Consider the following 288358-nt stretch of genomic DNA (forward strand, 5'->3'; position numbering starts at 1 on the left):
TTAATGACAGTTGTCATAAACATGCATACAACTTCCTTCATATGCATAACATGTGTCATGTCATGATTATGAAGGTGTCATGTTAGTCTTATGCACACCCCTTCAAGTAAAGTGTCACCAGTGTGTTAATTCTACAATATATGGTGTAAAAACGTCTGAGTGCTGCCCTCTTCAGGTTGAACTACTGCAGTAGAATGTTCCTATTGGAAGTTGTGGTGCCCTGTGACGTAAGCAGGCACAAGCTAACCACACCCTTGCCTACAGAGAGACCTGTCTCAATTTTTATTTCAGGCTCTTCGAAAAATTGGCTTTGGCGACTCCTTTTGCAGGATGGTCCAAATGCTTTACATAAACGGAAACAGCTCAATTAAGCTGAGTAATGGTACTTCACCTGGATTCTTTTTAAAACGAGGAGTTAGGCAAGGATGTCCAGTTTCCCCTTACCTATTCCTAATTGCAACACAATTCCTTAGCATACATATCAATGGTAGTTATTTAAAGGGTATCACAATGGTAACACCAAAATAAAAACCAATTAGCAGATGATACAGCTTTATTCTTGAATGATTCTTCACATGTTCCAGTGGCTTTGGGTATTCTTCAGTCCTTTTCTGAAGCCTCTGGATTAAATCTAAATATTAATACATGTGAATTGCTTCCCATTAAAAATTGCTCTCTTACCTCTATTGAGAATATTACTGTTAAAAATAGGGTAACATATTTAGGTATACAAATGACTAAAGATGAATGTAGGTGCTCAGCAAACTTCAAACCTATTATTACCAAGACTCAAAAAAGATGCAATTGCTGGTTACAAAGGGATCTGTCCTTAAAAGGCAGAACACTGCTCACTAAGGCAGAGGGTCTGTCCCGTTTGGCCTATGCAGCTCAGTCTCTTTTTGTGGATAAGCCCACTTCTAAATTAATGAATGAGGTTTTAATAAAATTCTTATGGAAAAATAAGCCTCATTATATGAGAAAATCAGTCACATTAAACTCTTATAATAATGGTGGTCTGAATTTTATTGATTTTGATTCCCTCAACAATACATTTCAAATGAATTGGCTGAATCAGTACCTACCAAACCATCTTCTATTTGGAATGTTTTTCCTCAACTTGTTTTTTCACAACTTGGTGGCATTCATTTTCTCTTAATGTGTAATTATGATATTTCCAAACTTCCTATCAAACTGTCCAACTTTCATCGTCAGGTTCTCTTAGCATGGGCTCTAATTTATAAACACAACTTTTCACCACAGAGATGTTATATTTGGAACAATAAGAACATCTTATTCAAGAATAAATCTCCATTTTTATGATAATTGGTTCAGTAATGGTTTATTTTTAGTGGAGCAGTTGTTTGATAAGCAAGGTTTTTTGTTCAGATATTCAGAATTTCTTTCCGAATACCAAATACCAATAACCCCAAAAGAATTTGCTACAGTAATGGGAGCTATTCCCTCTGGTTTATGTATGCTTTTTAAAAACTGTAATTACTCCTCCGCAGTATCTACTCCATCCTTTCCTAAACCTTGTGATACTTCTGTTGGTCAAATCTGTTTCTCTGAGTCGAAAGCTAAAAACTATAAAATAATAGGTTTATTTCTTAAGGATTTGATTTCTGTTCCACCTGTTATTTCCTTTTGGAATAATTTGTTTGTTAACCTTAATTGGAAAAAAATCTGGTCTTTACAGCAGAAATTCTTTCTCACAAATAAAGTGAAAGAAATGTCCTTCAAGCTCATACACAGGTTCTATTCAAAGATTTAAATCTGACATTGAGCTCACATGCTCTTTTTGTTTGAATTCTGAAGAAACAGTGGTTCACTTATTTTGGTCGTGTCATTACACTCAGAAGCTTTGGAATGATATTGATGTATTTATCAAGTGTAAAATTTGGCCAGGCTTTTCAATACATATGAGAAATATTATATTTGGGTATTTTGACCCGGACCCCACAAATGTAAATGTCTGCTTTATTGTTAATTTAATTATTTTCCTAAGCAAATTTTACATTCACAAATGCAAATTCTCAAACTGTAAACTTGTCTTCTTAAAAGAGATAGAACATTATTTAAATGTGATTTCAGTATCTACTAATATGAAAGCCATAAGGACTGTTAGAATCTGCACTGCCTTTGATCTCTTCATGTGAAAATGTTTTTATGTGATGTAATGGCCCTACCTTTCTTTTTCTTTTCTTTTTTTCGCTATTGTCTCCTTTATTGTTTTGGTTGATATTATGTGATGTAGGTATGCTTTCTCTTTTGTATGTTCCCGTTCTCAGCATTAATAATAAATAAATAATAATAAATAAATAAATAATATAATAGTGTTGATCTGGATCTGGTGAACCCATAACCAAGGGTCTAATCATTGTCTGTCTGTCTGTGTGTGTGTCTGTCTGTACGTCTGTCTGTCTGTTCATCGAATATCTCTCAAACCGTTAGTCCGATGGATTTCAAACTTGACAAGTGTCTTGCTACCGGCACGAATAAGTGCAGTGCCGAGTTTGACGTTGTTTGGATTAGAAATGATATAGTTAAATATATCGGTAAAAGAAGCACACATTGAAGTTGTGGTTTAAAAATAAACATTCTGTCAGCTAAACATTAAGTCAGCTACACTGTTTACTTCTGAATGTTGTAGTTATTCAGACGTAGTTAGTTGTAGTTATGTAGTTCAATTTTCCATATTTATTGTATGTCATTATGTCAGTATCAGTATTTGCTTTCAACCATGCACAAATAAAAATGTCACTGACCTTTATTGTGTACTGTAACTGTAATTGTAACAATAAGCACTCAAACACACCAAACCAACAATTACAAAAAACACACAAAAACTGATTTTGAACGGGCATATCTGTTATTCGCATATCTCTCAAACCGTTAGTCTGATGGATTTCAAACTTGACAGGTGTCTTGCTACGGGCACGATTAAGTGCAGTGTCGAGTTTGACGTTGTTTGGATTAGAAATGCAAAAGATATCATAAAATATATCGGTAAAAGAAGCATACATTTGGCTTTTGCCGCTCTAGCCACTGGCCACTCTGGCTCACACTCCACACTGAGTGGCCACTCCCCCTCTCACACTGCACACTGAGTGGCCACTCCCCCTCCACACTGCACACTGAGTGGCCACTCCCCCTCTCACACTGCACACTGAGTGGCCACTCCCCCACTCACACTGCACCCTGAGTGGCCACTCCCCTTCTCACACTGCACACTGAGTGGCCACTCCCCCTCCACACTGCACACTGAGTGGCCACTCCCCCTCTCACACTCCACACTGAGTGGCCACTCCCCCTCTCACACTGCACCCTGAGTGGCCACTCCCCTTCTCACACTGCACACTGAGTGGCCACTCCCCCTCTCACACTGCACCCTGAGTGGCCACTCCCCCTCTCACACTGCACCCTGAGTGGCCACTCCCCCTCTCACACTGCACCCTGAGTGGCCACTCCCCCTCCACACTGCACACTGAGTGGCCACTCCCCCTCTCTCACTGCACCCTGAGTGGCCACTCCCCTTCTCACACTGCACCCTGAGTGGCCACTCCCCCTCCACACTGCACACTGAGTGGCCACTCCCCCTCTCTCACTGCACCCTGAGTGGCCACTCCCCTTCTCACACTACACACTGAGTGGCCGAGTTCACTGTGTAGCTCCAGCCAAGGTCTGAACCTCCCCTTATTCATTTGTGGATGTTAACTGAATCTGTAAGTCAGCTACACGGTTTAATTCTGAATATTAAATTTTATTCTGGTGCGCTTAACGTTATCGTTTTCTCAGAGTTTAGGCTCCTGTGTAATAGTAGCCTAGGCTATTCAGCAACTCAAACAGACCAAACCAACAATTACTAAAAATACACAAAAACAGATTTTGCACGGGCATTGCACTAGTGGTTTATAATAACTGATCTAATGTAGGTTCATTTTTTTTTTTTTCTTAAAGGGGTCATATAATGCCATTTCTGTACAAGCTAGTATGATTCTTTAGGGTCTAAATTAAAAGTTTGTAATATACTTTAATTAAAAATTCTCATTAGTATTGTAAGAAAACACTTATTTTACTTGGTCAAAAACAGCTCTGTTTTCAGCACGCCGTTTCAGTGCATATGACTTTAAATGATCATGAGCTTTGCTCACCCCGCCTCTCTGTTCTGTGCGTACACCGTTTGTAACACAATAACCATAATGCGTTGTTCAGTATAAACGTGGGATTATTAATTATATTGAGAACATCATACATAGAAAACATGCCGTAATGTACCCTGAGTGTAAACCTTAGACGCATTCATTGTGAAGCGTGGAGCTAGCGATTTGCAAAGATTAATATAAATATTAATATAAAGTTTAATAAAACGTTACACTCACTTCAGTTGTTCTAGAGGTTCAGCAGGAACAGGAATAGCTGGTACCGATCCTTTTTTCATGAGCAGCTTCTTAGCAAATCCAGCTTTATACTGACCCTCGTTTATAAAGCAGTCTGCTGAGAAATGATTCGCGCAAACATGAAAGCATTGACGTTGCTCGTGGGGAATATTCCCTTCGAAAACAAACTCAGCCACTGCGTCTTCAGCGGTTCGGATTTAGGATCATTAAAATGACTGCTGTGTTCGTTATTACACCCAAGAACAGAACACCACAATCGCTCAGACGCCATTCTGCTCATAGACAGTGCTCCAGCATATCAACAATGACCGCGCCGCGCAGACTATGATTGACAGCTCCCTCATGAGCGAGGGCGGGTCTGTGTTGAAACGCTGCTGTCAATCAACAATCGTGGGAGGGGCTTCCGAGCGTGTGACGTCACACGGTCGAACGGCTCGATTTGAGGCAGGGGAAAACATATAAGGAGATTAAAACAAAAACACTGGATGGATTTTTATCATTTTATGATGGTTGTGTACAGACACTGCCAACACACATTTCAGTACAATCAACTTGTAAAAGTGCATGTACCATTATATGACCCCTTTAATAGGCTGCTTCCACCACCTTTAATTATTTTAGCCAGTAGCCTATGGTCTGGCACCAGTAGTAGACAACACACCACTACTACAACTTCAATCAAAATATGCAGTTTTATTAACAGAGGGGACAACAAGGACAGGCTAAACACAATCTGGAAAGCCGTAGAACTACACATAGCACTATGTGAATTCACTCATTTCATGGTGACAAACCCCAGAATCAATTACATATAGTGGCACTTTAAACTTTTTAAAACCTCAACCTCATGCATGTGCAACATGGTTGGTAGGCCTACCTACTATGGCTGTTCCCTAAACCCTCCCAGTTTCAGTTCCTCCCAGCCTTACTATGCACCCTCTATTATAGGCTAAGTACAACTTTATTTAACATATCAGTTTAAATTAAAAACTGAAACAATCTTTTAAAAAAACCACTTAACTCGCCCACGGCAATGTTGCAAAAAAATAGTGAATCATTTTGCGCAGCAATTGGTTCAATTTCGAAAAGCTTCGTTCCTCCCATTTCATCATCACTACTAAAAACATGTAGGCTACTGATATAAACTCAAACCGGAGTTCCAAACGGAGTGGATATTTTAACAGTTTAATTATCAAGTCTGCTTTCCTTACAGAGTTCTGCTTTTCCCTGGTTACTAACCTGCTAGTACTGTGGAAGTGCAGATGTGGCATTGTGGTTATGGGTCACTTCTGGTAACCAGAAAGTTGCTGGTTTGATCCCTGTAAGAAGCATCACCATTGTGCCCTTAATCAAGGCACATAACTTGATGTTCTTCCAAAAGGTATTTTCCTGTGTTTATGTCCATGGTTCCATTCTGAGGCAACATCACAAGAAAGTAACAATACATATAACATTTTGTACACAATAAAAGGAACTTCATATAAGACAACGTTTAGAAGTTTGAATACTTTTATTTGACAGGTTTCATATACTGTACTCACTGTGAGCATTCAGATTAAACATTTACATCACTATATGAAATACTGGAAAATGTCATCCTCTCATATTTACCGTCTGAATGAATTAAAATAAATGTTTACTGCGGGTTCTGAAATGATACATCTCTTTTTTAGTCTCACAGCAGTAAAAATATAATAAAGCAAATTGCCCACTTGTGATGGCCAATCTTCACAAATGTACATCATTTTATTTCAGAAAAAAAACATGAATGTGGAAATATTGTTAAATCTTTCCCTATTGTTAAATGTACAATCAATTTAATGTATGTCTTTCATCAAGAGGATGAAATGAATAAATCCACTTACAGACACATAATGAAATGTAACACGAATAGAAGAAAATGTATTCTCAGGGCTACCAATGAGAGACTGAAAGGCTAAATGGTCATAGTGGTTATGTTTCAACCAATCTCTCTGAGAGACTGGGTAACTCAAAATTACTCTATTTATCACCTCCAATGCACACAGTAAATTAGATATTTTAAAATTAAAAATGACATTATGAGTATAAAACATATTATACACATTTTTGGTGCGAATTATTGAGGATGAAAACTTATACCTTAAGGTATTAATCATCCTCATCATTTATGTTTGAGGAATTTCGGAATGTTCTCATCAATAAAATAATAGAAGAATCATTGAGCACACTAGGGAACTAGATGAATTTAGATCAGCTGCATGCGATCTAGTAAAAGAAGAACATATTTTTTTAACTTCAGTGCAATTCATGTAAGATATTTATGGGGTTAGACCAATCATTTCAAGTGACAACCATGAGGCACAATCTTACTTGGTTATGTAGATTGCAAAGTGCTGGTTTGTCCGTTATTGCCGAATGGTGAACAAGAAGATCTGGTTAACATTATTGTCAAGAAAGCACCAATATAGACTACTGAAGCCAAAACATATCATCCATACAATGCAGTAGAACCGGTTAATGAAAAGACTGCATCGTTTTTATCGTTGCATGGCTTCATCTGAAAAATAAAGGGTGTATTATTCCGTGCCATCCACTGGGAGTCTGGGATGCACTCTCTGAGGTAGCCGTGAATATGACTAAAAACTTAAGGAAAAGGCTTTAACACAAAAATACAACATCATATTTTCAACATAGCACCACTGTTGATAATAAACAGATAAAGAGTACAAATCTCTTCCTCCACTTCTTTTCATTCCAACCCCGATATTCTCCAAATTGACCAAGGCCACACCTCAGCCCTTCATATTACCACTGTCAAGGGCATGAAATCAAATCAGTCAGTTGACGTTTGTTTCCTTTATCTTCTTCTACTCATCTCATCTCTTCTGCCATTCTTTTAGTTAAAGTCTCCTGCCATGCATCTACACAAGCTACAAGATCTTCATGCAGACTTGACAGCGACTGATGCGTGAGCGGTACAGATCTCCCTTCAGCGTCTCCTGGGCAGGACCCTGGACGAACTGTTCGCCCCGCTCTACCGTGGTCAACCAGAAACTGTACTTGTTGACAAAGTAGTGGCAGGTTCCGCTGGCACCATTGCACTCGATGAAGGGAGTGGCGCGGAAATCCTCAAGACAAGAACCGGGAGACACCAATGACTGACCGCCTCCTCCTGCACCTGCGGCTGTGTGCTGAAGGACAGACACAAAAATGATTAAGTTATATGTAGGTAGTTTGACATTGTAAAAAACGTTGTTCATTGAGGAGGATCTTTGAGTAAGACCTTGATCAAAAATAATTGAGATAAATATTCACTACTGTTCAAACGTTTTGAGTTTTTTTTGTTGAGTCTTTTAAGTCCGAAATTTTCATATGCGTTTTTTCGTATCCGTCATTCGGTGGCTCTGAATTGTCAAAACACCTCTCAAAACGCTTGCTACAGATGCGAAAAACGCAGAAAATTTAACCCGATCCGAATTTTTGTATGATGGACGAAAGTTTCGGAGGCAGTGCTTATGTAAACGTGATTGACACAACGTGAGGTCATATTTATTTTTTAACATGCGAAAATTTCGGACTCAGTGTGCAAGGACCTTTATGCTCACCAAGGCTGCATTTATTTGATAAAATATAAAGTAAAAACAATAATATTATAAAATATTAATAATAACATTTTAAATAACTAATGTATACATTTGAATATATTTTAAAATGTAATTTATTCCTGTGATCCTTCAGAAATCATTCTAAAATGCTGATTTGATGCTCAAGAAACTATTTATTATTATCAATATTGAAAAAAGGGTTTTTTCATATTAAACTGTTATTCCCTTTAAGGGTTAGTTCACCCAAAAATGAAAATTATGTCATTAATGACTCACCCTCATGTCGTTCCAAGACCGTAAGACCTCCGTTCATCTTCGGAACACAGTTTAAGATATTTTAGATTTAGTCCGAGATCTTTCTGTCCCTCCATTGAAAATGTGTGTACGGTATACTGTTCTTGTCCAGAAAGGAAATAGAGACATCATCAAAGTAGTCCATGTGACATCAGTGGGTTAGTTAGAATGTTTTGAAGCATCGAAAATACATTTTGGTCCAAAAATTACAAAAACTACGACTTTATTCAGCATTGTATTGTCTTCCGGTTCTGTTGTCAATCCGCGTTGAGTGACGCTGCTGACGTGTAAAGGCCAATTTATACTTCTGCGTCGAGTGTACGCCGTAGTGTACGACGTAGGCTACGCACGTAGGCGACGGCGTGATGAGCATTTATACTTCTGCGTTTAGGTCTGCGTTGCTGTGCAGTACAGCGCCGAAACGCTAGTTGGCGGCGGAGGGTTTTAATGTTCCACTGTGTTTAGATTCCTCGCGGCAAGAAGAAGAAGATTCCTCGCGGCTGTTTTGAGTTTAGGTTACTACAAGCAATGGCGACTGAAAGAGAGCAGATCATGTTGGAGTTGGAGCTTATCGAGGTGGAAAAGGTAAATTTTTAGTTTTTTTTTAACAGTTTCGCTGTACTTAGAATTTAAAAATGGCGGGCGGTGCAGAAGAACACGCCGGAAATGCATAGGAGGAAACGCGATGCTACCAAGCCGACCAATCACAGATCTTGCGGTCCGCGTCGTCGCGACGTGTAGTTACATTTTTGAGGAGGTGCGCGTCAGGTTACGGCGAAGGGTACGGCGTATGGTACGCGTCTGTGCGTATGCTACGCCGTACCTACTGCGCGCACCCGACGCAGAAGTATAAATTGGCCTTAAAGCCTTGTTTATACTCGACGCGTCCGCAAGAGCGCGAAGTGCGCGCGGCAAAAATGACGTCATTGCGGTGTGGGCGGTCGTGCGCGTTGGGTGCGCAAGACCCCATTTCGCCTGGCGGTGTGCACGGCACTTTTTGTAACATCGCGCGCGGCGCCGCATCCGAAGATGAACGACTTCGAGCCGAATCTGGCCGAACTGGTGCGTCTGTATCAGCATGTTTATGATCCTTCTATACACAGAGACATTTGCATTGATGGGCGACCATAAAAGCCTCTCATTTTTTGAATAGGAACACATTTACATTAAGCACCCAGTTTGCACTCTAAAGTAACTGCTTATATTTACAAAATAAGCCTACAATAGCAGAAGTAAGCCCTGCTGATGAAATTAAGGTTTAAACACTCTTCAATAAGGCTTCAGTTGTTTACTAGTTTACATGCAGTGAAAGTACAATAAACCTACTGCATTTATTACTCTTTTTATATGAATCAGAAATTAATAAACTACTAATAAATGGCAAACTACTTCTTCACTGCTGATTCCTGGTGGTTTAGAGGAGAATTACTCCGAGTCGCCCCCTGTCGTTTCACAGAATAGCACAACGGCGAGCGCGTCAAGTATAAACGCCTCGTCCATATGGAGAGGTCCGCGCGCAGTCAGCGGAGACTCGCGCTCGTGCGGACGCGTCGAGTATAAACAAGGCTTTATCTGGTGCGAAAGAGCTTCGTTCACAGTCTGGGGGAGACGTAGCCTGGTTCTACCAGACTCTCGTACATTTCATTTGTACAGAGAGTCTGGCCTCGCTCCATTGAGAAACGTTTACTTCCTTGTAGGCGGGTTCTCTGTTAAAGTTCAAAACTATTGGATCTGCCCAGAGTCACTCAGGATCTGCCATAGCCAATCACTAACGTGTGGTCGTGACGTATGTCATGCGCCGAAACCGGCTGGAAACAAGTCCGAATTCCATATTCATAAATCTAAATATCTAAATGCTAAACCTCTCTTTCTTATATTTGTGAAAGAATTGTAAAAATACCTCTTTTCAATTAAGTTGTCTGAGAACAAAAAAAGCCTTAAAAACATTATCTGTTTGTAATTATTTTCCTTTTTTCAGTGTCATGTAATTCTCTTAAAGGTATTGTAGGTAGAAATTTTATAAAAAAACTTTTTTTCCAAATTTGTTTAAACTTTCTATATATATCAATGCATAATTAAAATGTAAGTACTCTGATAAAAAGAGTATAAAAATCGAATGTCTGTAGACCTCTCACGACTGTTTTAAAGACAGCTCATTATTTCCATTCACTCTATGAGAAATTTTATAAAAAACTTTTTTCCAAATTTGTTTAAACTTTCTATATATATCAATGCATAATTAAAATGTAAGTACTCTGATAAAAAGAGTATAAAAATCGAATGTCTGTAGACCTCTCACGACTGTTTTAAAGACAGCTCATTATTTCCATTCACTCTATGAGAAATTTTATAAAAAACTTCTTTCCAAATTTGTTTAAACTTTCTATATATATCAATGCATAATTAAAATGTAAGTACTCTGATAAAAAGAGTATAAAAATCGAGTGACTCTAGACCAGGGGTCTCCAACCTTTTTTCATTTGAGAGCTACTTTTTAAAAATGAAAGTGGCCGAGAGCTACTCATGTAATACAATACTTAAATCTAATTACTCATATTAACAGCTATCCAAACTGTTTTAGACCTAAAAGGCCTAAAAATGTCACCCTTAAATGTCAGAGAAAAGAACAGAATCAGAGATTAATTTTTTTATAGAAAATTGTACTTTGCATATTATTATATTATATTATTATACTGTAATAGTTGATTTTATAGTGCATCATAACTAGAGATGAAATGGCATGAAAATGTCATTTCATACGACTAAATAAAATCAATTCACCAAGTTATATGTCGAAAACCAGCAAATAACAAAAAATAGCATCAATATGCACTTTTTGTTTAAATAAACATTAAAATAATAACATTAAAAATGATGGCCAGATTTTAAAGGAGTGTCTTGCAACATGTTATCTACTAACATGTACAAGTTCAAATAAAGTTTTGACAAATAAGGTTTTATAAAAAGATAAACCTCACGTATTTCAGCCTTTAAATCATTTTAATAAAAAGAATGAGTCAAAAAAGATAAATTACGGACACTTACAATGCACATTGGCTTATCTTTTATAAAATTCGGTCCGATTTTCCCGTGCCGTCTGTCGTTGCTATGCAACCATATGCTCTCCACAACAACAAAGAAGTTTTAGTAGCTAATGGATTTCCTCTACCGAAAACGCTTGCTGTAGCTCTGCTACAAGATTTATTTACGGAGAAGAGAAAAACAGCCGTAGTGTTTGGGTGCACCCCCATCCTTCATGTTGACTGAGCTTTCAATGTTGTTACGGAAAGGGTGAAGCTGATGGTTGGTTCTTGTCACATGACCTGCGGTGCGCTCGCTGCATTCTGAAAAGTTGAGGCGTTTTCATCTCGCTGCGCCTGGGAAAAATGAGCACGTTGCTTCAATTATGAGCGCGCTTGCCCAAGCGCCTACATTTGAAATAACGAATTTGACCGGGCAAAAGACACGTTATGTGAACGGCCCCTTGGAGAGCTACCTCCAATCAGGCCACGAGCTACTGGTAGCTCGCGAGCGACGTGTTGGAGACCCCTGCTCTAGACCGTTTAATCTGCACTAAACACAGCTCATTATTTCCTTCCGGGACGAAACAAAGGATTTGCTTAGGCGACTGTCACTCTCTCGCAACCATGGCAACCACCCTTTTGCTACACAGGACCTGCCCACTTGCGCGTACCCGCTTGATTTGAGGAATTCAAGAGGCACGGAACCTAGGAATAGCAAAACAATGGCAGAGAAAGACCAATCAAAATTCACATATGCAGTTCGCGAAGGCAAACCAGCCAAAAAAGGAAGACAGTAACGTTACTAGAAAAGGTAATGAACAAAAAGTCTTTGGATAAACAACGAGCTGACGATGCGGTAGGCTAACTTACTTGTCTCTGGAGAGTGATTATCAGATAGTCCTCATCGGAGTCAACAATGCTTTCATTATGGAAACTCTTACATGCAGAACACCATATATGTTATGAATGTTACACGAAATTCATCTTCATCACAGTGTAAATGATGGCAATGGAAAAACGTGTATCATGCAACCTGTTTTTAGCTTTGCCTTATAGATAACTAACTCGTTAGCGAATCAATAAATATATTGTAACGTGTTCAAAATGCTGTTCTGTTACTGTAACGTATGGACAGAGGCGGTCGGATCCAAGTGCAGCACTTTATTATAACTTGAACATAAACGAGGCACACAAATAAACAAGGGCAATCCCATAACTCGTGGTGTAAACAGGCATAGGTCGAGGCAGGCCGCACAGGTTCGCAAACAGTCCAGGATACAGGCAGAGGTCGAGAGTCCAGGGAAACACGGAGAAACAGAACAGGGAATAACGCTCAGAAATGCACGCTTACAGTGTAACAAGACTTCGCAAAGGACACAGGCAAAACTCAGGCTTAAATCAGGAACTCAATAACCAATAATGAAACACAGCTGAACATAATCAAACATAATGAGTCCATGAGGAAAACATAACACAATGAGAGAGTGCCCTCCAGTGGCTCTTGAGGGCACTACAGCTGCCGATCGTCACAGTTACAAAATAAGGATGCATTTAATATAATGTTTTACTTTATTCGTTTTATGTGATTCGATTGATTCGTTGTCAAGTTGAATATGGAAAGAGGCTCCACCCCTTGTGAGAGTGATGGGGAAATCTGGGGAGGAGGAGGGGAGAAGAGCGAGTCGCTGGTTCAAGTGCGGTTCTCTTATAAGTCGGGTGTGTATGGCGTGGGGTGTGGCCGACAACAGCCTCTAATAAACACCCTTTGTTATCAAAACCGTCTCGTCCTTGCCTGAGAACGTTACAATATATTTTAAACTTTACCGATATCAATATGCTAGCTTGATAGTGAGTACAAAAATACATCTTATTTGTTTATCTTCATAATGATAAAGTTAGATTTTTTTTCTATTATTTACATGTGATTCTGACATGATGTCACTACATGCACTGCGCTCCTTCCTCTCCGCTCGTCTCAGGTAAATAATGTAAATAATGCGTCTTCAGCTCAGCGGTCGGAGTCGCGAGTTCATGTGTTTTTGGGGCGTGACTTTGGAAGGAGCCCAGAAGGGAGGGGGTGGAGTGAATGGAAATAATGAGCTGTCTTTAAAACAGTCGTGAGAGGTCTACAGACATTCGATTTTTAAACTCTTTTTATCAGAGTACTTACATTTTAATTATGCATTGATATATATAGAAAGTTTAAACAAATTTGGAAAAAAGGTTTTTATAAAATTTCTACCTACAATACCTTTAACTTGTTAATGTTTATTTTATATTATCCCCCTATTGTTTTATTTTTGTTTTGTTTTTTTATTATTTTTTGTATTATGTTTTCTGTTATTACTTGTGTTTTGTTTTAAGCAATAAAAAAAAACAAGTCCGAATGATCAGAGGATTATGTTTAGAATAAGATGTCTGTCAACGAGAGCTGCATGTTTTGTTCATCGAATTTAAGAGTTCAAGGAACAATTCTAAATTCTAAATGTATATTTGACACTAAGAACAGTGATGTATTCAGTCAACTGTCGAAGCTGGGTGTAATCATTAACAATACGCCGCTGCGGTCGTTTCGGATCTGCCGCAAATGCTGTACAGTGATCATCGTGCACGCCGAGCTGCCCAGCACGAACTCCTTACCTTTCTGCCTCCCTAACTTGGTCCTCCATTAGTGCAACAAGAAGAGACGACAACAACTATAGGCTTTGCATCCCTATCGTTCGCCTTAGCTAACTCATTCACCACTAGCGGAGTGAGCTGGAAAATTAAACTTTTCCCGAACCCCGTGGGGAGGAGGGCCACAACATCATGGCCACCAACAACACTTAGCAAACATTGATCTTGCTCCGGCTTTAACTTCTGTATATTCGGAAGTTTTGCAACAACGGACCGAATAGATTTTCTCACGTCTTTCTCCGCTGCCGTTACTGAACTCCAACTCAAACTGACGCGCTACATCAACGTCATCGTTCTCAGCCACTCCCTCTATTCGCTGATTGGTCCTACAAAAAATTGATTTCTGGAAACCTAAGAATACACAGCAGTCCCAGACGTAGTACTGAAGGAAAATGAAATTGAGCGGAAGTGCGTAGGAGGGCGGAGCCAGGCTAGGGGAGACACACACTGTAAACAAAACAATCTTCGCAAACATGTCTAAGGATTTCGACACAGAGGAAGACTTGCATTTTTTTGCCCAGCCATATTTATTTGAACCCGAATACACGGACGCACCAGATACACGTCAGCAGCGTCTTACGTCAGCAGCGTCACTGCGGACTCGTGAAGGCGGATTGACAACAGAACCGGAAGACAATACAATGCTGAATAAAGTCATAGTTTTTGTAATTTTTGGACCAAAATGTATTTTCGATGCTTCAAAACATTCTAACCAACCCACTGATGTCACATGGACTGCTTTGATGATGTCACTATTTCCTTTCTGGACAAGGACAGTATACCGTACATACATTTTCAATGGAGGGACAGAAATCTCTTGGACTAAATCTAAAATATCTTAAACTGTGTTCCGAAGATGAACGGAGGTCTTACGGTCTTGGAACGACATGAGGGTGAGTCATTAATGACATAATTTTCATTTTTGGGTGAACTAACCCTTTAACTAAGACGAGTTGATACATACCTCTCTCGTCTCAGTGCGTTCACTAAATCGCTCTGTCTTGCGGCGAAACTTTGTTAGCACTTAGCTTAGCCCAGTTCATTCATTAGGATCCAAGCAGAGAAGCGACCAAACACCTCCACGTTTTCCCTATTTAAATACAGTTACACAAGTAGTGTAACTCGACCAAGAATGGTGACACAAAATAAAACGCTGCGCTTTTCGAAGCGTGTAAAGTGGATAACTATAATGTATGGCGGAATACCATAGCAAGTGCTTGGGAGCACTTCGACTGCGCTGCGCAGCCTTAAAGCAAGAACCACAAGACTAACGTGCAGCTTCTTTCCAGAGGCTGTGAGGCTTATGAACTCCTTGGTTTAGAGCTCCTCCTGCCCTCTGTTCGCTCATTGCTGCTACTGCACAAGGCACTTTAATGATGTCTATGGGTTAATTGTGGTTTTATGGTTTTTGATTTGTTTATTATGGTTAAGACTATTTAAATGTTTTATATAGGTTTATGTTTTATATGTTTTATATAGGGTCTATCTTAGAATTGTAATTGTTATTTATTCTGTATTTACGCTGCTGGACCTGGGAAACGAATTTCGTTCCTTCATGTTTAACATGTTTGAATGAGAACTGAACTGAACTGAACTGAATTGTACACAAGCACATTTAATAAAGTCATATTTTTGGATAGACGATCACTAGTGTTTATCACAACATTAAGGAAAATTTCGTCATTCCAAATTTATGAACATTTAAAAATAAAGTATTACATTTATTTACAGTAAACAGCTTATATGAAAACATTATTAAGTGTAACATGTATTAACTGTCAACATGTCTTATTTTGTTGACTGTAAAGTGTTTAAACACTATCTCACACATATATGTGTATTAGGGATGCACGATATAGGATTTTGGCCGATATTCGATATGGCGATATTTTCAAACAAATTTTGCCCGATGCCGATACCGATATCGATATATTTGTATTTTTTTTTAAGTGCAAAAAAAGCTTATTAAAGCTTCTATTAATGTTCTCAGTCAAGAGCAGTGAGTGATTTCCTCTGTGTTTTGTTGTTTCATTAACATTAACGGGATAGTTCTCCCAAAAATTTAAATTGTCATCATTTACTCTCTCAAGTTTCTTTCTTCTGTTGAAATTATAAAAGTTATTTGGAAGAATGTGGCTAACCAAACAGTTGCTGTACTCCAGTGACTTCCATGGTATATTTAAGCACAAGAAAGAAATGAATCCAGGTTTGAAACAACATTAGATAGACCGAATTTTTATTTCTGGGTGCAGTATCTCTTTAAAGACAAGCGGCAGAATATTATTACTGTCTCTTTAAGAACTGCACGCGAGTAACGCGACGCGTCTAATATACACGCATTTGACAAGCAGATTTTCTCTGTTTGCTTTCACTTTAGACATAACCAACTTTGTTTATGTAAACCTTGTGTGTATTTGACAGTATCAGCGCAATAAGACTCGAAAGATTAGTCCAGTATGCAGGCGCTGTGACAGGCTTTTAGTTCCTGTGAGCGTTGCGTGTACGCGCTCAGAAAAGCGGATGTTAGAACAGCGCATCAGCACGTGAATGACATGTTTAACTAGCAAGACTTTGACGCACATGCAAACAATGAACTTTTGTGAATTGCAGTGTCCCGTGAGTGTAACTCTACCTCTGCGTTTACATGTGATGTGAATGTACGTCGCGTTGTACAGTATGTTGAGATGAAGGCGCCAGAATTGAACTGATAGAATGCACAATACTATGATTTTTCTTCAAAAGCAGATCGTGGAGACATTTTAATCGTCCACCATCAAAAACCGTGAGACGCACGGCACACCCCTAGTTGGAAGTTTAAGTTGCTGGCGCTCATGCTTCGTTCACGGTCGTCACGTGCGCATAGGAAACACGCCACCCTATCGGCAAGACTCATCGGCAGAAATATTCATATCGGCCGATGCCGATGATGGTCATTTTAAGCTTTTATCGGACGATACCGATGTTGTCCCGATATCATCGTGCATCCCTAATGTGTATGTGTACTACACTGTAAGTTCTGTTTATTTGAATATGCAGTGATGTGTGATTGTGCATGTGGGCTGAGGTATAACTGAATTTTACCATAAGGAAGGAGTAACCAATCCACAGACTTCTCCAGCCCTGAGGGCAGGTCGGTATGCTGAGATCTTGGCTGTGGACAGCGATTGCTTGAGATGGAGCCTCACACACTGAGCAGCGGCTAATGTACTGAGATATCTGCTGATCTGCCACAGGCATCATGGGAATGGGCGCAGAGGTGGACAGCCAATAGGATTTGTCATTCCGGCTAGCGTAGTGGCAGATTTCATTGACTGTGCAGTACAGGAAGGGGATGGTGCTGAAATGTGGCAGACATGAGCCGGGCAATCCTGTGAGGAAGAGAAAATTTGAATTCAATGATCTTTCAGAGCGTCAGGCAAATCAACTCATCAGTTCATACATGTAAAATTGTCTATATTACACAGTGCACAATAAACTTATCTACAACAATATAATTCCAAACATTCTATTCCAAAACAGAATTTTCAAAATGGTATGATCCTTTTAAACAATTGAAAGCCCTTATAATAGCAACCCTAGTGTCTCACCCAGGTCCTGGTTGTGTGCTTTCTCCTGCCCCTCCACATACAGCAAACTGTATCCCTCCCATAGCTTGGTCATGCCTTGAGGACACATGGGCATCTGGATGGATTGACTGTGTTTCACCAAAGTATAACCAATACCACTACTGCGCACCAGTGGAGCAGGAAGACCTGGCAACCCTGGCTTGCCAGGGGGTCCTGTGGAGTGAGCGAATTTGGCAGACAATTACAGAAGGGAGGAGAAGAAATGTGTGAACGCTATAGTGAAATCTACTGTTGCCCTACACACTTGAAACTGTCGTTAATGAAATTTATACCTTAAAAATATGCAGAAATTTATACCTTAAAAATATGCAGTTACTGAAATGTCTACCTGAACTGACCGTTAAAACTTTTTTTTTCTTTTTTTCTATGATTGAGTCATTAAATAACATGACTTGATTGGAATAAAACAAATTATTATAGATTTGACCACATAAAGAACATTTTAGGTTACCTGACAAAAAGTATTTTTCAGTGCAGAGTAAACAGGCAAAAGAAATACACTGGATCAGTGGTTCTCATCTGGTTTTGCACCAGAATCCAAATTTTACACACAAGGCCAAAATTGTCTATTGCACAAAACTGTTTATTGCTAAGAAATATCTAAATATAAATGCAGTACACTACCGTTCAAAGGATTAGGCTCTGTAAGATTTTTTCATATTTTTGAAATAAGTCTCTTATAGGTCTCCAAGGCTGCATTTATTTGATAAAAAATACAGTAAAAACAAATATTATTAAATATTATTACAATTTAAAATATGTTTTATATTTTAATATATTATAAAATGTAATGTATTCCTGTGATGGCGAAGCTGAATTCTCAGCATCATTTCTCCAGTCTTCAGTGTCACATGATTCTTCAGAAATCATTTTTTGCTGCTCAAGAAACATTTACTATTTTTATCAATGTTGAAAATAGTTGTGTTGCTTAATATTTTTTCTGGAAACCATCATGGATTATTTTCAGGATTTTTTGATTAATAGAATGTTCAAATAAAATAATTTATTTTAAATAATATATAAATAATTTATTATTTATTTTAAATTTATTTAAAATGGAAAACTTTTGTAACATTGTAAATGTCTTTAGGGATGTAAATTTTCACAAATTCCCATGATCGATCGGCGTTTAAATTAACGATCAATTAATCGATTAATCGTTAGCCTTAATACTGCAATATGCGTCTGCTGCAGTGCATATGGCCAACAGCATGACAGCGTCTGCAAATGCTGCTCAAACCGCTATGTTCCTCACCAAATTAATGAGAATGGTTTTAATCTAAATAAAGGGCTAGTAGGATTGTAAAATGTTTCGATGTGATTGATAATTAAATTACAGGGCTCGAATTTCGGCGCGGGATTGCGGTATTGCGCATAATTCTAATAATTCCCACAGGTCTCCCATTTATAATGCAGGAAATTCCCGCAATCGTAATCCACACAGATTATAAAATCAAATAATTCTTTTAACAACTATCTGCCAGGCGCAATTTCACAAACAGCGTGGGTGTTCAGCGGTGCCGCGTCTTCTATCTCTTCTCTCAAAATGTGTTGTGCAAGGCAAGCATCCAACGCTGCGGCGACACACTCGCGTTTAGGAGTCGGGACATGACGGAATATTCACTTGCACAATCGGGCCAGCAGTGCATCGTGACTGAAGTTTACCATTTGCACGTCTTTTTAAGTCTTACCAGTTTAAACATTCAAGCGATTTTAAACTAATCAGTGCTTGTGCGCTCTCTGAGATGATTTTCTATGCGCACATTCATAGAGAATCCGCCTCAAAAACAGCTGGCCAGTAACAAAAGTTATTTTTCGCGGATTATATTGCTTTAACACGCAAAATTGTGTCAATTTCGGTCTTCGTGAGTATACTCTAAACATTGTCGGTTTTGTCTTTTAATAAGCATAAAACGCATGCCATAATGAAGACAGGATCCGTGCACTAGCTCATTAATTTAGTTGTCAAAACAACAAAATATAGCTTTAAGTTAAAGGAATCAGGATTAATAGCCTATATTTAATTTATTCAGGACTAAAATACTACCCAGTGTTATTTTCCATTTGATTACTTTATTCAGTTTCTGTAGGCCTATATGAAGTTAGACCCATTGAAAAACTTTTCTCTTTATTTGTATCTTTATTCTATTGTATTTATTTGTGCTACTTTTTTCAATTTAATTAAACAATTTAAATCAAACTTCCTTGTGTTGTGTAAACTCTTAACAACAATATTACCCCATTGTAAAAATGCAATGAGTGCAAACATTTCGGCAAGATAAATGTAATTTTTGTTTGGAAAAAATGCCCCCCGCCCTTCTCCCCCTCAAACCCCCCCCCCCCCCCCCCCATGAGAATCATCTAAGGGGGGATTTCCCCCCCATTTTCCAAAACGAAATTCAGGCCCTGAATTAAATTAAATATTTAATAATCAAATATAACGACTAATACAACGTGTCACCAACGCCGCCTCAGATGCGCTTGTTAGAATGTGTGACTTGTGGACGCGTGCTCTTCCTGGAACAACGCACTTAAAACGGCAACTAAACCCAATGAATTCACACCGATTTAATAAAATAGTGTTCTCATGTTATGTAATATGACAGTCCCAAATTAATCCTCGTTATTAGTCGTGCATTCTGCTTGAGCGGCGCGCGCTGAATGAATAACTTAACCGTTGAGCACTTTGCTAGCACGTTATTTAACTCAAAGAAACGCATCCTATGAGATTAATCAGATATATACAAAATAAACATAATATTACAAATTATATCTGCACAAAATGACGTGAATGCAAAAGTGAACTTGAACTAAGTTACGTGCCATTCAGAATGACTCATGTTGTGGACGCGCTCTTCCTGGAACAACGCGACACGGCAACTAAACCCAAATAATTCCCAATGTTTTATTACAATATTGTTCTCTTTATAATGTTATATAATATGAATGACAGTCCCAATAGTCGTTATTAGTCGTGCATTGCCATTTGAGCTGCGCGCGCTAAAGATCACGCTGCGTCAATTCTTAACCAAATGCATCCAATATGAGATAAATCAGATATAGATAGGCGCACACAAAATAAACTATTACAACTTACATTTGCACAAAACAAAAGGCAGCGAATGCACACGCAAACTTATAGTCATGATGAAGGTGTAAAATAGTCCCAAACATAACTCCGGCGCGCTCGCTTACATGTTTCGCGGTTGAGCAGCACGCACGCGCATGAACCTGCTTAATCGATGATCGATAAGGTTTATCGATTAAACGTGTTATCGACAATTAATCGATCGTCGATTAATCAATATTGATCAATTTAATGCAATAACATGGATAAAAGAATAATCTTAATAAAGTGTGAACAGACAAACAACCTTTTCTATATGGTTAGTTATATTTTATTATTGTAATTGTGATCTGTTTTTGTTATTTTCCCTTTTGTCCATGATAAAAATAAAACCTGTGACCTGTGAACCACCATGTGAAAACCACTGTTCCAAAATGTATATAAAACATGTAAAGGACATTCTTTGTACCTTGGTTTCCTGTGGGTCCTTGGGTTCCTGGAGTTCCAGGGTCACCTAAAGTTCCTGGAGATCCAGCTGGACCAACTGGACCGGGTCTACCCAATGGCCCTCTGAGTCCCTTGGGACCTAAATGAATTTCAGAGGAATTGAAGTTAAAAGGTATAATTGATCAGACTTTCAGTTTAATATTTTTTTCTTATCTTATGTTAAGACAGGAAAAAAGCACTCACCTGGGAACCCTGGAGTGCCTGGCAGGCCTGGTATTCCCGCCTGACCAAAAAACCCATCAAGACCTGGTGGGCCTGGATCCCCAAATGGTATTCTTTGGTTTGTATTAGGTGGGAACAAAACAGGACCTGGAGCTCCCTTAGGACCAGAATCGCCTGAGAGGACGATAAGAAAATGTTTCAAGAATGCTTATGATTTACATTATTACTGTTGTGCAAAACGATTTTCAAGATATATAAAATGCACTGTAATCTACTGACCATTTAATCCTTTGGGTCCATTCCTGCCATTATCTCCTGGTTCTCCCGGGAACCCTGGTCGTCCACGTACACCACTAAAGCCAGGGTCACCTCTTTGCCCTTGTAAATCCAGATGAAAAAGAGAGCACAAAAATGAATGAATTCCCAAAGCCTAGGGAGGGCACTGCACGAGAGGCAGGCCCGGTTCTACGGGGTGCTAAGTACCCTTAAACGAAAGCAAGAGCACCCTCAGTTGATACTGTAATAATATCATATTGGCGAAACTGAACCAGTATGTATTTGTGTTTGTGCTCAAAGGGTTTCTATTTACGTGTTTTTGCAGCGTTGAGCAATAAAGCCAATCACATACATGCCTGTTGATTTCTTGAACGCAGTGGCCAATCAGAGTTGTTTAATTTAGCCACAATACACTTACCGCTCAAAAACACCAGAGTTCTTCTTCAGTGCTGACTCATAAGTTCTGCACGCTTGTGAATCCTCTCATTATAACAAACGAAGTGTAGACATGATGCAAGTAAGAGTTTCATTGTGCAGTGTAGACAGCTTCATTGATTATAACAAAACTTTGTCAGATTGCAATGAACTGAGATGATTGACAGCTTTTTATTGATTTTAAATGGAGCGCTCTCTGCACGCGTTTAGATTACAATAAGTTTACAATAACAAAGTTGACATCAATGAATAGTTGACAACATGTTATGTTGGATTAATTTAAACACTGCCTGCATCATGGCATGATTATAATACATCACCATAAAGCGTTAATTAGCACAGCTACCATAGGTATTCATTTTGCCATTAGCATTCTCCACTTAATCTATGCTTTGGAAAAAAAAATAGAAATGTCTTCATGACATTGATGTTTGTGTACTATTCTGAAATAGTTTTTTTAAAACCTCTTTACTGGCAACACTAACTCTGTAGGCCTATTTCTCAGACTGATCTCATGAAATGGCGTATGTATGACATGCCAATTCGTATTTCCTTTTTTGGCGTGCTATTAACATGCATAATCGCTTTTCAGCGTGTTTATCAACGCCTTTGACTAAACGTTATATTACTGTATTATGTATATATAAATATATGACCTACCCCAACCCCGTCCCTAAACCTACCCGTCTGGGGTTAATACCATTTATGAGTCTTCTCCTACCATCCTAGGAAAAGAAATATCGCTCCACAGATGTAGATATAGATTTTGCTTCGTTTCGCTCGGACATTTAACGGCGTACACATACACGCGGAATCACTCGGACATTTAATGGCGTAGACATACACGCAAAAGATTTTGGCGTGGACATACACGCGGATAGCTCAAAATGCGTATAGATAACACGCCACTTGAATTGAAAGTGGCGTGTATGTTTACGCAAAGTCATGATGTCATGTTGCTATTTCTATATAACACACTGTATATTTCAGTTACATTGCTTCTTGTTTTTACTTGACCAAAAAACTCCTTAGCGTCTTCTTTTAAAAGAATTTATGAACTTTAGTCTAAAGTATTCATGAATTGCAATCATTTAAGTTTAAAGGGGTCATATAATGGTACATGCACTTTTAAAAGTTGATTGTACTGAAATGTGTGTTGGCAGTGTCTGTACACAACCATCATATAATGATAAAAATCCATCCAGTGGTTTTGTTTTAATCTCCTTATATGTTTTCCCCTGCCTCAAATCGAGCCGTTCGAGTCTGTGACGTCACAAGCTCGCACGCCCCTCCCACGATTGTTGATTGACAGGAGCGTTTCAACACAGACCCGCCCTCGCTCATGAGGGAGCTGTCAATCATAGTCTGCGCGGCGCGGACCGGCGCGGTCATTGTTGATATGCTCGAGCACTGTCTATGAGCATAATGGCGTCTGAGCGATTGTGGTGTTCTGTTCTTGGGTGTAATAACGAACACAGCAGTCATTTTAATGTTTTTAAATCCGAACCGCCGAAGACGCAGTGGCTGAGTTTGTTTTCGAAGGGAATATTCCCCACGAGCAACGTCAATGCTTTCATGTTTGCGCGAATCATTTCTCACACCAGACTGCTTTATAAACGAGGATCAGTATAAAGCTGGATTTGCTAAGAAGCTGCTCATGAAAAAAGGATCGGCACCAGATATTTGTGTTCCTGCTGAACCTCTAGAACAACTGAAGTGAGTGTAACGTTTTATTAAACTTTATATTAATATATTAATCTTTGCAAATCGCTAGCTGCACGCTTCACAATGAATGCGTCTAAGGTTTACACTCAGGGTACTTTACGGCATGTTTTCTATGTATGATGTTCTCAATATAATTCATAATCCCACGTTTATACTGAACAATGCGTTATGGTTATTGTGTTATTGAGTTACAAACGGTGTACACACAGAACAGAGAGGCGGGGTGAGCAAAGCTCATGATCATTTAAAGTCATATGCACTGAAACGGCGTGCTGAAAACAGAGCTGTTTTTGACCAGGTAAAATAAGTGTTTTCTTACAATACTAATGAGAATTTTTAATTAAAGTATATTACAAACTTTTAATTTAGACCCTAAAGAATCATATTAGCTTGTACAAAAATGGCATTATATGACCCCTTTAAGTATGTCATTTTCCAGTGAATTATCAAACATTGGGATGACAGGTAAGAGGCTAATTTATTGCACTTTTTGCCCATTTGTAATTTGTTAAATTCTTGTGTGCTTCTTTTTTATCTTCCAGATTTGTTAGTTGTTGTTTATCACCACCATTTATTTACTTCATATTTATTTTAATGTTTATCACTATTCATGTTATACTATAGGAAATTGCAGTTCATATGAAAGATGAGCACTAACAGGGCCGGCCCTGTGAATTCCTATAAATAAAATACAACAACAGAGTATGAGGCTGGAAATTTTTTTAGAAACTTCACATCAAAATAATAACAAAAGAATACCTTTAAAACCAGGGTTGCCTGGTAATCCAGGGGCTCCAAAAGCACCAGGGTCTCCACGTGCTCCTGGTATTCCTGGTAGCCCTGGAAATCCAGGATTTCCTCTGTCTCCTTGGACTGTTCCAGGGCCTGGTGGTCCAGGCAGGCCAGGAGGGCCAAAGGGACCTACAAATGATCCAGTTCAACTGATTTCACAGTATCACAAACACTATGGGCAACCGCCATTACAAAAGGTGAGTTAACGGTCAAAGAGAAACAGATCAAAGTGGATATAACTGTTAGCCCTCTAGATCAAATATATTTTAGTTTTAGATATATACAGCCTAAGGTTCAGCTTAATCTTAGAGAAGCAACAAAAAGTAATCAGAAAAAAGAAAACAGAGATGTCCTGTACCTTCTCGTCCATCTAATCCTGGAAGTCCAGGGTCTCCAGGAGGACCTGGGATATTAGAAGGACTAGGTGGCCCAGGGGGGCCAGGGTTACCAGGGTAGCCTCTAAAACCAGAAGGACCTGAAAGCCAAAATTTCACAATCATCAAATACATATGAAAATAAAACAGCAAAATAATGACCCCATGATTGCCCCTTTTCTTGTTAGAACACACCTCAGTGGCCTTGTGGAAAGTGTGATTCCCAATCCAATCTTCAAAGAAATGGCTAAATGTCTCAAATTGTCTTTATATTTATATTTTATAATAGTTGTTTGTATTTATGGAATGTTTTTTGTATACTCCTAATTTTGCTGGTGGACAATAGAGATTCTTGAGTATTGTTGAGTACGGACTGTCTCTTTCTCTCTCACACATACTATGTCGCCCATGTAAGTATTTTCAGCTTTAGTTTCTTATCTGTTGTATTCATACATCTACTGTTAAAGTGCAGAACTGCCACTGACACATGAGTGGCAGGTAGACTCCACTATATAGACAGGTAAAATGCTTCTACAAAAACTATATGCATTAACCAATTTCATCTACAAAATCAATAGGATAGTGCTGTGAATTTTCTGAAGCTACACTGAAGTCTATACAGGTAATTTTTGACCTGAACATAACGGGTTTATTTTTTATTTAAACAGTCCATTAGGTACATTCATTTTTACATCATTTTTAATTTATTTTATTTTAGTTCAGTTATTCAGACTTTCCTTTTCATTCAAATTACTAATTTTCTTTCCTTTATTTTCCTTTTATACAAGATATTCAGAAATGTTTGGTCGTCCATCCACATGATGAGTCTCACCAGTGTCTCCTTTGATTCCTTTCTCTCCAGGGCGACCAGGTCCACCGGGTTGTGATGAGCCTCTCTCTCCCTTCCGGCCATTCACACCAGGAGCTCCAGGCCGACCACCTTCAATCACACCTGAGGATATATGGTAAATAAATAAGCAGTCACCAGGGTGTTTGTTCAGTTTTACAGCTTAATGTAGAATTTTATAATCAAAGGATCGTCCAATTAATTTACCTGGAACTCCACGTGGCCCCTTGGATCCTGGAAGACCATTGAGTCCGTCTAAACCAGGTGAGCCTGGAAAACCTAAAGTAACATTTGCGGTAGAGTATTTCAGAAATGGATTCATTTTGCTTTCTTTTAGTTTGTAGAGAGATGAAAAACTACAACTGAAAAAAAAAAAAATACATTTGGTTTTGGCAATATCTAACAATAAAATGGTACTAGTTCTTCATTAACCTTTCTCTCCTGGTAAGCCTGGAGTTCCAGGACGGGCTGCATCTCCATCACGCCCATTCTGTCCTGGATAACCAGGAAGCCCCCTAATGCCTGGGAGGCCTGGTGAGCCTATGAATAAATACAACAATAAAAACCAATGACATTAGGGGAAAAAACAGCTTTTGAAGTAAAAACTGGAATCATTACTCCAGAATTATAAGGGTGGCAGCAAATGTCCACATACCAGCAAATCCTGGTGCTCCTGGCTCTCCAGGAAATCCTTTCTGGCCTTGAAATCCTACGACTCCTGGGTAACCTGAATCACCTGGTTCACCAGGAAAGCCTGGACCACCTGAAGGTAAAATAGAAAAATCTATTTATAAAACCAGACTGGAGTATAAAATACCAAATTAAATACAAAAAATATATAAGAGCTGATAAATAAATATTTGATATCCATAGCCTGAAAAAAGTGTCTTTCTCACCTGGGAATCCAGGATTTCCAATCGCACCCTTTGGTCCAGGGGGTCCAGATGATGCATATGAGTCACCTTTCTCACCTTAAACATATCATTTTTAGGGATATCAGTGATGGCTGCCTTTAGCCTACTATTCAACTACCTGCATTTGCAATATGTAGTGCAGGTCGGAAATAAAGATCTTAAATGATTATTCTAAAAAAAGGCACTGACAGAATTACACAGATCTCACCTTTGCCACCAGGTTGTCCTGCAGTGCCCGGGAACCCTTGAACCCCAGGTACACCATCATCACCCTGCAGTGGAGAACACCACATATTGTAAAACACAACTTCCTCGGTTAATCTCAGTCTGAGAAGAACTCGTCCAGGTCATTTGACCAGGAAAAAAATTGTAATAAAGAAAAACAAAAAGAAATAATTTTTAAAGAAAAATTAAGACAGATTTTTTTGCATTTGCATTGCGTTGAAAAGATTTCACTTTTTAAATTGTGCCACAATAGGTCTACACATAACACATTTTAGCAAATGCTGATACCAATATAAGTTTTGGTGGATCCCTAAGTCAACTGTAACATATTTAGACCTGTGCCTGATTACAGAATGCTTACCCTCAGGCCTGTTGTGCCAGGGAAGCCCATAACTCCAGGAGAACCTTTAGACCCAGGGAAGCCTGGGGAGCCAGGAATACCTGGGTTTCCAGGCTGGCCAGTAAAACCTTTTACTTGGCTTGTAACACCAGGTGATCCAGGAAAGCCTTCACGTCCAGGTCGCCCTGAAAAACCCTTATCACCTGTTGAAAAGAGAAACACGATTCTTTTTACTGAAATTCTAATGGCTGAATGACATTGAGTCATCCACCCAAAACATTTATCACAAACTGAAAAGATACCTTTGCTTGTGATGTTAAGATGTTATGAAGAGTCATTTAATTAAGTTGTGGTATAATAAATGACAAGTCCATGAACATGTCAATGCCACTAAATATCATGTATTGACTATTATAAACAAAGGAAATGAGGCCTAACTGGATGGTCTGTCCACTTTTTGTACCTCTTGGTCCTGGGAAACCAGGCAGTCCATCAGCTCCTGGGTCACCCATTTCACCATTTTCCAGCCCCTCTAGCGTAAACAGAGGAGGAGAGGGACCTGGAAGACCAGGATCTCCACGATCCCCTTTAACACACAAATATATGCAATTACTACAAACAATTTCATATCTGGCTTCTTTCTGAAGTATTGATTCTTTATTGAGTGCCTTCTATGGTTTCACTTAACCAGAAAAAAAATGATATAACAAGATGTCCTGCAAATGACATCAATATACCTTTGAGTCCTGTTGATCCAGTGTCCCCAGGAAAGCCATCCTGCCCAGTGAAACCAGGTAAACCTTTAACACCTGGCCCACCTGGGACTCCAGAAGAACCAGGTAATCCTTGGAACCCCGACACCCCAAAAGACCCCTTCACTCCTTGGGCACAGACAAAAAATATCTACATTATGGTAAAAAAACACATGATAACGGCACAATAAAGTAGTAGAAGTAAAATTGGCACATTTTCAATAGAATCACACATGGGGCATTTGAAACAATCTCAGATTCGTGTTGTCTTTCTAATAATGCACAGCATAACAAATTCCTATAGTGTGTTTTTAGGGACAGTAGAAGCAAGTTAAAAATGAATTAAGAAGTGAATCTCGAGTAGCTTCAAACAACAATAAAACTCAAATAAATTTAGAACAAGTTCTTTCTGCAATCTTCATACCCTTGATTCCTGGTCTTCCTGGTATGCCTGGACGTGTTCCAATGCCAGGTGGTCCAGGAGGTCCCCTAAATCCCTGTTGCCCTGGGATACCAGGAAATCCTGGTATACCCTTTATTCCACCAGGCCCTGGAAGCCCCGGATCTCCTCTCACACCCTTCAACCCAGGGAAACCTGTGGAGGAAAAATTAGTTAAAACATAATATTGAAATATTTTATATATATATATATTGGAAAGATCCTCGAAATTTATAATAAATAATTTCAGGGTTTTTTTAATATAATTTTTTATATGGGATAGTAAATGAACTTTACAGACAGTATACTTTAAACAACATGTAATTACCCAAAACAAGCAAATGCTAATGGATGCAATGTTGTAGAATAACGCATTTAGTAAAAGATGCAATAAATGTTAACAAAAAAACATTTATTTATACAGTGGGGGAAATAATGATTTGATCCCCAGCTGATTTTGGAGGTTCGCCCACTTACAAAGAAATGGTCTATAATTTTTTTTATGGTAGGTTTATTTTAACGGATAGAGAGAGAATATCAACCAAAAAAATCCAGAAAAAAACACATTGTATAAAGGTTATAAATTGATCTGCATTTCAGTGAGTGAAATAAGTATTTCATCCCCAAGCAAAACATGCCTTAGTACTTGGTAGAGAAACCTTTGTTAGCAAGCACAGAGGTAAGACGTTTCTTGTAGTTGGTCACCAGGTTTGCACATCTCAAGAGGGATTTTGGTCCACTCCTCTTTTTACAGATACTCTCTAAAACCTTAAGGTTTCTTGGCTGTCGCTTGGCAATTCGAAGTTCCCTCCACAGATTTTCAGTAGGATTAAGGTCTGGAGACTGGCTAGGCCACTCCATGACCTTAATGGTCTTGTTCTTGAGCCAATCCTTTGTTGCCTGGGCGGTATGTTTTGGGTCATTGTCATGCTGGAAGACCCATCCACGACCCATCTTAAGTGTTGTGGCTGAAGGAGGGAGGTTCTCGTCCAAGATTTGACAGTACATGGCCCCGTCCATTGGCCCCTCAATACAGTGAAGTCGTCCTGTACCCTTAGCAGAGAAACAGCCCAAAACCATAATGTTTCCACCTGTTCTTGACTGTAGGGATGGTGTTATTGGGGTCATAGTCAGCATTTCTCTGACCTCAGTCACATCTGACCACAGCACTTTCTCCCAAGACATCTCTAAATCATTAGATGTTCATTGGCAAACTTTAGACGGGCATGTACATGTGCCTTCTTGAGCAGGGGGACCTTGCGGGCGCTGCAGGATTTCAATCCATTGCGGCATAGTGTGTTACCAATGGTTTGCTTGGTGACTGTGGTCCCAACTGCCTTGAGATCATTAACAAGCTCCTCCCGTGTAGTTCTGGGCTGATCCCTCACCTTTCTCATGATCATCCGTACCCCATGAGGCCAGATCTTGAATGGAGCTCCAGACCGAGGGCAATTGATGCTTATTTTGTATTTCTTCTATTTCCTAATAATGGCACCAACAGTTGTCTCCTTCTCACCAAGCTTCTTGCTGATGGTGTTGTAGCCCATTCCAGCCTTGTGCAGGTCTACAATCTGGTGCCTGATGTCCTTTGACAGCTCTCTGGTCTTGTTCATGGTGGATGAGAGGTTGGAATGGAAGATACAGATTCTGTGGACATGTTTCTTTTATACACATTATGAATTGACATTAGGAGTACTTTCTTAAAGTGACAGGACTAATCTGTTTTCCACATGGGCACATAACCAATCTGTGGGAGGCAAAATTCTTGCTGGTTAGTAGGGGATCAAATACTTATTTCATTAGTTCAAATGGTAATCAATTTACAACCTTTATATAATGTGTTTTTCTGTTTTTTTGTTGTTGATATTATGTTTCTATCCATTGAAATAAACCTACCATAAAAATGATAGACCCTTCATTTCTGTGTAAGTGGGCGAACTTTCAAAATCAGCAGGGGATCAAATAATTATTTCCCCCACTGTATTTGTTGTACTGGTTGAACATAATATATTTCACAGTTTTGGAAATGTCAGTTCAAAGTAAAGGCTAATTCTAGACAGTACTACCAGCTGAAACATGAAACATTACTTTCATGACTAACTAAAGATGCTGTTGTTATATCAGAAGGTGTGTTTGTGGTTAAAGGCACACAAGCACATCAGAGTTATAGCAGCGTAACAAGTTCTGAGGCTAGATTGTTAGGTGGTGTTGCTCAAATTCAGTGAACCTGAAGATTAGTACTTAAACACACAAGTTTAAGGCCATCTTTTAAGTGTGAGCGTACTATGTGATGCCAGCTGGTACACAAACACACAAAAAGATGTACAAGTGCAGTTTAAAACATTCCATTGATAAAAGACCATGGATAAACTTTCTTGTTCAATCTAAGAAATTAGAAAATGAATTCTACATTATTACTATAAACAAACAAATCTCTTAGCTTGACATAGAGGCTTAAAGATCTGTAACCCTAAAGGGATAGATAGTTCACCCCAAAACTCTGTCATATACTCAAGATTCATTAGTTTGAATCATCTTCAAACACAAATGTAGATATTTTCAATGGAACCTGAGAGATTTCAGTCCCTCTATTGAAAGTCTATTAACTTTGAATCAAGAAGTTTAATCCAAGACTTCTGAAGAGACAAGATCACTTTATATGATGAACAGATTTAAATTAGACTTTTATTCGCATATAAACAATGATCAACGCACATACATAGAGCACATCCAATAAACGGAAGCTCGACCATACTTTTTTGATGTGCGATAACAAACGTCATTGATCAACGTTATTATCTGAATAAAAGTCTAAATTAAATCATAAAGTGATCATGTCTCTTCAAAGTTTTAGTGTCTTGGACTTGGAGAGACATGGAGAAATCTCTCAGGTTCGATTAAAAATTTCTTAATTTGTCTTTCGAAGATGAATATAATCCTTATGGGTTTGGAACGAAATGAGGAAGAGTGAATAATGATAGAATTTTATTTTTTGGCTGAAAAAAAAAGTTAATGCATGCTCCCCTGCACTCATTGCCTTAATTGGGAGGACTGAAAACACAAGGAAAGACAAGTGCGTTATAAGGTAGCAAGGCAAGAGTGCGAATTGTGTGTTAGATAAACATCAACACTATATTACAGGGCATCAGGGAGGACAATATTTCTCACCTTGGCAGCCTAGTGAGGTGACCCAACACCAATAATAGAAGAGGGTGACACCACAAATGGAAGGACGGGAGGGTGGAAATGATGGTGACGGAAAAAGAGAAAGAGTGGAGGATGACCATAAAGAAAAGAATAATGAAAACAGATATTTTTGAGAAGAAGATCAGTAAACACAGGCTGACGTAGACTGATAAGAAAAGAACGAGCCAACAGTGAAATATTTTACCACAACTGAAATCTCCAGTAGTTCACACAATGCTCCCAAGAAAACAAGTTATCCAAACCATAACTTCCCAAGTTATTAGTGGTGTATAATATAGATTGTAGAAGAGATTCCTCAGGATTAAGTCTGGGTAGAACTTCCAAAAATGTAAATGTGAAAGGTCCTAGTGACATAATCGCTTATTATGGAGCTCAAGGTAGAGTTTACGCTAGGATCTGAGCAGCTCTTGTTGAACAAATACTCACTCATATTATTAGACAAAACACCAAAATGTATGTTTCATGACAATTAATTTTCTTACCTGGAGGTCCATTAAATCCTTTAGCTCCAGCTGGCCCTCTGGGACCAGGGATACCCCCGGGAGGTATTTCTCCTGGTGGACCTATGGGACCTACTGGACCAGGTTTTCCATCCACACCTCGCTCACCCTTTACGCCAAGAATACCACTGCGTCCATCATTACCTAAGGAGGAATGTATTAGTACTAATGCTTGATATCCATATGACTGGTGATAATGATGTTGAGAGTAGCTTTGTGAAAACTACCTAAAAACATCTCATCAAACTTACCAGGCCTCCCAGGTAAACCAGGTGTCCCAGGTGGACCCTTGTCTCCTGGCTCTCCTGGTCTCCCTGGAGAACCTGGACCTCCAGGGGTGGCCCCAAGCACCACACCGGGTTCTCCCTTAGCTCCTGGCACACCTGGAAAACCATTTCTTCCTGGAGATCCTGGTAAGCCAGCATTTGTTGTTCCTGGTAAACCTGTATCTCCTCTGATTCCGGTGAAACCTAACCATAAGTTAGAGTTAGACAACTATAATGCAATTATACCTTGAAATGTATGGCTAAGCAAGTTGACTAATTATGATGTGTAAGATTTGTGGTTAAATGAAGCACCCATTCACATTTAAGGGTGTAATCTTACCCTGAGGTCCTGGTTGACCTCCAGAACCTGGTTCTCCTCTATCACCTTTAGACCCATCAAACCCTGGGCGCCCACTTCCTCCTGGGGAACCAGGCTGACCCTTTGGCCCTTACATATACATGAGCACAGACGTGCAAAAGAACATGTTAAAACATGTTCGAACAATGTGAAATAACTCTTTATAATTAAAATACTACCATTTTTTAACTTTCATATACTTTTAGAAATTCAATTACCTGGCACCCCGGGACGTCCAGAGAATCCTGGATCTCCTTGTTCACCAGGAATCCTACAGGGCAGTGGTGTTCCTGTTGACATCCATTTCATTGTCAAAATCATATAAAACTGTCAATGATGACCCATTCCACACATACACACACGCCGCCTTACATCTAACCCTGACAAACTGTATAAAGGTATTCTGCTCTAAAAAGCCAGTATTAAAGGTGAGTGTTTGTGTTAATTGTTAGTTTAAAAAAATGTCTCTGAATATCTAAGATCATTGAATGTTGGCAGACAAGAAAAAGGACAGGAGGGAATGTATTTTAACTATGCAATTACATTACAATCCAGCATTACAATTTTATGAACTGTACAGACAATGAGATCAAAAACATGTATAACTGACTGACAAATAGGAGCACACTTTAATATTGTGGAGGGCATTTCAATTTACTTGCAGGTTTGGAGAAAATGATTTCAATTTTAAAAACAGAAATTTTCTTGTTAAAACGCTTATATTAATTCTTCTGTAAAAACTAAATGTTATTTTAGCTGTTAAGTTATCCAAATCATGATTACCAACATAATACCTGTTGGTGGATGTGTCTCTTTGTGTGTAGGATGTAAAAGTGTTTATTGGCTTTACATGGTCATAACAGGAAATCTTGTAAATAACTTTACACGGTAAGTGACAAGGTTTTATTTAATTTTATTCCTCAAGGGTCCTATCAGTTAACAGTGTGTATTTTAGTGTTCCAATGCATTGCTGCATAGACTTTTATTGTTTTATATAAGTGGATGTACAGTAAAGGCAATTTTTTATTGTTTTTTTTTTTTACAAACTGAGGGATAAGTCAAAAATCTTTTAATAGTAATTGATAGTATGTCATGGGTGTCTTTGATAAAGGTGAACTAGTATCTGGACTAATGTCACTACAGTGAGTATGCAATGTGAATTTGAGTAATACGCCTTTGATGGTGTATCAGGCTCTTCGAAATATAAGAAATGTTTATTATCATAACTAAAAAAATAAATAACCCCACCCTCCCCACAGTATAGCCAGCATATTAGGGCTAATAACATGCACAAAGACTGTTAAATGACTGGCAAAAGAGGGCTGTTATATGGCAACTACTACTTTTCCAGAATGGCAAGCGTCTAACTGAATTAGACACCTCAAGCTATAGGAAAGTCATAATGAAAGTATGGTCAGATTTGGTGGACACTACAGTTAAGCTGTCTGATACAGTCAGGCCATTGGAAAATGATTTATTTTATACTGGCTGCAGCTCTGGGCTTCGCATCTCACCTCCCTCTTCCAAAGAGGCATCATTAAGCCCCGCCTGCCCACAGCTGTCACCTAGTCAGACAACATGCAAGGGCAAGAGAGATTGCAAGAGAAGCTGTCAATCAATCGATTGATGAATGAGTTCATTCGGGAAGCATCAACAAGAAATCAAATGCACAAGCATGAAAATTATTGTACCTTTAGTAGAGAAATATAAAGCTCATTCAAATATTCCAGCACATTCGGTTAAAGCAGTGCAAATAAAGAAATCAAAAGGGAACATGTGCATGGCTGTGTCAAAGCCATTCCATTGGTAAGAGAGAGAGAGATGGAGAGCATGCAAAGAGGTGAAAGGATTTGGGGATTCAGACATGGATGTTAAGACTTATGATTTAATTGCATCTACTCAATTTCTCTCCGAATGGAATGGCTTGCAAAGAGGTCAAAAGTTCTGTTAGGCACAGGCAAAATGTCAAGATTTATTTGCACACCCATTCACACTCGCGCACATCCAATGCTTGACAAGATGAATGCTTGTCAAGATGAAATGTAGCAACCTCTAAACTGAAGCTCTTTCAACCTAGCTCATCGTATACTGTTCAATTATGCAATTCAGGATACCTACAGGAAAAAAAACACTGAATATTTCTCAATCAACTGAAATGAGGAAAGATCATGGCAATCTAACTAAATTAACTGTAAGACTGTTCTCTGGGTTAAAAATGAGCAAATGTGCCGTTTTAAACCACTGTACTGAATAAACTAAGCAACGTAAACCCACAAAACAAGCTAAATATGCCAAATTTATTTTAAAAGTGATAAAAACGAGGAGGTCTTATAGAATCTTGGGATGCATTTCTATTGTATTGCTAATACATACTCAATATGAAACAGTATTTCTGCATCATCAATAACTACATAGGTTTAATTAGCCTATTTATATATATATATTTAAAAAAAATTGTATGTGAAGTCGTAACACTCTTTTATGCCTGTATTCAATATATAACTGTTTATATTAAAGGAGAACTCCGGCGCAAAATGAACCTTTGGTCTAATTAGTCAACCGTTATCTGAGATTTGTTTTCATGATTATCGAATGTAAATAGTTTTATCTTTAAAAACAGTTTAGCCTATAAAGCTAGTATAACGCTAGTATATTGGGCATAGTGTAATGACAAATAAAAATCGCTTGTTAATACCACTAACAAGGCTCAAAATAGCCCCACACTAGCACAGTAGCATAATGAGGGTCCCTACCTTCAAACCGAAGCATTGAGAACTTTGTCAGTGTCCAGACAGTTTAATAAGAAGATATTGTATACATACAGTCAACTTCGCGTATACAGGCAGAAGCCATCTTTGAAAAACAGTCTCTACCAGTTGATCTACGAACGCCGATCCAAGCCTACTGTTCGCGCTCACCTTATCACAACTTATAGCTCGTTCACAAACGAGCCATAAGTTGTGATAAGGTGAGCGCGAACAGTAGGCTTGGATCGGCGTTCGTAGATCGACTGGTAGAGACTGTTTTTCAAAGATGGCTTCTGCCTGTATACGCGAAGTTGACTGTATGTATACAATATCTTCTTATTAAACTGTCTGGACACTGACAAAGTTCTCAATGCTTCGGTTTGAAGGTAGGGACCCTCATTATGCTACTGTGCTAGTGTGGGGCTATTTTGAGCCTTGTTAGTGGTATTAACAAGCGATTTTTATTTGTCATTACACTATGCCCAATATACTAGCGTTATACTAGCTTTATAGGCTAAACTGTTTTTAGAGATAAAACTATTTACATTCGATAATCATGAAAACAAATCTCAGATAACGGTTGACTAGGTAACAATGTGTAATTAGACCAAAGGTTCATTTTGCGTCTGAGTTCTCCTTTAACTGCTTATATTGACAATTTGTGTGTATCCAATTCACTATATGTGAATATTTAAGCTATAAAGTACATACTTTAATAAATGTATCACATACATTTTATGTGATCTTATTATTCAACAATAATAATAATAATGACATAAAAATGTAGAAATAATGTCATGTAAGCTGAATAATTTATTTTGTATATAACAAAATATTTCATGCTGTGTAGTTATTGTAAAGTGTTACTAAATTGTTTTTTCTACTTACCTGGAGAACCTGGAAGTCCAGGTGTTCCAGGAAGACCATTGAATCCAGGATCACCTTGTGACCCTTTGAACCCAGCTACACCAGGATAGCCAATACCAGGATCGCCACTGGAACCGGGCCGACCTTTGGACCCTGGGATACCAGGAAAACCTTTATCTCCAGTCACCCCAAAACCAGAGTCCCCCTGTAGAGAAAGAACTTAGAAATTTAGATATGTTTAAAAATGTAGATGTCAATGGTTAAATGTTGTACTAGAAGCATAATTACAATAAGCAATCATTTTATAAGCAGTTGCTGGTGTTGAGTAGGGCCACAAATCTTCTTTGACAGTAACAACAGAGCTGATTAAAATAAATGATAGAAAGGAAAAGGAAAATTTGCCTATCTACTCACAGGTGGACCTGGTTTTCCAGGGAAGCCAGGAGATCCATCCCTTCCGGGGTTGCCGCTTGCTCCAGGTGGCCCAGAAAGACCCTGTTGACCCAAATCACCTTTTTGTCCTCTACCTTGGGGGAAGAAAGAATTACCTTTCTCTCCTTTACGCCCATAAAAGCCTCTCTCACCCGCACGACCCTAAAACAAAGCAAGACTCAATTAAAATTAAGCAATATTTTGGATGTTTCCTGATAACCCTAATTTTACTCACAGGGATCAATAAGACAGTAAAAACCTCAAAGCAGTCTCTCCTGTTTTTTTGCGATTCCATGATCGATGAATACAGAGCAAACTCAAGAAAATGTCACTTTTTTTTGTTTAGCAAAATTTTTTTTTTTTTTTTTTTTATCAGTCTCTTACATCAAGACCCTGTGGTCCACGGGATCCGGAGAAACCTTGGTCACCAATTTCTCCCTTCACACCATTAGCTCCAGAGAAACCTGAGGGCCCTGGAGGCCCTTGACGTCCCTGTGCACCCGTCGTTCCTCCACCCAAACAGTTGCAGTCACCATTTTCTCCTGCAGGGGCACAGGGTCAAGTAGGGAAGAAGTCCATGTGTGCCATTATTATTATTATTTTCTAATTTAAACTCAATACTTATCATTTCAGTTCTACAACAGAGTTCCTTACCTTTAAACCCTCCATAGCCTCTTTCTCCAGCAGGTCCTCTTGGACCAGGCTGACCCGGAAAACCAGCTAGTGCAGCAGAGAACGTGTTTACTAGAAAAAAATAAATAAGAAGCAACCATTAGCTTATCTCATGATCAACATCTATCAAGTTCTGTTACTATAAAAAAAAAGTGGTAACCTGCAACTGCTAACTCAAGGGAAGTGTTTCTAGATCTACTTGATCTAAACAACACAAATGACTTTTGCTGGTGTGATCTAATTTGTCAAATCTTGATTTCATTTTCACTTGAATGAAACCAGTAAAGTTAGATGTTACGAACCGAAGCATATTTTTAGGCTACTTGCAATTAAAAAGATGATGACCATCATATGCAAAAGCTTACATGAACTTCCCGGTGGTCCAGGGAGACCAGGAACTCCAGGAAGGCCCTGATTTCCGGGACGACCTTCAGGACCATAAGAATCCCGACCTGGGTTTCCCCTCTGTCCTTTGGGTCCACGACTACCAGGGAACCCAGGGATGCCAGGACGACCTGAATAGACAACACAGATTAACAGTTAAAATAATATTAACATACAGTAAATTCTGCAAAACTCACTGCCATGACATAAGAGTGTTGTGGATGGTTGCCAGGGTATTGCTATGTGGTTGCTAGTGAATGATTGTTAGCATGCTGCTATGAAGTCAATACGGTAGGGTTATTTTTTAATGAATTGAGACCATACAGTATGATTAGTGTAGTAAAACTGATTCCTGAACAAATGACTCTCATGAGTCAGCTCTGAAAAAAGCCATTAAAAAGTCTGCCTAAACACCTTAAGTATTGATTTAAATTTATTATCGAATTTGTCATTATTTTACAGTGTAATTGCATTTATTTTCCCCCCAAATATTTCTTCCTCAAAAATACTAAAATAATTGTTACATTTCTCTTAATTCCCATCCCTTGTGATTGAACGGGTGTTCAGATAATATGGTAATTGGATATGACTCGGATCCCTCCTGTACTGTAATTCTTTGAGATTGTTTTTGTCCATTTTTTGTCCTAAAGACAAAAAATTTAGGTCTGATCACTTAGAAAAGTCATAGCACATTCTCCTCAACAAGCTGCATGATTGCAGTCATAAAGCATTACAATGAATGTCAATAGTACCTGTGTTAAAAGCAGGTGCTCCAGGAGGACCTGGCTGACCAGGAAAACCTGGAAAACCTGTATCTCCAGTTAGCCCCGGATAACCAGGAAAGCCGGGATCCCCTCGAGGACCTAGGTACAAGCAAATTAAATAATCACTGAAGACAGTACATCAGCACACATAGGAGTGTGTGTGTGTGTGTGTGTGTGCATGAGAGATTACAAGATGCAAGTACAGTACCTCACACAAGATCATGAAAGTGAAACATATTTCCTGATACCTTTAATTCCATCTGCTGGTCCAAAAATCGGTCCAGGTGGACCTGGGTCTCCTCTGTCACCCTAAAAATAAATTACAAATATGCTGTTGTGAAACATATTTCTGTTTGTGACATATTTGTTGTATTTTTCTGGTTTTGCGTTCTTACTTTTGGGCCAGTAAAGCCTTGTTGGCCTGTAAAACCTGAATCCCCATTGAAGCCCTACAGAAGAAACAGGAGATGGTTGGTATATAATAATCATATATATATATATATATATATAAAATCGGAAATTGTTTAGATTGAAGAATTTCATATCTTACTTTTCTTCCTGGGAGCCCAGGAGGACCATTCAGACCAGGTGCACCCTGCCATAAATAAATAACACAGAAGAAGAAATTCAGGTAGATTCAAAACAAAAACAGGATTTTACATTTGATGTAAATATAAATGAACACATAACACAAAAATACAACTATGAGATGTAGTGTAAAATGACAAAGAGCCATCTAAAATATTGTACCCAATGGTGAATCACAAAATGTAGCAGTAACGGGACCTACCCTCGAGCCTGGCAAGCCCAGGATTCCCTTTTCGCCAGTCTCACCTCTAAAACCAACTGGGCCCTGCATATGCACAAAAAATTACGGAATTTGTGAGCCAGTTTCTAATAACAACATATAAAGCTGTCTTTGATTACTCACTGGTGGTCCTGGTATCCCAGGAAGACCTGGATTACCGGCATAGCCTTTCTCACCCTGAGATAGAGAGAGAGAGAAAGAGAAGAAAGAAGACTGAGCATTCGCAATGTCACTTTGTGCCTTTTAAAAAAAATGTATATCATATTTATGTACCATGTGACTGGGCTGGGCATTAAGTAGCTGTTTTTTTCTCTCCAGGTATTTTAGTGAGAAAATACCATAATTTTTTTTTAATGAATATGATAAAATATGTACTGTGAATGTAAAAAAGTTAACAAGAGCAGACTGCCTGTTAATGGAACATCAGTGATACTGATATTTAAAATGAGGGTTGCATTTCTTATTATTCTTATTATCATCAATGTTGTGCTGCTTAATATTTTTGGAGGAAACATTTATAAAAAAAAATCTGGATTTTTTTTGATGAAAAGAAAGTTCAAAAGAAAAACATTTATTTTGAAATACAAATCTGTTGAAACAGTATAAATGTTTTTACCGTCACTTTTGATCAATTTAATTCATTCTGGCAGAATAAAATCATCAATTTGTTAAAAAAATAAATAAATATATATATATATATATATATAAATAAATACTGTATATATATATATATATAGAGAGAGAGTGTTCAAAGCTGTAAGTTCAAAAGCTTAAGCAGAATTGTTGCCTGCCACGCTGCTTTATCAGGCAATCACTTAGCAGGCAGCAGACTTTGCGCACGAAGGTACCTCACAGAAGTGATTTCAGACAGACTTCTGAGGCAGCATAACGGTTAGGGTTGGGTATCGTTTGAATTTTAACGATTCCGATTTTGATTCTGCTTATCGATTCCGATTCTTAACGATTCCTAATTTCGATTCCAATAAGGCACAAAAAAAAAACCTTAGATATCATTCACATTCATATAATTTAGTCTTATTGCAAAACATTTAATTGTAGCTGAATATCATGAACAAAAATCAACAGGGTAAAGAACACTTTTACACAAGGAACGTTTGCCTGTGGTTTAAAAATACCACAGAAAAACAACTAGCCTTACTAATATAAATGTAAAGCATTATTAAAGGCAATAAACACTCAGTAATAAAAAAAAGAACAAATAAAAAATTAGCAATCGCAACAAATAGATACAACTGAACAAAGATACGACTGAAATAAATAGTGTTTTAAGATTTTCAGGTATTCAAGTACAGAAACTGTAATCAAATGTAAAATAACACTGCACTTTATAAATAAAATATACATTACAAATATAGTTACAAAAGTTATTCAGTCAAGAACATGTGAATTTTCTCTTTGTCTTTTGTTGTTTGATTAGTGTTAGTATAGAGAATGCAGCTGCTGTCACTTTAAGAGTTGCCCAATATAGTTACATCCATAGTCACACAAGCCTGCAGCACAGAAAACAGCGCACGAGTCCTCTCGCGCTTGCAAAGTCATATTGAAATGCTCACAAAGGAATCGATAAGAGGAATCGAAATATAGATTTTATAACTAGTATCCGATTTCGATTCCCAACCCTATTAACGGTTTAATGATCTACAACTAAATAGAGAGATCTTTAGTTTATAACTAAGCGAATATATAATTAATAAATATGAATTTATTGCTAGAAATAACAGCAAAAGTGGAAAATGTTGGTCAGGCGCCATTTTTATTTTTAGCTCAACTGTCACTGAACATACTGTAGCAGCCTATAGGATTGTGAGATATCAAAGGCAGCGAAGGAAATATCTCTGCTGCTTTCAAAAACCACTCAGATGACAGTATCTCAGGAGACGAGAAGTAAAGCCAATATTGGATTTGGATGTGTCTTGATGCCTTCCTACCTTGGAATGCATCCTCCGAAGGCAGCATTTTTAAGCTTTCGTACACAGGCAATGTTTCAGAAATCTAATTTGAAACTTGAGCCACACTTCAAATGATTTTCATTGTTCGGACCATTATCTTCATTAGATAATGATATTCATACATTTGTGTGGCTGAAGTGTCCTCTTTATGGCCACTGCAAATATGCACACGTAATTTAAGAAAGAACCTTTGGAAATATTAGACTTAAAATCATTTGTCACATGTGACTGAAATCACCACCAAATATGAAGAATTTACAAACACCACCCTCAAAGTTCACCACAGGGTGAAGCATGAGATTTATACAGTAAGCACGAGGTGGACGTCACCCTCCTGGATAGCAGGCCTGAGGTACAGAGTAGGCCTAAGTGGACAAAAAACTGTAGAAAAGAAGTTGACGAGGACGGCGTCGATTGACGGCATCCTAGTTCTAGATCCTCGCAGCTGCATTTTCCTCACAAACCTTAGTTCCTTTGTCTCCTTTTGGAAAGCCAACAAGTTCCACCACTCCATTGACCAGTGGGAGGCCTGGGTCACCGGGCTGGCCCACATCTCCCTGGATACGGTAACCAAGGAAGAGAGATTTTTTTTTTATATGGGCAAGATGAGGTGTGATGGGGAGGCTGTTTGGAGACGGTAGCGGCGGAGCATTTTGAAGAGGTGGCATGTGGTGAGAAGTTTTTTGGGGTTTTGAAGAAGGACGTTAAGTGGACTGTGACCACTGCCGGAGCAGCGGGGAGATCAGGGTGAGAAGGAGATGAATGGACACAGGAAGAATGAAGGAGCTTTGGTAATGAACCACACATTCAACACAATGAATGTGTCTGTATCTCTCCCCATTCAATCATTATGCAACTAACCATCCCCCCTTTGTACTGTCAAGGTCTCTATGATGTGTATTCTTTGTGAAAACATTTTAATAATTGGTGTTGGTGTGGGGGGGTGTTACAAATGTCAACTGCGTAATTGTGTGAATCTTCCAGACCAATTTCCTTGGAGCAATTTCCCCGGATGTGGTTCAGTGCCCTCCAACGCTCCTCTCTCCCCCACCATTCATTTCTCTCACCCTAGATCTGCCTCTCCCTAGGTTGGCATCACCGCTCCCCTGTGTGTTACCTTTTCTCCTTTGTTGATAGTGCTTATTGCTGGTGCGTTAAACTGAACAGCCGGATTGCCCCTGAGTCCCGGTAGACCAACTTCCCCCTGAGATCCACAACACAGACATTTGACACATTAGAGCCCAGGACTTTATCAGAGAGAGAGAGAGAGAGAGTGTGTATGTGTGGGTGTGTGTGTGTGTGTGTGAGAGAGAGATAAGGAGTCAAGGTCAGTTAAAGAAAGAGCATAAAAGTCTCAAGAAAGTTGAGAAAGCAAAGGGTATTGAAAGAGTGTGAGAACAACAAATTCTTTTTTTTCCCAGTAAAAATGTCTCAACATCCTTAAAACAATATATATCCTAAGGTCATATTTCTCACCCCATTAGCACATTTTGTTTAGTTTTAGTTTTAACATATTTAATGTTAATACCCCCATTTATTTCAAAACTATTGTGATAAAGAAATTAAATATAGTTCTCTTACGAGAGGTTCTCTCGTATTGCGTAAGCTAGCTTACGCTACGGGAAAGATTAATCTTTTCTGAAATATTGAAGCCAAAAAATTATCCTTGATTTTGTATCCATTGTCAACGCAGTGCAGCAGCTGCAGACCTTGAGCGGGCTAGCTAGTGAGCTCATTGGTTGCTCTGCGGCAACTGCTGCAGCCTATAGATGAACTGAATGAACTCGCGTCCAATGAGAGGCGCTCGTGCCTTCATCGCGTCACAGCCCGCCAAACTGGGCGTGGCTAGAGTGTATATAAGCGAGGTTCTTAGGCTGCTTCCCTGATTTTCATCTCTTCAGCGAAGCTCTTCGCATCTGATCCACAGAAGCCGGGTCGCCGTCTGAGGGGCATTTTAGCGAGCTTGGACAGCGCTTGAAGAAGCCGGCCGTCTTCGCCACCTTCAGCCATCCGGCAAGCTACGCCATCCGGTGACGTATCCTTTTTAGAGCTAAGCTAGTTCCTCAGCGAACTTCACAAAAGAGCACGAGCATCTTTGTAAAGATGCCTCGCACCACCTGCGGCTCATGCCGCGCCCCTCTCAGCGCCGGAGACCACCACCTCATCTGCGCTCTCTGCCTGGGACTGGAGCATGCAGAGCTCGCTCTCGCTGACGGCGGATGCGACCTCTGCGAGGAGCTTCCGATGTCGACCCTGCGGGCTCGACTCGAAGCGTTCAAAGCCGAAGCCGCCGCGCCGCCTTTTGTCTCGCCGCGCAAGAAGCGCCGCTCCCAAAGGCCGCCGGAACCGGTGCTGGAAGCGACTGTCTCGCCGGAGCCTCTCCCTCGAGCCTCGCTTTCATCCCCCCCCGCCCTCCCCGGACGCGCAGTTGCCGCCGAGCGGCCGCACTGCGGCCATCTCGGATGACGAGGTGGAGGTAAAGGACTGCTGTTCCGTCATGGCTTCGGACAGCGAGGAGTGGTCAGGCTCCCTCGCCTCCTCCTCGGCCCACGAATCCAGCAGGACCCGCGGCGGAGTCGAAGAGGAATTAATGCGCCTCCTCACACAGGCCGTCGACCGCCTCGGGCTCGAGTGGTCACCGCCCCCTGAGCAGGCCCCCAACAGACTCGACGGCTGCTTTCTCCAGAGCCGTTGCCGCGCGACGCCCGCGGCCCGGGCCGCCCCCTTCCTGCCGGAACTCCACGCTGAGCTCACTAAGTCGTGGAGCGCGCCTCTCTCGGCCAGGATCCGCTCCCATGCCTCCACCTCTCTCTCTTCGGTGGATGGCGCCGCCGAGAAGGGCTATTCTTCCATCTCCCCGGTCGAGGATTCGGTTGCAGCGCACCTTTGCCCGCCCTCTGCGAGATGGTGGTCTAAGCCCACGCTCCCGTCTAAGGCCTGCAGAACTACTTCCGCTTGTGTTGGCCGCGCCTATGCCGCCGCCGGCCAAGCCGCATCCGCTCTGCATTCCATGGCCGTCTTGCAGATCCTCCAAGCGGACCTTCTTCGGGAGTGGGATGAGAAAAACAGGCACCCAGAGGCTGTGTCAGACCTAAGGAGCGCGACGGATCTCTCCCTTCGTGCCACAAAATCTGCAGCTCAAGACCTGGGAAAGTGCATGGCCTCGCTGACTGTGACCGAGAGACATCTGTGGCTAACGCTTGCCGACATGGGAGAAACTGAACGCGCCACGTTCCTCAATGTGCCGCTCTCTCATTCCGGTCTCTTTGGTTCCGCGGTGAGTGGCATTATTGACCGCTTCTCGGAAGTCCAGAAAGCCACCCAAGCCATGAACCTTTTCCTGCCTCGTCGCGCTAGCTCCTCTGCAGGCCGCCCTTGTGACCAGCCTCCTGCACGAGCCCCTTCACAGCGCCCAGCTCAGCACAGCCAGACTTCTTAGCGTCAACAGGGCGGCCGCCCTAGATCGCGCTCAGACAGCCGCCGCAGACCGCCGCCCCCCCCGCGGGCCTCGGCCTCGGATCGCGCTGAAACCTGAGAAACCGAAGTCCTCCTAGCTACGTTGAGAAAACGACGGCTCAGTCCCGCCGCGGCCGGACCACCGTCAAAGCTTCGCCCCCTGTCAGTCCCCTTCTCTCAGGCTACTGCAGTGGTGTATACAGCAGCCAACAAGCCGGTGATACTACCCGCTTGCCTGCACCCAAACACCGTTTTTACGGCGACCCAGAGCTCTGTCACACGGCCAGCCATCACCTCTCTGTATGTAAGTCCCGTGCCCGTGACTATGCTCGCGCATCACATTAACAGATGTGACTCTTTCCCCATTCACCTCAATCGGGAAGTCACTCACAGAACAGCCTGTTCCTGCTGTTTGCGAGCCGTCATGCATAAGCACAGTAAGCGCGCTCACACATTCTGTTCAGCTCGCTGTGTGCGGCAATCAGGGCGATTTGGCCATTCACCCCCTGGCGCTACGCTTCAAAGCGTGGGAAGCTATCCCAGGAATATACAAATGGGTGTTAAGCACGATAAAACAAGGTTATTTGCTACAGTTCGATCACCGCCCTCCCCGCTTCCGAGCGCGGCTCGAAACGACTGTGAACACGGCAGCAGCCTGCATGCTTCGTTCAGAAATAGCAAACCTTCTGTGCAAAAGGGCCATAGAGAGAGTGCCGCCTTCTCTGAGCGAGTCGGGGTTTTACAGCCGTTATTTTCTTGTTCCCAAGAAAGACGGCGGCCTCAGACCGATTTTGGATCTCAGATTTTTGAACAAGGTGCTTGCGAAAAGACCGTTCAAAATGCTTACAGTCAGGAAACTCCTCGCGCACGTGCGCCAGGGGGACTGGTTTATTTCTCTCGATCTGAAAGATGCCTACTTTGAGATTCAGATAAATCCCTGTCACAGGCCATTCTTGAGATTCGCCTTCGACGGTCAGGTTTATCAATACACCGGTTTATCAATACACCGTCCTTCTGTTCGGCCTGTCCCTAGCACCCCGTACTTTCACGAAGTGCATGGATGCGGCCCTCGCACCCCTGCGGAGCCAGGGCTTGCGAATATTGAACTATTTCAGGAAAAGCTCCTTCACATAAATTGTCTGGAAATGATAGCAGTCGAGTACGCGGTCGAGTACGCGCTCGTGCGCTTCCTCCCAATCATTCAGGGTCACCACGTCCTGGTCCGCTCGGACAACAGATCTGTGGTATCCTATCTAAACCGTCAAGGCGGTGTCAGATCCAGGAACCTCTTCCATCTGACAGAACGCATACTGAGTTGGTCCCGGTGCCACCTGCGCTCGCTGAGAGCGACGCATGTGCCAGGCCACCTGAACGACGGCCCAGACAGACTGTCCAGAGACAATATTCCCCCAGGGGAATGGTCCCTGCACGCTCTAACAGTCCAGATGTTATGGCGCCTATTCGGCAGAGCAGAGATAGACCTCTTTGCGTCAGAGGAGAACTCTCACTGCCCAGTATTTTTCTCGAAAAGTGAGGACGCGCTGGCCCAGGACTGGCCCAACCGCCCGCTTTACGCCTTCCCTCCCGTCTTGCTATTGCCACAGGTAATGCAGAGGATCAGGGAAACACGCTGCTCGGTGCTCCTCATAGCCCCGCGCTGGGAGAATCAGACATGGTTTCCGGAGCTTACCCAGCTGTCACTGACAGCCCCGTGGCCCATTCCAGTGAGAACAGATCTCCTCTCTCAAGCTCGCGGCACGATCTGGCATCCCCACCCAGAGCGCTGGGTGCTGCACGCGTGGGTGATCAACGACTACCCGTCGCTTTGCCAGAGGAAGTAATAAACACTATCATACACGCTAGAGCTCCTTCCACAAGAAGACTCTACACGTCCAAATGGTGCATTTTTAAAATGGTGCACCGACAGAGATCTGGACCCACGGACATGTGGGGTTTCGTCGCTGCTCGTGTTTTTACAAGAGCTGTTGGATAAGGGCAGGTCCCCATCCATTCTCAAAGTATACGTGGCGGCCGTCGCGGCATTCGATGAATCCGTGCACAGCCAGTCACTGGGAAAAAACGAGCTGGTCATCCGCTTCCTCAGGGGAGCTAGAAGGATGAACCCCCCGCGCCCCCCATTGGTTCCTATCTGGGATCTTTCTATAGTTCTCGAAGCTATGAAAGCCCCTCCTTTCGAACCGCTTCAATCCGTGGATGTGAAATACCTTTCACTCAAAACCGTTTTTCTGACTGCCTTGTCATCAGTTAAACGTGTGGGAGACCTTCATGCGCTGTCTGTCAGCGCCGCGTGTCTTGAGTTTGGACCAAATGACTCCAAGGTCATTTTAAAGCCTAGACACGGCTATGTCCCCAACGTGATCGGTACCCCGTTCAGAGCGCAGATCATTTCCCTATCGGCTCTGCCAACATCCGATATGAATGTGACGCCAATCTCCTCTGCCCTGTGAGAGCACTGAGATTGTATACTGCGCGCTCTGCCTCTTTCAGACGCTCTGAGCAGCTTTTCGTTTCGTTCGGAGGGCGCACCAAGGGTCTCGCCGCCTCGAAAACAACACTGTCTAGATGGATAGTGGACGCTATTGCTGCTGCGTACGCGTCAAAAGACCTGCCATGCCTGTTAGGCATTAGGGCTCACTCCACTAGAGGCATGGCCTCCTCGTGGGCGTGGTCCAGCGGGATTTCCATTCACGACATATGTGTGGCAGCGGGCTGGGGTTCCCCCTCCACCTTTGTCAGATTTTACAATCTGGAAGTGCCCGCCCCGCAGGCAAAATTACTAGCGGTCTAATACGCTACAGCTCTCCTGGTGAGCTGCACTGATGGGAAACTTTCCACAGACCGGCACCGCCGCTCTGTCTTCCTTCCCACTACGTGCTTATGTATTACATACACTGGCCCGCACTCTTGCTGGCCAAAATGCTTTTCCCCACTCATAGGGCTCCCCGGGGTTCTCCCCCTGGGCTCATGCTGTGGATGGTTGGCGCGCACGGCGTTGACAATGGGTTCCCGTAGCGTAAGCTAGCTTACGCAATACTAGAGAACCTCTCGTAAGAGAATGAATCGGTTACCTAACGTAACCTCGGTTCTCTCTAGATGAGGGAACGAGTACTGTGTAGCCGGCCGTGCTCGCGCCATGAGCGTTTTTCGCTTCATTCTATGAAAACCAGGGAAGCAGCCTACGAACCTCGCTAATATACACTCTAGGCACGCCCAGTTTGGCGGGCTGTGACGCGATTAAGGCGCGAGCGCCTCTCATTGGACGCGAGTTCATTCAGTTCGTCTATAGTCTGCAGCAGTTGCCGCAGAGCAACCAATGAGCTCGCTAGCTAGCCCGCTCAAGGTCTGCAGCTGCTGCACTGCGTTGACAATGGATACAAAATTAAAGATAATTTTTTGGCTTCAATATTTCAGAAAAGATGATGAATCTTTCCCGTAGCGTAAGCTAGCTTATGCAATACTCGTTCCCTCATCTAGAGAGAACCGAGGTTACGTTAGGTAACCGATTCGTTATCTTTGAAAAATCTTCATCTGATGCAATTTTGCTTCCTAAGTAAATTGATCTTGTTTGAAAGACCCCATTTCAATCATTGATGAACATAGTTTTCTGTTTTTCTGTATTGGTGTTTTCCTATTAAAACAAGAAGTCTGTGATATTGAAGTGTTTAAAAAACAGGCTTCAGTTACATAAAAACAATGAATCATAATTTGCTATTTGCTGGTCAGTAGTCAGTTAAACAAATTCTTCAAGAATTTAAGCATTTAAAGGGATAGTCCACCCAAAAATGAACATTGGGTCATCATCTACTCACCCTCATGTCATTCCAAACCTGTATGACTGACTTTCTTCTGCAGAACACATATTTTGAAGAATGTTGGAAATTTTACAGTACCAGTTCCCTTTGACTAAAAAATACAATGGAAGTCAAAGGGAACCAAAACTGGTTTATCAACATTCTTCAAAATATCTTCTTCATACAGCTTTGGAACGACATGAGGGTGAGTAAATGATGACAGAATGTTCATGTTTGGGTGGACTATAGCTTCAAGTTGACAACACTTTTTTTTCTTTTCTTTTTTTGTAGTGCAGAATAAGGTCATTTTTGTTAATTTTTCCCTAAAAGAGTAAGACTGTAAATATGTAGTGTATATTTGCTAGATGTGAACTTTATTTTTCCTTTTAATGATTAGCGTAATCTAGCATAGAGGGTGCCAAAGCTAACACACATAAACTAAAATTAACAAAACTATAATTTAATTTTTGCATTTACATTTTTACTGGAAAACCAGTTAAAGAAAGAGAATGATAAGAAAAAGATTTTTTTTACAGAGAATAAACAGGAAAGCAAGATAATGAAGTGATGACAGAAATGAAAAGTGAGAGAAGCAGGACTAAGGGCTCCTTTTATTATAGTTACTGCTACAAACGCATGCATATTATTGGTGAACTCCTATATTTATTTATTTATTTATTTTATAGATCTATCTGACAATTTCAATTGATTGCATATAAAACTAACTGGTCCTTGTTTTCTCGTGTTCTGTGGGTTAAGTGTCCCAACCAAAGGAAACAAAGGCACACAGAAGATTGGAGCAGGTGATTCCAGCACCAGAACAGATCACTCAAAAACAGCTATTTGAATAGCAGCTCAGAGATTTCAAGTAATATATGACAATACTCTTACATTGACTTTACAAGTTATGAAGAAACTGCTGGTACTGTTCTTTAACCTATGCAATCTGTGAACTGCCATTCAAAAATAAAGGAAATTACATTCCAAACTTTGTAGTGTTACCATGGTTATTAGTAAGATTCAACTGTGTTTTCCGCATTGAACATACCATAGGGATATATTCCTTTATATTGCAGGAAAAGGCTTTTACTATGTGTAGTGAGTGTTGAGATGAGTGAAAACATACTGAAGTTGGGTTAAAACATAAATGAAACAAGATAGGCATGCTGGCAGTACAGAACTATTTGGAAAAGAGGGAAGACAAGAAAATCTAGAGGGAGATGATACGAATGAAAGAGTGATGCAGAGTTATTGTGCAAAAGACAAAAGCAGTATAATCTTTTAATGTCCAATCCAAAAGGCAGAAAGAACTTCTTAGCTAGCTTGTTATTAACCAGTTCCCGAGCGGACTAAAATAATATTTGAACTGAATGTTACACTATAAACATTCTCTGAGTGTGCCAGTCTAGTTACAGAGAGTGGTGTCTTAATGTACAGATATGTGGAAAAACGTTTAGTACTTGAATGTAAGGATTGTAAGACCCCATGAAATCAAAATGATAGTTTTGGGGGTTTTAGTCCGTGTCTGTTAGCTTTCAGGGCATCTACAGTCGTGCTCAAAAGTTTACATACCCCTTGCAGAATCTGTGAAAATGTTAATAATTTTAACAAAAATAAGAGGGATCATACAAAATGCATGTTATTTTTTATTTAGTACTGTCCTGAATAATATATTTTACATAAAAGATGTTTACATGTAGTCCACAAGACAAAAAAAATAGCTGAATTAAAAACATTTACCCCCTTCTGGAGCATCAGTGTAAAAAGATGGATCTCAAAATCATACAGTCACTGCTGGAAAGGGTTCAAATATGCAAAAGATGCTGGAAAACTGAAGAATTTGCAGGACCTGCAGGATTTTTCTGAAGAACATTGGGCAGTTTAACTGCTCAGGAGGACAAACAAGGGACTCAAGAACAACCATCACAAAACAACAAAACAGTCGTGGATCATCCAGATAATGACACACAGTATTAAGAATCAAGGGTATGTAAACTTTTGAATTCATTTTTGATAAATTCAGCTATTTCTTTTGTCTTGTGGACTATATGTAAACATATTTTATGTAAAATTTCACATTCAGGACAGTACTAAATAAAAAAATAACATGCATTTTGTATGATGATATTTTGCAGATTCTGCAAGGAGTATGAATGTAAACTTTTGAGCACGACTGTATATGCTAGTGTACTACTAAATGTTGACGAATTTTCACATTTAAAAAAATATAAGCATTTAGATTTACAGTCTAAGAAAGAGAGCTAAGATATTGATGAATTATCTTGCACTACACAGACTCTCTGCTGCAACCAACCAGCAAGTACAACATTAAGGTTCTTGACTGTGAAATAATTAAACCCAAATTACCATTTAAATAACAAGGCTGCGAGCCATTCGATATGATCTGTTTCTACTAGTAATATGTCATCACAAGACAGAAAACTGTGGTCATAAAGCAATTTTTGGGGGGTCTTTAATGTCAGAGACACTCAGAGAAGTGTTTGTTTATGGTGTTGTTAGGCCAATTAACCACCAACAAATCATATCAGCATAAAAGCATTCAAACAAACATTAACAAACACACAGGACTCAGCTAGAGATCTAAATCTAAAATGCATCTTAAGTGTTTATGGAACAAATATGTTGACACTATTGGTTGAAATTAGCACAACACCTGAACCTAATGATGCTAATGGGGAAAACTACAAGCAATTGTGTGTGGACAACTGCTTAGTTGTTGGCAAGTTGATGAAACCCATACCTTTTCTCCTGGCTCCCCTTTGTATCCTTGACCTCGACTTCCCTGTAGAATAAGCAGAGACATTCAGCAAAATTTATGTACGGTTATTTTAGCCATTCTGGAGTCAGAGGTCACTTTCACTAAATAAAATGTGTTGATACTTACAATTTAAATCAAACAACTATAAAGCTATGTAATGATTGCATTGTTTACTTTAATTCCAAGGCAAGCTCTCAAAAGTACATAAATGTTTGCACACTGCCCCCTGTCTGACAGGAGGATAAAGTGTTAAAGATGATAGGATCATGTAACATAAAACATGCAATTTCAAAATTGTCCCTTAGACATCTGAACTTACTGCAGGTCCAGGAGGACCAGGCGGACCAGGTAGACCCTGTGGAGGGAGGCAACGGTGAAATTACAGTCTTTATACAGTAGGTAGATAGTGCAAGATAGATAGATGGATAGATAGATAGATGTAATACATACAGGATAGCCATCTGGACCTTGGGGCCCCATTGGACCTGCAAATCCTGCTGGACCTGGAGGGCCGTCGGTGAAAAATTGCTAAGGATTTTACAAAAATTTGTAGTTACAAAAAGGCAACATTTGGTTTTTAGTCAAAATCAGCTGTACTCAAAGTTTTCTGAAGCCATGTGATATCTTTGTGTGACAAACAGTCATAAGGCTATTCACAGATAATCTTCACCTCTAGTATGCCATATTACAACCAGATCAATGATTCAGTTGAACTTGAGAAGCGGATTGGTCTGAATCATTAATGAATCATTCAAACAGCTTTGTGAACTGGATCAACTGATTCATTGAAAATATTCAATCGCTCATGAATTGGACATAGCTTCTTTTCTCATAAACACATCATAAAGAGCTACAACGGATGTCAAGATTTTCAGTAAAAAATTACATTTTAAAATGACTATAATCTCAGCTATAAATCTGCTCTACAGAAGACGGTACTGTCATTATTCACCTCAAATCAGTTCAATGGTGATTCTATTAAGCTCGATAACAGTGTAAATGTAGCAAAGGTTATTAATTATGATCAAATTATAATCAGTTTCAGCTATAAGGCAGTTCTACTTAAGGTGATGGTGTCATTATTCAGCTCAATTCAGATTGAATGTTGATTCAGGTTAGTTCAATAACTGTCAATGTTGCAAAGTTCATAAATTTTAAAAACGACTTTAAAAAGTTTTTGTTTTCTCATCCAATATATTGTTAATATAATAATATTTTCTGAACATTAATAGACCCTTTTAACTCATGTGTAAAGAGACTATTTAATGATAGTTTTATGGGGGGGTTTGTTGTTATTTTGAAGCTAGAAAACTCCAGTCCTCATTCATTAAAGGTACACTATGTAACTTTTTTTTTTTAAATTAACACAATTAGTCAATGCATAATCAATACTTCTTCCAAAACATGTTTTTGTCTTAACCTGATTCACTATGCTTATTATAAGTGTTTATATTTTAAACCTGACAGGGTGGTTTTCACAGGAAATTGAAAGTGGGTATCTCAACATATCTGTACATAGAGAAAAGAGCAGGACAGAGCTCCTAATAAAACGAGAATTAACATTGGCTTGGCTTTTTAGAGATGGCGAGAATATTTGAAATGATGTAAAAGCAACACAGAGATGGTGGTTTTATTACTCAACAGGTGAGTAAGTACAACCCCAATTTCCAGAAAAGTTGGGACATTTTGTAAAATGCAATAAAATTCACAATCTGTGATTTATTAATTCTCTTGAACCCTTTTTTAACTGTCAAAAGTACAAAGAAAAGTTTTCCACTGTTTTCACGGACCAACATAATTGTATTTTGAAAAATATAAACACATTTTGATATTGATGGCTGCAACACACTAGGGGTGGAACGGTACATGTATTCGTATCGAACCGAAACGGTACGGGCGTCACGGTTCGGTGCACGAATTTGCACGGAGAATACACGGTACAAAAAAACCCTCTTAAATAGCGATAAATTTCGCTTTATTCGCTTTTGGTGTGACTGTGAACGCAGCAATGAACAGGCTGCGATCAAGATTGCAATGCTGGAGTGTGTGTGTGTGTATGTGTGTGTGTGCGAGAGAGAGAGAGAGAGAGAGAGAGAGAGAGAGAGAGAGAGAGAGAGAGAGAGAGAGAGAGAGAGAGAGAGAGAGAGCGCAATAAACAGTATGTGTGTGTGTGTGTGTGTGTGTGTGTGTGTGTGTGTGCGAGAGAGAGAGAGGCGCGGGCGCGAATCGCGCGATCGAACAGTGTGTGTGTGTGTGTGTGTGTGTGTGTGCGCGCGCGTGCGAGAGAGAGAATGATCTCTCCTGCGCGATCGAACAGTGGAAACATAAAAACATACTCCGTCATTTTTTTTATACAGGACATCATTAAAACTGCAAATTGTTACTTATTTTTGTGTACACTCGCAATAAAACACTACATTGTGCTTTTGTCAGACTCTAAACTCTTGTCGAACTGTAACCTACAACTGTTAACAAAAGTTTTGAATGCTAGTATTATTTTATACGGAAATCAACTATTTATAATTCAGATGAGAATAAAGTTAGGGTTAACTAAAATGAAGGAAAACAAATATATTGATCTGAAATAGCAAATTAATTTTAAATTCATTCAGGTACAATTACCAAACATATCTCAAAGTCTTTTCATCTTTTTAATAATTTAATTAATAAACTAATTATATAAAACTATTGTCAGTGCACTACAAATAAACTGGTTCTATGCCTTTATTAATAAAACTTATTTAAAAAATACAAGGCTTAAGACATTTATAAAAATGCCTTCTGCATTTTTGTTTTGCTTTTCACTCCATTGTACCGAAATCATACCGAACCGTGATGTCTGAACCGAGGTATGAACCGAACCGTAACTTCTGTGTACCGTTCCACCCCTACAACACACTACAAAAAAGTTGGGACAGAGGCAAAATAAAAGTGAAACGATTATAAAGGTTAGATTATCCAACTCTTTTGAAACAGTCCACAATGAGTAGGTGAATTGGTAATAGGTGAGGGTATCATGTTTGGGTGAAAAATGAGCTTCTCAGTCTTTGCGAGCAAAGATGGGTCAGTCTGTGTTGGGCATAGCAGGAGACCACTGTTGAATGTGCGTGACCTTTGAGCCCTCAGACGGCATTGCATGAGAAACCATCATGCTATGCTACTCTGTTAAATACAGCCACGTGTGCTCAGGAGTACTTTATAAAACCATTTTCACTTAACACAGTCTGACGCTGCATCAAGAAATGCCACTTGAATCTCTGTTACGCAAGGAGAAAGCAATACATCAGTTCTATGTGGAGATGCCGGCGAGTTCCACTGACATGGAGGCATATTATACTTGGATTGTACACAGACATATAATGACATCAAGATGACATCTTTCCTGGGAAGCAAGACAATGTCAGGCCTCATTCTGCACGTGCAACAACTGAGTGGTTTCTAGACACTACACCATAGAAGGGATGTGCCTGCCTGCAGACCAGATCTATCTTTTATTGAAAATGTATGACCCATCATGAAAAGGAGAATCAGGCAACGATGACCACAGACTGTTGAGCAGCTGTCTTGTATCAGACGAGATTGGGGAAATATTCCACTTGCAAAACTGCAACAATTAGTATCCTCAATTCCCAAATGATTAAAAAGTGTAATTAAAAGGAAAGGTGATGTTAAACAGTGGTAAACATGCCTCTGTCCCAACTTTTGTAAAGTGTGTTGGAGCCATCAAAATCAAAACTTGTTTATATTTACAAAATAAAATTAAGTTGGTCAGTGAAAACATTGGAAATATTTTCTTTGTACATTTGTCAGTTAAATAAAGGTTCAAGAGAATTAACAAATCACAAATTCTTGATTTTATTGCATTTTACAAAATGTCCCAACTATTCTGGAAATGGGGTTGTATTTTATTGAACAGATAAACTGCCATATGCAGCTCTCTTAAAGAGTTCATTGTAAAAAAATATCTAATGTAAAGGGTCATACATTCACAAAGGCTCACACAGAGCTGAAGCACAACCAAAACAATATTCTTCCACAAAATGCATGCAGTTTAACCACTAGAGGGCCACAAGTTACATAGTGTACCTTTAAACATGTTGGTGAGTAAATAATGATTTAGATTATTCGGATAACTACACCTCTTTAACACAGCTCTCAAATATTAGTGATCAATGCCCATATCAGCCCCTCTTTTTAATAAAACAGCAGAAAAAGGTGTTAACCTTCTTACATGCGCTACACACACCTGAGAAGATTTAAAACCCTCAGGTAATATAAAAGATGCATGAGGTGTTGAAAATGACGGAGGGATTTTCCCAGACAGATCTGCATTCCACACCCAGATTTACAGCGAACTCACAACACATTATTAACAGGGTTGTCAGTAAATGCCACATGTGGATGTGTATATGAGTGTGTACATATAAAATGTTGGCATGTGTGATTTGCTTGGGTTTCATAAAGAATGATTGTAACTTACTGGTCTTGGAATACTTATATAATACGGTTCTCCTTTTTGACCTTTTTGACCATTGTATCCCTATAATCAAGTTAAAAAAAACAATTAAAAAAAACATGTGAATATGAAAACTATAGATATATATTTTTATATTATTAAAAATACAGATATATATTGTTATAAACAAACAATCAGTAATGACATAATTTTCACAGCTATTAAATAGACTAAAAAGCAAGTATTACACTAATAGGCAACAGAGCATGCAACTTGAGTAAAAAAATTGTTATAGACACTGCAGTTAGCACTTGATAAGATGATTTCTTCATTTAGTAAGTGAAACTGCTGTATATATTTAAAACTTCTTGAAATGCACATAAAGCCCTTAAACTTACAGGAACTCCAGGATTACCAGGAAATCCATCACGGGCTCTGTCACCTGGGTCACCTCGTGTACCATTACAGCCGTCGAGACCTGGGGGTCCCTGGGGCCCCACTTGACCAGGGTGTCCCTGTACAACATGGTAAAAACAGCTTAGTCAACCATTTTCAGAGAAAGGTGAAATTATGGTAGACAAGAAGTGTATACTCACAGGAACACCATCATTTCCAGAAAACCCAGGAACACCCATTGGGCCCTGTCAAAAGATAAATAAAAGGCACAAAAATGGCATTTTGAGACCTGCACTCCCTCGGCACCCGATTTGCAGCGTGGGACAAGATTTGATGGGTTAGTGCGGGTTACGGGAGAATAAAATGATTTGCAGGACTCCCGCAAAATAGAAATATCTAAAGATAAAATATCTAAAAACAAATAAATTGTTATTCATCTATTGCACAAAAGCAACAAAGTTTTAGATGTGTAAGCTTGCCTGCCCCTGTCTGCTGCAGCTTCTGATTGCTTTTAGAAGGAAAAGCTGCCCGTAACTACTGGTCTAGGATCAGTTTTGTCTGTAATAATGACACATTGGCGAAACATTTGGCAAGCGATCCAGTGCGTATCTGTGTTTGCACTCTGGAGAGCGTCAAAGGTTTCTGTTTACAACGTGTTTTTGCAGCGTTGAGCAACTTAGCCAATCAAAAACATATCTTGATTTCTTGAACACAATGGCCAATCAGAGTAAAGTTAGAAGATCTCTATTTTGTACCACCATGTGCGCTACACATTGATAATTAAAGGGTTAGTTCACCCAAAAATGAAAATTCTGTCAGTAATTAATTACTCACCCTCAGGTTGTTCCAACCCTGTAACCCTGAACACAAATTAAGATATTTTTGATTAAATCTGAGAGCTGGATCACTCCTCCATAGGCTTTCAACTATTCATTTCCTTCTCTGTGGGCCTCGAGATTTCACGTAGTGAAACTACGCAAAGCTTCTGTGTTGCACGTCATACGTAGGCTCACTACTGGCCGACGCTGGTCATGTGTGTGATGCGTGTGACGTACAACCTAGAAGCTTTGCGTAGTTTCACAACGTGAAATCTCGAGGCCCACATACAGGGAAGGAAATGAATAGTTGAATAAAGTCGTTATTTTTGTTTGTTTTTTTGCGCACAAAAAGTATTCTCGTCACTTGATAAACTTAAGATTGAGCCACTGTAGTCACTCAGACTATTTTAACAATGTCTTTCTTAACTTTTGGGCCGGCCAGTTTCGATCCCTTAAAAAAGCCTATGGAGTGAGACAGCTCTCAGATTTAATCAAAAATATCTTAATTTGTGTTCCGAAGATGAACGAAAGTCTTATGGGGTTGGAACAACATGAGGGAGAGTAATTATTAGAATTTTAATTTTTGGGTGAACTAACCCTTTAATATCCAGTACGTATTTTAGTAAAGCAGAAACGGATATTTGTTATAAATTATAATCCCCCTACATAAACCATATGGAGATCTGACCTTATCTCCATTTAGTCCAGAGGGCCCTTTGCGTCCTACATGGCCCTTTTCTCCTTTGGGCCCAACTGGCCCCGGGCCCCCAATGAAACCCTCAGGACCACTGATGCCCAGGTTCCCATGTTCCCCCGGTCGCCCCTAAATGGAGACAAAAATGGATGTAGCAGTTACAAATACAGATACCTCCTTAAAATTAATTGCTATGTTGTATTCATCATTTGTAAGTCGCTTTGGATAAAAGTGTCTGCTAGAAGAATACATGAAAATGTAGCATTATGTTTGTGCATAAGGGAATACACAAACAAAAAATCTACAATTGTATCAAGTTGTTACTTTAACCATGCACTTTTTATGGCAGAAAAAAGTTCTAAATAATCAGTAGTATTTCATTATTGTGTGTCTTAGTAGAACACATTTTAAATGTCAAGATATAATAAAAATGACTTGTAATTACCACTAGTAATACTCACTGCTGACCAAATGGTGGCGACACAATCCAGCATTTTAACTCAATGCAGCTGGTCTCACTACATAGAGTACATAATATTTATTGATAGAAGTATTTAGGGAATTGCTTATAAAAGGGCAAGTAAGAAATGAGTAAGTCGAAAAGGAGTAAGTTTATCTGATATCAGCCCCTTAAATGCAGCACAGAAGAGCCCAGCTGTGACTGCAGGTAGTAGAATAAAATATATTTATATCTAAAGAGTTAAAAATGATCATTAGAGCTGTGGCACAGTGGTTAGTTCACATGATATGAAGAGTCTGCAGGATTGTCCCGATTCTGGTCCTCACTACCTCCTTTAACTTCCTGTCTCATCTACACTGTCCAGTCCCGTAAAGGCAAAAAATAAATAAATAAATAAATAAAAATTATTCCTGCTCTATAATGGTGACCCATTAGGTGATTGAACAGCTGAGCATAAGCCCTTTAATTGATGTTTCCAGATTTTACTCCTTTAGTTAAACTATAGTTATTTCATAGCATGAAGGAAGATGAGGACAAAGGAGAGCTCACTTACTGTATGCATCAATCCTCTAAATTTTCTTGTATCTGTCTCTTAATATTCTACAATGCATGATTCATTTAGTGCAATGTTAGATCTGTGAAGAATGTTGAGTGTAAATGTTTCTGTGTAAAATACATTATACTGTAGCAATAAATTTGTGAAGCGTGTTGTCAAATGGCCACGGGAAATTGCATGTCTTGAAAGCAAACACTTCAAACAAACCTTAAATTCAAAACACAATGTCTAAATATAATGCAACTGCTGGTGTGAGAAGCAGTTTTTTTATGTTGCTGGAACTAGAGTATCAAGATTTTGCTCACCACATGGTACAATATTACAAACAAACAAAAAAACAAGTTCTGAGATATGCCATCTTAACAGGATAACAGCCACAAAAATCCCATAATCCTTTAGGGGTGTATGCATGCATGTGCCATTATAGGGTGTGTGTTTTTTTCAATGAACTTCTGCCATAGGAAAGAATTATAGTAGCCTGGTTAAAACCAGACCATTCTCAGTTGTAACTGAGTTATGGTCTAGCAAAGCGTCATAGACAAATCATTTCCAGAGGGGCATCACCAATGGACGTCGCAGATAGACCTAAAACCAATCAGAGCGATGAAGGAGATGACGTATGCAGAGCGGAGGAGAAACATCTCCAAGTGTTGTTCTTTGCTCGGTTTATAACAAAAAGGAAACGTTCAAATCGCTTAAAACAGACGCGATAGCTGATTCGAACGAGTGATGTTCGACGGCGGCATCCATCTTTGTAATGTAGGCTACAAAATCTGCTTCAAAATCCCAGCGCTGTCGTCATCGTGTAAAGCCCGCCATCAGAGGTGGGTAGAGTATCCAAAAACTGTACTCAAGTAAAAGTACAAGTACTTATAGAAATATTTACTCAAAGTAAAAGTAAAAGTAATAATCTTAAAAGTTACTTGAGTAAGAGTAAAAAAGTATCCAATGAAAAAACTACTCAAGTAGTTAGTTACTAGTTACTTTGTATCACATAGGCCTATATATATATATACTGTATATATAACATGATATTATTTAGATATTTTTTTCATTTAAATTATTATCATAATTAGATAAGCTATATTTGCAACAAAAACAGAAGAGACAAACATTATTTCTGTATATTATATCTGTAGCCTGAAAACCATTGCCTGTCCTTTGGTTTGTATAATAGTATAGTAACTTATACAACTACATTTGGATTATTAGACAATGTCGGAATAAAGTGACTCTATGGAGTTTTGCATTCATATGTAAAGGGGTGGGAACCATTGACACAGATTAGAAAGTGTTAAAACTCTTCACATGTGCTCGCAGTCATGTCATGCCCAACACAAACAACGATCATCAAATACACGATCTTCTTCTGTCTGTTCTCCAAAATGTATTTAATTGTAGGCTATATTTATGAAAGCATCTTTAAACTGGTTAACTGAGTCTAATAAGGCAGGCAAAGGCATTCGCTTTCAAGTCGAGTTCGCACGCCACTGCGCAATACACATTGTGTGTGTACAAACATTCATAAACTGCACGATGATAGCTTATTTATTGTATAACTATAAAGTAATGTATATGTCCAAAAAAAGGGTAATGTCATACTTTGTAGTAGTAATAATCTGTTTGGTTGTAAAATGTATTACCCGAATGAAATCGAATGTATCGTCGTGTGGAATAATTCATTCACAGACAGCTTACGAAGTAACATACGAAGATGTTCAACTAATAAAGATCTTCATCGCTGGCAAAAAATATGATGCATTTGCAGATTTACTTTCTAGACTGTGTAGCCTACTGTAGACTGTGGACCGCCACTTCATACAACGCTCTTGATGTTCTTAAATCTTCCTGTTACGACTCCGAGACGATTCAGTGCCTGCAGGAAACTGAACAGATCATTCAAACTGATTCGCGAACCGATTTAGACAGATCTGCCCAACTTGTTTGATGAAGTCTTTGAACAGAATCGACTCAAAAGAGTGATTCATTTGTGAATTGAGCATCGCTCATGCCCAGAAAAAAGAGAGAGTGCGCGCTTAGAATAACGCTTTTAACAACATATTGCATTAAAATAAAGTAACGAGAGGAACGTCGCCCAACGTAACGAAGTAAAAGTACAGTTTTTTCATTAGAAATGTACTTGAGTTAAAGTAAAAGTACCCACAATTAAATCTACTATTAAAAGTAAAAAATTTCCAAAAAAATACTCAAGTAAATGTAACGAAGTAAATGTACTTCGTTACTACCCACCTCTGCCCGCCATAACGTTTCTGATTGGTGCCTCGATTTCGGCGGATTGGAAATGAGCTTGAATGAGCTCTTTGCCATATACTAACTTTCAGAGCAAATCTAAATTTGCCAGAAGTTGTCTGTGTTTTCCCAGGCTAGAATTATAGAGCATTAGTGTGGAAAAATACAGAACAAGATAATAGAAAGTGTAATGTTTAAAAGCAACTAGGTTTGTAGAAAGTCTCTTTTTAAACACTTTAATGTGGTTTCATTTTATCCTTCAAGCTATTCCTCTAAACAGTGATGGAGGGGGAAGGAAGGAATGTGTCACTTCTTGCCCACAAAAGCCATCAGAGGCTTAACATTTTATCTGAGGCTAAACCAGACCACCAGTCTTGGTTTGAGACAACCTAGAATTAAACAAAATCTGTGTGCAGTTGAGCAATATAATAGAGTCTCTCGTCAAACATTGAATGCTATCCGTCTGGTGAAAAGAGTTTATGTAAAGGCCACGTATTTTCAGCCGAAGACTGAAAAATATGTTTAAATATAGAGCAATGTTTCTTAACTAGGGAGCTGGGCCCGCAGCAAAGTTCTGAGGGTAGTGCAGGATGACTTCAAATAATATAAATTGATTAATTATTAATATATATAAAAAAAAAATCAAACTCTAATCTAAATTAAAATGCCAAAAAGAACATAAAATAAAGATAAACTCAAATCATATCAATAACCCCCAATATCTGTTGTTTTTATTCAAAACCATACCGTTTTTAAAACTTTTGGAATCACAAAATGAATCTTGGTTAATCTGCCCTTTTGGTTGCATTGAGCTACCACCCAAAACACTCTAGCACGTTAGCAATTGCCTATTAATGTGCTAATAACCATTCAGTACACCTTTGCAACTATGCAGTAATACCCTGGTAACCATCCACAACAACACCCTAGCACATGTGTGTCCAATCATTCTCCTTGGAGGTGTTTAGCTCTCGAATTAAAGGGATAGTTCACCCAAAAATGATCCCATTATTTGCTGACCCTCAAGTCATTCTAGGTATATATGACATTCTGCTTTCAGACGAATACAATCAGATATTTAAAAACCGGAAGCTAGTTATTTTACTTTATAAAGTTTTAAATATGGATATTTTTCTTACAAAAACTCATCGCTTCACTTCAGAAGGCCCTTAATAACCCCCCGGAGCCGTGTGGAGTTCGTATATGATGGATAGATTCACTTTTATGGACTTCAAAACAAAAACAGCAATTCAATGCCATTATAAAGCTTGGAAGAGCCAGGACAAGAATGTCATATACACCTAGGATGACTTGAGGGTACGTAAATCATGGGCTAATTTTCATTTTTGGGTGAACTATCCCTTTAAGCTGCAGTCGTGCTAAACTTTGAGCACACAAATGTATCGCATACCTATGAATGAAAGTCAATGGAATGAAAAGTGTAGCGTCACTGTCCCTTTAGAAATTGCTTGTAATCCCGAAGACCTTTATTAGCTGGTACAGGTGTGTTTAATAGAGTGCTGCAGGGATGATGTATTTTAGTAGGGTAAAACCCGGAAATGAATTAGCATTTTAGCACTTCCATCGTCCTGAAGTCAATGAGGTTTTTAATAGGTTTTGGATAGATATTTTCACGTTTTATCCGACGTCATTAAATACATCCCTCTTTATGATTTTTTTTGTTGTTGTTGTAGTGTTTACTTGTCTTGAAAAAGGTGGTTGCTCACAACTAGCTAAATGGGAATACACATTAAATATGATCACACCGAACAGGAAAACTCATCTACACACTATAGTCTGCTTTCACAGCCTCATTGTGTCTATATTCATGCTCTTGCAAACTATTATAACTTGATCTTTCACGGAAAATGTTTTGTAAATAAAGATTGAAAGAGTTGTCAGTCTTGTTTATAGCCTAAGGCTAAACTTTTTATGGCTGCCAATTGCATTTAGGCTTAAAAATTCTTAAAAGTTGTGTTAATTTGTGAAGATCATGATGATGAATAAAAAGTGTAAAAATCATAAACTTTTGTTAGTCACAGAGCTTATTTTCTGCAATAATCCAGAAGCCAATGGAAAAATCCTATTGGGTTTTTGTCGAGAGAACCAGGGTGAACCAGTGTTCCGGGCTGGCCTACAAAAATACATAATCACTTTAGCACTCTATTAGCTCTGAGGCAAGGAAGAAAACCAGCCCTCAAGGAACAGAAATGGACACAGAAAACATACAAATCTAGTTGTTTCATTTAAGGTAAGTGGTGCGACCACTGCCGACCAGTGAGTCGACTGTTCTGATGATGATTTGAACTGCATTCCAACACCAAAGGAAATGCACTGGACAAGTGGAACGTCTTAAAAACCACTATACCACTTTATTACCACAAGCCATTACAAGACCGTGATCTGCTCTCATCTGTCTCCTTCACACTCTGCTTCATATTCCAACTTGTAAACACCGATATTAACAACACGAAGATGGAAAAAGTGACTTCCAACCACATTAGCGCGCACTAGACTGCTTCGTTTGTGGCACAAATCTGCCTCCTCACAATGGACACAATAGAACTCATTCTGCCTTTTTAAGCCAACCAGTCTTACTCGCCAGGCTAGTGAGCAAGCACCTCACTTCCTGTCGGAACGTCCAACAGAATCCATGAGCCAACAGATTCCCCCGGCTCAGTCCTGTTGGCTCTGAGGATTTGGTAGGAACTATTGTTCGTGGGCAGCGAGGCTCAGGCCTGATTTTACCTGTCGCGCCATGTGTTCATCGGGAGCAGTGATGGAAGCAGCATTAGGAAACACATCAGAAAGGGGTAGGGTGCGGACTGAGTGATTCAGCCTTGATAACCAAATTTCTCGGAGTGCACCACCCCGCATGTAGAAGCGAAAGAAGCAGCAGTGCCAGGCAGACACCAGAGAAAACACACGCACTGACTCAGCAGTCTTTCTGTGTTCAAAACTTAACCCTGCAGGCATGCTAATGTGATATATGAATGAGTCACAGTGTGTTTAAGTGTGCATGCAAAATGTACAAACTGCTTGGCATTTAACAATTTAATGATTTTGTGTGAGACCTTCATCATTAAAAATCTACTTAAAGCTTTCATAAATTTATTGGAACATTTACCTGGTTTGCTTCTCTATCAACTAATTTTGCAGCATACTGTAAACAAGACTGTGCCTGATTGGATGAGATTGTTTATGTCTGTATAAACATACTGTATACTGTATGTATATAACAGGGAACGTCCCCATAACTTCCACTTAAGTTCTTTAAAAGTTTTGTAAATGTTAGGACAAATGTACATAAAATAAGGTTTATGGAACGTTCTTATAATGTTAATATACGTTATCGTAATATTGAGAGAAAACATTCTCAGAATAACATCCTCAGAACGTCCTTGTAATGTTAGTTTATCTGCTGAATGTTTTTATGTTATTATAAAATGTTCTCGTAATGAAGAGAGAAAATGTTGTGAGAACAACATACATGGAACGTCCTTACAATGTCATTTTTACTTGAAGAACATTCTCATTACATTGAGAGAAAACGTTCTTAGAGCAACATTCTCAGAATGCCTTTATGATGTTATTCATTTTTGCATTTTATTCTTTTGAGTTTGCTGTAGTCTAGTTCCAGTGTTTTTGCTCTAGGTTTCTCAAGCATTATTTTTTGTTTCTATTTTGATTGTTTTTTTTTTCTCTGTTTGTTGGTCGTTATTTATTCCTAATATTTTCCTTTTTGTTATTCTCTATCTGCAGTTAAATTTGCTTATTTCTTTTCTCTAGTTGCTGTGCTGAGTCAGTTTATTTCTGTTTGGCTTTTTTTTTTTTTTTGCTCTCCATCCGGCTGCTGCTCCCTAGACCAGGCAGATCTGGTGCTACTCCATCTCCTCGGTTCTCCTGCCCAGCTTTGCCCGGGTCGGATCTCATCCGTCTTCCCTTTCTCCTGTTGACTGTCCTACTGTTTGGATCATCCTCACTCCTAACCATCCCTATTGTGCCTTGTCTTGTCAATAAAATTCAATCCCTTGGTCATTCTGCATCTGGGTCCTCTGTCCCCATAAGACTGCCGTGACAAAGCCTGACACTAACATCCCATTAAGTTATGAAAACTTTATTTCTGATTTTTTTTTAAACCTTCAAAACGTCCATTTTTTTATGTACTAAGAATATTTTTTCTTGGTTTATGTGAATGTTAGAGGCACTTATATTTCTGAATGTTTCCTGAAAGTTCAAAACATCCATTTTTTTAAATAATGTTTTCATAACTTAATACAAAACATTCTAAGAGCATATTTTTGTTAGCTGGATATAACCATGGAGAAGTTTGCCGTAGAGCTAAAAGACCATGGAACTTATATTTCAAATTTAATCTGTTACTGTGAAAAAATAATCTATAAAAACAGGGCACCTTAAAATGATTTGAAAAAATACATAAAATGACAGATATGACAATGGCTATTTAGAGGACACACTTTTTACATTTAACATTTTGGCTAATAAATTGTTATTAGAATCAGAAATTATTAAATAAAGCTGCACACAAGAAAACCAAACATGATAAGGCTGTCAGCAAAAGCCTATCACAATTTTCAACCACATCAAACATTTTTGGCAATACATTTTCCATACAAAATAGATCCATGACAAAGACATTTAAACATAAAAACTCCATAATCTATGTGTACGCAATAACAATGTGTAAAAAGAATAAAATTGATTTAAAAGATAGTTGGATAGAGAGAGCGCTACGCATAGACTGAACAGTGTTTTGCAATCTACCAGCATATAGGTCATAAAAATTACATTGCTGTAACCTCATATCATACAGATTATACTGGTAATGGCAGCCATCATTGTGTCTTATGTACAGATATATGTATAATCATATTACATTTATGCTGGCATGGATATCTCTGTGATGCGTTCAACCGTGTAAGTGTTTTATAAACATACATTTTTGCTCTGGTACTTACATATGATCCCCAGTAGGGGACAGTCTTATTTCCAAAGACACAACTGAAGTTTCATGCAAAGAAAGTGTGGTTAACAACCAAGACATTTTCTAACAACTTTAACCTGTTAGGTCAAGACATCACTCCAGGGGTCAAAAGTTACAAGAGCCAAAAGTCATGTTGGGGTCTTTGTGAAAATGACCTCTCACCTCCTTTAATCTCATTATGACTGATTTTTTTTTTTTTTTGCCTTAGAATAACAGCATAGACAAGGATACAGAACGCAAACATATAGGAAGTCTAAATAATTTACATCTAAATGTGACATTATCAGTCTTGTTACAGTCTTGAGTACACTTGGTTAATCTAAACAAGTAAGGATTGTTTACACTTCTGGATCAACACGACACCTGGCTGTTCATAGTAAGTGCGTTTACATACACTTTAAATGTTAGATTTCAGTCAGACTAAAACAATAATTCATCATGAAAATGATTTCACAGAAAACGAAAATATGTCCTAAGAAAGTTCTGCAAACGTTCCCATTTAGATATGGAATTATATGGAAATGTTATCTGAATCTCTCTCTCTCTCTCTTTTTTTAATATATAATTTTGGGAAAGTTACATTTGGGAACATTATGGAAATGTTACATTTGAATCATGTTCTCTGAACATTCTGAAACAAGTAGTAACATTTAAAAAAATGTCCAACTAAAAATGTTTCGAAACAAACGTACCATAATAATGTTGAGAACATTATTAAAGACCAGATAACTCTTAATGATCATTTTATTAACGTCACTGGAGAAACGTTTATTCATAACTTTGAGAGAGCCTTGCCAGAATGTTAGCCAAAGTTCTGAGTCCATTCCCTGGGTTTCATTCATTAAGCATGCGTACGCACAAATTTTAAGAACAAATCACCATTCACCAAACATTTCGTAATAAAATATAGGAACAACTAAAACACACACGTAAAAAAAGCACTTACGGTACTCTGTACGGCCTTATAATCACATTAAGAAGTTATATTTCATCCTAACTCGACTATAAATATACTGAAGTATGTTGCATTAATTGTATTATATAATCCATATATAAAATTATATAATAAAATTACTAAATAATACAATTTAATCTTAAATACATTACATCATCTATAGTTAAAGAGTAAGAAAAGCTGCATTATTGTATTCTGGATCTGTATAAAATGTGTTTATTGTGAGAACTGGTGAGAATGGCACACTTGGCATTGCTCGAGGATTTGGCGAGAAATTCATGTGCTTACGAACGTGTTGTGAATTAGGCGGATATTTTTTGTGAGAAGTTCTCCTGTGTGTAAAAATCCTCGCAATTATTAGTGAATGAGACTGTTAGCTGAGTTAGTCCAACTGAAATCATACAAGTCCATACTAGTTTTGTCCACCACGTGTTATTTAGACTCCAATTGGCCTCTGCATTGTGTGCAAGACAAGAGGTGACATACGACTATGTGAAAAACCTTTGCAGTATGATTATAACTGCATGGCTGCACATGTAATTCCAATAACTGACCAAGCAAGCAATAGCCGTCATTTCACCGTCTAGGTTAACTAGACCCGATATAGTCCGGCAATGAGTAACCCGCTTCTAGCCAAAATAACCTTAAATTTGGTTACATGTATGTTTGTGTCAAAATAACTTGCGAGATGTATGATATTCTATCATTTAAGCAAAGACAACAGTGATTACAAGGTGTTGGGTTTCATTTCTTTGACATGTTCTATGAGTGGCCTGTGTGTCTATTCTTGGGCTATGGTAAGACGTCTATTAAATTTTCACAGACTGCACAAATTTTGCCTGGTTTTAGCCTAGACGTCAGGGCTGTGTATGGACGGCTATTAAATGTCTTTTAAATGCAAAATTGCTTGCTGGGGATGCAAAGCAGCTATAGATTTTTTTTCCCCTCAAGCATGTCTCTCTCTAGTCAAGATGTTTGGTTACATCATCTGTAGCCGAAACACATGACTCACGTTTGTTTGGATTGTGTTTGTGTTTGAGGCAGACCCCTCTAAAAAAAAGAGCGATCGGTTACACAGGGATGAGGGGGATAAAACAGCACGTCTGAGTGTTTTACGTGATTTTTTCCCCCCTATATGCTGTAAAAACTTGTACAGCTGTGGACTTTCGCCCATAAATGAAAATTATTGGTTTGGAATGACATGAGGCGGGTTGGTAAATTATGACATAAGACTTTCACTCATCTTTAAAATGCAAACTTTCTACCCATTCCACCAAAACTTTGATGCTTCTAAAAGTTAGAAAGAGATTATAAAAGTAATTCATATAAATTGAGTTATTTAAACTGTGTCTTTTGAAGAGAAACACTCTTGTTTTGGTGGAGATTTGGGTAAATGACCTTTCAATGGGACAGAAATCTCTCAGGTTTCATTATCTTCTTTTATGTTTCAAAGATAGATGAAACAACATGAGGGTGAGTAAATGAGGACAGAATTTTGGCTGAACTATCCCTTTAAGGAACATAATCTTACCCTTTTTCTAGAAAACTACACACGGTCCAACAAAAGTTCTAAACATCACCATATGAAAATCAAAGAGAAAGAAACATCAGCATAAACAGACACACAAACACTTGCAATTCTATTTATCTGATTCACTTTGAGAATTTGTGTATGTTGGATATTTATTGTCTACTGTGACATCTGGGATAAGTGACTTGTGATAAGACTAGACTAGATAAGATATTGTGCATTACATTACATACTCATTATTCACCACCACTGTATTCAGACAACGTGTCTTTTTATAAACCTAACCGAGCGTAAATCAAGGCCGGGGATGTTCTAAGAGTGGACAGACTGAGTAAGGATGGCTAAAGTGGTCACACATGCTCTACACACATGAAAGCCAGTGTTGCTTTTCTTTGGCTGCCCTTAACTTAACCATTATGTCAGCATCCTACAACCTCTGACCTGTCTGGAAGCGGATGTTATTGGTCCAAATGAGACCAGTATGGGCGCCTGTTTTTGTTGGGTGGCTGACCAAAGAAGAACGCTCTAAGATGGCTCATCATGGCTGATGTTTGTCTTTAAGGAGGGTTCTGAGACAGCTGGAAACAGATGCTTGAGGAATGGCCTCATGCAGGCAGGTGTATTCCTTTGACGTATTTGTCTGAGAACTATGGAGGTAACACTTTTTATGAAGCCTCACTGATTCTTGAGACACGAGAAAAAACATGTTATGTAGTTTTTAAATCAGCAACATTTCCACTAGAATGTTCTAAACAACAATGTACAATTTCATTTCATTTGATTTTCTTTTCTTTTTAAAAAAAAATCAAATTTACGACACTACATTAGTGTCCACAGATCACAACTCAATACTTCATACAGAATAATATACACACTACCATTCAAAAGTTTGGTAGTTGTAAGATTGTTTCTTTTTAAAAATAATGCATTAAATTGATCAAAAGTGACAGAAAAGACTTCTGTTCTAGTTCATTGTTACAAAAAAAATCTATTTCAAATAAATGCTGGTCTTTGAACGGTCTATTCATCAAAGAATCCTGAATCTTTTTTCTTTTTTTACAATTTTTTTTACCACAAAAGCACAACTGTTTTCAACATTGATAATAATAAGAAATGTTTCTTGAGCAGCAAATCATCATATTAGACTGATTTCTGAAGGATCATGTGACACTGACGACTGGAGTAATGATGCTGAAAATTCAGCTTTGCCATCACAGGAATAAATTACATTTTAAAATATATTTAAACAAAACAGTTCATTTAAATTTTGGAATACCATTTTACAAAATTTACTGTTTTGATCAAATAAATGCAAACTTTTAAAAGGTTTATTTATATAATTTACAGTCCCATTTAACCATTTATATCATGTGCACAGTATATACTGTGTGTGTGTGTGTGTGTGTATATATACACACTGTATATATAATCATCTGTAGTGGCTTAGAAAACAAAACTAAACTAAGCAAAACATTTAATACATGTGACATGATATATGGTTACATGCAGCAATGTGGTTGGCTTTTTCTTATGGTTCTTTCACATACCTTGCCGCTAGGTTTGCATAGGGTTTCACCTTGCAGGTATGGTAGTTTCTATGTATTAAATTTCAGATTCTTTGCAAAATATAAAGAATAAGTCCTTATGTATGTGTATTTAAGGCAAGTCAAGTAAAGGCGGTGCTATTTCTTTGTCCCTTAATCCCTTCAACTCTGAATGCTATATCTTATTGATGATTTAAACTAAAGCGTAACATTATTTTGCATGTTTTTCCCCTTAATGATGGTGCAAATAAATATATGGTTAACTGGTAAACTTTCCCTTTCCCTCTGTGTTTTTATTTTATCTTCCTCTGAAGCAGACATTCCCAGTACGGCTGACTGCACTTTTCAGAGCTCACTCACTTTGCATTGCATCACATTGGCTCCTGTTTATTTTGGGGGCCAGAGCTCTATTGGTGGTGGTGAAGTCAGGCTCAAAGATGGTTTAACCACTCTGGCCATGTCTTTTGTGTCAATGGATTACTGGAATCAAAGGTAATGGCAGCTAAACAACCACATCTATTTTTTTTCTGCGCTGGACACCGACTGCAGCTCAATTCAAACTTGACACTGTGCCCACTTTGAGTCAGGGTTGGGTGCATTGAGTTGCAAGGGTTCGGACATAGACAGAGCAAAGCCTGGGTCACGAGGTCTCTGTCACGGGTAGACTGATGTTAAACAACGTGTGTTGCCCTGAGTGTATTGCTAAATGATGACTCAAGTTCAGAACAAAGAGAGCTATGAGTCTGTTCTTCCAATAACCACAGTATCTTCCTCCACACTTGACACCGAAACTAAACTAGCAGACTTAAGCGAGTTGAAACATCCTGTTCTTTCTATTATGGTTATTTTTTTGCTACTCATGCCTGTGGAAAACCCTGCATCACTTATATGCAAATAAATCATGTTGTATGCACATGTCCATGTTTATGTCAGGAAAGGAAGTAGTAACTTTTGCCTTTGTTTATCCTCCTGTTTGTTTCATTAGAGTTTGTGGTTCCAAACAGCAAAACAACCACTGATTTGAAATATAATGTCTTATCACTGTCATGCAATAGTACATGGAAAACATGCAGGTGGCACTGACTGGCATGTGTGAGCTTGTGCTCATAAAATACATCTCTCATCTTGTAGGTGTGAATGGAACACAAATAACAATAAACCTGACCCTGAGAGAGCACTTCTGTCCCGCATGCCAAAATCTTGGCATACATCAGGGAAGATGGAACGGATGCGGTATGAACCACGAGCATTCTCTGTGTGTCTTTGTGTGAGAACTGTTTACTCTGAACATGCAAATATGACCATTTTGGCAAATATGGCCACTTTCTTACTGTCACCTGCATTAAGCAAAACAGCTTCATCGCATGTGAGTTTACCATTAATTTCATTAGGTGAAAAAAAAATGTTTAGTACAAAAAAAAAGGAAAGTAAAAAGTGCTTATGATGCACTTTCTTTGCCCAAACATTCCTGCAATTGGCAATCACCACACATCTTATGATAACAATTCATGTTCATCACAACATCAAAATATACCTATACCTGCACTACTGTTCAAAACTTTGGAGTCAGTATGATTTTCTTAAAAGAAGTATTTTATGCTCACCAAGGTTAGATTTATTATTTGATCAAAATTACAGTAATCTGTGATGATAAAGCTGAATTTACAGCATCATTACTCCAGTCTTCAGTGAGACATGATCCTTCAGAAATCATTCTGATATGCTGATTTGCCGCTCAAGAAATATTTCTTATTATTATCAATGTTATTATCATCAACAGCTGTGCTGTTGTACTTTTGTAGAAACTGTGATGCATTTTTTCAGGATCCTTGATGAATTGAAAGTTCAAAAGAACAGCATTTATTTGACACATAAATGTTTTCTAACAATGTAAAAGTCGTAACGATCTTTTCACTGATCAATGCAATGCTTCCTTGCTGAATAAAAGTATTCGACTATTTAAAAAAAATCTTGCTCACCCCAAACTTTTAAATATGTGTATTTTCTCAGAATTAATTTCTATTTCTAGCATCCAATGAAATGTAATTGTCTTTTTAGAAATGTTTCCATTCAGCATTTCTAGAAAGTGACAGTTCTATGATTATACAGGGCTCCAGACTGAGACCAAATTGTCTCATTTTGCAACAATTTTTCCTGCCGATGCAACCAAAATGAAAGCGGAACGAAAATGAGCTACTCATTTGTGCTTCACAGACCGTTTATCAGTTCGGGCCAAAAATAGGTCAGCGCAGCACGAGCTACTCGCTGGTTGATCTCGATCACGCGACACCGTAACTGCACAGCACTTGAAGATCCGGTGAAGAAAGCCATTGAATTTACCACTGAATTAATAACATTGCTGCGAGATCTAATGGGAAGCATTCAAATTCGGTGAAGAGTTTTCCCAGAGATATCAGATCAAGCAGCACTGACGTGGAAACCAGGAGAAACAAGAAGGCTTTCAGCTACATTTACCACAGATTTAATGTATTAACACTAACTGTAACCATAGTATTGTGGCAGAAATAGTCAAATGCTTTCAAGTACTTCACACATTGTTTTCCAGCACTTCAAACTCTAATATTATCATATTTAAATGTTATTTTTAATGTGATGACCAAAGCATTATTTGTTCATCCTTGAAATACTGTCCCCATTTATAAAAGTAAAAGTTTCAAGATGTAGAAAAACCTACACTTGTTTAAAAAAAAAAAAAAAAACATTAAATTACCATTGTAATCAGTAGGTGACTCCAGAGAAGAGCTTATTGGCTTATTAGCTATTCCCACTCCCTAATATATATTTTTTTCCAGTCGTTTTGCTTTTGAATGAATATTTAGACATTATGAATGATAAAAATTAAAGTTTATTGGCTTATTAGCTATTCCCACTCCCTAATATATATATTTTCCCACTCGTTTTGCTTTTGAATGAATATTTAGACATTATGAATGATAAAAATTAATGTTAATTTTATCTACATTTCAACTCAAGCTCAGTGATTTATTGTCAGCCCAGCCCAGCCCAGCCCCCTCCCCTCCCCTCCTCTCCTCCGGTGCTGCTGCCCTCAAATGTTAGCCTGGAGCCCTGTTATGTGAAATTCATAATGTATGCTTTTGAAAGACCTTGCAGTAAACATATCAGTAAAATCAGCTATCAGTCATGGCACACTGACTGGGTGTGAGGGATCAAAACTCAACAGTGGCTTGGATCAACTCCAAAGTCATACCAGTTCTGGAGACACGTCGTCTTCTTGGCAAACACCCATCTCCCTCACTCATGCACACTGCCTCACATCTCTGTGATTGGCAACCTTAAATGGCCTTGAAATCTATATCTACGGGGTATAAATATTTCTATCCCTGCTCTTGATTCTAGCATTGTAAAGACTTGTACTTTGCCAAATAACTTATCTTGCACTGTGTAACTTCTTACCAGCATGTCTCTAAGGTGGGGATAATTAATCAAGATTCTAAATGAATTATTTTCCTTATTTGTGTTTTTTTTTAGCATAAATAGTGAAAATGACAAAGCATTAAATTCTGATTTGTTTTTTCAAGTCAAAATTTTAAACCCTACTGTCCACAAAGTTATTTTCCACACACTAAAATATGATATGTTTGTTCAGTCAGTGTGATATCTGGTTTAAGCATTAGTTGCTATAGCAATAATGTAGGTGTTAGCAAAATGCCAAGTGACTTTCTTCAGCAACAAATGAGAGTGACAAGCTATGAGTATGAAAAGAGCAGTGAAACTACTACTAACACAGCGATAAAGTGAACAGAAGTCATTCATTTCACATGAGTGATGTGGATATGTCCAGCGATCCGAAGTTGAAAAGTTTAACTTTAAACTTATTTCTTGTCAAAATTGTATTTCTAACTGCAACACATCTAATTTATGATCAGATTGTTTACATGCTGTTACCAACAGTACAGTGACTTTGTGACTTTCATAATTATGTGTGAACAAGGCATCTGAGGGGCAATTTACATGACACAGTTTTTAACTAAAAACGTTTAAAACAATTATGCATTTTGGCCACTCATTTACACTGAAAACACAAACTTTTGAAAACGTGTTTCAAAGTGCACGTTTTTGAAAATGATATTGTTATTGTTTGTTTGTAAACAACAAAAACGTGAATTTGAGAAAACTGTGACGTCATGCACATGCATATTACGTGTTTAGTCAATAGGCACGTAGTGTTTCTTTACAGTGACATCGCCAACTACTGGCCTGGCATGCATAATACAGTGTTTTTAGTCATTTTCATCCATCCTTGTGAACGGGGATTGTTTTGACAATGGTGTCGTCTGTACACGAAAAATGTAAAAGGAGAAACTTTTCAGTTTTTAGTACATTGTTGTCGAGTAAACGTGGCCTAAAACTGTCTGTTATCAGTTAGTTTTGGATGAAAAAACTCTTGACTGTGTGACTGGCTCTATGTTTGCTCTTGAACTCTGTTTCCATATCTAGTGTGTAAATGAGATTGCAATAATAATCAAATAGAATAACGTTTGCATTGCAATTCGTGAATAAAAAAGAAAGAAAGATAAAGATATGAATGTCTAAGACACAGGTTCTCAACTCTGTCCCTGAGGGTACGTTTACACGACAACGATATGCTTAAAACAGAAAAGTTTTTCCTTTGAGTTTTCCATGTACAGACACATTTCCATTGTCAAAATGATCCCCATTCACACGGATCCGCAAAAACGACTATAAACCCTGTATTCTGCTGCCAGGCCATTAGATGACGATGAAACACTATAGACTAACCCCATAATATGCATGTGCATGACGTAATTGTCTTCAGAGATTCGCGTTTTTGTTGTTTACAATGAGACCGTTTTCAAAAAATTGCACTTTGAAACCCGTTTCCGGGCACCCAAAACGCATAAAAAGTTTTATGTTTTTAGTTGAAAACGGTGTCGTATAAACAGCCCCTCAAGGTCCACTTTCCGGTAGAGCTTTGCTCCAACCCTAATCAAACACACCTGAACAAACTAATCAAGGTCTTCAGGATTGCTAGAAAGTTATAGGCAGATGAGTTTGATCAAGGTTAGCGCAAAAGCTAAAAGGACAGTGGACCTCGAAGGCCAAAGATTAAAACCCCTAGTCTAAGGGCCTGTTCACGCAGAACGCATCTTTTTGTCTCAGAAATGGTTAAAAAATGTGCAGCGCAGAATCTGAGAGTCTTAAAACGCGCATTTGAGATGTGGTGCAATAACAGAAATACTTGCCAACTTGCTACAAGCTCACAACGCTTGCCCCGCCTCCAGAGTCTTTTGATTAGTCCACTGTTTTGGAACTGACATTGATGAGCAGCCATATCACCCTGTAGCCCAAGACTGGTTGCCCACTGAAGCCAAGCAGGGCTGAGCCTGGTTAGTACCTGGATGGGAGACCTCCTGAGAAAACCAGGTTGCTGCTGGAAGAGGTATTAGTGAGGCCAGTAGGGGGCGCTCACCCTGTGGTCTGTGTGGGTCCTAACGCCCCAGTAAAGTGACGGGGACACTATACTGTCAAAGAGCACCTTCGGATGAGACGTTAAACTGAGGCCCTGACTCTCTGTGGTCATTAAAAATCCCAGGATGTCCTTTGAAAAAGAGTAGGGGTGTAACCCCGGCATCCTGGCCAAATTTGCCCCTTGGCCTCTGTCCATCATGGCCTCCTAATAATCCCCATATACTGATTGGCTTCATCACTGTCTCCTCTCCACCAGTAAGCTGTTGGGCGTTCTGGCGCAATATGGCTGCCGTCGCATCATCCAGGTGGATGCTGCACATTGGTGGCAGGGCTGCCAACTCTCACGCATTCACCGTGAGACTCACGCAATTGAGCCAATTCTCACGCTCTCACGCCACACCCCCGATTTCTCACGCTGAAGTGTCAACCCGGTCGGTCAAATGCCTGAAAGATAAGTTTATCTATAGATCTACCAGTTGAGCCATTCGTGATCGACTAGTTTCACCGCAAATTAGTTAAAATATCCTGTAATCTATAGCGAGCGAGCGAGCGTGCATGCGAGACAGATGTGTTGAGCTCTTAACGGCGCGCTCCTAACCGCGCACGCGCACGACGGCAGAGAGGTGATTAAGCGAGCTTGCGTGTCTTTCGCAACACAACCCAGTGGACAGTTACACTGTATTGAGACAGTTGAGAAATAATAATATTTTTACAGTTTTCAACAATAATTGTCATTGTTGAACCCTTGCTCTTATTATATTTCTGATTTCTCAGTTTTGTCATTATTTTAGCAAATCATTTATTTTATATGTTTTGAGACGGTTTGTTTTAAGAAGTTTTAAAGAGTTAGTAAAAGAGTAAAGTAAAAGTTAAAACTTTTTTATTTAAGTAGGCATCTATTTTTTATTAAGTAGGCCTATTTATTTTGTATTAATACATAACCTTACTGTATTCATTCATAATGTATCATTATTGTGTGACATTTGTGTCAATAATCGTCAAGCACAGGGGACTTTGCGTAGTGGGAGGGGCCCCCAAATCAAATTCTGCTTAGGGCCCCCAAAAGGCTCGGACCGGCTCTGGAGACCAGACAGACAGTGTGAGTTTTTTGTGACAATTGTGAGGGAAATACACAATTTATTCCCATAAACTGTGTAGTCAGCCGTTCTCCCTCCCATCTGCACCGTGTGAATTGTGAACGCAGGCAGGTGAGTGAGTTACAGGGCGCTCCTTGTCTCCATCCAGTTTAGGCTGGTAATAGGCCTGTTATATAGTTTATATAGAATTAAGTTAGCAATAGCAGAGTTGTTTGTTTTGCAGCACTGAGCAGTTATTTTACATAACTTTATCATAAAAACAGTACAAAAGCATTTCCAGATGACAAATATGGACATGCCTAGTAGTTAATGTTAATTATTGTTTTCTAAGAACAGAATGTCAATTAAAATGTTAAATGTAAAATTAAATGTAATGTAAATCTCCCAAGAAATTCTGTACAGATACCAAATACTTTGACAATCAATATATATTTAATACACTTCTGCTAATGCAAGGATTTTGTGTTTGTATTTTTCCCCACAACAAGCCACGCCCCTCAATAAGCCCCTCCCCCATAACCCAAGCCCCGCCCCCCAAAATCTCACTCTAAGCTGAACTCAAAAGTTGGCAGCCCTGTGGTGGTGGTTGAGGAGATTCCCCCTTCCATATAAAGCGCTTTGAGTACCCAGAAAAGAGCTATATAAATGTAACGAATTATTATTATTATGAGCGCCGCTGCGTGTAAAAGCGTCTTAAAAACACGGTGCTCGTGCGAGGCGCTGCAAAAGGTGCAAGCGCAACGGTCATATACGTGTTTACATAGAAAAACAATTGAAAATAAATAGCGCATTGGAATGGAAAAACACGTTCTGTGTAATCTAAGAGATAGGTTTCTCAGTTAATGTTCATTCATGTGGCTGCCTGACACGTGAGAGATCTGTTTGTGTGCGTATGAGTGACACTGCACGTGCAGGTGTTTGCAGCTCTGAAGGTAAATTTGCAGTTAGCAGTGATGTATGATGTATTGAATGGGGTCAGGAGAGTGGAATGAACAGTCTCAACATTAGCAAACAGTTTCTCATCACTCACCCTGCTACCCTTTAAGGGCAAACACGGACACGCTCCTCTGCAGTCCCGGCCCGCACACGGCTCCTGCAGATTTGACCCCTGAACACAAACAAAGATAGAGGGACAAGATTAAATCCTGTACAACTGTCAGAGTCATACGTCAATAAAATACCACAGCCATATAATTAATTATAAGCACCTATTACTTTTCATTATGTGTCTGAATGTGTGTAACACAGCAATAAGTTGTAGCGTAGTTTGTGGAAGAGACTGTTACACTAGGATTGATCTGTTTGTTTCCCTGCAGGGCAGTGAAGATCACCTGGACAGCAGAAAGTGGTACAGTATGTGATCCCACAGAGGAACAAAAGACAAATCCCTCTCTGGATTTTAGCCTCTGGTACAGAATACCAAAAAAAAAAAAAAAGAAGAAGGAAGACAGGGACTAGAGTCTATTGTGTTCATACTGGCCAAGACGATTAGTTACCCTATACATTCTAACCATTAAACCGAACCCCTATAGAGCGCTCGCACACACACAACCACACAAAGATACATATTAGCTCTATTGTCCCCTCATCTCATGCTGAGATCACATTCCAAAGTGTGCTTGTCCCACCCTTCCCAATCATTTATCTCTTTTCAGTGCTGTTTTTTTCTCTGAAAAAAAAAAAAAAAAAAAAAAAAACCTCATTCACACACAGTTTTTAAACAGACTCTTAACATTTCAAATGTATGCAACTGTTCAAATGTTTAGGGCTCTTACACTGCAAGGCTGCATTTATTTGATTAAAAATGCATTAATATTGTGAAATATTATTACAATTTAAAATAACATTTCTATTTGAATATATATTTAAAATGTAATTTATTCCATGCTACATTTTCAGAAGCCATTGCTCTAAAAGAACAGCTTTTATTTGAGATAGAAATCTTTTGTTTTAGATTGCTTTAGATCAATTTAAATGCATCCTTACTGATTTAAAAAAAAAATCGAATCGACATCATTGCACACAAAGCATTTATATTTACACATAGTATTACGTTAGTATTACTATCCAGTGTACTGGCTTGCTGGTCAGTAGTTATGGCTCAGGATTATGATTTTTGCTCATGTTTTCATCTGCCACAAGAGAAAAGCATTATATGCACACATAAATGTCAGGATCTACATAACAACATGCCCTTTCTTAACCTGTAGGACAAGCTCTGTGAAATCCAATCCCCTTCATTGAGCAGACATGTGAATAATGTGATTAATGAAAGCTGCACATACATATAAGGGTCCTTTAAGCGGCATGCCCCTGCTGGAGTTCAAAGGTCATTGGATAGCATTTCACTTTGATTAAAGGATGAAAAGGTGCAGACAAGAGGGGATAAGGGCCCCATGAGGTTTTGGACAGTGGGTACTTGGCCAAAGGGTCAGGGGTGTTCGGACAGCCATCTAGAAAAAAACCTCAAAGGTCTTAAACTGATAACCAAGCCCTTATTTACCAATCACAAAGGATATGTGTGTGTACAGCGTCTGTCTGTGTGAGTGTAGCTGATGTTAGGCCCCCTGTGGAACCTGTCTCCATATATAGAACGTCACATGACTCCACAAAGCCTGCAACTTTTCCAACTTGTGACTGCATTTTTCTGTGACATAGAGGTTTTGGCTTAGGCAAATAATGAAGCGATATAAAGAGAGTGAAAGCAAGGGTAAGAGAATTAGTACGGATTTAAAAAGAAAACCCTGGGATACAAGACAGGGAACCAGTAAAAAGTAGGTTAGAAAGCTGGGACTGCCCTGTACAGGCCTCAGCTCCCTTCTAGTGATCTCTTGTTTACCACTAATTGTTCTGACAGAAACAGGCCAGGAACTCTACAGAGGGATTCACATAGAAGTAGAGACTGACAGAGAGAGAAAAATATATCACTCAAATCCTGACTGTTGAAAAAAAATCTTATAAACCAAAGAATGAAAGACTTTGTAAAGACTGTACAAAACATGAAAGCCACATAAAAGCCAAAAAATACAACAATTAGTTTAACATTAACAATTAGTTAATGATTTACAAATTCCACAGAGACAATCTAAAAATTGTCCTCTAACTGGAGAAGTATCATTATAACCTCAAAGTCTGGTATACAGACCGCTAAATGACACAAAAGCAGGCGATCTGTGCAGATTTATGGGTCTTAAGTGGCACATATATGGCTCACAGTTAAGTGCCATATAATTATTCTGAACTAGCTGGCAGATTAAAGGGGACAGCAGGTGGCAACACAGAAAGGACAGAGGGTAATCCAACACCCCTCTCTCTGTCCCTACGGAAATCAGCCACCTTTGTCACCCTCTTTTCAGGTTGCTTAACCCACCTGGTGGAGAAGTGAAAACATAAGCCATATATGCATTTAGGTCCCTCTCCTGTAAGTTAAGCAAACATTCGCTACAAGGAGCAACAAGCCCCTCTCAATAGCACACCTTGACATTCCTCTGCAGCTTGTTCAGTGGAAGTGAATCAAGCTATTTGGAGCAGGACAAAGAGTGCAACTTAAGGAGAAATCTTTGAGCACACATTTCCAGACGCACACACACTCACACTGAAGGCAAAAGGACAGGATCCATTTACACACTTTTCACAAGAAACCAATGGTCTTGCCTTCCTCCTGACTGTTTTCCTCCAAAGCAACCTTTGCAAGCCTGACACACCTGATGTTTCTTTGTGCATGTTATTTTGTGTTTGTCTCAGCTTTAGCCCACTGTTTTATGCAAAACATCGCCCATAAACTCACAGCAAATTATATTAATTGTTTCATTTTCATTACATTTTAAAAGATTAATTTTTTTTATGTTTTATGCCTTGATTTGATTACCACCACTTTTGATAATAAATGTGTATTAAAGCATAAATCAACACAGAATTCCTGTAAAATATTAAATATAGGGCCCTATTATTGTAAAAAAAAAAAAAAAAAAAAAAAAGTCAAACTTTTATGATTTCAATTGATTAGACAATTTATTTTTGAATATTACAATTTTATTAAACCATTATAATGGAATCTGGAAAAATTCAAACAGAAAGCAGAATTTGGAATCAAATAAAACGTATATTTCATAGGGTAACTAACTTTTAATAGTTTCTATAGTTTTAATTTATGTAATAGTTTAAATAAATCTAAATAATTTAACCATTAAATCAGAGTCCAGCTGAAAAAATGGAATTTAAAAAAACAAAACAAAAATAAAAAACATTACATAGGGACCTAAAAAGCATCTTGACTGTCTCTGGCTTGTGAAATTGGGACTACTATGGTTGATGTTTGGTCATCCTTGAGTAACAACTTCATGCACAAAGACCTCAAAAGATCAAGATTAAGATTTACCGGGATATGCATACATGTACACTTGAGAAACACACACCTAGACACAGACCACACACAGACTCTCCGAGAGAGGTTAACCTCCAGTTTCCCCTCACGATTTAGAGATGTTAGCTCACATTCCCTCCATCGTCTGCTGTCATCAATCAATCCACCCATATCAGAGCATGACAGAACAGAAAACAAGACCCAAAAACACGGTAGAAAAAGGGAAAGGATGAAAGTGGGACGCACTTCTCACTTCGCACAGCATGGAGAATAGAACAAACAAAAAACAGTGGGACATGAAGTTGATGTACAAATGCTTCACCTATCTGTCCTCATCTGCCTTTACAAAAATACTAATTATTAGCATTTTGTTCCTGTTACACTTACAAATTCCAATGCATTGAATGTTTTTTTTTCTCCCTATAATAATATTCAAGATAAATCTTCAACCTATATATAAATTTCATTAAGTCATTTAAGGGTGTTCACAAAAGTGATTTTATCAGGGTTAACGGGTGATTTTAAACGCCACAAAACTGGGTTTATCCAATCAGATAACCAGAAATATGTTTTATAATGAAAAACATTGAATTATCTTGATTATTTCTTCTACATTTAAATAACATTTATTCTTTTGATATACAGTATATGAGTAATTTTTCAATTCTACTCTTTCAATATCATGTACACTGTCTGCCACACAAATATTTTGGGGTAAAATTAATTAATATATAATACTTTTATTTAGCAAAGATGACCAAAAGTGACAGCAAAGACTAACAGTGTTAGAAAAAATATATATTTCAACAAACGCTGTTCTTTTGATCTTTCTGTTCATCAAAGAATCGTGAAAAAAATCAATCACGGTTTCTACAAAAATATTAAGCAGCATAACAGCTTTAACACTGATAATAATAATAAGAAATGTTTCTTGAGCACGAAATCATCATATTAGAATGATTTCTGAAGCATCATGTGACACTTGAGTAATGGCTGATGAAAAAGTACTTTTGTCATCACAGGAATAAATTATATGAGAGAGACTTCTAAAACTTTTTTTTTAAATCTTGTGGACACCAAACTTTTGAACAGTAGTGCATATGTAATGAAAAGCGTTAAGATAACTTATATAGATAGATTTATAATAATAAATGAATGTAATAAAGAAGTACAAACTTAATTACAAACTGCAACAGGTCAGGAATTCACACAGACCACGAATGCAGTAAAACAAAAGGAGTGATCCAGGTTTATATTTGGTAGCAGATGAGGTGCTTGTGAAAGAGTGCGTAAACTGGAACTTTGTTTGGCAATTGTGGACATTTTAAACATACTGTTTGTGTACAAACGTCTAATCAAAATCTTAAAAGACCAGATTCACATCAGTAAAATATTAAACTACAAATGTCAACATCACAAATCCAGCTGCAAAATGTCGTCCTAACATCCGACAGGAAATGTCTCGCTTACAAAGTTTTGCAGTTCCCCAGATGAACATCAAGACAGTGTACAGACATCCTGGCACGCATAAGCTTTTGAGTTCCTTTATTTTATCCTTCACCTTTTATCTTTGTTTCCACAGTTTTCAAACAGACCCCCTACAAAACGGTTTCCAAACAGGCTGCGCTCCTACACTCCTTTATTAGGGTCTGCTGGTCATATGTGTCCATTCTCACAGCTGTGTTTAAACTCTCAGTACTTCACAGTTTACCACAGGCCAAACAACCCCATGTTCCTTTACTAACAAACTGCATATGCATTTGGTTTTAATGGTCTCTTAAAACCCAGGGCCCCCCACTGACACACCCTGACCTACACATGTCTGATATCATACAAGTACAACAAAAATCTGAACGCACACAATATGCTTCAAACTGCATAATGACCTGGATGACAACACAGAAAAAAACTGAAACCTACTCATAAATGCTTGTCTATGCTTGTTAATGGCTTCCTGACACCTGGAAAATATATGATTCAATGTAAGGGAGAACTCACTATTTAACTCTCTACCATATATATATCATTGTATAATTAGGCTGGTTTCAGGTGTAAAAAAAAAAAAATAGATATCCCAATTAATGAATTAAAATATGTCACTAATAAACTACAACAATTGTTACAAAAAAATCGTAAAATAGCACGTATGCTGCACAGCCCCATTTAAGGTGAGGTTATTTTCACATACTGTTCTTCATACATGTCACGTGTATCAGTTAATTAATTTTATTATTAACTGAGGTTGTAGTAGATATTAAAGGGCCGTTCGGTAACTCTAGCCACTTATTCGCTGATTTTCACTTTTCTTGTCGCATGTTTTCTCAACGAGCTCCCCCTACAGCTGTGGTGCGAATATTTCACAACACTGACGTAAATTCACTTGCGGCGCCCTACTCCCCTTTCTACCGTAGATGCGCTCATGTGCTTTTGTTATTGTCGGATCCGGTGTGTTGAACAAATGAGTCCCAGACACTCCAACTTTATTGTGTGGAGCTATGTCTACCGTGGTGGGTAATACATCAAACACAGTATAATTTAACAGTGACATGTACATTTTGTATTCTGCTATCAACCATAATCCGTAACAGGGGGTGGGCGGATGAATCTAGCGAACATTACCGCTTATTCTTATCTTAGTTATAGATTAATCTACCCCCAAAAGGAACTGTGATGAAGTTTATCTTATAATTGTACAGACAAAGCTCACATTGCAGTCTTTTCTAATGTATCAGGATACATTATTGGTTACAATCAATGTTTTACATGTTATTAGAACAATTATAGATCGTAGAGTCGACCAAAGTCTAAACAATTTTATTGACACAGAAACGCTAGATTAGCATCTGTTTTGCAAGATTCGATGTCCTTTAGCTCTCACCATTAAGTAAACGCACAACCAATATTTATTCTTGTGCTGTCCCTCGCTCGCTCAACAGCTTTCTTCCTCTCCCTCACCTCCTCCGCCGAGTACCTCTCCTCCTCCTCTCCTTTTTCTTTTCACTGGAACTTGTGAAGCATTATCCATCATCGCGTGTTCTTTTAGCTAGTATTGAGTTTGAGGGGGGCGTGTGTGTTTCGAATTGCCGTAAAGCAGTTTGTGTTTCTCGCTCGTTCTCGCTTCTCACGAGACTTCCTATTTCCAACTTACCGGGACGGTAGTCCCTATGTTGCAAGGCTGGTTTTCCGCCTGGGAACGCTGGGGGGAGTGGGGAAAGTCACCATTCTCACCAGAACTGGTTATTTAAACATTCACATGATTTCTAAATGGATTGAAAAAGTTGCCAAGTGCTGCTTTAATACCCAGACACAGAGGCAGGCGCATGACAAAACATGGCTCCCATTATTAGAGATAGAGAGATTACAGTGTCATCAACCATCGTTTTGGACATTTGAAACTGACAAAGCTACCCACAGGCACATTACATCATATGCGGAAGTCTGGGCATGCTCACTGAAGGCATGCAGGATTGGGGAGAAGCTCTACACCCTACTCTGGCAAGCCCCAGCACCTGCCTACCAGGACACTGCTTTAACAGGTCTCTCAGAGATTGTGTGTGAGGATCTTAGGGGGCTTCTACAAACATTCAAACAAATATGAATCCTCTGATCCAACAGTAAAAATCAACAGTGGGGAAGTTAGCTGAGCATGCACTCCGTCAGCAAAGAATGAATTCTTCCCCGCTGATCCCAGAATAGATCCTTCTCACACCTTCATGCTGCTGCCAGAATGATGACTACATCAAGATCAGGCTGAGGTTTCTCCTCACTCACTGCTGACAGTCACGTTTAGCATGCATGAAGTTGTCTCATCATTCACTGCCCTTTAAAAGCCTCTTTTACAGCCAGGCCAAGACACAACAGAGTCAATGCAACATGGTGTCTATCATTATTGTGATCTATGCCTTGGGTTGTTTAAAAAAGTTACTTTAATCAATGCAACTATTTGTTTTTAGTGCTTCTAGTGAGAGTCAATCCAGAGCACATATCAGAGAGCCAGTGTGAACATTACCCACTTATGTGCAATCACACTGATGAAAGGTGAGGCATAGGCCTTGTACCTCTGGGCTGTAATTTCCAAAGCTAAGTGCTGGGATGCTAATAATGCCGTTTGCATTCAGTAGAGAATTCCACAGAAGGAGGGGGGATTAGAAATGGTCACTAAATTACTAAATAAATCCATGTTGGGCCTCGAAATTGTATCACTTACAATGTTAAAATTGCTTGCTAAAGCTAAAAGCTTAGATCTGCTAACCCCATAGCATAGCACAAACTAGTTAATAAAAGAATCAGTTTTAAAATGTTTAGGGTTGGTAAGATTTTTTTATGTTTTTGGAAGAAGTCTCTTATGCCATTAATGCTGCATCTAAAAAAAACAGTAATACTGTGAAATGTTACGATTTAAAATAACTTTTTTTTATTTGAATATATTTAAAATGTAATTTATTGCTGTGATGACAAAGCTGAATTTTTAACAGGCATTACTCAAATGTGTTACAAGATTCTTCAGAAATAAATCTAATATGCTGATTGTGTGCTCAAGAAACAATTCTTATTATTATTAATGATGAAAACCACTTAAAAAAATTGTGGAAAACCGTGATTTTTATTTTTCAAATGAACAGCATTGTTTTTTGTAACAAAGTAAGTCTTTACTGTCACTAATAATCCATTTAATGCATCCTTGCTGAATTAAAAGTATTAATTTCTTTAAAACAAATATTGCTGACCCTAAACTCAATGATAGTGCACGTGAATCATTTAATTCATGAATATTCTTATTTAAAATATAATACTCAACAGCTCGGATTTCTTTTTTCACCAAGCTCATCAAAATGCATTTTGGAGTTGTCATAAAATATATATATATATATATATATATATATATATATATATATATATATATATATATGTGATACTGCCTCAGAACTGCATTAAAAATATGTATGGTATAAGGCAGCATTATTTCAAATGCTGCCTCCATAGGCAGGTCATTCGGTTTTGGAACAGAGCAAGTATCTCTGTTCTCCTCTTTCGGTGCATCTTCACTCTGCCAGCTCTGCTATTTATAGAAAAAAGGATGTCTCACAAAGGTGGGATCTTTTTTTGGCAGCATTACCAGGAAGGATCACCTGAACGGTCAGGCCGAGTTAATGAATGAGGGAGAAACACATGTCTAAGAATGCACGCTAGTGTCCGCATATACTCTATAGTACTGTACATGTGTGACTGTAGTGCAAGACCACTTGTCTGTGTGTCTGTGTGTGTGTTCTGCAAACCTTGAATTCCTCATCTACTAGTTAATGCAAACATAGAGCTGGCATAATAGGGAAACACACACACACACACACCAACACCCTCCATCCCGGTTCTCAGTTGTCATGTCTGGGCTGATTCAGCTGTGCTGGAGAGCTTTGAACTCCCTATGAGTCACAGAGCTCCAATTGGCTCACATTGATTTAGGCAATACAGGGAGTGATACCAGACATCAGTGGATTTCACATACAAGCACATTAATAAATTTGCTCTGCGTGTTTGAATCAGTCATTCTTGCCTTCGCCTGTTGGGGGTGGTATAGAGCAAGTTACAAAAAAAAAAAAAAAAATAGGAGAAAGGTTTTTATGCGTTCACAAATACAGGAGAAATTCCAGCCTCTGACACTCATACATTTACTTTGTAAGTCTATGGTATGTCATTTGTTTATACAGCTAATTATAGCAACAGCTAATCATACTAACTACAAACTAACCCTAACCTAAAATAAAACTTGGTAACCTTACAATAAAGTCATACAACCTTACAATAAGGTTAATATAAAAATACAACCGTTCATTGTTAGTTCATGTTAGCTTAGGTTCATTAAATAATATTAACAGATACAACTTGACTTTAATAATGTTGAAACTAACATTAACTAAGATTAATTAATGCTTTAGAAGTATTTTTCATTGTTTGTTCATTAACTATTACTAATGTTAACAATCGGAGCCTTATTGTAAACCTTTTTATTTATTTATATATATATATATATATATATATATATATATATATATTTTATCTTTACAAACTCCAAAATTCAGACTTAGCTCACTTCAATATATTCTCCTAAGTCTCGAAATCCCACACAGAGGAAGGGTGACGGAAGATGCAACTACCTTGACAGGAGGTGCTAAACAAGCAGGTCTAATTTACATTAACCTTATAGGTCTTCAAAAAGAGAAAGATAGGTGAAAAAAAATATATATCTCTCCCTTCCCCCGTGTCCCTCTGTCTCCATCAAAACAATGACCCCTTTCACAGATTCCTGCAGTGGGGCCACGATCTGGTTAAAATATCTCCCTGTCGGACATGTTCTTTGTTAGGACACCAACTCCTTTTTTCCTTTTTTGTCATGGGCAGGGTTAAAGGCTGACAACAGACTTACCTACACACCATTAAGCCAGCCCGCCTTTGAAGGCAGCAAGTAAAAGACGCCCAAGGCTGTGAATAGAGAGGGGCGGGGTGCTGAAGAAATGAGAGAAAGGAGTGAAGGAGGACGGCGAGAGAAAAGAAAAGCATAAGGAATAAAAATCCAAAAGAAAACCAAAGCGGTTTCTGACGTTCACCTTCCTCTAATTTTTTCCTTTACAAAAATGTTTAAGTTAAAAAAAACATTAATTCAGAAGAACCAAGGCCAAGCAAATATGACAGAGAAGCTTAATTTAAAAAAAAAAGAGGTGAAGAAAGGATTACAAATTGCCATAAATGACTGAATTCCTGCATGTTTTCCAGCCAGGATACATAACTAATCCTACTACACAAGGAGAGCGAGAAAGAGTGGAAAAAGAGAAAATTCATAACTCACTGCAACACACAAAAGACAAGATAAGATTGAGTGTGGCCTGAGGGGGACAAACAAAAGCTTGAAAAGCGCCGATGAAAGCTATTCTTTGATTCTTTCATATTACTCTTTTCTTGTTTTTCTTCTTTGTCCCACTGCAGACTATCAACTGACAGGTGGTTGTTTTAGAAATCCGTTAGCACCACTCTAATCACTTGGTCTGTGCGGCTTGCCTGAGAAAAGCACAATTCATATCGTGCTCATATACACCTGACCAGATGTGTCAGTCAGTCAGAAGTCAGAGGTCAGGAATCAAAGCCTCTTGTAAACAGGGTTAAAGAAGGATAGATGGATGATGGGATTCAGGAGTGAACCAGGTGGTACCAGGGGTTGTGCAGGTACTGTATTTGATGCATCCTGCTTTATATTAAAGATCTCCTCACTGTTGTTTGGAATACCATCTGGAAGGACTACAGGAAAAACATATAATTACTGACATTAATGCTCAAATGTGCCACACTGGTATTTACCAAGAGCAATGGCCAGAAGAACAGAACAAAAGCATTCTGTTACTATTGAGGAAAGATGTATGAATGTTACGCCTGTTTCCATTAAGAGAGGCAGAGGAGAAGCCAACATCTGAACAAGTTTCAGTGACCTGTACTATCCACTAGGGCTGTAGTCAAGACCACCTTTGTCGAGTCCAAGACAAGTCCAAGACCATGACTAGTCGAGTCCAAGTCAAGACCAAGTCCAAAGAGGTTAGAGTCCAAGACAAGACCCGAGTCCAAAAAGGTTCGAGTCCGAGTCAAGACCGAGTCCAGGACAGGAAAAAAGTCTTATGCATGACATTATCAATCTGACCATGCATTTCTTGCTCTGTGAACAGTCACATGCTTGAAAATCTTAAGCATTTAACAAAAGGTACAAATGAAGTACCCTTAAAAGAAAAAAAGAGCCAATGAAATGGTAGTACAAAAAGTTGCTATATTGGTTGGCATATTTTACTTTCCAAGGTGTCAGTGTAAGTCACTTTTTCACTCTCATTCCTGCCCTCCAGTCTCGGCTGCCCCACCAGGCAGTTAGGATGGAGAGATAAAGCGAAGGAGGTAAAGTTTGCCTACAGCTGTGCAATGCTGGGCAACAGCTGCATAGATTGCTGCAATGGTCGCAACTGACAAGAATTCCTGAAATTATTTTCAAGGAAAAAGGGAAAGGTTGAAGGTCACTGTTTCTCAGTGGAGGAAACTAAGTGCTGTCATCCCAAGTTGTCAATCAAAACCTCTGTGAATTTTATGTCAATAACCTTTACACCTATTTTTCCTATTCCCAGGTTACACACCTGCACTTGGACCTTAATGTGCTTACTCTTTATATCTGGCTCCATTATTCCCACACAAATAACGTTTCCAAAATAATTGTTATTATTACCACCCCCACCATCCCACCCCTTTTTTGTCAGTGCTTATTTTTCACCACATACTTTGCTAATTATCTTTCCTGTTATCTCAAAGAAAAGATAAGCATAACAAAAGGAACCAATATTTTGCAAATTACATTTACCCCAGCACACTTTGAAGTGAGTTTAGAGTATAAAACATTGATATGATCTATCTGATAAGGTGCAGGCAATTAAAGTGAGGTGGGTAGATAGGTGCCTTGATAGGTGTTGGTAAGAGGTGTTAGATACATTAGCTGGGTAAATTTGCCCAGCCTGCAGGTATTTGATTCACGAAAAAGATAATTTCAATTAGATCGCCATCCTGGAGGGTAGATTGTTTGCATGCTTGTGTGTGTGTGTGTGTGTGTGTGTGTGTGTGTGTGTGTGTGTGTGTGTGTGTGTGTGTGTGTGTTTGTGTGTGTGAGAGAGAGAGAGAGAGAGAGAGAGAGAGAGAGAGAGAGAGAGAGAGAGAGAGAGAGAGAGAGAGAGAGAGAGAGAGAGAGAGAGAGAGAGAGAGAGAGAGAGAGAGAGAGAGAGAGAGAAGATTTTTCATTTTACTTTACAATCCCTTGTCTCAGTCGAGGAGATTAAAGGTCCACAATGGTAATATGTCTGATGACAAGACAGAAGAACAAAGACAGAAGAGACAAAACATAGGATAGATAGACAAGAAAGACATTGATCTGAAATTCCACAATCTCTTCATACACAGAAAGCTTTGTGTAAGACAGAGCCTGAGGTGAAAACTCCATGGGAATTCCATGCATTTAAGCTAGAAAGCGTGGTCAACCTGGCCTCCTTGAGGTCAATGTGACATCACTTTGATGTTTCCATAATATCAAGCAACAGGACAAATCAAAGATTTTGAGTGTCGCTGATGGTGGGCTCCCAATACCCCTTCCAGTTTTACAGGGCAACATATTGAAATTAAATGGGGAAAAAAAGTAAGACATTTTTGGTTTTAAACTAAAGTGCTTCATAATGATTTTGAACTTCCAAATGAGATTTGATTTCACTTTTTTAAATGTACACTTTGTAACTTTTGGCCCTCTATTGCTTAAAAAACAAAACTGTATGCATTTTGCAGAATGACATTGTTTTGGTTCTGCTTCGGTTATGCGTGACTATGCGGATGAATATGGTTATCCTACTGCTCATAAAACATTCACTACTTGGCTTAAGAGATATAGAGATTAGATGGAAATGATCTCAAGCTGACTAGCTGAAGATGTTACTGTAGCTATACCCATTAATAGAAATGGCACTTCCTTGAAAATTATTTCCAGCACAACACTACAACAACCATAGTGAAATGACCCTTCACAATAGATAGCTAATGCTTTACAATGTTGAGTAATAAAAAAACTCCATCTCCACGCAGATATACAACATTTAAAATCCCTCAGTTCTCGCCATCTCCGAATTTCCCGTGAAAATCATCCCCTCAGATCTAAAATAAAAAAACACTTATAAAGGCTTACCTGAATCAGTGTAAGACAAAACACCTTTTGGAAGAATTATTTAAATTGTGTTAATTTTGAACAACAAAAAGTTACATAGTGCACCTTTAAGTATTTAAGTCACTAGATGACTACATGTTTAGGTAATATATAAAGCATTGGAGGTTCAAATTTCTTTCTTCTATGGAACACAAAAGAGGATATTTTGAAAAATAAGTGTTTTTTGTCAATAAAAAAGAAGTCAATGGTCATCAAAATTCCAACATTCTTCAAACTATCTTCTTTTGTGTTCTGCAAAAGAAAGTCATACAGGTTTGGAACAACATAAGGGTGAGTAAATAATGGCAGTATTTTGGGGTGACCTGTCCCTTTTAAAGTGATATAAAATGACTTAAACCATGATATAAGGCTGTACCGCCCACCAATAGCAACCTTTCAATATGAGACTAAACACTCCCATCTACAAACACAGACAGAAACGTACTACCCCCAATTGTCAAGAAAAAGAGATAAACATGGAGTCAGAGACAAAGTAGAGGGAAAGAATGCAGGAGCTTTAAATAAGGGCTCCTTTTTAGCAATGGAGGTTCACTGAGATGCTAAGCTCGTAAAACCAGAGTGATTTGTGATTGGCTTTATTTGGCTCCTCTTCAGGCAGATTTTCAATTATTGCCCGTCTTTCTCCTTTGTCAAAAAGGTCACGACACATCAGTGTTCTTTATATGAGCTGTAAATCAAGCAAAATCTTCCTTTCTTCTAGTGTAAACAACCGATAAGATAGATCTGAGAGCAACAAGAGCAGAGGGAAAGGGAAGTTTAAAGTGTGAGTTCCTCTGGCAGCTGGATGCTGAAGTCCAGTTGGTGGTGTGGTGGACAGTGAAAGGGAATGAGGGTGTTGATAGTCCCACAGCAGGAGCTGAGTGGAGCTCATGAGACAAAGTGAGACCTCCCACACCCCTTTCTGTGGGGTCCTTTACAATGATAATTGGAAGCCTTCCGTGGCCACAGAAAAACATTACAGTTATCCCCGCCACAGCAAGCCCACCCAGGGGTCAGAGATAGAGAACCACTACATAGTGCAGCCTGCTGTGATTTTATCCTATATCCTGGACAGATATGAAGGATGTCACTCCTAGAAACACAAGAAACAGCCATTTCTTTTCCACCACCTTTTTTACACACCCACTCCATTTGAACATGTATAGCAGCCCTTTTGAAGCTCGACAATTTCAGATCTATTGTTCCATTAGATCTACTGAAGCAGGAAAAGTCTTCTCACATTCATGCATGAAGACCAGAAGAAAAAGATGGCAGCATCCTAACTGAAATGGAACTTATCGGGGCAGATTCACGGAAATCTTCTGAAGAAAGAAGTTAAGAAATCTCTTAAGATAAATTCTAAGAAGTCTGAAAGAATGTTCCTATGTGTAATTCCTTAAAGATTATTAAGAAGTTCTCAAACATTTTCTTACGAACATGGCAGGCGTTTGAGTTATATCTAATAGTATGGCGGAACTTGCCGAAGACTCGCTGACTGGCCGTTGCAAAACCAAACATGTTTTGATAGTTAGTTATCAAAGTATACGAGGCACAGGCTGTAAAGGCACAGCACTATTCTGGATAGGGGCAGGGATCAGCAGCTCATTTGCATTTAAAGACACATGCACGAAAACAGCATGTTTTTGCTTTCACTCAAAAAATGATATGTGTGGTATTTTGAGCTGATACTTCACAGGCACAATCAGGAGAGACACAGTAGCAGATTAGTTTTTGATTCACTGAAAGCAATGACTTACGCTTCAGTTTACGGTATAATGTTGCTCAAATAACTTTAAAACTGTCTTCACATTTCAAGTGACAACTTAAAATGCTCCAGGCTTGTAGCTCACTAGGTTTTTTTTTTTTTTTTTTTACAGAGGTACAGTATTTCATGTTAAAGACTTAAGAATATTTCACTGATTTTGATATGCATAAAGTCTTCCTGAACTATATCCAGATATGTCCTCATGTCATTCAAAAAAAATTTTTTTTTGCAAAAAAAAACAAATTATACAGATCAGTCCTAGGTGTGTATTAGCATCTTCATTGCTAATACACACTATCAACAGACACTTAATCTGAGTGTAGATCTTTTATGACTGTTAATGATTATTTCCTGCTTTACTTGGGTAAAATATATCTTTTTAAAATTGGCAGTGCAAATTGACCAAAATATCCATCTCTAGTTACAAGATATCAACATCTATACATATGGCAGACATCTCTATCCAAAGCGACAAACATTGTATTCAAAGTATACATTTGATCAATTCATGCAATCCCTGGGAATTTAACTACAATGTTTAAGCTACAGGAAGGCAATATGAACCTTTGAGCACAGCTTTAAACCAGCATTCATATGCTTACAGTTTAACCTGCAAAACATTTGCCTACAGTTTAACCTACATGCCTACAGTTGCCTACAGTTTAACCTTTCCGAGCTCAGCAAGGACGGTGAAGCAGCAGCAGGGTCAAGCTCCACTGATTATCATCAAATGCAGCATGTGGATCAAGGGTTTCCAGGGGCTGCAAAGGTTAACGTCAGGCCATTAGGTGCAGTTACCCTCTGGGCTTGATGGTGCATCCCTAAAATGCTGTAAAGGTCATGAACGCACAGGTCTGACTAAGGTGAAGAGTGTGAAAGAGCTTACTTTCCCTGTCTGTTTGAGTGCGTGTACACTGGATTTGGAGAGGCCTGTTAAACCCAGAAGCTTACGGGATTAGCTATAAAAGTGCTAGAGGTTCTTCATGTGAAGAGAAAGCACAGTAACAGTCAACTATTTTACAAATATTAAGGTTACAAATGATCAACCAAAGTTATTGCTTTCAAACCTTCGTTTGTTTGTATAAATGAAACATGAATTGAGACAAAGCCTTGCATTTCTTTTGTCACCTGGAAGCATTCTCGTGATGCTTTCTCTAAGCTATTGGTTAATGAAAGCACTAAACCTCAACTGAGCTGGTCTGGTCTGAACTCGACAGTTGTTTTCGGCTCACAGCGTTTCCAAGAGATTCACTTGTACTACACTAGCCAAGCACTTGTCTTCTTTATCATCAAGAAATCACTTTAATTGACAAATTCTTTCAGGTGGTGCATAAAAATGTGACACATTTCATTTAACAATGAGTGCGTTTACATGCACTCTCATAATACAACTAAAATGGGATTTTGGCAATATTGCGAATCAACTTTACCTCATGTAAATCCAATACATTGATCAAACTAATGCGATTAAGCTCATAATCGTAGTAACCATATTCGCATTAAACTACGTGGCGTATGCCGATTTTATACGGCATGCCTATCTCAGTGTGGTATATCCATACTTATTAGCGAATAATCAGAATAATGAAAATTGCATGAAAACTGGAGTAAAGAGTTCTGCTCATGTCATGTAAACATCTTACTGCGATTAAGACCTTACTCTGATTATTAGAAATAATCGCATTATTGGTGTACATTTAAACGTCAACAAGCTCCTGTTAATCGAGAAAGATAAGGGCCGAATAGGTAAGCTCAGGCCACATTGTGAGGTATTATGTCTAAGATTTACACAAATGCCAGGAAACATTCCACCAGCAGGACTAAATCAACAAGAACAGGGCACTTTTCAACACCTCAATGCCATTTTTCATTAAATACGGCTAAACAACTTGACTATGTTGCTCTCCTTCACCCATTCTGGCTTGTGGTGACACGAAACTAAACAAAACAGTTATGTACTGTCCTTTGGGGGCCATGTTTCTTTGGGTCTTTGCGAGATATGCTCTCTCCTGAACCTTTTATGGACTATGGGAACAGCGCTGGTCACTATGGTAGCCTGTTTAGCACCACAAGGCGAAGGCGTGTCATGGAAAATCTTTAGTGGCTATGAAGGTAATACGGTAGTAAAAACACTGAGGTAGAACAAGTTTTAACAGACAGGCATCCATAGCTAAACATAATAAAGTTTTGTTACTTCATAAAGGCCTGTGAATATGAAGCAACAAGTATAAACAATTTATGAAGTACTGTATATGGCATAGACTGGGAACGAAGGCCTGGTCAGTGGACCGCAAAAAGAGGGTGAGTGAATGGGATAGTATTAGAGCTGGTTCCTCTTAACGTAGAGGTGAGAAAGGATGTTGAAATAAGGTCGCCTACTGTGATACCCTGTTACTTGCTGGATGCCGGTATAGTCACCCTGACAACACGAAAAGCACACTTGTAATCACAGACAGATACCAATTATGGTTAGTGCTTTAGTAAATTTGCCACTGTAATTAAAGTCTCTACAGGCAGATGACAATACAGCTTTTGAATTAAACAGCTCATAGGTAATAAGTCAAAGATTGTCTCATTAAGGGTTTCAATTATATTGAAGAAAGGCCGGGATACTGAAGAATTAAAAATAGCAAAAATACATATGTAATAATATGTAATATGTAATATTCACAATATTATCAGCACAACATCTGAATGGGTCGATAAAGGCATAAAATGTAATAATCAGCATCGGCCTGATGTGAAAAACATATGTGGATATGCCGTTGATTATGTGTCTGCAATAACTCACATGTGTGCAAGGTGTGCTAGTGTTAAAATCACATCAGCAGTGTGGTCATTCTTGAAGTGATCTTTTGCATGTATTATGATTAGATTCACAGTTTTGGATTGGCTCCTTGAACTTGAGCATGCAATTACAGAATGTTGCTTCCGGTGTGCGATTCCTGTCAACAGTCACTAATGCGTGAATCAGCAACTGAAGCAGCAGCAGCTTCCCCCAGATCCTAGTGGCCACCGGGTAAGACATTTTATTTATTAAGGGTAGGGGGGGGGAGCGTTGTTGTTAGAGAAATAACAATACACTGATTTCACGCAGCCGCCATTTTGAAATCGAAAGCGAGGCTCCGGTGGGAAGAACCCCGGAAGTACAAATAGACAACAATGCCTTGGACTACCAACCTGAAGCTGCTGCCGCGATTTACACGGATGGATGTTAATATCCAATATAGGATATGTCTATAGTTCGTTCCTGCTTCCTTTTTTACGTTCTGAATTATTGTTACGTTCCACGTGCGTTTTGTTTTCACTGATCTATTTCACGTGTTGGCCATTATGTTCATTGTGTTTCTCTTTCATCCCTAGTTCACTATCTCTGCTCGCAGGATTGCTGTGATTGGCTGAGCCGGACGTTAGTCATCATTGAGGCGACGTTCCAGAACCAATCAAAGGCCGTTCAGCTGGTCTTAAGAGAGTGGCGCGTTCATTCACTCTCTCTCTCCTGTGGCACATTCATTCACTCTCTCCTGTGGCGTGTTGAGCTCTGTGTAGCGAACTGAGTGATGTGCGATGTATTGGTGTGTGTTTATTCTATATCATAGAGGCATTACGATAATCTGGGAGGACGAACGGTAGGTCAGTATGCCGCGGTATACACTGCCCGTAGGTCTGTCTCTGTTATACACACTAGGTTAGTGGTGAGCGCCAACCTTTGTACTTTTGTTATTTAGTTAGGTTAGTCAGCGCCGCTTGCGTGAAGATTGCGGTTTCTTTTTCACATTTTGTTTTGAGTAGGTTTAGGGTTAGCTTAAGGATTGTTTTTGTTATATTATGTTCTTTCCTTTGGCGCCACTTTTTGTTTGTCTCCCAATCTTTTTTTCATTGCATTGTACATAGCGCATTCATTGTCATGTTACTGAAACTAGTGGCTTCGGCTTTTCTGTGAATAAAATCCAGTAATTTCTCTCTTTCAAAGTTTGTCTGACATGTTCTTCCAGTCTACTTCACATCTAGCAGCATATTAATATGTTAATGGTACGACATTCCCTGGGCCTTTTAAATATCGTAACAATTATATATATAAAAAAAAATTATTTTATTTATAAATGTATTTCACTGTATATAGTCTAAAGTATGAAAGAAATGTATGTACATTTTTAGATTAACTAATTTCTACATTAAACAACAATACGCCATCGCATTCGCGACTCTTGATTAAAGGCGACACTTCCGGTTTTCTTCCCACCGGAGCGATTTTAAAATGGCGGCTGCGTGAAATCAGCGTATAGATAGCCTTTAGAGCAATCATATTTCCAATACACTATAGCTTTAAGAACGCCGTGTTTCCAAGAACTAGATAGACCAAGCGTGTCCGATACCGACAGAATCAACGCTGAACTGACTCAACTGAATACTGACTGTTTACTATCTTTTTAGAGCTGTGCCACAGCAGAAATGATTCTGTTTGCACCATGAATAGTTATTTCCTAACTATCACCGCAAGCTGCTTGAATCTGTGCTGCATAGTGCTAAAAGCACAGCATGTGCAACGCCAGCAGTTGCCAATGACAACAGATAAGTAACGCACATAGCCAATATAATTGCATAAGCCTAGCAAGAGCATTTGAATGAAAACGACTAGATAAGCCCAAGCAACACGGATAGCATTAGCAACACCCTGATAGCTTTTAGCAATGAGCATTAAAAGGAACTTAGCTTAGCTTCGTAAGACTTTCAGAGATGAATGGAGAGTGCATCACACCGAGTCATGTGTCAATAATGCAGTGATGTGAGCAGCAATGCACCTGAGGTCACTTCCAAATCAGGCAACTTATGATCGATGCGGCGAATCTCGTGTTCAAGTTCACAAAGTTGAATGAATCTGGGGTGAAATCCTTGTGGGGAACGAATTCCTCTCACTAAATTCCCGATTGTACGATTCATTGTGAGATGATGTGGTTTGCCTGCCGAATTTCGCCATTTAATTAGCTCCTGAGAAACGCGATAGCTGCTGATAATACTGAAGGAGCTTAAACGGCCATTCACTGCCATTATAAAGCTTGGAAGAGCCAGGACATTTTTTAATATAACTCTGATTGTATTCGTCTGAAAGAAGAATGTCATATACACCTAGGATGGCTTGAGGGTGAGTAAATCACGGGGTAATTTTCATTTTTGGGTGAACTAACACTTTGAAGTGCAAAAATAATATACAAGTATGATGTTATGTTCACTTAAAGAAAACTTACAAGTATACTTGCAGTATACTAAACTACTAAACTAGTTGTTAACTGAGAGTATACTTCATAGTGTACATTCATAAATTAAAAAAAATAGGTAACTACTAGTATACTTATAAGTTCACTTGTAGTACAGATGCAGTACAAATGAGAAATGTAGTTGTGAAATAGTTATAGCACTTAAAGTTTACTACTGTTACACTTATAGTACACTTAAACGTATACGTTTTATATACTAAAAGTGGGCCAATTTAGTCCCAAGCAGTATTGAAATCGGACACTTACAAGTTTACTACTAGTACATTGACATTAGTATACTTACTACAAAAAAGTATACTTAAATATATACTTGAACATTACTTAAATATTCTTCATAAAATTAACTTGAAGTACACTTATTTTTCGTAAGGAGTAGCAAAAGTGTTGGTGATTAGCTCTGCTTCAGATTGAGTGTCTAGAAAGACAGGGACTGATGTGCTGTTGTGAAAAGGTATGTTGAGTTTTATGCTAGGTTTTCAATACTGAGGGGGCCTTTCTTTGCCCGGTTGACTTTCTGGCATCCAAGGTTAATGACAGTGTGATGAGGCCCAGTCTGAAATTGAGAGCCCCCCCGTCACATAACTAATCTTCACTCATCAACACATGAACCTGTGCTAACGTGCAAACATACATGTGTTAGCATGTGCCCATGTTCCTTCATTTCACAAAAGACAGGGAAAAAAATGTGTTCACTCCTTGCTGTCTTTTGTGTGTGTTCATTGGTTCAAGGCTTTGGTTTGACATTTCAAGAAAAGCTGTTTATCTTCATGATTATCAGATTTTTTGACAAATGATTGTCACTGGGCATGACCAGAGAGACCATTTCAGGCATGCCATGCTAAATAAACACACATTCACACGCAAACATGCAAAATTCAGTTTATTTTCTACTGAAATAGAGTTGCACTGCAATGTTTTGTTTATGTTGCACTGGCCAATATATAACCATAATAGACAGTGCTGGCCATTAGGGCTGGGAACTGACACAAATTTCATGATTTGCTTCGATTCACAACCATGTGATTAAATTTGATTTTGATTCAATTAGGGCTGTCACTTTTGAGAAAAATCAAATTCGAACGGATATCGAATATCAAGCAATGTATTCGAATATATTCGAATATCTACGAGCCCCGCCCACCCACCAAAAAAAAAAAAAAAAAAAAAAAACCCACTGTAACGGAGATCACACATTTATTAACAGTCTGACAGTCATAAACAGGACTCAGGCCTGTCTGAAAATTTTTTTTTTTGACTTAATGTTTTAAACAGCAGGTTTTCAACTTAATCTATATGAAGTGCCAGTATGCATAGCCAATCACAAAATTAGGCGCTACATACATGGGGAAAAACTGAAGCGGAACAGCACGGCACAAACAATAACGTGACAACTTAAACAGCAGCAGGAGTAAGGCCAATATAGCCTAGCCTAATTCATTTCCTAATATTGTTTGCTAGAAACACCAATTTATCAACTTGATCTGGATCAAGTGCGGCTCTCCTTTTATTGACGATGTTCTCCGCGGTGGAGAACACGCGCTCGGAGCGCGCACACGTGCCTGGCACACATTTGCGCGTCTTTGCATGGACCCTTATAATCGGATTGACGGCTCAATCGGACTAAAAAACCTTCATGTAAACACCTTAATCGATCCGATGGTTTACTCCTTTTGTAATCCGATCGAGAGAACATGTAAACACTTGATCGGATTGAAAACCGAAACTAAAAGGACTGCGCATGTGCAATGACGTTTTACGCACGGAGCGAGCTGTTCTTTCTGTTGAATAAAGTGTCATATAAATGAGTGTTCCGTTATTAAAAAAATCTCATTTCACTGTGAAGTTAAGCAGGACAACGTCCCACCAGTGCTTGTTTCAGATTCTCATCCACAGACGACTGGTTTTGGGCGCGGGGTTTTACTGCGTGATCAACAAGCAGCACGGCAAATCATGCTCATCGTCTCCAAATCATGACCAGAGACGGATAAATATTAAGTCTGCTGTTTAAAACAAATAAAGAACCAATAGAGGAGAATAGTTATGCGCGAACAGCGGCATATTCGTGCAGTGTGCGCATGTCAAAAAAATCTATTCCGATTTGAATCTTGTGACATATAACGCGCACATTACTTTATGTATCGTTCATGTAAACACCGTGTTCGGATTCATCAATCGATTGTCCATTTCCAGACACTACTTTTTAGATGAGTTGGGGTAGAAATTGTCCGCTCAGGCTGGCCGTTCTGCGCGTTATATCTTCCATTTTCAAAACAGGGTATTTGGCTATTATTCGCTTGATTTGGTCATGAGCTTACGCTACAATACGTTTAGAGTGCCAGCTACTGGATGAGATGGCAAACAATAAAATAAAAAACAAACGGTCTAAATCATAGACTGTAAAAAATGCGCTAAACATGGCATTTTAAAAACCGGTTAGTTTATTTATAGTTCGATTACGGATATTTCACGTCATGTTCGAATGCATATTCGAATATCGAATAAAAAGTGACAGCCCTAGATTCAATTAGATTCAATCTCGATTCATTGGGGCCTATCAGGTGTCACAAGCATGTTGTTTTGGTTTATTTCTATTTCCAGTATACCTGTTCCCTTTGTTCACATTTTCCAGCCACTAGTTAGTTTCCTTGGTTACTGATTAAGTTATGCACCTGTTTTAGTTTCTGTTTATTAGCCTTCCTTGTGCCTTTAAGCCCTTAGTTTCCTCATTGTTCAGTCTCGTTTATGTTTCATGATTGTGTTTTATTATTTCTGTGTTTCCTGAATATTCCTGAGTATTTGCTATTAAAGATAATTCTTGTTGTATTCTCCATCAACGTGCGATTAGTTAAAATATCTCTCAACTTATGGTGGAAACTGTAGAGGGAACCTCACTTGTTACATTACTATAATATATAAATTAACAGATTCGTTTTATATATAAACAGTGGCTGTCATAATAGCATTTATTCAAACGTACATAAATTATTGAAGACCAGGATAAGAAAAAATACAATGAATATGCAATATAGTGCATGTATTGCCGCTCTCTAGAGTTAATTTTCTTGTAGCTGACTAATGAATTTTTGGACATCGAGCGGCTTTGACATTGTTTACAAGCTTTTTTATTGACGTCTTTTAGCAGTTGAAACACTGATTGAGCGATTACATGAGACATGATATGGATTTTAGTAAGTTGTACAGTATCTTTCTGATGTTCATTCATCTTTATTTCATGCTGTAACTAGTAGTAAAACGGAAGTTCCCCTTCACTATTAAGATTTATTAAATGAATTATTGAACAATAACTTTTCTGCTACATTTGCAAATTGCACTGAAACTTGCTTTAATCAAAGCTAAAGCAGGCTCAATGGACACAGACATCAAAATCCTCAGAGAACTGGAGAGTAAACAGAAAGCATGTTTGATGAATGAGGAAATTTGAAGGAGATCAAGGGTCAAACAAAGTAAAGAGGCAAGTGAAACAGTAGCTCGAGGTGTCTGTTGGTGTGAGTTCAGTCCACTTTATCTATTTAACCCTCTGGGATCGGCTATCGCGCCGGTGCGAAGAGCTCGCTTTTTTTCTTATCAGTGCAAAAGATACTCAAAATACTCTGTTGATTTTGATCTTACATATAAGTGTTGTACATCATTAGATCCTGTTAAGTGTCTATTTTTTTTGTGGATACTCACAATAAAATCAAAGTGTTGTGCTTTTCGCCAAATAAAGAAAAATAAACATGATGCGAGTCCTGCGTTCTCTCTGTCAGTGAAGTACATTCTGAAACGCGTCCGAAAATGAACTGTAACTCAGCGAATACTCAGTCACAAAGCCATACAGGCACGGCTTGAAGCCATGAAGCTTGAATTCTCTTCTTTTAAAATTTAGTAATTTATATAAAAAACAAATATTCTCAGTTTATGTAATCTGTATGAAAAGAGAAAGATGTCAGTCGTTTTCTTTTCAGCTCATTATAGCTCATTAAGTGCTAATGTGACCACGCCCACGGAGAGCGCGCACTATTCAAACGCAAATAATCTGAGGCAAGCCATGCAAACATGCCAACGCCCACATCAGCTGGATAAAACACATCAAGTTTAATAAGAATCATGTACTTTACGTCGTCTTGCTACGCTGTGAGGATCCAATAATTAAAAATTTACCTCAGAAGTGCTGGTAGTTTCATTTTGAGGAGCAACGGATCAAGCTGATGTGAATAGTAGCAAGTTATTTATTTTTAAGTGCTTTGTTCTCATCGCAATATGGAATAGTGTCTGTAAACCACAAAAAGACTGTTTAAATATGAATCTCGTGTCTGTGTGTGAATGAATGAATGAACGGCACAGACGCGAGCTGTTGTTTACTACAGCTGTGCTGCGCTAACTGTGCCGTTCATTCACACATGCACCTACCTTAATAAAAATGTTATTTTTACATGAACACATCTGCTAATTCAGCTTTGGCCAAACTATATTGCTATAGCCTACTGAGAAGAGTCAAAAATAGACTGAAATACTGTATGTTGAAATAAAATTTATTTGTATAAACAACAAACTGCAAATTAACATTTATATGCTAATATATCATAAGCATGATATGTTACAGACTAAATATGAATGTTTAGATAAGATTTCGCTGAATAGTTTTGGATAGATTTTAAAGTGTTTACTGTAAAATAAGACTACTGCTACATCAAATAAGCTTTTGTTCGCCAATTTCTGTTCATATGTTAAATATATAGTATGGGATGTTTTATCAAAAATAAAGTAGGTATATTGAATTATCAACTAAGATGTTATTATAGTGTTTGTTCCAATATTCAAACTAATTAATCTTTATCTTTGAAATATGTATGATAAAATGTATACTTTTTACAAAGAAAGACACTTGAAATACTATTAAAGTTGTAATTGTTGTTGTAATTGTAACTTTAATTGTGTTTTATTAGTGACAAATTTGGGGAGAGGATACATATTCCAAAACTTTCTGAAAATATAGGCCTAGTATGATAATTAACTGCACAATTACTAGAAATGTTTACCTTGGATATTATACAATTTGCATGCATGAAAAAATGTCTTTTTCCACAAATTTTGTAAGATGTTTCCAACTCTAACTTTGAAACAATTCTGTATAATATATATATATATATATATATATATTCAAAGTTAGAACCAATTCTGGAGCAACGGATCAAGGACAATTCTGTAGAATATAAATATCTATATATATATAATTTCAACAGAATTGGTTCAAAGTTAGAGTTGGAAACATCTTGAAAAAATGTGTCATTTTCCACTAGGTACTACAAGAAAGAATGCGAGATAAATAAATAAATAAATAAATAAATAAATAAATAAATAAATAAATAAATTTAAATTTATTTATTTATAACCAAACCGTTCAAAAGTTTGGGGTCAGTGAGAATTTTATTTTTATTTTTTGGAGGAAAGAAATCAATACTTTTATTTATCAAGGAATAATTAATTTGATCGAAAGTGACAGTAAAGACATTTATAATGTTACAAAGGTCTTTTGAACTTCCTATTCATCAAAGAATCCAAAAAAAAAAAAAAAAACTGTACAACTGACAGACCAACAACTGTTTCAACATTGATAATAATAATAAATGTTTCTTGAGCATCAAATCCTCATATTATACTGATTTGTGAAGGATCATTTGACACTGAAGACACTGACACTGGTGATGCTGAAAATTCAGCTTTGATCACAGGAATAAATTACACTTAACTATATATTCACACAGAAAACAGCTGATTTACACTGGAATAATATTTAATACTATAACTGATTTTTGTTGTATTTTTAATCAAATAAGCGCAGCCATGGTTAGCAGAAGAGAATTCTTTTAAAAGTATTTAAAATCGTACCGACCCCAAACTTTTGAACGGTAGTGTATATATATATATTTTTTTGTCCTCACATTCTTTGGTACCCAGTGACAAACCTGTGTAAAAGGCTCATCATGTAGGTCATTGTCTTCTCAGGTGTGAATCAGTGCATTATTCACGATCATTCACATGGACAAACATGCAACCAGAAGTGAGCTACACCTGGCAAAACCTCCTTTTGTGGATGACTGTAAAAAAACTGTAAAAAATAAAGTATTTCTAAAATTGTAAAAATGCAGAAAGTTTTCTTTTAGGGTTATGGATAGAATGTGAAGTTTGTACAGTTTACAATCATGATGTCTATGCTGCCATGCAAAGGCAAAAGACGTAACTTCGTTCCCTTTCGAACGGTCACTTCGTATTGCGTAGCTTTACGCAGTGGGGGAAACTCCTTTTCCTCGATTTACTGAAGCCTTTATGTAAAGGACATTTGCAGCTGCACAGCAGAACATGAGCGTCTGGCTCGCTCATAGGCTGCGCTGCGGCAACTGCATATCCAATGGCACGGGCGCCTCTGACGTGTGACCAATGAGATCACTCTGTGTCATACACATCAGAGCCCGCCTAGGGGGCGTGTCCTGAGACTATAATAGTCCCCAAATTCGCCATTATAGCAGATTTTACTCCTTCAGTGACAAACTTCACGTCTCTGACCATTTATGGAAACCTTCGCCGTCGACCAAGCCTTCAGCCTGAGCGGGCTACAGTTCAGCAGACGACACATTCAACCGTGTTTCTCCTGACGCCGTCTCTCCTGTGGCTATCCGGCGATATCCTTTTCATTATTATTGCATTTCTAGTGTGTTTTTATCTGTACGAGCGTTGTTTCAAATGCCTCGTGTCAAGACCTGCGCCACTTGCGGATGCAAGCTGCACGAGGCGGACGAACACGCTGACTGCATTCCTTGCCTGGGACTTCACCACGCGGAGAATGCACTGTCTGCCGGCGGATGTGCGGCCTGCGAGAGCATGCCCATCTCCGTGCTGCGAACTCGGCTAGCCCTCTCCCGGGATGGCGACGCCGCCTCAACCGCGCTTCCCCCTCCGGCCCTACTTCAGCCGAAGAAGAAGAAGCGCCGCAGCCAACGGCAACCGGAGAGCATGGATGTTAGTGAACGCACGCCGGCCACGTTGCCTCACTCTCTCCAGCTCCTTCATCTCCGGTCCTTTTCGAGGGAGATCAGCGCACTTCTTATTCTACGCAAGGCCCCGCAGTTTCCGCAACGCTCTCCTCCGTGGACGGAGCAGCGGAAAAAGGCTATGAGTCGTTGCCGCCCCTCGAAGAGGCGTTGGCCGCTCATCTCTGCCCGAAAACAGCCGCTAGCTGGCGAGCTAGAGCTGTTCGTTCCAACAAGCCTTGCCGTAGCACTTCAGCCCTTGCTGGACGCGCGTATTCCGCCTCCGGTCAGGCTGCATCGGCCCTGCACACGATGTCCGTGCTGCAGGTTTACCAGGCCAAACTCCTCCGGTCTATGGACGAGGCTGGCCCGGACCCTAAAGGCCTTTCGGGACCTGCGAAGCGCCACGGACTTGGCCTTGAGAGCTACCAAGGCCACAGCACAGGCTATCGGGAGGAATATGGCGAGTTTGTTCGTGCTCGAGCGCCACCTCTGGCTTACCCTCACTGACATTAAGGATGCGGAGAGAACGAGGTTCCTCTTCGGCCCGGCAGTGAAGGGGTTCTCGGAGAGATACATCGAGGCACAGAAAGCGTCCCAGGCCATGCGTCACTTCTTGCCTAAGCGCTCTAGCTCGGCGTCGAGTGCTCACAAGCGAGCCCCGTCGACGCCTCGGCTGACAAAACCCGCGAAACAGGCCTCTCAGCCCTGCGGCTGATGCCCGGCGCCAGCCAAGAGCAACCAAGCGCTTTCCGCTTCCCCAACGCCAAGGCCCGAGACCAAGGATTTTATTTCTGCAAACAGGCCCGCAACAAGCGCGTTCTTGCAAACAAACATCGTTTTCACGGCGACCCAAATAAAGCACAAAAAGACCATGTTTCACAAACACAACACATGGGTTCACGGTCCCCCTTCATCAGGCGGCCCCTCCCCAGTTGTAATACTGACTTCCCCTCACGCAAATGCTTGTACAGTCAGTCCAATATTCAATGTGTGCACAAATCACAATATAAGGGTATCAGGTCCCCCTTCACTAGGTGGCCCCTCCCCTGTTGTAACACTGACTTCCCCACACGCAAATGCTTGTATAGTCAGCCCAATACTCAATGTGTGCAAAAATCACAATATAAGGGTATCAGGTCCCCCTGCATTAGGCGACCAGCCCCAATCTGTGTTTCAAGCCCTAGCCACACAGGTTCTAGCCTGGCAAGCTATCCCCGGTGTGTCGAGTTGGGTCATAAACACTATAAAACGAGGTTACTCGCTCCAATTCGCTCGCAGACCCCCACAATTTCAGGCGGTTCTCGAGACTTCGGTGAGAAGCAGCGTGGGTCACGTGCTTCGCTCCGAAGTACAGAATCTTTTAGCAAAAGGGGCGATAGAATTAGTCCCCCCCCCCCGCGCTAAAACATATGGGTTTTTACAACCGCTATTTTCTGATTCCGAAAAAAGACGGCGATCTCAGCGAGCGAAAAGAAATTTCAGAAACTGCTTGGTCTCATGGCAGCAGCATCGCCAGTACTCCGCTTGGGATTACTGCGCATGCGCCCGCTGCAGCATTGGCTGAAACGCTGTGTGCCAACTCAGGCAACTTGCGCGTTATGGTGAATCACGGTTGTTTAACCCTCTGGGGTCTAAGGTGTTTTTGGGGTCCTTGAGATGTTTTGACATACTCTGACATTTGTGCTTTTTTCAGTTGCTTATAAACAAATTACTGGAAAATGTGTAATTACACTATTTAGCACAAACAGGGCTACCATAATATGTTATTAACATGCATGTACATGTTTGTATTTTTGAGAGACTATTGTTTATGCGTGGTTATTGAAAAAACTAAAACTTAAGAACCCTGATTCCCTGGCGGGCTCAGGACTGGTACCACAAGGGGGTGACAATGGGAACATTTTCCAGGAGGAAAGTGGTTCTTACAGATGCGTCCAACCTGTGTTGGGGAGCGCTGCACGAGGGCATGCCTGCATCCGGCCTCTGGTCGAGCACGGAGCAGAGCTTACATATCAACTGTCTAGAGATGAAAACAGTTGGGTTGGCCCTGAAGGCATTTCTGCCGAATCTCAGAGGTCACCATGTTTTAGTCCGCACAGACAATATGTCAGTGGTGGCCTACATAAATCGCCAGGGGGGCATCAGGTCAGGAAACCTGCATGCGATGGCGAGAGACCTCCTCTTATGGGCACAAACCAACCTGAGCTCTCTGAGGGCAGCGCATATCCCAGGCGTCCAGAATGTGGGCGCGGATATGCAGGGGGCAACACTCCCCTCGGCGAGTGGTCCCTGAACCCACAGACGGTCAGTCTGATATGGAAGGTGTTTGGAGAGGCCGAAATAGACCTTTTCGCCTCGAGAATCAACACCCACTGCAAATTGTTCTTCTCGAAGAACAGGGACGCACTGGCCCATGTCTGGCCCAACCGTCCCCTTTATGCCTTTCCCCCCGTTTCAATGATTCCACAAGTCATCAAACGGGTCAGAGAGAGCGGGTGCCCAGTCCTTCTGGTGGCCCCTCTCTGGAAAACCAGACCGTGGTTCCCGGAACTGGTTCAGTTATCGGACACAATCCCATGGCCTGTCCCACTGAGGAAAGACCTCCTCATACAGGCGAACGGGACATTGTGGCATCCGAGACCCGATTTATGGGCCCTCCATGTTTGGCCCCTCAACGGGTACCAAAGGTCCTTCCTGAGAAGGTCCTAAGCACCATATCTGAAGCCAGAGCCCCTTCGACTCGGCGCCTTTATGCTTCAAAATGGTCGGGTTTTTCCAGCTGGTGCTCGGAAAATCAGGCTGACCCAGAGTCATGTGAGATATCTGTGGTTTTCTCATTCTTACAGGAGCTGCTGGATGCGGGCTCAAATTGTATGTGGCAGCCATAGCAGCACATCATGTTCTGGTGGCTGGCCAATCCCTGGGAAGAAACGACCTGGTCGTGAGATTCCTTAAAGGTGCTAGGAGAATGAACCCCACCAGACCTCCGTCTGTGCCGCCTTGGGACCTCTCCACGGTCCTGGGGGCTCTGAAAGGTCCGCCTTTTGAACCGCTCCAATCGGTTGATCTAAAACCTCTCTCGCTGAAGACTGCTCTCCTTATGGCGTTGGCATCTATCAAGCGAGTGGGAGATCTGCAGGCGCTCTCTGTGAGCCCTGCATGTTTGGAGTGGGGTCCAGATGACTCCAGAGTCATCCTCAAGCCCAGACATGGTTACGTTCCTAAAGTGCTCTCGACACCGTTCAGAGCACAGGTGGTGACGTTATCAGCCCTCCCTCCTTCAGCAGAGGATGGAGAGGTTAATCTTCTCTGCCCTGTCAGAGCGCTGAGAATCTATCTGGAGCGTTCTGCGTCTTTTAGACAATCAGAACAGCTTTTTGTCTGCTTTGGTGGTAGATCCAAGGGGGATCCAGTCACTAAGCAAAGACTGTCTAGATGGATAGTGGATGCTATTTCTATGGCTTATACCGCAACAGGTCAAGTCTGCCCTATAGGCATCAAGGCCCATTCGACCAGAGGTATGGCCTAGTCATGGGCTTGGTCATCTGGCATTCCCATCAGGGATATTTGTGATGCGGCCGGCTGGTCCTCGCCTTCCACATTTATGAATTTCTATAATATGGAAGTGCCTTCCCTGCAGGCGAAGGTGCTTTCGGTATGATTAAGACCCGTCGGTGGCTGGTCTTGTCATATATTACTGTGCACAATCACATTCACATATATATAAAACCCGCTGCTGGCCGGTTGTATTCATGCATAAACCTGCTGTTGCCGGGTAGATTTACATATATAGAAAACCCGCTCTTGGCCGGTTATATGAGATATATAAAACCCGCTTTGGCCGGTTATATTCCATACATATATAAACCCGCTTTTGCCGGTTATAATTATATATATAAACCCACTTGACTGGTGGTATGTTCATTTACTAATAACCCCGACAGTGTCTGGGTTCATTGGTGTAGTAGGTTGGGTTATTACTAACTGAGGTGTACTATTTAGACCTGACGGTGTCTGGTCTATTTATACATAATTATGCGGTTATGGCTTGTTCTGTATGGTCAGGGGTCCTGAGTTGCAGTGGCAGCCAGTTATCCAGTGCGGCGTTTTGCATGGCGTCCCCACTGCGTATAGCTACGCAATACGAAGTGACCGTTCGAAAGGGAACTACTCGGTTACTCACGTAACCTCAGTTCCCTGAGTTAGGGAACGAGTATTGCGTAGCCAGCTGCACTATAGTAACATGGCAAGTTGTCGCTTCAGTCATTAAACCTGCTATAATGGCGAATTCGGGGACTATTATAGTCTGAGGACACGTCCCCTAGGCGGGCTCTGACGTGTATGACGCAGAGTGATCTCATTGGTCGCACGTCAGAGGCGCCCGCGCCATTGGATATGCAGTTGCCGCAGCGCAGCCTATGAGCGAGCCAGACGCTCATGTTCTGCTGTGCAGCTGCAAATGCGCTTTACATAAAGGCTTCAGTAAATCGAGGAAAAGGAGTTTCCCCCCACTGCGTATAGCTACGCAATACTCGTTCCCTAACTCAGGGAACTGTGGTTACGTGAGTAACCGAGTAGTTTTTGGTCGAAAATGAGTTATTGATATTTTTGGCACATTCAAGAACTCCTTTATCATGTGGATAAGTATCTTAAGTCAATTCCATTGTTTTTTCGAGAAAATAATAGTTTGTCTTAACCGTAACTTCCAAAAGCCCATGAGAAACCAAGGCAGAACACCGTAACACCAGTTACGGCTCTTTGGCTTAGTTTTGGATCGCTCATATTAAGTTACGGCACTCTGCCTTTGTTTAGCCGCGCGTCAATATGAAGTTACGGTGCTGGCGTTCTATCAAATAATGCCACCTATCAGATTATACGGTGTTCTGCCTTTGTTTTACTCTCCATTAAAATTGAAATTACGATGTAGCCTGTGTACTTTGTACAGCTACCATCCGTCCCTGTAACTTCTGATGTCCTCAGAGCTTTGTCCTGCACTAATGCGGTCAGAACATTTAGTAGGCTATGCTCTTAACCCGCTCCATCGACAAACGTGCGATATCGATCGCAAAGTATATATGCAGAGTTGAGAGAAAAATGTTACACATGCCGAAGCAGGTCAATACAACAAAGAACTAAAGCCCCGCCTCACCCAGTTCGGGTACCGGACCTAGTTGAAACAATCATGCATCTAGCTGGCAGAGTGCCAAAACTTCGCCGGCGCCTTCAGCTCCGCCCTGAACACGGTCGAGCCGACGCGGGACTAATATATCACAGAGTGATATTAATGAAGCAACAAGGGTATATTGGCGCATACAACATAATGAAGCAAGTGCTAGCTGGTGCATACAACATCAGTTAAAAACATGCATACAAAACACAGCGTCCGGAATAAATCCGTGGGACGAAAGAAGTTAGTTAGTTAGTTATGCCATCCACCCCTCCCGGGGTATGGGCCGCCAAAAATAGACTTCCAGAGATTTCTTTCCTGGGCCATTCTTTCTAGTTGACTCCAGTTGTAGCCCATCCTTGTGACGTCTGCGTCGAGTTCACGTCGCCATGTGCTTTTTGGGCGGTCTCCGGGTCGAATGTGCGCGAGGATCTGTTTTATCGTGATCATTACATAAGGTGTGTTTAGCAAGTCTTATGCCACTCGGTACCACTTGAAGATACTCTTTAGTCTTTACCGCTATGGAGGTATTTTGTCATGTCTAATGTATTAATGGGGCCACCAGAATGCAACCAAAGCACAATAACTAGAAGGCTAGGTAATTGTAAATCATACAAAATAAATGCCATGATCACTAGATTGTATACAGGTGTTACTATAAAGATTTTGTTAATGGTGATCAGCAACCAAATATTGATAATGTGGAAGTTACTGGCTTTTGCCTTGGCATGACTTCTCACTTTTTGCTGACAATACAAAGGCAGAGTACAGTAACTTTAAAATAGTGGTCAAAAGTCAAGTTTGAGCTCAAAATTTCATTATGTAGATCATTTTCATTACTTAAACATCTCACTAAAAATCTTCTTAAAAGTCATTTTTCTCAGTTCCACACTCTAGCGAGTTAAGGTCTTTTGCCTTTGTAGGGCAGTATGGTTGCGCATGTTTTTGTGAGGGTTATGTTTAGAGGGTAGGGGTTGTGTTAGGCGATAGAAAATATCATCAAAATGATATAAAATCAATGGAAGTCTATGCAATGTTCTCACTAATATAGTGAAACAATCACGCTCTCGTGTGTGTGTGTGTGCGTTTTCTCACCTTACTTGTTTGTTAGTTTAACAACACAATAAATTGGGAATTACTTGAAAAAAATCTGTTTGTGTGTTCAGTGTTCTTTACAATAAATCCTGTGCCATCTAATTATGTTTCCACAGGTGTTGAGCAGTTCCCTGGGCTTTCCATTACATCTATTATGTTTGAGATCTGTTTAGAGGGTAAATTCCATACATCTACCAGCTTGTTGTGTCATGAAAAAGTTTTTCTTCCTCACATTACCTTTTGGATACACTTCAATGTCAATATTTACAGTCAATAAGGCTTTAGAGAAAAACAATCTTTCGTATTAATACGATGGAATGCAGCTTGGATGTTTAGAGTCTTCCAGACACATCATTGCCCTAGCTGGGAAAATGAGCAAGTCAAGGGACAGAAAGATAGGGAAATGGGGAGGGGGTAAGTAAAGGAAACATTTGGACTTCTGTTAACATGTCTTAGCGTAAGCCGTCATCAGGAGCACATGAAGATCGACCATCCTCACAAACCCAAACACAGGTCTGTGTATTATCTGCATTCTTGTTCCAGGACTCTACAGATATCACCAACCACATCTAGCCATTTAAAATCCATTCATGTCATTCCACTCTTGCATCGCCTGGCACCTTAGGCAGTGTGCTGCCCAAACCCCCCCAACCCCACCGGCCGGTGAGTTATTGAGATGATTGGGGTCTGTAACTAAGTAGATTCTTTGCTCAGGGCAACCCCTGAGTTTAGCAGAACCTATTTCAGCACAGTCTGTGGAGGACAGATATCTCATATCACACAAGATTTATACAGTATATCTACCTAATATCTATCTGTCAAATGCATTGAAAGACAACAATATACAAGCACTGTAAAAGGTTTTGCCACAAACTGACTGGCTTTTCTCCTGTATGATTTCACATACGAGTCTCTTCAGACCTTACTGTACATGAATTATGAGCTTCTGATTGAGGATGTGTGTGACCTCATTATTAAACTCCTTTCCACAAATTGAACAGAAATAAAAACAGTATAAATAACACAAGTAAATAACAGTTTTTATTTTGTCTTATTAAGTGCAAACAATAAGTGCAAGTGCAACCATAATCAAAGTACTCTCTCAGTATTCAAAGTGCAAACAGAGACCAAAACAGAGACCAGAGCCACAACTACAAAGCCCAGACATAGGCTATTGTATGCAGCCTAATTTGCATGCATCAGTTTTACTTTCACTTTCGAGTTCGCGATGATATGTACTCGGTGCTGAGCGCGCATTCTACAAGATAAGACATTTATCAGACGCTTAGGCTCTGTTGTGCAACGAATCCTCCTCCATCGTCACGCGATCAGTGATCCTACTCCACTGTGTGCGACTGCAACTCGTGCTGGATGAGCAGAGCAGATGTTTACAATAGTTTACAATGGTTTTTATTTTTTTAACAGCAAAACGATTGTGGAGGCGGTGCCGCGGTGGGCCCTGTAATGTAATGTGAATGTAGCGGTGGCATATTCTCTGCTAATTTCATATTGCGAGACAGCTTTCACTCTACGAGAAATCTCATCACATTTTAGTCACGTGATATCTCGTGGCGAGAGATCTCGTCACACCCCTAGTTTTTCCTAGAGTTTATGAAGTAGATTTAGGGCAGACATAGGCCTGGGTGTAGCATACGCAGAGGGACACACTTTTAAAAAAACGTAAATTTGTCCCCCCGCAGAGGTTATCATGGGCCAATGTGAATAAATCTAGATCTAAATTCAAAGAGACAATATATTCTACGCATGACCTGATATTTCATTCTTATTCAAAATGAGGCAATATAACCATTATGGTATGCTAAACACTCATGTAATATGCTTCAAATGATGAAGCCAATGAAATGAAAGCCAGAGGGCAACTCTCTCACAGAAAGTCCAAAATGGACTAATAGAGGTAATAACTTCTAACGTTGCAGAAAATCAAGATATATTAAATAAATCAAATCTATCAATTAGACCAATGTCAGAAAAAAAAAATGGAATTACACTTGACATTTCAGAATTCTGTCCCCCTCACTTGTGAAATGATGGCTACGCCCCTGGGCATAGGTCTCCATATGCTCTCATTCGGACCAAAGTATGTGTAGGAAAACTTTGCTGGTCAGTGTGAAACAGCACTTGAAAGCTGGAGTAATATCACAGGCCCATGTCAGGGAAAAGATGAGGAAGGGGAAGGGGTCCATGGACCATTGGTGTGATCTCAGTTTGCGGTGCTCTAAAAGCTGTTAGTTCAGCTTGTTTCTGCAAACTCTTTTGGGAGATGTCCATGACCAAACTTTCATTCTTTGGAATATAAGAAAATATTGTGCTTTTTAGCAATCGCATTTATAGACTCGTATTAGTCCTGTTGGAAAAAAAGGAAAGACAAAGTACAGTGTGCTAGAAAAACACAACCAAACCACATAGAACAAGAATCTCTCCAGGTAGGTATTACAGATGGGCATGTCACAGCAAGACTAATTTATTCCAAGTGGAGACACAATATGTGTTACATTTTGAGCATGAGATCCTGCTGATTTACAGTACGGAGTAACTACACCAGCTTACACAAACTCTAAGGTTTACTTGTATGATTTAAAGATTCAAGAAACTTTGAATATTTATCTTTTGTATCTTTTTTGATGGAAGACCCATCTGGAGCTTGTAAAAGCATTCAGGTCCACACAACATGGAATGGAGTTAATAAACAGTATGTAAATAAAGTCATGTAAAATGATAAATTACTTTTCCAGTGTTTGTCTAACTGTCCAAACATGTGAGACTGTAAATGTACTGTATATGCATGACACATGTAAAGGAAGACAACATTTGATGTAAACCACATTTTCTAAAGAAAATGTCAGATTTTTTTAAACTCATCATTCACTAAAAAAATGTAACTATGGTTTCAGTTAGACACACACAGACATCATGAATCAGCCAATGAATCTCAACAATGGTGACAATCAACAAAAAAGATAACATCAAATCTGAACATCACAAAACACACTACTTAAAGTCAACACAAAACCAACAGCAAAAAGTAAAAATTAAAGAAAATAACCAGACAATTCAGCTGCATAATTTATTCATACCGCAATGCATGCAGGGAATCATGCACAATTTTTTGTTTGTACTATGGGTACCAACCCAACATGCATTGCAGCATTCAACTTTTTTGATTGTCACCATTGTTGAGATTCATACACCAACTCTTGATGTCTGTGTGTGTCTGTCTAATATTGAAGTTCAAAATGTTCTGAGCATTAACTTCTTAAAATTCATATTTTCTGGTTGTCAAAACTCTGATAGATCTTGATCTGTAAAATCACAGTAATACCATCCATCCATCCATCTTTTTCCGCTTATCCTGGGCCGGGTCGCGGAGGCAGCAGTCTAAGCAGAGATGCCCAAACTTCCCTCTCCCTAGACCAGCGTTTCTCAAAGTGTGGGGCGCGCCCCACTGGTGGGGAATAGAAACATGACAAGTGGGGCGTGACAAATGGGAGAAAATGTGGTAATTTTTGTGCCCATCTCTATTAATTCCTTTATTTATTGAGCATAAACTCAAAACAAAACAACAACACATTTAAATGGAAGCCTTACTTAACCTTTTCACACGTAAGTTTAAAAGTTTTTAGAGGCGCCCGTTATTTAGATCATATCCCTTTATGGTTTCCATGGTGACGCGTCATTGCTTGTCACACCGCAGCCACAATAGCGCTGAATGACTGATTATCTGCTTTTATTTCACAAATGTGTTGGCTATAGCAGGAAATATCTGATATTCCGATTGTCAAATATGAGCAAGTGGTATTTGTTGTTTAAACACCTTAGTTGAGCTATACGCGATGGACGTTAGTTTATGCCGGATTTTAGAGAATCGGATCTGTTGGATTTAACAAACGTCAATTTATCCACTTCTCCCGAAATGAAAGTATGAAAGTAAGTGGCTGGTGAACTGAGAGAAGCATAGAGTAAACTTGAAATTTACTTACACGATGTGTAATACGTGTCATCTAATTATAATGGAAATAATTATTATTCCCGCTTCCATAGACATAAAGGTGTATTTGACAAACTCTAAATGTATTGCTTTTTTAATAACTTATGTGAATTTAAATGTCTGAAACCTAAAATAAACATTATGTGGTTGAAAACACTGAATAGTTGTGATGTCAAGCGGTGAGCGCTCTCCGTCTCTGGTTTAGAAAATGTAGAAAGTGCAGTAGCCTACTAAAAAACAGGCTCATTGCAGACATTAAATTAGTTAATCACTTAATTTTTAACTTTCAAAGTGCACTATATTTATGAATTTATCTTTAAAACGTACAAACTTTTCTTCCGGGGGAGCATACCCCCGGACCCCCCTAGGGGTGCAGAGGTCCACACCACACACAAAATACAGTAACACAGTAGCTTATATGATAGTCTTTGAAAAATACAAAATGCAATTATTATTATAAAAATACGTACATTATTAGGATTTTACCACCTCCGCCTCGTTTTGAGCCAGGAATAACCCTGAGATTTTTATTATTCTTTTTCAATTTTGTTTGTTCTTTTTGCATGCAGTTTGCGAAGTGACAAAATAAAGCAAAGCACATTTAGTCCACACTTTTATTTTCTCCGTTTCTGAATTTGATGTTATCAGAGGCAAAATACAAACACAATTGCATTATTATTTTTATCTACTGTCATGTTTATTTTTTTTAAATGTCATGTTAATAAAATACATTTTAACTTAAAGCCTAGTTTATTAACATTTTGTTTGGGCGATTGAGGACAGGTGGGGCACGAACCCTTCCCTACCTTCAAAGTGGGGAATGGCAGAAAAAGTTTGAGAAACACTGCCCTAGACACTTCCTCCAGCTCTTCCGGGGGGACACCGAGGCGTTCCCAGGCCGGCCAGGAGACATAGTCCCTCCAGCGTGTCCTATGTCTTCCCTGGGGTCTCCTCCCAGTGGGACGTGCCCGGAACACCTTCCCGGGAAGGCGTCCAGAAGGCATCCGGAACAGATGCCCGAGCCAACTCAGCTGACCCCTCTCGATGTGGAGGAGCAGCGGCTCTACACTGAGCCCCTCCCGAGTGACCGAGCTTCTCACCCTATCTCTAAGGGATCGCCCAGCCACCCTGCGGAGAAAGCTCATTTCGGCCGCCTGTATCCGGGATCTTGTCCTTTTGGTCATGACCCAAAGCTCATGACCATAGGTGAGAGTAGGAACGTAGATTGACCGGTAAATCGAGAGCTTCGCCTTGCGGCTCAGCTCCTTCTTCACCACGACAGACCGGTACATTGGCCGCATTACTGCAGAAGCTGTACCGATCCGTCTGTCAATCTCCCGTTCCATCCTTCCCTCACTCGTGAACAAAACGCCAAGATACTTAAACTCCTCCACTTGAGGCAGGATCTCTCCACCAACCTGAAGTGGGCAAGCAACCCTTTTCCGACTGAGGACCATGGCCTCGGATTTGGAGGTGCTGATTCTCATCCCAGCCGCTTCACACTCGGCTGCAAACCGTCCCAGTGCATGCTGAAGGTCCTGGTCTGAAGGGGCCAACACGACAACATCATCCGCAAAGAGCAGAGACGAAATCGTGTGGTCCCCAAACCTGACACCCTCTGGCCCCTGGCTGCGCCTAGAAATTCTGTCCATAAAAATTATGAACAGAACCGGCGACAAAGGGCAGCCCTACCAGAGTCCAACATGCACCGGGAAGAAGTCTGACTTACTGCCGGCAATGCGAACCAAGCTCCTGCTTCGGTCATACAGGGACCGGACAGCCCTTAGCAAAGGACCCCGGACCCCATACTCCCGGAGCACCCTCCACAGGCCGCCGCGAGGGACACAGTCGAATGCCTTCTCCAATTCCAGAAAGCACATGTGGATTGGTTGGGCAAACTCCCATGAACCCTCCAGCACCCTGTAGAGGGTATAGAGCTGGTCCAGTGTTCCACGGCCTGGACGAAAACCGCACTGTTCCTCCTGAATCCGAGGTTCCACTATCGGCCGTATTCTCCTCTCCAGTACCCTGGCATAGACTTTCCCAGGGAGGCTGAGAAGTGTGATCCCCCTGTAGTTGGAACACACCCTCCGGTCCACCTTCTTAAAAAGAGGGACCACCACCCCGGTCTGCCATCCCAGAGGCACTGTCCCCGACCGCCACGCGATGCTGCAGAGGCGTGTCAGCCAAGACAGCCCCACAACATCCAGAGACTTGAGGTACTCAGGCCGGATCTCATCCACCCCCGGTGCCTTGCCACCGAGGAGTTTCTTGACTACCTCGGTGACTTCAGCTAGGGTGATGGACGAGTCCACCTCTGAGCCCTCAGCCTCTGCTTCCTCAATGGAAGATGTGACGGCGGGATTGAGGAGATCCTCGAACCATATAATAACCGATCACAGTAATACCATAATCAAAAATACAAAACATCACCCATATAAATACATTAGACAATAAATGAGATCAGTGAAACAGGCCACTAGATGATGATTGTGACCATTAACAAATAGTCACTGTCATCTAATCCAGTTTTCTTTCAGATTTTTTGCTGTAGCAAATGTATTTTAAAGACAGTTACCGCATCCAAAGAAAAACTAATGTTCAAAAGTCAAGGGTCAAGAGGCCAACTAAAGCCATCACTGATCACCATCATGGTAACATAAAATGAAAATAAAATGACATCTAAACCTTTTAATAATAACTTCTGTAGATGCCTGTCAGAAATAAAGTCAAACTGGTTAGTAATAAGTGAAGATGGTAATGCTGTTTGTAGAGTTGTGTAATCCTCCTGGCTAAGATCTTCAGAGATTTAATGTATTTTATCTTAAAGGGATAGTTCACTTTGAAATTAATTTTTGGTATGTTTTAGCTTACCTCAAGGGCATCCAAGATGTAGGTGTCTTTGTTTCCGCAGTAGTTTCAATTTTGATATTTTTAGGTCAAACCGTTCTTGTCTGTCAGTCATATAATGCAGGTCTATGGTCACCACATCAAAGAGCATGCACAGAGAAGTCCAAATTAAACATGATTTAATGACTCGTAAATGTAAGTACACATTGATGGCCTAAGACACGAAACGAGCGGTTTGTGTGAGAAAACGAACAGTATTTATATAGTTTTTACCTCTTGTAACCACAGCCACGTCCAAGTGATCTGAGGGTGCGGGCGCTTCGGTCTGCGCAAGCGCCGGAAAGCGCCGGAAGTGATCTCTCGCGCGTGTACGTCACTCATTGTTTACACAGAGATTTCGGAAGTGTTACCTTTCACTGTGAAGATCTAAACATATTTAGATATACAGGAAATCGAAATGGAAGACTTATTTCGATATATCAACAGTCAACGTTGAATTTTTTTTGCAACCGCGCGAGAGATCACTTCCGGCGCTTTCCGGCGCTTGCGCAGACCGAAGCGTCCGCGCTAGAGGGCTGCATTGGGATTGAGTCCCGCCGGGTCCCGCGGGACCCAACGCAAATCTCGCGGGAGCGGGCGGTTTGAACTTTGCTGCGGGCGGGAATGGGCGGACAAATAAAACCCCTGCGGGATTGGGAGGTAGCCTAACGACATGATGGAGATGTCAATGATGTGGAAAAGAACCTTAAACGAGGTATTTACAGTACAAAACCTGAGCAAGGCAAGTCTGACATTTACTATTCATCTTCCTGATCAGTGCGTCAGAATACATGCAGGCCAGGGAAACGAAACCAACAACCCCATGAATCTCTTTAACAATAGCAATACAAATACGCGTTTTTTTCCTGCGGGGCGGGAGAAGACACAAAGTCAGTGCATCTCTATTATTGTGCGGGAATAAATTCTCCGAGTTTTGCGGGTGCGGGCGGGAGTGGACATACATATTGCGGGAGCGGGCGGGAGTGTAACACATACGTTGCGGGAGGCGGGCGGTAATGGTCAAAAATTCGGCGGGCGCGGGCGGGAGCGGGATGAAGAAAACAGTCCCGCGCAGGACTCTAGTCCGCGCCCTCAGATCACTTGGATGTGGCTGTGGTTACAAGAGGTAAAAACAATATAAATACTGTTCGTTTTCTCACACAAACCGCTCGTTTCGTGTCTTAGGCCATCAATGTGTACTTACATTTACGAGTCATTAAATCATGTTTAATTTGGACTTCTCTGTGCATGCTCTTTGAGGTGGTGACCATAGACCTGCATTATATGACTGAAAGACAAGAACGGTTTGACCTAAAAATATCAAAATATTAGTGAACTAATGTAGGGAATAGTGAATGAGGGTATAGGTTGTGATTTGGAACACAGCCTCTGAGTGTCGCTGTTAATTTACAGTATATTCCTGTAGGCTACTTTCTCGAAAACGACATATATCACCCAGAATACATTTTTTTCTACGGTATATTGCTGTTTTAATAGATGTGGCCCTTTAAATGTGCCCCTTTTTTACAGCAATTTTTTACAGTGTGTTCAGTATTATATTGAGAGCATTTCTTGTTGAACGGTTTACTTTTGTGAGGAAGAAAATACTTTAAGTAGGCTACAGTATGTCTACCAGTTGTGAAGTTGTGTGACAGTTTTATCATTTTAATTTGCACAACAAAGAGTGTATGTATATGTTTTATTATTATTTAATCATTTTTGGTACATTTCTTAAGAAGCATAATTTATTTTTGGACATATTTGTTGGCCAGTTGTGGTCTGTGCAATAAATATTAAAAGTTCTAGACCATCTATTGTGTTTCATTGTTCCACTATAGTAATGATAATACTTACAAAAATATATTGAATTTAATAGGTGTCTCTCACATTGTTCCACAGCAACATTAAAATGGTGTAGATTAGTGTGCAATGTTTTATAATAATAATTTATTCTATGTAGTGTCCATTTCATTCATTTATATCTTCACATTCATTTAAAATTGTCCTATGGCATCCTATGACATACGCTTCATCTAAATTTAAATGTTGAATAAGTCCACACATACACCACACATATTATATTCAAATTATAACTTTCAGTGAAGATTCAAGATGGACTGCTATAAAAACACATCATAAGTTACATTTTAATTAGATTGCTAATCATCCACATGGGCCATTAGTACTTTGGCCCGATGATTGCCGCTTGTGGCTAATCGGCTATATAATATTAACTTATTGGATTTGCAGATTTTCTTTATCCATTCTTCTCTTTCCCCTTCATGACAACACACCTTCTAAAACCAATGCTACCTCAGTGATCACTAGACATTGTTGCATGCAAACATAACATGTCAGAGCCCTTATCAAACAGGACTATTTCGAGTTACAGACTCCTCTTTGGGTGCACTATGGAAGCCATCCAATGTTATATGTATCTAAGTTAAATTTTCCGCTGCTGATGAAACGGTTCCAGTTTCAGGGAAACTGATATTTATATGTCACTCTCAACAGGCAGGAAGAGTCTGGAAGCTCAGCTGGCTTGGTCTCTTTTGCTGGCTGAAGGAGTTTGTGCATCACAGGCTGTAGGCGGACGCTGTGCAGACCACCTGCTGTGAGCGCTACCGGAAACTACCACTCAGCATAGGTCAGAGTATGAGGCTTTGAAGCCACAGCAGGAAAACATTAAAACTCAGTTTGAGTTAGAAAAGAGGGCAGCGACTGGCCTTCTGCAAGTCCCAAGAGCACAAGGTGTTTAGAGACGGAGGCTCTTTTCCATCATCAGTTCAGGAAATCAGCACTAGGCTACAAGGGGTAGTACACCACGCAAGCCTGGTAAGTTTGAAGTCCCATGTGGATTGAAAACTGTGATACAGATGTAATGAATGACTACAGCCAGGATGGGGGCATATCTGAATCAGTTTAATGTAATGTTAAACACAGTTAACCAGCAATGCAAGTATGTTGATATATTTCCCATTAACTAAAGGTAATGCACTCCCAAATCGGTTCAAGCTAGGCTAAAAAAATCAGAACCAAAAGAATGTTCTAGACTAAGGGGGTTGACCTGAGGTGCTGAGATTCCCCAGGAGAAGGGCTAATGTCAAAGCATGCAGCTCCTGAACTTCATACAATGTTGTAAGCCTTGAACCAAACTCATCTTTTACCCCTTTTCCACCAGCGCATTTTGAGAGCCGGTTCGGAGCCGGTGCCTGCGCGCGAACCAGTTCTTTGTGTTTCGACAGCCTAAGAACCGGTTCTCGGCCAGGAAAACTGGTTCCAAAGCGGCACCAACTCTTTGCTGGACTAGAACCGTTCTTTTACCACGTCATGCTTACCTCGGGAGCTGGGGGCGGGTTTGGATAACATATTTTCTGACATAATATAGGATCGCAAAGCCAGGAGAAACATTTGCAGAAACACGATGTAGTCCGCCATTGTAATTGTTAAGCTTGAAGTTGGCGCAAGCGTTTCTAGTTTTTTATTTTTTTATTGAAAACGTTATGTAAGCAAAGGAGAAAACAGTCACAATATAGAACAAATAAATGAAAAAAAAAAAAAGACAAGACAGGAGTAACTAATCATATTTATCATATCATATACATATCAAAGGAAAAGATTAAAAGACTTACATATTTCAATTGTTTTAAAAGCCTTCTTGGTTCACGAGTTAGAGATAATCCCAAAGTAATGTACTTGCAAGCGTTTCTAGCTAAGATGTATGGCGACGTACACAGTGACGTAACGACGTCGTTCGCTGGGCGCTCTAGTCAGTGGAAAAACAAACAGGTTCTGAGAAGGTTCGCAAGTTGAACCAACTCCGAACCAACTTTGAACCAGCACCAGTTCCGAACCAGTTCGTTTTTGGTGGAAAAGGGGTATGTGAGCCTATGTCCTTCTGAAATCTGCAGCGTCTCTGACCACAGTTTGGTGTAATCCATACTACAAAGGTGGATGTTAATGAATAAACAGAACAGAGACAGATTGTATACAATTCCTCCCAGACTGCCGGAGTCCTGAGGCAAACAGAATGAGTTGATAATTTACAGCATTGCAGGATGTGTACAAGACGCTCGCTCATGTTTGGTTGTTGTTAACAAGGGATAAACAAAGACATGTATGCATGCATGTAGATGTGTATAATGTACTCCAATCCAGATACATGTCCTCTTTGACTGATAGGACATGGAGGGATCACACAAAATGTTTTGAAATATGGAAAGAAAAGTCACAAATGAGACTTCTGTTTTTCCAAGAGCAGGGATTTTGTGGTTAGCAGAACCCCTCCCAGCATAAACCAGCATGAATACCATGTTGGTCCTGGTTTATTGGAGCTTGTATAATACTGGTCTAGCTGGTAGACCAGCATAGTTATACTGTTCTCAAGCAGAACTGAGCTGGTGTATCTGTCACAGTCATATATTTCAATAATTTAACAACACATTCAAGTTATGTTGGTTAATGGTGACATGGCATGCAGGTAAGCAAATAAAATATTTAATCTTTCTGGTGCAAGTAATGTTTTGATAATTGTTTCAAATGTTCAATTAATTATTATATCAATCTTTGCTTCTTTGATAAGACCACATCTCAGAGTTTCAAAAAATATTTAAATAATAAAACTTTGCTCAAATTTGCCACAATACCAACTGCAATCAAAGATTTCTGACTTCAATGAACGTTTCTTATCAAATTCTTCCAAAACCAAGTCATCTACAGTATGCTATACACATTTATTGTATAGGTCTATACTCTTAATATATGCACTTAAACAGCAACTATATAATTTACGGTTTATGGGGCGTTTTGCATCATAAATACTAATAAATGTAAAACTACATAAAACCAATGTAAGACTATCAGAATTCCACCAAATGTTGTCCCAACAAGTCAAAAACAGTTGTCTGAACACATATTTTCAAATTAAACTATAATGCTGACATGTTAAAGCCCCCCTGTGGTGAAAATCAAGTTTTTAGTGTTGTTTATATGTCTATTTTGTGTTTTTAATGTGCTTTAAAGACAAGTCTTTTCTCCATAAAACTGCAGTGAACCAAAGACAGTCTTAAAAACGTGGTGTTTCTGACGTCACAAAAGGGAGCTGCGGGAGAAGGTTATCCCAGTATATTTTTCTGTTGATATGAAAAATCGGTTAGATTTAACTATATAGCGGGTGTATGGTGTATATTACGTTGTTCAAAACATTTCTGATGATTGTTAGAAGGCATCTGTCTATGAGATGCGAACGGGAACATGGTTTGTGTAACATTAGCAACACATTATTGGCTGTTTGAAAGCATAGTCAAGCAAAAGGCTAATCATATTAATTACCGTTCTGTGTCCGACGTTGTAAAGAGTGTATACCATTATGCAGCGTCTACCCCAGTAAGTTGGCCGAGTGGATCTCTGAGCTAACGTGAGAGGAGGCGGGGCTAATTCTTATATTTTAAAGCATGAAGATTTTTTTTTCACAGGAAAATTGTTCAAATATATGTAATTTTGGTGATCAAAGATGAGTTAAGGGATACAATTATTGACTACAGGGGGACTTTAAGAGTAGTGTTCATTTCGTCATCTTTTTTTTTTAGTTCTGTGTCAAATGTACTTTTTAGCATATTTAGTCAACCTTTTGTCAACTCTGATTTTGTTTAGTCAAATTTTAGTCGACTAAATATCTGGGCATTTTAGTCTATTTTTTGTAAATGAAACCAGTCACATTTTCTTCATACTGCATTATGGTTGAATTGATAATCACAATTTTGTGATTGTATTGTCACATAGTGGTGTCTAAGTGCATTTACTCAGTGACATGAAAAAACACAGAACTGTTCTTATTAAAGTCTCCTGCTTTAAACCCTCCTAAGGGAGTTTACAGTTAATGGAGAGAGTTAGTGTGGTCCAGATTACACTAGTCATTTACAGCATTGATACACGCATTGTGCATCACAGATGAGATCAACCCAGAACTTACTGTGACCTGGTGCTGAACCAGTGTAATAGAGCTTTTCTTTACCAAAGCTACAAACCTTGGCCATTAACAGAGACCACAGACCACATTTGGCTTTAAAACATGGTGAAACATAATGACTTGGCTGGAGGACACTCAATCAACCAATGAGCTGACAACCTTAGTGCAAAATAAAAACTTAAACCTATCCCATAATTTCTAAGACAACTTAAATCATTAGTATTTACAATGCTTTATAGGTCCCATATTGTACACCTTTCTGAAGTTTTATTTTAAGTTTTGATGTCCTTAAGAATATATATTTGCGGTATAAGTACCAAAAACCATCTCAATATATTTTTACAGCTCCTTTCTCAGGAGCTCTGCTAAGAACAGATCGATTTTGACCTGTCTCCTTAATATTCATGAGCCTCTCTTCTGATTGGCCTGTTGTTTTCTGAGTGATGCACGGCTAGGCCAACCACAGGTTGTATGTATGTTGTAGCCTGCTGTGGCTTGGTGATGCTCACAGGGCACTCAAGTGTCACGCATTGAGCGTGACAGTCACTCATTTCGGTCTTTTGTCACGCACTCCCGCCACACATTGTATTTGAAAAACGATTTATAATATTTAATATGCCGCAGCGCCCAAAATTTCTCTGGCCGCGTCGCTCTCAATATGGAACCGGCAGGAATCAAGCGCGTCTCCCCTGGAGTTCTTAGTCGAGCCTGCCACTTATCAGCCAATCAAAAAAAAGAAAGGGGTTACACAATAGCCAATCAGAAAATAGCACTATTGTATCTAGGTAAGATTTAAGATAAGTCATGATCTCCTGTTTTAATGTTACAAAAAACTTCACAACTTGTTTGACACAAACAATGACAATTTGACTGCTGTTAGAGAATGTTTCTCAGATAATTAGCATCAGTTTTTCATGAGTGTCTGTAACTTAACCAACAGTTTTACAGCCTGTTCACTGACAACACCTGCTCAGAACAAGTAGTCTAGGCCTAGTCATATTTCGTTATCACACGATGACTGACATATTGTCACATTACAAACATCTCTCTCTCCAAATAGGCTTAATAATTTTATAAGCACTAAATAAAATAAAGTGTATTGCATAGTCGATGTTATAGGTCACTTTTAAAATCATGTCATATTTTATAATTATATCCTGGCCATGGATGCATTAATCATTGCATCTGTCTTTCAAAGATGTCAGGTAAAAAGCAATTAAGCATCCTCTCATTTGCCCTGAGAGGAAAGCCCCCTAAAAAGGCCAGGTTAGAGGATGCCAGTCTAGAGAAGGTGGTGAAATTAGAGGAGGAGACAGAGGAGGAGACGGTGCAGGTGGAAGAGGAAGAGGAAGAGAATAAATAATTTGTATTTGGTTGAATTGTCAGTGCTATGTGTCAAATCTTTTCTTCTGCAAGTCTGAGCAATTTTTAATAACAACAACAAAAACACTAATAATAATATTACTAATGAAACACCACCATTCCCGTGTGCGTTCAAGAAATCAACACATATGTCTGTGATTGGCTACATTGCTCAACGCTGCAAACATGTTATAAATAGAAACTCGTTCTGGCCTGTAAATCGTTTTTATTTAGTTTTAGTTATTCTTGTTGCTTTTGTGCAACAAATGAATAACAATTTATTTGTTTTTAGATGTTTTATTTTTAGATATTTCTATTTTGCGGGAGTCCCGCAAATCGTTTTATTCTCCTGCAACCCGCACACACACGAGTACGTCCGTGTTGTTGTTGCTGAGCAACGATGTTGTCTGGGGTTGGGCAAAAGGAGTGAGGGACGGTGGACAGTGCTCGGGGTGGTGACTGAAGGCGATGACTGAGTAGTTCTCACATCACATTTTTACGGAAAAAAAAACGGCTCGTGAAAATGCACAGCTACTTTATGCAGGCTGTGTGCATTTGTCTGTAGATTGACTGTTTTGAAACTTATATGGTAGTTACATAGCCCCTAGACCTCTGTTATCATGAAAAAACCCAGGAAATTTCATTTTTGACAATATGGGACCTTTAAATCTGAAGACCACCACTCCACTCTTCTTCATTCTCTCCACTCCCTCATGTGATTACACAACCACATTGATATAATTAATGAGCAGTACATTGCCATTGTCTTTTACAGAAAAAAAGTAAAAAGATAGCCAACAGGATCTGCCCTAAATCTGCCCTGGAGCAGTTAGGCAGGAACAGACAGGTGGGACAGATAGGTAAAAAGGTCGTGGAGAGAGTGATGAGTTGCATTCATCTTTCAAGACATGATAGAGGGGTGACAAGAGGGGGGAAAGAAGAGAGTAAGTAAATGATGATGGTCTCAGGTATGATACTTTTTGGATTAAGCAGGAGGGTAAATGTTTGAGAAGGAGAAAGAAGAAAGCATCAGAGCTGAGGGTAATAATACAGAGGATCAGAGCGGGTGGTTGTGCATACTGGGACGGGGTGTGTAGGTGAGGGGGTTCAACTGCTTAGCTAACGGTTGGAGACTAAGCTGAGGCCTGCCCCTGTCACAGATTTGGGAATGCCATCATGGGAATGTCTGGCTCCGGGGCCTGAGCTCTCGAGGGGGGGGTTACGTCTAGCATTTTTCATTCCATCTTAACATCCGTAAGCGATAAAGAGCACTGAAACTCCAAAAGATTGCAGCCATATATATTACCACTAAAGTTACCTCTAATTTAACAATAATGTGACACACATACTTTCGATGCTTTACACATGATAGTACTTTGGCCGTGCTAAGCTAAACTATGCTACAGTAGATTATACTGTAATACTATAGAATCACGCACACTTGAGCTTTATAGGCGTTTGCTAAGGAAAACTTCCCCAGGACCGTATGATCTGGATTAAAAGTCACATCTGAAATGTGCTGCGACTTATATTTCAAAGCAACTTACATTATGCAATTAATGTCAAGCACACAAAACATGCACAAAGCACACATTTGGATTTGTGCCGAATGAGAGAGAGGTATGTGATCCCAAGTTTATTTGTAAAGCACATTTCCCACAAGCCGGTATTTTCAGTTTTGCTTTATATAAATTAGTTTTTGGCTTGCCAATTATAATGAATGACACAATACATTTATGTTTGTTTTATACTTATATGTTTAAGTCCTGTTCTTGGGTGTGTTTCCCGTACAACGACGTAACTCGATGCTTCACTACCATAGTCTGATGCAACGTTGAAGAAATCAACTAGCTAGTCACGACTGTTTCCCGAAACCATATTGTCGCAAAGTGGTCGTTCAACCACATTGGTTTATGACGTCACGCACGTGGTGGAGTAATCACTTCTTTTAATGAAAATGTTTGAGATCGAATTAATGCTAGATGTTTAATATAAATTACAGACATGGCATCTGAGGACTATTTCTCATTTTTATCAGTTATTTCGCTTTATTTCCAGATTCAATCATAGGCTTGTTCTTACATAGTAGAGCACGTTCACACATGCGTAGTCTTCAAAAACGGTGCTTTAAATATCTTGACAAACTCAAAGATGTAACTGACATTTGTATGTATTCTAAATAAAAAGACACAGGTTGTACTGAATGTCAGCTTGCTTATTTTGCTTAAGATAAGGATTTACTAAGTCCACATGTCATGCAATCTAGAAACTATGCTTCAAACCACAGGTCGAGAGCTGTCGTTCCAACGAACATTCGCAAACATCATCGCAAAGTTGTGTGGTTGGAACGACAGCTCTCGACCTGTGGTTAGAAGCATAGTTTCTAGATTGCATGGCATGTGGACTTGGTTTCGGGAAACACAGACTCGTTTAACTATGCTGATAACGACGGAACTTGCGAACATGGTTGGCTAACGATGCTTTCGGGAAACGCACCCGTTCTGAATATCGTTAAATATTAATAATTTTGTTGTGGAGTGAGGGGGCCTAAAATACATGTTTATAGTTTTTATAATGTTTGAAAACATTTAATTTTATTTACTGGTATTTTACAGTATTTCTGAATGTAATAATAAAATGCTAGTCATGTACCGATGCAACTTTTTTGTGATTTTTTTGTTTTTCTTGCAACGCAATTTTTAACGGGTGTGAAGTTTAAAATAAATGTCTGAAATGTCCATACAATTAAAGTCAAATGGCGTCCAATGTTATTTGGACATCATTGTTCTTCAAAATGTCTTCTTTTGTGTTCCATACAAGAAAGTTAGTCATACAGGTTTGGAATGAGAGTTAAATGATGGTAGAAATTGAAAAGCAGAACTTAGAAACTGTAAAAATGTCATCACAAATGTATTTCTGTTTCTACACTGGCCACTGATATCAGGAAACTGATATCAAAATAAGAAAATAAAAAACATGAAGCAAATTGCTCTGTTAATAAGCAAGGGTGGTTGGTTAATGAGAGAAACAGAGAGACAAAGATAGAAAGAAAGCTCTATTATCATTAGGAGGGGGAAAAGCGAGGCCTTTAGAAAAACATCCACACCTATACTTTGCTATGAAACATGAATAATTCATGCGAAAAAAGTATTTTCTCATTTATTTTTTTCCATAATTTCATAAAAATTATTTTGTGAAAAATTTTATTTATCAAATATCCTTCGTAGTCATTTTACACTTGACACCATATGCTGTTTCCAGTGGCCCTACAAGACGGTTAAAGCACAAACAAAGCTTAGACAAGGGTACATTTGAGCTGTTGGCATCAAACTACAGAAAACTGTTTATATAATTCACAGGTGGACACATCATAGGTAAAGAATGAGGGAGGAATTAAGGAGATCCTCCGCAATATGAGCAATGTGGAAAAAACAACAGAGGGAAGAAAGGATGATGTAGTCCTGTAGAGAAGGAGGGGAGGCAAAACACAGATGAATAAACAGAGCCATTCCAATAACAGGCTTTCTCGCGGCACAACAACTTTTAATTACACAAATGTATGAATGCAATACTTACTTGCTTACTCGCTGACAATTTTTACGGATCACTGCTCGTAAATATTAGTGTGCTCCTTTTTTATGTCTATATCAGACTCTTTCACAACCATGGTGAACTTATAGATGAATAAACATGTGCTGGGGGGTGTTGACCTGAGAGTGTCATTCACTGTGAAGATTATATGGATGACAGAGAAGGGTGGGGTACATGAAAGAATGAGTGAAAGCAAGCCAAACAACAACAAATGAAAGAAAAACAGAGCGAAAAGAGCAAAAATCCATTTAAAAGAAAAGAGTAAATCCAGCCCAAGGCTATAGTGACATGTAGATGGTGTGAGACAAGGCATGTACAATGAACTAAAACAACATAAACATAAACCTATCTGTGTTACAATAAAAGGGGGCCCTCTTCAAGCGTAAAAAGACTATTCTTTAACCCTAAGGGGAATTTGTATTTTCCTCCATCAATCCTTCATCTATGTATTTCTCCATGCTCTCAATGTCAGAGCTGCATTTGCCTTTCATTCAACATGTAGATTCCCCATATGTCTCATTCAATCTTTTTTTTTTTTTTTGTAAAGAATGCAAAAATCACTGTTACTACTGCTTAAGGGCATTTAACAAATCTCTACTCCCACGTAACATTCTTGCTAAGATTTATGCAGCTTGTTGAGGAGAGGTGATTGGACTTTTTTGGATAAAGGGAAAAATAACTTTAAAAATCCTCTATATTTACTTTGTGCCAGTACCAAACAACCACATAGCAATTAGGGCTGTTATTTACACAAATTTCACAACTTGATTTGATTTAGATTCAATTCCAATCTCAATTCAATTTTGATATATCAGGTAAAGTACATTACTAAAATATTCAAGGTTAAAACTAACAACTGATTTGTAAGGCATGCTTATAACTATATTATAATAATAATAACCTTTTAATGTCATACTTATGTTTTTACTGCAATTCAGTTTTTTTAATATAAACATTTAAATGGTGGCTGTCATGAAAACTTGTTTTCATTCAAACATTAATTATTTAAGAACAGGTTAAGTTAAAAAATATATAATGAATATGTAATTTAGTGCAAACACATTTAGCAAAAGACTCTCTCTAGAGTCTAGAGTTAATCTGTCTAGCTAACTATCAAGCCATGGTCATTGAATGGACTTTCTGAGGTAAATGTAACCTTACGGGACATATTGTTGTGCTGTATAAATATATATTTTTAACTTCTGATATTCATTCATGTTTATTTCATGCTATATCTACTATATCTAGTAGTAAAGAGGAAGAGATGGTCAATTCACATGAGCTTTTGTATGGACAGGCACAACTGAGTGGGCAGTATTTACTAAAATATATACAAGATTTTTGATATACCCCGCTTTTATATATGTGTGTGAGTTAAAATAAATGTCAAAAAACCTTGTATTCTTTTCCACAGTCTTATGTCCTTTCCTTCCTCTTTTTCTTTTAAAATGTGTCAGAAACCCGAGTGAGTGACGGAAAAAATGTTAAGATGCCCTCTCCACACACTCTCACTCTGTTTCCATAGTGTAACCTTTGACCCTTTGCTTGCTTTGAACATGAGTGAGCATGGATCTTAAGTGAGCTCTATCATACGCGCAGAGCTCATGGCAAGACAAAGACAAAAATGTCACTCTTAAATCAGCTGTGGAGGAGGCATCTGTCAACAACTCCGAGACTGTAATCTCTCAAATCTCTGGTATTTATTATTGACACTTTTGATCCACTCCATGTTTTGTACAAAGAGTATGAGTTGCTGCCTTCTGGGAGGAGGTTTAGGGCTCCTCGCTGCATATTGAATAGATTTAAAAATTCATTTATTCCGGTGTCTGTAAAGATGTTAAATAGTGGCGGTATGGAGCTGCAATTGTAAATCGCTACTTCTCGTTCTATTATTGTCTTATTTGTTGATTATTGTGTGTTATTTGTGTACTGACTGCAGCATGGGTGATGGCCCAAGACAAATTTCCCCCTGTGGGATAATAAAGTTTTACTTTACCTTACCTTACATTTGGACTGCGCTACTTGCTGCATGATTTGAAAAGTTCAATAAGAAGGTACATACAACAGAAAGAGGGAGATCAGTGTACCGAGAAAAAAAAAGGAGAAGATATAAACCGAAAGAAAGACTACAATAAAGAAAAAGAAGGTGATGGGCAAAAAGAAGACCATGTAAAACTATGGGAGGGACAGAAATGGAGACGGTGACACTCAGCAGGCTTTACAACCTGTATTAAGTTAAATTATCCATAGCAGCTCAAAGTGTTATAGTAGCGTGCTGTGATTTATGCTTATGGATTGTAACTGCAGGACATTGTAGAAGAGCCTGGCTGGAGATTTGACTGAGTGAAGCAATAAAAGCCAGGCCACACACGTGGTCCCACAAACATACACAGATCTACATACTGTATATACAGCCTGCTATCCATCCTCATAAAAGATGAAAAAGCAGTAAAACGGTTCGCTTTTTGGCACTATGAACGTGCAGATATAAGAGATATCTCTCATGTGCAACCACAAGCCTCTGTACAGTAAAAGCTGGCCATGTAGAGAGTAAATCTCTCACTGACATTGAGATTAACTTCATTTCCTCTCAACAGATCTGAAGAGGCAAAGAGAGAGACTGTAAGAGAAAAGGGAACAGGAAATGAAGCCACCTGGAAAGTAAACTACAAAAGACATCCCGCTCTTAATCATTTAATGTCGCTCTTAAAAATCTTAATGTTTAGTCCCAGAAAAAAAAAATTGATCGAAAATGGATGGATGACAGAGTAAACAATGAGATAGTGAAAGCAATAAATGTATGACTAGAAGGAGAATAAACATGAATGCTTATGGACTTTAATGGGATGGAAACTAGAGAAATGGAATGAAGGAAAGAAAGAATACAATACAACGTGAATACAATATTCTTTACCATCTCTTAATCCTGTTCATCCAGTAAATCACTCGCGTATGCGACCAAATTTCACGCTAGGTGACTAAAAAATGTCTTTAGTTAGCCATTTGCTAGTGAATTGTATGATTTCAGTCGCCTGTGATTGAGTTAGAGGCAAAAAATAAGTTCAGTGCAGATATATTTTCATTGCCTACTGAGCTTTACGCACCGTCGCTGGGCTGAGAGTGTAGAGAATTGACACGCTAGATCTAAATGCAGGGCTCGACAGGACAGCCTGATGGCCAAGAGTTGACAGAACTGTCACTGTCCCGATCGGGCCAGTGCTGTATGGTCATGAAAGTTTATCATTTGCAAGTGTTTTTTAGCAAGAAGACGTGAAAGATAACTTGCGCGCATCTGACAGAAAGCCCAGAAAGTCAATAATACTGAATTGAGCTCTTACACGACTATTTCACACAAAATTATGTCAAAATGCCCGTCTTGCCGATTATCCTATTAAACATAATCGGGGATGTCTTAAGTGAACGTAAACAACAGTTGAGAAAAACAATGCATGTGTACAATATCAGTATACTGGATACGTGCATTGTGTCTTAAAGTGACAGCAACCTAATAATCATGCTGCTGTCTGTGTTTTTAAAGTTAATCAAACAACTGATTCACTGCAACAACAAAATCACTCAATGCTCTTGACTGAACTTTTGTAACTTTAACTTTAAGGATTAGTCTAGATTTAAAGGAGAACTCCGGTCAATTTTAACATTGAGCTAATTTTTTTGTACATTTGGAGTGCTGTCAGTACAGACAAAAACGACAAAAATCGGTGTTGCCTACACCGTGTTATCCTCTTTTTAAAATTCGCACCCTGTTGACTTCAATGGGGCAAGTTCTAAACCTGCTTTTAGCCTCTTAACATCCTTAATGTGACATTGCAAGTGCACAGCCATGTGAGTGGTGTTATTAAGAGTGACCACGGTCAATCTGACTGCAGTAGATGTGCAAGATATTAATAAAAATGATGTTAATTCAACCAGCTCACATACCTGTATTTACTTCCTGTTTTCGTTCGAAGTCCACAGTAGTCGATTGTCGAGTTCGCGCGCGCGATCATTAGTTATATTAGTTACCAATGATCGCGCGCGCGAACTCGACAATCGACTACTGTGGACTTCGAACGAAAACAGGAAGTAATACAGGTATGTGAGCTGGCTAAATTAATAAGGGTGGCAATCTTTCATAATCAACTGTTGTTGTGGACTATATAGGAGGTATATTTTAGGTGGCTAATTGAGAAAATTGCTATATTTTTTATTAGTTTAAGAATAAAATAAAAATATCGGATCAATATCGGTATCGGCAAAAGCCAAAGCTGCGGCATCGGTATCGGTATCGGAAGTGAAAAAGTGGTATCGGGACATCCCTAAAATTAACATCATTTTTATTAATATCTTGCACATCTACTGCAGTCAGATTGACCGTGGTCACTCTTAATAACACCACTCACATGGCTGTGCACTTGCAATGTCACATTAAGGATGTTAAGAGGCTAAAAGCAGGTTTAGAACTTGCCCCATTGAAGTCAACAGGGTGCGAATTTTAAAAAGAGGATAACACGGTGTAGGCAACACCGATTTTTGTCGTTTTTGTCTGTACTGACAGGACTCCAAATGTACAAAAAAATGAGCTCAATGTTAAAATTGACCGGAGTTCTCCTTTAATTTATACAAGACTTTGCAGTGTTATTTTACATTTGATTACTTTATTGAATTTATGTACCTAATCTACCTAATCTGTTAGATCTACATGAAAAACCTGAAAAGCACAGTTTATGTAATTTGCATCTATTGTGTTTATTCTATTGTGTTTATTTGTGCTATTGCTTGTAGTTTGATTATTTGTTCTTATTTTAAAAAAAAAATATTCGCTTTGGTACTATTTTTTACAAGTAAGGTGTACATTCTCAAAACTCTTAGTACTAATATCACAACAGATCATCAAAAGTGCACTTTTTTCAAACATTTTAGCATGTTCTCAATTGTGTTAGTACAATACACAAAATCACAAAGTATACTTTTCACAACACAAAATACGTGTTTCGTCTATATAAATGTTTCATTCACAGTAACTGCTTTTCATAAAGCTCTTATTATCAAACTTTTCATTTGCATCTCTTCTCATTCAGTTAAATAGATTTGTCTATTATTTAATCCAACTGACCTTAATGGTTAATTAATGAATCATTTAGTACACCTATATATTTTTATAGATATTGATTCTATAGACAGTTTATATAGAACTTGTTTGCAATTTCCGATATGGATAACCAATTGTATTTTGAGAAATTTGCCATTTGTGATCATATAGAGCAGGATAGAGTACAAGAGAGAGGAAAGAGTCAATGACTGTATAGTAACAGTGATCAGAGATGCATCAAGGGAGACAGATGGCATTAAATACAGCATTTTACATTACAGTATGTATGCCATGTGATACAGTAAACGGATTACCATGGTAGAGACTACCACATAACTGTAACTCACCCCCTATAAAGGTCAACTGCAGTACAAATTCAGTCATATGGCACAGGGAAAACATTTACTGTATTGGCAGCAAACTCTTTTCTAGCACAAAACCTCATGGCAGTTTCATAACTTCGTCACACCTTTTGATAACTCACTAGATAGATACTATTACAAACAGTATGGATTCAGTTACAAAAGTTAGTGTATTTTCTAATGTGGCAACTGTAGCCTGTATCACTGTAATTATTTCAGCAACCAGGGTGATTTGAAACATGTATCTTGCATTGTTTGCTGTTGAATGAATTGATTGTTAAAAGTGTTAAATTGATTACATTACATATTACATTAATCTTGTGTCTGAAAAAATGATTATGTGGACTGAAATGTGTATAACTGTAATGAAAGCATGGGATCAGGTTTTGAAAATGTACACCATACTTGTGAAAATAATACCAAAGCTAATAAAAAAAACTGTATTACAGCCTGTTTACTTGTCTTTAACAGTGTTTGAAAAGTATATTTTAGATTTATATTTTAGATTATATTTATGTAGATTTTTTTTCATTTGCATTGATTTGCATTCCATGTAAAAAGTCTGGCGAGTAAAATAAATAAAAAAAATACAAATTAATGAATGAATTAATTTTGTGTGTGTACTCCAGGGGGACTTCACAGGCTACAGTAAATAGCTATAAAAGTATCAGTTAAATGACAGCTTGTTATGTTGCTATTTAATTTCTGAACATTGAAATGGTATTTAAGATACAACAAACAGAAAAACAGAACTCTTCTCCATTATGCCCTCAATCCTCTCACTTATCTCAATCCACTTAACCTAATATCCAATGGAGGGCCATAAACATTACCTCCTAGCATTAAAGCTTTTAAATGGATGGAGGGACATACAGAATTTGTGCCCCACGGAATGCTCAAACAGGGAGAGGTACTAACAAATCACAAAGCAATCACAAAGTGTCTCGGTCTGACCTGAAGGAATGTTCCAGAAAGCGACACCTGCAGCAAGGAAAAGCGAACTCTCAACATGTTTTACCAGGCAGCCCAGGAATTTTTCATGGGGGAGGAAGAATGGGGCGTCCTCTGTGATAACACTAAGACAATATTCAGACAAAAAGCACAACACCACAACAGTTTCTCAGAGACTTTCATTTGTGAAATGACAATAAAGATTAGCCATGATTGCTTTTTTTCTCAACATAGACTCAACATTAATCCCCATCCTTATCCCACACCCGAATAAAGTTATTTTACATAATAAAATGTCATGATATTTTATATTACATTTTCGACACAAGCCCATTTTGAGTCTAAGCATTAGGGAATTTTAAAGGAAAATGATGCCATTGCCTTACACTATGTGCACCTTGTTATTGGAATCCATTGCCTTTGGCATAGTTAAAATACTAAAATACCATTTTTTGACAATGTGCGATCTGATATTATCGAGTATATCCCTCTCACGAACACAGATAAGAGCGCATGCATGCATATTCTGCATGCTTTCATTGCGTGATTTCGTCTATATTTAAATAATTTAATATGGTTAATAAATATCACACAAAGAGTGCAGTTCAGTTTTCTCCAGATATCAGCATGATAACAAATGTGATGTTGATTTTATACAAGTTTAATAAACAAGAAGTTAAAATTAAGCGACTTTCATTTTAGACACCATATTGTCTGTTTTTGCTCTATTTCGCCTACGGAAATAGTTCAAAACAAAGCCACAGCACTGTAATTGCGTCTCTGAGCAACATATGGCGGTGTTTCCTTACTTCCTTAACGAATCAGTTGAATCAATGATATTGTAAGACTGGAAGACTGGAAACTGGTTGAAGAGATAGACCACTGGTCTGTGAGACGAAGGACCTTGGCAAAATAAGATTTGAACTCTCACACGCACACTTCTTCCCCGCATCCCCCACTCTTGCAGAGATCACCCAAACTCACATAAGAATCTATATGGTTTTAATTTGAACAACTATCATACAGTTTTATACATGTGTTTATTATTTGAAATGTCTACAAGTGCGACTGGTACAAGTGTCCTATTTCCAAATAAGTAAAACCAAAGGAAATAAGGTTTTTAAGAGTTTTTAGATAACATACGCACAAAGGAGGGTGGATGGGTAAACCCTCCTGCTCTCAGAAGGTGTGAACTCAATGCTAATTTCCACTGTTAGCAAATGGTACCATGTAAATCAACTTCTGCCCCCAGTAAGTCTGGGGGGGTGAACACAGTAAATTTCCACTGTGAACTCATGTTTACATATGAAATGAGGTCTGGCTATATAATGAAATGCAGCGGAAGGATCAGGGCCCTTTCTGTATCTCAGATCAGCCCGTGAATGCTGAGCGACATTTCATAATGTCGGGTAAAAGATTTTCCTCTTTGTTCTAGAACATTTGATGGTTTGCATTGATTATCTTTCAATTGATTATGAAATTGTAATAATACATTTACCTGACATAATAAATTGTTATATTTGATTATTCTAACAGACTTTGACTTTATTTTCATTAGAGTTAAAAGGAATAGTCAAACATTCACTTATATTTAATGATGCACAGATATCATTGAAAAACCTTTTCATTTATGGAGTCAGATGAAATAACGAGTTAATACATAAGATAAAATGTATTGCATTTAATTAAAAATCCCTTTGCCATGAAAAAAGACGGAACACGCGTGAGACCTTTACCTCTAATCGAATACCGCCATTGGATCGAATTAGACGGCCTTACAATATCTAAGATAGATTAAGATAGTAAAAAGCTTCGTTCCTGAATGAATTAGCCATTTGAATGAATCGGTTAAATCTCAATGACTCACTCATTAACAGTGGCTTGCTGCAGCTTACTGGCGGTTTTAATTTATTTCACATTTTAAAATATCTTTTCATGTATTAAATCATTTCAAATATCAATATTCCATGTTTTATGTTTAAAACATAAAAATATTATTTATGCATTTGTGACTGTAGGTTATTCATTTGTCACCTCTGAACTGTGCAGTCTGTGTAAATGCTGATAATGCTTTTAAATGCCACTTCAAATGTAGCTTCTGTGTTTCCACTCCATTGCAAACATGATTTTTGCTCATATTTAATTAATTTGATTGGTAACAGTCCTATTGTCTATTATTATTATAATTGAATTTGATTTAATTAAATTGACACAAAAGATGATGCATGCATATAATTAGGTTTAAAAAATGGATTTACAAAGGTAAAAATGCCCATAAAAGGTAGAAATCAATTGAAACGTATTGGAAAAAATATTTGTTGTCACTTCTGTGAACTGACCACCACACAGAATATGAAGAATACCAAAAGCTTTGGGAGTCATCTGTCCACAGCAGCCCAAAACCTGCCAACGTACCAACACAATAACACACTCAGAATATATTGTCTAATTACCGTTATCGATAAAATCCCAGAAAATATAGATTTTTTTGTCAATATCGCACACCCCTAACTATGAGTCTGTTTCAGAAGGGCTATTAGATATAACTGGCTGTTTTGCCAGTAAGATTTAGATTTTATTCAATAACCAGAAAAAGTGGCTGCAGATGAGAATTTATAAAAAATAAAAAATATGGCGTGAAAGTTCCATACATCAGTATATACGTAGATATATGATGCGCTACCCCACTTGGTTTGTGATATCATGTAAAAGCATTATCAAATACACAAACAAGCAAATAAAGCAAATAAACTGTGAATTATATTTTACGGTTTAACAGTTTCATTTTCTTCTCTATAGACTTCACCAGTTCACTAATACTTGGCTCCTTGTATTGCCTTGCTCCTCATAATCCAGTTGAAGAATTTGGGCCAATTAACCATTTAAAACCTATGTAGGAGCTTACAATTGCTGGTAAATGTCAGCACACGAATAAAGATTTGTTGTTCTTGTCTGTAGAAAAAAAAAGGAATGGTAAAACCATTCACCTAAGACCCTGACCTCTATATTGACCCCATCAAAGACTCTTAAGAACTTATCTTCTCTGCTTCATCATTCTTGATGACCTTTTCTGAAGGATGTTGGAGGTCTGACCCTCTACAAGCATACCTCTAAAAAGTCTAAAGTTAAAGTGACGTCTACATTAAGAGAAGTTTAAAGAAAATTGTGTCACTGTCCAGAACATAGCTGCTTTTCCACCTTCGGGCTAAACCGTTCTCTTCATAGTTCACCCAAAAATGAAAATTATCCCATAATTTACTCACCATCAAGCCATCCTAGGTGTATGTGACATTCTTCTTTCAGCCAAACACAATCAGAGTTATATTAAAAAATATCCTTTTTATTCCAAGCTTTACAATGGGAGTGAATAGTAATCGAGTTTTTGAAGATCTAAAAATGCCCATCCATCCATCATAACAGTAATCTATACGGCTCCAGGGGGTTAATAAAAGCCTTCTGAAGAGAAGCGATGCGTTTTTGTAAGAAAAATAGCCATACAGTGGGGAGAACAGGTATTTCATAAATTGCCGATTTTGCAGGTTTTCCCACTTACAAAGCACGTAGAAGTCAGTAATTTTTATCATAGGTACTCTTCACCTGTGAGTGACGGAATCTAAAAAAAAAATCACATTGTATGATTTTTAAGTAATTCATTTGCATTTTATTGCATGACATAAGTATTTGATACATCAGAAAAGCAAACCTTAATATTTGGCACATAAAACTTTGTTTGCAATTACAGAGATCATACGTTTCCTGTAGTTCTTGACCAGGTTGGCACACACTGCCGCAGGGATTTTGGCCCACTCCTCCATACAGACCTTCTCCAGATCCTTCAGGTTTCGGGGCTGTCGCTGGGGAATACGGACTTTCAGCTCCCTCCAAAGATTTTCTATTGGGTTCAGGTCTGGAGACTGGCTAGGCCACTCCAGGACCTTGAGATGCTTCTTACGGTGCCACTCCTTAGTTGCCCTGGCTGTGTGTTTCGGGTCGTTGTCATGCTGGAAGACCCAGCCACGACCCATCTTCAATGCTCTTACTGAGGGAAGGAGGTTGTTGGCCAAGATCTCGCGATACATGGCCCCATCCATCCTCCCCTCAATACGGTGCAGTCGCCCTGTCCCCTTTGCAGAAAAGCATCCCCAAAGAATGATGTTTCCACCTCCATGCTTCACGGTTGGGATGGTGTTCTTGGGGTTGTACTCATCCTTCTTCTTCCTCCAAACACGGCGAGAGGAGTTTAGACCAAAAAGCTAAATTTTTGTCTCATCAGACCACATGACCTTCTCCCATTCCTCCTCTGGATCATCCAGATGGTCATTGGCTAACTTCAGATGGGCCTGGACATGGCTTAAGCAGGGGGACTTGTGTGCGCTACAGGATTTTAATCCATGACGGCGTAGTCTGTTACTAATGGTTTTCTTTGAGACTGTGGTCCCAGCTCTCTTCAGGTCCTTGACCAGGTCATGCCGTGTAGTTCTGGGCTGATCCCTCACCTTCCTCATGATCATTGATGCCCCACGAGGTGAGATCTTGCATGGAGCCCCAGACCGAGGGAGAATGACCGTCATCTTAAACTTCTTCCATTTTCTAATGATTGCCCCAACTGTTGTTGCCTTCTCACCAAGCTGCTTGCCTATTGTCATGTAGCCCATCCCAGTCTTGTGCAGGTCTACAATTTTATCCCTGATGTCCTTACACAGCTCTCTGGTCTTGGCCATTGTGGAGAGGTTGGAGTCTGTTTGATTGAGTGTGTGGACAGTAGGGGTGTAACGATACACGTATTCGTATTGAACCGTTCGGTACGAGGCTTTCGGTTCGGTTTTCGGTACGCATTTTTGAACCGAACGGTTCGTTGGACCATTTTTCCTGCCGACCAAAATTTCGTTATTTAAAATGTAGGCGGGTCACGCGTGGCAAGCGCGCTCATAATGTAAGAGATGCTGGCGTGACCACAACATTGCCCAACATCAAATGGCAAATGTAATGTAAGCGGAACGAAACCACTCGTTATTGTGTGGTTGACGGACCGTTTATCAGTTTGGACCAATGCAGCGCGAGCCGATCTTAATCATCAGCACTGTTACTACACACCGAAATCCATTAAAGAAAGCATTTGAATTCGCCACTGAAGTAATAACATCGCTGCGAGATCTAGTGAGAAACATTCGCACTTCTCCGTTATTAACGGATCAAACAGCGCTGACGTGGAAACCAGGAAGAAACATTGTGCCATGAATGAACTATCCAGTGTCCACAGATCAGCAACATTCACCATGGATTTACTGTCGTAACACTACTAACTGTAACCATGGAAGTTTGGCAGGAATAGTAGGCTATAATGCTTTAAAGTAACATCACGTCGGTTTTATTTTGACATTATGAATACAATTGCTGCCCTCAAATGTTAATCTGAACTAAAATAAACCTTTGTTTATAACTACTACAATATTACATTTCATTTTGTCCAAGGAGCTGTTTTGTTTTATATGCTCCTAAGAAAAGTCAAGTATAGCTCCATCATTGCTCAAAGTTAAAAAATATCATACTTTATATTAGTTTTAATAAAAATATAATTAAAAAATTAAATCAAGGAAATTTCTCTGGCATTTCTTTCTTTTTGGTGTATCGGAAACGTACCGATTCGTACCGAACCGAACAGTGACACAAGTGTATCGTATCGAACCGAACCGTGAATTTTGTGAACTGTTACACCCCTAGTGGACAGATGTCTTTTATACAGGTAACGGGTTCAAACAGGTGCAGTTAATACAGGTAATGAGTGGAGAAGAGGAGGGCTTCTTATAGAGAAACTAACAGGTCTGTGAGAGCCGGAATTTAGAACAGTTAAGGGGCGTTGTTAGGCACGACGCGGTGCGGAGCAACACATGCAGCAACAAAGAATCACAAACGGCAGTTGTGCAGTAATACTAATGTAATGCGGTCACAGGTGTATGTTTGTTGAGTAATTTACAACGGCTCCGAACACAGCTCAACCAATCAGAATCAAGGACCGGAATTATCCATTTTATAATAAACTATAATCAATGGTTTCCGTCCACGAGTCTAGTTCCGGCGAACAGAGCAAAACTAAACACCGGTCACGAATTAGAGAGAATCTTTTAGAGACAATTTTTAAAGGGAAATGTAGGAGGAGCTTGAGTTTGTTGACCAGCCCTGTTTGTTTGAACCTTGAGAGGCGTCTACTCTCACCTAAGCTTGCGCTACTCCCACATCCTACATCGGGTCAGAGGTCACTCTCCCGCCGGAACTAGACTCGCGTACAGCCGTTACCGGAAGCCAGTGATTATAGTTTATAAAGTTATAAATATGGATATTTTTCTTACAAAAACATATCTCTTCACTTTAGAAGGCTTTTATTAACCCCCTGGAGCAGTATAGATTACTGTAATGATGGATGGATGCGCTTTTTTGTGGTTCTAAATCCAAGTTACCATTCACTCAAATTATAATGCTTGGAACAGCCAGAAAGTCGTATACACCAAGGATGGCTTGAGGGTGAGTAAATCATGGGATCATTTTCATTTTTGAGTGAACTATCCCTTTAATCGTTCCATTCCATGCACTGTGGGGCTAATAACGGAGCTTGTTGGAATGTAATACAAATGTTGTAATTACAAACAGTCGTTGCCTTGGTAATGCAAGGGTTTACAGACGATATGAGATGTAAATAGCAACTGCGTTATGGAGGATGATCAAATATTTATTTTATTTTCATTATTAATTTGTTTACATCGCTTAAATAGCACGCTTAGCCAACAACAGAGAAACTGATAACCAGGCAAAAGACAAGTGACCAATCTTGAGTGACTGATTGCTAATTACTGATTGCTTAATGCTGCTTCCTTTAAAGCAATCAATTGTATAAAGTGCTATATATATATAAACGTGGTGTGATTTGATTGCTGAATTGCAGAGCTCATGCAAACACATGCCGTCGTTGTGACTACTGTTTTGTCATCTCATCTCATCATTTTTGTGGTGTTTATTTTTTAAACACCACTGGTGTCCCACAGGGATCACTGCTTCGCCCCTTACTTTTCCCCACCCGCACCAAATCAACAGTGTCATCTAAATGCACAGTTTCTCATTTGAGTACTAATTACAATCAATTGTGCGTCACTCCAGCCAAATGCCTCTGCAAATACAGATTATTTTTGCTTACCACTCTAACCCTGTTCCCAATTAGTATTAACAAGTACTTCATCTTGTTACCACATGTGACTGGATTTTGTCTTTGATTTTATATACCACAGGTAGAGCTGCACGATTAATCGTTAAAAGATTGTCATCTTGATTCAAACACCCACGCAATCTTCTTATTGAGAAAAAAAAATCAGCAACTTATTCCTAAATGACAAAGATTTGGCTGTCTATTAAACCTTTGACAGTATGATCACAGTGAACATTCAGATTTGTGTAGGCGCTGCCGCTGACCCAGAGAAAGCTGTTGTCATAGGTATGAAACAGCTTCACAAATAGTCTTTTCAATCGCACAGTATCATTATCTGTGTTACAATAATTCAAATTATCACAGAAGTACTGGAAAAAAGTTTATAGTTCAGATATAAACGCTAATGTCTACGGTAGCAATAAAAATAGAGTAAATCACCCATTGAAAGTAACCCATGAAAGTAACTTGACGCTTCAAATAAAGATTGTATCAATTTGTTTCACCAGTAGGTGCTGACAACAAGTCACTGCTAAAAATGTATTTGTCATATAATCATTTATTTAAGAGATTTGTTCAAAAACGCTGATTCATCAAGTAATGAAACAAGTAAAGTCTTTATGAGCGAGTCATTGAATCATTCATTCAAACCAATTTTTAAATAAAAATAAAAATCATTCACATTAATTTAATATTTTTAAGTATACTGCAGCAATTAACAGTTTGCCAGAACATTTTGTCATACATGTTATTTTTTTCATTGACTTTTCAGAATAGTGATCTCTATTTTAAACCCCCCAAACAAATTGTGATTCTCAATTTATTCAGAAATGTGCAGCTCTAACCGAAAAGAAAAGAACAGAACAGAAAGTGGAATTTACTGATTTACAATTCAAACAAATTCTACAAGTATTGGCATTCTGGGAAGTGTCTGTCCACTGTGGTTATTAAAACAAAAGGCAATTTAAATAAGGATTATTCAATTATTTTATAAAAAATAAATAAGTATATATAATTATACATTTCTATAGTTGACATTTTAAACAGATCTGAAGTGAGGTGCTAGATATATGGAGTGAGAGAGGCATCACAAATATAATACTGGTCGGGATGACTTTTTGTCTTTTCAACACAAATGAACTCCTCTTCAACAGTCAAGACCTCTTCATTTTTTTTCCCCTCTATTCTCATATACGAAATCCTAGTTGACTCCTAGCTGACCCACTTACCATTGTGGACCACACTGAAGCAACCATTTCCAGCTTCATGCTACACAAGGAACATGAGGACAATTCAGCCCTCCGATAATTATTACTCTTCTAAGCTGTTTATTAGTGCAAGCTATAATCATTTCATGGCTAGACTATACTGCCACTACTCTCTATCCCACCTGCATCAACCTCATGTCTGATTGGGTCCATCCAGAATGCTGCCATTTGATAGGTCTGTGCATTTTGTATTCTCTGATGTCATGCATATATTCTCTAATCATACTTCAATTGCTCCCAGTAACTGCTAAAATTAAATGCATTTTCCCTATTTTCCATATAGGGTCACTGCCTGTTCATGATAAATAAACTCTTATGGACAATCAGAACAGCCAAATCACAACTTACTGTGCTTTCAAATATCTTCAAGACACACCTATTCATAACTCACCTATACACTCAACTTATATGAAACAATTAAATATGCACCTCATCACCTCCACATTTCCCCAACAACTAGCACAATTTGATGACTCGGCTAATCTTTAACGATTTCAAATTAGCTACTTAAAATAATGCATATCATATTTCTTCAACATGAGAAAAAGATGATAAATGCACCATAAATCATGTACACTAAATGTGCAGCCAAATTATTGCTTGCAATCAAAACAGAAGAAATACGAAACAGAAGCTTATATCTAATATACTAATTAGAATAGTGAGTGCCAATAGGATACTAATGGGGTAAATGGGCGTGGCAGAGAAACAGGGACATTGCATATTAATTAGGAGGAGGAGTGTTTTTTTCAGTTTGGTGATGAGAACTGAGACATTTCACAAATCAAACAAGACTTTACAAGTTTTTTTGTTTTAAATAATGACTTCGCAGTGGAAACTAACCATTGTAAGTGTTCGACATCTAACTATTTTAACAAGGCAAACAAATAGTCTACACAAATCTTCCCAGGTTGTAATTTGTTAAGTGATTGTGTCTTATAAAATACATCCAAATGTGTTTGGAAAACATGATGGCAGATGTATAGGCTATTAGTTTAAAAACAACTTAGATGTTCAGTTAAATAACACACAAATGATCAAATCCTTTCTGGTGATCTAAACCACAAGGGGAAATGCAGTTATATTCATCATGTGAGTGTTGAAGTGTTTTTAATAATGATAGCACACTTACCGCTTGTGCAGACACTGCATACAAAACAACAGGTAACACAAAACTCCTGTGGAGGGAGAGAAACAAATCCATCATGTGTGCTTGCAAAAAATGTGCTTTATTTAACTCGGATGACTAAAACTGACAGTTGACTACCTAATATCCAATTGTCTGAATTGGTATCCACGGTTAACAACATATAAATATACTTACCAAAGCTTCATTTTGCACAGCTTTGAGGAAAACGCAGGTAATGTATCCTCGGCGTCTTCACAGTAAGCCTCCGTTAATGGCTACAAACCTATTCATTTGAGAATCCGGTGAGCGGTTCGTCCACTTCGGAGGACAAAAAGTGAGATAAGGATAAATATAAACAATTAAAAGAGAGATTGAAATATTACTTTGCAGATGCTACAGGTATTTTATGCAGGTGTTTTTAAGTTTTGCTTCTGTTTGTCCTCTGAGAAAAAGAGTTCACTCACAAGAAACTTCTGCTGTCCTCGCGGCAGAGTAGATTCACGCACCGCAAGTGCCTGTGCTCTGAGAAGAGGGCGGGGTTTCGCCCGTCAATCACCCGCACGCCTCACGCTTTTGCCTCTAAACAAACAGCTATAACAACTATGTTATCAGTAAAACAGCGTAGCCTACCACTCGTGTAAGCTATATATGTCTCACACAAGACTGGACATAATAAAACAAACGTTATGTAAATTACATGATACACATACATTGATCAGTATAATAATATGTAGCAAAATTAAAAACTCATTTTAACTACCTAAAAAATAAAAGTAGGCTGGGCCAGAAAGGACAAATAAACCTTATGTAGTCTAATTTCCATCTATTTTAGTAAATGGGACTGCAGCGAAGTAGAACTATTGGGTAAAAAGTGAACTTAAAATGAAAAACTCAGAAAAACTCATTGTCATATCTTATATATAGCTGCACCACTTTTTTAATAACTGCATAAAAGAATAGAATAGGCTATATATTATTTTAATATATCTGTGTGTGTGTGTGTGTGTGTGTGTGTGTGTGTGTGTGTGTCTACATAGGCTATATATATATATATATATATATATATATATATATATATATATATATATATATATTGTGTGTGTGTGTGTGTGTGTGTGTGTGTGTGTGTGTGTGTGTGTGTGTGTGTGTGTGTGTGTGTGTGTGTGTGTGTGTGTGTGTGTGTGTGTGTGTGTGTGTGTGTGTGTGTGTGTGTGTGTGTGTGTGTTTGTGTGATGCGTCCTCCGCCACGACATTGCTACCAACTCTCCTTATAAATTTAAAAGAAGAAGAAAACAGCGGGTAAAATAGTTTATATTAATGGTTTATTATCTACTAAAGAAAGCCCCTAAGACATTTAAATGAATCTCTTCATCATTTCATGACTTTACAACCTAAAGTCTGTGGGGATCTACATGTTTGGCGGAGGAATATAAAGTAGTGCGGTGAGCAGGTTAAGGGGGATTCAGTAAAGTGACGGGTACATTATTGCGAGCGCTGCCAGCACAGGACAGCCTTGAGAATTTACAAGAATCCCTCTGTAACTTTTGAAAAAACTTGTTGGTTTTGCAGTTAGCTTAACGGAGGAATATGATAAGTTTAATAAGTGTCCATAGTTGTAACTGTCAATGTTAAGAGGGCAGAATCTTTGAAAATCAGTATGAACTTAAAGAGTGTCGGCGCGGTGTTAGTGGTGTTCCTCACGTTAAGCACAGAGGTGCAGAAGTCGGAGTCTGCGGTAAGTGCACGTTTGCTTGTTACTTCTTTTAGTTTTTATATTTAAAAAAGTAAAACGTAACCGTCATGATTCTTTTGGAGCAGTCACTCCCGCCTCTGCTAAACTTTATAAACAGAGGCTACTTTATGGGTTACTTTATAACTATGGAACAAGTGCGAATCTAGCATATTGAAACATGCGATATTCATGTGTAATTGTAAAGATACAATCCGTTAATTGTTTGAATTTAGCTACTTTATTGAGTGAAAGTCCAGCACAATACACATCACATTTTTAATTCATTAAAATGCATATGTATAAACACAGGATGCATGGCCCTTTAAAATGTTTTACCAATGTTAAACACGCAACAGCAACTTTATTCAAGATATCAGTCATTCATAAAATTGTACATTCAGCGACTCAAACAGGTTTTTAACTTTGTTTATGACTAATGACAATATTATAGACTATCTTGCTGTGTTTGCTTATTTGTGTATTTATTTATTTTATTATCAGTAGTTTTTATTTCACTGTGTATTGCATATTGGTTAACCTCAGCTGTTATGATCAATATCTTCTCTAAGCTGTGGTTTCTTATCTGCACCAACAATTTGTTGCACAAATTTTACTGGCAAAAGCAAAATTAGTTGCAATCAGATTACTGACACTGTAGTTTTATTTGCTCATTACATGTGACATTATTGACAAATTAAATGCTGGTTATTTTCTCATTACAAACTTCATGTGAAAAGATGAGGAATACTTATTCTCATCTTTAAAATTTCCATATGAACCCATTACATGTTTCTGTCTTCTTAGCCTCTACAGCGCAGAGTGATCAATCTGACAACATGTTTTGCATGTCTGTATCTTTAAACCTGATTGGATACAATGCCACAAATATGAAGATATGGCATAGTTTTGGCCGATTCATTGTCCCAATGTCAGCGTCAGTAGCAGGAGACAGACAGGTGAGGACATGTTTAGGGAGGGACCTGTCCTAGAGGTACAGATACACACTTAACAGGGACAGAAGAGCACATTTGGTGACCTTACTACAAAACATATCATGTTCCTACATTTCCCAATGGGCATTGTTGTTCACCGGTCCTGACAGAGAGTTTGAATGTAGGTTCCACTTCCCTTTCCATTGATTGGCTGTTGGATTGTTCTTATTCTCAATAAGGAATCTGGAGCTCTTTCATATTACTCCCTAAGGTTCCGCCCAATTTCTGTTTCTGAGTTTACAAGGTGAAAGGTGGCATCTGTCATGCATAGAGGGAGGAGTTAGCTAGCCATCAGGACTGGCATTTAGACATATAGTGCGCCCCATCCCCCAACAGCAAGATTGCATGACCCTCAGTTCTATTCAATAAGTGAATCTAACCATAGTCCATTGTTCACACAACCTCTTAACCCCTCGAGTCCTTAAAAATGCCAGTTCATACATACCACCCCCAGACCAAAATGTCTCCAATGTTTGCCTGATTTGCATTATCAGAGAGACAGTGTGTGGTACTGATTATTTTGGCCGATTTCAAATTTGAAACATTTGTAATGTTACACAAATAGATCCTTGAAGCAAGAGTTCCTTTCTTTAGGCATGTGCTCATTGATGCTTTTTTAAAGATACTGATAGTGAATCTGACATTGTTCATTAGAGAGTTAATATGCTCGGACAGGCCTCAAAGCAATTAGTTCAGTCCTTTTTATTGGGACATGAGCCCTTGTGAAATATTATTGATAAATCCTTGCTTATAGGTGGGGATTACCAAATAAGAATCTGAGAATCATTTTCCAAGATAATATCTCATCATTCATTTCATGTGTCTTTGTAGAATCAGAACTATGCCAAATTCACGAATGGACAGGTGGGACAATGTCCCCACCACTTTTTGCCTGGTTCGATATTGTCCCCACCACTTCTTTGAAACATCTCGCACCAGGGATGTAGGCTCTATAATGCAAACATATCAGTTGAGTAGAGTATTAGCAGAGTATTAATTTCGTTTGTTTGTTTGTTTGTTTGTTTGTTTGTTTGTTTGTTAAAAAAAAGAGGCAATCTGGCACTGGAATGAGTTGTTTTCGAAATCATGCCGAGTGTTCGTTGCCGCTGTTATCAGTGGCTCTCTTGTGACTCGTATACAGCCACAGTCTTCACACACAGAAGAGCGCTTCAATGTATCGCTAACGCCATTCCGGAGACTCTATTCTTTCCTGTGTAATCACAAAACAAAATGCACACAAACGTGTCCCTGCTCTTGATGTAAAATCACTGATGAACATCTTTCGTTTTAATGAAGAAAAAAAGAAAACTATACAAGGGTGCTTCAGAACCCAGAACCTCTGACACTCTTAGTGTATAAATGTATTAGTGTATAAGTTTATTTTGTCATCCAACATCAGAGTCTGATTGCCCCTCCCCCTTTCGTACATAAGATGGTAAAGGTGCCACAGTTAAGTGCATAAAGTGTGAAATAGTTTTTCAGTTAAATAAATGTACCTTTTCTTGTTGGAATGTTCAGTGTGAACACACTTCTCACACTATTTATACTACAAAATGGCATATAATAGTATATAAGTAAGCAAATTGGGATGCACCTTTGATCTAATTGGTCAGGTCAGACTGTTTTGCAAAAGGTCTGAAATATTGTTCGCAATTCAATTTGATTAATTTGGACAGTTCACTCGTTCACTGAATTGTTTGCAGTTGTTTCTCACACCGTAACGGGATACTTTATGAGACAGAAAACAAAAAGAGTGCTGGATGAGGTTGATGTTTTACAGTCCATTGTAGAAAACAAAACTTGCAAATGTCTTCTATCGTTTGTCAACTATGAAGCAGCTCTATTGATACGATATGTAATTTTTTTTTGCCGGTAGGGGTCGCTAACCTCTTACAATAACAAAGGCGTAGGTTGATGACGCAATTTTCCAGTTGTATTATGGAACTTGTCGTCAAGCTTATGGATCTAATAATGCTTATGCATGACGAGTGAATACATTGATGTTTTTATCATGACTGTATGAAGCAGGGCTCGATTGCTAATGAGAGACAGATATCACACGCGAGTCCCGCGGATATAAAGGAATAAGGACATTTATTTCTACCGAACTACCCGCAAGTGCTGAATTAATACTCACACAGGTCAGTTTATTAGACGAATGAAGCTTGTGAGGTAACGCAGCGCTGTTTCACTTGGTCTACTACACTATCACACTAAACTGCATTTGAGTGTGTTGAAAGTTATAATGTTATTCTATGTGTTAGTTTGTTGGCTGTATGAGACTAGCAGTAAGCTAGATCAACATTAGAATAACATACAGATCATATTCTAACATTTCATCATGTTGAACTATATAACATTGATTAGTTTTATGTACATTTGCTCACCTGTCTAATAAAGTACATGTAAGAGCTCTGTCAAGTCGAAGTTTGTCACGGACGTGGAGCTCTCGGCATCTCGAAAACGCCACACTGATATTGATCCTTGTTTTAGTTCTCCTTTTTTCCCAAAGTTTGCTTGCCATGGTCCATAATGTTTGAACGAAACAATTGCAGCTAGACATAACGCTGTTGTCCACATCTGTCGGAATGGTTAATATGCTCGTATTGGAAACCAGGGATAACGCGGATATTACGTCAGTGACAGGCGACAAGTGAAAATTCCGGGACGGCCAATTATTTAAAATTGGAATTTCTCTGAAATTAAAAATCTGTGGGAACTTCTGGGATATTGTAAGTACACAACTGCAGGAAATATATCACACTGTGCAAATGATTTTTGGATATTGTATTACAAAATTCTTACATATTGTACTTTTAATGTGCATGAATGACTCTGTGCTGCAGGTAAAGACAATTTGGTTACACTTTATTTTAAGATGACTTAGTTACATTGTACTTACTCAAATAAGTACTGTAATATCAATTAACTACTGTACATGTACTTAAAGGCAGGATAGATAGGCAATACATATCTAAAATGTAAGTACTCTGAAAAGGAGAGTATAAAAATCGAGTGTCTGTTAGTAGTCCTCTCAGGGCTGCAATAAACACAGCTACTCTTTCCATTTGGAACGAATGCAATGATTGGCTGGGTGACTGTTACTCTTCCTCGCTACCATGGCTACCACCCCTGCTGATACAGGAGCCGCCCACATGCGCGCACTCGGTTGACTCGCTCATTTCGAAAGAGAAGAGGCACGTACCGGCCGGAAGCTAGGAAGTCTCACAATTATGGCAGAGAAAGAGCAGTCAAAGTTCCCAGTACCACCTGTACCTGCATATACAGTCAGCGCAGGCAAACAAGGCAAAAAAAGGTGATGTCACTCCATGGAGCCCAGAAGTGAGGGGGTGGGAGTTTCTCTGTTGGATACTTTCAAAATCCAGCAGTTTTCTGCTAGTTTCTCAAACTTACGTACGCTGCCTTTAACATGTACTTAAAGGTCCCGTTCTTCATGTTTTTTTGAAGCTTTGATTGTGTTTACAGTGTGCAATATAACATGTATTCATGTTTCGCGTGTAAAAAAACACTGTATTTTTCACACAATTGACTTATCTGTATACCGCTGTTTTCACTGTCCAAAAAACGGCCCGATGACTTCCTTGTTCTATGAAGTCCCTCCTTCAGAAATACGTAACGAGTTCTGATTGTGCCAGCGGTTCCTGTGTTGTGATTCAACAGCAGCTTATCGCACGTTGCCCGGAAAGGTCACGCCTCTTACCATAAATTGGACATGCATGCGCAGCTGAAGTGCTTCTTCTCCGTGGGAGCGCAACAAGACCACGCCCCCTTTTTTGTGTATTCCTGTGGGCGGAGATTAGTAAAAAAACTGTTCTAGTTACGTCATTAAAAAAGGAAGTAGAGGGATGTAGTCCAAACCGGCCGTTCGCTGTAGGCTTTGAAAGGGGACTTCTGTTAAATAAAATATCTCGCTAGGCATTGAACTTTGAGCTTTATAATTTTACAGGTATTATTTATGGTCTAACAGCAACATTACACACTAACTAAAGTTTGAAAAATGGAATCACGAAGAACGGGACATTTGGACATTTGGACATGGTTTGGTTTAGGGTTAGTTATTACTATACATTTAATAACGTGTAAGTACGTTACCTTAAAATAAAGAGTTACTGACCATTTATATCAATAACAGTATCCAAAAAGAGTATCAAAAAATGGGACACTTTTTTTGATTGGGGTGGCCTGTGTCCCAGTACTGTGATGCAAGGCTAGAAACGATTGTGGTAGATACAGCTCGATCTAACTATGAGTTGTCCTTTTGAGGAGCCATTGCAGTTTGAAAGAACAGATTTTCTCCTATTTTTGCAATGCCAAAGCCTTTTAACTCAAAGCAGGATGGAATTCCTGGCCAAAATTCCCACCCCCTCTGTCGTTCAGTACTGGCCACCTAGTGGTTAAATCTAGTATCACGTGACAAAGTTTATTTTGGTGCTAGTTGAAGACAAAAATGCCCTTTGTCAGTAGTTAATATTTCCTTATTTAGTTTATATACACAGTGAAATTGTGATCATCTGGGATTTTTGAGTTTTTTGTTCTTCTGCAGATGCCAGAACCTAGTGTCACCAGGTCAGAGAGTTTGCTGGTAACTTGAACCGTAAGGGTCTGCTTTGAACTTTTCATACTTGAAGGAGTCCATACACTGTGCAGGTCAAGGTGTGTGAACATGTATGGGTGTGTGTGGCGTCAGTATGTGTTCTCCATCAGATATGATGTGTGTGTGAGTGTGTGAATGAGTGCACTCTAATACATGCCAGGATGTGTATATATCTACTGGTATATACATACAAGTGGTATGCACATACATGTTGGTGTGCCTTTGCACATGTCTGTGTGTGCGTGTGTAATAGAATCCACCAAAACCCCTAGAGTCACAATTGATGAAGCACCTCAGCTCTCAAAAAAGCAGACTTGAAAGAAACAAACACACCCATGAATTCAACTCAAACATCAGCAATCTGTGTTCACAGCCATAACATCCATTCAGGGCAGAGATATCCACCCAGAGTACCCGGTTTTTGCTGCAGTCCCATGCCAGGATATGGGGACCGAGGTGGGGGTTGGCAGCTCGTGATAGTTCTTTCTCTCCTGGAGGACAAGCAAATTCCAGTCTTATCTCACCTGCAGGAGAGAGAGAGGGTCACGAGATGCACACAAGCAGCCATGCAAGAATCTTTTTTCAAAACAGGCCCACAAGCGCTCGCAATGCTCACTTTGACAGCTCACTCTGAAAAAGTAGACATAGTCTTTATTGGATTTCTATAGCTTCGAGAGTTAAGAGGCCAGTATCAAGATTTCATTCAAGTGTCTGAATACATAGAGAGGAGATGTCCTCTAAGACTCACCTGCTGTGTTTATTACTTCATGCCCATATTCTTCAATATCTCCTGATACAGTTCTCAGTAAAATGTCAATATTTTTCAGTTGACTTTGACACAGATGTTTCTCCAAACTTTTTAGGAGAATTCAAATTGACAGAAATTACATAATGGTTGTCTTATGGTAAGCATATAGGAATATAAATATGGATAGCTCAGATCATTTAAGTTCGAAAGATACTTTATAGATCATTTTTTAGCACAGTTAAAGATATTAGTGTTTACATGCACACTTAAAAGTTCAGTTTCTCTCAGACTAAAACAATAATTTGTTAAAAGTATTAAAACAATAATTTGTTAAAAGTATAAAAATTGTTAAATTATTTCAAATTACTTTTTGAAACATAATGTTATTGGCAACGCTTTAGTCCAACTGAACCTTGCAGATTTTGTGACGTTTATCTAATGGACCTATACTACACTGCTATCAAATGTTTGGGATTTCTTTTTTAATAAATTAATAGTTTTACTCAGAAGGTTTGCTCAGAAGTGACAGTAGTGACTTTTACATTGTTACTAATGATTTCTATTTCAAATAAATGCTGTTCTTTTGAACTTTCCAATTATCATAGATTTATTATCATTATTATTTTTTTCCAAAAACATTAAGCTTTGTTTTCAACATTGATAATAATCAGAAATGTTTCTTGAGCACCAAATCAACATGTGATTTCCATTACACAAGAATAGATGTTAAAACTTCATGCTGATTTGCACTCAGCTTTCGCCAAGATAAGCACCAACTAAGACGTAGCTTTACAGTATGCGTCTCCATCCATTTACGCTTCCGTCCATATGGTGATGTGAATATCCTTCTGTCTGGTGTTAATGGCTGAAGTGTATTTCCTGGCGCGTCAGCACACACAACGGCTGCGATGCTGGCTCCGGGGATCAACCACAGTGCGGTCTCCCCACGGATCAGCATGACAACCGTCTGGATTGAGCTGAGTAGGGGACATCTCTGGGGTCTTCAAGTGGGCACATTCCGTCCTCAGTGTTTCGTCGACTAGCCCACGACACCTCAAGAGGGCTTGACAGTGATTCTGGCGTCCCAGAGTCCACCCATCCCCCCCCCCCCCCCCCCCCGTCCCCCCGTCCCCCACTCAACTCAGCCCAGCTACTGTACATCAGGGTTTCTTTCTTTCTATTGTGCTTGAGATCCCTCCTGCTGAGGTTGCTCCTTCCTCGTAGTTCAGTGGCATAAACCCTTGATCTGACCTAACCAAAATCTCCTAACCACAATTTCTAACGCCACAATCTCACCGCAACCCGACCACACGTGCCGCCAACCTGTTTGACTAAGGCTGTCGAAGCCCCACTGTCGACTTCTGATTGTGTTGTGGAGTAATGGTTGTTGAAAATTCAGCCATCACTTGAATAAACTGCATTTTAGAATGTATAAAAATAAAAAATGGATATTTAAAATTGTGGTGATATTTCACAATACTGCTTTTACGGTATTTTTGATTAAATAAATGCACCCTTGGTGAGCAAAAAATCATACTGATCCCAAAATGTCTTCAAATATGATAGTAGATTAGATTAGACTTCACTACTCAAATAAAACACGTTACGTTTTTAACTGCACATGCAAATATTTGTATTGAAAAGACATTGTATGAATCTCAAGAGAAGAAACATAATGAGATGGTCAGAGACTTGAGCAAAATCTCCATTTGCTCTCCAGGAAAACTACTGAGATATTGCAATTTTTTTTTTCTTTGGGTTCAGAATATAGTGGGATATTAGCATGTTGTCTTAACTGCTACTGTATAACTATTACCAGTTGAAGGCCTAGTAAGATTAAATGGTATGTGTGTGCTGTTGGGGGATTATATTTACAATGTGCTGTGAAAGAGATGCAAATACCATTTAGAATTAGCGGGACAGTGATCCTCCTCTCACACCCAATCTCTGTTTCCCCCACTGCCTCACTCCCACAGTGGTTAAACCCTAAGTAAACTGACAAATAGGGTCTTTTTCGGGTGGTGGTTCATTTACACCACACATACAAACACTTGCACACGCATTGTGTTTGGTGAAGACATGCAGAGGTCATCAAACTGTAAAAGAACGGTGAGAGAGGAGATACCTGGGCAGTCCGAAGGAGAGACAGTAGAGACATATGTACTGCCGTATATCTGTTCATCTCAGTCTGAGACTGAGTCTGAGGCACAGGCATGTTGTAGTTACGTCAGAGTATGAATGGGAGGGAGAGAACATCTATGGTTGCTCCAGACATCACCCACATTATCATCCTTCCTGTTTAATATGCAAGTTCAGCAAGCAACAACAAACAGTGAAGATCTAAGTTCTAAGAGCTGAGAATATAGGTTTCATAGTGTTTGAGGTTTTTCATCATTTAATAGTAATATTTCACACATTACTAGTAATATAGTATTTTTTGGTTTTTAAAAATCTATTCAAACATGCTAGTCATCTCTCTGTCTCAGTGGTTGTTCTCAGTTGGTGAGTCAGAAGAAAGATTGTCCATAATAACGTCATTGCTTGCTACATAAACTGTCCAAACAAAATGAGAGCAGAAGTTTTGAAATGGTTTTGTTTCTATTAATATAATATAATTGCTGTCTGTAATGTGATTCAGGATAAGGAAGGAACAGGGTCGGCTTTACTGAGGATGTGCGATGTCAAGTATAGGGATCGTAGTTGATAGGTTCCGGTTTGGAACGCATGTGATTCGTGGATTAGTTGCAAAGTTGAACCATCATAGAGTGAAAGTTTATCATTTGCATGTGTTTTTAAGTCCTGTCAGTTTAAACAACTCGTGCGCTGTTTTCTGTGCGCACACACAGAGGCGTCTTTCAGGCCCCTTTCTCTTCTTTTGAGCTTGAACCGGAACCTTAAATATACTTGGATGTTGTATATCATAGTGTCATCCGCTTTGTCACCAATGCTCCATATAACAATCACCATTGCAACCTTTACAGTTTAATTGGCTGGCCTTCATTACATACCCGGCGTCAAAAACATTGGTATCTTTTTATTTCTAAATGCTTACTGTGTAACACCCCACCTTATCTATGGTCATTAATTTCCAGAGCAATCCCCTCTATGAACCTTCGTTCAAGCAGGTATGTTACCCTGGTGGCTACTAAAGCTTGTACTTCTTTTGGACGCCTCTCCTTCCAGTTCTCTGCTGCTAATGACTGGAATATACTTCAAAAATCTTTGAAGCTTGAATCCATTGTCCCGTTAATCACTTTTAAATTATTGTTAGCAAATTTATTGTCGGACCATTGTACATGCTAACCCGATCTGTGTACATGATCTACGGATCTGTATATTAATCTTCTATGTTTATTGAGTACTACTTTGTCTTGTAATTATATGTGTAACTTATGTTTTTGTACCTCGACGCTTTTTTGGCCAGGTCGCCATTGTAAATGAGAAAGTGTTCTCAATGTGCTCACCTGGTTAAATAAAGGTTTTATTATTATTATTATTACACGTGCACGCAAAATTAAGTCAAAATGACTGTCTCTGCGAGGATCCTCGTAAACACAATCGGTTATGTGTTGTAAACAATTGAGAAAGAAAACTGATGCATACCATTATATTGGATCCATGCATTCGTCTTAAAGTGACAACAGCCTAATATACCCACAGCTGTTTGTGTTATGTTAATAAAACAACAAAAGAGAAAGAGAAAATCACTTTTGCAGCTTTAACAAAGATAAATTGTATTAATTCATTTTATTAATTATTTTTAGGGCTGGGAGAAAAAAATCGATTCACCTATATCGCGTTTTTTTTATGATTCTAAAATCGATTTTTTTATTCCAGAATCGAAATTAATTCGAATTCAATTGCTTTATTTTTGTCCTTGCTTGTAGATGAGGTTGACAGAAGTTAGCTACTATGTGTCGTCATCTGTGAGTGTTGAGTGACATAACATCCCAAGTGGACGCGTGGAAGAGACGTGAGACTGAAAGCACTGAAAAGCCCTCGCGCTACTCATATGCTGAGAGAGAGATAAGACAATAGAGCTGCACGATTCATCTCTAAAAGACGGTGATCTCGATTCAAACACCCACGCAATCTTTCAATTTGTCTGTCTATTAATCGCAACATTCAAAGTTGTGTTGGCGCTGCCGCTGACCCGGAGAGAGTTGTCAAGAAACAGCTTCACAAACAGTCTTTTCAACCTCGTAGTATCATTATTTCTGTGATGATGCAATAGTTAAAATGATCATAGAAGTACTTGGATAAAAGTTTAAAGTTCAAATATGAACACAGATGTCTACGATAGCGATCAAAATCAGCTTTTGATAGAAACTTAGTGCTTAAAATAACGCATTGATCTATTACATTGTTTCGCCACTAAATGGCGACAAGTGACTGTTAAAAAATGTATTTGTTTATTGAATCATTTATTCAAGAGAATGTAGGATTGTATGATGCTTCTGAAATAAAAGTCAGAAAGATGGGATGATTTGTTTTTGTAAATATGACTCATCTTATACATGATGTACAGTCTCTATAAGTGTATGATTTAACTTTTCCCAATGGTATAGTGTTAAAAAAATTGCAATATATTAAAATATAGAATCGCAATACTTGTAGAATCGCAATTCTTAATCGTATCGGCACCCAAGTATCGTGATAGTATCGAATCGGGAGATAGGTGTATTGTCCCAGCCAGTTTATAAAGTGAAGACTATGCAGTGTTATTTTACATTTGATTATTTCATATTTGCATCTAAATGCAGTTAGATTTACCTGAAATAAAGCACTAGGCTACTTCTTTCATTTGTATCTGTTTTATTGGATTCACTATGCTTGTCATTTTTTATTTTCTATGCAGATGCACGCTCCTACAAAATTACCCCAATCATTTATGATTAATTATTTACAAATAGAGCTATTCAAATCATCTGGTGAAATTGTTTTCATAGAAAAACAAAATATCGCAATGTCAGTTTTTTCCAATATCGTGCTGCCCTATTATATTCTGTGATTAATATTTTGTGTTAAAGTATTTAATGCAATTAATGCTACATCCTTTTTTTCCCTTCCTGAAGTAGCTATGCTAATGTCTCCCCACATCCTTTGGCTAGCTTTACAGTGTAATATTCCAGCAATATAGGCCTACACGTAGACAGTAGACACGATTAACCGGTAGAAATTTGTCAACCGGTAGAGACTTTGGACTATCGTCTCCATCTTGGTTACGCTCATGTGATGTTGCTGTACTATACGCAGTCAAAAAAGCTTATCGTTTGCATGCGGTTTAAAAATAAGTGATTTTAAAGTGCAGTAAGCAGCGAAAGAGAACTGTCAGAGAGCCTGCTCATAAAGCGTGAGATAACTGAACTCAGTGCTTTTTGCTGCCGAATTGGGCTTGAACAGTGAAATACACACACTTGTGTGCCAAAGTGACCATGTATTTGTAAGTAAACACAGTCATTTATGTCTCAAGTGAACGTAAACAGCGGAGTGAACGGCCGACCGAGGATGGTCTGCATGTATCCTATGATCAGCTGCGCTCACCTCTAAGCGAGCACATGAAAATATGGATTAGAAACAAAAAATATATAACAAATTGTAATCTTAGGTGTGATTAATCGTAATTAATTACAGAAAAATGTGATTGTTTTAATAAATTGACAGCAATGTAATATATTGTGACTTTAAGGACATTTTTGTTTACTGTTGTAAAATACCAATTTTTTAGCCTGGTTAAAACCAGACCATTCTCAGTTGTAACTGAGTTATTGTCTGGCAAAGCGTCAAAGACAAATCATTTCCAGAGGGGCGTCACCAACGGACGTCGCGGATAGACCTAAAACCAATCAGAGCGATGAAGGAGATGACGTATGCAGAGCGGAGGAGAAACATCTGTTGTGTTGTTCTTTGCTCGGCTTTTAACAAAAAGTAAACGTTAAAATCGCGTAAAACAGACGCGATAGCTGATTCGAACGAGTGATGTTCGACGGTGGCATCCATCTTTGTAATGTAGGCTACAAAATCTGCTTCAAAATCCCAGCGCTGTCGTCATCGTGTAAAGCCCGCCCCAACATTTCTGATTGGTGCCTCGATTTCGGCGGATTGGAAATGGGCTTGAATGAGCTCTTTGCCAGACTAACTTTCAGAGCAAATCTAAATTTGCCCGGAAGTTGTCTGGGTTTTCCCAGGCTAGCAATTTTTGCTATTTCGGTAAAAATTTTGTTGAAGTTATACAGGTTGGGAACAACATGTGTGTGAGAAATTGATGACAGATTTTTTCATTTTTGGGTGAACTATCCCTTTATTGTAAAAGCTAATGTAACATAAGAAGGAAACCTTCAGAGGAATATTTGGACAGTTTATAGTACTTAAGTGTTTTATTTACTTCCGAGTGTGATATTATATGCCAGATGTAAACTTGCCCCATCAGAGTGACATCAGCCATGTTTTGAGGTAAAACCTGCTCAAGCCCATACCTGTGTTTTGATCCTTTTGAACATTTGCCAACTCCCAGTGCCCAACATTCAGGCCTCTAACCTGCATTCCTCCTTTAGCAGGATAAAGTCCACAGACTCCACATTTATATCATTCTTTTAACAAAAATGTGAAGGAATACATGTGACCTGGTGTTTTATGTGCTTGTAGTTTTGTGGTGAATTTGTTTTACAGCAATTTTTGCCTTGCTTTTCAAAAGTGCCATTGAGATGTTAGCAATTGTTTATTCTTTGGAAGTATTTGAGGCATGTTTGCTCTGGTACATGTGAAGTGTGAATAAAAGTGATCTAAAATCAGAAACATTGTAAAAAACAAAACAAAAAAAACATAAGGGACGTCTGATTCAGTGTTCAAAGATTAGCAGTAAAGAACAAATGGGAAAAATTGAGCAGACGGGAGAGGTGGTACGGTGCATTCCTGATGGATTTGATAGCAGTGTTGCCGCCTACTTGTGTAAAGTACAAATACCTGTTGGTAGAGCTACACGATTCTGGATAAATTGAGAATCACAATTCTTTTTGTTAAGTAAGATCACGATTCTCCCACAATTCTGAACAAACAATTAAACAAAATAACATGCAGTTTACTAGAGGTTCTGACAAAATGTTAATTGCTGCCTTCTTTTTAAAAATGATTAATTAATTTGAAAGAATTATTTTAAAAAAAAAAATGGTTTGAATAAATTATTCAAAGACTCACTCATAAATGCTTCACTTCAACAAATCTATTGAATGAATGATTCAGTGACAAATACATATTTTTAACACGTCGCAACCTAGTGGCGTAATGATGTAATCGATACAATCGTTATTTGAAGAGTCAAGTTACTTTCAAAAGGTGATTTATTGCTTCCATAGACATCAGTTTTTATATCTGATTCTGAACTATACGCTTTTATACCAGTTCTTCTGTAAAATTTGAATATTTGTAAGTTAACTGAATTGAAGTTGATTGAAAAGACTGTTTGTGAAGTGGTTTCATACCTATACATGACAACTGCAGATTTGAATGTTCTGGTATTTTTTTTGGTCAAAGGTTTAATAGACAGGCGAATCATCGTCATTTAGGAATAATATTGCGTGATTGTGATATTTTAACGATTAATTGTGCAGCTCAACATGTTTGGCGCTGAATGAGGTGATTGCATAAGTGGGCAATGGGCATATTAATCTTAACCAAGTTTAATTACTCACAAATCTGTTGAAGTGAGATATTAATGTTAACAGCTGGGCAGTATTGAATGGACTTTATTCTATACTGAATATGTAGCTAGCTAAATATCTTAACAGAAATGCTTTAGCCTCAGCTTAAGACCTAGAAAATAGGCCACTCAGTGTCTATGTGTTTATATGTCATTTTATAAGCCAACTTGTCAACATTAGACTGACCACTGTATAGATGTCCATTCATCCATGTATTAATATATTTCCTTAAGGGAGGAAAGGAGAGGTACATCAGGAACAAATAAATGATGCGTGTGTGTTTGGATGTAGTGTTGGGTCAAGGATTGGCCCTGATCTAGATGTCTTCTCCCTCTTTTATCTGTAATTGTATACTGTAAAACTTTGTCTCTCATTCTCCAGTGCCATGTCTGAATACTTATACCCATATACTAAAAACAAGAAATATGTTGTCTTCATACACAGATGTGTATATAATGTTTTTGAAAGATGTCTTGGTCACCAAGGCTTTATCAAAAGTACAGTAAAAACAGTGATATTGGGAAATATTATTACAATTTACAATAAATGCTTTCTATTTTAATCTATTTTAAAATGTAATATGTATTCCTGTGATGGCAAAGCTGAATTTTCAGCATCATTACTCCCAGTCTTCAGTCACATGATTCTTCAGAAATCATATATGCTGATTTGGTGCTTAAGAAACATTTCTTATCATTATCAATGTTGAAAACAGCATGAAACGGAAATCTTTTGTAAGATTATAAACGTCTTTACTGTCATTTGTGATCAGTGAGGGGTAAGTTACTCTAAAAAAGTAATTCATTACTAGCTAATATTTACACCTTTAACAGTGTAATTAGATTGCTGTACTAATTAATCTATCTAAAAAGTATTGCATTTCTAATTACTAATTACTTTCTAAATCCCAACCTTGTCAACAGACATGACACTGCTCTTTTAATTCTTTCAAATAAATAATATAAAATTGTATAAATTATTCTTGAAGTATTTAAAAGGATATGGTTACATTAAAAATATACATTTTAACATTTAGACGTTGATTTTTGATGTTAAAGGGATAGTTCACCCAAAAATGAAAATTAGCCCATGATTTACTCACCCTGAACCCATCCTACACTGTAAAAAAATTGCTGTAGTTATGCAGCTGTTTGCCAGTAACTTACTGTAGATTTAAATTGATGTATATTTACTGGCAACAGTTTGTTCAAAGTTAAATGAACATTAAACATTAACAAGTCTTTATCTTTACAGAATAAAATGATAAAATAACAATCTAATGCAAAGCATTCTGGGAACCAGAAATCTTCTTCAACCTTTTTCTGTTTTTTTTCCTTCAGATTTTGGTTCCCAGAATGCTTTGCATGAGGCTGTTATTTTAGTTTTATTCTGTAAAGATAAATACTTGTTAATGTTTAATGTTCATTTAACTTTGAACAAACTGTTGCTAGTAAATAACATCAATTTAAAACTACAGTAAGTTACTGGCAAGCAGCTGCCAGTAATACTGTAAGTTCTACAGATTTTTTTTACAGTGTAGGTGTATATGACATTCTTCTTTCAGACGAATACAATCGGAGTTATATTAAAAAATGTCCTGGCTCTTCCCAGCTTTATAATGCGGAGTCCATCAAAGCGCATCCATCCATTATAAAAGTGCTAGACACTGTTAATAAAGGCCTTCTGAAGTGAAGCGATGTGTTTGTGTAAGAAAAATATCCATATTTAAAACTTTATCGACTAAAATAACTAGCTTTCGGCAGACGGCTGCACGCAAGTCGACCTACGCCAAAAGAGTAACACTTGACGATGTATGACGTAGGAGTAGCGTAAGCTTTGACGCCTCTCGCGGTTCAAACAAACAGGGCTGGACAACCGCGTTCGTCATTACATTGTGTGTCAAGTTCAAGTTTTTAAGTCGGACTTTGAAAAACATTATTGGTGGGTGTATATCTGGAGAAAAACAATGGCATTGACATATTTTAAGATATGTCAGTGCAAGTGACTTTTAAAGTTACTTTAAAACAGCACAAATATGCATTGTAGTCTGGGACTAGTTTAAGCCTGGTCTGTGAAACAGAAGGCAGAAGTAGTTAAATTACAGAAAAATGAAGAGTAATCCCTTACTTTATTTTTTCAAGGGAAAAGTAAATAAATAACAGTAATGAATTAGGCCTACTTAGTAATCCATTACACCCAACACAGTTTGTGATCAACTTAATATATCCTTTTGAATTAAAGTATACATTTGTTTAATAAAAAAAAAATGTTTGGGCCGTATATTATGTTATAATTTTGCATAAAGTCTGTGTTTGAAACAAACTCTCTATAAACAATATTTTACTTTAGAATTAAAGTATCAAGTTTAAACTTGTAATTACACCCACTAACATTGAGCTGTAATATAATCTAAGACCTTAAAGGTATCTGTTCTTGTTCCGAAGTTGACACACTATTGAAATCCGTCTAAATGAGCCGCAGTGTTATTGGACGAGTGAAGAAGAACCAGGCCATTAAGGTGGGAGTGAGACAATCTGCGCGAGACAGACATTGCAATGTCCAAGCGTCTAGCCTGCTTTAAAACAAGGTTGTAATTATATAGCTTTTGTCAGATAGGGATGTGTGTGCTTCAATGTCTTTTTCGAACAATGAGCGGGAATAGATCTTGTTTCAACACGAATTAGTCTCACATCTTTAGAGAACCAGAGTGATGCGCTCCTTCCCTAAACAGCAAACCTATTTACTTTCCATGTCATACACACCCTTGCTTTTCAACTCTTGGGTCTTCCTCAGCTCCCCATGTTCTTTGCCTCTGTTTCACTCCCATCTGCTTCTGCTATTAGTGGTGAATGGAGGCAGTAGTGGCTCCCCTGTGTTACTCTGTTTCACTGTGTGCATGTGCACGTAAAGAGCAGCTAATGTTTGCCCTGTTTCCAGTAAACAGTAAATCAGATGAGGCTTTAGATCTCCAAAACATATATGTTTGGATTAGAGGGGGGAAAAGGAAATGAAATTATTACCTTTGTCATCCCTTAGATTTATAGTACATGGGATTTCTGATCATGCATTGTGTTGGTTTTTATTTTGTGAATGTGGATATTTGCAAGTAAGTAATTGCAGAGTAAGTACACAAATTTACTGCAGTATTTAATCGTGTTTTCCTTGGCCTATTAATGCTTTTCCAACGATGCTCTGGCATCCGTGGTATTTCATCATCTATCCTCTTCTTGTCTTGTGACAACACAGGATGTTTTTTTAGAAGGCTTTGACTAGAGACAAAATAATCTTCAAAACAAAATTATACTAGTAATAAGTTAAAATATCCTCTTAGCCTTGGTGAGCATAAGGGACTTCTTTCAAAAACAGTGATAAAAACTTACCGACCCCAAACGTTTGAAGGGTAGTGCATCCCACAATGCCCCCGAAAATTCCCGAAAGCATCTAGATCTAAGCAATCGCCTCAAACTGCTTTATGACAAAAACTTCAAGAGTGCTTAATTCATTTGAGCCCTGCAGTTTTAGATTCGTATGCAAGCTGGGTATGGCATGCAGGTTTGAACATGCTCTGTGGGGGATAGAATTAGATCTCCAGATTATAGTTCAGGTGAGAACTTGCCTCACATTTATTGGAGTGCCAGTCCACGTCCAGCACTTCTCTGCTGTGATCCCCACTCTGCGAACGTCATTGTAATTTTTCTTTTTCTTTTTATAGTTGCTCTGATATTACAAATGAAAGCTGATTCCAAGAGAGGAGCTGTTTATATAGCAGTCTAGAACTGTTGACCCTTACTGTTATTATATATATCAGCCCTCTTTCTAGCTTCCTCTAGTGGTGAAGGGAGGGACTCCATGGTTTATGAGCCCAGCTGCTGTTGCATAAACCGCTTTATACTGATCTGCAAATATTTAGAGAGAATGCTGTTTGTACCAAAATCACATTCGGAGCACCTGGACTTGTTGACATTGTTGAGTTTTAAACAAGTGCAGATTAGGTGGATAGTTTCTGCAAATATTGTGCCTTCTCAGACATTTTTTACTGCTTGCATGATAGGAGAAATATGTCGATTTCACTTTCTCTTGGGAAATGTGTGTGTATTTTGAGAATTTGATACGAGTTTTATCAGTTGGGTTAGTGACTTGGACACAGATGTCCAGCAATGTCCAGCAATTCATAGAAAGTCAGAAATTGTTAAAGGATAGTTCACCCCAAAATGCAAATTTTACATTTACCTCAAGTTGTTCCAAACCTTTATGAGTTTCTTTCTTCTGCTGAACACAAAAGAAGTTATTATGAAGAACATGGGTTACATATTACAGTTGTTGGTCCCCATTGACTTCCATAGTATCAGGAGAAAATACTATGGAAGTCATTGGGGACCATGAAACTGTTTGGTTACCATATTCTTCAAAATATCTTCTTTTGTGTTCAGCTGAAGAAAGAAACTCATACAGGTTTGGATCAACTTGACGGGGAGTAAATGATGACAGAATGTTCCTTTTTGGGTGAACTATCACTTTAATGTCTGATTTCATTAATGTGTGTTTTAGATGTAAACAATGATGCTTGTAAATGTGACTAGATGACAAACATCCTTAGTTTGAATTCAGTAACCAGACTTGTTTTGGTTGATGCATTCCAGATTAGGTGTTGGAGTAAATGACCTTGACTCAAGAGCCTCCCCTGCTGTCTGAGAACCTTCCAAACCCATACTTACAGTCCCAGTCCCACGGTCTTGCTGTGTCAGTGTGTGAGAGATGTATTTTTTCCTCCTTATCAGGAGCACTTATGCATACTGTTTTGAATCTAGCCCTCCAGAGAAGATATGTACAATGCAACAACATCACTGACCTGATTTCACCATTCAGGAACTGTTAAGATATGGTGTTGTTCCGTGATGAGATAACTTGCTTGATATCCAGAACATATTCTTCATTATTTTTTTACTAATAATTAAATAATTAAACAACAAAAATACAGCATATTATTATTACTGTATCATTATTAGTTTAAAATGCTAGATGTCAAGCATTTACGTATGTCTTACTTGATTAAGCATTTTAAACAGCATTTACATAAAAACAATAATTGTATTAATTCTAATAATATTGGTTATTCATTATAATTATTTATATCTGCATTAACACTGTTAACAGAGAAAACTGTTGTTTCCTATAGCATGCACTCTGTGGTGTGTAATGGCATTGTGGGATGCTATTTATCAGTTATTTATTGGTTCACTGCCCTTCAACAGTTTGGGGTCGGTAAGGTTTTATTACTGTTTTTGGATGAAGTCTCTTATGCTCAACAAAGCTGCATTTACCGTATTTGATGAAAAATACAGTAAAAAGAGTAATTGTGAAATTTCTATTTTAAAATCTATTTTAATATATTTTAAAAAGTTAATTTATTTCTGTGATGGCAAGGCTGAATTTTCAGCATCATTACTCCATTCTTAGTGGCACATGATTCTTCAGAAATCATTCTAATATGCTGATTTGCTGCTCTAGAAACACTTAAGCATGAAAGTTGGACTATCTGTAAAAAATATACTGGTCAAACCGATTGGTATAGGTTACTTCTGGGTTTTCCTTGCAGTCCTGGGAACAGGCTTCATTTTATTGTTCAGGTAAAAGTCAAGCTCCTCATTGAGTAGGAGACTTGTTGAGTTTGTTGTCATGTTTTGGCAACAAGACTATCTTCTGAGATTATACTTTGATACATTTGACCACCTTGTACGCACCTAATTCACTCGACTCGGCCTCAACTGGTTAATTGGTAGGTTGAAGGTCATTCTTTCTTTTTTTTTTTACTCCACAGGAATAGGGATAACAAAATCCAGGGATGAACCAGTGCAAGACATCAGAGAGAGGTGGTTTCTGCTCCATTAGATTTGAAAGAGTTGTACCCTAAAACATGTTTTAGAAGAGATTCTTATGGGCCTTGAAGTCATGAAAACCCAGCAGTGAGTGAGGAAAAGGAATGCAGTGAAATGTGTTATTCTTACTATTTATTGCTGAATGGTGCCTGGAGGGAAAAAAATAGCGTTTCAGTGTGTTTATGTTAAAACGTGTGAGAACAGTGAGCAAAATGGATTTGTCACACTGCAGGACCATTTCAATGAATTGAACGCTAAAAGGTGATTCAAAATGTCACAGCACCTAAAATGCACACTTTACCTATTTAGTTACAACCTAGAATGTTTATGTTTAAAAAACTAGTGTAAGATAACACATGTGATCCGTGTGTGTGTGTGTGTGTGTGTGTGGTAAACCCTACATGAAATGGGTGTTATCCCCACAAAGATGGCAATATCCAAAATCATTGTCCATGCGGGGACATTTTTTGGTCCCCATGGAAAACAGCTTATATACTAAGTAATGTTTAAAATGTAAAAATGCATAAAGTTTTCTGTGATGAGTATAAGGTTAGGGTTAGGGGATAAAATGTATAGTTTGTACAGTATAGAAATCATTATGTCTATGGAATGTCCCCATAAAACATGAAAACACAACATACCTCACTATGCATCACCTCTTTCTCCTGTCATTAACACTTTATGCTACTCCCGAATTTATCATTTACATACCCATTTGTGCTGTATGAACGTGTTTGTATATGTGCGTGTGAGTGTTTGATTGAGCCATTCAGACACACACATTATTTGTGGTCTGCTGCCACTTAGTTCTGTCTGCTCCCAGCATTCATTTGCCCTCAGGCCATCTTTCACTGGGGTCAGTTAATCCACCGAGCCCTAGACTGGAATTTGCATTTTGCTTCATTGGATGAATCGTTGCACTGCTTAATATTCTCCACTGGGTGGCCCTGTTCAAACTCTGTTCTTTAGACATACTAAAACATGTGTCAACACCTGCATGGATATCATTAGCAAAAATAGATTTTCTCAACTTTTCCAGTTACTGGCTAATATTGTTGGCTCATGTATGATACACTACCATTTAAAAGTCTGGGACGTGTAAGATTATAATAATAATAATTAATACTTTTATTCAGCAAGGATGCATTAAATTGATCAAAACTGTTGCGAAGTGCAAAGTCAGGCTAACATAATATGTGATAATAAATTATATTTAAATAATTTAATTATACACTTCTGCTTTGTGGTCAGTAAAATTAAAGAAATGTATACTTTATTCAGCAAGGATAGATTAAGTTGATCACAAATGGCAGCAAAGACTTTTATTTTGTTAAAAAAATCTATTTCAAATAAATACTGCTGTTTTTAAACTTTCTATTCATCAGAGAATCCTGTTAACAAAAATTGTCAGCTTCCACAAAAATATAAAGCAGCACATGTCTTTTATGTGAAAATTATAAAAAATGTTTCTTGAGCAGCAGCAAATCATCATATTCAAGCATATTCATATAAGCAGCTAATCAGCTTATTAGAATGATTTCTGAAGGATCATGTGACACTGAAGACTTGAGGAATGATGCTGAAAATTCAGATGCTTTGCATCACAGGAATCAATTACATTTTAGAATACCATTAAAATGTAAAACAGTTATTTTAAATTGTAATAATATTTCACAATCTCACTGTATTTTTGATCAAATAAATGGAGCCTTGGTGAGCATAAGAGACTTCTACTAATGTAGATATATATTTTGTATATAGTTTTGACCTAAATTGTGTTTTTGTGCATATATAACAGTCAGAATTATTCTATCATCTGAGTTTTTTTTCCCTCAGTTGTATAAAGTTTGGGGACAAATGTCTCACCAAAGGATAACAAAATATGACAACACCTCTCTTAATAAAAAAAAAAAAAAAAAAAATCAGTTTTCTGTTAGGGGTAGATATACTTATAATTAATTAGCTTTATATAAAACAGTAAAATGAACTGTCTCTCATGCTGATGCCAATACATTCTTTTTTGTCATTGTGAAGATGTTCGTGAGTATTTTACATTGAATACTTAAAGGGACGGTTCATCCAAAAATGTCAATTTTATCATCATTTACTCACCTTCAAGTTGTTCCAAACCTGTATGAATTTATTTCTTCTGTAAGAAGTTATTTTGAAGAATGTCGGTAACGAAACAGTTGATGGATTTTATTTACACTTTCCGTCATACATACCTAAAGTCTTGATGTTGATAATAAAAGTTCATAGATACTGTAAATGATGTGTCAACTGCCCTCAAGTATGAAGTGCATTGAACATTCAGTGCTCACAGATCATCTCCTCCTTTAATTCACAGGGCTCTTTTTCAATAGCAGAACGACTGAGTCAAAAAGGTGTGCTCGTTCCAATTGGTCTCTGTCTGCTCTTTCTGCAGGTCTTGAGATGCTCTGCCAAAAGATGAATCTTTTAATAACCCCCTGTTCAATTTCCATTGGGTGTGCTTTTGATTCTGATTTGACTTTGATTTATATTGTGTTTTTTATCATGATTCAGGGATGCGTTGATCTAAAATATTGAGGTCTCTTTAGTGTATATATTCAGCTGGGTGCTTAATAGTGTGACGCCTCAGTGTTGTTGATTTTAATATGCATGCATTGTTTAGGAATGTTAAAGGAAACTCTGTTCCTCTACTGACACCTGTCAGCCAGATCAATACATTGTGTGTGAAAGGTTAACCGTATATAACATTGCTGACCTAAGCGAAACTCACTCGGCTTGTCTGTTTTGACCCTGACAAGCTCTAAAACTGTTTGCATGTGTTTGACTAGCAGGACTGCTGTTCATTTTGTGCACTCAAACATGTAGCAGACATTTTCTTTGTGGCTTTTGCTAGTGTAGTTCGCTATGCAAAGTTGCTTAGAACATTTTCATAAATCTCTGCTCTCATATTGAAGAGTACACAATCTCACAATAATAAACAGATAGTTGTACTTCTCAGAGCAGTGATCTCATTCTAATATGCTGATTTGGTGCTCAAGAAACATTTCTTCTTATTATTATCAATGTTGAAAACGGTTTCATATTTTGTGGAAACTGTGATACATTATTTTCAAGATTTTTTTAATGGACAGTTCAAAAGAGCATCATTTATTTGAAATAGAAATCTTTTGTAACATTATAAATGTCTTTTTACTCTCACTTTTGATCAGTTGAATTCATCCTTGTTAAATAAAAGTATTTCACATTTAAAAGCTTAAAATTTAAGGACGATTATTTAATTTCTAATGTTCCTGTTTGTTAATCTTGTTTTAAGAGTTGGTGGTTATTTCTAGAGAAAGCAAATAGCGCCATCTAGCGTTTGTATGAAAAATACCCATGTGTCTTTTATAGCACAAAAAGAAAGCAACTACAATGTACAATCAATTAATAGCTGTACTTTATCATTTATTCTGATTCATAAACAGTGGATATCACTCGTAAAGCTGTAGACATGTTTTGTATTTATTTTCCATTTTGTAATGAGTCTTCTGCACTCTTGATATTTTTCCAACATTAAAGAACTATGAATATTACATTTGATGAATGTTTAAAATCATGTTCACTATTATATCAGTTGCATAATAAAAGCTATTCTGTATATTGCTGTGTCCACACCACTAGGTGGAAGAATGTCACGATTATTTAACACTATTGCCTCTTTTCTAACACTGTCAGAAAATGAAATGTACCTATTGCAGATTTACGGTATTCACACATATTCTATTTTCAGTGAAATGGTATTTTCCTGTGAAGGCTGTAGTCACTTGGTATTGTGGTTTACTACATCTGTTTGAGAACATTTGTGGAAGCTTCATTATTTGTATCAGGATTGATGACTTCACTGATCACCTGATGATTATGAGTTGTGAAACTTCATTTAAATAGATTATGAAGATGCTCTTGAACAAAGAATTGATTTATGACACTGAAGTGTATTTTATAGCTAATGATCATTTCATCTGCATTCATTAACGGTTAAAAGTTTGGAATATTTAAGATATTGTCTTATGTTTTTGAAAGAAGTATCCTATGTTCACCAAGCCTGCATTTATTTGATCAAATTATTAATAGTATTCTTATTATTGATGTTGAAAACAGTTGTGCTGCTTAAGTGTTTTTCAGGATTCTCTGATGAAAAGAAAGTTAAAGAGAACAGCATTTATTTGAAATAGAAATATTTTATTACATTATAACTTTTGATCTATTTAATTCATCCTTGCTGAAGTACTAATTTCTTACCGACCACAAACTTTTGAATGGTAGTGTATCAACATTGATAATAATATGACATGTTTCTTAAGCAGCAAATCAGCATATTAGAATGATTTCTGAAGGATCATGTGACACTGAAGACTGGAGTAATGATGCTGAAATTTCACAATATTACTACATTTTACAATATTACTGGTTTTACAGTATTTTTGTATCAAATAAATGTGGCCTTGGTGAGCATAAGAGAATTCTTTAGTAAAAATATCTTAATTATTACCTTTCACCGGTAGTATATGTCTCCAAAATATGTGGTTATGATATGAATAATTGTGTTTTGTGTCTTCAGGCGTGTCATGGCTGTGGGACTGGATCGAAGTGTGACTGCAGTGGGGTGAAAGGAGAGAAGGTTAGTGTTTATCCACAAACAAACCTCCACATATATATAAGCTGCGTTCCATTCGACATGGTCTCTACGCAGTGTTCGTTGCTCCCTAGTCACTGAGGATGGGATATCTGTTGAAGTTCACTTCACTTGATAAAATGTGTTCATTCGGAACACCGTGCAACATCATCACTTTCAGACAAAAAAATGGAGTCACTTGCACATATTAGAGAAGTTTGTGGTATGATGACATAATATATTTCTTTAAATAAATATAATAACATTTACCATACTTTAATGTACAGTACATCCATGTGTAGGCTGCCTATGTAAATGTTTATACAAATGTTTAGTTATTATTAATTAATATAAATTGTCAAAGTTGAAAACACTAAACTGAGTGATAAATGTCTATTGTGATGTCTAGTGTGAAAGTAACTAACTTTTCATTAGATTTTACTCTAATCATGATGGTTACACTGTAACGGTCTCATCTCACAACTGCACCTGGACTAAATAAACTCAATAAAACTGCTGGAGCCTCTAATAATTTGAAATGCATTTATTTTAGTCAAACATTTTGCAGTACTAGAGTGATGCGCAATACTGGTGGATACATTTCCCTCTTCACTTCCTGTGAAGTGATATGATTTCCCCCTATTCCATATGCCTTTCACAGTGCCTTCTAACTGAACATGTACAATCCCTTTGGATTAGAATCTCACTGGTGGAATACCCTGTGAAGAATACCCACTTCATAGGGCATTTATGATCGAATGGAACGCACCTTTTAGACTGATGTCCATAGGCTCATATAAATGTGTTAATGCGTGTATGTTGTTCTAGCCTTTTCAGTAGGCCTAGGTATATTCTTGAGCTGCACGATTAATCTTTAAAAGATCTCGATCTCAATTCAAACACCCACACAATCTTATTCCTAAATGACAACGATTCGCCTGTCTATTAAACCTTTGACAAAATCATACCAGAACATTCAAATCTGCAGTTGTCATGTATAGGTATGACACAGCTTCACAAACAGTCTTTTCAAACACACAGTACCATTATTTCTGTTACAAATATTCAGATATATGATTACAGAAGAACTGGGATAAAAGTGTATAGTTCGGATATAAACACTGATGTCTACGGTAGCTATCAAAATCACCTTTTAAGTCTTTCCCCGCCAAACACAGAATTTTCAGAGTATCCGTGTTTTAGCTGGTATGAGGTAGGGGGCGCTATTATGCATCTTCTGAAAGAGGACTGAATCTCCATGCGAAGACGATACATTTGTCATTGAATCATTCATTTAATAGATTTGTTCAAAAACGCTGACTCTTCCATTAATGAAACAAGCAAAATATTTGAGTGAGTCATTGAATCATTCATTCAAACTGATTTTTTTTAAATAACTCTTTCAAATTAATTAAATATTTTTAAAAAGACGGCAGCAATTAACATTTTGTTAGAACCTCTAGTAAATTGCATGTTATTTTTTTAATTGTCTGTTCAGAATCGTGAGAGAATTGTTATCTCTATTTAAAACCAAAAATTGTGATTCTCAATTTATCCAGAATCGTGCAGCTCTACTATATTCATTTGTCAAAATGAAGTGAACATGAACTCAACTTAAGCCTGACTCTTTTCATTTTAATCTGTGCCTCCAGAAGTGCTGCACTGGGTAATGTATCACTTTATGCTCAGATGTTAGTGGTTTTGAAGACTTTACACGAAATAACAGAAAACTTTTTATGCGTTTTGGCCGTTCACAACACCGTTATTGTCTCTGTGTGAACCACAAAAACGCAAATTTGTGAAATGGTCAATTTCATGCATATTACGTGTTCATGTATAATACAGCGTTTTTAGTCGTTTCCGCGGATCCATGTGAACGCGGATCGTTTTGACTATATTGTCGTCTGTACGCCAAAAACGCGAAGGAAAAACTTTTCCGTTTTTAGTTCATCGTTGTTGTATAAACATGCCCTTAGACACTAGTCTGATTGGATCTTTTTAATGTTTACAATATCTTTTTTTTTTCTTTTTCTTTTTCTATGTGCATTATGTTTCATTTTCTTCTAATTGATGTGAACTTCTCTGTACATCCTTTATGACTTTGGTCTCTTTTATGTTGTTCTTTAAATATTTTCCTAACTCTAATGACAGGGTGATCGAGGGTTTCCAGGTTTATCAGGCCAGCCAGGTGTTCCAGGTTTCCCTGGACCAGAGGGGCCGATTGGACCTCGTGGAGAGAAGGTCAGTGGTCAGGCCATTATGATATTCATATAATCATATGCATAATAATTGCTGTTCAACCAGAATCTGTTACTGATCAGCTATACTATTGCTTCTATTAAGACTGGACTTTCTTACTTTCACAGGGCGATGATGGACCTTCAGGGCCGATGGGGACCAAAGGAATAAGAGTGAGAGTTTCTCAGTAACAGCCTCTGGCTCTTAATGGATCCACAGTTATCAGCAAATACTGATTGTGTTTTTGCAGGGACCTTCTGGATTGCCGGGCTTCCCAGGAACACCAGGAATACCAGTGAGTGAATCAATGAGGGCTTTCTTAAATATATCACCTTATTTTGGTCATAGAAGTAATTAATAAAATCCAAATTGAAAATAGTTGACAGTGAAGTTTATTAACTATTTTAATGTGCACCGTGGTGTAGATCAAGTCATCAAATTATGTCTCCGTTATTGACATAGTTTGCAAAAAAACTCATTGCTATGGAATAAACTAATTTGTGAAAAAGTGTACAACCCACATTTTTCAAGCAAGTCAAAACTTACTAAATGCTTTAAAGTTAATGTGGCATGTATTTACATTTGGCAAAACAGTTTGTCCAACCGCAAAGACCAATTTGCCATTATTAAACCAGAATACATCAGAGAGTGAGTATGTCTGTTTTTGTTAAACATCTGATTTGTAAACTTATGTTGTATGTTTATATTTTACTTTATATACAGTATACTTTTCTGCACTGAATAGATAGCAGACAGATGTATATGTATTCATATTTTTTTTACTTTTAGTTTGCACATTGTTTGGTGGGAAACATTTGGCAGGATGGAGAATAACATGTTAGTAAAAAAAAAATCTGTCCGATTAATTGATTATGAAAGCATTTGTTAGTTGCAGCCCTAGACAGACATACAGTAGACATACTGTACTCACCAATCAGTTTGTGTGGTTTTTTTAATGTTTTTTTAAAAACAGGTCTTTTATGCTCACCAAGGCTTCATTTATTTGATTAAAGATACAGTAAAACCAGTAATATTGTGAAATATCATTACAATTTAAAAATAATTTTGATCATGTGATCCTTCAGAAATCAATCTGATATGCTGATTTGGTGCTCTAGAAACTTTATCAATGATGAAAACAAAGATTTTTTTTTTTTTTTTTTTGTGGAAACCATAACGACTTTTTTCAGGATTCTTTGATGGATGGAAAGTTCAAAAGAACAGCATTTATTTGATATAGAAATCTGGTAGCAATTTATTTTACAGTCCTGTTAACCATGAACGTACTATGTACTTATTATAGTAATTGCAATAACTGGGTAATACCTAGGTACTAATCCTGAACCTACCCCTAAACCTAATCTTAACCAATGTACCTTAAATTACCCAGTACTTTCTTAGGTAATTACACTGTAAGTACACGCAAGTGCACATACTGTAAAATAAAGTGCAACCAGAAATCTTTTGTAGCAATGTAAATATCTTTACTTTGAATAATTTAATGCATTCTTGTTGAATAAAAGTATTAATAAAAATAAAAAATCGTACTGTCCTCAAACTTTTGAACCATGTGTGGTAAACGGGCTGCATTTTTTTCGAACACTGTCTCTGAAATGATGTAACTTGACATACAGTAAGTGTGTCAATCTGCTGTCGTCTGTCTACTTCTTGCCTCGCATTCTAAATGTTAATAGTTATAAGATTATATGTGCTGTTTTTGACTGACAGGGTCTCCCAGGACAGGATGGCGGACCTGGACCCAGAGGAATTCCAGGCTGTAACGGAACTAAAGTATGAAACACTACAAACAACAAGCCTTCGTCAGTTTATGGACAGGTTGAATGGATTAAAACTTAAAAAAGAGCAAACAAATATAAATAAACCTTTTTTTTTTTTTTACAGGGTGAAAGAGGATTCCCAGGAAGTCCAGGCCTTCCAGGTTTAGAGGGTCGAATAGTAAGTATTGCTTTGTCACATTTCAAATTTGCAAGCATACTATCATGCATTGACTCACTCACAGAAGTATTGAACTCATTATTCTCTAAATAATGAATACTTTCTTGTCTCCACAGGGTCCAACAGGTCCTATAGGACAAAAGGCAATTATTGCATTCCACAACGCACATGCACTTTTTCTTCACTGTAGTGGCACACATATTAGGATATGTGTGAAATTATGTTTATAAATGCCTTCTCTTTTCTCCTGTAGGGGGAGCCTGGGGAAGTCATAGATGAAAATAGAATTTCAGAAAATGGGGATCCTGGCTTTGATGGCACAGCAGGCTCAAGCGTGAGCATTTACAGATTAATCAGCAACAGGACAAGAATTTTTCCAGATTACAGTAAAACTCATGTTCCCCTGAGTTTGGGGCAACACTTTGAAATTAAAGCATAATTTGACCCAAATATGGGAATTCACTTGTAGTGGATTTTACTGTGTACCCTTTCAAATGAGAATTGTTCATATCAATATAATGATTGTCATGCGTTAACTCGTGATTAATCGCAAATTAATCGCACATTTTTTATCTGTTCTAAATGTACCTTAAATTAATACTTTTCGAGTTTGTAATATTTTAATCAACATGGGCATGGAAAAATATGGATGCTTTATGCAAATGTAAGTTTATTATTAGTGAAACCATACTCAATATATAGCATGAAGACATATTGGGGGGGGGGGGGGTTGACGATGATCAGCTGATAGACGTGATCCACTGATACGGGCTTATCAAGAGGATTTGACATTTCCAATTAATGTATTAAATTATTATTATTATATATAATTAATAAATATTATATACAATAATTTTATAGCACATCCCCCCATAACCGACGAGCTTCGAGAAAAAAAAAAAAGATTAGTTAGATTAGCTTACTCCACATTTCAAAAACAACATGCTTAAGACGGAATACTTCTCTTCTAATTTTTCACTACTTATGGGCCACAAGAGAAATATTAAGAAAATAAATGAAGACAGTTATATACCGTTATCAGCACTTTATAGTAGATTCAGCTCTCATGTGCACCGTTAATTCAGTGTCAGATGTTTTTACTTTCACTTTCTGTAGTGCATAATTGACTGGGGTTTGACCCATCAACAAATGATGGACCAAAATGATCATCAAGTGATATTTTAAACTCGACATGCTGCGGTGATAACTTAATTCACATCGACAATAAATGCAGACAACTTTTGTCTTGTCGAAAGAACCATCAAACATCGTTTTGTATTTGAATTTTCTGTTCAGAAGACCTTTTTCTTTCTCTGTATCTGTTTGCTGCTGCATCCTATACCGTCTATGGCTGCATCTCCATTTCTCCAACTACGGGCCACGGGTCCAACAGAAAATGTGCGCTGCATTAATCACGCGTTAATAATGTTAGTGCCGTTAAAATGAATTTGCGTTAATGCGTTATTAACGTGTTAATTTTGACAGCCCTAAAATAAATAACACATTTTATTTCTCATTATTGTGACTTGATATCTCACAGTTGAGACTTGTCACAATCATGACTGTACAGTATTTTTTGGAATATAAAGTCACAAATAGATATATTTCATACTATACCAATAAATGATAGAGATATATTTGGATTTCTTGAATTGCCAATAAATAAATGTGAAATGACTCTAGTTCATACAGTAACCCTCTGGTTACCATATATAGGGGGATCCCGGACCCCCAGGTCCTCAAGGTCCTGCTGGTCCTGCTGGTCCCAGAGGGTATGAGGTAAGACACTGATTGCAGTTTCTATTTTTGTGCAGCTCTAAGCTTGTGTGATTTAAACTCCACCACCACACACATTTAAGATGAAGGGCTGTGAATCCATGTTACCCTTTATACTGCTGGCTCATACAGATTTAGTATTTTGCAATGCTATAATTCATTTCATTTGTAAAATTCCACTCTTTTTAAGGGGCGCCCAGGCCCTCCTGGTCCACCAGGTCCGAAGGTAAGTCTGAAGGATGCATTTAAACAGTGTTAGGTTTTACTTATCTCAGGTTTGCCAAAGTGCTAATGTGTCTTTTTTTTTCCTTGAAGGGAAACATGGGATTGAACTTTCAAGGACCCAAAGGAGTGCAGGTACGCACATTGTGAAACAATATATACATCAGGTTTATTAACAGTTGGGTTTTTAATGTGCATATGTTTATGTGTGAAGGGTGAACGTGGATTACAAGGACCTCCAGGACCACCAGGACAGGTTGGCGAAGTATCAGGCGTACCTGATACAGTCATACAACAAGGAGAAAAGGTACCATTTATTTATTTATTTACTTCTTTTTTTTTTTTACTAACAGCCCAAATAAGAATATCTGATATAAATGTATTTTTTTATATATATTTTATATATATTTATTTTTTATAGTACAATGTTCTTGAGTTACATTGCTTGATAGCAGGACCCATCAAACGTTTGTATATACTGTATGTGTTTTGATTAATGCTTTGTTGTTTTTCTTTTAATAGGGTGATGTCGGCCCACCTGGAGATCCTGGTTTCCCAGGCCCTCCTGGCCCCCCTGTATGTATCTTTCGTTTTGTTTCTTTTCATTCTATTCCACACTAGAGTCGTCGTACCGGTACTATCGTTACCAGTCGGTACAAAAAAAAGTTGGCGGTACCTGCATTTCTGCAGTACTGGTAGTACCAAGTATCTGGTATATTCGGTACCCGCTGATAGACGCTGCTTTAAAAAGCTCTCGTTCGTGTTTGTTTGAGTGCTTTCTGAGCATCAAATGTTTCTACTTACAGCGTGTTTTTACAAGCGTTGTGGCCAATCACAATCATATCTGTTGAGCGTGTGAATGCAATGGCCAATTAGAGGTGCTAGTCAGTAAGTTAGTTGAAAATGTTCAATGCGTGTCGCGCGCTCGTGAATCCTTTCTTTAAAACCAACATAGTGTAAACACGATGTAAATAAGAGATTCATTGTACAATTAAGAGTTTTTTTTATTATAACGGGAGTTTTCGCAAGAGTGCAGAATTCAGTGAGCTTGTGCTTTAGAGATTGACAGCCTTAGTGATTATAAAGGAAGAGATCTTCTCTTGCTTTCTGTTATCACCCATTCACAATCTGAATACAAGTTTAGTTTTTCATGCTGCGAAGTACATTGCAAAGTTTTTGGATTGACAACTTTATTTAAATGCGCGATTGAACTGGAAACTGCGATGATGATGTGTAGTAAGGAATGTAGAATATGGTCCAGCAGAATAAGGCATTAATATGTGCTTTATAAGTACTAATAAACAGCAAATATCCAAATAGCATGCATGCTAATAAGCAACTAGATCATAGTGTGAATTGGACCCTAAACTAAAGTGTTACCTGCTTTTTCCCCCCCTTTTTTTCAATTTTGTAATTAACATTCCTGTCTTTGTCTGACAGGGTCAGCAAGGGGGGCAGAGAGGTGACAAAGGAGAACCTGGTGAACCTGGAAAGAGGGTGAGTTAATGCCTGCTGAAACCCCAACTACTCGTTTATGTTTACAGATTAAAAAAGACAGCGTTTTATGACATATATGCGGTGATATATTTATTTTCATAAGGGAAAACCCGGCAAAGACGGTGAACAAGGCCTCTCTGGATTTCTGGTAAGCCGTCTACAATAGATGTTTAGTACATTTCACCAAACTGATGATATTCTTTATTGCTGTTGTCACATCTCTTTTTCAGGGTGACAAAGGAGATACAGGTCCTCCTGGTCCACCTGGACGAGATGGTGTGAGAGTAAGTACTGAACGTTTCATCAAAACACAACAATAGGCCATCAAATCCTTAGTAAACAATGTCTAATGATGATCACAGGCACAGAGGTGCAGTATTAATGTAGTTGAGCTGAGCGTTCATGAAAAACCAGCTCACTCACAGATCATTTTGTCATTTCAAATTAATTTGAATTAGAATGTTGTTGTTACTCTGTAATTAGGCCATACGTTTCCACTTTTGTCAGGTAGAATTGCATACCTGTTGTGAGTATGATTAAACATGGACAATGTCGCACTGACAGCATGATCAGCCTAACACAGTGATGTAGAGGAACTGCCTACACGCACATGCGACCCCAGGATACACTTTATCTGCTTGTGTCACTTCGTTACTCTTTATTTGATCATGTTATTTCATAACATATTTATTCAACTTTATGAAGGACGAAGTCTATGTCTTCATCCAAAAAGTTTTGAGGATGCACTACCTCCCTTGCCTCCTCTGAGAAAATGCCCTGGCTTGAAATCATACATATATTCTTTTGTTAACACATTTAGGGTGAGAAAGGTAATCAAGGGCCTCCTGGACCTCCATCATTCAGGGTATGTTGAATATTTCTCTGTTCTATTCTGTCATCTTTGCATAGGCCTGATGTTTGTCATTATGTATTATATATTAACATTAGTTTAATTAAAAAAAGAAACCTTTTCACCCCACAGGATGGGCAGTTCACAGGCATAGGCGGAATAGGACCAAAAGGAGACAGTGGTGAGCCAGGACCAGTTGGACCTAAAGGAGATAGAGGACTTCCAGGTATTTAAAAACTCAAGGTCAAGCTTAAAGGAACACTCCGACTTTTTGAAACTTTAGCCTATTCACCTTATCCCCCAGAGTTAGATAAGTCCATACATACCTTTTTCATCTCCGTGCGTGCTGTAACTCTATCTGACGCACCCACCGCTAGCCTAGCTTAGCACAAAGACTGGATGTAAATGGTTGCAGCTAGCATACTAATCCAAATAAGTGACAAAATAGCGCAAACATTTTCCTATTTACATGTTGTGATTTGTATAGTCACAGAGTGTACGAAAAACGAAGTCACATGAGACACAGACATATTTTAACCGTATAAATACTGGGAACTATATTCTCTGAAGGCGAAGCACTGCTACTTGGGCGGAGTGATAACCGCAGCACCTGAGACGCGCTCTCTTGCTCCTCACCACGGCGCGTCTCGGGTGCTGCGGTTATCACTCCGCCCAAGTAGCAGTGCTTCGCCTTCAGAGAATATAGTCGCCTTCAGAGAATATAGTTCCCAGTATTTATACGGTTAAAATATGTCTGTGTCTCATGTGACGTAGTTTTTTGTACACTCTGTGACTATACAAATCACAACATGTAAATAGAAACATGTTTGCGTTATTTTGTCACTTATTTGGATTAGTATGCTAGCTGCAACCATTTACATCCAGTCTTTGTGCTAAGCTAGGCTAGCGGTGGGTGCGTCAAACAGACTTATAGCACGCACGGAGATGAAAAAGGTATGTGTGGACTTATCTAACTCTGGGGGATAAGGTGAATAGGCTAAAGTCCCAAAAAGTCGGAGTGTTCCTTTAAAGTGATAGTTCACACAAAAATGAAAGTTCTGTCATCATTTACTCACCCTCAAGTTGTTCCGAACCTGTGTGAATTTCTTACTTCTGCTGAACACAAAATAAGTTATTTTGAAGAATGTCAGTAACCAAACAGTTGATGAGCGCCATTGACTTCCATAGTATAGAAAGAAAAAATACTATGGAAGTCAGTCATGGCACTTTGGCACAGGCATTTCAGAATGATCAAACCAAAATTGGTCTGCTGGTTAGTCCAGTTGTTTAATCACATCCTCTGTTGAAGTCTGTTGCGCATCGAGGGATTTTTTTAGTGCATGTTTTCTAAACGGATAAAACATTTATTCACCTCAATTGAGCACATACGTTTTTTTTTATGTGCATTTTTGGAATTTATGTGCACTTTGGCATTTCCATCCAGCGTTTTTTTATGCAATATCCCAAAATGTGCATAAAAATTGGTGGATGGAAACATAGCTATTGTCATGAAACAGAACAGAAGATTTCTATAATAACTATAATGTATTTACTGTTTATCCATACAAATATGTTTTACAGCGTTATTTGTATCAGAGATCAATGCATTTTTGTCTTTTGGTAGGTATTCAGGGCCCACCTGGTCCACAAGGTCTTGCAGGTAAGCAGCATGCTTTTTTGGAGGGTAATTTTTTAATAATATATTTTTTATGCAATTGTATTTTACACATTTATTTCAGTGTATGATTGATTCATGTTAATTTAATTCATGCAGTTAATTAAATAAAGAAATCTTTAATCACAGGAATTGGAGGTCCAGGTCCTCCCGGCTCGCCAGGTTTACCTGGAGAGAGAGGAGAAAAGGGTGATGAGGGGCAGCCTGGAATCTCGCTCCCTGGACCACCTGGGAGACAAGGTCCACAAGGTCTCCAAGGATTCCAAGGGCCTCCTGGTCCCCCAGGAATATTCAACGGCGATCTAGAATGTAATCGTGGTCTTACTGGTCCACCAGGCCTGCAGGGGGAGCGGGGATTTCCTGGAGAAACAGGACCGCAAGGTTTGCCACGCATTTCATATTAGAAAACAAAATCTGTATGAACAACACACACTTTTTTTTTTGAAGAACATTGTGGCTAATACTCTCTAATGCCAATTGTCACAGGTCAAAAAGGAGAGACGTGTGTGAATTGTTTCAGTAATGGAAACCCTGTCCCAGGACCCCCAGGGTTTCCAGGTCCTCCTGGAAATCAAGGTAAGATTTAAGTCATTTTAACATATGTACCTTTCACGTGTCATGCAGATGTTTTCTTTAATGATGTTTTACCTAATAAAGGCGCAATATACAGTATATATATACCCTGACTACGTCAGACTTCGTACTTCCGCTCATTTTCAGTTCGCTTCTGTACTCAGTCTGAGATAGCGACCTATCTCTCAGTATTCCTCCGGCCTGAAAACAGCCGGCCAATCAACGAACAGAGGGCGGGCTGAGAGCCGTGACGTAGACGCTAAGCGCCAAGTTTAAGATTGTATTTTAGGTTAGGGAAATCGAAAACGACCTCTGATATGGAGATACGGGATGCAATTCGCTCTGTTGTGGAGAATATTCCCGGCATTTGAAAACTGAAGCCCGAACAAGAAGAGTGTTTGTTAAACATTTTGAATGCGAGGTGATGTTTAAGTTGGAGAGAGAGGGGATTGCGTTATGTGATTGGCTTACGGGTAACCAATGATTTTATACTTCAGACATAGTTTGGGTGAAGAACTATGTCTGAAGCGCCCCCGCGAGAAAGAAAACACTTTTCAATTATGCCATTCCAGACTCTGTCTATGAAGCAAAGAGAAGTAGCAGAGTTAGGTATTACCAGGCTAGTATATACAGTATATACAATTTATAGAAATCTCCGGTCATCTCTAATTACAATAAAACATGGTAGGAAGGTACTGATCAGGTCCAAAAACAAAAGGTAGTTCACAGTATTCTTTGAAGTACCAAGTAAATAACATGGTACATTTCAGTACAAAAGTACAGTATATACCAATGTACAGTACTTTTTGTCCATGATTTTCAGGACTAAAGAACAACACTTTTATCTCACAAAAAAATTATTTATTTTTTTACATAAAGTACAGATGCTTTTCAAGCTGCATGTCACACTTGTTTTTGTGTCAGGTGCACCTGGTTTGCCTGGATCTAAAGGAGAAAGAGGATACCCAGGAGGACCAGGGCTCATAGGCCCTGCGGTGAGTGCTTCCTTACAGTACCTCACTTTTTTTTTAAGTGGCAAATGCTTCAGAGTTATTCAGAAAATATAATTTCTTTACATTTCACCAGGTCTCCATGACATTTAAGTAAATAACATGTAAGTGATATATTTACCCTTTAGGGACTACAAGGACCTCAGGGTCCCCCTGGATACCCTGGAGAAAAGGGCGACCCAGGCGATGCCATCTCTGGTCTAGGTGTGAAAGGAGACAAGGGAGACACAGGCTTTCCTGGCCCTCAAGGTCTGCCGGGACTCGAAGGAAGACCTGGTCGTGATGGAGTGCCTGGTCCCCCTGGCCTCAGAGGACCACCTGTGAGTGTTTGTTCAGTTTTCTTTAGAAGTACAACTTTGGGTCTTTTATACAGTTAAATAAACGTAAATAAATTATTTATCATAATAATACACTGACTACTGAATTGCCATGTATCCACTATCCACAATCTTAGGCCCTGTTTACCTGGCATTAAGATGTATTTTGGTCGAACCCGTTTACACCATGTGTTTAAATCCGTCTCTTTTGTCCACTGTTAGTGTTCCTCCATAAAATTTTCAGGAGACATTCATGGAGTCAACAAAGTGTCATTTTATTAACTGCAGCACTTAAGTACTGACCAAACATTGTGCAGAAGAAAGAGAGAGAAAAAAACAAAACAAAAAACACTGACTAATAAACGGGACATCAGCACATTACTGAATTCTGGGTCTTCAGAAAATGAAGCCCTTTTAACAAACCAGACCAAACCATTTTTATAATTACAGGAAAGTCTCTGCAAATTCTAATTCCACTACATCAAATTTAAAGGGGGAAACTATATATATATATACATAAACTAAAATAAACATAAAATCACATTTACCATAAAGCAATAATGAAAATAAACTTAAACATACACACAAAAAAATATATACTGCGCGCTAAAGAGACAACGTAGCACCTCCAGTTCCAATGTTCGGGTAAATAATATTTGAAGAAACAAAATAATTGCATCAAAATTTATAAATAAACAGACAACAAAAAACATTAATCCCTTAGAGCAAGCGAAATATAAAGAAAATACATTTCTCATACAAAAATTAAAATAAAGAGAAAACCAGAACCATTCAAATGAAATGTTTAAATTCAGTGTGGCCTTAGCCATCACATCCACTTTCAACCACTTCTGTCCTGATTTCTTTGAGGGGAGGGTTTATGGGTGGGTAAATTAATGGGCTTTTTCAGATCTTTTGATCTGATGGACGAAATAATGGACACAATTTACAGTGCTCGAAGCGGCTCCCGGGGTTAATAAAGGCCTTCCGAAGTGAAGCGATGCGTTTCCTAACCCTAACCCCTAACCCTTCACAAAATATCCATGTTTAAAACTTTATCGACTAAAATAACTAGCTTCCAGCAGACGGTCGTACGCAAGTCGACCTACGCCAAAAGAGTAACCCTTGAACTTGACGAACGCGGTTGCCCAGCCCTGTTTGAACCGCGAGAGGCGTCAAAGCTTACGCTACTCCTACGTCATACATCGTCAAGGGTTACTCTTTTGGCGTAGGTCGACTTGCGTGCGGCCGTCTGCTTGAAGCTAGTTATTTTAGTCGATGAAGTTTTAAATATGGATATTTTTCACGAATGCATCGCTTCACTTCAAAAGGCCTTTATTAACCCCCCAGAGCCGTTTCGAGCACTTTTATCACAGATGGATAGGCTCTGATGGACTTCCAAAAACATATACCCATTGACTCCCATTATAAAGCTTGGAAGAGCCAGGACATTTTTTAATATAACTCCGATTGAATTCTGAAAGAAGAATGTCATATACACCTAGGTTGGCTTCAGGGTTAGTAAATCATGGGCTAATTTTAATTTTTGAGTGAACTATCCCTTTAATACCTGGTGTAAACAGGGCTTTAGTCAACCAGAACATTTCCACCCTCTCTCTGATCCTTACGGCCTTTTCACACCCCAAGCTTGAGCTTCTCATCAGCGTAACTTCATCGTCACTGCAGCTGCAGACGCGCGAGAGTATTCACACTGGAAGCGTTTGTACAGCGTCACAGCAGCAGCTCCAAGGCGAGCATTTCTTTATAAAGACAACTATAAATTTGTTTTTAGAAGTTGGTCATTTATAAACTTGATGGTCTTGAAAGTTTGAAAGAAACATTCTCATGTAAATGGTAAACAACAAAGACAACCAAGAAAACAACTCCGATCTTGTCGTTTTAGTCATACTTCGATATGTTTACAAGACAGCAAACTCTCCAGATAAAAAAACACACTCGGGTTTGATTTGGGTAGTGCTAGACTATATACCTGTCTGTGTATTACATAAACTAAAAGACAGTTTACATATCATATTTTCTGGCTAGTGCCCTTTAGTTGTTTAATAGACCATTCTTTCACCCAAACTATAAATATTTTCTTTTCTGACATACTCCAGTTCTTGTTGAAACACACTAGACATGATTATTCTGTGCATTTTGGGCACTTTTTGTGCGAAATCATTTTTAATTTGTCCTTCAAAAGTGTGCTTTCAACTTTAATTGAGCGTGAGCAGCGCAGCAAAAATAGACTCGCCGCCGAAACTACCGCTTCACTGCTGCTCACGCGACGCTCCTGCTCCCGGTGTGAATGCACTCATTGGTTAACATGCACACCGAAAAACATATGCGCTGCTCATGCACCAGCAGCACCACTCACGGTTTCAGTGTGAAACACCCGTTAGAATTAAAAAGGGTTAAATATATAAATATTTGTATTTATCTATATGCCTTGAAGACTTCTATGTAAACATACTTTTCACTTCTAAAACGAGAAACTGCACTTTCCATGACTCAAGTAACAGGTTCACAAAACAATCTGCCATTTTTTCTTAAAGGGTTCTGCTGTGGTGAAAGGTGCACAAGGTCCACCAGGTGAACCCGGCTTCCCAGGATCTCCAGGAGACAGGGGTCTAAGTGGTCCCCCAGGATTCGGTCCACAGGGACCTCCTGGAGAGAAGGGTATTCAGGGCGTTTCAGGAAGATCAGGGGCTCCTGGAGCTCCAGGTAAAAAACAATAGTGTCTTGTTTTTATGTTCAATTTATTTTAAGGCTGTCAATCAATTGAATATGTGAATATAAATTACATGTATTATATTTTTGTACTATATATTATATTTTTGCACTAATCAAGGTAAATATCTAGTTCAGTCATGAAACTCTAGATGGAGCAGGCTGATTGGTCCTTACATGCAGTCTGAAAGCAATCATTTCATTATTACATGGCAAGCTAATTGGCCTCTGCTGATTCTGCAGCCAATGAAATTGCTGGCTCAACATTTGCTCTGGTTCAGTGTTCACTGTAAGCTGGTCCTGAGTTTATCTGAAATCCTCCTCATCCCCCAGCTCCATCTGTCTAGATCCGCTACGGGATTTATGAATGTCTTCATGCTTACATTCTCAAAGCAGCGTGTCTGTGTATCTATTGGTAGTAGCAAGTCCGTACTTGCTCTGCAGCAGCAGGCTTCATAAGCAGATCTAGTATGCCAATACCAAATACATTAACATTGTCATTTTCTTTAACATGCTAAAACTATTCAGAGAGTTGTCATGATTGAGTATGTGTGATTGTTCAAGGTGTAGCTGACTACATTTTCGACTTAAAAGAAGTTTAACTACTTTGAATGATGAGTAACTTGGACATTACATCATCTCAATGTAGGTCAGAAAGGTGAACCTGGGTTGGCTGTGCCAGAAAAAGGTGAGCGTGGACCTGCAGGGCGTGATGGAGATCCTGGATTGCCAGGAAGTCCAGGTAAAGACAAAATGGCTTACTACACTTTGTCGGCACACATTTAGTGGTCTTGAATGCATATGGAGCAGATTGGGAATTCAAAGTTTAACAGTGACCGGTTCCATATCTGTACAGGTAATACAGGCCAATCTGGACAGCCTGGGTTCCCAGGCCTACCTGGAGCCAAAGGAGATCCTGGTCTTCCTGGTATTGGTTTGCCAGGACCCCCTGGTACTAAAGGTACAATGTATTCCCGTTATTAAAACACTAATAGACTCTGTCACAAGTAGTTTGTCAACTGCTAAGTGTTTTCCAATTCACAGGAAGTGGGCAGTATTCATTAAAAAATCAGATTTGGCCAAATACTTGCAAATTAATTGGCCTGGATGAAATATCTGACTTTCACTAGGTGCATGTATTGTTCCACATATTCTTTCCCTTTTTTCACCTTTTTTAAATAAATTTTTTTCTTAGGTAGTGAGGGACTATTGTGTCCATATGTCTAACAGTGTTGTTGATATTCTCCAGGTTTTCCTGGTATTGCTGGTTCCCCTGGTGGACCTGGCATTCCTGGGCGACCAGGTTTGGATGGATTGTCTGGTCAGCCTGGATTACCAGGACCCAAAGTATGAGACATTTAACCCACACAATACAATATAATATTATAAACTTCACCAGTAGACAGGAATATGTCACATTTATGTGATAAATATTTTAATAATCAGTTTTTAAATCATTCTGTTGCACTATTGTATACGCAACTGTTCAAATTTTGGGGTTAGTAAGATTTGTTTTGTTTTTTTAAAGAATACTTTTATTCAGCAAGGATACATTAATTTGATCAAAAGTGACAGCATCAACATTTATATTGTCACAAAATATTTCAGTTTCAAATAAATGCTGTTATTTTATTATTTCTGTTAATCAGAGTATGTATCCTGGCCAGCTGTTGTTAATAATAAGAAATGTTTCTTGAGCACCAAATCAGCATATTAAACTGAATTCTGAAGGATCATGTGACACTGAAGACTGGAGTGATGGCTGGTGATTTCAACTTTGCCATCAAATAAATAAATAACATTTTAAAATATATTAAAAAAAGGGAAAATTATTTTTAAATTTAATAAAATTGCACAATTATTAAAAACAATTTCTAATATATATATATATATATATATATATATATTAAATAATAATACAATTTTACATTCCTGTTTTACTGTATTTTCGATCAAATAAATGCAGCCTTGATAAGAGATATAAGATACTTATTTCCAAAACTTTAAAAAAGTTGACCGACCCCAGATTTTTTAACAATATTGAATATACTGTACTGTATCAATATACAGAATTTTGAACTGTATATTTTGGATGGCTATATTTAAAAAAAAATATCAGATGAAAAATGAAAGAGGGGTACCAGTGCAAATTGAAATATGCCGGAAGAAATGAAGCTGCTGTGTGCATCTGTTTTCGTTTTTTTTTTGTGTTCGAACATCCTCTCTGCATTGAATTATGGGCAATATAGTGTTCACTGGTTGTATGCTATAAATCATTAAGTGCATTAGGGGTATAAATAAGTGAACTGTATTAGGAATGTGCTCCAATGAATGTCTATGTCCCCAAAGGGAGATCCTGGTTTTGGTCTACCTGGCCCTTCAGGTCCTACAGGATTCCAAGGCAGTAAAGGTACACCCGGCCCTAAGGGTGATTCTGGTTTCCCTGGAAACCCTGGTGCACCAGGTCGTCCGGGTCTCGACGGTGCCCCTGGACCTAAAGGTTGAGAATTACTTCATGTTCAAACAGAGAAAAAAATAGTTATGCTGCACTCGACAAAAGAGATGCCTTTCGATGAGACTAACATGAAGTTGTATTACAAATCTAAAACAAATATCGCATTTTCTTTTTGCACTTAGGTGATGGTGGTTTTCCTGGTGGTCCTGGTCCTCGTGGCCCCCCAGGGCCCCCTGCCTTTGGCCTTCAGGGCCCCCCTGGTCCTCCTGGACCTCCTGGATCTATGGGGTCTCCTGGTATGCCTACAGTTGTTTCATTAAAACTCTCTTCAGAGAAGAATGGATCTTGAATTAGAGATATGCTTGCCAGATTTATTTCTAGTCTAATGCAAGCGCAGGAGTCTCCACTACAAGAGACTCTTGTGCGAGCTCTAGACTATTTTTATGCAAAATAATATGTCCTACAGGGAGATGCTTTGTCTAAGAAAACACAATTTTAATGATTATAAACCACACCCATTTATAATTTTAAATAAAATAATATTATTTAGTCTAGAAATTGTAACAATTCTATGACCCTCATAACTAAAATGTGTGTCAGGTGAAGCGTATCTCTTAAGCATTATCAAACACAAATATTAGTACTAGTAATATGACTAAGTATTGTTTCACTATCATTGTTGTCTTCTCTACTTCAGGAGTCCTTGGTGCGAATGGAGAGAAAGGAGACCGTGGCTCCCCAGGTCTGAGTATTCCAGGGTTGCAAGGTGACAGAGGAAACCCTGGATTTCCTGGACCTCCTGGCACAATTGGTCCACCTGGGGGTCCAGGACTACCTGGTCAAGATGGCCTACCGGGACTGCCTGGTAATATGATGATAGCAATATCTACTGATATTTGCAATTTTAACTGCATTTGTTGAACGTATACAATATATATCTTATTTATTTATCCTGGTCTTTCTCTACTAATCCTATATCATTATTACAGGGCCTAAAGGTGACATGGGTGGCATGGGTGCTCCAGGACCTCCAGGTGGCCCTGGCAACCCTGGCAGACCAGGCTTTCCGGGACCAAAAGGTCTAATACCATTTTGTGCTTCAGCTCACATTTCTCAAACAGTTTCATAAAGTCTCTCATAGAGTGAAATATTATTGTGCTTTGCTCCCCTGCAGGAGATGATGGTGTCCCAGGACGACAAGGAATCAAAGGTTCCTATGGATTAAAGGGAGACAGAGGTGACCCAGGCATTCCAGGCCCACCTGGCATAGTGTCAACTCAACAGCTATTAAAAGGACAAAAAGGAGAACCCGGAGGTCCAGGTGAGACAAATCTGTTAGTTGCTACCTGGATCACACCATCATGGCCTTTTTGGTGATGTCAAGGATCCCAAATATGATGAGGATCCCATTGTGAGGGGCTCCCTTCCTAAAATATAAAGAAAGAAATGCAAGAAATGAAAAGCCATTGTGGCACTATCTAAAATGGGTTTCTGCAGAACTTCATATAAAATAGATATGTTTTTAATATATATATATCTTTATTTAATATATTTTAATATCAATTCATATGAAATTGATATCAGAGCTTGGATGATAAGTAGCCTACCAAAAGCTTTAAAAGTTGATGAAGAAGGAGACCATTTTGGCTAGTGTCTATTAGGCTTAATTTGACCAGGTACATTCTGCGTATTATATGCATTTTCTGTTTCTTGTCATCAGTACATATTTGAGGGTCCCTCCTCAACATGTGTTTTTCTATACTCAAAGTTTAACAAAAGGAAACATTTAATCTCCTCATGTATTTTGGTGACTCTGCGATTCTCTGTTTGTCATATAGGTTTTAACGGACCACCAGGAGCAAAGGGTGTTTCCGGTATCCCGGGAGAATCTGGTCTCCCTGGGCAAGATGGAAGGCCAGGACTACCAGGATCCCCAGGTAAAGCCAACAAGTACACATATTTGAATTTGAGCCATCAAAAGCATGTTCAATCAAGCAGTCTTCTGTCGTGTACTGCAAAGTATATAGACTAGTGAATGGGGTTTTGTTGACCAATTAAATTTATTTTGTACTCATGTTTAGGCCCCAAAGGTGATTCTGGTTTCCCAGGAACTCCAGGGTCTTCTGGAGCCCCAGGACTGAAGGGTAGCATGGGAGAGATGGGATTTCCAGGTCAGATCCTCACTCCCATATGGCTCTAACCCAAAACCTTGGTTATGTTTCTGTAGCTTTGAAACCTTGAAGCTAGACTGAGCTATTCTTCTTTGTTATAGGAATTTCTGGAGTGAAAGGAACCCCTGGCCAACCTGGCCGACCAGGCCAGCCTGGATCCCCAGGATCACCAGGGTTCCCGGGACCCAAAGGTGATCCTGGCTCAGCAGGATTTGGATTACCAGGAAATCCTGGGCCAAAGGTAAAAACATATTGTCTACTACTTCAGCATTGAGAATATTAGCTTTTAATATTTAATGCTATTAAATGCTTTTAAATTCCCAGGGTGAACCAGGCACTTCAGGATTCCCTGGAAACCCTGGGCTGAAAGGCCAAGCTGGCCTTCCAGGACCTCCAGGCTTTACTGGTAGCCCTGGTACAAAGGGTGATCCGGGACTCCCAGGATTCCAAGGTGCACCTGGCATTCCTGGCCCTAAAGGTTTGGATGGCGTTACAGGCCCTCCTGGTCTTAGTGGAGCACCCGGAAGGCCAGGAGAACCTGGACGATCTGGATTACCCGGCAATCCTGGCGATAAAGGTCTTGCTGGTCGTGATGGTATTCCAGGACCTGCGGGAATAAAGGGTGAACCAGGTTAGTGTGAATCCAGAGGAAATCAAAGTACGCAAGATGTGCCTAGTGTAGCATATGTACAGTATCTGGAATCATTTTTTTTTAACGTTTTACCCAGGTGCTCCCGGCCTTGGTGGCCCAGGCCCGCCCGGTTTTCCCGGTTCACCAGGTGAAATGCTGAGAGTTTTGTTCATGTATCTTCATTTTTACACCAGAAGAATTCGAACAAGTTTCTCGTTATAATTTTCATAGCGGATTTAACATAATTTACTGTTTTTCTTATGTCGCAGGGCTTAAAGGAGACCCTGGTTTTCCGGGTTCTCCCGGAAGTCCTGGATTTCCTGGTCCAAAAGGTGAGTCGGGATTCCCTGGGTTGCCTGGTCAGAGTGGCACTGTAGGACCACCTGGGCCTCCAGGACTGCCTGTACAGGGGCCTAAAGGTATCCAAGGCACACCTGGTCCCCCCGGAAGATCGGGTAAGTTAAACATCTCATCCCTTTTGGCCAGCTCTGCCCTCAAAATTTGATTGTCAAAAATCAAAATGATCACATCAAACTGACATTTGCATTTGTTCATTTATTATTTTGAAGAGTAGCCTAGAGTAGAATATCTCATTTAAAAATAACTAACTCTTAAAACAAATTTGTAAAAAATAAATAAAAAGAAAGATCAACCAAGTGTTTTAATCAGTACTTAAATCGGCCAAAAAACACATGATTTGTAATCCCATGACATAAAAACACAAATAATGGCTTAATGATGGCTGCATATTCCTAATAATTAATACTGTGCTTTACCACAGTGTTTGTTGTTTTCTGATGCACGCCTACAGTCCCATCAATTTAGATTAGGCTATCTGACTATCATGGAAACTTATACAAGAGAAGATAATGATATTTGTCCGGTAATTGACAACTTAGACATTCAGGAACTGAATGCATTAACACACATTTGTATCTACATGTCATAAACGTGTTTTATAGATTTATCCCAAACAGGAAAGTACCCCTGTTTGGGAACCACTTCATCAGCAAAAGTAATATTTTAATTGTGAACCAGAGGGCATACTGGCTTTGATTTTATTTGATTGACTGATCTGCATGGAATATTACACAGGCAATCATGATTATGCCACATCCATATCACTGTCACAAATACACTCTCAGATCAAGGAGCACAAGACACACTGTTTGCATTCTCTTCTCTGCAAGTGATAATCTATTCTCCTCACTCCCTTCCTTAATTGTGTGCCAGTTTGTCGTGTGTTAGAGAGAAGTGAAGGAGTTGCATGCATGCAGAGATGTTTTAGCTGTTGCCCTATGAGTATTACACACAGTGTCTGCTTCCCCTATCCGCGGCTAGCTGTTCACCCATCCATTCACCCTTGTGTCCCGTCCCTTCAGCAGTGGAAGCTGTCTATGTCTGTGACCAAATTTAGTGGTCATCTGGCACTTTTGCATGGGAGATGTGCTGATTTGTAAGAAATGAAAAGCCATTGCAGGACTATCTAAAATGATCTCCACCTTGGTGTAAACGAGCAAAAACTTTCATGAATTCTGCTGATATTTTTTTAAACAATTGATATCAGAGCTGTTTGATAAGAATCTTACCAAAAGCTTTTAAAGTTGATGAAGAAGGAGATCATTTTGGCTAGTGTCTATTAGGCTTATTTTACCCAGGTGCATTCTGGGTATTATATGCATTTCCTGTTTCTTGCGGCATGGTTCTGCTCCTCCTGATGACATGGGATCTTTGCAGGTCCAGAAGGTCAGCTTCTTCATGCTATAGAATTGATTTTTTCTTTTTTTTATGCTTCAATACATAACTCGGTGTTAGAAAGAATTTAAATTGTATCTACCTATTAATAATTTGTAATTCATCTGTATTATGTGACTAGACATTTAGTCAATTATACTATGCTATGCTATAAAAGATTTATCCAATTACTGCTTTGTCAGCATGCACAATAAACCTACTTCTTAAAAGTAGTATTACCACAGTTTGCATTTGCTACCTGTATTTGAATGAGTAGATTATTAGATTTTGCACAATGATCTCATTTACATGCACAAGAATATTTGCTCATAATACGATTATGAATGTCTCATGTAAATGTTTTATCCCATTTGCAGCAAACTTGATAAATCCAAAATTCTAAGAGCAGGTATTTCCTGAAAGAAATAGAAGGGAAAGAATGTGCATGTCTTGATTATTCAGATTGCGATCAACAATCTTATCAGCTTTATTCCATGTTGAGCATGTAACCATAATGATGATGTGCATATGCACTAATATTCAGAAGTTTGGGGTCTGTAATATTTTTCAATGTTTTGAAAAGAAGTCTCTTATGCTCACCAAGGCTGCATTTATTTGATCAAAAGTACAGTAAAACAGTAATAGTGTTACATATTATTACAATTTAAAATAACTGGTAAATGCAATTTATTCCTGTGATGGCAAATCTGAATTTTCATCAGCCATTACTACCAGTCTTCAGTGTCACATGATCCTTCAGAAATCATTTGTCACTTTTGATCAGTTGAATGCAACCTTGCTGAATGGAAGTGTTAATTTGCTTCTTTCATCTTACTAGCCCTATACTTTTCAATGGTAATTTAAATGCTATGTAAAATATGCTAAGTTGTTTCTCCAGTAATGCCTTCTGTAAAGCAACTGGAGCCAAAAACAACCAATATATCAGAATTTTAAACATTTTGAAACGTTTTTTATTCCTTACCACATCGTATACTTGTGTTGCTGTGCTCCTTTTTTAAAACCTTTATCTTGTTCTTTGCTTCTCCTCTTATTGGACTTTTGGGAACCCGTTGACCTTTGACCCCACTATAGGTCCTGCAGGTTAGACAACTTGGTTTGATACTCACGTTATACTGTGCACCTCCGTTAGTCATGAGATGATTTACCTTAGGTGGGACTGGGATGGTTCATGTTCATGTTTGATTTTTTGATGTTTAACTTTCATATCCCTATCGAATTCTAGGAATATAGTTATGAGTCTTTAGTTGATCGCTCTTTTATACCTTCTCCTTCTCATAGATCATCCCAGAACCATTCAGCACACTATATACTACAACAATATACATGATAAACATGCACACATTGCTGATTTGAATAATATTGACAATGGTTTCGTGATATGAGATGCATGCTGTTTCAGTCCATGCTGAGGAACTGATTTCTGTTCTGTGAATGTGAAGGTCCTCCTGGCCCTGAGGGTCCCCGTGGACCTCCAGGTAGTGGAGGAGTGAAGGGTGAGAAGGGCTTGCCTGGAATCCCTGGGACATCTGGTGCACCAGGACTGAAAGGAGATTATGGTTCCCCTGGCTTTCCGGTAAGCATTATAAATGTGTTCTAATGAGAATGTTTAATTATTGTTAGCAAAGGGATTCATATATTTTGCATTTGTAGATGGAAACATTGTAGGCTGCCTTTGGTTAATGTGGGTTCTGAGATTTTATGTGATTTTGCTAAAAAGAAGACAAGAGGACATTTTGTTTTTTTGCACTGCCCTGTGGAATACATGATTCTGATCTGTTTTTGGATAATGACTGTTAAACCATTTTTCTTTCTGCTTTTTTCTTCTTCTCACATAATAAAATGATTTCAAATAATATAAATAGTTGTTCATTTATTTATCAAGTTATATTTATTATATTCAGTTAGATAATGATGTTTGTTATTTGCTTTGGACAAGGGTACTCCAGGAAATCCAGGGCCTAGTGGCCTGAAAGGAGATTCTGGACCTCAAGGTGTTTCTGGATTCCCAGGTCAGTTATCCTTCTATAACCATTGAAGGAATTGTTTACCCGCAAATTAAAATGTATGTCATTATTTACTCTAAAAATGTCGTGTGAAGCACAGTGACATATTTCTTGCATGTCTTATAATTGAAAGTGTGTGCGCCAGTTCTAATATGTTGTACGGAGAATGACAGTTGATAGCAACTGCAGAGGGGATGATTCTGCATTGAATCCCACTTTAAATTTATATCTGTTCATTACACAACATTATTCAATACGCACTACTATTCAAAAGTTTGAGGTCAGCAAGATTTTTTTTAATAGAAATTAATTGCTGGATGCATTAAAGGGTTTGTTCACCCCAAAATGAAATTTATGTCATTAATTACTCACCCTCATGTAGTTCAAAACCCCTTACACCTTCTTTCATCTTTAAAACAAATGAAGATATTTTTTTATGAAATCCGGGAGGTTTCTGAACCAGCCATTGGCAGCAACGTCATTGCAACTTTCAAGGTCCAGAAAGGTAGTAAAGACATCGGTAAAATAGTCAATGTGACTACAGTGGTTCAACTTTATTGTTATGAAGCGACAAGAATACTTTTTGTGCGCAAAAAACAAACAAAGTCTTATTTATAAAAGCAGGCCCGGATTGGCTAATCGGGAGCACCGAGAGAATTCCCGGTGGGCCGGTCTGTTTTATTGGCCAGGAGGGCCGGTTTTGTCATGGCACTGGGTTGAATGCTTACCCTATAGGCTCCAGTCACAGCGCAGCCCCACTATTTTTTTATTATTATTTTCTCGCAGCCCCACAAAAAAAAAGTCAGTTGTTAGAGCTGTGCGGACAAAAAATAAGATACGAAACATGGATAATAGTAGCGCCTACGAGTCAGGGCCGTACCCACCATATCGCAACGATAACCAACCTCATCATCAGCACTCAAACACCGCTCGTCAGCAATGGCAAAATGTTTCAGATGACCGATCAAAGCAGGATTTATGCTCACAGAAGCGCGAGCCACTTGCGAATCCCGGCAAAACTAAACAGCTGTTCTACGATAGAAGTTTTAAACAACCGACATAAATAATCAGTTTGCAAAGACTATCAATCAAAGCTCAGCTTCGGGAAGGGGAGATTTACAGGTAAAGATAAAGAGACTGAGAGAAGAACGAGAGAAGGAGATGGAGATGAGAGAGGAGAGCAGGAAGAGCAATAGCCTATTGCATACTGTGCCCAGAATGAGAATAACTTTATTACAATGGATTCCTATTTAACACAGATATACATATGTTTTTTGCCAAAGACAGTGGAAAAATAATATGCCCCCGAACCCCCTAGCAAGATCACTGTTGGGACCTCTGTATTTATAAAACCCTGTGTACGGCTATTGCACTGAATAGAAAATTATATTTTTGAAAAATACTATCAATTACAAGGCTGTACCAAACAGTGCACTATTACTTATATACTGAGGTTTTAATTACATTATTTAATTACATTTATCTAAAGTGGGCCGGTCTAAGGCATGAAACTCCAGGGCTGAAAATGAGTCCCACTCCGGCCCTGTATAAAAGTGTCTTCTTATCCACGTAACTTCTGCATGTTATAGGACCGAAAGGACAGCCTGGCCCTGCTGGAGCTGACGGCAGACCAGGACAACGTGGGGACCCTGGAACTACAGGTGTGTCATTTTGAAACACGGATGATTTTCCCTTTACAAATCCAATAAAAATGCATTCTCTAATACTTACTCCCCTTTTTTGATCACAGGACTTCCTGGTGACCCAGGCATTGCTCCAACGCCTATTGTTGTGAAGGGCGAGCGTGGTCCACCTGGACCACCTGGAAACCCAGGCAGCAGAGGCCCACAAGGACCCTCGGGATTACAGGGTCTTCCAGGTTAGTGGTTACATTGAGACTAGACAATACAGACAAGAAAGATTCTTTACCTGCAAAGGCTGGTCAAGACTATAGGACCTGGTCTGGTGGTCTTCTTCCTCCTCATGTCTGATGTCCCTTCATCCTCTAGGTTCACCTGGCAACCCTGGTGACCCAGGTCAAATGGGAACTCCAGGATTTAGCGGTTCACCTGGAAGGAAGGGAGATTTAGGACAAGCTGGACAAACAGGTAATGTTAGGGTCCAATATGTGGACTACCCGAGTTCAAATCCAGCTCAGGTCATTTTCTCTGCTGTCTTGTCCAATTAAAGCCAAAAGGTATGTCGTTCCAAACCCATCAGAATTTGCTTCATCTTTGAAACAGAAATGAAGATATTTTTAATGAATCCTGTGAGGTTTCTGTCCCTCCACTGAAAGTCCAGCTAACCAAAACTGAGAAGATCCAAAAAGCTCATTGAGGCATATAAAACAAATCTATATGAATCAAGCAGTTTAATCCTAGTCTTGTGAAGAGAAATGACCGCTTAATATGATGAACAGATTTAATTGAGCCTTTTATTCACATAGAGCATGCATCGTGCACTAGAACAAACCTCATTGGTCCTGTTCCTGGTCTGTTCATTATATTAAGCGATCATATCTCCTCAGAAGCTTTGGATTAAACTGCTCGATTCATAGAGATTAGTTTTACGATGCCTTTATGAGCTTTTATGTTGTATGTTGGATCTTGTATGGATGGATCTTGTATGTTTTGGTTACCTGGACTTTCAATGGAGGGACAGAAACCTTTCAGGTTTAATTAAAAATATCTTGATTTGTGTTTTAAAAGATTAACCAAAGTCTTATGGGTTTAGAATGACATGAGTGTGAATAAATGATGACAAGAATTTTCATTTAAGGATCGTCCTTGATATTGGCGGCTCACATGTTTTCACGAACAGCAGGAGGCTTTATAAACAGGGCCTGAATTTTCTCCAACTCCATGTATCAGCCTCACAACCACCATGATGTAATTGTGTACAGGTCTGCGTGGTTATCCCGGCCCTCCTGGTCCAGATGGGATTCCGGGCCCTCCAGGTACCTCAGGAACAGGTTCTGCAGCACATGGTTTTCTGATCACTCGCCACAGTCAGACCACAGACGTGCCATCATGTCCAGATGGCACAGGCCTTATCTATGACGGCTACTCTTTACTCTATGTGCAAGGCAACGAGAGGGCTCACGGACAGGACCTGGGTGAGTAGCCCTAAAAAGCACAGAGCACACGCATGTATCATGTTTTTTCTCACATCACGTAGATCATTACTGTTGTGTCGTTTTCTTTCTCCATTTAAAAAACATCAGGTACGGCTGGAAGTTGTCTACGTCGTTTCAGCACAATGCCTTTCATGTTCTGTAACATCAACAATGTTTGCAACTTCGCGTCCCGTAATGACTACTCCTATTGGCTGTCCACACCCCAGCCCATGCCCATGAGCATGGCAGTCATCACTGGAGAAGGCATCAAACCTTACATCAGTCGGTAAGAGACGGTCACTCTAACAGATGGTGATTAGGTGGTTCAGTGGGATCTGAATCCATTGCTTTGTGTGTGTGTGTGTGTACCACAAACTTAGTAATACTAGTAATTTTTGACCTTGTGGTGACATTTTTGGTCCCCATGAGGAAAACAGCTTATAAATCATACAGAGGTTTTTGAAAATGTAAAAATGCTGACAGTTTTCTGTAATGTGTAGTTTTAGGGGTTGGGTTGGTGTAAGGGGAGAGAATATACAGTTTGTACAGTATACAAATAATTATGTCTATGGAAAGTCCCCATAAATCATAGAAACCCAATGTGTACGTGTGGTCCAGGTAAACCCTACGTTATAAGGACAAAATGTCCCCACAAAGATGGCAATATCCAAAATCCGTATCCTTGTGGGGATGTTTTTTGGTCCCCATGAGGGAAACAGCTTTTGAAACATACTAAGTGATGTTTTTTGAAAATGTAAAAAATACTGAATGTTTTCTGTGATGGGTAGGCTAAGGGGTACGGTTAGTGTAAGGGGATAAAATAAACAGTTTGTATAGTATAAAAATCCTTATGTCTATGGAAAGTCCCCATAAAACATGAAAAAACGTGTATGTGTGTGTGTGTGTGTGTGTGTGTGTGTGTGTGTAGGTGTTCTGTGTGTGAAGCTCCAGCCATGGTGATTGCTATACACAGCCAGACCATTCAGGTGCCACTCTGCCCGCAGAACTGGGAAATGCTCTGGATCGGTTACTCCTTCATGATGGTATGTACAGGACCACAGGTCTTAGGCACTCTTGGGGGACTTGAAATGTGACAAGAGAACCATTAACTTTTAGACAAGACATTCTCAACCTTTTTGACTGCAACACCCCCTTGTCCATAACAATATTTGAAGTCCCCAATGTAGGGGACTTCCTTTTTCCTCTGGTACATCTACTATAATGACATTTGTTTTTTTTTAATTTACAGAAACTAAGTGTCCATAGATAATAGTAAAATAATTCAAATGAAATATTTTAAGTTCTGCTCTTCAGAACTAGTAATTTATTTTGTCGTAGTAGTGTATATTTTGTCTTCACTCTTTTCAACCAATGGATTTGCATGACTTTTCCAGCCATTATTTGATAAGGATTAAAGATGAGGATTTTTGAAAATATTTTTTATTTACAATTTCTACCCGATAATATATATATATATATATTTCTTTTATATAAAAATGTCTATGTTGTATTTAGATTTGATTCATTTACATGAATTTTACAGGTCTAGAGATCACACTTTTACAATAACTGTGTTTCCACTGTCGGGCCAAAAGTCTTCAAATAAGAAATATCTTCATTTGAGTTGTTTAGCTTATTTGAAAGTTTTTGTTATGTTGAAACTTTCTAAAGTTAAAATGATCCGGCTGCATCTGTGTTCTTTAATGTGCGTATTGTCAGTAAATCACCTGCAGAACTTATTACTCCCATCGGCGCTTTTATGGGATTGCGCTCTCACACTAATTTGCCCTGTTTAGTAAATCTGTAGTGTGTGTAATTAAGCATAGTACTTTTTACCTATAACACCACTTGATAAGTTTTTGTTGAAATGAAAAGAGCATGACTACAAAGACACCTCCTTGTTAACATCTCAGACATCCTTGTTTGCCGTTGACTGGCATTGATTTGTCTGTGTCACAGCACACCAGTGCAGGTGCCGAGGGTTCGGGTCAGGCCCTCGCCTCTCCCGGCTCCTGTCTGGAGGAGTTCCGCTCCACTCCGTTCATCGAGTGCCACGGTCGAGGCACCTGCAATTATTACAGCAACTCGTACAGCTTCTGGCTGGCCACTGTGGACGTGAATGAAATGTTCAGGTAAAATGTCATTGAAAAGTACAAAAACATTCTTGAAAAACTGGGCCCTTAAAATGAAAAGACGTCTATCTTTGAATGAAATGAAAGAAGTATTGTTCTTTCTTTGCCCTTACAGAAAGCCACAGTCAGAGACACTGAAAGCTGGAAACTTGCAGACCCGTGTGAGCCGCTGTATTGTGTGTATGAAGAGGACGTAACGTAGTGACTTTTGTGCAGTCTGTTGTTGTTGAGGATCAGCCGTCACCTACAACGACTGCGGCCATCATGCTGATCACCAGTGGTGTTTCATTGGTGCAGTATCTTCACGTTTAACTCTATGGTGCTACTGTGCGACACAGCAAAAGAAACTGAACAAAATAAATGAATTTATTAGTCTTTTTTCATTTTTCAAAGAAGTACCTCAAAAGAAAAATACAGATCCAGCAAGGTGCCATGGCAGTTGTGACACAATGTGCATTAGATATTTTTCTCTCTTATCCTATGAGATTTTCTAGAGATTCTTTTCATGTAATATTTTCCTATGAAAATTTTGATGTTGGTACACAAATGGTACATTTTTTGGGAGAAATGCTCTCGGTTTTTTTTTTTTTTTTTTTTTTTTTTTTCGAGTGGAATAGTCTCCATGTTACCAAATCGGCACTTTGAACATCAAAGAGACGAAATGCACTGAAGCGTTACATTAATGGGACTGCTTTTTTAAAGGCTATCATTTTTCTCCAATCACTTTTTCTTCTTTGTTGGTGGTACTAACACTGCTGTATCAGGACTTTTTAGCAATGTGTCATTTATCTCTTTTTGTAAGTAATAAAATGTGTATATTGTGTAAAACACCTTTTTAGTATAAAACAAAATGGATCTTTTTAATGAATTTCTGGGTTCTTTGTCAGATGCTCACTCACTCACTCACTCCTATTCACATATTAGCTCCACATTCATTTACACTGACATTTGTACAAAGAACTTTCTTTAAACGAAACAGTATTTTATAAATATATATATATATATATTAAAAAGAAAGTATATATCCAGAAACTTGATTTGGCTGTAGGAGGATATTTTTTCATTCAGTAGTTGTTAAGTAAATGCAATTGTTTTTACAGATCTCTCCCCCCTTCTGATTTAATGTAAACAGCAAGGAAAAATTCTGTGAAAACCCATCAAATACTAGTGTTATGAATTTGTAAACCTTTCTTTGGTTCTTATTTGTTATATTACGCCACAGTGTGGTGTATCACTGTTTTAGATTAGATGAACAACTGTCTCTCAGAAAATTTTAACATAAACCACATTGTGGCGTATTATATTATAGTTATTTGTAGTTCAAATTTGCTGACCGACAGTGATTCATCTAATCGAAAACAGTGAACATCTTACACATTGTTTCGCCCCATGATGACTTGCATTTCAAAATCATTTCCCTATTTTATGTTTAGTATCCAGAAGTTGTTATAAACTTAAATGACTGAAATAAAAGAAACAAACAAGGTGAACTTTTTTAGAGTGGGATTCTTGTTGTTTTTTTCTGGTTAGTTTGGACAGTATTAGTATGGTATACTAATTACAAAAGTGTTGTATTTTCTTTGCAGTCAGTCAGTTTCCTTATCTAAAGCATTAATTCTTGCTAGATGGGAACAAAAAATAGCTTTATGATGGTGGACCAGGGGCGTTTCCTCTGAGGAGGCAAGGAAGCCAGTGCCTCCCCAAACCAATTGGATGAGAAATATTACAAAAATAAAACAATGCAAATATTACAAAATGTGACATTAAAAGGTGTATAAATCTCTTGTCTTTCTTAAATAACAGTGTCCAACAGCGACACCAGTGGTTATAGTTACAGCAAGAGGCTACGTCTGTCTTGCCTCCCCTGAGCCCATTGAGTTTTAACAGACCCCCTAAAACGAGAATTGAGAATGAAGGGGGGGGGGGGGGGGGGGGGGGGGGGGGGGGGATATGAGAGGAGGCAATACAGTACATCCATCACACTGATTGGATATGATTAGTTTGTGCGATAAATAAAAATGTTGTTTAATGTCACGTCAAATCAAACTTGAAATGGCTTGAAAATATGATTGTATTTTTTTTTGTTAGCAATCAGCTTAGTGAAATTAAAGGTACATCTTCGTGTCTGTGACCAGTGTTTACCGAGCTTGATGACTGATGATCCAAAAATGAGTTGACTGTTAAAAACAACAGTTGAACATCACTTCACAAATGCTGCAACAGTCTTCCTAGCATTGTTCAGGAAGCAGACACACTCTGTCAGTTTAAATCTAGACTAAAAACACATCTCTTTAACCTGGCATACACATAGCACATTATCAATTTCTATAATTCAAATCATGTAATATGATTATTAGGGTGCATAAATTAGGTCAGCCCGAAACCGGGAACAATTCCTATAACACCCGATGTACTCGTTACATCATAAGAAAAATGGCATCTACGCTAATGTTAGTCTCTCTGTTTATCCTGTAGTCAGCCGGACCCGAGCCGTATCCAGATCAGATGAAGGACCTGCGCTTAGACACGACCACAACGCAGCCCTGAAGGGTCAGCAGAGACCGTGTCAACCAGACTCTCCCCTGTGAAGGCCTTATCGTCATGACAAAATAACGACAAAACGTTTTTCCTCTATATAGATGAAAAACTTAACAAAATGATTCCTGTTCACACGCATCAACTAAAAAAACTGTATTATACATGTGAAACAAGTAATTGGCAATGTTACTTTGTAAAGAAAGACAACGCACCTGCGCACATACACATTAAAGGGTTAGTTCACCCAAAAATGAAAATTCTGTCAGTAATTACTCGCCCTCATGTTGTTCCAACCCCGTAAGACTTTCGTTCATCTTCGGAACACAAATTAAGATATGTTTGATGAAATCTGAGAGCTGGATCACTCCTCCATAGGCTTCTTAAGGGATTGAAACTGACCGGCCCAAAAGTTATGAAAGACATTGTTAAAATAGTCCGAGTGACTACAGTGGCTCAATCTTAAGTTTATCAAGCGACGAGAATACTTTTTGTGCGCAAAAAAACAAACAAAAAGAACGACTTTATTCAACTACTCTGTAAGGCCGTGATATTTCACGTAGTGAAACTACGCAAAAGGTGTGTTCGACATCGGCTGCGGCTGGATGTAACTGATCGGCGAGAGTTGCCGCGTGCAGGCGGGGAGGAGCTGCAAACGGAGACGTGAAGTCGGACACTTTCTGGTTCCTGTAGTGGCCGCTCACGTGGTGTTTGTATACTTTAGCACAGCTGAAGTGAAATAAATGCAATATTTGCCAAATACACAGATGTTTCAGAGACATTTTCATTCAATACTTTATGTACTGCTTTTGTTTGAACAAGAATAAAGTTCAACATAACAAGCCTATAGCTACTATCAATGAAGTAGAATCAACGTTTTTTAATCAGTTTCATTTTGATAAACATAACACAATATGTATTGTGTTATGTTTATCAAAATGAAACTGATTAAAAAACGTTGAATGAAAAAACGCGACTACATGAAAAGAGTGTTTACTGTTATAAAAAAAAACTGATTTGTGAGCTTTAGTGGAACTAAAGGTGTGAGAATAAACCGAATAAACACGAAACGCACGTGATCGTTGTCATGCGGTGAATCTGGCCAATCGTGGAACAGCTGTGTCGTCATCAGAGCTCGTGCAGCCCGGAGCAGCCGCTCTTCAGAAGCTGCGCTGGCTGAGTTCTCCGGCTACTCTCGAATCGCTCTCGCGGTACTTTGATGGCATACGTCACAGTCACGTGGCGTCGGCGCTGTATCAAGTCGGACAAAATTTCTAACCGGCATGCACTGCTTCAAGTCTGCCGCCGATCGGTCTGCGCAGAGCTGCATGAAGTCGAACAAGCCTAAAGCTTCTAGGTTGCACGTCACACGTAGGCTCACTATTGGCCGACGCTGGTCATGTGTGTCATGCGTGACGTACAACCTAGAAGCTTTTTTCACTACGTGAAATTTCACGGCAGAGTAGTTGAATAAAGTCGTTCTTTTTGTTTGTTTTTTTGCGCACAAAAAGTATTCTCGTCGCTTGATAAACTTAAGGTTGAGCCACTGTAGTCACTCAGACTATTTTAACGATGTCTTTCATAACTTTTGGGCCGGCCAGTTTCGAACCCTTAAGAAGCCTATGGAGGAGTGATCCAGCTCTCAGATTTCATCAAAAATATCTTAATTTGTGTTCCGAAGATGAACGAAAGTCTTACGGGGTTGGAACGACATGAGGGCGAGTAATTACTGACACAATTTTCATTTTTGGGTGAACTAACCCTTTAAAACGTGCATGACTAAATACATAACACGCATGTGCATGCCGTCACCGTTTTCACAGATTTACGCGGAGATGATAACGGTATAGCTTTCAAAAACGCCGTTGTCGTGTAAATGAACAGCCAGAACGCATTTAAAAGTTTATTGTTTTCAGTTGAAAACGGTGTCGTGTAAGTGCAACTAAGGATTTTTACAATGGTAATTAATCAATTAAAAGCTTAAAGTAAGCTATACAATGACTTTCTTCTAGAGCTGCTGTGCAGCCAAAACAATCTTTGTTGCATTAATTTCCTATTATCACTGTAAAGCTGCTTTGAAACAATCTGTATTGTAAAAAGCGCTTTATAAATGAAGGTGACTTGACTTGACACATAAAATACTTTGTTTAGACTGTTACTGCCTTTAGTTATTATTTTGAACTAAGTATAAAAATGCTTCAGAACACTAACTTGATGAGATTTATACTTAGTTTAATGAATAGAACATTTACATAGTCAAAATAGGACTGTATTTGGTTTCTCTTTTTTTTGTGTAATGTTTATCCAGGAGAATGTGACAGCATTAAGTGTAACATGAATTTACATTTGATTTATAAAAAAGAAAACTGAGGACTTTGCCTCCTCATTTCAGAACACCACTGCACGCCACTGTGGTGGACCACTAGAGGGAGAACTGAGTCACATGGACTGTAGGGCTGCACCAATCCGCTGTCTTTTCCCTGACAGACATCTATATGCCAATAGGCTTTATGCACAGCTTCACTACTTCCTGAACTTCAGCCAGCTCCTTTGTTTCCTGTCTGCCATTATTGGACAAACTGAATAATCCAGGTGTGCCTGATTATTGTTACTGAGGCCAGGCACACCTGGATTAATCAGTTTGTCCAATAACGGCAGACAGGAAACAAAGGAGCTGGCTGAAATTCAGGAAGTAGTGCAGCTGTGCATAAAGCCAATTAGGTGGACATACAGTTCAACAAGATTTTGCAGATTTGCAGCCACTCTGCTTTTGTGTAGTAATGCATGATGATTCAAACACAACATGATTAAGTGGATGTATTCTGTCTCAGTGGCTCAATCTTAAGTTTATCAAGCGACGAGAATACTTTTTGTGCGCAAAAAAACAAACAAAAATAACGACTTTATTCAACTAATCATTTCCTTCTCTGTTCGGCCGTGATATTTCACGTAGTGAAACTACGCAAAGCTTCTAGGTTGTATGTCACGCATCACACACATGACCAGCGTCGGCCAATAGTGAGCCTACGTGTGATGTGCAACCTAGAAGCTTTGCGTAGTTTTACTACGTGAAATATCACGGCCGAACAGAGAAGGAAATGATTAGTTGAATAAAGTCGTTATTTTTGTTTGTTTTTTTGCGCACAAAAAGTATTCTCGTCGCTTGATAAACTTAAGATTGAGCCACTGTAGTCACTTGGACTATTTTAACAATGTCTTTCATAACTTTTGGGCCGGTCAGTTTCGATCCCTTAAGAAGCCTATGGAGGAGTGATCCAGCTCTCAGATTTCATCAAAAATATCTTAATTTGTGTTCCGAAGATGAACGAAAGTCTTACGGGGTTGGAACGACATGAGGGTGAGTAATTACTGACAGAATTGTCATTTTTGGGTGAATTATCCCTTTAAGTTTTGTTTTTTTCTAGAAAGAACCAAAGAAAAGGGTCAACAATGGTTCTGAATGATCAAAGCTTGAACCGAAATTTCACTTTTTGTGCTACTGAGTCAAAGAATTGTGATTTGAAAGCAGGTCCTTTCTTATGAAAAGATGCTTTTGTTTTTAACATTGATGGACAATATTAGACAGATAGCAACGTTTAATGCCCGACTGTGTCATAAACGTATCCAAAATATACAGTTATATATAGGCCTATAACTCTGAAATATACATGCCATAAGTTAGCCATTAAAGTCAAGAGTCTGGATTAACTTTGTTTATTTGTGTCTATGGAATGAGGGAACGGGACACTTCAACGCTTTATTTCCAGGTAATTCGCCCTTTAGGTGCATATCAGATGACCTGCAGAATATCCTTTTCCTTAATGAGCTTTAAAAAGGATCCACTGCTCGAGTTTGTTTTGAAACATGAGCACCTATTGGCAAATACTACATCTCTTAATTGAGAGTTGGATACTCTGGCCACAGTAGAATTTGACGTAAACCTTTACATGCTGCCACTGAGCTCATGATCCACATGCAGCCTAAGCCCTAATGCAACCTACATTTGTGCACATACTGTAAATGCTACTGGAAAGAATTGAGAAACCTCAGCTCCTACTGACGCACACACGTCTGTCAGAGGAGGATTCCCCTTCTGCAGTGGTGCAGCCAATTTCAGCAAGCGTTGTTAGAAATGCTTTGGGAAATTGCACTGACTCACTCTTTTAAAACGGATCTGTCATTCAAACGAAATTAAGCGATATCACATGAGCGCGAGTGCTGCCGTTGCTCTTAATATCAGCACCCCAGCTGTACAAGGTTGTAGAAGGAACTTACAATATTACCAATAACTTTGACTTTTTACTCCACCAACGAAAATAGTTCAGAGCAAAGGCAAAGTAAAATGAACTATCACACATCTTCAACATAGCAAAGGCTGAGTCTATAATCGCATATTTTCTGAGGAGTGGGTACTTAATTAGTGATTTAAAAAAGTACGCTCTACATAGAGTGCAACAGGGCCTGTCCACTTTTTTAGGGGCCTTGGTTCCTCTTCCACATTCATTTTTTTCTCATTAGGATTTACAAAAAAAAGTCTTTGTTAAATTGTTAAGCCATGAACCAAACTGACCAGCGACAAGATGAATCAGATCATTACAAACTTTGAATTGAAGTATTTGAAAACTGGGCGGAAACAGGACCGAACAGCTTTAATGAGGTGACTAACTGCATGCCATGAAGCATTGCGAATTACGTGTGAAAACAGTTGTAGTTTGAGGATGTACGGAGACTTACTCAATTACATCATTCGCAGTGCTTTTTCAATTTCACTATGGAGAACCACTATTACTTTCGGAACCTGACTGTGAATGCGTGTAGCATACATGTGTCATGTTGTCATTGTCATGTGACTTACAGTATCACTTCCCTGCCATTCACAACTTGCCCGTGGCCTCATGGGATATAAAAGTGTCCATCGGATAAATACTGGTAATTCTGGCAACTGTTTTTTTTTTGCTAACTATAGTATATAATAAAGGAATATTTGGATGCATCCGTGTTTTTCCCCCTCAATTAGTGTTTTTGAACAAATCGATTGAGTCAATGATTCAATGACTCACTAATAAAGACAATGGCTGTGTCCAAAATCGCATACTCCCTTGAGGAGGTTTATTTTCAATAAGTCATTATATCACAACTGCTAAAAAAGCATGTTCTACATAGCATTAATGTACTCTGTACAAGCTACATTTGTCATCGTCGTGTGACCCACCGGCATCACTTCAATGCCCTTCACAAATGGCCTCATGGGATAGTAAAGTGTTCTTCGTATACACACTTCAGAATCTCGCCGGAAGTATTAATTCATCCGGGTACTGATTTATGAATACTGTGATATACTGTTTTACACATATAGTAGGGAAGTATGTGATTTCAGATGCAGCTATAATCTTCTCATCCGCTATCGACAGTCTGTATGGAAGCTAAATTGGAACATAAACAGCAAGTATAGAATATGTGGTTTAAAAATTCCTGCTCTTTTTCATGATAAAGTTCTGCATTAGATATTCATGAAGGGGTGTCTGATCTTACATGATGACAACATTAGGTTTGACCATGATATTTGGTGGACCTGGCTTTTCACATCAAATAATATTATTGCATGCTGCTGTCAATGAAGGTGTAAGGTGCCGTGCCAGGCACAGTGGATTAATCCTGTACGTTTGCAAGCATTGCCAAAAAAGCTTACATTTAAATACTGAGAATCCAATTAAGAGCGTCATTATGGCGGAACAACAGTGGATGACATGGCCAATGAGTATACAAGGATGGCACCATTCCCTAGACATTACTATGAATGTGGGTGGATTTCTGCAGTGGTCTGAGCTCCTTAAGGAGATAATAGTTTCCCAGTTTAAGTGCCTTGCTACATGCTCATGGGCAAATAAGCTCAGAGTTTCTGGGAAAGTAGTCCACCCCCCACCGAAAAGTCCACTTGCAATGGTCAGTTATCCGCTTTAATTTCCCCAAGCTACTTACTGACACTGCTTACTGGCATGAGCATGCTGAATGCACCCAGACGTATGGGACGGGACAGGGTGGGGTGGGGTGGGGGAGGGGGGTGTTATGGTGTGCTTGTCTGACTGAAGTCCATGAAGTTAAACTTCAGTTCAGAAAATGTAGAAAAAATTCTTTCTGCACGAGATATTCATTTTTCACAATGGACAATGTTGGACATCGCCCAACAGTTTTGGTGCCTGATTATTTCCTAAATTTACCTGATTTTGTTTTTAATGAACCTTTCATTTTGAAATTTCATTTGGCCTGCTGGAAATATCACAATATCATATGTTATAATTTAAAGAGTAATCGTCCAGCACCCAGTTGAGATTGTGAGCAGATTTGGCAATATTAATTTCACACACACACAGTTATATATATATATATATATATATGGGTACATTAATACACATTGTAATTGGTTACTGATTAAAATTACATGACAAAAATTGTAGTTAGTAGCGTAATTACATATTTAAGGTAATATAATCTGACTACTACTTAATCGTGTACCATATTGATATAAAAATACAAAGAGAAAGAAAATATATTCCATTCTTTGTTATCAACAATATGAAGTGCATTAAATATTGCATTATGTCAGGGTTTTCCATACTGGGGTTCGTGAGGTTAATGAAAAGCTATTAAGTAATTAAATCATAAAAAAATGACATTAAAATAAATAATTTACACAATTTTTTTAAAACACTACTAAAAAAGATTGTAATATATATTATTTGCCTGCATGTCATGTCACCATTAACCGACATCAGAGAACCATGGACTTAATTTTTATTTATTTTTATGGACAATTTTATTATTGACCTAACTTACAAATTAAAATCTCAGGGTGTACTTCAAGCAAATATATTAGGTCAAAGAAATTTAAGCTGACAAAAAAGTTGGGGAATCCCTGCATTGCATGTAAATATGAAATGACTTGAATTTGTACATTTTAATGTGTTTGAAAGACAAACGCCTTCCAAATACATTAATGCATGGTTAAATAACTCACTGAAACGGAGTGATAATTCAAATAATAAGTAATGTGTTAATCAGGAGCTGATTAGATATGCAATGTTGCAATGTTTAGAAAACACTTGTTAAAAGTGAAATGATTTCTGTAAATCCAGTGATCACTTGTGGTTTTTTCTCAGTTTTCTGTGATAGTCACATGACCAGTGGAAGGTCTGTGTGTGCAATTCCACAAACCTGGAAGACCTTCTGAACGTATACAAGCAGTATGTGTTTTTAGAAAGGAAAATTTAAAAGATAAAGTAGTAGGGAGAATGAACGAATGATGAATATTTGACTGCCATTGCGAGAATAACATCTAATCATGTAATAATCAATAAAAAGTAACAGTAGTCTGAATAAAAACAGGAAAAAAAACAAGAAAAAAAAATTGAGAACCACTATTATTGCATCAGCTTATAATATTAAACCATTTCAAACATTGCCAAATTCTCCTTAGAGTTTCTGTCTTCACTAATAATCCTGGCAAATATGTCCATGTAATGTTGGAGTGGTAGTGAGAGAAAGAAGGGTCGCTTAATGTTACCGAAGCAAACAATCCATTTCAACAATGGTGGACCTTTTTTTCATTCACAGGAATACAGACAGAAAACAAATGGAACTGAAACGTGTTACAGGAACTTTTTTTTTATTGCAATAGCTCTATTGAAAGCAAAAAAAAGATAAATACAAACACTAAGCAATGCTCAAATGATTTGCCTGCTTTCAGTCTTTTTTTCCCACCAGAGGAAAAAGGAAAGTCTATCAACTGCAGAAAAAAAAGGATCAGTATGTACACGCATGGATACAACCATAAAAAGTTTTCCTTTTTTGAATTTTCTCAGACTCCATCGGACCTCCACACCTGAACTTTGCCATCTGTCAAGCATAGACTTCAAAAACAATAGCGAACAGAAGACAAGAGTACCAAAACATACTAATGAGGTTCGACAAATACACGAAAACTGACAAAGGGATGCACAAACTTCCCGTCTCTTTGACTTTGAAATGATACCAAATGAAAGAATTGCCTTTCATAAAACGTTTCCAAAAGAAAAGATCTGAGCTATTAAAACAAAAACAAACAATTTGGGGGGAAAACATATTAATGCTGTACCACTGCACATCTGTACTAATCAATGAAAATCATGGCAAGAAGCAGTCAGCTTGATCACATACATTAGCAAAAGGCTCATATCAAATACATTTATGTGGCTGATTTAAAGCTTTTATGTTCAAAAATAATTTGTTTCAGTGTAACTCTTAGAGATCATTCTCACAATTACAAATGTTATGCTGACATTAGCCAGAAAAAGACTAACCTGTACCCTTTTTTTATGCCAACGTACCATTTACCACATCGAGGCAATTTGGGGTTTTAGACATAGTTTTGGACATTGAGCAAAACCTTGTTTTCACAGAACCACAGCTGAGCTTTAATGGCCAATCTGTGCTAGTTAAGACTTGCTTTGGTAAATCCATGACGAATGAATCCTTTTACCAGACGACAAAATTCACTTTCGTACCATTGACAGAATAACAATGAAGACCGTACCGTACACAGTTTTTTCTTTTTCTCTGTCACGACAAGTTTCACATTTGATTTTGTCTTTTAAAACAATGTGTAGCAACAGGGAAATGTAAAAACAAAAAGGAAGGCTGTACCTAAAGTCTGAACCAGATGGAGTAGTGTGCATATCACTCCTTTGAAAAAATATTAGAGAACAATGCAGAATTCAGTTCGATGAACTGTACCACTTCCTGATCAAAACAGGACATACCGCAATACTGAGAGAAGAGTATCATGGAACAAAGAGCAGCTGATTGGTAATACTAAAATATTGAATATAATTAATTATAAATAAAATATGAATGAAATGTTGAGGCTGTTTTAATGTTGTCTATTGAAGGAGATCCTACGATCTTGCCAACAGCATGCATAAAGTTGTATACAGACATACCTTCGTATTGTGCTGTTTGTTCACGAAGTAAAGAGGATATCCCCTTACAGTTCATTAATTGTGGGTACCAAAACAAAACTCGAGAACACATTTATATTTATTGGGATGATATAAATCACTAACTCTGTGCTCATCTGAGTGTCATTTTAGCAACTGCAGCAGATTTCATCAGGGGAGTCCCAGAATAGACCCTTCCTCTTTTCCTCCCTCTCTACAGCACACTTGGCAAAGAGGAGATGATGCTGGTCAAAAATAAGTACGGGAACAGATACGAAAAGGCTAAGTTTGGGCTGCGCCACATGCCAAAAAGGCACGGTGAAAAACACCTGTCCCTGCACTGGGTAAAGCAGACTGAAACGGCATGACTAGCCTGACACTCACAGACACTGAAGAACAGTGTTGATAGTACAAAAGAGGATGTTTCTACGGTCCAAAACTGAAGATGTGCGTGAAACTTTAAGTGAGAACCTAACGCAGACAGACATTCATTAAAAAGAAAAGAAAAAAAAGAAAGACACTACTGCTGTACAGTCACATCCCATCTGCAGTCTGTACCGTACCGATATATGTTCTCTCTGTTAAGCAAACGGTAAACAAACACTAAAATCTGTAATTGCACCTGAAATCTTTATGGGAAATAAATACAATTTGTACATACGCGTGATGCTTGTAAACAGCATGCACCTGTCTAAACCAGACTTGTGGATTATGGTGTCTTGGTAAGATGAACCTCCCTTTTTATGCAGCAGATAAAACATTGTGATACAAATCACAAAGCACTGAACTCATACAAGACAGAACGTATGGATGTGCTCTGAGACAGCACACATACAAATAAAAATAACCATAAGAGTCCATTAAAACAAAACTCAGGATCCTTTTGCTGTCACAGGGTTGTGTGCTCGGGCTCGCACGTTATCCGGCATCTCTGCAGGAGCTTGATGGGACAGTCCTTAGTCTGTAGTGAGAAAAAGAGAGAAAAGATTAACCCATGTACTATGTGAAGATGGGATACCATCCCTACCCTTCAATTAATCGTATCACTCAGTGTATTGATGGTTCAGTCACGTGCCATATAGTGTTTAAAGGGTTAGTTCACGCGAAAACGACCTTATTTACTCACCCGCACGTCATTTTTGGAAAAACAAATAATATTAAAAACCAGAGAGATTTTGGTCGCCCCATTGAAAAGTCCGTTCTTGCAGATCAAGCAAGCGTGGTTGAGCTTCTGTTTACCATATTTGATGAGCACCATGTGCAGCGTTCAATGTTTATATGTGCGCTCGGACTAAAAAAAGTTGTAAGCAGAGCTGTCCGTAACAAAACTCTACATTTAAATTTACTTGGAAGGACATTTAGGCTACATTCACACACTCAGTGTTTGGGGATCAGCCAGTGTGTCATGTTCATTCATACATCAGCGTACAGTAACGGCTTGCGTATTGTGAGAGAGACCTTTTTTCTTTTACATGACTATCTTTCCATTCATCCTCTACCCAGTTTTACCATCTCCTACCCGTCCCGTCTAAGGATAACACCACGTGCCCTTCACCTGTCATTGCCATCTTGATCCCGTTACAGCTCTGGTGAGCAGTGGGGTTGTACGGTGGCCTGCTTTGACCCTGGTGCACACAAACAGTGCCTTTGATAAAGGGCTTTGTCTGACCCAACAATGGTGGTGGGGGCACAATGCCACCGCTTTCAGAGCTCTCCGCACAGCGGCGTCTGGAGCGGCAGGAATGCCACTGGTTCATTGTTCAAGGGCAGGTCCGATGGGGCACCAAAGGTCCCAGAGTTCCTCCCGATCATACTGACAACCACAACCTGAGTTTACCAGGAGAGAAGCCACTTAAAACCACATCTACTGGAGTCCGCATGGGTGTCGTCTTCTGTTTATTAGAAATATGAGTCTTCAAGTTTTGTTTAGGACAGACAGAAGTTGCCATCACTCCTGCCCACACACAAAGCAGCCCAAGATCAAGGTAACCAGTCGCCCAGATGTTACATATCAACCACCTTCATATAATCCAATTTCTGATACAGCCCAAGGCTCAACAAAAACATTGCCCTGTCAACATAATTAATTCATTACATATAGCGCTTTTCTCGGCACTCAAAGCGCTTCACATAGAAGGGGGAATCTCCTCAACCACCACCAATGTGCAGCATCCACCTGGATGATGCGACGGCAGCCATATTGCGCCAGAACGCCCAACAGCTTACTGGTGGAGAGGAGACAGAGTGATGAAGCCAATTGGTATATATATATATATATATATATATATATGGGGATGATTAGGAGGCCATGATGGACAGAGGCCAAGGGGCAAATTTGGCCAGGATGCCGGGGTTACACCCCTACTCTTTCGAAAGACATCCTGGGATTTGTTGTGACCACAGAGAGTCAGGGCCTCAGTTTAACGTCTCATCCGAAGGACGGTGCTCTTTGACAGTATAGTGTCCCTGTCACTTTACTGGGGCGTTAGGACCCACACAGACCACAGGGTGAGCGCCCCCTGCTGGCCTCACTAACACCTCTTCCAGCAGCAACCTGGTTTTCTCAGAAGGTCTCCCATCCAGGTACTAACCAGGCTCAGCCCTGCTTAGCTTTAGTGGGCAACCAGTCTTGGGCTACAGGGTGATATGGCTGCTGGCAAACATTTTCACTGGCCCCGCCACAAAGGAATGCTAAAAAAAATTAAATACCAATGCATTTTAATATTTGCTCAAATATATACACACTACAGTTTACAAATCTGGGGTCAGTAATAGGTTTAATGTTTTTGAAAGAAGTCTCTAATGCTCCCCAAAGCTGCATTTAGTTGACCTAAAATACTGTAAAAACAGTAATATTGGCAAACATTATTAATATTTAAAATAAGTTATATTTTATTGCTTTAAAATATAATTCCTGTGCTGGCAAAGCTGAATTTTCAGCATCATTACTCCAGTCTTCAGTGTCACATGATCCGATGTGATCATGATCTGATTTGGTGCTCAAGAAAAAAAAATCTTATTATTATCAATGTTAAACCAATTGTGCTGCTTCCGATTTTTGTGGAAACAGTTTTAAAATTCAAAAGAACAGCATTTATTAGAATTAGAAATTTTTTATAACATTATAAATGTCTTTACTCTCTTTTGATGAATTCAATGCATCCTTGCTGAATTAAAGTGTTTTTATTTTTAGCTTTTTATATTTAAGCCTTTTCTAATTATTGGAATGTCATTCATGTTGGACTTGGCCTCATAACATAGAACAAAAACTTAAGAATTTTGAAAAAACATTCTGACTGATATGGTGCCCTAGATGGGTTCACACATTACCAAACACAACCACAAATCACCTGCAGAAATCCTTTTATTTTAGTACTGTATATCCGTTTTACTTTATCATTGCTGTTTTTTACTATATACCCTTCTACCTTTCTAGTGCAGGATCACTGCTCCACCTGTGGATGTGAAATTTTGTATTAAGTAGAGAGAGAAGAAAGGTGAGAAGGACGGGGAGAAAGAGAGACAAATAAATACAACAGTAAAAGATACTAAGAAGACTAAGGGACTCCTTATCTAGATGCCTGTTTAAATCCACCCAAATCAGTCTTAAGTGCATGGCATAAAAATCAATTTAGAAGATCAATGAATGTAACAATTTCAGTGGCATCGCATCATTGCCCCAAAGGGGCAAGTGACAGATCGGCCAACTAGCCCAGGGCCCGTGGGCCATCCTTATTGTCCTGCATGCCCTAAAGAGAGAATGACAGCTTTCAGCTTTCAGCTTCCAATAGTTTTCAGTTTTTCCTGCCTTGGAGCAAACCACAATACAGTTTGCCAGGGAATATGGCACTAACCAGTGTTGCCAGACTGGGTGGGTAAAAATTGGTTTGGGAAGGTAGACAAAATTTGGGCTGGTTTGGGATCAGTTCAGCAGTTTTCAAACATCTAAATCTTATAGGTTAATAAACAAAACTCAATGTTTGCATGTACAGTACTCCATAAAATCAGTCATTGTGACGTTACTAAACACACAGGCCAACCGCAAAGTCGGCTGGCGTTGACGTCACAGACGAGCATACACTCTAGCCAATCAGCAGGTAGACGTGATCATTCATGACTGGTGGGTTTTTAGCGCGATAACTTGTAGCTGTGTATAGGTTTAATTGATTGCTTTAACAAAGTGGCATAAATACACAGCAAGTTATATCTAGTAAAGAGTGAGAGAGTGACCCAACTCTCCAAACGTGGATTACACCTGTGGTGACTCGAAGGCTCTTTAAAAATAGGCCTATAACTAACTCTGAGAGCACAGTTGAATGACTTAATTGAAATCAAATATGGGACGACTCCTGTTCATCGTCATGTGCACACTGATCAGGACATCTGAAACTATTAAACCATCTAGATTATCCCCAACAGCTGCTGAAAGAGTTGTCAACGATTAATCCGTTTTGACTGTGCCAAGTTCTGTTTTATGTTCTACAATATGTACTTACCGAAAGACGTTCTGTCTGAAGTTAAAACGCAACACAAAGGTAAGAGCATTCTTGTTGTTGTTGCTATTTTTTTGTTGTCGGATTATCGTACAGTACAGAATGCATCAATGAATGACACATTTTAGCTGTGGTGTTTTGCATTAACGTGCGAAATGACTGCTTATTTCGATCACCTGTATTGGGCACTTTTCGCACTTAAATTGACTTCTTACTCTTGACATTGAAATTGATGCATGTTTTTTTCCGAGGGTTTAAGTTATCGGTTAGTTTCTTGATTGCCGTTTTGACAGTTTCCACCTAGACATTTTAATATTTGCTAATTCTCTTTAATGTATTTGCCCTGTTTTGATCCGTTTTCCTGGGAATTTGATTTATTTTTATTTTATCAACATTATTTTGTTTTAAGGATATAAAAATGGTGCTTATCAACCTTAATTGACATAGCAATCAAATTCTATCAAATTATTTTGGCAGTTAAAGTTTTGGGTGGGTTTTGGTGAGCTTTTGGGCTGGAAATTATTGGCCCAATCTGGCAACACTGGAACTAACAACTTGAAAAATTAAACCCAAATTATACAAGGGAGTGATGAAAGTAATGGTCAAATAGGTTTTGGGAGCTGGGAACTAGCTGCATCTTCCACAGATCATTTGCTTTAAAATCTACCCACCATTGTCACTCTAAACCCCACTGTCAAAATGACAAAGATGCTCTTTTCCATACAATAAAAAATATATATCACTGGCTGTCACTGGTGCCTCCTCAATTTTTTTTAAAATATAATAATAATCTAAGACAGAAAAGGAAGCCAACAAGAGGTTACCCCTACTCCTGCAAACAAACCAAAATGACCATTTTTAATCTGAGCCTGTCCAGTTTGGGTCATTGATGTGTTATATATTAACCACCTTTGTGGAATCAAAGAGATACCATTCAGTCGTCCTCTGTCCTAAAAAGTGAACTGCAGCACAAGACCATCTGCGTCACTTGCTGAACACCAAACTCCATGTGCGTCACCACACACACATCACAAGCATATCATAGTGTGATGCCACAGCAGGCCACCGCTATAAGTGGAACAATGACCAAACCACTGCTGCCTCCCTTTAATTCCTGGCCTATTTTAGGCGTTGTTCTGCCAGCCTACGACAGTGGGATTGCCCCTGACCCCGCGGGAGTCTCTTCTTTCACTAGTAGATGAACTTACGAAAGGTGGCACTATCCCATACAGACGTCATCGGACCAGAAGAACTGTGTTGGCATGGAGAGCTGATTTGTGTCATTAAGATCACCTTCAGTTTAGCGAGGTGCTCGGTTTCATCATGAAGAAAGGAGAATCCAAAAAGACGACAATTTGCAAATCAAGAAAGCAACAGGGATGCTATGTAAGCTCACAGCAAATGTTGTATGCTGACTTGTTTCCCAAATAATTTGTCATTTTGCTTGCAGAGCAATTCACTACTCTATATGGCAGCTTCTGGAAGAAACGGATTCAGAAATGTAGTGTTGCACTCAAGAATGATTCAGATGAATTTAAACGGGCTTCTAAATTAAGAGTCCCCACCACAATGTCTGTGTTGTCGTCTCAGTACCTTTTAATGTTGAATTTATTTGTCTCTCTTTCTTGCCATTCTTCTCTCTACATAATAAAAAATTACACATCCACAGGTGGAGCAGCTCATCATCACTAAGTGATCCTGCACAAGAAAGGTATACAGGTAAAATAACAGCAATAATAATAATAATACAATACAATTTTATTTATATAGCACATTTAAAAAAAACTGATATTGACCAAAGTGCTTTACAAAAGCCAAGGAAACAATAAGATAGAAAACACATAAAACAGTAAAGCAAAATAAAGAACAATCAAATGGAAAACCTATGAACTAAGGTAAAATATATATAAAAAAATAATGATACTCAAGATATCTATTGAAAGCAATTGAAAAAAGATAACATTTCAAAGTGGATTTAAAAATTGACAAAAGTATGGGCGGATCTGATGCAATCCGGTAGGCTATTCCATAACTTAGGGCCGATGACCGCAAAAGCACAAATCACCCCTTTTTTTTTTTTAAGTCTAGTTCTAGGAACAGATATTAGATCAGAGTCCCCCGATCGGAGTGATCTTGACTGTGAGGGCGGATGTAATAGTTCTGATAGGTATTGTGGAGCCTGGTTCTGGAAAGACTTAAAAACAAATAACAAAACGTTAAAATCAATTCTGTATTTAACTGGTAGCCAATGAAGCGAGATCAAAACCGGTGTAATGTGTTCACTTTTACACTTCCCTTTGAGGAGCCGTGCTGCGGCATTTTGAGCTAATTGCAAGCGTGTGATACACATCTGAGGGGCACCAATATATAAAGAGTTACAATAATCTAATCGGGATGTTACAAAAGCATGCATAGCAGTCTCAAAGATCTTAGACAAAAAGGGCTTAACCCTGGCTAAAAGACAAAGATGATAAAAACAGGACTTAACCACAGCACTTATCCGTTTATCATATTTAAGGTTGTTATTAAACAAAACCCCCAGATTCCGAACACAGGTGGTATTGTATGGTAACAGCGTTTGGAGATCAAAATCATGAGTGAATTTGAACCAAACAAGGTCATTTCGGTTCTGCTCTCATTAAGATTCAAGAAATTACTAGCGAGCCAGAGTTTTAGTTCATCCAAACAATCCAATATTGGCTTTAAAGCAAGCTTATCACGCTTCAAAGGCAAGTAAATGAGTGTCATCACCATACAGATGAAAAGATACCCCATTATCTAGGTAAAATAGAACCCAAAGGGGGCATGTACAGATTAGACGGTACCGGGCCAAGAATAGAGCCCTGAGGAACGCAGACGATTTGCATTTCAGACGAAGACTGTTGCCCGATGCAGACAGAATAACTCCTATTAGATAAATATGAACAGAACCATTGTAGCACCCTGCCCCAAAAGCCCACACATGGTTCTAGGCGTGATATGAGAATGTTGTGATCGACCAGGTCAAATGCAGAGCTAAGATCTAGCAAGACCAAAGCCCCAGATTGCCCGGTATTGGTAGTGACCATTACATCATTCAGGACTCTTAAGAGGGCCGATTCTGTGCTATGACGATTACATATTAATAACATATATAGTACTAAAATAAAAGGATTTCTGCATGAAATTGAGGTTGTTAGGGATGGGGGGAAAAATCGATTTACACATGAATCGCGATTCTATCTTCAACCGATTTGCATCATTTCATTAATTTCAAATACAAAGTTACACTTTAACTTTGCAGTACTAAAAGTTGACACGTTAGACACGAGTGTAATTTTTCACAATAAGTTGCGAAAAAGGACTCAATGCGGTGTTTCCACTGACGGACACACACCCGAAGCGTGAGCACAGATGCCGCCTCTCAGATGCATGCGGTCCCGAATTCAGTTCTCTTTCACAGCTTATTGCGCTTGATTGCAATGATTGCAGTCAGCTTAATAATAATATTGGGTTTGGGGTGACAAAACAGATTTCAAGGTTCACATCAAAACGAAACAGTAAATCTAGGCTTTGGGGATAAATAAAATTAACACTTATTGAGCAAGGATTAATCAAAGATTAATCAAAAGTGACAGTAAAGATTCACAATGTTATAAAATATTTTTATTTCAAATAAATGCTGTTCTTTTGAACGCTTTATTCAAAGAATCCTGAAAAAATGTATCCTATTTTCCACAAAAATATTAAGCAGCACAACTGTTTTCAACATTGATAATTATAAGAGACCTTTCTTGAGTAGTAATTCAGTATATTGGAATGATTTCTGAAGACTGGAGTAATGATGCTGAAAATTCAACTTTGACATCACAGGAATAAATTACATATTAAAATTGAAAAGTTATTTTGAATAATACTGCATTTTTAATCAAATAAATGCAGCCTTGGTGAACATAAGACTTCTTTTAAAAACAAATTAAAAACCAACCTCAAACTTAAACATATTGTTGATTATATGCAAATTAACTTGTGTCAAAAGATCAACTAATAGTGATTGTGAGTTTTGCATGCAGATCATTTTATTACATTGGTTGTCTGAAAGGAGGAACCAAGTGAGGGCAAAAAATAAATCAATCCACCAAAAAGCTGTGTGTCCATGTGGTTAAATATGGAAGTAAACCCAGCATCTCACATTTTGGGGAACTTCAAAAAGGAAGCAACATTTCATATTTATGGTTGAAATATGTATCAATAATATCTTGTTTCCTTTGAAATAAAATACAATAAAGTTTATTCTAAGAACTCAACATTTGTGTGTCTAAAACTGAAAAACCAAAAATGCTGAAAGTTGTTGAATGTGAAAAAATACAGCAAAATAACACTTTTAAACACTATTGTTAGCAAGACCTTTATCTCATTTACATAACTATCTTTACATTCATCCTCTATCCAGTTTTACCATGTCCTACCCGTCCCATCTAAGGATAACACCACGTGCCCTTCACCTGTCATTGCCATCAACGGTGTACGGTGGCCTGCTTTGACCCTGGTGCACACAAACAGTGCCTTTGATAAAGGGCTTTGTCTGACCCAACAATGGTGGTGGGGGCACAATGCCACCACTTTCAGAGCTCTCCGCACAGCGGCGTCTGGAGCGGCAGGAATGCCACTGGTTCATTGTTCAAGGGCAGGTCCGATGGGGTACCAAAGGTCCCAGAGTTCCTCCTGACCTTGATGCAATCATTACCCCACAGTGACAACCACAACCTGACCACCACCCCTACCTGCACACAAGATTAAGGTGGCCATTTTTGGTAGGCCAAATGTTATATATTAACCACCGCCCTGGAATAGATCTGAGCCATCCATCTTCTCAAACAGTCCTAAAAAAACTGAATGGCATCTGCATGGGCACCAAACTCCATACCAATCAGACATTACAAGAATGCCATTAGGGCTGGGCGATAAAACGATAGCGATAATTATTGCGATATAATTGTCCTCGATAAAATGATAACAAGAGTTCATTAAATGTTAAATATAACGAAACAACGCTACTCGTTTGAACCGTAGCATTGGTAACCGTAGCACCACACGGACCATTTATCCCCTTGGCTCAAAGTTCAAACAGCAGCGCAGCGTGAGCTTACTATACTAAAAGATACCATAGAAAACAGTTACATTTTACCATAGTATTGAGGTGCTATATGCATGGTTTTAACTGTGGTTTTGATCTAAATGTATGCTACTATGAAAGACCAATGGTTCATTTTAATAAAGCTCAAACAGTCAGAATATTTCAATTTTACCATATAAAAATTAGGTTGTTACAATTTACAGATGTTACACCTGTACATCCTAACTCAAACTACTACTACTGCTGTCAACTCAAGCTACTGTCAAATGTGCATTTCTAAAGAGACAAAACATGTAATAGGATTAATATTGCAGCCTGCACTGCAAACTGTGCCAAAGTCACAACACAACCCAGTTTCATGACTTGAAACAATTATCACCTGTTAGCAGCAGGTATCGACTGATATTAAAACTTTTATCATGATTATTTTTTGGCCATATCGTCCAGCCTTACATGTCTCATTTAGGGGAAACAATGATCAAACCACTGCTGCTCAAGCCTATATACGGTGCTGTTCTGCCAGCCAATGACAGTGAGATTTGTCCTCTGGCCCTATGGGAGCCTCTTCTTTCACTAGTAGATGAACTTATGAAGGGTGGATATCAATCGTCCAGTAGGACTGCACTGGCACAGAGAGCCAAATCATGTGATTAAGACACTGAAGCGCCTCACCTAGACAGGAATGACCCACTAACACCAAATCACAGCCAACCTGAATGTGGCAAACACACACAATCACACACACACACAAATCACCTTCTGTGGAAAGTTCTCTAAACGAAAACAGCTAAACTGCTGCAGGGCGCTCTGTTTCACCATGGCGACTGGCCACATAATTCATGATACAAGAGGACATTGGGTGGGACTTAAGCTTGTCTGAGCCACCTACAGTATGCCAGGAAACAGTCTTAAATTAAGAGACAAGCAGGTAAATCAACCAAACTGTAAGCTGCAAAAGGTGGATGTATCTTTGCAATAAGTAACTCTTTATGTAATGTGCTAACTGTGCTGTCTATTAATGTACACTATTATTAAAAAGTTTTGGGGTGGGTATTTTTTATGTTTTTGAAAGAACACAATGCACCCCCAGGGCTGCGTTTATTTGATCAAACAAACAAACAGTAAAAACAGTGACATAATAGTAATTTTGTGAAATATTACTACAATTACAACTGTTTTCTATTTGAAAATATGCAATTATGATACGCTGAATATTCAGCATCATTACTCCAGTCTTCAGTGTCACATGATCCTTCAGAAAAATCATTCTGATATGCTGATTTGCTGCTCAAGAAACATTTCGTATTAAATGTCAAGTCAAAAACTGTAATTTTTTTCAAGATTGTTTGATGAATAGAAAGTTCAAAAGAACAGAATTTGGTATTGCATCAATATTACCTTTACTGTCAATTTTGATGAATTGAATGCATCCTTGCTGAATACAAGTATTACATTTCATTTAAAAAAAAAATATTCATTCAAATTAATCACTTGTAAATTACACAAAAAAAGTCATACTTCCAGTTATTATTAGCACGAACATTAATATATCATTATTTCCCATTATGATTTTTTTGGCCAAACATGCATTCCTATTCCTATAGTTGAACTTGTAACCTACCAAATAAGTTACAAGTTCAACTTGTGTTTTGCTACACTGATCCTGGACTGAGGCATGTTACACATACACTGACTGAAGCTGAATCTATGTGAAGCGAGTGAGAGAGACAGATAAATATAGAGAGTGAAAAAGACAGAGACAGGACAGATAATAAAGTGTGCCGCACAGGGGTTTATGATGTGGTTGCTAGGCAGGCTCTGATTGGCCTTTGATGTAACCAGAACACTCCGGATATTAAAATATAATAAACACTGGTCGAGTAAGTCATAAATACAATAATTAAGCAGGAAGAATCGGTGTGAGCATGTGTGTGTTTGTGCAAAAGACTCAAGCTCAGCACACCATGTTCTGGACTAAAACATTCCTGTCATCTCTCAACCCTAATTTGGGTCCATAGGTTTTTAAAAAGCTCATGTGATAGCTAGTGTATTACTCAACAGAACACCTCAACATGTGCCAAACGCCATCACGCACACATGCACTGCAATCCACCGCTGCCTTATGCGCTCTAATTTACCCTCAACACATTGGCGAAATGTTTAAAAGGTTGATATACAAGGCTTAGGTGTGTTTATGCATGTCTATAGTTAAAGAAAACCAACATGGATCTACTAATGTTTGTGCAAACAAACATGGGGTGAAGGTCTCTTTAGGGAGGGGAAACTTGTTTGCTTGTGTATAGGGTCAAAGTTTTAGTCTGTCTTAACGTAGATCAGTAACTCAGTATACCAGTAAACTAATGGGGGTTGAACTCTAAAGGCTGATACGGACTCATCCACAATGACTGACAAACAATATTGGTCCACAGCAATACGTCACCTCAAAATCGGCCCCTAAAATCTGATCATGGTCAGGTGAACCCAAAACAGCCTAATTATACAGGACTTTTTTAAGACCGATCAGTCTCATTCACCAGCTGATATACTGGTGAAAGCTGAAAACCATATGTTGTATTTTATATCCCTAGTAAGTATGAATAATCCATCTATCAAAAGAAAAAGAGCGTACACTTCTGTTCAATAGTTTCGGGTTGGTAAGATTTTTTTTTTATATCATGAAAGTGTCACCAAGGCTTAATTTATTAGATCAAAAATGCAGTAAAACAAAAATAGAGAAATATTATTACAATTTAAAATATCCTTTACATTTGAATATAGTTAATATTATTTATTCATGTGATGGCAAAGCTGAATTTTCAGCATCATTAATCCAGTCTTCAGTGTCACGTGATCCTTCAGAAATCATTCTAATATGCTGCTCAAGAAATATTTTTATTATTATCATTGTAATGTTGAAAGTGATGCTGCTTAATATTTCTATTAATATTCAGGATACTTTGATTAATATAGCTCAAAAGAACAGCATTATAAACAGCATCTCTAACATTATAAAAGTCTCTTTTGATCAATGTAATGTGTCCTTTAAATTCTTAAAAGGTTAAGTACTAATAAAAAATAAATAAATAAATATCTTACTGAACCTAAACTTTTAAATGGTAAGTTAAGTCATTTGCGGAATACAGAAATTTTATAATTTTGCTGGTTAAAATCCCATTCTGACAAGAGAGTTTCTCTTATGTGTTAGCAGACTTTAAAAGAAAGATGATAAAAAGTCATTTTATACAATTAGGTATGTGTATAGTTGTTCTCAGTCTCTCATATGCTTTGTAAAGCATGAAAGGGATATGCGGGTTTGTGCGTGTTTGAACAGAATTTAACACAGGAAAAGGATCCGGTTACCTGCGGTCCTCATTTCCTGCAATAAGAGCAATACTGTTCAGCACATGCCATGGTCGTAAATAAGGTGGGCTCTCAAAATAACGCTGTAAATATAGGCATATGTGATGTACAGAAGGACATGATGCCTCTTGAGCACGACTTTAGCCCAGCACAGCTCATTTCTCAGAGGACTGAGATCTCCCAACACAAATGCACTTCATTATGTACAACGTTTAGACTCTTTTTGCATCCAAAAGTTGCTCTCAGTAATTTTGCCCATATTAAAAACTTGCACAAAAAGAAATATATAGTACTTTCAAATAAAACTATGGTTACTTCATTGAGATAAAGACTATAGCCATGACACAGTGGAGCAATAAAAGCAGTTTTAAACTATATGGAGTGCGTCACTTCATGGGGTTTATATGCACATAATTATCTAAATAAGGGGATTCCCAGGTAACTCCACTAGTATCCACATTTTCGCTCACAGGACAAACTAATCATGCCACCCGCTAATAGCACATTTCTAGCCTGGGAAAACCCAGACAACTTCCGGCAAATTTAGATTTGCTCTGAAAGTTAGTCTGGCAAAGAGCTCATTTAAGCTCATTTCCAATCCGCCGAAATCGAGGCACCAATCAGAAACGTTGGGGCGGCCTTTACATGATGACGACAGCGCTGGGATTTTGAAGCAGATTTTGTAGCCTACATTACAAAGATGGATGCCGCCGTCGAACATCACTCGTTCGAATCGGCTATCGCGTCTGTTTTAAGCGATTTGAACGTTTCCTTTTTGTTAAAAACCGAGCAAAGAACAACACTTGGAGATGTTTCTCCCCCCCGCTCTGCATACGTCATCTCCTTCATCGCTCTGATTGGTTTTAGGTCTATACGCGACGTCCGTTGGTGACGCCCCTCTGGAAATGATTTGTCTATGACGCTTTGCCAGACCATAACTCAGTTACAACTGAGAATGGTCTGGTTTTAACCAGGCTAGCACATTTCAACAACGACACCAGAAACTGTGCCTAATAAAGAAAATACTGTACCTGTAATTAAGTCCTATTAGAGAGTCAATCAAGTATGCTTTTCAAAATGGAGTTTTACTGCTAAATCTGATCCAAATATGATCAATTCAGCTCACTGAAAAAAAATATATATAATGGATTATAATGGATTATAATATATAATGGATTCCTAGTAAACACTAAAATATAATAGTTACAGTGTTGAACTTGTAACTATCACTTATTACCAGCCATACATGCACATTGAGATCGATCAGACTTTACTGTAGCTCCAGCAGCAATATAGCCAATATAAGCCATTTTCATAAAGGTTCACAGACACTTAACAAAAAATTACTATGGTATTTCCATGTTTTTAGACACAGAATCATGCAGGCATGTGATCAGCTAAAAAAAAAAAGGAAACCCTTTGAAATCTTTGTTGACAACAGGTTTATAAACGATTCTCTTTGGGAATTTGGGAAGATGGTTGGCGCATGTTGCATTCCCAAATGCAAATTATCATCTACTCAAACACAGCACTTGCAGAGTAGAATTGACTGTAAATCGAAACTAAAAATTAACTCTGAAACATGCAGCTTGTCAGACTATATTATATCTCAATTTGATGGTTGCACTAAGCCACATCACATTCTCACAACCATGCAGTGTCAAAATTCAGTTATTAGGCACTAGTTACTAGGCAACTGGCGAGTAACACGTTTCAATGCTGAATTTTATTCGCATTTGACACTTTAAACACTGGCTAACATGCTATGTATGGGTGTCCCGCAGATGGCGCAGCAAGCTCATGCAGCGCTGTCAGAAGCAATGCGTGCATGAAATCAAATAACATTGTGTAGTTTATTTAGTCATTGTTTAAGGCTATTTCGCAATTTCAATCATCGTAAAGTAACCAGCCACAAAAAAACTTATTTTTTCACATGGGTCAGTCATGCTTTTCAGGTCGGAAAATACAGAAATCTGTATAAATACGAGGGGAAAGAAATCACATCCCTGATCATGGTATTCATAAGTACTCATGAGTATCATATAAATAACATCAATAATATAATACGATATAATATTATCTGATAGCTTCATTGTAACATGGTACCATTACAGTACATGTTTGCAAGGGGAATGAACAGAATGAGGCTTTAAACTGAAACGCAGCCTCGGATCAGACAAGACTACATTAGATATGCAGCAGAGACCAAAATAACCATTTCAAACATTTCTCCACTCAATTGGAGGATCTGACCATTTAGTACAGAACAAACTGGTCTGTTCTCTGCTACCTTGGCCGTTTACCTCGTGATGTGTGATAGTCCAAGAGTGAGCTCTGAAAAATGCTATGTGTTGTGATTAAAACGCATTCCTGTGCAGCTATGCACTCGCTAATTTACATTCCAACACTACAAAGAGCGTGCATACTCCATATTCAGACAGACCCCGGTACAAGCACAGACAAAACATTGCCTTCTTAACATACCAGTGCCACACTCAGTTGACCTGCCCACAACAGGTCAGAATCAAATGCATTTATTGTATTGAGGTTAAAGGTGCTGCAAGCAATCTTAGAAATTTCACTAAGGCCCCGTCCACACTACTGCGTTTTCGTTTAAAAACGGAGACCTTTTGCTACGTTTGCACCTCCCGTCCACACTAAAACGGCAAAAACGGAGACCCAAAACGGAGATGTTTAGAAACGCTGCCGATCCGTTTTTCGTTTTGAATCTCCGGAGGGCGTTTTAGTGTAGACGGGTCAAAACGGAGGACTTTAGAAACGATGACGTAGTAGAGGCTCACACTCGGCTCTATGATTGGGTGTCATCAGTCATGGCGTATATCTTTGCTAGCAGCTGTTGTACAAGTAAATTCTGCATTTTACAACACTATAACTGCCTACATGCGCCGGAGTCAAGCTATTATTCGAGCGATCTGTGACAATTCCCGTGTGCAGCGGCGGCGTTGACCGTACATGGAGCGTCGGTTTGGGGTTAACCCAGAGCATGGTGGGATAATTTAATCAATAAAGTTGTGTTTACACCGGCACGCGCATGCCCAGTGTTGGTGAATGGTCACGTGATCCGCGTTTTCAGTCGTTTTAATGTGGATGGAGATAAATTCTAATACGCAGCTAAAACGCTGGTGTGGACGGAGATCGTATTCGTTTTAATTATCCGTTTCTAAACTAAAACGCAGTAGTGTGGATGGGGCCTAAGTTGCACCATTTTGCTAGCCTGACTTCGTCATACTCATATTCTAGTCAGAATGTGAGTCTGATACTGCTCCATAGGCCTTTGATTATGAGGCGTGTCTTAACCGAACCAAAAAAAAAAAAAACTCTGCACTCGATTGGATAGACCTACAACCAATCAGAGCAACGCAGTAATTGTTTTTTTTATGAGCTACGCATAGTTGTCAACAGAACTCAACTGCACGCACGCTGGTAGTAGTAGTAAAATAATGAGTTTTGCTTCTTTTACTTGGTCCTCCGTGAGTGCGACCAAAGGAGAAACCACAACGACCACAGGGTTTTCATTGTGTCCCATAGCGACCATCAGAGCCAGCTGATAAAATAAACTTTTGCCGAATCCCGTAGGAAGGACGGCAAATGCATCTTTCCGATCGACAAATGCCTTGATTGCAGTTCTCCGTTCGTCTTTTAAAATGAATGCGCTGTCGATTTCTTTTACAACAGACGTGATAGCGGAATCTATACATCTCAATTCTCCAGCTGCAGTCACCTTTGAGGGAAACCAGTTCAACCCAAGCGCTCTTTGATAACGTGATGATTACGTAACTGCAGATCATCTGTCCATCATCGTATAAAGCCCGCCCTGGCAATTTGATTGGCCCGACTAATTCTGAACCGATCATAATTACTCCTCAATGGATCGAGTCCAGACCGAACTTCCAAGACCAAAAAATGTTGTGGGCGGGGTTCGGGCTGGCATCCAGGCTACCATTTTGCTAACTTTAACAAACTCCTTCCAAAACCTCTACCTGCAAAAAGACATCTCGTTAAACCTTAACTTGTACAATGTTTTTATAGTGTTCCTTATTGGCAAAAAAGGGGCAAGCAACTTCCTTGACTCTTTTTTTGCTGTTTGCCCAGTGTAGAGCTGTCACAGAGACAGGTGCCCATTCAGAGATACCTGTCAGGTGGTATGGTCATTGAATGCATTTGAAAACAGCTTACAACACCTTTGAAAACCACCAGTAATAAGAACGATGGCGAAGGTCTTTGAATTGATTTGGTCAGAGGCTGATTTGAGCTGCTTGTGCTGCTGTGGTTGAGTATTCATCAGCACTACTGGAGTGGCTAAATTATGAAAGAAATTCAGAGATGGAGAAACAGTAATACTAGACAGACAGAAATGGGGAAAGAAAGACTAATCAGGAGAGAAAGTCTGGAGTACTCAAGTACCCTGGCCAGGGCTCAACAATATAAGAACTTCACTAGCATTTGTGTGAAAAGATTACCATTTGCACATGTGGAAAATTATTTGAGTGAAGGTTATCTGTGCAAGTGAAATACTTGGTGTTTTCCCTCACAAATTGAAGTGGGGTGAGATCATTCAGAGCAGCAGTGTTTAAAAACAGATTCAGCTAACTTTGAGTTCCTAACCCAAGCGCAGAGTCATGACCATGATACAGCAGAATCAGGAGCATTTCCCCCGAGACAAGGGAGGCAGTGCTTCTTCCACACTCTTCCAAAAAATCCACAGTACAAAAATCCACAAAGACAATGAAAATATTATGAAATATGACCGTAAAAAAAAAAAAAAAAAAAAAAAATATATATATATATATATATATATATATATATATATATATAAAAACAAAAATTTTTCTAAAGTGACACTGTCGAACAGCAACACCAACAATTAAAGTTACCGCGAGAGGCAGTGCCTCTCTGAGCTCATTGAGTTTTAAAGGGATACTCCACTTTTTTTGGAAATAGGCTCAATTTACAACTCCCCCAGAGTTAAACTGTTGAGTTTTACCGTTTTTGAATCCATTCAGCCGATCTCCGGTTCTGGCGGTACCACTTTTAGCATAGCTTAGCATACATCATTGAAGTGGACAAGACCATTAGCATTTCTCATTAAAAAATGACCAAAGTGTTTCGATATTTTTCCTATTTAAAACTTGACTCTTCTGTAGTTACATCGTGCACTAAGACCGACGGAAAATGTAAAGTTGCGATTTTCTAGGCTGATATGGCTAGGAACTATACTCTCATTCCTGCGTAATAATCAAGCAACTTCACTGCCGTACCATGAGTGCAGCAGGCGTAATGATATGACGCAGCGCCTGAAAATAGTTCCGTTGTGTTGATGGAAGGTGGCCTATTTTCAGGCGCTGCGTCATATCATTACGCCTAGCATTACGCCAAAAATATCGAAACTCTTTGGTCATTTTTTTTTTAGAAATGCTAATGGTCTTGTCCACTCCAATGATGTATGCTAAGCTATGCTAAAAGTGGTACCGGCAGAACCGGAGATCGGCTGAATGGATTCAAAAACGGTAAACCTCAACAGTTTAACTCTGGGGGAGTTGTAAAATGAGCCTATTTCCAAAAAAAGTGGAGTATCCCTTTAAAGGTGCAGTATGTGAGATTGACAGCTAGCGATTGAAATGGGTTCTGCAGTCCAAATTCCCCCGGCCCCTCCTGCTCAGACTCGAAGCTCACGCGGGTTGCCAGATTGAGGATGCAATGGAATGCGAGGAGACTTACACACTAAGTTGAGGAGTTGATTTATGATGAGTTGATATCGCGTTTTAATATGCGCCAGTTCATAGAGATTTTAAGATGGGTGCCGAGGCCTTTTAGGTCGGGTAGAATCTGCGGTCTTTGCCTCCATCGTGCTTTGATTGGCCTATTATATTGTTTACATGATAAATCCCGACTCTCATATTAATATATGTTCTGCATCCACAAACCGATCGAAATGAACAGTTAAATAATGCTGTTAATGGGAAGACTAAAATAAAATACTCACGCACTTAAGATATCAAAATCAGCTTGGTGAAATTAACACATCTTTGTGTCTGTGAGCAATATTTAGCTTTGATGACAGATGGTCCAAAAATAAGCCGACTATTAAACAGAACAAATAAAAAAGCAGCAAATAAAATATATATGAAATATTCCATCTGTTCTTATACTGTGTTCTTATACTTTTTAATTTTGAGTAAATGTAACAATGGTTAATGGCTTGATTAGATTTAAACTTGGTTTAAAAAAATAGAACAGTATTGTTCTATTGTAGAACATTAATGCAAAATAGAAGCATATTGATTTTTTAAGTATAAGTAATGTTTATTTATTTAACCTGGAAAATGTGCCAATACTACGTGTAACTGGAACATGAATTTACATGAAATAACACACTGCGGACTTTGCCTCCTCATTTCAGAACACCACTGCACACCAAAGAGAAAATGGTACTTTGGCACTGAATTATTGGTAACGCTTCCTTTTACAGTACAGTACTTACGTGTACTTACAGTGTACTTACCTAGAAAGTACTGGCTAATATAAGGTAAGTACATGGGTTAGGGGCAGGTTTAGGGGTAGGTTCAGAGTTAGTACCTAGTTATTACCCAGTAATTATAATTACTATAATAAGTACATAGTAAGTACATAGGTAACAGGACTGTAAAAGGAAGCGCCGAAGCGTTACCGAATTATTTCCATATTCACATACCATTGTACTCCATGGTACTTCAAAGAATAACATGGCACTACTGAGGTACAATAAAGTTACAAATATTGAAAAAGAGTTCAATAATACTGGTGAAAAAGAGCAGAGCGTGCACGAGTGAGAGACAGATTAAGAGTTAGACAACTGGCTGGACTGAATCCTAGTTTCTCCAGGTGGATGAACACAGCAGGCTTAAGAACAACATTTTTCGACACTGATGCATTTCCTGCAGCACAACTCCCTCCATGCTGTAAAATGCTGAGACTATTAACCCACATCAAAGAAACCAGTGGATGAGCCAACAAAACATGCACGAGCTTGAAACATGAAACTGTACAACATGTTTGGTACCAACACCTGGCACCAATAGAGCAGCAGTGGTCCTCAAACTGAGGTCTGCAAACCACTGGTGATGCTAGAGGATTGTGGCCAGCACTAATAATAATAATAACAACAACAACAACAACGACAAAAGAACCAACACTGAAAGTGACTAATTCATCAACTCATAAAAATGAATGAACTGGTTGTTTTAACAATTTTACAGTAAAGCAGGGCTCGCAAGTAGTTGAAAATGGGGGGGAGGGGGGGGGTTATACTTTGTAATATCCATGACTCCTATAAACAGTATCCATGACTAGCAAGTAGACGATATCAACTAAACCTAATCATACAAAAATCCAGTAATGTCTAGTAACTACCCAGACCAACATGTAGTATGGACACAGATAAAAAGGTTTGGAATTTTGTAGTTTATGTTACTGGTCTTATGCTGGCAGGCATGTACAGACACAATAAACATGCAGGCAACACAGAGATGATGCAATCCATATATGAAACTGAGGTTCACTTTTGAGATGTCATGCTAACTTTTGAAAGACAACATACATGGTCACATTATAGCTATAAATAAATGGGATAGATAGATGGATAGATTAATAGTGTATCAAACAAGATTAGCGAAATTCAAAATATGAAATGTGTAAGTGTTTCAATGTAAATTAATTTATACCAAAAAGATGTGCAGAGATAACTGCAAGTAAACCATCTGCATGTCAAACTCCCTGTATAACATTTAACGGTTTCGTCTGAGCAGTACTCAACATTGACTCGATGGTGTGAGTTTAGGTGGGGACAACCTGTTTGTTTAAAGTTATGGCAGATGGAGACCTATTTGGTGTTTGTGTGAAATTAGCCTGCAATAACTAGTGGAGACTAATAGCATAGTAGCCTACCTGCAGTGCCCCCAAAAGCATGCCAGTGTATTTCGAATCCTTCAGCCAATGACATACCATGCATTATGCTTAATGTTACAGCAAAACCCAGCAGTCTACAGTATATCTGTAGATGGTTGGTGGTAGGGCTGCACGATATCCGGGTTTAACATCAATATCGTAATGTGTATATTCGCGATAGTCACATCGCAGGATGTGTGATGTCAAGTATAGGGATCGTAGTTTATCCGTACAGACCAGGCACCATGATTCGAAAAGCACCTGTTTCTCAGATTAATTGCAAAGTTTAACCATCACAGACTGTTAGGACCTAAAAATGTGCAAATGATAAACTTTCCATTTAAACATTCAAGCGATTTTAAACCTTTCGATGGTAAGACGACACGAAAGAGAACTCAATTTCGCACGCTGTTTTCTGTGGGCACACACAGAGCAGCACAGACAGTATGCAAACACTGAATTCTGGTCTCCTCCTTGTCTATTTGTGCTTGAATAGACACACACGTAAAATTATGCCAAAATGCCCATCTTTCTTCCTAGGCATAGTATAAACTTCCAGACAGGTGTGTCTGTTGAGGCAAGCTGAAGCTAAACTCTGCAGGACAGTGGCCCTAAAGGACTGAGTTTAGTTCACATAAGCCCCTGGCTTATGTGAACTACACAATTGAGAAAGAAAACAGATGCGTATCATTATGGATTCGTGCCTAATATTCCTGCTGCTGTCTGTGGCATTGTTCAACAAATCAAACAACAAAATACAAAGAAAATCACTTTTGTAGCTTTAACAAAGATGAATTATTTTTACATTTTACATTAGATTTTTCAATTTATGTAGGCCTACCTGAAATACAAAGCACTGTTATTTCCTTTGTATCTTTGTTCTATTGTATTTATCTATGCTTGCAATTTGTTAATTATTTTCTACACAGATTCACTCCAATAAAATAAAAAAGTCAACCCAATCATTCTGGAATCATTAATTCTTCCTAAATAGAGCCATTCAAGTAATGATTTCCTATCGCAATGTATATCGCAGAAAAACAAACTATTACAATGTCAGGTTTTTTTTTTCAATATCATGCTGCCCTAGTTGGCTGGCAATGCTGCCTGAAAATAAAGTTTCCTGTGTATCATCACCTGAGTCATGCATGCTGTTTGCCAAAGAAAATAAAGGTATGAGAAAAAGAGAGAGGGTGAGAGATGCTAGAAAGTTATCAGAAGCTTTAAACCAACCTTTTCTCTCTCACACACATACATACATATATCTCTGCTTCAACTACGATAAACAAATTAGTCATCTAGGGCTTGCTGAGAACACTGACTCACTAACACTGCATTCTCTCACTCCCCCTGCTGCAACACACACTCAGCCAAGTACATAGCAGTCCCTTAAAGTGGATATTAAAAAAAGATAAACATTTTGGGCAAATGAGTTAGAGAACGCAACAGGAAGGAGATGGCAAGAGGAGGGGGGCCATTTCAATAAAGTTGTTTTGAACAGTTTGTCCAAAAATTACAAATTCTGTCATTTACTCACCCTTATGTCATTCCAAACCTCTACGCCTTACTTTCTTCTGTAACACACTCAAAAAATATATTTTGAAGATACAATTAAAGTCAACAGGGTCCAAACAACATTGGACTTTCAGTGTATGGGGATTTTTTTTTTTTTTCTTGACTATATTTTTTGTTCCACCAAAGAAAGAAACGCATACAGGTTTGGAACGACACAAGGGTGAGTAAATGAATTGGCATATCAAATTTTGGGGTAAACTAACCCTTTTAATTTACTAAAAAATATTTTCATAGATTGTAATGCAGTATGGATGACTGTCAAGAAAAACAATTAGAGTCAAATCAAAGATTGCTAACCTTTAGACACTGCTGTAAACTCCTCAGATTTCATTAAATCTATGCTGGCATAGGCACCGTTCTCTGGAGGAGGAGCGCTGGGGGATGGCAAGGGAAGCGCATCATGAGCGTTCCCAGGCCGGAGATCATCTCTCAGGTCTAGGGAGATGTAGTTCAGGCCATTCTGGTGTTCCACAGTTATAGTCCTTGCAGACCTTACAGAGGGGGAATTTGCTCTATCTGATGTGGTTCCCAGCATTACATCACTACTGGAAGGCATGCTATCAATCCAAACGCAGTCAAAAGTTTGTCCCTTGTTGCGGCCCACCTGCTGAGCCCCAACATTGCTAGGTACGGTGCCATTGGTGTCCGAGCCACTTCCACCTGACGCTCCCGAAGATGTGACAAAGGTCTCTGAACTGTGTCTCCGCCTGCCCTGAGGATCAGCACGGACAACTTTGGGCTCAGTCGGGGGGCTGAAGGGGAAAAACTGTTGCTCCAGAACACATAGGTGCTCAAGCATGGCTGTGGGGCTCTTCGACTCGTCCTCAGGCCCAAAGGACATTTCTGTGTAGTCGTCAGGCTTACCCACCATGAGCCCGCTGCAGTGGGAGGATGAGGAGGGCCGGATATATGAAGGAGGATTCCAAGGGGCAACCAGAGAGGGCCGAGGGGACCGACTCTTAGGTGGAAGTCCAGCCACCTCGACAGTCATGTAGTCCTGCGGCAGAGGGGACTTACGCTGCTCCCGGTTGATACTGAGGTTTGATGGAGAACCTTCAGCAGACAACGGGCAGGCAGTATATGTGGGCCGATCCCCAAATTCAATATTCATGTATTCTCCAGGGCTGGAAGGCCGCACTGCCGCTTCACATGCTCTCAGAGAGCCGTGACTTCGCCTTCCTAGAGGCAGACGGTTCGGCCGAACAGCACGGCGGTCCGTGAAGCTATTATGCTGAGAAGACTCAGAAGGTGGGCACCTGCTACTGCGATCTGGGGTGGCTGTGGGCGAGATGTAGACTGGTTTCGCTGGGGAACTCATGGGGACATAATCATCATGCTCAGCCTGGTCTCTGGATGGCGCTTTGTATGAACGAGGGAGAGAGAAATATGGACTGTAGGACTTGGGGACACCAGGAGTGGTCAAGGCATAATAATTCTCTGTGGAAAGCTTTTGAGCATTAGCTGTGGAGCTGCTCTGAGACATATCCATGTATTCTGCATTCTTGGGGCAGTCAGAGGCTCTCTGTGCCTCTGCTCGTCTGCTAATGTCAGGGCTGGAGGGGAGGGGGGAGTCAGCAGCCCCACTCCTACCTGGGAGCATCATCATGTAGCCTTGAGAGTCTGTGTGCTGGGGAACATTTAAAGCAGACCTTTGGATTTGTGGAGAGGCAGAGAGGAAGATATTTGGTTGCATAGGCATGTAGTCTGCATCACTAGTGGAGGGCAGCACACCTGCCATCATGGGCATGTACCCATCATCCTTAGGAGCGTCAGCAGGCCGTAGGCTAGGGGGCCGGTCCTGGCTGTGTTCAGAACTGGAGCTGTAGTCAGAACAGAGGGAGGAGGAGGTAGAGACAGTCTGGGCACTGCCACTCCAAGAGCTACTCTCAGCCACAGCCTCGTCCAGCGAGAAGGTGGTCTGGGTCATCTTTTGATAAACAGCTACTCCAGCAGCACTAGCACCCCCAACGTACCTGGAGAAGGAGGTCGTCCGCCTCCTTAAAGACCCCGGGCGTGAATCTTCATCAGCACTCTCATCTCGGGTGGCCTCAGCCGCGCTCGTTCCGAACACGTCACGATTCCAGCCCATAGCCATGTAGTCATTGAGGCAGTGCTCCTCACGGATGGGTGGTGTGTTTCCCAGGGAGTCGGGGGTGTTGCTGCGTACTCTGAAGTAGCGGAAGTCTCCAGGGCTGGAGCCATACTCGTCAGATGAGTTGAAACCTCCATCGCTTGGGGATCCACAAATGGATGCGCTGGAAGGGCGAGTGATGGTGTCTGACACAGAGCCATGCCCGCTGCTGCTAGACATGCTGATCGGACTGGTGGTTGAAGGGAAGTGTGACACTGGCAGCGAGGCTGAACGGGCATGATAATTGGAGCCCGGTGGGGCACGAATGTAGCGGCCTCCGGCCCCACTGCTACTTTCCTGCCGGCTCAGGTTAGCACGGGCTGTGTTGAGATGAATAAGGCTACCTGTCACAGAGCGAAAGGGACGGTTCATTGTGCTCTCTCCCTCGCTGGAGGTGCGGAATCGGTATCCGTTCGCTCCACTGCTCTTCCTGCTAGATGGAGTGCCCACCACAGACTCTGTCCGAGACCGCCGCTGGAGCCCTGTCTGGCTGGGCGGCAGATTGCCCAAATGTCGCCGCGTAGTGATAAAGCCCATCGGGTTGGTGCCAGAAGACTGGCTTTTGCTTCTGGGCCTGAACTCAGTAAATGCCTTCAGCGCCTTCATGGTCTCTAAAATGGTCTCATGCATGTTTTGAGCCACCACAGAATCATCCACCTGCATCCAAACCTCCCCAGGCCCTATAGAAGAAGAGCGGCCAACCTCAATAAAAAAGAAGCTCTCCGAATGGCCACAGCGTCTGATATTCATCAGCTGCAAGTTCACGCAAGGCGTCTCAGAGTTCAGCTTCACCAGGTGGATGCTCTTGGCAGAGAGACAGAGCCTATACACGCCAGTTAGATTCTTCGTCTGGCCCAAGCCCTTTGGTTTAACATTCACCTGCCACACTTCCTTAAAGTCAGTCCCTGGGGTCACAGTACCGTATCCATCGTCAATCTCTTCCGCGTCCAGGTGGCCCCTCTTCCCCTCACTCATAAGCTCGCTGAGCGCCTGGTACCACTCCTCCTGCTCCTGCTCATTCTCAGCAACAATAGCAAAGTATTCATCCTTAGTATACAGAGCAATGAGATGTTTATTCTTTGAATCTGCCCTTTTATTCACCGTGAAACACTGGTAGAGATAGATCACTCTTTTGGGGGGAGAGGCGCCAGCTGAGGCGGCGGCAGCAGCGCTCGAGCGCAGGGTGTTTCGGAATTTCTTCTCGCTGTCATAGTATTCCAGTCTGCTCGGCCCCAGTTTACTCGACCCCCGCAAGACGAAAAACCTCTTATGGCCGTGTTTCTGCTTTCTCAGATAACCGCACTTCCTAATTTCGTCAGACACAGCAGAGCTGGAGTTCACAGCTGGGGAAGCTGAGGTAGCGTGTGTGTTGCTCGCAGCAGAGTCCTCGTACGCCCGGTTAAACGAGGTCGTGGATCCTTTCCTCGCCGGTGATTCCAGGTGGTGTTGATGTTGATCACTCGGTTGATGAAAAGCAGCGCCGCCGACATCCAGTACGGAAGGGGGTTCCCCGACAGAGATGTCGCCGTTCGCCGTTGCAGGTTTACCGTTAGTCCCGATAGCCCGCTGTTGCGTTTCCAGCATCAACATAGCGGCTTTGCCTTCTTGGTAGTTCGCGAAATTTGCCATCAGATAGGAGATTAAAGGTCACTTTACCTCATACTTATAGACCGAGACCCCATGTTTGTTTGGGGGGAACCGTGTCTCAAGCGGCGCGCTGAAGTCTTTTCAGTGTTGAGCTTCTCTCGGCCGCCACATGAAAAGCAGATATCCCAGTCAATGCTCCTAGAACTCAATGCCAGCGACTGCAACATGACCACATTTACCCGATCTATTATCGGTAGATCCTCCTAGCGGGCTACCAATCTGCTCCTCGCGCCCTGTGTGTACACTACGGAGCACAGCACAAACAACACATGACTCGTGCGTCATTCGCTTGTGGGTGGCAGGAGGCACCCGATTGAGCGAAACGTGTGATTGAAAGCTGCTACGACCAATCACGCTGGGCCTTTTCGGTGATACGTCAATGTGACTGACCAATGGCTTCACTCGGAGTTTCATTGAACTGGCAAAGTGACGTCTCATGATTGATAGAGTTTTGTCCAATGATTTGATGCAAAGCAGTTTGCGTCATAGGATATCGAGCGTTCATTGGCTGTAGCTTTTGGCTGAAGGGTCATCCGTCCTATCACAGGCGTTTTCATGGTTCCTTGTCGTCGGTGTTGTTTATCCCTTTCGTAATACGTATCACTTGATAGTTTTCTACTTACTGCAGCCGATTGTCTAATTACCTTTGTTACGTGTTTGCCAATGAATACATCCTTTTATCCCATTATTATTGTATTTTGCCGGTGATTGGTATTTTCAACTCAAGAAGTCTGGATTTGTAATGTACTAACTTGCAAGCCACTCGTGTTACACTAACACTACCTACAGCAGCACTGGCAATTAAAGGTGTTTTGTAAGTGTGTTGAGAGAATGTTCTTGTAAATTTAAATTTCTTCACATTTCTGTGGGACATATGCTCGTAACATCTTCATCTTGAATATCAAAACTGTCAGTCAGAGGCAGATAGATTAATAATAGTAAGGTTTCATGATAGCAAAGTTCAAAATCAATACCTAATCATTAAGATTGTTTAGTATAAATGACATTGTTTGGAGAATTCATATTCTGACTTTCTACTAGCTTTTAAAAATTGCCATCAATTACAATTATTATTTTATATATAGACTCAGCAAAAAGTCTTTTTACAATGACCAGGAGTAATGTTTATAAGAAAAGTTATGATTTTATTTTGAGGCAAGCTAATTTGATGAAATCCAGATAAGCTTGATATATCTTTATTGAAAGGGGTTTGAACAATGTTTTTCATGCTTGTTCAATGAACCACATCTACATGCACCTTGCAACAGTCCTTAAGACACTACAGGACGTAGACAATTAAGTTCACAGGTCCAATAACTTAGGACCTTTCTACTGACTCTGAAAAACACCAGAAGAAAGATGGCCAGGGTCGCTGCACACTTGTGTGAACATGCTATTGGATAATATAGCAATTCAGTCACCCAGTGCTGTTTAATATATACATATATAGGCTATATTTTTATTTTATTTTAAATGATTAATTAATATTAACTTTAAATTCTATAAATTACATTACATTATTAATACCTTTTGTTATTCAAGTTTAAAAACTGTTCCACTGCCAACATGTCTCATTCACACGATGAAACATTTCACCCTGTTTGACCTGCTGAGAAATTATTGTGAAATAATTACTTGGTTCACTCATGTGGAACTACTATAAGGTCAATAACAAATTGAAATGTGTTTTGGTGAAATAGATATGAGGATCAATTTTGATTGTCTGTTTAATTGATGGCCAGTTGGCATGATGATTTCATTTTCATTAGAAAGCTTTTTCAGTGAGTATTTTGTGCCATTGTTTTCCCATACAGAGACATTGATGCCTTAAGCACAGTGTGACTTCTGAAATACCAAAATGTATTATTGAAAATATAAATTTTAGACCGATTTAAAAAACAGCCATCCAAAGACATATGGCAATTACACTGAGAGAGTAAGAAGAAACAGTTAATAATGATTAAAAATCACTATCTATAAAGTATTGGGTAATCTTGCTGTGAGTTTTTGAACAGGTTTTGAAAAAAGGTAATCTGGTTAGGGGTGACCTGGTGGCTCTGCAGTCTTATGTCTTATACGAGTCAGTACTGGATAATCCACATAGGGCATGATAATGTAGGTCGCCATCTGCTGCGTTTACTGACATCATAACAAGAGGGCACTGTTATACTGTATTTCTTTAACTACAGTGTGACTGCAAAGTATTTCAAGACATTATAATACAGTACACGCACATTAGCACAATCAGTATTAAACTATAGCTAATTTTAAATAAATGACACCTGATATTTTCAGATATTGTTTTTATTTTTACAGTACATGTGGAATTTATTAAAAAAAAATTTAATGAAATAGTAGTATTTGTCTACACATATACACTACCATTCAAAAGATTGGGGTCAGAAAAGGTTGTTGTTGTTTTTTAAACTATGTGTACTATTATTCCATTTCAAATAAATGCAGTTTTTTAACATTACATTCATCAAAGAAAAGTGAAAATAAAATATTTCCTAAAAAATATGAAGCATCACCACTGGTTTCAACATTAATAATAATAAGTGTTCCTTGAGCAACATATCAGCATATTAAAATGATTTCTGAAGGATCATGTAACACTGAAGACTATTATTTAAAATAGAAAACAGTTATTTAAATTGTAATAATATTTCTTAATATTACTATTTTTATTCATAAAAAAAATCTCACCAACACAAAACTTTTTAGCGGTATACATACACTAATCCTGCTTCTAAAACCACAATATGGATTCATGCATTGTAATACATATTTTGATATTCTGTCTCACCTAGTTTTCATGGTTATCCTATTATTATAGATTATGCTAACTGACCATGTAGAAAACACCTCATAAAAATCATATCATTTAAATTGCCACTAGTTATTCCCTTTAACACATGAACACTTATACTATCTAAAATTAGAATATTCAAATCCTCACAGGGACATATGCACCATATTAATACTGGTAGCACAATTATGTGGGCTTTTCTAGTTTATCTCAATACTATATTTACTATTTTCTTCAGTCACAGACATGTTTTCTAAGAGGGGGGATAATCCGCAAGTGAATGGTGCGAATTGATTTGTTATGTGTTAAGTCTTTGAGCTGGACCTGACGCCATTCTCTCGCTGAGTGGTGGATTCCCACAGGGTAAATGTAGCTTCTTGTGAGACTTTGGTTCATTTCAAAAAGGTTGTTCTGGTAGAGAATAGAGCAATGGGACAGAAATGTATCTTGTATTTCCTACAGCTGTACATGTTAAGTGAGGTGAACCACCAAGACTCCAAATGAAAGGTTTATCTTATGAGACGGTGAACAGCAATATAGGTTCAATATGGTTTGATATGTTGAAAGCTTCTCCAAAGCAAATGTTCTAATGTTCTAGTGAGAGAAAAAAAGTGCAGGTACTCCCGACGGTTGGAATTGCGGTCGCAATAACGGCAACATAGGAGAAGTGCCGGTACGCAAGAAAAAGTGAGGGTACGCTACAGATATAGTATAGCATAATAAAATATAGTGCGACCCGGCCCACTTCGGACACTGGTTTTACCAAAAAGCCTGACTTTCTACCATAACTGAGAAGTCCCTGTTCAGTAAACTGTACACTTAAGCTTGCTTCATTAGGTGCTTTTAAATGAAAAACAGACTGAAAACAAGCAAAGAATGTTTTGGTGCTCTTTTAACTTGTTCTCCATTTCTTCACATTCCATTTCATTCTGAGTACAGGTGTGGGTTCAAAAAGGCAAAGGTTAAAGGTCATCAGTGATGGTGGATCAAGACATTGCCCTCATCGGCTAGGGTGAGCTGAGCAACCTGACGCACAGTGGAGATCTTCTTCACCGCCTTCTTAAGCATCACTTTAAAATCTCTGGATTCAATTCTGTAAAATAGAAAAACAAAGAAGGATCACACCTTAGTGTATCGAATACATCACCAAATGACAAAACAATGTTTTTGACTGTCCGTCAAAAACATTTGTCCCACAAAAACATCAGAAAGAGAAAATTATATTTAAGAATACATTAATATCAACTTCATTTAACTGTTATATATAAATATATATATATATATATATATATATAAAGTGGTTTAATTTGTCAATATTATAGTCCCCCTGTGGTGAAAATCAAGTTTTTAAAGTGGTTTATATGTCATTTTATTGATCAAAGATGAGTTGTAAGTGATAAAATTATTGACTACAGGGGGACTTTGATTATCTACATTAGTTAACAAATTAACAATAATGCAACAAAAAAAAACATTACAATTTATCACTTGGAAAAGCACTGTAAACTTGTGAATATATATATATATATATATACTTTGTTTTGGTCTATGTTAAAACATGAAACACTGAGAACACACAAGACATTCAGAGCATGACAGAACACACAAACAGAAACATAACAGCATGCCAAACATAGCCAACGATCCATTTTGAAAAGCCGGCTATCCATATCTGAAGAGTGCCATCCAATCTGGAAGGAGAGAGCTTTAATAACCACTATTCAGGCTAGTCACAAATCTTTAAGACCAAAAATATCTATGAGGGTGTACAAAGTTACCAGAAATGACGACATCACCAAATCACACACACAGACAATTTCATTTTGATTTAAGGGTTAGTTTGGTAAAAATCTACTACATTAAAAGTAAATTTTACATTAAAAAACTTCACGTACAAATGTATAAACTGACAATTGCAGAACTGAACAGAAAAAATTTGAAATAGTGGAAAGATAAATGCATAATGTAGTATCATCTGAGAAACATTACTTGAAAGTAGAAGAACTGAGTCTTGTGTATGATTGGAGAATGAACCCAACCAAAATGGGAAAAATTGGCAATAGCTTCCCACAGTGACTCTTTACCCCCTGTCTTTTCATCCTCCCCACCTCCCTCAACTCCCTGTGCCACATTGAGTAATGTTATACATTCTCCATGCATAACATTACCTCAGTTTTTCTTCTTTGCAAGCTGCGCTTCTGCTTTCCACTTCTTGTATGCGGCTATCTCCTCCATCTGCAAGCCATGAGCCATTTGCCTGAAAAATACATTGGAGAAAATAAACAGAAGACACACACACACAGACTGCAGGACACAGGCCACGGAAAGGCCTCCGCTTACCCTGACTTGAGAACGGGCGGCGTAGGGAGCGGTTTGGTGAAGCTGTCCCTCCCTGTGAGCCAGTAGGTTTCTTCTATGCCCTTGCCCTGTGGAAAACAGAGCAAATCCAATCCATTCAGATGACCTGTCGATCTAAACCCATCAACTGGATCATTCAAAAATTATTTTTACTTGTTGGATGGCACTAGTAAAAGAAAAGTGAGAGAATTTACTGCATTTGGAGACAAACCTTAATATCACTATTAGTTACTGGCACATTATACCATTCAGCTGCCATTTTGGGAAAAATGTATCATTCAATTCATGCCTCAATTAGCATACAGTTTGGATTGGCGGTATGGTTCCGTTCTGGGAAAGAACTCCCTGCGCATCCATGCAGCCTATCAAGGATAAGAGCAGGGAGAGTAGCAATAACCCCCCTTAGGGTAAACAGAACAGAACCAACATGAATGTATTGCAGATATCATTCATTCAAGATTTTAAAATACAACAAAATTCGAGAATTTATTCTTGATTCAAGGGGAATCAGAATGCCAAATGCTGACTGACGAGAGGAGCTGGGGATGGAGGAGGTTAATTAGGTCCTGAGAAACGTGATAGCAGCTGATAATACTGAAGGAGCTTATATACACTCACCTAAAGGATTATTTGGAACACCATAATACTATGTTTGACCCCCTTTCACCTTCAGAACTGCCTTAATTCTACGTAGCATTGATTCAACAAGGTGCTGAAAGCATTCTTTAGAAATGTTGGCCCATATTGATAGGATAGCATCTTGCAGTTGATGGAGATTTGTGGGATGCACATCCAGGGCACGAAGCTCCCGTTCCACCACATCCCAAAGATGCTCTATTGGGTTGAGATCTGGTGACTGTGGGGGCCATTTTAGTACAGTGAACTCATTGTCATGTTCAAGAAACCTATTTGAAATGATTCGAGCTTTGTGACACAGTGCATTATCCTGCTGGAAGTAGCCATCAGGGGATGGGTACATGGTGGCCATAAAGGGATGGACATGGTCAGAAACAATGCTCAGGTAGGCCGTGGCATTTAAACGATGCCCAATTGGCACTAAGGGGCCTAAAGTGTGACATGAAAACATCCCCCACACCATTAAACCACCACCACCAGCCTGCACAGTGGTAACAAGGCATGATGGATCCATGTTCTCATTCTGTTTACGCCAAATTCTGAGTCTACCATCTGAATGTCTCAACAGAAATCGAGACTCATCAGACCAGGCAACATTTTTCCAGTCTTCAACTCTCCAATTTTGGTGAGCTCTTGCAAATTGTAGCCTCTTTTTCCTATTTGTAGTGGAGATGAGTGGTACCCGGTGGGGTCTTCTGCTGTTGTAGCCCATCCGCCTCAAGGTTGTGCGTGTTGTGGCTTCACAAATGCTTTGCTGCATACCTCGGTTGTAACGAGTGGTTATTTCAGTCAAAGTTGCTCTTCTATCAACTTGAATCAGTCAGCCCATTCTCCTCTGACCTCTAGCATCAACAAGGCATTTTCGCCCACAGGACTGCCGCATACTGGATGTTTTTCCCTTTTCACACCATTCTTTGTAAACCCTAGAAATGGTTGTGCGTGAAAATCCCAGTAACTGAGCAGATTGTGAAATACTCAGACCGGCCCGTCTGGCACCAACCACCATGCCACGCTCAAAATTGCTTAAATCACCTTTCTTAAATCACCACACCCCTAAATGCATTGAAGCAACTGCCATGTGATTGGTTGATTAGATAATTGCATTAATGAGAAATTGAACAGGTGTTCCTAATAATCCTTTAGGTGAGTGTATCTATACAGTGATAGGCGTTGTATTCCTATAGGTAGACGTGGATCAGCTGAGTCAGCTGAGAGCTTGATTATAACGTGACCTGCCAGAACTGACACTACGCTTGATATTTACACGGTTTTACCATCACCAAACCATTGTAGCATATAATGCACCATAACACATTACCATTCAAAAGTTTTGGGTTAGTAAGATTTTTTAAATGTTCTTGAAAGAAGTCTTTTATGCTCACTAAGGCTGCAGTTATTTGATTAAAAGCACAGTAAAAACAGTAATACTGTGAAATATTATTACAATTTAAAATAGCTATTTTCTATTTCAATATATTTTCAAATGTAATTTATTCCTGTGATGGCAAAGCTGAATTTTCAGCAGCATTATTCCAGTCTTCAGTGTCACATGATTCTTCAGAAATCATTCTAATATGCTGATTTGATGCTCAAGAAACATTTCTAATCAATGTTAAAAACAGTTGTGGTGCTGCGAGAAAAAAAATGCAGGCCTCTTTGATAAATAGAAAATTCAAAAGAACAGCATTTATTTAAAATAAAAATCTTTTGTAACATTGTAAATGTCTTTACTGTCAATTGATCAATTTAATGTGTCCTTGCTAAATAAAAATATTAATTTCTTTTTTTTTTAAACTGACCCCAAAATTTTGAAGTAGTGTATAAACAAGTAATTGTGAGACAAATTATATGAAATGTTTTGGTTTGTCCTACAGATGAATTCACCTTGAGTTCTGTTCTGGCTCTCAGCTCTACTTGGTACCCCAATTTCAGCTCCATCAGGATATTCACTGTACTGGAATGGACATGGATTCTGTACGCTGCAAACACACAAACTTTAAGTGTCTTTTTTTTTTTTTTAAGAACTTTAAGAACAATTTCCTTGCCCGGCAAAAGCAAACTATACAATTGATGACAGTCACTGAATTTCATTGATTATAGAGATGTTAATAATTTGAATCACTTTAATGTAATGAGACATACATGATTGATCTTTGAAATACAGAAACAGAATTGTTTATGGTGAAACTAAGGCTGTTTCTCAATATGCGTTTTTGAAAGGTGAGTTCACCCAAAAATTAAAATTCCAAACCTGTAAGACCTTCGTTTATCTTCAGAACACAAATAAAGATATTTTTGATGAAATCCGGGAGGTTTCTGTACCAGCCATAGGCAGCAACGTCATTGCAAATTTCAAGGCCCAGAAAGATAGTTATGACATTGTTAAAATAGTCCATGTGACTACAGTGGTTCTTTAATGTTAAGAAGCGACGAGAATACTTTGTGAGCGTAAAAAACAAACAAAAATAACGACTCTATTCAACAATCTCTTCTCCTTCATGTCAGTCTGCTATGCTGATCACGTTGTAAACACAGTTCAGCGCTTCCAGGTTCTACATCAGAATGCCGGTTCAATTTTGGCTGACGACACATGAGTGTGATGCTGACGCAGGAGTCAGCATCAGCATCAATGAGCCGCCGTTCTGACGTCGCTTCATAACATTAAGGTTGAATCACTGTAGTCACATGGACTATTTTAACAATGTCTTTACTACATTTCTGGGCCTTGAAAGTTGCAATGACGTTGCTGCCTAATGTAATTTCAGAAAGCTCTCGGATTTCAGCAAAAAATATCTTAATTTGTGTTCCGAAGATGAACGAAGGTCTTAAGGGTTTGAAACGACATGAGGGTGAGTTATTAATGACAGAAATTAGATTTTTGGGTGAACTAACCCTATAAGCAATCTTGCGTCCTTGTGTTCTTGTACTACATCATCATCAACCGTCGAAGTTCAATTCCAATACTCGAGAATGCAAGAACAGAGAATGCATGTAAGTACCCAGATGTGTTCTTGATATCGAAGGATGCATTGAGTGCAGACTTAAGAGAATCGAACAGTTAAAAATCCAAGAAGTCATTGTGGGCGGACGACGTCCGGAAGCCGGTAAGCTTGTTCTAATGGTTCTCACTTAAGAGATTCCCGCTGAAAGCTCGCAAATACGTGATGGCTCGTGAAAGTAAACATTTGTCGTTTTATCTGGCATCATTTTAATAAAGTTATAAATACCTAGAGAAAGCCTGTAGTACTTTTTAATTGGCATATTTAAAAGAATCTTAAAGTTGACAAAGCGTAACATTAAATATACATACTCATTTACACATACTAATGTAAAATAAAAAGATGTCCAACAATAACAATAATGTAAGTACTAGGGGTGGAACGGTTCATGTATTCGTATCGAACCGAAACGGTACGGGCGTCACGGTTCGGTGCACGAATTTACACGGAGAATACACGGTATAAAAAAATTTAAAAAACTCGCGTGCAAATTAATTAATGTATTGCGGAACTACTGTTAGATACGCGGGTTCTTTAGGGACACATAATCTGTACCATCGGCTTAGCTCTGAACGCGCGTTCACTTCAAACGTTGGCTTTGTACGCGCGTCCTATTCGCTTTGGACTAGCGTCGAACTAGACGCGAATTTGAAGCTCTATCGCGTTTGGTGTGACCGCATAATGAACAGGCTGCGATGTCAAGATTGCAATGCTGGAGAGTGTGTGTGTGTGTGCGAGAGAGAGAGAGAGAGAGAGAGAGGCGCGCGGGCGCGATCGAACTGTGTGTGTGAGAGAGAGAGAGAGAGAGAGAGAGAGAGAGAGAGAGAGAGAGTCATTTTGTTTATACAGATCATTAAACCTGCAAAGTGTTTACTTATATTTGTGTACACTCGCAATAAAACACAACATTGTGCTTTTGTCACACTGTAAACTCTTGTCAAACTGTAACCTACAACTGTCACCCAACCAAAATCACATACACACTGTTTTAAAAGCAAAACATATTTATCCAACTCCATTTCAAAACAGTCTGTCTTTTGGACATTCGTCATATTGCATTGGTTCTTACACATTCAACATTGATTAAAAAAGAAAATCGAATGTGTTTTTAATGGTAGTATTATTTTATACAGAAATCAATTATTTATAATTCAGATGAGAATAATGTTACATTGTCAATTAATAATGTTAATTAAAATTAAGGAAAACAAATATATTGATCTGAAATATAGCAAAATAATTTTAAGTTAATAGTACAATTACCAAACATTTCGCAAGGTCTTTTTGTCTTTTTATTAATTTAATTAATAAACTAATTATATAAAACTATTGTCAGTGCACTACAAATAAACTGGTTCTATGCCTTTATTAATAAAACTTATTTAAAAAATACAATGCCTTCAGCATTTTTTGTTTTGCTTTTTCCCTCCATTGTACCGAAATCGTACCGAACCGTGATGTCTGAACCGAGGTATGAACCGAACCGTGACTTCGGTGTACCGTTCCACCCCTAGTAAGTACATATTTAAATAGGTTATGACATCTGTGATGTTATGTTTTATTCATTTTGCATTGGATGGTGCTGTCCCACTGCCTAATATGTGCTGAATGGTCAGATGAGCAACAAGATCACAGCGCATCTCAATTCTCACAAAGATGCGTTCTGTGTCCTTGTGTCCTTCCGAGCTCGTTCTTTTAAGGTAGCCTGGAAAGACTGGTCTCCACGAGAACGCAAGTCCGATCTTTGCGTTCTTAGAAATTAGAAACAGTCATAGTGTCACATGCTTACGCAATCCAGTAGACTCCATTCTAGAAGCAGTGGTAACCGTGTCCCCGAACAGACAGTACCGCGGCATGGTCAAACCCACTACACCAGCCACACAGGGACCTAATAAGAAAGCATACATAACGTAAATGAAATGTTCAACATTTTTTTACATTTCATCTTAAACCAAATGGCATGGATCCGCCTAACCTGAGTGAAGTCCTATTCGGATGCGGACCGGTACATCAGGCATATGCCTCATTTTGAAGGTACCAACAGCACTCAGGATGTCCAGGGCCATGTTTGCAATTTCGGCTGCATGTCGGTTTCCATTGGGCACGGGCACACCTGATGCCACCATGTATGCATCACCGATGGTCTCCACCTGCACGCAATGGAAACAGAGACTGAAAGATTATGATATTCATGACAACAATGTTACATGGTTACAACAAAACAAAGGAAATCTCTGTGGAAGCAAACACATTTGCTTATACAGTGATTAAACAATCAAAAAAGCTATTTAATAAATGCAAGTTACCTTATAGACATCATGATTGCCGATTACAGCGTCAAATGTTGTGTAAAGGTCATTGAGGAGGTCAACCACCTCAATAGGCTCACTGTTGGCTGAGATTGTGGTGAAGCCAACAATATCACTGAAATAGAGACTGACACTGTCAAAATGCTCGGGTTCAACTGTAGTGCCCAGCTTCAGAGCCTCTGCCACTGACCTACAGAGGATTAGGTAACGAGAACAAAAGACACTTTAAAACTGCACACGTTTTACTCAACTAAGGGAATGAAAGTGGTTCCCTAATTATTTCTTAGTGTGATGGTAAAGTCATAACTGTGACTGTGTATGGGTCGCTTACGGGGGCAACATTTGTGTGAGGAGTTTCTCAGTCTTTTGTTTCTCTATTTCCAGCTCCTCTGTCCTTTCCCTGATCAACTCCTCCAGGTTGGAGGAATACTGCTCCAACATTCGCAACATGGAGTCTATGATGTTGGTCTTTTTCCCTTTATTAACATTCTTGAACTGTAGAGAGATAAGAGGGATACAGAGAAAGAGAATATAAGAATACTGAGCTCTAAAGTGATCCCAACAGCTTACCAAAGCATTCTGCTATTAGTCTCCATTGCATTGTAGTTATTCAGGGACCAATGTCAGTAATCTCTGTTTAAATCTTATAACCTTTAATAATTGCTCTGTAAAAATGTTTTTAAAAAATGCTAAAGTAAAAACCTGTTACTGGAAGCTAACTTACCATATAAAAAATGTAAAATGTTGAACATTGCATCATATGTAATTTTACTGTAAAATACTATCAAATGTATTGTTTTTGGAAGTAGAAACCATGTAATTTTTCATTGAAAAACAAAAGGATATTCCCAGAAGTTCCTATGTGACATTATATATGATTAAATTGTATTTAAGTAATGATGTTTCTTCTCATTTTTGTTATGAATAATGTACATTATAGGGTGATTTGTGTAATATTTCATGTTGTTTAGTTAATGTTTATGGCCTTCTTTTAGTGTTGTGTGTTACCCTGATGTTGTATGAGTATTTCATGGACAGACCACTTATGATGAACTGATTCTATTTTACCACCCGTATACCACCTGTGGTGGTTATCAGTAAATTTGTTAAGGTAAAAAAAGAGATGGTAAGTAGGTTAGAGTCTTGACATTATTTCACTTAATGAAATATATGATTAGTTGTAAAATATACAGGCCATACTAGAAGTACTGTCAAAGCATTTATTATACATTGAATTTCTGGCAACCACCACTGCTGGTTTTTAGCTGGATTTATTTTTTACAGAACTATTGATTTCTATGAGAGAATAGGAATAATATCATGTGACTTTACGGTGATGGTTTGGCAGAGTTGCTGATGTTCACCTGGTCAAAGATTTCTTCAAATGGGGGTCTTTTCTCTGGCTGTTCGTTCCAGCAATTCTTCATAAGCTGAATACACTCCATCGGAGCGTGGTCTGCAGACACGATGGGCCGGCATATTGGAGGAGGCTTCCGGACCTTCTGGATGATTTCTATATTATCCAGATATATTAAAGACTTACACATTGCAAAATAACTATAATAACTTGTTTACGCAACAATCTAGCAATATAGTCAAATAATAGTTACAGTACAGATACAGTATTACTATAACTTGTACATTAATTTGAAAGTAAATATTTTCCAGATATTTTAAAAAACATTGCTAATATATTTATGCATGATAACATACAGCAGCTTTTATATTTAAGGAAGGGGGCCCTTGAAAGGGGATCATCATACACTCACCTAAAGGATTATTAGGAACACCATACTAATACTGTGTTTGACCCCCTTTCGCCTTCAGAACTGCCTTAATTCTACGTGGCATTGATTCAACAAGGTGCTGAAAGCATTCTTTAGAAATGTTGGCCCATATTGATAGGATAGCATCTTGCAGTTGATGGAGATTTGTGGGATGCACATCCAGGGCACGAAGCTTCCGTTCCACCACATCCCAAAGATGCTCTATTGGGTTGAGATCTGGTGACTGTGGGGGCCAGTTTAGTACAGTGAACTCATTGTCATGTTCAAGAAACCAATTTGAAATGATTCGAGCTTTGTGACATGGTGCATTATCCTGTTGGAAGTAGCCATCAGAGGATGGGTACATGGTGGCCATAAAGGGATGGACATGGTCAGAAACAATGCTCAGGTAGGCCGTGGCATTTAAACGATGCCCAATTGGCACTAAGGGGCCTAAAGTGTGCCAAGAAAACATCCCCCACACCATTACACCACCACCACCAGCCTGCACAGTGGTAACAAGGCATGATGGATCCATGTTCTCATTCTGTTTACGCCAAATTCTGAGTCTACCATCTGAATGTCTCAACAGAAATCGAGACTCATCAGACCAGGCAACATTTTTCCAGTCTTCAACTGTCCAATTTTGGTGAGCTCTTGCAAATTGTAGCCTCTTTTTCCTATTTGTAGTGGAGATGAGTGGTACCCGGTGGGGTCTTCTGCTGTTGTAGCTCATCCACCTCAAGGTTGTGCGTGTTCTGGCTTCACAAATGCTTTGCTGCATACCTCGGTTGTAACGAGTGGTTATTTCAGTCAAAGTTGCTCCTCTATCAGCTTGAATCAGTCGGCCCATTCTCCTCTGACCTCTAGCATCAACAAGGCATTTTCGCCCACAGGACTCCCGCATACTGGATGTTTTTCCCTTTTCACACCATTCTTTGTAAACCCTGGAAATGGTTGTGCGTGAAAATCCCAGTAACTGAGCAGATTGTGAAATACTCAGACCGGCCCGTCTGGCACCAACAACCATGCCACGCTCAAAATTGCTTAAATCACCTTTCTTTCCCATTCTGACATTCAGTTTGGAGTTCAGGAGATTGTCTTGACCAGGACCACACCCCTAAATGCATTGAAGCAACTGCCATGTGATTGGTTGATTAGATAATTGCATTAATGACAAATTGAACAGGTGTTCCTAATGATCCTTTAGGTGAGTGTATTTGTGTTGTCTGTCTCATCAAAAAGTTTGAGGAAAAAAAAAAAACTCTGGAATAGATGGTGGGGTCATGTGACTTTACCATCACAAGACTGCTCCAGCATACAGAACGGAGGCCCTCGCATAACCACCTCTTGCATGATGATTGAGAAACTGTACACATCACCATGGTGAGTGCCATACAAACCAGGGTGGGACCCTCTCAGTATCTCAGGGGAGGTCCACAGCAGGTCTATTGGGGTTAAAAAAAATACATTTACATGCTATGTAGAAGAAAAGGAATATGGAAATGCATAGAAATAATAACAAAAGACTCACAATAAACCTTACCTTCAGCTGGCGGTTCAACATAAGGAAACTTTTGAGATTCCAACACCTCATTGTAGCCATAGTCTGTGATTTTGAGCACAAAACGCCCATCAACCACACAGTTCCTGGACTTAAGCCTTCCATGACAAATGTTCCTATGGTGTAGGTATTTCATACCCTGCATGCCAGTCATGATAAACACACACACAAGCATGCATGTTATGTAACTGCGAATTAATTTATGTAACAAAAATGTACACACTAGAGCAGTGTATCTCAACTGGTGGGTCGTGAGCTAAAAGTGCGTCGTGGAGTGTCCAGTCAAAGAAACAACATATTTTTTTCTGAATCAAGACTTTTATTTTGAAAGACGTGCATGAAAGCTGTTGACTCTTCTGTCATACTCAGTTTAAGTAAAGTGTGCCTGAGAAAAACGCATTGTCCTGATTCAGTATCTGCAGTCAGATGAGATGTTGTCAGGCTATATGTCAGTGTCATTATTCTAATGTTATTTTCGTAACTTGTTTCGAAATAAAAAGTCTCTCATCTCAGAAAAACGAACTTTCCTCTCCTGTCAGACGTTATAGACCTTATTCACAGAAGTGGCATGTTTGATTTCTAACGGGAATGAAAGTGAGGCTATGAGGGATAGACATTCTATAGACATAGAGTGTTTCTGGATCTGACAAAACACTGCAAAAATATCTTTCCAAGAAATTTCAGTAGACAAAAAGTGTATATAAAAAATACATATAATTATGTATAGATAATATATATATAAAATATTCATATTATAATTCATTGTCTCTTTTTGTGACATGATTTAGGAATAAATTCAGAAGACATTATAAATGTGTGCTTTCTTTATTTCAATGTTGATATATTTTAAAAGGCAATCTTAATGAAAAAATTCAACTAATCACATACTTAGTAAGAGTACCTTGATGAGGTCCAGAATGAGAGAGGACTTGAACATCCAGTCCAGTTTGACATCGTCGTTGACCAACAGATCTTCCAAGCTGCCACGCGAACAGTACTCTGTTACTATGGCAAAGACTCCGCAGTCGTGGAAGAAGCCTAGAAAGGTGTTTATATTCTCGTGCCTCAAATCTTTCATCTGGAGTATAAAGAACAATTGTATGATTATTTGTAATAATCAATAACAGAGAACACAGAATGTGGTTCTACCAACAGAAGGAGTACTACACCTAAAGCTTGACTAAGTAAAATCAGTGGCAAAACCAACCAGTTCAAAAACATCGCTGGTATTAGGAGTGATGCTCCGGAAGTTTCCATACGGAAGCCGTTTCAGCCACGCCCAATCACCCTGCCAAATTAGAAACATTGTAAAAATGTTCAAAGTAGTATACATTAAAGAAGACTTACAAGTTTTCCACACATTTTTCTATGAAGTCTACTTAAACATGAAGTCATAATCTAGTTTTACGTGACCATTTTTCACCATTCATCCGGCCCTTAGAAAAAAATGCTGTTTTGATTTTTAAGATTTCTATATGTAAATTACCTCTTTTGTGATTGACTAATCTCCATGTATAATACTGTTCAAAACTTTGGGGTCGGTACGTTTTTTTTTCTTCTATTTTTATATATTCTAAAATGTAATTTTTTCCTATGATGGCAAAGCTGAATTTTCTCCAGTCTTCTGTGTCACATGATCCTTCAGAAATTATTCTAATATGCTGGTGCACAAGAAGCATTTCTTTATTATTATCATCTTTTGTAACAAAGTAAATGCCTTTACTGTCACTTTTAAACAATTTAATGCACCCTTGCTGAAAAAAAGTATTATTTTCTTTTTTTAAATCATTTTACTGACCCAAAACTTTTAAACGGTAGTGTAGTTCACACGGTTGTTCAACAAGGTTGTTCAAGCAGCTGAGCTGAATACTGAAATCACATTGATATGTAAATGTGGGTGGTCACGGTTAATGGTTACAACATGACACTTTCTAATGATGTCGACTCGTATTTGCAGCTTTGTTTTCATAAATGGTCTATGTGGACTGGGGAGGGATATTTCGGTTGAGAATGTAAAATCAACACTCTATCTTGAACTCATTTTAAAGTAAGAAGGAAAATCAGCCATTTTGGAGAACTTATTGAGTTGTTCTTTTACCTCATAAATGACGATATTTGAATTGTCATGGGTGGCTGGCGATTGGCTAGAGAACGGAGACTTGAGGCTTCGCTCTGAAGTGCTCATTCTCGTGTCACTGGCCTTGCTGTCATCCAAGCTCAGCTTCTGTTTTTTGGGAGGGTTAAAGTATTAATTATCAGAGCATGTGAATGTTTGTTTGTTTGTGTGCACATGTGTGTGTTACTGACCTTATTGCTCAGGGAGGGGTTGATGAAAGTGACGTCATTTAAAGTCAGTAAAATTTTGTTCGGTCCCCGCATCAGTCGGATCTTATTAATTTTACGCCTATAGAGAAAGTTTAGAAATATTCTAAACAGTCTACACACTCTGAAAACAAACTTTATGATAAATGTAGGTTATAATTCGTTGATGAATAGGCCTACCTGATGCAGTAAGAACAGCCAATCGAGAAGAAGAAGAACAGAAAACCAGATAGGAAGATTAAAACTATATTGAAAAGATTCACACCTGTAACACAAAGGGTGATTGTTACATAATGACATAAAATGCATGCATTTCGATGTTTTAGTGAACACGGTACTATGTACACACTCACCTCCACGGCAGATGATCCCACGTGTAAACCAGCAGCTGGAATCAGTTTTCGGTGGCCCCGCATTAGGAAAATGAATCGGCCGACCCAGAAAGCGCACCATATCTGTCTGCATCTCTATACGATATGTAGGCTTCAACTCCCAAGAAAAGCCATCTGTGTCCAGCACCACATAGTCCAGCATGCCAAAGTCAGAAGAGTTTGCTTGTAGGCTGACACCTTTGAATAGCAGGTTTCGGGCATTTTGGGCGATGTTCCCCCCAGACATCCATTGACCGGAAGCCCTGACACTTTGCACAGCATGAGCCATGAACACGATGGAGGAGTAGATGGTGCCAAACAATGGGGACACCTGTAGAATGTGAAGGTTTTGCATTAGCTATTAGCATAGTTTTGAAACCATTTAACGCCCCATTGTAAAGCATCTTTGTACCTGCTGTGGTTTAAGGTGCCTGGGCAGCTCTCCTTGCTCCTGGGCTTTTTCAAAAGCTTGGTAGAAAGACTGTTCCTTTGGAGACTCAATAGTGATGGTGAGCACGGCATCGTAGGCTCGTAGCAGCTTGCTGTTGTAGCGCAGGGCTGGATGGGTAATGTGATGGTAGGGCAGACTGTAAAAGAGAGTATCGTAAGATATAAACACCAACGAGCCGTCAGTCATCCGCATGTCATGAGCTGTCTCCAATAGCATCTTCTGGGCTCCTCCACCAATCAACACCGAGTGCATAACGAGGATGACCACTGCAAACAAAAGCATTGAGAAGAAGAGAGGACAGGTAGAAAGCACAGTGGCAAATCAGCAAATCACACAGTAATATCAGCAATCATTTGTAATATCTTATTGTATTTTATTTTATATCATTATATTAAATACAGTGGGATCCAACTGTCTGAGATGACACTGAATATATGTTTTTTCCCCAAAGAATTTTATGATAAACCTGTTTTTAGGGTAATGCTAACCAAGACAGAAGCTACATTTATTTTCATGTGAACTTCTCAGTTAAACTGGTGACAAAAAAAAAAGATATATTTTTATAATTATAATCTATAATTGATTAAATCAAATTCAAATATAATTTGTAGTTAGAAAAATTATATTAAATTAATTAATAAATAAATAAATAAATAGAAGCATATCACTAGTGGTCTTAGACATTTGGACCTCACCACCACAACCATTCAAAAGTTTGGGGTCAGTAAGATTCTTTTTTTTTTTTTTTTTTTTTAAGAAATGTATACTTTTATTCAGCAAAGACGCATTAAATTGATCAAAAGTGACATTATATAGATTTATAATGTTACAGATTTCTATTTCAAATGTATAAAATGTTGTTCTTTTGAACTTTCTATTCATCAAAGAATCCTGAAAAAAAGTCAATGTGTCTTGAACAGCAAATCATCATATTGGAATGATTTCTGAAGGATAATGTGGTACTGAAGACTGGAGAAATGATGCTGAAAATTCAGCTTTACCATTACTAAAATATATTACATTTTAAAATATGTAAAAATAGAAAACTTTTTTTATTACAATGTTTCACAGTATTAATGTTTTTACTGTATTTCTGATCAAATAAATGCCGCCTTGGTGAGCATAAGAGAATTCTTCCAAACACATAAAAAAAATCTTACCGACTTAATACTGAGAAAGTATCAGTATCAAAGCAAAGTTTTGAAGTAAACTCATTTGGAGTGTAAATTATGGAATAACATGGAACTAGTGTGTCCAAAACAATAGTAAATGTTACAGTTTAACATGAGAGCAGATACAGTATCAGTACATAATATCATCTGACATTAGCAGTGTTTTAAACTCACAACGAAGCTCCGCCACTTTCTTGACCTTGACCAGGGTATTACGCATGCTGGTGTGGTCATTACGAACAGATGCCACAATGCCAACAGGCATTCCATGACCACGCAGGGCATTGGCCAGCCTTAAACCCGCCTCCACCCAGACATCCTCGGCTGATGAAATGATGCCAACATGTGCCCAACTAAAGTGGCGCATTAAGCTCAGCAGCACAAGGGAGGGGAGGGGCATGGTTCGGGCGAACGTAGGGTGACTGCGGGCATCATCCAGCTCATTTCCAATACAAGACCAGGAAAACACTGCCTTATTCCAACTCTTACCTAAGAGAGAGGCAGCTTCACAGTAGCCTGGGTTAACTGGACCTATAAACCCAGATGCACGTTTATAGTAACCAAGAAAACGGGCAAAAGACTGAGATGTCTCACAGTCCTCCTCCAGGATGACATAATCGAACGTGATGCCCTGTGAGAGGAAGGGGTCCTTGTTGATGTGCTCCACAGCTAACCGCGCAGCCACGCCGGGCTGGGCTTTGGTGAAGAGGGGGTCACATGACCAAGGCCCCACCACCCCAACCCTTACAGTGGCAGCAGAGGTGGCAGGGAAGAGGCACAGAAGGCTTACAGTGGACCACAGTAGCCAGAAACATAAATAGGTATGTTTATGATTATTAGAGAAATGGAAGCTTTGGTCAGGGGTCTGGAGTCCTCTGGTGGCCAATGCTGGAAGCAAGCTGTGAAAGGCACTGGATGACCGTTGCATTGCAAAGTAACGGGTCAGCCACGCAGCTGGTAGGTTGGCACACAGTGGAGCTCCTTCACTGTCACATGAGAAATGCCCTTAATGTCAATCATTCCATCAGCAACAGCAAACTAAGAAAAATAAACCATAGGTAAACTGATAGAATTGATAAATCTGTTTGCAAATAAAAATGATATGCAGTAATTAGCATTGTATGTGGTAAAAATGCTTTCAGAACAGCAAAAATACATTAATGAAGAAAGTGCATAAGATTAAATCTATACATTTGTGCTGGTTATTAGTGGTGTAGGATTTGAAGGGAGAGGATTGCTGAAATCCTGTTAAGAGTAGCCTACAGTATAATTCAGTAATTCTTAGGCTGGTCACCTCAGCATTATCCAAATAAAACATTACTATTATCATGTTCAACCAAAAATACAACCATTAGCTACTGTATGTAGCCTACATTATAGACCTACTGGGTATCTTAATCAAAACAGAGTCCATATGAAACTTACGGGACTTTAAATGTGATTATCCAAGTATGTCTGTGCTGCTACTTGAGTTTACTGTGACCATCACAGCTGAAATACAGAAATGAACAAGTAAACCAATTTAATTGTGAAAAAGTAAAAAAAGCTGAGTAGTACAAACAACAACCAATGACATTCGTTATCTAGATTTGCAACTCTTTTTAAACGTATATGTATCTAATGTACGATTCATTTTAGTGTTATTGTTGTCAGTGTTAAAAACCGCAGTCTAGCATTACTAATTACTTAACTAATTAACTAACCACTGTATTTGACTTACCTACTCTAACTGGCAAAGTGTCTGATTGCTCATTTCCAAACTCGTTGCAAGTCCTCTCGATGGAAACACTAAACCATGTGCAAAAATCAGTGTGATCAATTATTTCTTGTTATTTGCAAATCTGCCAAGAAATAAATCCAAATGTGGTCAGAAGTAGGCTACGATCATCACGGCCTATCCAGAACTGAGTTACAGTTATAATCTTCTCTTCTGCTGTGCACCATGCCTCATGCTGACCTCAGTAAACGACCTGAAGATTATATAAATCCAATTTTCAGCCTGTGTGATGGACACATTGTAGTGTTGTGCATGCTCTTCCAAATATAGCAGTTGCTGGTAATTGTTGTTAAAAATACACATTATTATTACACAAAGTGTCGATATAATGAATAGGATAGATTTAGAAAAATGCAATAGAACTTCATCCTTGTGTAATTGTGGGACTCCAAAGTTCTACAAGCAGGTGTTCTATGGACTTGTCCTACCTTGTCAGATTTGGCAACCTCCCATTAAAACAGTAACAAAAATGCTACTTATCAGGCTGAGCTTCCAGCGTCATATTTATGTGGTTTGAGGCTTTAAACATCCATACCTCCCTAAACCTACTCTTAAAACAATGCAAATATTTGTAAAAAATAAAAATAAAAGATAAAAATAAAATATTGATGTGCGCCCTGTTTACCAGTAAGCCCTGGTAGTAGCCTAGGACAATTTGACGGGTAGGAATCATTTATTTATGGTCTATGGTAGGAATAGGATGAAATGTCAGGACACCGTCAAAGGAGAAAGAAAAGCCGCGTATGAAATCGCTTAGGCTACTGTCTTTAGTATGTAGCCTACTTATTTTGAATAGCCTAAGTAATTTTTTCATGACCGCTAAACCAATAAGTATGTTTTCCCAACAGTTGTATCTTCCTGACGGATATTATTTTGACCTAGAGCTCTGAGATTAGCTTGTGCTGTATATTCTGTTATCGACATTTAATTTTGGTAAAGTTTGCCAAGTTTTATAGGAACAAAAGTGACATACTGTAATTGCGGTTCACTTTCATTATCTGCTCCATATGTCCCCTTCACCCTCTCTGCAATCCTAAACAAATACTTTCCCTTTCCAGACAATTGCTTTCTGATGCAGTGAGTGACCGAGATGAAATCCTGGACCAATCAGAATGTTTTAGTAAAGCCTTGTCTTAGAAACTTCCCTTGTGCCATTTTTCTATGTTTTATGTGCTCACAATCAAAGCAGATTTTGTTCTCATCCATAATTCTCATAATTCACTCACCATGACATGACTAGCATCACTGCGGTCATCCAGAGGACATTTCAATAGGGGAAAGGCAACGACAAATGTGTCACACTCATGTCAGAGGTTGTGCTGTGGGATATGGAAAGACTGTTGTGCCAGATCTGCTGCCTCACAACATTCTCTCGCTGCCACCCAAACCTTCAGATGAGCTTCCATGTGAGCCAAGCATGACCTCTGGTGACAGACTAGAGAAGTTGCAGGTCTTGATGTGGCATTTAGATTTACAGTAATTAGTTAAAATTCAAGATATTTTGATTTGGACTATTTATTTATTTATTTTAGATCTACATGCCTTCTAGAATAGCTAATAAAACCAATATAACAGTTTTACCACTGATTAATAAGGGATGGAAACTCTCTAAATCATTCCAGACTTCCAGATTCTAGAATAGTTATGATGAGGCTTATAATAGTTGGATGCCATATAGTTATATGGCGCCACCCCTTGCCGACTCCTGGCCACCCCAATGGCCAGAATAAATTTTAGTAGCATCAGTTATGCATTTCATAAATAAGTCAAACATATTCTTTAGTAAAAGAAGAAGGGGCATTATGTGTCGTGACGTGCTTTTTAAGTGTCAAATGGTTACAGTAGGCTATACTGTTACAGCAGCTTTTTGATGTGTCTTTGCCACGTTTTGACAAGCAGGGATGCAAACAGCGCGCGAAAATTTTCGGCGCCTCTCGCTTTTTTTACGTCAGTTTGGGTGACAAAGTCATCTGAAGTTATTCCATAGCTTAATGTGAGGGACAGAAGTCTATTTACATCATTAAAGTATACGGAAACTCGTTTTCCCTCCTCTGCGGCTGTCAATCATTCTCCATTCATATTCAAACAGCGCGCGCGCCTCTTGGATGCACGGTAAAACTCTCTCCAATATGATATAATGCATGATCTGTAGATAAAAGGCTGTAGATTTGCATAAAATTACTTTATTTTGTTGGAGTTTGTTGTTGTTTTTAAACGACTCACTACCGTGTGCTTGCTAGATCATCACACACACATCACAAGGACTATGAATCGGCATCAAACGCACAATAACTGGAATATAAAACTGAAACAAAGGAACAAATCGCACTAGGATTTGTGCGCTCGACATTTCTTCGCTTTGTGACGTGAACTTTTAAATGCGCACTTATGCAGCGCAGCGCTGCACACAGAGTCACCATGTTGCTTTGAGCACATCATTCTGCACCCGCGATGCGCATACACGCTGTGTGCGCTCTGTTTTTCATGTTATGGGTTTGCGCACTGAAATATTTTTAAAAGCCAATATATTTTGTTATACCTACCCTGCTCAATACATTTAAAATAAGCATAATTTAATTGTATATTATTTCTTTGTAGTGTAGGCTATATATGCACTTCTGAATTCTTGACATTAATATATAAATATAAAATTGTGAAATGTATGATTGCCTGATTGAATTTTATAAGAGAACTAATAGTAATTTGTTTTTATTAACATATTTAGATTTTATAAAATTACTGTGCAGATGTTTTCAAGAATTATTTTTTGCTGCTGATTTATACACGCATTAAGTTTATTAAAAATTCATAGTACATTTATGTAATATTTAAAGGTGTTAACTGTAATCTTACACTGCTAAATAATAACTTAAAAAGGATTAAAATCATCACAATTATGTAAGTATCTGGAAATTTGCAGCGGGGCGAGGGCTCTTATATATATCACATATAATATATATCATTATATATAATATAATATATATTAGTAGGGCCCTACTAACATCATTAGTAAGCTAACATTAAATATAACACAATAAACCAAAGTATATCAGTAGGAGTTTCCTTAAGTCTTTCTGATAGTTTTCTACAGGCCGGTTTACTACAACAGTAGAATACAATTCTGAAATTATGGTTTATAGTTTTGGTGTGCCACCCCTAGATTTTAAGTGGCCCCATCTGGCCACCCCTATGAAAAATTTCTGGAGGCGCCACTGCATATAGTATAGAAGTAAAACAGACAGAGTTCAATGATTTGCTGAATGAGTGATCCCAGTGATCCAGCTCTCTCTCTCTATCTCTCTCTCTCTCTGTGTGTGTGTGTAGAAACTACATCACACATGAAGAAACTAGATCACAATTACAATGGAGTTTTTATTAAAGGGATAGTTCACCCAAACATGAAAATTCTGTCATCATTTACTCACCCTCAAGTTGTTTCAAACCTATGAGTTGATGGGTCAACCGAACAGTTGATGGGTCTCCAGTGACTTCCATAGTAACACCCCCCCCCCCCCCCCCCCATAAAAAAAAAAACTTACAGCACGTTTGAAGTGTCAAGTCAGAAAAATATTGCGATTTCAGATGACAAATATACATCAGGGCTAGAAGGACACTTCACCGTATAGGAGTGTCTGATAAAACACCATTTGTGTTCTATACGAAGAAAAAAAAGTCTAGTTTTGAGGGACTAGATGAAATTATTGTAAGATTAAAGCAATGATCTGCGAACGGTGTGACTCAATTTGACTGACCAAATTTAGACATGAGTTGAATGATCAATATGGTACTGTCTGCATACATAAGATAGCTGCTAAATACAGACAAAAAATGAGTACAAAACTGAATCGGAACCTCTCTGACCTCTACGAACTCTGCTTTAAATTTCACAGAACTGCTAGGCTGATATTTGGAGAAAATTATGCAATGTAACATGCAATGAAGCATAACCCTCATAAACTGAACAAAATCTGGACCCTTGAGCAATAGGAAAACGTAATGTGGTCTAAATCCAGATGGTTCATGTTTGAAAAATGACACCTTGTCTGTATAGACAGTTGTTAAACATGGTGGGTGATCTGTAATGGTATGGACAGCCTTATTGGGGAGCCATTAGGGCTGATGATGACCGCTCTGCATGATGGTATGTACAGGAATATATACAAGGCCATTTTATTTGACCAGGTGCGTCCTGTGGTAAAATAGCTTCTGCTGACTCTCCATCATCACTGAACTGAAACATGACTGAATCTTGAGTTTGAATTTTCACCTCTGTTGTGAGCTGGACATTTTTTAGACCACCAAGAAAAAGTCAGGACTTAAACGTAACAGGACAGAAACTGTTACATGGTGAACAGGAAGTTTAGAGAGATTTTTCAGCGACTAAATCAAACATTAATAGGGTGAATCTTTCAAAGTAGTTAGCACATGCACACAGATTATAAATCACAATGCCACTTGTCTTCCTTCCAAAGCTGAATATTAATACATCTAATTTTTTTTTTTATGTTTCAGAACATTCAAGGGTAACATTCATATAATGTTTGCAAAATGATCAAATGGAATTTTCCCTTAATCTTCACATTAAAAAAAAAAACAGGTTTTGAACATTTAGAGAACTTTCAGAAATAACGTTTTCATAACTTAATGGGAACGTTAGCAAAAGGCAATGTCCCAGCCTTTTACTGTATACATCTTTCCTTATTGACTTATCTTCCTCATTAATATCTCTCCTTTCTGTCCCTCTAACTTCCTGACTTGCTGCCTTCCCTTCCTTTCTCTTTCTGCCTTCCACCCCCCGGTTCTCTTTTGGGAATTGTCTTGGTCATGCTTCCTGTGACTGTGATAACGTAATGAGCTCAGATGGAGAAAAAGTCTCTCTAACCATTTCACATCACAGCTGTTTCTCCTCTATCATACTCTGCTGAGAATTCAAACTTCTTTGACCAGCTTTCCCAAATGAACCGTTATTTGGACAAACATCAACTTACTCCACAGTCTTCATGAGTCCGAGGGCAAAATAAGTACTCCTTTCTCAGTTTAGCAGACCAGCAAACAGGAAGCCATTTATAATTGTAATGTCAGAGAGATGGTTTATTAAATCTGTCTTATGCAAACTAGAGTAGAGGCGCCACTGATTCAGGCTTATGGTCTAATCCATCAGCAGATGCCTCAGATTTTTATATTTGTACTTAAATGTTAAGGTCAGGCCAGATTACAGGCATTAAAATAGAGTGACTCACACTTACACATTCACAAAACCTTTACTCACACTAAAGTTTTTTTTCTCCACTCATGCATGAATGTACAGTGCACTGGTAAGTTTATTACATGGCTACTTACCAAATAAATATGTGCAAAATATTGATTTTAGTTTAAATATTTTATATTTCTACCTGTATATTATCTAAGAAGTTAGACAATAAACACACACACACACACACACACTGCACACATGCCCGAAACACTGGGCTCCGAAGAGACAACACATAATATGCGCTTTCGCATTGCATTCCACTGACTTATTGATTGAAGAATAACACATAAAATATGCTCTGTTTCATTTAGATTGCATACAAGAACTAACTTCCATTGTGCATTAAATATATAACACAGGTGCTGTAAATGCATTGAATACAAGACCTGACTTTTTCAGTTGTGCGTTGAGCAGATATCACATAATACATGTGCTGTTGCATTTGCATACAAGATCGTACTTATTTATTTGTGCATTGAAAAGATAACACATAACTTTATGTGCTTTTGCATTGCATTGCATAAGACCTGACTTATTGACTTGTGCACACAAGATGATTGTTTCATTGCATTGCATACAAGAACTAACTTACAGTGCATTCTCACTTAGTACGAACTCTTCACTCATTGCAATGCACACAACAGAACTAACTCCGTTGTGTATTTGAAAAATTAACACATGAAATATGCTGTTTAACATTGCATTGCATACAAGAACTAACTTGTATGCGCAATGGTTATGTCTGTATATAGCACGTGTTTGCATTGAAAAACAAGAAGCGCAGTGGAATGGAAAAACACTTTCTGTGTGAATGGCCCCTGAATGTCACTAAAATATATACAGTATATGAGACCAAAAGTTATTTTAAAACCTTTCTTGATCAGAAATACTTTTGAAACTACTATAATTGTGGAACATTTAGTCCTCAGGGATATACCACAGCTGAATTACATTTGCACATTTATAAGTGACAAGGGAGTCAAAAAAACCTAATGCTTATTTAAAATCTGGTAATGGTTTAGTAGGAGACTTCTGGCGATCGACCAAAAAGTTTTGAGTTCTCTAGATTGTAAAGATATGAAACAATTTCAGTTGAAATGGAATGGTAATGTTGACACAAATAAAGAAAGAGGAAGATAGAGAGAGCAAAGGCTTGTTGAGAAAAAAATTAAATCACCAAATCATATACAGTATATTTTACTAGTCTTTTACTTTGTCTAAGTATAATGAAATGGACATACTCTCACTTTCTGAGAGCATGGAAGGCTGGTCACATTCTGAATCTGCTTTTCATTAGGCAATTGGGTGAAGAGAAGAAAATATCAGAGGTGAAAGGTTAGAGGTCAATGACTCAGTAGATGCAATAGTTCAGTGTAGGAATCTCCAGACCTGCATCAGAGGAATGGTACTTCATCTGTGCTGAAAGATAAACAAACGTATATTCGAGTGGGCGAATGGGACATCTGGAAGAAGCAAGCCAAAGAGCCCCTCTATGAACCTCCACAGTAAGCCTACAATCAAAAATCCTTGACACAGTGTAAGTAGGTCAAAGGTCATGGGAACCACCAGTCAACAACCTCTTCCTCCCACGATTATAGACAACATAGCTGGAATATGTTATCTAAATGTCTGGAAAACTTGGGATAATACTAGAATAGCATTTTGCAAAACTGCCCGCAGTCACATGAGAATCTTAGGAATCGACTGCGATCATTTTACGTGTCCAATAAACGGCCCTTCGGTATGTTTGTTTTATTTTGCTACTTTCAGTATAATAAATGGCCTTGGTCAAAAAGAATCAGTTTATCCTTGCTTCACATTAAAAGAGATTAAGGAAATAGATTTATAATACAAGAAAATCATTATTAAAGAATTTAATTTGAGAAAGTCAGTATAATCCTGGAAAACCAGGAAACATTTGCATGATAGCAGCTAAAACAAATAAACAAAAACAGACTTTATGACCATTAGATTTAAAGTTCAGTGCCGGGAGTCCCATGTTAAAGTTCACCCAGAGAACAGTGATATCACCACTCATCTACTTGCAAAAACAACTGACAAGTTTCATTGTTTTTCCTTGTGTTTCACAATCACTTAAGCAACAGCATGTTGTCAACAACACTTTCTAAATTCTCCACGGTCACATTTGTCAATCATTTCATCATCATAGGGCCGTAGCTGACTTGACCTTGGATGACAGCACTTGTCGGAACCTTCTCTTCAACTCTTGCATGTTCGGGCTTTTTGGCCTGGCAAGGTGTAATCCACCTTTTCTCTTCTCCCCATTTCCTCCTCCCAGAGCTCGGCTCATCTCCTGACATAAGTGCAGAAAAGCAGCCTGGACGCTCTCATGGTTCTCCCTGGCCGAAGCCTCAAAGTAGGGCCCTCCCAATTCATCAGCCAGCGCCTTACCCTCATGATCCGGGACCTGCCGGGCGCGCAGCAGGTCGCTCTTGTTTCCCACGATGATGACGGGGATGTTGCCGCTGGGATGGATTCGGCGCACGTGTTGGTAGAGAGGCTGGATGGTACGGTAGCTGTTGAGGTCAGTGATGGAGAAGACCAGCACATAACCATCTGCCCAGTAAATTGAGCGGTTGATCTGCTCCTGACAGTAAAGACCCTCTGCATCATCCTGGAATTGAGAAAACTGTTGTTTTTATTCCAATTATATATATATATATATATATGTATATAGTACAGTGTATACTGTATATATGTTTTTAAAAGAAATCACTTATGCTCTCCAAGGCTGCATGTCTTTGATCAACAAACAGTAAAAACAGTAATATTGTGAAATATTAAAACAACTGTTTTCTATTTTACTGTTTTAAAATGTAATTTATTCCTGTGATGGCAAAGCTGAATTTTTAGCAGTCTTCAGTGTCACATGATCCTTCATAAATCATTCTAATATGCTGATTTGAGGCTCAAGAAACATTCCTTATTATTATCAATATTGAAGACAGTTTTGCTGCTTAAAATGTTAAAATATAGCCCTATTCAAAACAGAAAACATTTCACAATATTACAGTGTTAATGTATTGTTGATCAAATAAATGCAGCCTTGGAGAGCTTAATAGACTTCTTTCAAAAACATAAAGTTGTACTACATTTATATACAGTAGCATATTGGAAATGAACTGATCGTTTTAATGTAAAGAAAAACGAGAATCAGTGTTCAAAATATTATGCATTTATTTATTCAATTGAGCAATTAAAATAACTATAATATAGTTATATTTTAATGATTTTTGCAATTATAATGTTTAGTATGTTTAGTATGTTTCACCAATAATGGAACTGACTACCAATGAGTTAGTTGTAATATGACAACTATAAGAAGTAAATTCTCAATCATCATAACACCTACAGTATAAATACACTGTGCTTGAGCAGGATCAGATTCATTCAGTTGAAGAGAGCCCTTTAGTACACATGAGTCAGACTAATGAGCTTATGGCTGAACACACCCTTTTTATCTCCTCTGCACTGGATACTTTGTTTACAGGCCAAATGTTTGAACTAATATTCCCCACAGTTCATCTGAAGCATGCAGGAATCCCATAGGCAATGACTGAGTGATCTAAATGACTGTGATAATACAGCATGGGCACACCACTTTTGACGGAGGTTTAACTTAAAGATGGAAAAAAGCATTGGTATGGTGTGATTTGAACCTGCAATGAGACACATGGAGTGTCCTGCACTTGTAAAGAAACTTGCTCCCCATCCAAGTTAATCTTCCTTGAATATAAGGCTCCTAGAAATGTTGAACAAGAAAACAAAAATCACCAAGTAAAATGATAAACTTATGTGTATTTGCTTAAATATTTGCTTAAAGATTTAAGGCTAGTTAATGGCACTTTCAGCCATTTTAATTAAGTTTAATTAGGCTACTGATGAAGAAAACCATGCTGAAAGTCTGAAAACTTATAAAATCGAGTACACATTACAGAAATAATTGTGACGAGTGAAATATGACGACATTTTTGTAGTTCAGTGTAGGATTTTTAGCTTTATTTCATTATAATTTACCTGTGTTGGCTTCATAGTCTCCAATGAATCTCTTAGTAAGAAATCTTACAATCAGAGCTGAAAATAGAAACCAAATGGAAACGTTTGCATCAGCATTACAAGCAAGCATAACAATGTCACATAGCTCGTGCACAAGTCAGTGTATGTCGCACCCTGGCGTTATAATGGCTAAAATATTTTCATCATCATTTTTCAGGATTAGAAATACGCATACCATTCAGACTTTATTAATGACTTTAAACAGAATCAATGCATACACATTAATTTAACGAGTCATATTAGAATGAGTTCCTATGAAATAAAAATATGATATGCATGATGGAATAAAGAACAAAAACTGTTAAATAAGCTATATCTTAAAAGCCACATAATTTGATACATTTACCTGTTTTTCCGACATTGTTTGCCCCAAGAACAACTATTTTGACGTTTTTGTTAGGCACGCAGTCTATTACAGGGTACTCCGGTATAGGAACTAGCAAAAAGTTGCTAGAGCCACTGCTCATTGTTCTTGGCTGCTCGATAAGAAGACGCATTTAGAAAGCGCAGTTTAGAAATGCGCCCTTTTTCTTCCGCTTTCTCGCGCTACACGAGCCCGTTCAACACGTTAGCTGTCCTCTTCATAACGCAATAAGTCCTCCGTTACCTCGGCAGACAGTCTTGATCGACCGCTTTAAATAAATGCAGACTTCCAGTGCACCCCAAACGCTGGCTCCGCTTCTGCACGACATGAATGTTAATTCTGCATAACGGCCCTCTAACGAAGTAACCAATAAAGTCTAAAGTAGGCTAAATCTGTACAGTTCATATCCCGAAGTTCCTGATCACCAGATCTATTACACAGACCTCAACTGCGCCTTCAGCCAAAAAAAAAAAAGAAAGAAAGAAAGAAAGAGAAAGAAAAGAAAAGAAAAGAAGAAAGACGAAGAGGGGCGTGAACAATAAACCAGTGTGACTAACGCAAACTAATTTTTAAGATCAATGGGATAGAATAAAATGTGTGAATTAAATGTAGCCAATTATAAAAGTAAAGTAAAAAGTTTTGATGTAGATTGGATTGGAAGCTTTCCCACAAAATAAAACAATTAAAAAGGTAATTGCGACTTTTTATCTCGCAATTCTGATTTTTATTCTCTCTCTCAAAATTGCGTGATATACAGGTCCTTCTAAAAAAATTAGCATATTGTGATAAAGTTAATTATTTTCCATAATGTAATGATAAAAATTAAACTTTCATATATTTTAGATTCATTGCACACCAACTGAAATATTTCAGGTCTTTTATTGTTTTAATACTGATGATTTTGGCATACAGCTCATGAAAACCCAAAATTCCTGTCTCAAAAAATTATCATATTTCATCCGAACAATAAAAGAAGTGTTTTTAATACAAAAAAAAAAGGTCAACCTTCAAATAATTATGTTCAGTTATAGTCAATAGTCAATACTTGGTCGGGAATCCTTTTGCAGAAATGACTGCTTCAATGCGGCGTGGCATGGAGGCTATCAGCCTGTGGCACTGCTGAGGTGTTATGGAGGCCCAGGATGCTTCGATAGCGGCCTTAAGCTCATCCAGAGTGTTGCGTCTTGCGTCTCTCAACTTTCTCTTCATAATATCCCACAGATTATCTATGGGGTTCAGGTCAGGAGAGTTGGCAGGCCAATTGAGCACGGTAATACCATGGTCAGTAAACCATTTACCAGTGGTTTTGGCACTGTGAGCAGGTGCCAGGTCGTGCTGAAAAATGAAATCTTCATCTCCATAAAGCTTTTCAGCAGATGGAAGCATAAAGTGCTCCAAAATCTCCTGATAGCTAGCTGCATTGACCCTGCCCTTGATAAAACACAGTGCACCAACACCAGCAGCTGACATGGCACCCCAGACCATCACTGACTGTGGGTACTTGACACTGGACTTCAGGCATTTTGGCATTTCATTCTCCCCAGTTTTCCTCCAGACTCTGGCACCTTGATTTCCGAATGACATGCAAAACTGAGCAACAGTCCAGTGCTGCTTCTCTGTAGCCCAGGTCAGGCGCTTCTGCCGCTGTTTCTGGTTCAAAAGTGTCTTGACCTGGGGAATGTGGCACCTGTATCCCATTTCCTGCACACGCCTGTGCACGGTGGCTCTGGATGTTTCTACTCCAGACTCAGTCCACTGCTTCCGCAGGTCCCCCAAGGTCTGGAATCGGTCCTTCTCCACAATCTTCCTCAGGGTCCGGTCACCTCTTCTCGTTGTGCAGTGTTTTTTGCCACACTTTTTCCTTCCCACAGACTTCCCACTGAGGTGCCTTGATACAGCACTCTGGGAACAGCCTATTTGTTCAGAAATTTCTTTCTGTCTTGCCCTCTTGCTTGAGGGTGTCAATGATGGCCTTCTGGACAGCAGTCAGGTCGGCAGTCTTACCCATGATTGCGGTTTTGAGTAATGAAACAGGCTGGGAGTTTTTAAAAGCCGCAGGAATCTTTTGCAGGTGTTTAGAGTTAATTAGTTGATTCAGATGATTAGGTTAATAGCTCGTTTAGAGACCCTTTTCATGATATGCAAATTTTTTGAGGTAGGAATTTGGGGTTTTCATGAGCTGTATGCCAAAATCATCAGTATTAAAACAATAAAAGACCTGAAATATTTTAGTTGGTGTGCAATGAATCTAAACTATATGAAAGTTTAATTTTTATCATACATTATGGAAAATAATGAACTTTATCACAATATGCTAATTTTTTGAGAAGGACCTGTATAGCCTAAACTCACAATTGCGTGTTATAAATTCAGAATGTAAAGTCAGACTTGTGAGATAAATTCGCAATTCTGAGAAAAAGGGTCAGTCTTTTTTGAATATGAAAAGTCAGAATTGCGAGATAAAAAAAAAGTCGAAATTATCTTTTAAATTGTTTTATTCGGTTGCGGAAACAAGCCTCAATAGATATGCTTGCTTATTATTATTATTATTGTGTTCTATAATTTAAAAGAATTTGCGAATTATTGAATGACCTTTTTTAGCTATTTAAATGCCTTTTTCGAAGCACATATTGGAAAGCTATGCTAACAGAAAATGGTGGAGGCTGAGCACTTTTTTCCATGGTTAACGTTACCTCCTCACACAAATGTGACAGTCGTCTAGCTTATTTAAGCCTTTTTGGTAACTGAAACGTTGTCGTTGTGAAGCCTACGTTAAAGGTCCATGCACACCAACAACATTAAAGGTTTTAATAACCTAATTGCTCTGATTTAATAAGATTTTGGAAATCCACAGCACAGTTATAACGATAACATGCAGAGGAACGATATCATAAACACAAAGAACGATTTTCTGCAGCTGATGAACGATGAAAACATTTGTGAGTCAATCAATCCAATAAACCCTTAAATGCATGAAAGGGACAATGACATCACAATCTAGCTAGCTTACAATACTTTTAGGAAACGCAGCCCAGATTTGTCATAAAAAATGATTCGTGTAGTTTTAATTATTAATAATTCAATTTAATTGATTAAGTAAAATTTATTAGTTGGACTCACAATTAAATGAAGTTGTGACAAAATGTTAAATTGTGTTACTTTAGCTCATTTTAATTAATTAAATTGAACAATACCAAAAAATATTTTTTTTAGTGTATGTTTGTTTTATAATGTCAATTGATGCAACATAATGTGTATAATAACCCCAAATCACAATTTCTCATAGCAGCAAAATTCACCGATCAGCAAGCAGCAGCGAAACACAAACCTACTTCTTCTTTGTTCAACTGTACTGCCCTCTGTGGTGCAGTTGTAGTGTGCATGTGTCGAATGTGTCCAACCTTTTTTTTTTTCATGCATTTGTTTTTGTTGTTGTTGATGCCATTTGGCTAGTGAGAGGAAAGCATTGGGTGGAAAGAGGGGAACGGGAACGGCAAAGGACCCCGAGTTGGATTTGAACCCGGCCCACTTCAGTGCACTAACCACCAGGCCATCACCGCCGACGAATGTGTCCATCCTGAGCTGGTGCAGGTATGACATCACTTTGTAGGCCAACCGGCAGTTAGCATCGCACTGGTTCCCTCAACAAAAACCCAATAGGATTTTCCCATTGGCTTTTGGATTATCTCTAAAAACAAGTTCTGATACAACAAAAGTTAATGATACTTGCACGTTTTGTCCATAAAGATAATTATCACATTAACACAACTTTTATGAATTTTGAAGCCTAAATACAGTCGCTAGAAATAAAAAGCTAAAGGTATTTTAAACGAACTACACCACGGTCGCTCGACTTCAACGTCACAATCACTAAGCTTCTGGAAACTCTTTCAGGTTTTATCTAAAAACATTTTCCCAGAATTTTTGAGTTAGAATTTGTAAGAGCACAATGAGCATAATAAGGCTGTAAAAGCGGACTGAGCTTACCTTTTCGGCGTGATGACGTTTAATCTCCCCGACCACCTCTGTAGTGCCACTTGTTAGCAACCGCCCTTTTCAAGACACTTGACAGCTTAAAAAATCACGAGTGGGGTAAAACAAACTGATGTATTTTATGTCGTAGAATCAAACATGAAAGTGTCTTGAGCTTGTGTTCACCACAAACCTTATTTCAGCATTTAAACAAAACCCTATTCAAAAAACCCATTGACTTTTGGACGATGGAACCGGAAGTGCTAAAATGCTAACTCGCTTCTGCGTTTTGGCCTACAAAGTGATGTCAAACCTGCACCACTATATTGGAAATTGTATATTGGGTCAATGTAAGTAAAAACAGCATTCCCTTGTTTTATGTTACACCTGATTGAATTAGAACAACAAAATTAGAATGTATAGGTAGAATGAGGTTGAAAACCCTCTGGGGTCCTTCGGCCCAAATGGACCTGAAGCATTTAATTTTTTTATTTTATTTTTAATCATAGTTTTATCGGAATGGTCCGAAATTTGGTGACTTTGTTGGTACTTGGTATATGAACACCCAAAAAAATTGGGGACAGGATTTGAATAGTCTAAGTGGTTGTAAAAAAAATAGTCACACTCAGGACCTTCGGGTCCAAATGGACCCGCATAGGAAATGAATGGGAAATTGGCAAAAATGTGAAAATGCAGAGTTTTTTTGTGCGTACAATCTACAAATCAGTCACGATCCAGAAAAAAAGCACACAACAGTGAAGGGGTGAATCTATAAAACATCAAGAGTGCAAAACAGACACATCCACACACACACAAACACACTTTTATACACAAACACACTAATAAATTCAAATTACACATGGGTTTTGAATTTTTAAAATGCTCAGTTAGTCCGCCAGATGGCATCCATCTCATTTCAAAAATTGCTTTCATGAAGCCTAGGCTTGACTCTAAAATGAAATACAGCTTAAAATTTTTTTTATATTATATTATATTCAATGGGGAACAAATGGGTCATAATTATTGCATTAATATTAATTATAAATCATTTTTTATTTTTGAAATTATCTCAAAACACCAAAAAAGAAAAAATATTACAAAAAACAAGTAAAAAAAAAAATTATGATTTTTTTTAAATAAATATGAATCCCACCCTTCCGGCCCATTTGGACCCGAAGGTCCTGAGTGTGACTCAATGAAGGACCCCAGAGGGCTAAAATGGACCTCATACCTCCTACTGTGCACGTTCACTTTTTACAGTGCACTAAAACGAGCATGAAATATTATTATATAGGATACTGTTCCTTTGCATCCTCTTTTTGTCATGGCACAATGGACCAAACAAAGCATTAAACCCACACATTTTATTTAAACAAGAGGTGTATATTGCAAATCACAGTAGAAAACTTACTGCGCACCAGAGTTAATTTTTGCAGTCAATTACTGCAAGTGTGTGTGCGTGTGAGTGTGTGTGTGTGTGTGTGTGCGTGTGTGTGCGGCCCAGGAAATCACTACATCATGGGGACAATGTCCCCACAAAGATGGCAATACCATTGTCCTTGTGGAGACATGTTTTGGTCCCCTTAAGGGGAAAACAGCTTTTAAATCATACTAAGTGATGTTTTTTTGAAAATGTAAAAATGCAGAAAGTTTTCTGTGATGGGTAGATTTAGGGTTAGTGTAAGGGGATATAATATATGCTTTGTACTAAAAATCATTAAGTGGAAAGTCCCCAAACACACTGTGTGTGTGTGTGTGTGTGTGTGTGTGTGTGTGTGTGTGTGTGTGTGTGTGTGTGTGTGTGTGTGTGTGTGTGTGTGTGTGTGTGTGTGTGCGTGCGTGCGTGCGTGCGTGCGTGCGTGCGTGCGTGCGTGCGTGTGTGTGTGTGTGTGTGTGTGTGTGTGTGTGACACCTAGGTCGTCTTTTCTTCTCCCTGTCCAGTCCTGCTGACAAAACATATACATCGGTCAAAAGCATAGACTGTAAAAAAAAAGAAAAGGTCAAAAGCCACATAGGGCGTAAATGACTCTGCGGTAGTTAGAGGATCAGTTGACAAACCAGAGGAGAAGGGCGGATGCATACGAATCTACTATGAACAAGAGTTGGTCATGGTCAAGGTCATGATGAGGTTACATGACTGGAAGGTTACCAAGCAACGTCAGCATTACTTAGCTAAATAGGCTAATATTCATATATGAATATTAATTAACGTATATAATTAAGCCTTCGCCATAGTGTGTGAAATCATCAAAAGAATGCAACGCGTGGCTATTCCTTACTAGTCTGCGTTTCTATTGAATCGGTTCATTATGCTTTTGGTTAAATTTTTTTTTTTTATAAAATTATAGCCTATCCTTATTTAAAATATAACTTATTCTAAAATCAATAGCATGAAATGGAATCAAAAACAAAAATGTTTATATAAACATTTACTTGAAATACTTACTACAACATTTTTTGTTTTACAAACAAAGTAAAATATAATAAATTTTACCCATCAACCCTAAGTAGCCTAATGATGTTAATGTCCCACAATTTTCGTTCACACAAGTCGATATATTAATAGGCCTATATTTCATTTGTTCGCAAGATTTAACAGGCATGGAAAAAATCATGACGCATTAACATGTGTTTTAATATATTTTTGTACTTTTACTTTTCTTTATTTCCACAAATGCAAATATAGGCTAGCCTAAGTAACACATTCACAGTATTATTAGCATAAACGAAATACTATAGGCTTAGATACAGTCTAAAAATATGTTAAGTAATTAAAAAAAGATATTTTTTTAACGCCTAATTGACGTTTTGTTATTTGTTTGCAAACCCTTTTTTCTTCACCATTGTGTGCTTTGTAAATGCTATGCTTTCTTTAACCACGTGAGATTTTTTTTTTAAGTTTTCTGAATACGCACAATTTCCCAGTATTTAGTTTTAAAATAAAGTTAATGTGAACAGAGGTCGTCGCCATAGTATGTTTAGTAATGTTGTGTAGTGCGCAGCTGCTCCACTGCGCGCGGCAGGCGACACTCCCTCATTCCGCAGCCGCTACGAGCTGCTGGACCGACTGAAGGATTCACCGGAACTTCAGCCTGTGCGGCTGTCACACTTTTAAATAGGGGTTCGGTCCAATATGGCGGCATACGGATGGAAATACTGATGACAGTCCGAAAGATCGCCTCGATTTGTACGATGGTGAGTTTTTCCTCGCATAAGTGAGTGTTGTCCCGTCCACTGCGTCTAACCTGTGTTTGGATTAGCCTGCTAACAGGGCTAGCTCAACAGCTAACAGATAAACAACCGTGTCATGACATGGCAACACAGTCACAAAAAGTTTGCGCACCTCTCTTTCTGTGGTTATAGACGCAGTAGAAGTTTGGAGATGTCGTTAAACGGACTTTTAAGCATTCTTTTTGTCCGATAATTTGATATTCTGCTCAAGGGTTATATGTGTAGCCTTAGCGTATTAGCGAGCGACACATAATGTCCATGTTTGATTAGACGGGGGCGACTCAACTTTATTTACCATCAGATAATATCAGTCATGTGGACGCTTTCTATATGTGTACGTTACAAGCGTTTTGTAAAGAGGTAACGTTAAGGTCATTCATGAGACTACAGTTCCTGCTGCTGCTGCTGCTGTTGTTGTTGTGTTGTAACATTATTTGAAGGACACAACTGAAAGCTGATTCAATGAACTCAATGTCTTTGTATTAGTGGTGAAAGGTATCTCTTAAACTGTTACACGAGAAAGTGAGAACTTACAACGAATATTATAATTTAGGATTTGCAGTGCTGTGTACACAATACTGTTATAAATTAAAATGTTATTAATGTGGGAGGCTATCTACTGGGGGTTCTGTTATAAAAACAGATTAGTCCATATAAATCAATAAATCTTTAAATAGCAGATATTTATGTGGCAACTTCCTTATTTTCCAGGAGTTACTGATAATAATCAGTTATTGAGAAAAGACACATGGCTTTGCTGCTTGTTGATTTAGCCGAGCCACCTCTGGGTGCCACTAGCTATGTACGAGTTATGTAAAAACTGCTGTACATAAATTTAGTGTTCACTACATTTGAATGTATTTGGATTAGGATCAAGGTCATCAATTCTTGGGTTGACAGACATATATGTAGTTGCCTTTTAAGTCGTGATGAATCAGATCCTCCCAGAAACGTCAATACTTCAAAGAATGATTTAAAAGTATTTTTTAATTAATAAATGATTAATAATATATCAAAACAATCAAACTAAAATGCTAAAAATGAGACAAAATCAAGATATAAACCTACCAGTTTCTGTTAATAAAAAAATTTCATAACAAAAAGCTTTAACTTCATTACAGCAAAAAAATATCTATATGGAGGGAAGAGGGTCTTCGAATAACTAGTTGAACAAAAAGGTTGAGAACCACTGATCTAGGCCTTATAACATCTGAGAAACTCATTCATTACACCTTAGATACTGACAGCACTTACAGCTCTGCCTTGATGATCTCCCCTGGTGACACAGAGTGGGTTCCACTTGCCCAGAAAGTGCATCCTGTTCATGCCAAGCCTGCATCACACTCCACAAACAGGATGTTCCTGTTAGTCCCGAATAGGTGCAGGGTGTTCCTGGTCACTTTTATTATTGAGACCCCATGAGCGAATTGCCAAGATAACCATTGTGGCTTTTCTCGGTAGGGCGCCAATGCCTCTGCTTTGGAAAAGGAGATTGGACCGGAACAGTTCCCTGTTAATGAACACTACTTTGGACTGGTAAATGTAAGTTTACATGGTTGTCTTTGTCAGTGAGTGTGCTATAAATAGAAGATGACTTTGCCATATTACATTTTACATTGTGAAGCACTTTGGATGTGTTTGTGTAATGTGCTTGTGCCATTCCTTAATGGCAGATTTGGCAAGCGTGTATTAAAGGCAGCAAAATAAAATAATAAAACTGCTCCACATATCCAACTCAAGTCACATTTATTTATGGATTGTTTTAAAGCAGCTTTACAATAAAATAAAAAAACAGGAAAATAATAGGTAATGTTGTAAAATTGATCAGTTGTGAAACAAATTCAATTTAAGTTGTAAAGCAGTTCTACAGAAGATAAGTGTCATTATTCAGCTCAGTGTAGTTCAATGTTATTTCAATTCAGTTCAAGAACTGTCAATGTTCCAATGTTAGTGTCATTATCCAGTTCAGTTCAAAGTTTACATTCATTCTCAGAGACATTAATTGGAGATTTAACAATTATATGTGCATGTATGTCATCACATGTCCTTCATCATTGTTTGATTTGTTCTTTGTCCAATCACATCTGGTCGCTCAGTTTGGCAACACCTGCTACTGTAACTCAGTGCTGCAGGCACTGTACTTCTGCCGGCCCTTCCGGGAGAAAGTGCTGGCCTATAAGATCCAGCCGCGGCGTAAAGAGAACCTGCTCACCTGCCTGGCTGACCTTTTCAACAGCATTGCAACTCAGAAGAAGAAAGTGGGAGTCATTCCACCAAAGAAGTTCATCTCCAGACTGAGGAAGGAAAATGGTGAGAAAAGATCATGCGATCATCATTTGACTGACTGTCAAGAGAGGGCTTGTTGATGAGGGATAGTGGTGAATGTTATTCAGATGCCCGGAGATCTGTGAAAGGATATGGAAAGATGTTGCTATACAGATAATATGCATGGCGCGATATGTTTGTAAACGTTTTGAATGTAGACATAGATTCCAAGATCCAAGACGTTGTCTAGATACACTACCGCGGGGTCAGTAAGATAAAAAAGAAAGAAAGAATGCTAAGATTAAGCAATACACCTGATTAGCTATGCAGGAAACACTGTGTATGTATTGAAATGCACTGCTATTAAATGATTGAATCACTGTTTATATATTAGACTTGCAGCTACTTAATGTTATCAACACTTCCTTCTACTCTCCCTACAGAGCTGTTTGACAACTACATGCAGCAAGATGCACATGAATTCCTCAACTACTTGCTCAACACCATTGCAGACCTGCTACAGGAGGAGAAGAGCCAGGAGAGACAGCAGAATGGAAAGGTAGTACAGAATGGTGGGAGTGGAAGTGGAGGAGGTGGAAGCGGTAGCAGCACAGGAGAGGGTGAAGCGGAGGAAAAGATCCAGCAGACCTGGGTGCACGAGATCTTCCAAGGCACACTGACCAATGAGACACGGTGCCTGAACTGTGAAGCGGTGAGTCAGAGGAGGTGGAGTGAGTCATAAACACCCTAAAGTGAGTTAATGTGACCATGTTATTGGCTCTTTGGCTTTGACTAATCAGGATCTGGGAGATTGTATGGATGTGACGGGAGAACAGTTTTCAACAGTGTGTTTCGGCAAAATAAAAGAAGTCTGTTAAATGTTTCGATTGTGGAATACGTAGAAGAGACATACAAAATGTATAATCTAATGTAAAAATAGTCACTGCAGAATCTTTAGCGTATTATGAATAATCTGATTATTATTAAAGCTACAGTTAAGAGCAGTGAGTGATTCCCTCTTTTCTTTTATTGTTTAATTAACATTAATGATACTGCCAGCAACAGGTTTATTATATTAGGACCCAATGCATGGATCTAATATAATGTTACACATCAGATTTTTTCCCCCAACGTTCACAACATTGATGTTCACTTAAGACATAACCAACTACGTTTATGTGAATACTCGTCAAGACAGATATTTTAAAAGAATTCTATGTGCTTACGACCGTTCAAAAAAGAGCAATAAGGTGCTAAAGAGAACTATAAATGGGATCGCATGCTGTTTGAGAGAGGTGTCTTTCTGTGCGTGCGCTTCTGGCGTGTGGCAGTTTAGAGATCTTTTCCTTGGTTTATTGCACTTAATAACTCTGTTTAACATCAAGCATGTCCCACACTTTATTTCCTCATTCATGCATGGTCTTTTTGACATACTCAACTTTTTTATTTATATAGTCTATAATTAGAGTCAAAAATTTAATTAAAAAGACCTATCATACATTTGAATGTACTGTTTTATTGTAAATTTAGTTTTTATGCACCAATGCTTAATCGTTCACATCAGCATCGCGATGCATCTAATGATTGATGATGATTTTTCTGATTAAAAATTGTGATTGCAATTTTAAAAAAGGGTTTTATGCTAGATTGTAAGGCTGCACAATTTGTCCCAAAATTGTGTGATTTTTATATATTAATATGACTATAAATTATTATTACTATTATAATAATAAATAGAATATTAAACAATACAAAATATTACTGTTGTAATATTTGAATTTTTTTTAATGAAATAAAGAAAAATAATCATTTTATTTTGCAAAACATCTGTAAAATTACACTTATACTTCTGGCAGTCTTTCAAATGTTAAACCGTCAAGCTCTTATTTTGGCGGAAAACTGTGGGGGACCTGAAAACTGTTGGTTTATAAGCGCCGATCATAGCAAGTTTGGGAAGATGGTTGGCCCATGCTACATTCCCAAATGCACGTTACAAGCGACCCAAACTCCGAGCACGTGCAGAGATGAGTTCGTGTGGATCAGCATTTACTGCAAACCGTGCTGCTCGGAGATACCAAAAACTGCAGATCATGAGCTGCTCATATGTAAAAGGACACAGTGCCGCATTTCACTCTGAAACACACAGCGCATATATTTAATAAATTAAATCGCAGCCTTTCCTTTAATTTCCATTAAATCGCGATTTCTGTTTTATTTCGTTTAATTGTGCAGCCTTAACTTAAGATCTAGTTAGACTTGTAAGGTGTCTAGTTTTTCATTTGATTATTCATTTGCTGAGCTGATGCGGTTTCCAGTCTTTGTAATATTACATCATTAAAGTGTGTAGACTCAATGATGTAATATCACACAGAGGATCACTAAAAAGGGCCTAGGGTGGCATTTGGGACAGGGCTTGGCTGTATTTGAGAACAAGATGTATTATGAAAATCCCCCTTAGAAACACGTCAGCCTAATTATCCAGGACTTCCACAACCGACTAGTCATTCAGACAAGCCACTAACTAGCTGACTATGCTGTAATATGCAGTCTTGCACATCCCAGTTGAGATATGAAATCTAAATGTGTGCTGAAAATCCAGCTGCAACAAGACTACAGAAGTACAAATTAGAACAAGTACTTTTATATTGTATGATGGGTAATACTGTTCTCTAATGCTCCAGGTGAGCAGTAAAGACGAAGACTTCCTAGACCTCTCAGTGGACGTGGAGCAGAACACCTCCATCACACACTGTCTTAGGTAAAGCTACAAACCTCAAACGTCACGGACCAGTTGGTCCAAGTTCTTTGTTAAATGTTCATTAATGTGGAAGAATAATTTGTTGTCTCTGCGTTTTCAGGGGTTTCAGCAACACAGAGACCTTATGTAGTGAATACAAGTACTACTGTGAGCAATGCAGAAGTAAACAGGAGGCTCAGAAAAGGTTTGTAGCTGCAATAGACTGGCATGGCTGAAATCACTCTTGTCCCTGAGATGCATTTGCTGTGATATTCACATCAACCTATGTAAGCCTGATGCTATGGACCACCCCTGTCTATTCAGTATTTTCTTCCTCCCTGAATGCATCTTTTATCAGCATTAGGGCTAGATTTACTAAACAGGGCAAATTAGAGTGAGAGCTCAATTCCAAAAAAGCTCCAATAGGAGTGGAGAGTTCTGCGCGTGATCTACTAATGACACGCAAATTAAAGAACACAGATGCAGTCGGATCATTTCCATAATGACAAAAAGCAATCTACCAAGAGTTGCACAAATTAGTGTCTGATTTTAGATTGGCTTTTTTGTGCGTTAAATAATTGACTAGCGCAAACTTTGTAAATCGTCTTGCATGATTAATTTAAATACTCTCCTCCCAGAAATGTTGCATCTGAAAGGGAAACTCCTACAAATGCATTGCAATGAGGTCACACGCAAAAATAACCCTGTCCACGCCTTTTCAGTGCTGATTTTTGACTGCGTGTCTTTAGTAAGACCTGACAGTTGTTTTTTTAATGCCAAAGAGGGTTTGCCGTGGCACAAGCTGTTAGTAAATCTGCCCATTAGTGTGCTGGTTCTGTGCACAAAGAGGGGCATTTTAATCCTGAAGTATTTACCAGTTACAGTTGCTCAGGAAATTGGCAGTCTGAGAATGGAAATGGAATTTCAAGTTAAAATTGATCCTGTCTCTCCTTTTCCTTACAGGATGCGGGTGAAGAAATTACCCATGATCCTTGCCTTGCACTTAAAGCGCTTTAAGTATATGGACCAGCTTCATCGCTACACCAAGCTCTCCTATCGTGTAGTCTTCCCTCTGGAGCTGAGGCTCTTTAACACTTCTGGTGATGCGACCAACCCCGAACGATTGTACGACCTGGTGGCTGTAGTGGTGCACTGTGGGAGGTAGGTTTCGGATGTCACAGTCAATTTAACCAGTCAAACTACGTTTACATGAACAACAATTCCGGCATTTAGCCGATTAAGACAATACTCTGATTAAGAAACTACCATGTAAACAGAGATTTCTGATTTCCTTAATCCGGCTCGAGGCATACTCGAAGTTAACACAAATTGAATTAAGACGTGGAGTATTCCTATTTTAGTCGCATTATCGAAGTGCATTATAGACATGTACACACCTTACATGGCATGGCATGGGATCGTAATGACGTGTGCCATTAATCGATCTATGTTCTATAACATGTAAACCGGGAACATGAAAGCAATATTCTAAAAGCAACTCATGCAAACCCCTTGATCAGAATAATGTCTTATTCAGAATAAGGTCAATAATTAGATTACTGCTGTCCATGTAAACGTAGTCGATGTTTGTTATCTTGATTGGGGGTTTCATATTAACTTAAGAGCACAGCATGTTGTTTAAAGTCGGCATGAAATTAAATTTTACCCTATCTATTTTCTAAATGCATCTAATTGTGAAGTGAATGATTCATCCATGCATGTTTTCTTTTTTTAAATCGACGTTGTAATTTTTTGCTGGACTTTTCCAATCAGTTAGTCCGCTTAAACCCTGACCCTTTCTTACAACTGACTGTAAGCTTGCATTCAGTCCAATCAACAACCGATGGATAGAAGCCCCAGCCCAACACCCCCCCATAATCTGTTTGGAAGAAAAGTTGCTACTTCTGTTGCATCATGACTTTGGCTCACTTACTAATCAAAAAAATTCTGGTCTTTCACTAAACTAGTAACTGTCTCCCGCCTTTTTGAGCATAGATCTGGACTTAAATGGTTGTAACTCATGAAAGCTTAAATACAGACGTACGGTTGGCCTCTTTTTAAAGAAGAGACTCAGCAGATTATTGCAGAAGTGAAAGTTCAAGGGATAGTTCACCCAAAAAATGAAAATTCTGTCATTTACTTACAGTTCTTCCAAATATGTATACATTTCTTTCTTCTGTTCGATGGGCGTCGATGGGCGTCGATGGGCCCCGTTGACCTCCACATTATGAAGAAGAAAAAAAAATACTATGGAAGTCAATAGACCAATTTCCAGCCGACGTCACAGTTACGTCACGGCGCTAGCTGGGAAAACTGGAGGCGGCAAATACAAACCAGCAAAGATTCGGCTACAAAATAAGGATCTTAAATTATTCTTCTTATTATTAAATGTCATCTTGTTGTGTTGTTGGGTGCAAGAATCAATGAAAAATTAATATGCTTTATCTGCAATTTTTTATTTCTAGAAAATATTCACCTCATTAAAATTGCACCGTAATGTCACTCTTTACATTGTCGTCTTCATGGCGCTGGCTTGGCAGAACTGCGGATCGTAAGTTACCACACAAGTCTTGTACATGACCATTCAGCACATAGTTATAGGCATCTAAAGATTTATATGCCCTCGGTTTCAATATCAGGTAGGTGTAGAAGTCAGGCCACTCAACCGGAGGTAGAGTTAACGTTAATCCTGTCAGATCCTCAATGAGTGTACGGGTCGGCCAATCTGGTTCTGTTCGTTAAAATTAACTTTTGCAAATAACAATCGCGGCCCTGGACAGTGAGTGACCTTGCACATTAAGATAAAATCGGATTTTCTCCAGTCATTGTTAAAAACAAGCTAACAAAACTTGCAAACTAACGTTAGGGAAGCGGCCAGAGGGATCGTTCTACCACCACCTATGCTCCACCCACATAAAAACGTCACCATGTTTACCAACTGAAAATTGGTCTATAGGGCCCATTAACTTTTTGATTACCCATATTCTTCAAAATATCTTCTTTTTTGTTCATGAAAAGAAATAAATTCATACAGGTTTGGAAGAATGACAGAATTTTCATTTTTGAGTTTACTGTAAAGCAAATTTACTGAACTAAAAAAAAAAGTTTTATACAGAAAATATGTTTTACAAAATAATTTGGATTCTAAAATTGCTAGAAAATCAAAGCAATATGTCTAACCAAGTTGTGTTCCAAATTTAAGTTGATATCACAGAAACTGAAGCATTGAACTAAAAGGTTTTTAAGCATCTTTTCCATGGTAATGCAATGTCAATAAACAAAGCACACCAAGTGTCTGCTACCGGAACACTGACAGTTAACAGGCTAAAATTTAAAAATAGTAAAATAGCTTTTTTGCCAATATTCTTCATTTGTTAATCATATCTTTTTGGTATGCTTTCTTTTTTGTAGCGGGCCAAATCGAGGTCATTATATCACTATAGTGAAGAGTCACGGCTTCTGGCTTCTGTTTGATGATGACATTGTAGAGGTAAGTCGGTGTATAATTGTTGTTCTAGTTAAATTAATAATGTAATAATCTGGTTTAACTAATTTGTAACAGTATCCAGATAAAATAAATTAGACTTTTTCCTTATTTTTGCTCAAAATTAAAACATACATGCGTTCTTTTACTGAATAATACAGTTGCCCCATAGACTTCCAATGTACACTACCGTTCAAAAGTTTGGGGTCAGTGAGAATTTTATTTTTATTTTTTGGAGGAAAGAAATCAATACTTTTATTTATCAAGGAATAATTAATTTGATCGAAAGTGACAGTAAAGACATTTATAATGTTACAAAAGATTCTAACCCTAACCCTATTCATCAAAGAATCCTAAAAAAAAAAAAAAAAACTGTACAACTGACAGACCAACAACTGTTTCAACATTGATAATAATAATATATGTTTCTTGAGCATCAAATCCTCATATTATACTGATTTGTGAAGGATCATTTGACACTGAAGACACTGACACTGGTGATGCTGAAAATTCAGCTTTGATCACAGGAATAAATTACACTTTACTATATATTCACACAGAAAACAGATGATCTACACTGGACTAATATTTAATACTATAACTGATTTTTGTTGTATTTTTAATCAAATAAGCGCAGCCATGGTTAGCAGAAGAGAATTATTTTAAAAGTATTTAAAATCGTACCGACCCCAAACTTTTGAACGGTAGTGTATGTGCACATAATACTTTGTTTTCTGAGAGGTGAAATAATTTTCCCAAGTAATACTTTTGATAGAGCTTAAGTTGTATTTACCCCAGCATAGTCCTTTTGTTTCATTGTTTAAGAAGAGAACAAAGAAAGTAGAAGTATCTAAAAAACAAACACCCAAGACCTTGAAGCATCAGTTTCAGTTCAGCCAACTTGATTGTTTCTTCTTCCAACTGTCATTGCAGTGTTCATTTCCACATTTAGATTGCGGTGTCTAGCGATAATTGTATGATTGCAGCTCGAGGTATCTGGATGTCTAGCGCTGCACAGTAGCACATCTATTAACCCTCCCTGTCAGGTGATGTGCAGCTGCTGTTTATGCCTCACCAAGTGCTTGTCTGGAGTTGTCCTCACATTGACCCAAATACTTTGGAGTTCTCTGAATGATGGGAACTCTTGCATTAATGAGACCAAGACTTTCATTCATTTGGCAAGATTCACTTGATACTTAAAACATTTTACAAATCTTGATATGGAATGGAAGTTTGTTGTTTTTTTAAAGAAGAGCAATTTTTGTTGAAACATAGAGCCAATACCATATTTTCCATTACATCCTTGTGACACATGATTGTTTAGGTTTGTTCTACACTACTGGCTTAAAAAAATGTACCTTGACTCAACATTGAGACAGATTTTCCACCACCAGCATGCACATTTATAGTATAAATCAATTTGGTTTTAAAACACAGATGTGATATCCGCGCTGCTACACGGTAACCCAGACAAATATTTACTCGCATGTTATGAACACAAACTCTCAGGTGCTTCTCAGGACATGAAGTGGTTGTTGTACCATATTATTTTTTTTTTTTTGAAATACCAAGCACACAGTGGTGTTGTAAGTCTCTGGATGTTAAATGGAGGCAGAGTCTGTTTTTTCATTATCCCATGTCTTCCCAATTGCACATCTGTAATGAGAGATATGAATTGAGTGGGAAATTTTCAGTTAAAACGTGATGCAGATGCTTCAGAAGTAACTTAAAGGTGAATCAGTGTCATTTCACCACTTCCAGTGACGGCAAACAGAATATCTCAGTTTTCTTCGACCCTAATGTGAATGTTCTGTGTTATTAGTTGTGCACGTATCACATGCTTCACCTTTAAAGGGATGTCGTCCCAAACCTGTATGGCTTTCTTTCCTCTGTAAAACACAAAAGATATTTTCGGAATTGTATTGTATAGGCAAAAAATCTTGACAGAATATCCATTTTTGTTTGAAATATCCCTTTACTCATGTTGCTCCAAATCAATAAAACTTTTGTTCTTTGAAGATGTTTTAATGAAACCTGTGAGATTTCTGTCCCACTTCAAAAAGTTTATAAAATTTATGTAAACGTAATCCATATATGAATCAAGCAGGTTAATTACAGTCTGAAGAGACCCAATCACTTTATATGATGAACAGATTTAATTGAGCTTTTATTAACATCGTACATGCATAGAGCACATGAAATATGGTAAACCGACGCTCAAAGAAGCTTTCTTCACGTGCAAGAACCAAAGAGGTTTGTTCTCATGCACATTTACGCTGCTTTAAGAAACAATGAGGTTTGTTTTCATGAGTCAAGCAAGTTTTTTAAGTCCGCAATTAGCACAACATATAATAAACATGTTTTCCTTTGTATCCAGTAATCCTCTTTTTTTTTGTCCCCACAGAAAATAGATGCCCAAGCGATTGAGGAATTCTATGGTCTGACATCGGACATCTCCAAAAACTCAGAGTCAGGGTATATACTCTTCTATCAGTCTAGAGACTGAGCCAGCGGGAGTGACTGACGGAGTGGAAGGATGTGATTTGTGAGAGACCGGATGAGGCAGATAGTGGGCTTGGGCTTTGTTGACACAGCTTGGCCCTATGCTCCATCCCCTCTCAGTCAAGTCCCTTTTCATTCAGGCTTATCAGTGGAGCTTTGCACTGGAGCATCAATCGGGCCCCAGACAGGAGCAGTCGATGCCAGAGTGACCTGGACACAGCACAGTAATCACCAGGCAGAAGTAATCGCCGTCTGGTTCGCTGTCGTCTCACTCGCCTGCTTGGTGTTGCTCGGCACACACAAAAACGCACATATAAACATGTGAAAGAGCATCTTGATGGCCTGAGAATGGACACTGTACAAACTTTTTTTTTTCCACCACACACATTAACAAATTTAATTTCAGATAATCTGGTTCACTTCTCTGCACATCACATTCATCATCGCTGGGTTATGTGTCATGATCTGTTTTGGCACAATAGCTGCACAACGTTCTTCACCCTCAGATGTTCATCTGCAATGTCAAACATGACGCATCATGCTACATCCATGTCAACCAGCTAGTTATAAATATGTTGTTTGCAGAGCCAGTAACTCATGGTGTCATTAGAGTAGAGCTGCTCAATCTGAATGAAAAAACCTGACAGGGCTTACATTAGCATGAATGGTTAGGTTTTTTTTGTTTGTTTTGTTTTTTAAGAAGTTCAGGATTGATTTTATGTAGGGCTTATTGTAATGCAGGCCTGTGGATTGATGGGAGCTCTACTCTGTTAAGCAGAGAGGATTGTGGATACCAGAGAAGTGTGTGTATAAAGGATGTAGCTTGGCTTAAGAATGCTCTTTCAGTATTCAGTGAATGTAAAACATTCTGCCAGTTCTTGTGCACTGTGCAAAGTGAGTGTACAGCTTGATTATGTCATATAGTGCGCACTTAATAGTGCTCTAACTGTTGAGTTTCACAGATGGAGGTAGAAATCAGGGCTTTTTATTATTCTGAATATGTTGAAGCTCATAAATGCCTGTCGTATTGAAACCAAAAGCTGCACACGTTTCCACTCATGTTTCATTACCACTGTGGCACTGTGAGATTGTCTGAAATGAGTGTGGATTAGCCTCTTTCAGTTTAGCCGTTAAACAGTAGAAATGTTGGATAATTCAAACATAATATGACTCTGCACTCCATCATAAAGTCTTCTGATTCATTAGGCCGATTGAATTGGCTGCATCTATTGTGTTTAATCTCAGTAACACTTCTCTAGATCTCTCGTCTCCTCTGCCCTCTTAATTAATAACATTTTAACTGAATATAGACCTAGAAGGGAAGTGAAGCAAGAAGTGAAGTTGAAGTACAGGTTTAGGTCTGTCTGTGAATGTCAGGTTTAAGCGGTGACTTGGCCGGCATGGCTCTGTAATAGTTAGATTGGTTAAGGATTGTTTCTTTTTTGTGGATGTTGCTCAGCCTGGAGGATGAGTTACTTCTCCCAGTTGGTTCACAGCTAGTAAATATTTACAAGACAATTAGTCAAGCTTTAGAGGCAAAAATAAGCACACCCAGCTAGATTAGGTATTTGAGCCTAAATCTTGTAAGGCGAAAAGTATGTACAAGCGAGGTACCGCAGTAAAATATTCCAAGTTTGCTAAGGTTTCTTGAAAGAGTTTCAAACACACAATTGCCTAGCTTGTTGTCTTGTGGCTAAAGTAGATGGTATAAGAATGAAAAGGTTTTTTTTTCTTTTCATTTCAGGTTTCCTATGTAAACTACACTGGTTTTATTTGATTGTT

At 38.7% G+C, this 288358-nt stretch overlaps 6 protein-coding genes across 8 annotated transcripts; 2 read left to right on the forward strand and 4 right to left on the reverse strand.

Moving 5' to 3' along the window:
- Positions 1 to 6526: 6526 nt before the first annotated feature.
- Positions 6527 to 145513, reverse strand: col4a6 (collagen, type IV, alpha 6). 2 transcript variants are annotated; one of them, XM_056258932.1, is made up of 47 exons: positions 145440 to 145513; positions 145171 to 145293; positions 144979 to 145024; positions 77745 to 77822; positions 57839 to 57973; positions 56533 to 56577; positions 56335 to 56451; positions 55961 to 56020; positions 51931 to 52008; positions 51800 to 51835; positions 51463 to 51504; positions 42551 to 42637; positions 41898 to 41990; positions 39587 to 39640; positions 39446 to 39508; positions 39206 to 39250; positions 39051 to 39104; positions 38904 to 38964; positions 38644 to 38754; positions 37873 to 38022; positions 37490 to 37579; positions 37220 to 37377; positions 36818 to 36997; positions 36425 to 36608; positions 34304 to 34354; positions 33008 to 33079; positions 32772 to 32879; positions 32417 to 32635; positions 32148 to 32309; positions 28444 to 28614; positions 28005 to 28148; positions 27731 to 27853; positions 27289 to 27470; positions 26911 to 26974; positions 26685 to 26759; positions 26444 to 26551; positions 26221 to 26328; positions 25996 to 26067; positions 25774 to 25893; positions 24926 to 25042; positions 24535 to 24696; positions 21619 to 21717; positions 21361 to 21513; positions 21140 to 21256; positions 17565 to 17756; positions 17059 to 17345; positions 6527 to 7570 (listed from the first exon to the last, which is right to left on the reverse strand). In XM_056258932.1, exons 2-47 carry the CDS (start codon positions 145179 to 145181, stop codon positions 7310 to 7312), a joined length of 5145 nt encoding a protein of 1714 aa, XP_056114907.1. In that variant the 5' UTR covers positions 145182 to 145293; positions 145440 to 145513; the 3' UTR covers positions 6527 to 7309. The 2 variants fall into 2 exon arrangements, with proteins under 2 accessions (XP_056114907.1, XP_056114908.1); XM_056258933.1 differs by lacking the exon at positions 34304 to 34354.
- Positions 145514 to 146453: 940 nt separating this feature from the next.
- col4a5 (collagen, type IV, alpha 5 (Alport syndrome)) lies at positions 146454 to 200761 on the forward strand. Its single transcript, XM_056258935.1, has 49 exons — positions 146454 to 146710; positions 171224 to 171283; positions 173429 to 173518; positions 173644 to 173688; positions 173766 to 173810; positions 175244 to 175306; positions 175418 to 175471; positions 175588 to 175614; positions 175725 to 175805; positions 177188 to 177250; positions 177438 to 177473; positions 177563 to 177604; positions 177684 to 177776; positions 177992 to 178045; positions 178910 to 178966; positions 179070 to 179114; positions 179197 to 179250; positions 179787 to 179831; positions 179949 to 180042; positions 181441 to 181476; positions 181621 to 181872; positions 181978 to 182067; positions 182989 to 183059; positions 183203 to 183394; positions 185947 to 186115; positions 186771 to 186863; positions 186978 to 187082; positions 187371 to 187468; positions 188471 to 188621; positions 188759 to 188872; positions 189274 to 189441; positions 189566 to 189655; positions 189751 to 189897; positions 190415 to 190513; positions 190658 to 190747; positions 190849 to 190988; positions 191072 to 191378; positions 191476 to 191526; positions 191648 to 191833; positions 194573 to 194706; positions 195070 to 195142; positions 196726 to 196797; positions 196887 to 197015; positions 197146 to 197244; positions 198039 to 198251; positions 198360 to 198537; positions 199180 to 199294; positions 200211 to 200383; positions 200499 to 200761. Exons 1-49 carry the CDS (start codon positions 146633 to 146635, stop codon positions 200578 to 200580), a joined length of 5043 nt encoding a protein of 1680 aa, XP_056114910.1. The 5' UTR covers positions 146454 to 146632; the 3' UTR covers positions 200581 to 200761.
- Positions 200762 to 212634: 11873 nt separating this feature from the next.
- On the reverse strand, positions 212635 to 238423 carry LOC130091191 (insulin receptor substrate 2-A). The gene is made up of 2 exons (XM_056258936.1): positions 234676 to 238423; positions 212635 to 212851 (listed from the first exon to the last, which is right to left on the reverse strand). The coding sequence occupies exons 1-2, from the start codon at positions 238136 to 238138 to the stop codon at positions 212847 to 212849; spliced, it is 3468 nt and encodes a 1155-aa protein (XP_056114911.1). The 5' UTR covers positions 238139 to 238423; the 3' UTR covers positions 212635 to 212846.
- Positions 238424 to 241766: 3343 nt separating this feature from the next.
- gc2 (guanylyl cyclase 2) lies at positions 241767 to 257889 on the reverse strand. Of its 2 annotated transcripts, XM_056258938.1 has the most exons (19): positions 257088 to 257889; positions 255703 to 256007; positions 255273 to 255621; positions 255100 to 255184; positions 254905 to 255001; positions 254696 to 254821; positions 253805 to 253885; positions 253499 to 253675; positions 252580 to 252736; positions 252332 to 252481; positions 250632 to 250780; positions 249599 to 249762; positions 249265 to 249457; positions 248934 to 249108; positions 248748 to 248846; positions 245844 to 245938; positions 243306 to 243391; positions 243134 to 243222; positions 241938 to 242058 (listed from the first exon to the last, which is right to left on the reverse strand). In XM_056258938.1, the coding sequence occupies exons 1-18, from the start codon at positions 257839 to 257841 to the stop codon at positions 243135 to 243137; spliced, it is 3330 nt and encodes a 1109-aa protein (XP_056114913.1). In that variant the 5' UTR covers positions 257842 to 257889; the 3' UTR covers positions 241938 to 242058; position 243134. The 2 variants fall into 2 exon arrangements, with proteins under 2 accessions (XP_056114912.1, XP_056114913.1); XM_056258937.1 differs by lacking the exon at positions 243134 to 243222 and having other exon boundaries at positions 241767 to 242058.
- A 7245-nt stretch (positions 257890 to 265134) lies between these two features.
- On the reverse strand, positions 265135 to 268748 carry rasl11a (RAS-like, family 11, member A). The gene is made up of 4 exons (XM_056258939.1): positions 268368 to 268748; positions 267983 to 268039; positions 267625 to 267707; positions 265135 to 266579 (listed from the first exon to the last, which is right to left on the reverse strand). The coding sequence occupies exons 1-4, from the start codon at positions 268516 to 268518 to the stop codon at positions 266109 to 266111; spliced, it is 762 nt and encodes a 253-aa protein (XP_056114914.1). The 5' UTR covers positions 268519 to 268748; the 3' UTR covers positions 265135 to 266108.
- Positions 268749 to 275366: 6618 nt separating this feature from the next.
- usp12b (ubiquitin specific peptidase 12b) lies at positions 275367 to 287051 on the forward strand. The gene is made up of 9 exons (XM_056258940.1): positions 275367 to 275552; positions 277050 to 277130; positions 277685 to 277898; positions 278297 to 278565; positions 280535 to 280611; positions 280712 to 280795; positions 281554 to 281751; positions 284002 to 284080; positions 286479 to 287051. The coding sequence occupies exons 1-9, from the start codon at positions 275505 to 275507 to the stop codon at positions 286578 to 286580; spliced, it is 1152 nt and encodes a 383-aa protein (XP_056114915.1). The 5' UTR covers positions 275367 to 275504; the 3' UTR covers positions 286581 to 287051.
- The last annotated feature ends 1307 nt before the right edge of the window (positions 287052 to 288358 follow it).

This window comes from Rhinichthys klamathensis, unplaced genomic scaffold (genome assembly GCF_029890125.1).
Source record: "Rhinichthys klamathensis goyatoka isolate OS25496 unplaced genomic scaffold, OSU_Roscu_1.1 h1tg000161l_1, whole genome shotgun sequence".
In the NCBI taxonomy this organism is placed as follows: domain Eukaryota; kingdom Metazoa; phylum Chordata; class Actinopteri; order Cypriniformes; family Leuciscidae; genus Rhinichthys; species Rhinichthys klamathensis.

Excerpts from the sequence above, each read along its gene's own strand:
- LOC130091191 (XM_056258936.1), bottom strand. The coding sequence starts at position 238,138 with ATGGCAAATTTCGCGAACTACCAAGAAGGCAAAGCCGCTATGTTGATG.
- col4a6 (XM_056258932.1), bottom strand. Across the intron at positions 41,991-42,550 it reads CTATCAACAAAGGAGAAAAG|GGAGATGTGGGCCAGCCCGG; the intron begins GTAACACACAGG and ends TACCGTATCCAG. Across the intron at positions 17,757-21,139 it reads AGGACCCACAGGAAACCAAG|GACCCCCTGGCAAGCCAGGG; the intron begins GTACAAAGAATG and ends CTCACTCCACAG.
- gc2 (XM_056258937.1), bottom strand. The coding sequence starts at position 257,841 with ATGCAACGGTCATCCAGTGCCTTTCACAGCTTGCTTCCAGCATTGGCC. Across the intron at positions 252,737-253,498 it reads TCATTCTGGACCTCATCAAG|GGTATGAAATACCTACACCA; the intron begins GTACTCTTACTA and ends ACTGGCATGCAG. Across the intron at positions 245,939-248,747 it reads AATGGAGTCTACTGGATTGC|CGTACAGAATCCATGTCCAT; the intron begins GTAAGCATGTGA and ends GTGTGTTTGCAG.
- col4a5 (XM_056258935.1), top strand. The coding sequence starts at position 146,633 with ATGAACTTAAAGAGTGTCGGCGCGGTGTTAGTGGTGTTCCTCACGTTA. Across the intron at positions 190,748-190,848 it reads GGGAGAGATGGGATTTCCAG|GAATTTCTGGAGTGAAAGGA; the intron begins GTCAGATCCTCA and ends TCTTTGTTATAG. Across the intron at positions 191,527-191,647 it reads CGGTTTTCCCGGTTCACCAG|GGCTTAAAGGAGACCCTGGT; the intron begins GTGAAATGCTGA and ends CTTATGTCGCAG.
- usp12b (XM_056258940.1), top strand. The coding sequence starts at position 275,505 with ATGGAAATACTGATGACAGTCCGAAAGATCGCCTCGATTTGTACGATG. Across the intron at positions 275,553-277,049 it reads TCGCCTCGATTTGTACGATG|GGCGCCAATGCCTCTGCTTT; the intron begins GTGAGTTTTTCC and ends TTTTCTCGGTAG. Across the intron at positions 281,752-284,001 it reads GTAGTGGTGCACTGTGGGAG|CGGGCCAAATCGAGGTCATT; the intron begins GTAGGTTTCGGA and ends TCTTTTTTGTAG.
- rasl11a (XM_056258939.1), bottom strand. The coding sequence starts at position 268,518 with ATGCGTCTTCTTATCGAGCAGCCAAGAACAATGAGCAGTGGCTCTAGC. Across the intron at positions 268,040-268,367 it reads AAACAATGTCGGAAAAACAG|CTCTGATTGTAAGATTTCTT; the intron begins GTAAATGTATCA and ends TTCTATTTTCAG. Across the intron at positions 267,708-267,982 it reads AGACTATGAAGCCAACACAG|GAGCCTTATATTCAAGGAAG; the intron begins GTAAATTATAAT and ends CAACATTTCTAG.